The sequence below is a fragment of the Rhododendron vialii genome, chromosome 3a, assembly GCF_030253575.1.
Source record: "Rhododendron vialii isolate Sample 1 chromosome 3a, ASM3025357v1".
NCBI classification, from domain to species: Eukaryota; Viridiplantae; Streptophyta; class Magnoliopsida; order Ericales; family Ericaceae; genus Rhododendron; species Rhododendron vialii.
In genome coordinates, this window is record NC_080559.1 from 4,409,580 (window position 1) to 4,636,406 (window position 226,827).

A 226,827-nucleotide genomic window follows, 5' to 3' on the forward strand; every position below is an offset into this window, starting at 1 on the left:
CCAGTTTTTACTTTCTTTGGTTTAAGTTGCTAAAACTATTTTTTTTTTTTAGGCTTCGTGTCCCATGATTGCTTTATGGTACACGGCCGGTCATGCTCCCGGATTTGGGCGTGACAAATCAATAGTTCAGTGAGAATAAATGAATTTTAGACAAGAATGAATTAATCAATTAACCATTGTATAAGGACAAAACAAGCATCCTACCCGTACTGTGCACAGGACCAAGTAGAAAATTATGTTATGTTTAATATAACAATGTTATTTATAGGTACGTGTAAAGTCTTGTTTTTATTATTTATCCCTCATTAGTTATAAAACTTTTAATGAAATAATGTTTGAGTATGGAGAAGGAAGTTTGAAAGCATTTTGAAAAGTGTAGGAGGAAAAAAGAGAAGAAAATGTTACATAGGGAAAAAATCACTCGACACTAAAAAATCACTCGACACGTGGGAGGGAGGATTAAGAAAAGAGCTTATTTTATTTTTGAAAGCTTAAAAATTTTGCTAGAAATATTTTCTGGAATTTTTTTTTAATAATTTATCTACCTATGTTAGAAAAATATTTTGTTTACGTTTTTTTCTCCGCTGTTGTACGAAAGTCTTGGAGCCGGCCGGCCCTCGACTGATCTTGTTCTTCATCAGAATCATCAGTACTCTCTCTCTCTCTCTCTCTCTCTCTCTGTACGTGCGTTGATCCAATTTTCCTCCAAACAAGAAAATGAAAACCAGGCTCATCTTGGCAGCAGCAATACTAGCAGCCCTCTCAATTTCCCTATCATTAATCACTAATCATTTATTCACCCCACCTCCCTTACCTGGGTCCCTCGACAATCTCCACGCAGCAGAGATAATCCACCTCCCCGGAGCCCTCGGGCCGGAGAGCCTCGCCTTCGATCCCAGCGGCGGTGGACCCTACGCCGGCGTCGCCGACGGCCGGATTCTCAAGTGGATAGGTGATGGCCACGGTTGGGTCGATTTTGCTGTCACCACTTCTCAAAGGTATCAAACCCATGTTCATATTTTGTTTTATTGTGAACAATATTTTGTCTGAACCCAAATTTAAGCTATCTCTGGCCCTTTACTCAAGTTCTTACTCAAATTTAAGTTAAAGTTCAAGCAAAAGCTTCCATGGAGTACTCTGATGGACAAATCTAAATGGAAATGGCTTCTCTGTAGTAGTTTGTGTTTGGAGTGGAGATAAAAGTCTATGCAATCTCATACATCCAAAAGTGCTTTTGACGGTTGGATTTTGATTAAAATCTGAACCATTGATTGCTGAAATCAACGGACGAGATGAAACTGTGGAGGCTTCTCTCCAGTCCGATTGCAGTGAAGCTGAATCCAATCCAAATATAAGATAAATTTGCGTAAAAGCTTCATTGATAGGATATGTAATTTGTGAGGAGCAAACAAGCCTTAAAAAATTTGGGTAAAATTTTTACTCTTGCTTGATTTAGTGGAAATTTTTTGAGTAAAACTCTATCTGGTAGAATTTTGAATTATGTTCGAACTTTGAGTCAAGGACTGGAGTAAGTTTAGAAGGGTTTTACTCAGTATTTGGTTCTGAGTGAGTATTGGGTTGTCCAATTTGTTCATTTAGTCATTGCCATAGGGAATTAGGGATTGACAACCATGATTTTGTAGTCCCTTTATACCATTCCAAGCTCTCATTTTGTAGTCCATCCCAGATCCACAACTATGATTTTGAACTGTTTATCTCGTAATGTCCATCAAAGATATGTTTGAAAGAAACTAGTTTGATGTCCAATAACAATGAACACGTGAAAGAATTAGTTCAGTGGCTAATGTTTAGTTTGGGGCTTTGGGCTATCTGAAAGTTATGCCTTGTTTGGTCTTTTCAAGAAGATCAATACATAGCCAACAAGAAGAAAGAAAGAAAAAGAAAAATGTCTTAAATGCATAACAGAAACAAAAACTTCAATTTTTCTCTGTAGTTTCACTTTTTGCTCGTAAACCTGATTAATTCATGCATGTTAATTACTAGTCTAATTTGCTTAAGCTCCTGACACTGAACTATGTTGATGTCAAAGACTCTACTTCTCATACTGTTTACTTAGGTTTGCTTTTATGATTATGTGAACACTTTATTATTTTTTTTTTTTGGTCGAGTAGGAAGGATTGTGTGCGTCCATTTGCACCCGAAATGGAGCATGTGTGTGGAAGGCCGTTAGGACTCCGGTTCGATAAAAATACTGGAGATCTTTACATTGCTGATGCCTACTTTGGCCTTCAAGTAGTTGGGCCAAGTGGAGGTTTGGCTACTCAGCTAGTTGCAGAAGTTGAAGGCCATCCTTTGCTATTCACAAATGATATGGACATCGATGAGGACAAAGATGTCATTTACTTCACAGACACAAGCACCAGTTTTCACCGAAGGTAACTTATTTACCACCTCTCAGAAGAACTGAAGAAATTTCTAAAGTCGTATCTACATATAAATTCATATCATTGAATGCCTATGCGATGTTATGAAGTTTCCGTACATTATGAATTTTAATGCAACTATTATGAAATTTTATACATATAGATTGACATGCAAATGTTCTGGAATTTTAAGGTGATTCAAGATGGCAATGGCCCTTTGCTTCACTTCATTTGACAAAAGAAAAAGTCCAATAGCTCTGAATTTGTTTTCTTACTTAAGGTTCCTTCCAAACCCCTGAACTGCAGCTCAATCCTGAAATTGAAGTACAATGTATTTACAATTAACAGAAAACAACACCTTGTTTGTTTCCTCAATTCCGAAACTAATGATTCAAAATTTTATATTGTGTAGGCAATTCATGCCTTCAATTTTAACCGGCGACAAGTCTGGGAGGTTGATGAAATACGACAGATCAAGCAAAGAAGTAACAATTCTTCTTAGAGGCCTTGCTTTTGCCAATGGTGTAGCCTTGAGCAAAGATCGGTCCTTCGTTCTAGTAGCCGAAACAACTACATGTAGAATCTTAAGGCTCTGGCTCGATGGCCCAAATGCAGGAAACTTCGAAGTTTTCGCTGATCTACTGGGGTTTGTGGACAACATAAGAAGGAACTCAAAGGGTGAGTTTTGGGTGGCACTGCATGCCAAAAAAGGAGTTCTGCAAAACTGGGCTGTCTCAAATCCATGGGTTGGGAAAGCACTTTTGAAGCTTCCCCTTAGTTTCAAGAAACTGCACTACTTGTTGGTAGGAGGAAAGCCACATGCAACTGCAATAAGGTTGAGTGAGAGCGGAGAGATTCTGGAGGTGTTGGAAGATAGTGAAGGAAAGAGCTTGAGGTTTATTAGTGAAGTGGAGGAGAATAATGGCAAGCTGTGGATTGGGTCAGTGTTGATGCCTTTCATCGGCATTTACAATTTGTGAAGAGGACTTTTGCCCAAAAATGCTTTCCACAATTTGGGTTGCTTTAGATCCATGGTTTGGGACATAGCAGTATGGATATTCAGGAAGATAGTGAAGGAAAGAGCATATGATGATTATCAGTGACATGTACTAATTCACTCGAGATTTCCTTGTTTTTGCTATGATTGAGTTCATGTTGGACCAACATTCATGTTCTTCTCGTTTCTGTAAACGATGCAATTGTAAACAATGCAATTCGAATTACGTGTAGATTTTTAAGCTTAGTTTGAAACTTAATGAACTCTGAGTGTGATGATGCCAGAGATGAATAGTATGTGTAGCTGAAGGACTTTGTCGGTTAGCGTTGTGGAGGCATAACTTGAACAGGATCTGGGTCTTCTCGAGTTCAACATTTGGATTGGATGCAGGGTCAACGCGGCTCTACTGGAGTAGTTTGAACCGTTAATTTATAGGTCGTGCGTAGACCGTGATTCATTTGGGCTCTAGACAATATTCCATCACTGCGAAAAGCTTGGACACATGTACTCTACACAGGGTATCCTTTGGCAAAAAATGCTCAGGCTTTTCTTTGTAACTGTGCATTAAGAAAAATGTATCTCTACAAATAGAGGGCAAAACTCATCCAGAAGAAAAAACGTGTGAAGATAACTAAGGAGCAACTTGAAACTGGGATAGAACCCAAACACTCCAGTTACCCATAGCAGCGCTCGGAGAATCTTCGCACTGTGGTTGCACTCTCATGACATGAACCAATACCAAATTTGCAGAGGGCAAACTCGAAAAACACACAGCATCTACACGCACAGACCTATTTGAACCGCTTAGAAAGAAAAGGGTTTCCATATGACGTTGGGACAAATCATATCAAAGCAAGAAAGGGATTTCCATACGAAACATGGAAAGAAAAGGGTTTTCCATATGACGTTGGGACAAATCATATCAAAGCAAGAAAGGGATTTCCATAAGAAACATGTTTAACCTCCTTAACCTATTTCAACGAAACAAATTGTTGCATTCTTGGACGAAATGGCCAACCTTACTGTATGGAGGGTTGACCAACCCAGCTGCTACTGCTGACTGCTGGGTATACCTTATTGCGGTGGAGGTGGCGGACGCCAGAGACAAGGTACACCTTTGCAGTCCCTTTCCACATGTCCTGGAAACGAAAACTTTATGCATATCTTGAAGGGAGCAATACTTGAAACAATTCTGCCACCGCCCCCATGATCGAAACGTTCCCAAGTCCTTCCACCATGGTCATAACCACCCAGTCCACTGCCCCTCTCTCCGCCTTCATCCTCCTCTCCAAGACTGCGATGAAAACGGCACAAAGAAAAGGAATGATCTCTTGGATTAACACACAGTGAACAAATAAAACAGTCAACTATTTTTTCAAACTAGAAAAACAAATAAAACCAGAATTTAATCGTGAATGAGAGAAAGAAACAACAATTGGATGGTTTATCAATATTCTTTGACCAATTGAATGGATTGCTCAAGTTCCTTGCCGTTTGCTCAAGTTAGGCACGTCTGATGAACAAAGCCAGCCACCTATTGCGGTAGTTCTCAAATTAAGTTCTGTCCTTCTCAGGAAGAAACTTTGCAGTTGAGGTGAGATTGAATGGTCACGATGGTTGAAGCACACCTTGCTATGCAACTGATAACTTCAAGTGACATATGATACAATCACTTATATCATGGTGGGCTATCAATAGGGTGGATATTGGCAACAGTGTTCTAAAAGTCGGTATAGGTGGCCGACTAGTAGGTGCCTAGGCACTAGGTGGGAATCCAACGCCTAGACTATAAACCGACTAGTTGGTTGGCTGTACTAGTTGGCTGCGAGGTGGTGCCCGACTAGTCAGCCCCTAGGCGCTCCTCTTTCACCCGACCAACACCTAACGACTTTTAGAGCATTGATTGTCAAATAATCACCTACTAATAGTTAGCATCCACTTGTTTATCAGATGATAGCCCGCAGATTCTTTGCGGATAAAGGACCTTAGACAAACTATTATGCGGGGATTAAGGCATACACACGTACGAATATAACAACAACGTTTATCGAGAGAAGGGAAAGGGAAAAAAGTAATTAAAAATTAACACACAGGACAGAAGCATGGGATAAATAGTACTCACAGAACATGGGAACCAAAGATAATCTCATCTCGTCAAAGCAGCGCATAAGATCGGGAGGCGACAACAACGGCATCAAATCTGGATTCACCCTGGGCGTCCGTGTAAAAAAAATAGTGATCCACCTACCACAATGTGTCTTCGTCCAGGCAAGCTTGCTGTTTATCACATCCCACCACATGATAATTTGGCCATATTAAAAACAAATAATACTGTAGGGTCCAGCCATTACTTTATGTGGTATCATCCAGCTCTAGTGGTCTTTTCTCAAATGCTTTTCAGAGGCTGAATCATCCTGAAAGTGCCCTATTAATGGTTTTAATCTCACTGTTTTGAAAATGCCGAATGAATAACGTGAAGTTTTTGACAAATGCACTTAGAAAGTTACATGCATCCCCTCTACTTTCAAAAATTAAATTGATCTTTCTTACTTCTCTAATATTATCATTCAGTGCCTAGGGGTGCCAGCGAGCCGAGCTTTAAAGTGTTTGAGCTCGGCTCGTTTACTAAATAAGACAAAAAATCAAGCTCGACGCCGAGCTTGGTTAGTTTCCTTAATGAGTCTCTTAAACGAGCAGAGTCTATACAAACGAGTTGAGTTTTTTCGAGTCCAGCGAGCTTTAGAGTGTCTAGCTCGGCTCGATCAATAAATGAGTCAAGATGAGCCGAGCCTTAACAAACCTAGTCTCTAACTGCTTGCGAGTGACTTGGTTTTTTTTGCAGCCATATGGGTGCCTGAAACCAGCGGAACTGTAATTTTCAGAAACCTCAAGAGAGGTCGGGGTAATTTCCCCATATTTTCCCTACATGTAGCTTGCACCATGCATGTTTGCTAATTCCAATTAAGGTATGTGGAGCCTATATAAGCATAGACGTGGCCGTTCACTAAAACGTGGAGAACTGAATAGACATATATCACACGAAACATATGATTCTTTTTTTTAATTGGACGTCTACGTCATCATGCGCGCACCGCAGCTAATTTTGAGACTTTAAAATTAACGACTAGGTAAATTAACCTCCAGTGTTGCTAACGACCAGAATGTAAAAAAGCTCATTAAATCTTTATGACATGAACTCATATATGATTAAGAGGACAGAGCTCAATGGAAACGGAAAAAAACTCGTCAGATCTTTATGGCATGAACCCAAATATGATTAAGAGGACATAGCTAATCAATGGAAAAAAAAGATTTATGTAGCCGACCCCAATTTATTGGGACCTAAGACTTAGTTTGGTTTGGACTAGGTAAACCTCCTGTAGCCTCAAAGTTTAGAATGTTAGATTCAAATTAACTTGCAATCTTTTGAGGACACGACTTATAATTACTCTATCGATCTGTTTCTCATACTCACTCGACCAAACCATGCCCGGCCAGCTTCACACTTCCCCAGTATATAAGCATGAATCCATGTCCCCACATATCATGTGCCTTTCACAAACCATGTCTCATTTTGGCCCAAACTTGTTCCTCATCACCACATGCACAATCCTTCTCCTATCTGCTTTGCTCTCAATTGATCACAGCAAAATTCTCACTCTTTTACCCTTTACTTGCACCAACAAGGATTCATATTCTAACTATGATGACAAGAAAGTTATTCCAATTGTGGGTGCAGTGTTGGGCCGGAGAGCCTTGCCTTTGACCCGCACGGCGGAGGCCCGTACATCGGTGTATCGGACGGCCGGATAATCAAGTGGTTGGAAAACGAATGGCGGTGGATTGATTTCGCCGTCACCTCTACCCAGAGGTATTTCGATCCCTGTTATCTATCTTTTGTGTTCATTGCCATTGTTAATTGCAAAAGGTGGCCTGAATATTTGACTGAAAAAATTAACGAGTCGTTTCGGTCTAAATTTAATTAATTATTCTTAAAAACAGTTTTGGTATATTTTAGTGTTTACAAAAATATTTTTTCTTTTTTGTTAAAATATAAAGGTTCAAGTACACTTTCTCCTTGGAGGAAGTAGAAAAGAATGAAAATTTGGTCCGAATTAAAATTTGGACCGAAGTTTCAAAAAGTACATTAAAAAACAAATATTTCAAAAAAAAAAAATCATTCTTGATGAACTCTTTTAAACTTTCTATCATAATTTTTATTGTTTGAAATTTATCTTGTCAAGAAGAACAATTAACCCAATATAATTACACAAATCCAACTACAACAAAAAAACACATAGACGAACAAGAAGGCATTTTCAAACGAACTTATTAAATTTATCAACAAAAAAAAAAAAACACATAGACGAAAGAAAATTTCCTCCACTACTTTTACTATTCCTGAAAGGTTAGAAGAAAGAAAAATCAAACGAACTTATTAAATTTATTTATTGTAATTTATGTATCTCAAAAGACTCCAATATTGCAATCTCGCCAAACACTTCCCGAAATTATATATGAATTTCAAAAGACTTATAAAATTTATTATTATTTTTTTAAATGGATTAAAAGATTGCGGCCATGTGGGATGGCAAATGTTTTTTGATGTTTCAAAAAAGGTGTACAAGTAGATGGAATTATTGACAGCCACCATATTATTCTCTTGCTAGCCCAACTGAAGCCTTCAATCAGAGGCCACCCTACAGTGGACACTATTCTCGATCTTGCGGCTACCTACTCATGCCTCTAACCACTAGCTACCGAAAAAGCTGAAGAAGTCACACACTTAATTACACAAGTTCACGATGCGCATGGGATCCACAAATCGTGCATTATGAGCGTGGATACGATGTGTATCACGGATGTGTGCATAATTGTGTTTATGCAAGTGTGTGTCTGATGTAAATTATTTGCTTTCGACTCATCATTTCTTGTGGAAAATGAAATCTCTATTTAATGATCTGACAACTATAAGAATAATAAATAAAGATTGTGTGAGGAACAAACACGCGTTACCCCATAAGAGACGCATTTAACATTTTTAACATCAATTTAATAATACATCATGATATGTGGTCAAGGGCGAAGGTAAATTTGGAAATTTGGGATGGTCGAGATATTGAAAAGACAAGAAATGATGAGTCATGTGAAATATCCAATCATAATTACACATATCACTATAAAGACTTCAATAACATTCGTCATGACTCGATGAACTTCGCCATATATCGGCTCTGTTGGGCCTTTTGCATCTCAAGCCCTGATGATGATTTTTACAAGCAGAGATGAGTGTGAAGGTTCACAAGTCGACCATGAAGAAAGGGAGCACATTTGTGGGCGACCATTGGGCCTACGTTTCGACGAAAGAACGGGCAATCTCTACATAGCGGACGCGTATATGGGTCTCCTCATCGTGGGCCCTGAGGGTGGACTGGCCACCAGAGTTGCAACACAGGCCCAAGGCATTCCTTTTGGGTTCACAAATAGTTTAGATATCGACAGGAGAACTGGAGTAGTGTATTTTTCTGACAGCAGCTCGCGTTTTCAGAGAAGGTAGTACGTTGCTCTCTCACTTCCTTTCATCTTCTTTTATTCTTTTTTTTTTTTTGGTTAAGAAGATAGAAGTGCATGAATGGTACATCGTCACTTCTCTCAAGGAGTATTATCTCATCACATCACGGCATTATCTGTAGATGATCATGACCTTCCCAGACCTATGTCGGGATTGAAGTTAAAATTCCACCCCGTGTGGGTGGTGTTAGAAATTAAAATAGCTAACATGATATGCAATTACGGAGATAATTGGAGGTATCGAAGTCAAATGTGCCATAGAAAGGAGATTGATTATAAAAGTACTGATCCGGCCTCTTCAGTTTTGTAGCAGGCCGAGCAGAATGGCTCGTTCCATTCCGAGCGTGATCTAGTAACCGTGGCCGAAGGTCAGCAACCGTGGCCGAGGGTCCCTGTTGCCAAGGGTTCCTCTAATTACGTCTTCTTTTATACTCTATTCCCTATACCTGCTCGGGAAGGAGGATACGATCGTTTCGATAGCCGCCGAAGGTCCCAGAACATGCTCGGTGCCGAGCATGGCTTGGCCGACGGTCCAGCTCATCCGCGTCAGAACAGCATCCATGGCTATGATGATGGTCGTGACGTCATCCGAACGATTATGAGAACAATGATGGTGGCACGTGAAGGTGCCAGCTCATCATGAAAACGGTTGCAAAACCCTAAACGTGATGCAACAGTGACATCAGCCGACGCGTGTCGAGCGTTGGTGCAATCTTGGAGACCAAGCGAAGGGTTTCCTATAAATATCCCGTTATGCCTTCTTGGATGAGGTACGCTCAAACAAAACCCTAGCTCCCAATCTCTAACTTTTCCTGGCAAGCAAACTGACTCTTGCACCGGAGGGCCATCCCGGAAAACCTCCGGTGTGGTTTCTTAGTCGTGCTTCGTTTTGCAGGACTGAGCAAAGGAGACAAGAAGCTAACCCGAACCATCATTCAAAGAGGACGAACCACCCAAAATGGAGCCCCACAATTTGGTGAACCCGACGTGAAACTTGATTTTCAGATCCACGGCGGCTCCTCCACCTCGACCGCCTCGTTCGTACCTACTAGAGATCTCCACCACCAGTCTCCTCCAAAGAAAAATGGGCGGAGCACCACCACCACCTCCTCTCTTTCAACCCCTCAGCTCCTCTTTGCACATCACCTCTGAAACCGGTATCAACGCTGCCTCCCCATCTCACCCTCCTGGATTTACTCCTCCAGGCGTAAGCTCTTCCATCCAGCGTCCAGTGGGCCTGAGTGAAGATGCTCTAGCATACGTACAAATGCTAGAACAGCAACAAGAACAGACAAACGCTGATGTAGCCATCCTAGGAATGGAGATCGAAAAGATTAAGGCCAAAGAATTTCCAACGGTTTCCCACTCTGGATCTCAAGGTCGGCGCCGGAGAGGAAATTTGCCGCCCCCTCCACCTTTGGGTATTGATGCACGGCCAAAAAGAATCTCAGTCCACGACCGCCTGGACCCACCATTGACAGACCATCGAACTGGGGACAGCGCTCGCCTTAGGCAGCAGCTCTCACCAGTTCATAAACGTCTCGGCAATGGTGCGGGACATACAGGCAGAGAAGGACGACGAGAGGGGAGCCCGCATACTGTCTTCTCCAGTTCATCGGCTGGAGACGAATACTCCCAGGGCTCCCAAAGCTACGATACCGTGGAATTCCAAGACAACGATCAGGCTCTCATCCCATACAAATCCGAACGACAAAGAAGCCGAACGCCGAGAAGAAACGGGAAAGGTCCCCAAAGCCATCGGAATGAACACGATGAAGTCCCTCGGGAAAAGTCCTATGAAGGACGAGCAATAAATTCAGTCAGCGCTCGGAGGCTAAACCGTGAAAGAAGTGTAAGTGTCGTCGTTCGGCAAGACGATCGCCCTAGCCGACGAAGAGTTTACCATACCGAAAATCTTCCAGAAGAAGACTACGGAAAGGTCCCCATAGAAAAGAGGGAGAGGGGATTCCAACGTCGGCAGGATGAGAACGAAGGAAAACAAAGAGAACAGGAATGCCGAGCATCAAAGAAGTCTCGAAACGCTCGGGAAGGTCTTCCCCCTCGGCCAACCCACGAGTACCAATTGAAAAAGCTGACAGAATCACCCTTCTCGGCAAAGATCCAAGCCACCTTGCCAAAGCCAGGTCTACATCTTCCAAAATTCCAGAAGTTCGATCCCAGCCCGACCGAGGCATACACCCATCTCATCAGCTACAGAAGCACCATCTCATGCGTCACCGACGATGATGCCATCATGTGCAAAGCATTCCCCTCAAGTCTTGGGCGCCTCGGCTTGCTTTGGTTCAACCAATTGGAGGCTGGATCGATCCATAGTTTCAAAGAGCTTGAAAGAGCTTTTAACTATCGGTTCATCACTAGCAACAAGCAAGCTAAGGAAGAAGATGCCTTAGCCCAGATGAGAAAGAGGCCCGGCGAGACGCTTCGGAAGTATGCCGAACGTTACTGGCAGCTATTTAACGAGATACCCGGTGTTGATCAATACTGGGCGGCAAGGAATTTTAAGAATGGTTTGGAAACTGGAAGCAAGATCTTGGATGAGCTGGCAATAAGGGCGCCTCATGGAATGAATGAGCTAATGAGGACGGTAGAGAAGTTCTGTTCCTACGAAGAGTTCCTTGCCGAGCGAGAACTTCAAGGAGGACAAAACTCAATTATACCTCAAAGCCTTCATGTCCCCACGCCCCAAATCGCACCACCGAAGCCTGTGGTCGCTGTCCAGCCAAAGAAGCAGGTCAACACAGTCAAGGTGGCAAACAAAAAGGGGCCGAAAGCTCATGACTATGTGGCTGAAACCACAGTTTTCAAAGAGCCAATTTATTTCCTCCTCCGTACGATAGAGAGGGAACCGTTCTTTGTCTGGCCAAACCCTCCCAAATTAAACACCGAAGAAGGAAACAATAACAATCGGAAGAGATGCTCGTACCATAATGAGCTCGGGCATTACACCACTGCTTGCGCTCCCTATAAGGCACTTTTGGAAAATCTGGCGGCACAAGGACTTCTTGATGATCATATCGATTGGACAAAGACGCCGAGAAGACAGCCGAACGCTGTCGGACAAAACCTTATTCCGCGTCCAGTCGGAATAATCAATGTTATTCATGGGTCAACAACAAAGGAGGCAGCAAGACAGCTTCGGCAAGAGCTTGTCAAAGCTGAGAAAGTTACCCAAATTTTTTCCATCAATCGTGCTCCAAAAAGAGTCAAAATGCTTGAGCGTCCTTGGTCAATCACCTTCACCGAGCAAGATTTGCAACGTGTCCAAACACCCCATAGCGACGCTCTGGTGGTCACAATCCAAATCTCAACTCACTCTGTCAAAAGGGTGTTGATTGATCAAGGAAGCTCGGCAGAAGTAATGTACCTGTCCCTCTTTAAGGAACTCAAAATTCCTGAATCATGCCTTCTCCCCGCTGAAGTCCCTCTGATCGGATTCAGTGGCACTCCCGTTTGGCCTCTTGGACGGATTACCCTCCCTGTTGTTACAGGCTCGGTTGCTTCTAATTTGGAGTTTGTCGTTGTGGACGCCCCGAGCCCATACAACGCGATCCTCGGCCGAAATTGGCTTCATTCAATAAAAGCCGTCGCCTCAACCTACCACCAGGTGGTCAGGTACATCGGCGCCAACGGCAGACAAGAAGACCTATTTGGAGATCAATTACAAGCCAGACAGTGTTACGTCTCGGCCATTGGAAAGTTATCATGCACCAGAAGAGTACATTGGGTTGAAGTCCCTGACAAACCAGTTCTTGAAGACGTCGGATCTCTTCCTGAAGAGAAATCAGTTGAGGATCTTACCAAATTCCCTCTTAACGAAGACGCATCACGTTATTTCATGCTCGGCTCTGGTCTATCCCAAGCCGAGAGTGAAGAAACCTTGCAGTTCCTAAAAAGTAATATCGAAGTTTTTGCATGGACACCGTACGAAATGCCAGGCATTGACCCAAAGCTTATCCAGCACTCCCTCAAAGTTTCAAAATCAGCAAAACCTGTAATTCAGAAGCCTCGGCGGTCAGCCAGCATTCACGCCGACGCAGTCAATGAGGAAGTCGGCAAACTCCTCGAAGCGGGCGCCATCAAAGAAGTACAATACCCCACTTGGCTCGCAAACCCTGTGGTGGTGAAAAAGAAGAATGGAAAATGGAGAGTTTGCGTGGACTACACCAACTTGAATGATGCTTGTCCGAAAGACTGCCTTCCCCTTCCGAAAATTGATCAACTGGTAGATGCAACGGCGGGTCATGCTCGGCTGAGTTTCTTGGATGCTTACCGAGGTTACCACCAGATAGCCATGGATCCCGACGACATGGAAAAGACGGCATTCATCACACCCAGGGGCCTCTTCTGCTACCTAGTTATGCCGTTCGGCCTTAAGAATGCTGGTGCCACATTCCAAAGAATGGTATACTTGTTGTTCGGAATCCTCATCGGCGAAATCATGGAAGCTTATATCGACGATATGGTGGTGAAAAGTCTCAAGGCTGAGAATCACCTCTCTCATCTTGCCGAAGTCTTTGCAATCTTGAAAAAGCACAAGCTACGGCTTAACGCCGACAAATGCGCCTTCGGAGTCAGCTCAGGGAAATTCCTCGGCTACTTGGTTACTCGGCGCGGTATCGAGGCAGATCCGAACCAGATCTTAGCTATTCAGCAATTAAAACCACCATCCACTCCTCGGGAAATTCAGAAGCTCACTGGGATGGCAGCGGCTCTCAACAGGTTTATCAGCCGCTCGTCGGATAAGTGCCATGTCTTCTTTCAAACGCTTAAGAAGCAAAGCCGACGAAGTTTCAAGTGGACGGAAGATTGTGATGCAGCCCTTGCCGAGCTGAAGTCTTATCTCAGTTCGGCCCCTCTTCTTGTCAAACCGGTAGCCTTCGAAACTCTTCATCTCTATCTAGCTGTCTCTCCACACGCTGTGAGCTCGGCACTTGTCCGAAGGGAAGGTCTTGAGGACCAACCAATCTACTTTTCTAGCCGAACCTTGCTCCCGGCACAGACTAGATATCTGCCACTGGAGAAGCTTCTTCTAGCATTGGTTACAACAGCTCGGAAATTGCTCCCTTATTTTCAAGAGCACCCCATCATAGTTCTTACGGAGTTTCCACTTAAGAACCTCTTGAGGAAGGCTGATCTATCTAGCAGAGTATCTCAATGGGCGGTCGAATTAGCAAATTTTGATATCCACTTTGAGCCTCGAACTGCAATCAAGGCACAAGTATTGGCAGACTTTATTGCTGAATTCACCCCTGGAAGCCCGGACGAGGAAACACTGGTAAAGCCTAATTACGGGATGCTGGAACAACAAGAGGCTAGGAAAGTTTGGAACTTATTTAGCGGAGACGTTTGGAAGTTGCACGTGGACGGGGCATCCAACAGCAACGGCTCGGGCGCAGGGGTCGTTCTTGTAAACCCTTGTGGCGTCCTTCATGAAAGTGCTATCACAATCAACTTCCAAGCTACAAACAACGAAGCCGAATATGAAGCTCTGCTTGCTGGTCTCCGAGCCGCGGCTAGTTTACAAGTTGAAGATCTACAAGTATTCTGCGACTCTCAGCTGATCGTCAATCAAATAACAGGTGATTATGAAGCTCGGGACCCAAGAATGATTAAGTATCAAGCTACCGCTCTAGAGCTAATCCGAGGGTTCAAAGGATTCCAAATCGAACAGATCAACAGAGAGAACAACGCTCATGCCGATGCTCTTGCTAGTCTGGCCTCGGCAAGCAAAGCATCTGAATACCAACATATCAGCCTCGGCGAGATCCACGAGCCGAGCTTTGAAGTATCGAAAGAAGTATACAACATTTCCCTCGGCCCAAGTTGGATGGATGAAATCATCTTATTTCTCAAAGATGATACTCTTCCCTCCGACAAAAAGGAGGCCCACCGTGTACGCAGCAAAGCAGCCTACTACTGGATCTCTGAGCTCGGCCAACTCTACAGAAAAAGCTTCACTGGGCCATACCTTCGGGTAGTTCACCCAACCGAGGTCCCGATTATTTTAACCGAGCTCCACTCTGGCAGCTGCGGTTGTCACTCTGGCGGCCGTTCCCTATGTCAAAGAGCTCTAAGTCAAGGATACTTTTGGAAAGGAATGAAGAAGGATTGTGAAGAAGTGGTCAGAAGGTGCAAGCCTTGCCAACTTTTCTCCCCCATACCAAGGCAGCCCGCTCAGTCTCTCAAACCTATCACTAGTCCATGGCCCTTTGCTCAGTGGGGCTTGGATATAGTAGGCAAACTTCCAACTGCTCCTGGGGGCTTCAAGTTCTTGATCACTGCAACGGATTACTTCTCCAAATGGGTGGAAGCCGAACCGTTAGTCACAACTACTGAAACTGACGTTCGGCGATTCGTTTGGAGGAACATTGTCACAAGGTTCGGCGTGCCTTATGCTATTGTATCGGATAACGGCTCACAATTCGTCGGCAAGGAATTAACTGGACTCTGTGCTGAATTTGGAATTAGATTCTTCAATTCAACCCCATCCTACCCCCAGGGCAACGGCCAGGCCGAAGCCACTAACAAGACTGTTTGCGCTGGCATCAAACGTCGGCTGGACTCTAAACGAGGAAAATGGGCCGAAGAACTTCCTAGGGTCCTCTGGGCCTACCGCTCCACCCCCAGACGCTCTACCGGCCAAACTCCCTTTGCAATGGCCTTCGGCATGGAGGCTGTCATACCACTGGAATCGAAGTTCCCGACCCTGCGGACCGAAACTTTTGATCTAGAATCTAACAATGATGCCGTGGCAACCGAGCTAATCTTAGCCGAAGAAAAGCGAGACGATGCTCAGCTCAAGTTAGCCAACTACCAGCAAGAAGTTGCTCGGGGCTACAATCGAAGCGTAAGGCTTAAAAAGTTCAGAACCGATGACTGGGTCTGGAGGAAGGTTGTCCGAGCCAATCAAAAGACAAAATTCAAACCAAATTGGGAAGGACCCTACAGGGTGATTAAAGAGGTCGGCAATGGCTCGTACAAGTTAGAAGACAAAGAAGGAAGAGAAATTGAAAATCCCTGGAATGCTCTGAACCTCAGGAAGGCCTATCTTTGAACTCTCTCGTCGGCGCACTCTATCACACCACCTATCAAGTCTATTACTTTTCTCTTACCAAAGTGTTGTACTTGTCTTGGCAATCTTTTTAATGAAAAGTATCTCCTACTTCTGAAGCATCAGTGCTCTCTATATTTGATTACAATGATTCAAAGTATCAATCAGTATAAGCTCGGAATTCTAAACAGTTACAGCTACGTTCGGATTTCTTTACTGCAAACACGATTATGGCTCGGACAATTTGATTTCCAGTCACAACTCGATCAAACAAATTGGTTCGGCAATGTCCACCCTTAGAACATTTACTTGACAAATTGACTTGGTACAAGGCTGGCATTTTGAGCCGAACCTTATACCAGCATTGGGGTTGTTTCGAGTAAATCATAAACAACTCTAGCAAATTAGAGTCCAAACAGAAAGCAATAAGATAAACTTGAAAGTTTATCCTCAGTACGGCTATGTTCATAATTCGACTTGAACTAAAATGGCCACATCAAACAATTACTCTACCTATTACCTTGGCATAAGACTGGCATTTTGAGCCGAGCCTTACACCAAAGTAGGGGCTACCATAAGTAACTATCAAAACTTTCAAAGCAAGCCAAGGTTGCTTAACCTACGGCAGTCAAAATCAGAAAATATTTCTAAGGCATAAAGAAATATTCAGTGCAATAACACAAACTTAAAATTCAGAACCTTCTACCAAGAGGGCTCGGCTTGGTAAAACGTTCGATGCCGATCCCTATTAAACTATTACACCTGGCATGGCAAAATCCCAAATGTTCGGTGCCATCCAGTCTAAAAGCAAAATTCAAAATACTTTGAAACAAAATAAAAGCCTAAGGGAAATCCTAAACAGGGGTATCTTGAGCAGCCTTGTCTTGAGCCTCGGCATGGCTCTCATCTCCTCCAGCCTTCTCCTTCGGACTTGCCACAACTGCTTCGGCCATCTCTTCATCGTCATCTTCGGGAGGCAAGGGTTGGCACTCTTCCTCAGTATAAGGAAGGTCAAGATCGGGCACGATCGGCTCCGGTAGCTGCTTAAGGAAGCCAGACTCGGGCTGAATTGCCATGACACCAGCCATTGCGTCGGCACCAGTAGCATATCCAAGCCTGAAGAAGTCAGGCAAACGAGCTTCAAGCTCGTCGTTGACCATCTTGTGAGCAATTTGGGTATACTCCAGCGCGGCTCGGTTTATTCCAGCCTCATAGCCTTTGGCGTCAGCAGCCCTGAGCTTCTCTTTCTCTTCTGCCCTCATCTTCTCGGCATCAGCCTCGGCAACAGCCTTAGCGTCGGCCAGCTGCTTCTTCAGGCGCTCCAGCTCTACCTCCGCATCTTTTGCCTGCTGATCCGAGATCCTCCATTAGGTTCGGTAGGAATCTCGGTCAGACCTGTACCGTTCACGCTCGGCGGAGACCTTGTTGGCCTTGTCATAGGCTTTCAAGGCAGCCTGTCCAGCCTGTCAGAACATGGGAGCAAAAGATTACCACAAGGCGAGTACAAAGCAAAAAAAAATCACAAGTACAAAAACTAAGCAAAAAGTAAGCACAAGTGATACCTGCACAAGATGCGAGCACATTTCCCCGAGCCCTGGGATCAGGTCGGTTGGAACTTGATCATAATCCCTCGGCAGGGCCAGCCCCCTCAGAAGCGTGATGGCAAGGTTCGGCTCTTCTTTGACTGAGTCATTCTGAAGAAGAACCCTGCCATCAGCCATCGTGTATGAAGGGCTGAATTGTCGAAGGACGGCGGCCTCGGTTACCGGATCGGTAAGATCAATGTGGGTTTCAACCAAATTCCCCTGATCCTTTGTTAAAGGGGCTTGAAGAGTGTCAAGAGGCACGGGTTGTGAGATGGTCGGCAGAACGACGTCCTCTGACGTTTTCTGTCTCTTCTCCCTCTGGCTTTGCTGCTCGGAAGAGCTTCGGCTTCGGCCAGGATTAGCCGTCTTCGTTGGAATCACCGGCCTTGGAATGTTCCTTCTTGACATATCTTCGAAAGAGGGCTGGGGAAGTTCGGCAGAGTCAAACGGAGTAAGCCACTCCTCTGCTGTAAATCCGATCCTCGGCAATCTCACCCCTCCTTGCTGCCTCTTCTTTCGGAGTCCAACAGAAAGAGAATCTCCTCCCTTCTTTTGAACAGCCTCGGCAGCGGGAGCACTGGATGTCTTCTTCTTGCTCTGAGCTACCTCTTTTCCTTTCTCCTTCCTCCTCAGCACACCTTTATAGGAGGGTCGGTAATCAAGAAGGGTCGGAGCGTGACAGCAAACCTGGGCAAGCAACGTCTCGGTCTCCTTCTCCCGAGAGTTGGTGTTGAGTACCTTGGAAATAGGGCCGAGCTCTGCAAAAAACGTAGCAATTCAAGAAATACCCAAAGCAGGAGAGAAGAGAAAGTAAAGCGTAACAGATAACTTAAGCACGTTCGGTCAAATTACCTCTTGTATCAGCCACTTTTGGAACGGCGAACCGACGAAGACCGTCGCCGAACTCAAAATTTCCATGCACTTCAAGATAAAAGTCAGCCCACTTGTCAGTGTCCGAAAGACCGTCTATCAGTGGCTGCTTTTTGGGACGCGTTGACAAATATCGACGGCCTGATTTCCCGTGTCTAGACATAGTATATGTGTAAAAAAGGTCCGTCGGCGTAAAGTCCAAATCTTGACTCTCGATCAAGGCAATTACCGACATGATGATTCGGTAACTATTGATCGCGAGTTGATGGGGGGCTAAACTGAATTTCCAAAGAATTTCCCTAAGGAAGGGGTGAATGGGGAACCGAAGCCCGGCCTCACAAATGGCCATTAAAGGCACGGTTATATGTTCGGGACGGTGATCCCTATGGTCTTTTATGTCTGTGCTTCTGACTCTATGAATCAGAACATCCTCGGGAATGTTGTATTTCGTTCGGAAGGCTGCATACTCTCCAGGGCTGCCGCTGAAATAATGAGCATAGGGACATAGCAAGCCCTTGTCGAAAAGGTCGGCATCGCTTACAACCGATGTCGAAGCTTCGGCTCCTGACATAAGCCTTGACTTGGCTTCTTGACCCACTTGTGGCTCGGTTTCGGATTGGGTTTCTGGAGAGAAGCTTATCTCAGGCTCCGTAAGGAAGTCGTCGGCAGCGTACTCATAATTTCGCTCGGCGTTGGAATCGTCGGACACAGGAGAAGTTGCCGACATCCTTGTTGAAGAAGATACTACCGCTCGGCTATTCCTCAACCTACGCCACTCAATGAGTTCGCTGAGGAACTGACGATCGGATTCGGTTTCCGAGCAACCCGAGTCTAAAGACACGTCGATGACCTCGTGAGCCAGACCTAGGAAAAGAACAAAGGGGAGTTAAGCTATTGAAATATGCGTCGGCAAATGAAGCCGTTTGGAAGTTCGGTTCATCTTATCGGCTCACGAGTCATATTCTGATCTATACTGGGCTCGGTACTCCTACAAAGACTCCCTACGTTCGGCAAAATAAGAGGGTTGGGGAACGTTCGGTAATTTACCCCAACAAATAAATCGTTCGGCTAAGCCCCAGATGTCCTATGGGGGCTCGGAAGAACAGGATGAGTTCAGGGATGAACATCATCGTTCTCCCCAGAAATCTACTATTCACTAAGTACAAAAAACCCCAGAGTCATCCCAAAAACCCAGAAAATAAGCATGGAAAGCAAGAGAAAGAGTAAAACGATAAGAATCGATGACATACCTGGAGATTTCAGTTGATTTGGGGCTTGAAGTTGAGGATTTGGATTCAAGCTGAGCTCTGGAACGGAAATGAAGAGAGAGAAGGTCCAAGCGCTAGAGAGAGAAAGTGCAGAAGAACTTTCTCTCTCCTCCCTCACCGGTATTTATAGGCAGAGCAGGCCTTTTCGAATTTCCCGCCCATCATTTCACCGCCGAACCCCTCGCCAACCTCTATGTGACACGTGGCGACTGAAGCCCCAGCCCATGCCAGCCGTCTCCTCGTCTGCCTAGATGTCCTTTCAACTGACACACCCGTTCGAATACTCGACAGCTGTTACCCAATGTGGGGCTCGGATTCTTCTGCCGAAGGTTCAAGCTCGGCCAAGTTTTGAATCAACCCATACCGAGTGAAAAGCTTCGGCATAGGTTGAGGGGCTATTGTAGCAGGCCGAGCAGAATGGCTCGTTCCATTCCGAGCGTGATCTAGTAACCGTGGCCGAAGGTCAGCAACCGTGGCCGAGGGTCCCTGTTGCCAAGGGTTCCTCTAATTACGTCTTCTTTTATACTCTATTCCCTATACCTGCTCGGGAAGGAGGATACGATCGTTTCGATAGCCGCCGAAGGTCCCAGAACATGCTCGGTGCCGAGCATGGCTTGGCCGACGGTCCAGCTCATCCGCGTCAGAACAGCATCCATGGCTATGATGATGGTCGTGACGTCATCCGAACGATTATGAGAACAATGATGGTGGCACGTGAAGGTGCCAGCTCATCATGAAAACGGTTGCAAAACCCTAAACATGATGCAACAGTGACATCAGCCGACGCGTGTCGAGCGTTGGTGCAATCTTGGAGACCAAGCGAAGGGTTTCCTATAAATATCCCGTTATGCCTTCTTGGATGAGGTACGCTCAAACAAAACCCTAGCTCCCAATCTCTAACTTTTCCTGGCAAGCAAACTGACTCTTGCACCGGAGGGCCATCCCGGAAAACCTCCGGTGTGGTTTCTTAGTCGTGCTTCGTTTTGCAGGACTGAGCAAAGGAGACAAGAAGCTAACCCGAACCATCATTCAAAGAGGACGAACCACCCAAAATGGAGCCCCACAGTCAAGAATCTCAAACCTTCTTCATTTTGTTTTTTTTTGGAACCTTTTCCTGCCTCCGTTATTTTCCTCTACTATCGTTTTTGGGTCTCAAATTTTATGTGATCCACATTTGTTTCGATTTCATGTGGCTACTCTGGCTACAAACGTAGGTTTCATGTTTTGCTTTTGCATATACAGCCCCCGGCCATCACTTTTTTCCTTTTTGGCAATTCGAATCAAATAATAATCGGCCTTTTTATTGTCAGTCCACAATAAGCACACAAGAAAACAAAAAAAAAGAAAATATTTCTGTGTACCTTTCAATATACATTCACACACTTTTTATTGTCAATCCATTGAGCTGGTTTTAGAATTTTCCAATAAGAAATATATTGTACAAAATATCCATAATAGAGGAGTCCTAGTATATTTATTTAAAATTTACAAGCACAGAATATGCATGTGTTTGCATTTTTTCCCCCGGTGTGCATCTTCAACCTCGATAAGATATAGAGTTCAACTTTTTTCATAAGTTAAGTCCAAGCACCCATAAAATTTACGGAGCGTTTCTGTTAAATTAAACGGACTAAAAGTCAAGTTTTTACAGATTTTTTAGGCTGGTCATTCTTCTCACATGCAGCAAGTAAAATACTCCATTTAGCGAAAATAAACTTGAGTATTGTAATTAGTATGTAGTCCAAGCTGAAACGCATGCTTATGGCATGTTTGGTTATCACATTTTGCTTTATTATATTATAGGATGTGATTTTGGCCTTTCAGTTTTAGTCAGTGGCACTTTACATTTTATTTTGTAATTTCACATGATCAAGACACAAAATAGAGTGCCGATAATTAAAACAGAAGTGTTAAAATCAATTTCCTTATCTTATTTGCTTTATCCAATCGTTAAGTGGAGACTGGTAGTTGAACACTTGGGTGATGACTCTTTTTTACGTCTGGACTCCAAGAGCAATGTTGGGCCACACGTTTCTGATGTTGAAGGTGGGCCCAGCGTATCGGCGTATGAATGGGCCGTATGGTGATAGCGGAGAATTTGCTGACGCGGAACGCTATTTTCCCGTCTGCCACATCACCACTTCTATCCAGATTCCCTCACAGCTCAGCGGAGAGATTAACTAGTGTTCCCAGGACATCATCACGTATTCCCTTCCGATTCTTTTTTACTATATAATACATTGATATAAAAACCGCACACACGAGGTCTTTGGCGTCAATATTACACTCTCTTTGTCCCATTTTGTTTTCAATGCTCGTGTCAGTTTTCAATCGCTTTAAATATTTTAATATAAATTTTCAAAAATATATAACATAAATTTTATTTTATAAATTTCAATTAGTTCTATTTTATAAAAAATTTAAAATTATAAAAAATATTATAGATTAAAAGATATAAATAATTAAAAAGACAAGAAATTTAAAAATTGACAAACAAAATGAGATGAAGGAAGTATGAATAATTCTAAACCGACACAATTTATCTATTCATACAAACAAATCCGACGGACTAGATTTATCTTCATCCTTTTTTCTACAATATGGCATTTTGATAAATATTGAAAACTTTAAGACCACAAAAAACTTTAACAAATTTTCAATAACAGAAAGTAGGAATCACGATTTTGTAGACTAAAAAAAAGTGACTGAAAATACTCCTATAGTATGCACAAGTTATATATAGATATATTTGAAATCATTCAATATATATCAACTCGCATGTGTTCTTTAAAAAAAAAAAAAAAAATTTGTCCATGTGAAACATTCATACATCAGAGGATTCAGCGTGCATCTGTATTTAAATTTAAGCACAAACACCTAGACTATCATTGCTCAAAAAACACATATGGATAATGATCCCAAAAAATAGCATATAAATATTTCTAATCTAAAAGGCATTTCCTTTCCAAATTTACTCATCATCAATAACTCACCACTCTCTTCTTCTTTTGCACCAGCTATTCTGAATTCTCCCAAAAACGTTCACGCTCAACCGAGTGGGAAACACCAAAGAAAATTACAGAACACAAACACCGAATGAAGCACAGGGATGGCGACTACAATGGCCAAGATCAGTAAGGTTGCGGGCAGATTATTATCCCACAAATTACCAAGACCCATTTCCCGTTCTGGGTCGTGCGGTAATGGTGTTCGGGCCGAGTTTCTGGTGGATCGGTTTGGGGTTTCTGGTGGGTCATTCTATTCCTCGGCGGCGGTTCCTGTGGAGTCGGATTTGGTGGGTTCGAGGTTGTTTGGGTTGAAGGATTACGAGGATTACAGGAGGGCTCTGTATGGTGGCATCACTCACAAGGCTCTCTTGGTTGATGCTGTTGGAACCCTTGTTGTGCCGTCTCAGCCCATGGCCCAGGTCTCTGTGTGTGTGTGTGTGAACTGCTGGATCTGTCTATTCATTTCGTTGAGTCTCATTGATGTTTGAAACCCATTTCATTTGTCTATAATCTCTCCCCATTTCACAGTTTTCCGTCCCTATTTCATAATTTTTGTTATCATTTTCATGGATGGAAGCGAGCAGACGCTGGATTTGTATCTAGTAGGACCCGAATCCCGTGTATTTTCATTTTGATGATAAAAAGTGTATGTATAAGTATGTATTGCCCTTGTTAAATATATTGCCACTTTTGAGGTCCGAAGATAAGACAATATTGTGTTTATGTGCATAGCCACCGTTTAATTTTATACACAAGATCTAAAAAATGATAGATAACTTGAAATTTTAGTGATTTTTACCCCACGCATATATAAAGTTTAAGAAATTCTTTTTACGCAAGGAACTTGCAGGGGCCAATCCTGTATATTTTTTCTTAATTAACCTAAAAATTAGTGTATATGTGAGAATATTTGTAGTTTTGCAGGAGCCCGGGTCCCCTTTGCACCCTCTTGGGACTTTCCCCTGGAAGGGAGGGAGAAGTTTTTCACCGAATTTGGTGAAAGCAGCTTTGGGGATGAGTTTGAAATTTTTTAGAAGTTCAATGAAATATGTGAAAGAGTAAGGATTGGAGCATTCAGTTTCTCTACAAAACTGGTTAAAATGTGTTTTAGGAATCACTAATCAGGATGAGTAGGGAATGTTGTCGCCAGAGGTTTGATGACCACCAGAGTGGTCCCTATCAAATCAAGCTTTTAACCAAATTTATACTCAAATGTGTTGAATCAAAGAACAGGAAAGATTGGAGAGCGTCTTACTTTCATGATACGCCTATTTTGCAGATTTACAGACAGATTGGGGAGAAATATGGTGTTGAGTACTCGGAAGCTGAAATATTAAACAGATATAGGTGGGCTTATGAGCAGCCTTGGGGTAGATCTCGGCTCAGGTGACTCTTTATCTTACTAATTTTAAGCATGTTATTGCTTGTTTATCAAAATTGATTTAGTTTCCTTGTTTGGCTTTGGAAATAATTTGGAAGTTACATGGAGGATTAGAGATGAATTTTTATGATAATTTGTTTGATTACTACTTTATGATATCACAAGCAAGAATCAGAACTTCTCAAGAAGAATATATGAGAATTATATTGGTAGATTAAGTGTCTCCCTTCCATATGAACCTAGGAGAGTGATAGATGGGCTACCTTGCGCTGCTTGCATGGTGAATATAATTAAGCGCGTGGTAAGTGATTTAGTGAGACTGGAGCTACGAGTCTTGATACTGGTTAGGATGCTTTTTCAGTGGTTATATATTTCCAATTTTTTCTACATATAGTGTTATGCTTTCTTTTTCACCTATGGCAGTTGCATGTTGTAAAATGTGAACATTATTACAGAAACAAACTAGCTTATGAGCTGCTTTAGATTAAGTGGTCACTTGCAGATACTTTCCCTCTTCCCATATAAAGCAATGAGGCCTAGCCACCTACTCCAATGTGCTTCACAATTCATTACTCGTGCTTGTAGTGGGCCAGACCGACGACCACACCTGGTCATCCAAACAGGCCGATTCAGATGAAGAGACCTGGCGACCCAACCAAGCCCAATCAATCTGGTGGGCCATTCAGCCTGTAGCATCTTGGGCCAGGCAAAGGGTTGGGTCATGACATTGCATTTTATGTGTGTGCGGTGCCGAGCCATGTCGGTGCCAGGTAGCATGGCTCGGTCACGTGGCACATGCCTACGTGGCGCTTGGCAATCGACCGAGCTACAAGAAAAATACCTGCTGCTACCATGGTAGCAGCATGGATAAGAGCCAAAATAGGAGTAAGTCCCTCCATGGCATTAGGTAAACATTCATGCATGACGTCAAAACGCGAAATTCCCTTTACATGTATTGGTATTGCACATATTGATGACTTAAAACTTCCAGGTAACCAGTTTTAACTTATGTATAAGATGTTGCACGTGGGCTATTTAAATCAAAGTTCTTTTAAGGCTTCAATTTGTACCCTCTAATCTCTGAATTTCAAGACAATTCTTCTTAACTAGTATAAAATATACCAACTATTTTCATCCCTTTATACTGCAATGGTGAACGTTCCTCTTTTGTTGCAGAAGATTTTCATCACTCCGGTGGGAATATCTCTTTCTAATGAAATCTTACTAATTGTGCAGATATGTTAATGATGGGAAACCATTCTGGCAATATATAGTTAGTTCTTCTACTGGCTGTTCCGACACTCAATACTTTGAAGAATTGTATAACTATTATACGACTGAAAAGGTTAGCTCTTACTGTAGTATGAAAAGTGAGATAGTACTTTCTCCAGAAAAATATGTAGTAACACTGACTCTGTTTGGAACTTGTGGAAGGAAAGAAAAGAGGAGAGAAAATAATTAAGAAGGAAATTGAGAGAAAATGAGGGGGGAAATTTTACTATTCCTAGAACTCGATTTTGCTATTTTCTCTCCCCTTTGCCCTCCAACCAAACAAGGGAAGAGAAAAAAATTAAATTTTCTTTCCCTTGCCCTTCCTTTCCACAAGTTCCAAACAGAGCCTTAATGATTTTTGAGTTGCAGCTACTGATCAAATTATCATTGGATTCTAAGTTTATGTTTCATTTTTTTTCCTATCTAAAGGCGTGGCACCTCTGTGATCCGGATGCTGAAAAAGTATTCAAGGCTCTCAGGACCTCAGGCGTAAAGTTGGCTGTTGTGTCAAACTTTGACACTCGACTAAGACCTCTCTTGCGGGCTCTCAATTGTGACCACTGGTTTGATGCTGTGGCAGTGTCAGCTGAAGTAAGCATCAATCTAGTTCATTTGTTTTTGAATTGTTACCGGAAGTTTTTATTTATTTTCTCCCATCATTCTTCCCGTTTTGGTGAAATTCAACCTCTCCCTCTATCTCTCAATTCTCAAATAGGTCGCCGCAGAGAAGCCAAATCCCACTATATTTCTTAAAGCTTGCGAATTGTTGGGTGTAAAACCTGAGGATGCAGTTCACGTGGGGGATGATCGTAGAAATGATATTTGGGGTGCCAGAGATGCAGGTTGTGATGCTTGGCTTTGGGGAAGTGATGTACAGTCCTTCAAGGAGGTATTAATTTTGCTCTTCTTGATTGCTAATGAACTACATTAGCTGCAGCCTGCATGGCTTTGTGCTTTGTTGCTCTTTGTTTCACCAGTTATCTATATCTTTCATCAAATTATAGTGCTTTTCTTTAAGCAAGCCCTTAAAAAGAATTGGTGGAAATGGGTGGATGTTGGTAGTGATATGATAACATCTTATATGTAAATCTTACCTACCAAAAAGAACACCAGTTGGACTTAATCTGCAAAATGGAAAACAGAACTCTTTTTCGTTTATCAGTCGTTGCCAATACCTTGAAAGATACTGCCTTTAAAACAGTTTAATTCAAACACTGATCACGATAGTAGAAGATGCAGCATTAGCCCCGCCCATTCACATGCTAGACCTCAGTGGGGAGTACGATCTTGCAAAAAGTTAGTTTGGTTGGATATCGATAACTATATGAACAGTTCACCTTTATGGAATACTACAAAATAGATGGGTAGAAGTCTGAATATCACATTTGCCGTCAGTTTTGTCTTCCACAAATTGGAAATATTGATATAGTTATTCATGTTCGATGTAAGCTAATTTTTTGCAGGATCTTTCTACTCTCCGAGGCCTAGAATATAAATGGTTTAGATTAATGTTGCCCACAATTAAACTGGAGGATTTCGTGTCCTTTACATGTCGTGTCATGGATTTTTTTCACCAAATTGTTGCTTCAGCATGTACTTGTCGTGTTTGTGACGGTGCTTCACTGCTTCTTAAGGGATGAACTAATCACTCTTCATGATGCAGGTTGCTCAGAGGATAGGAGTCCAGATCTGAATAAGGATTATTCCTCCCCTTGCAATAACCTGAGCAGTAATATCATCGTGTAGTGTATTCTCATCTTGTATCTCCGCCCAATCCTAATTAGTTGTACATCTTTTCTCTTTGTAATCGGTATGAGAAAAATTAGAGATGCTGGGAAACCGTTGCTTCGAATAGAGATGGCAATGTTGTTTTGACTTCTTTTCGTACTCCAAAAACAAGTTGTAAATGTTGTTGATTATTTTTAGGAACAAATGCAGCTTATATTGATAAAACTAGACACAAGCTACATGGCCCATTAGTCTAAACAGATACAACAAAGGACCCAAAAAGATCTGAACGAAAGATTAAAAAAAAAAAAACAAGAAACAGAGAAAAAGTAGAAACAAAAATGAAGGAAAAACCACTAACCCACTCATGGATTGGGCTTGGAACCCAACTAGCATGGTATGTAAGATAGATAATCGTAGCATGGGGGCAAATGTCAAATTAAAATGTCACAAATACAAGAAAATTCAAATTTTTTGTAAAATAACGTCTCATCACCTATGAGAATGACAAATGAAAAGGCTGATTTTCAACTGACAGGTTAAGGTTGTCTTATGCTGAGGATGTTGAGCGTTCACACAATTATATACTCCCTAGACGTAGAACACAACTATTGTTGGTTTTCGTATAGTTCCAAGAATAAAGATGTAAGACAACTTGATTAAGAACACAAAAACGAAAGGGTAATCAAACAATAGCCAAAGTCTTCTATACTATATTACTGAGAATCATCACACGCAATGAAGCAATTTTATCATTTCTGGTTGGCACCAAATTCTAAGTTAGAACACCTTAAGAAGGATTGCTCACCTATTTTACAACATTGAATGAATAAATATTGTTACAATGTTCTAAATAAGGCTCAATAGTTTTTCATGCTTACGAGCACTAATAATGCACAATTTTCATAGCAGCTATAACGAAAATATTAGTACAAGAAAGAAAGATAAGTCCAAACTGGAAATCCTAAAAAGCAAAATGAACAAAAGACAACGAAATATGAAGCACCATTCATTATTTGAACCATCGATTTTTTTTAACCTCCATTGCTGTGTCATCACCGATTCACCATCATTAGCTCGTTATTGTCTTTTCCTCCTTAAAACTGAAAATAACGCAAACAAAGATTAATGTCAAAGAAATTAATTACAGAAATTGTATGGAAAACTAGAATGTTTGTAGAATTTACTCTCTTAATCCTCCTCGTCGTCATCCAGATTGAGGTGCTTTTCCTTTCTCCTTCTTTTTCCTCTTCTGAAAACAACAGATAACTTTCTAATAAGCATATAATAGCTCAGTGTATCTTCACTACATTAGATCCACCGACTCCAAGAAAGCACCATTAGATTAATTCTCAGTTTGTGACTGAACAGTGTAAACTTAGTTAGCATTTGGTTCAACTATTTTCAATACGCACTAGTTTGTTACTCATAGTGAAGGCCTATATAACCAAATATAATAGCAGAACTGAGATTGATGAAATGAATTGATTGAGTTCAAGAATCTCTTTAAGCACATCACACACTATGTTTTCTCATGGTGAATAAAAATGGTAAAGATTGGTGGGCTGAAATAGCAATTCCTAGCTATGCCTAACATTACTATATTTAAGAGTCAAGGAAATTAGGAAAATCCGTTGGAACGGATTTACATATTCTCCCATGTAAATTAGGAAAATAAAATAAATTAGGTATCAATAGGATTTTCCTACATAATCTCCCATTGGTCTTGTTATCATTAATTTTCGTCGTCCTTTCTTTCTTCTTCAAGGTGATACATTAATAAATGACCAAGTAAAGAAAAAAAATATTATTTACCAATTAACTATATGAATAAAATGTTTAGAAAACTATAATGCATGTAAAAACTTACTTCCTCTTGATCCTCCTCGTCCTCATCCACGTCCACATCCACATCCTTGTCTATGCCCAAATCCACTTCCAATTTCTTGTCCACGTCCACTTCCAATTTCTTGTCCACGTCCACTTCCTCCTCCTTTAAGACCAAAATCCAAACGTAACGATGAACATAATCAAAAATAAAAAAACCAAAATCAAACGTAAAAGGGGTGTACTGTACACCCTTTTAAAGGAATGTTTATTTTGAAATACAAAAAATTTCGTCTCCAAACCTGATCAGGTTTGTGGTTGCTTGTGTTGGAAGAGGATGCTATCCTATCATTTAGCATCCCTTTATGATAAACAGTTGCAGATAATCCCCACTTGCCCTCTGATTCTGGGGGTTCTATAAGTATAACAGACCCGTTTGTCAACCCAATGGCAAAATGGTTGGGCTTCCACGGATGTGTTGCAACAACGGTGGGGTACACAGCCTGGCTTCTGCAACATATTGCAAGGGAGGGTTCATTATGTGCTCGATCGATGACATTCAAAATTGCAATGCTTCCAAAAAGAAATAAGAATTAGTGGAGATAGTTTGGTCCAAGAGGTATGCAGTTCGAGGAGCATGTCAAATTTATAAACAATGGAGAGAGAGACAGAGCGCTCGTAGTGGTGGAGCCAAAATTTAAAGATGGGTGGTGAAATTAACATAATTTAACCACTAATAAATAACCCAGTATACTATCTAACATATCTTTAAGTATTTAATTTTTTCTCCACAAAATCAGCGCTAGGCCTATATTTGTAATACTAAAGATATTCATATTTTACACACAAATAAATCATAAATACTATGGGTACCGCAAAAAAAGAAGTGATAGAGTACAGATGGAGTGTGGGACTCACCTCGGGGTCTCACATAAATGATCTAAGTCGTTCATTTTGTCTGAAACATTTTTTTAAGGATATTTCAAAAAACTTAGCTCAATTAGATATCGATAAATAGTTGATTTATTAGTTTATTTTGTGGTCCTTGAATTCACAGGGATCAATAATTGAATGAATTGACAAGATCTTATCGATATCCAACTGAGTATTTTTTTTTGCAAGGACCCTTAAAAATATGTTTTAAGCACAATGAAGTGCTCGGATTATTTATACGGGACCCCAAGATAGATTCCTACCAAAAGAAATCTTTTCCTTTGAAAGTCCGATGTCATGTGACACCCACCTCTGAGAGTGCTAGAGAGCAGCATGTCAACAATATGGACAGCATAGTGATCTTTAATCCATTTCTGTACGCCCTTTGATCTCGAGCAAGGGCAACCAGGATGTGATCATAGAAAAGTGAAGCTGGAAGAAATATGAATGTGGGCTTTGGAAGAGAGAATACATCATGTCCTCAATTTCAAAAGTGAACTTTCGGGTAGGCCGGGAGTGATTCGAGTGAATATCTCTTGTAAAACATAAAAACAACAATGACTGAAAACTGGGGCAATTGGGCTTTTAAGATATCTAACGTTGTTTTCTTCATTTTGGGGTGTCCATGGCCCCACCCAACGAAAATGAGGAAAACAAAAATGAAAAAAAAAAATTTCCCCTAGTTCCATAAATAAATTTCACAAACGTAAAAAAGTTCTGGAGAGGACCTTGATGATGCATGCACTTACCCACTTGACAACGTTGGGAAATACACGGATGGCGAAATATAGCATGTAAGTGTCAAGCTATCAGCATCGAACACCCCAATATTTCCATCGCAAAAGGAAGTGTAAACAAGTTGACCATCGCAAGAGTATGCCGCAAAGGAAATAGGTGCAGGAAGGACATCTTGCGGCACCCACTGCAAGCAAAATAAACATCATTAGATTTAAAGTTGTAACACGCAATCTCAATATATAGCAAAGAATGAGGTGTGATTTCTACCTGACGAATATGATCCATCTCGGAAGCATCATATATTGCTAATTGTGTTTCATGGGATACCAACAAATGGATTTCATCAGAGTGGAACTGCACTCTTGTGTCACCGTTACAAGCCTTGCCAGCTGGCAGTTGTACTGGAACTGATTTCAAGTGCTCAAATTTATCTATGCTCCAAAGACAGAGCTGCAAAAACGTTTTAACTATTAGTATATAAAAGGGAAAAAAAGAATAAAGAAAAAAGTGGAAATTGCGGGATAGTAGAGAGTCGTTGGGCAACAGGGGAAAAAAGAAGTGAGGGACACAGAGAGAGTTTGGGCGACACAAGAGACATATTAAAAGACTTCTGCTTAAAGAAGAGACAAATCGTCTTGGTATATATGCACAGTTGATCAATGAGAGAAAACTACTTGGGGATGGCTTGTAACAGATTAAAAGATTTCTGCTTCATAGGAAGGGTGGAAGTTGCTTAGCAAACAGTCTTATTTTTTAACCAGTTTGCAGAAGTACCTTTCAATTCACTCCCCCTACTTCAATAAACAAAGCTCGTCTCGAGTCAAGGAAGGCTGACAAATGCCAACCATGTACAGCACATGTTACACCCATTTGTTCTCACCACAATTGAGAGATGTATACCAAGTTGCCAAACACGATTCAAACTATGGGCGTATCCATGTGTGGAGTTGAGTTCAAATACTTTTTCTTTAGAGAGCAAACTCTTGATTAGACAAAGCAACATAATGACATAAAATGCTGTTCTTCCAAGCAATGGCAGTTTAATGATGTGAACCAAAAATTCTATACCATAAAGTAGATGTTTACAGAGAATTTCTACCGCACACAAACCAAGAAAGAATCTTCACAAATCAGTAACAAAGCTAGTACCAAAAGGAAAATTAGGGAAAGTAAATGGTGCAAGTACCTGAGCATCAGCTCCTGATGAAACCAATATATTAAGATTGGTGGAAAAAGCTAAGCCAGTTATGCGCTTTTTGTGACCTTTCAGTTCTGATTCTACCTATAGAAGGCAAGGGGTATCAATTGTTTGTTGATGTGAGCAGTAAACGTATCTGATTGGACTCACATGATTTGGGATGGTTCCTGGGATACTTAAAAAAACACCTCATAGTTTCCGATCAAATTTTGATGATCCGAACCGTTCAATGTGTTTAAAACATGCTTATAAGGGTATACGCAAGAAATCGAAAAAAAATGACCGGAAATGGCTTGATCGGAGCAGTTTTTATAAAATAATTTCTATCAGCATTTATGAAAAACTGTACGGATCAAGCCCTTTCCTATCATTTTTTTTTTTTGCCGATTTCTCAAGGTACCCTTAAAAACACGTTTTAAACACATTGCAACAGTTCAGATCATTAAATTTTGATCGGAAACTATGAATTTGAGATTTGAGATTTTTTTTGGGAAAATTTTAAAATGGCAGCAAAATCCCCAAATTTAAACACCTGAACTTAAGTTTATTTCAATTAAACACATGTACTCACAAAATCCCCAAATTTAGACCCCCGCAGTTATATTTTGTCCCAAAAATTGCTGACATGGCATCTCCAACCTGTTTAAATTGTCCTATTGCACTGTTTCCAATAGGGGACGATGAAGTTTGCCTATGGGTTTCGCTTGGGTGCATCGTCTCTTGTTGGAAACATGTGCAATGGGGCAACTTAAACGGGTTAAAGATGCCATGTCAGCAATTTTTTGGACGAAATATAACGGCGGGGGTCTAAATTTGGGGATTTTGTTAGTACAGGTGTTTAATTGAAATAAACTTAAGTTCAGGTGTTTAAATTTGGGGATTTTGTTAGTACAGGTGTTTAATTGAAATAAACTTAAGTTCAGGTGTTTAAATTTGGGAATTTTGTTAGTACAGGTATTTAATTGAAATAAACTTAAGTTCAGGTGTCTCTGTGACATTTAGTGCAAAGTTCAAGTGCCATTTTGAAAATTTCCCATTTTTTTTAGGTGTTTTTTTTAAGGGTCCTCAGAACCGCGCGCCCCGCGCACATGATTATAGAAATTAATTACCTTATCCACCCAATAATTGTATATGCGGATTGTGGAATCTTCCATTCCAATGGCTATGATCTCATCGTCTTGAGGACGAAATGCCAGGAATGTTGAAGCCGGGGGAGGTGACGTAAACTTTGTCTTTTCCTACATTCCAAAAAAATTCTCAGCTCTAATCTTTCATGACGGCGGTACTCATTAAAATGGGCCATATAGTCATTTGCAAGCATATATACCGTGAATGTCCTTGCGTCGAATAATGAAATCGCTCCACCACAAGCTGAAATTATATTACTGTAATTCTTTGAGAGTGCCATGCAGGGCACTGCTTCCTCGAGGTTGACACCTGTCACATCATTTGTCATAGCAAGACCACTGGCTGGTTGCCATTGCTGTGGAACAACACTGGCAGTGGCCTTTAAAACCAACCTCATGGAATTTAGAAGTCGCTTTTTAAAAAATAAACACAAATTAATACAAGAAACGAAATGGGTGCAAGTGAAGCAACTCCAGACTTGAGATTACCTTCCCACTTTGATTGTTTTTACTTGAATACCTCCTCCACAGCCGCAGAGCACCATTACACCCAAGTGCTAAAACTTCACAACCACTCCTATAGAGAAGACGAGCAACCTAGATACAGATGTGTTAGTCAACAGGTGAATTTTTGACACCACAAATGTGCAGTACTATAATTACGGAGACGCACCTTGTGGGCTTCGTCTGTGCTGTCTGGCATAACAACAAGCTGGCATTGAGTTTCGGCCACTTTCCAGGGTTTGGATTTATCAGTAACATCATCTAGAGTTTTTGGCTTTTCCATGCTTCTAGCCATAGGACCATCTCCATTCTAGAGAAAGACAAGACAACATAGCATCAGTTTCCACCTGGGAACATGTTTGTACTAAAAAATGACCGCCAATGTTAAAGTGCCATACAGCCAATATTTGATGAAAAATAGGTCGGTTTTGTTCCATAAAAATAGGCAGCAAAGTGGATACATGGAGCTTTTGAAATGGTCCAAGGAAATGGGACACAAGGTGGCCGTAACCAGTGCAAGAAATCAATTAGTGGTGTAATGGGCAAATGTTAACCACCGAAAACATGCAAATGGAAGGACTTGCTGATGTGGGATGCGGTTTTATGCTCGTGCAAGGTTTCCTTTGCAACTGCCATTGGTCTCTATAAAAGCAAGAATCAGAGTCAAAGAAGAGGTCCCCGACCACACAACTAAATGTCTTTTCTTTATCAAGTTCAGTTACCATAGGTCTAGCATCTTCACTTATCTTTCCTTTCATGCAATTAGTTGCAACTGTTGGTGGGTAAGAGAGAACACACAATCAAACACTAGCTACTCTTTCATTAATCAGACTCAAACAAAATTACATAACTCTGTCACTAAAACTCCTTCCATTGGTGGGGCCCTGGGGGGAGGCGCCAAAGGGGCTCCCTCTCACATCTCTGCCTTCTCTATCTCACTCTTTTTCCCACACTTAAACACTGCTAATGGTACACATATATATAGGGAAATTAGTGGTGTGAACACTTCAGTGTGAACGCCGATGGCCAAAGCAAAGTTCCATTTTGCTTCTTCTTCCTTCAAGCCAACCCACACATGGGCGGCTAATCAAGCATTTCCCCTTTCAACGGTGTTCTTTACGTTTGAGCACCATCGCTTGAGAAAATTGTAAAGTCCTCTGGTGGGGCAAAAAAAAACCGGTGGTGGATTTGACCTACTGCACACAGTTAACCTATTCAAAAGTCAGTCTTCTACACTCAAACTAAACGTGGTCCTAGCATGCCCGCGCATCTCGATCACATGGCCAGGGCGTTGTTTTGCTTTTTTATGGAAACGTACAGAACCTTTTATCTACGTGCAAAAAATCCTTGAGAAACATATCTTAATTCTACTCCATATGTTTTTTGATACTGGCTATAAGAAAGCATACATCGCAATATTTGGGACTGCTCAATGGAAACCATGAATTTGTTGCTGGGTTTTTATCAAAGTAAATGGATTCGTTTTTGTTAGAGATTTTCAAAATAATAAGTGGGTTTTGGTTTGGGAATTTTCTGAAAAGATTTTGAGAGAGTTTATGTCAAAGTTTGCAACATCTTTTGACATGAGTTGTGACTTTATGCGAATGGTTATAACACCCATAAACTAGGATGTGTTTATTTGGAAGAGACGTAGTTGTTGGAAAGGGAAATGAAACATGGGGTTGCCTCCAAGAGGCATGACTCTTCCCAATTAATTGTATACATAAAAGGGGCATGATCTTTGCTATTTAATTGTCTTTAAAAGACATGATTCTTCTTAACTAGTGTCTTCGAAAGATGTGACCATTCCTAATGTGTGTCTACTAAAGACATAACCTTTCATAAAAAGGATGTCTATACATTTATACGTAGACCCTTTGTAAAGTCATTCATTATACATACCAAAAATTACATATTGGATTGCTCGATCTGTACACACTCTTTTCCTAGAATTTTAGGCATACAGATATTCTATTTTGCTGCAAAAATAGAATATCAGTTATTGGTACTTTTACAATTGCTTAAAGAGTTCTACACTCTCTTTTATTTCTCTTTCTCTCTCCTCCTACCTCCTATCACTATCAATGGACCCACCCACTTATATTTACTCTCTCTCTCTCTCTCTCTCTCTCTCCTATCACTATCAATGGACCCAACCATTTATATTTATTCTCTCTCTCTCTCTCTCTCTCTCTCTCTCTCTCTCTCTGCCAAAAATGTATTTTTGATTATGGACTATTGTGGGACTTTACATTTCTAAACTTAACAACCCCTTAATTGGATAACCAAAAAATGCGGCAGCAACTTTTGATTATCCAATTTTGGTTATGTCATCAGAGAAACCCTTATGTATGATCAATTTTGGTTTTGTTATGTTCGATAATGGTCTTCGTTACGTTTGAGTTCACAGTTATGTTTGAGTTTGGTATGTCCATAATCAAACGTAACAATGACCAAACTCAAACGTAACAAATGCCACTTTGAATAGTGACGATTTTTTAAAACCAAAATCAAGCGTAACGATGAGACCATAGTCAAACGTAACAAAACCAAAATCAAACGTAAAAAGGGTGTACCATACGCCCTTTTTGAGGGGGTGTATTTTGAAATAAACTGAGTCTACAACTGTAAAAATAAAAAATAAAAAAATACACACAGGAGAAGAGAGAAAATGTTTATTTTGAAATACAAAAAATTTCGTCTCCGAACCTGATCAGTTGTGTGGTTGCTTGTGTTGGAAGAGGACGTTGTCCTATCATTTAGCATCCCATTATCAACGGTACTTGGAGATAATCCCCACTTGCCGTTTGATTCTTGGGGTTCCATAAGTACAACAAACCCGTTTGTGAACCCAATGGCAAACTGGTTGGGCTTCTTCGGATGTGCTGCAATGACTCTAGGGTACAAAGCTTGGCCTCTACAACATATTGCATGGGAGAGAGGTCAGTACAAGACAGATTGGTAACATTCAAAGTTTGCAATGCTTCCAAAAAGACCCAAGAATTAATGGAGATAGTTTGGTCCGTGAGGTATGCAGTTCAAGGAGCATGTCAATTTATAAACAATGTGTTGAGAGAGAGAGAGAGAGAGAGAGAGAGAGAGAGAGAGAGAGAGAGAGAGAGAGAGAGAGAGAGAGAGAGCAGTGACGGAGCCAATATTTAAAGATGGGTGGTGAAATTAACATAATTTAACCACAAATAAATTAACCCAATATACTATCTAACATACTTTTAGATATTTATTTTTTTCTCCACAAAATCAGTGCGAGGCCTATATTCGTAATACTAGAGAAATTCATATTTTACTCACAAATATAGCGTGAATACTATAGGTACCACCAAAAAGGTATTGATAGTGTACAGATGGAGTGTGGGACTCACCAAGAGATCTCACATAAATGATCGAAGTCATTAATTTTGTTTGAAATTTTTTTTCAATGATACTTGTAAGAATGTAACTCAATTAGATATTGATAAGCGGTTGATTTATTAATTTAATTTTTGGTCCCTAAATTCATAGGAATCAATAACTGAATGAATTGATCGGTCCTTATTGATATCCGATTGAATAAATTTTTTGCGAAGGATCCTTAAAAATATGCTTTAAGCACAATGAACTGCTCGGATTGTTTAGTTATGTGGGATACCAAGATCGGTTCCTACCAAAAAAAATCTTGCTCCTCGGAAAGTGCGGTGTCACGTGACACCCACCTCTGAGAAAGAGACCAGCATTGTGATCTTTAATCCATTTCTCTACGCCCTTTGATCTGGAGCAAGGGCAACCAGGATGTGATAGAAAAGTGAAGATGGAAGAAATGTCTTTTAATGTGGGCTTTGAAAGAGAGAATGCATCATTTCCTCAATTTTAAAAGTAAATTTTCGGGTAGGTTAACATCTCTTGAAAAAAATAAAAACAACGACTGAAAACTGGGACAATTGGGCGTTTAAGATATCTAGCATTGTGTTCTTCATTTGGAGGTGTCCATGGCCCCATCCAACGAAAATGAGGAAAACAAAAATGAAAAACAAAATCCTCTGTTGACTCCATAAATAAATTTCATGGCAAACATAAAAAAGTTCTGGAGAGGGCCTTGATGATGCACTTACCCACTTAAAATTGTTGGGCACAAGTATATGGATGGCACAATACAGCATGCAAGTGTCAAGCTATCTGCATCAAACACCCCAGTGTTTCCATCGCAAAAGGAAGTGTAAACAAGTTGACTGTCGCAAGAGTATACTGCAAAGGAAATAGGTGCAAGAAGGACATCTTGCGGAACCCACTGCAAGCAAAATAAATATCATTAGGTTTAAAGTTTGTAACACGCAATCTAAAAGAATGAGGTGTGATTTCTACCTGACGAATACAATCCATCACGGAAGCATCATATATTGCTAATTGTGTTTCATGAGATACCAACATACGGATTTGATCAGAGTGGAACTCCACTCTTGTGTCGCCGTTACAAGCCTTGCCAGCTGACAGTTGTATTGAAACTGCTTTCAAGTGCTCCCATGTATTTGTGCTCCAAATACAGAGCTGCCAACGCATGTTAACTACTATTAGTGTATAAAAGAGGAAAAACTAAGAAAGAAAATAGTGGAAACTGTGGGATAGTAGAGAGTCGTTGGGCAACCCTTAACCATTTGTTGATTTTTTTTTAATTTTTTGGGACCCATTATGGGTCCTACAAAAAAGATTTAAACCGCAAGTTATTCTTAAAATATTTGTTTATGTGTTCCTAAAAAAAATTAGCTCAATCCGGTATCGGTAAAGGCAGTTTCACCCATAAAAAAATATTTAAAAATAACTTAGGTATCAAATCGTTTTTGTAGGACCTGGAATGAGTCCCACAAAAAATAAAATAAAAATTCAACAAAGCTTTTTTTCCCTGCAGAGGCTTAAGGATTGAACTTGGAATTGGGGAATGGCGTGAAACCGGTGCCATTTGGGCGCTGTTAGTAGCAGCCCCCTGGATCCCAAAAATTCTAGTATACCATAAAATACATGTTTACATAAATTTCTGCCCCACACAAACCAAGAAAGAATCTTCACAAATCAATAACATTAAAAGTACGAAAAGGAAAATTAGGGAAACTAAAAGTTGCAAGTACCTGAGCATCAGCTGCTGATGAAACCAATATGTTAAGATTGGTGGAAAAAGTTAAGCCAGTTATGCGCTTTTTGTGACCTTTCAATTCTGATTTTACCTACAGAAGGCAAGGTGTATCAATTGTTGATTGACATGAGCAATAAACGTATCTGATTGGACTCACATGATTATAGAAATTAATTACCTCATCCTTCTGATGATTGTATATGCGGATTGTGAAATCTTCCATTCCAATGGCTATGATGTTATTGTCTTGAGGATAAAATGCCAGGAATGTTGAAGCTGGGGGAGGTGGCATAAACGTTCTCTCTACCTACATTCCAAAAAAAAATCTTAGCTTTAATCCTTCATAACGGCGGTACTCATTAAAAAAATCTCAGCTTTAATTCTTCATAACGGCGGTACATACCCTGCATTGTATACTGTTATATAATGAAACCTTTCCACCACAAGCTGAAATTATATATCTTGTCGAGTAATCCTTTGAGAGTGCCACGCAGGGCACTGCTTCCTCGAGGTTGACACCTGTCACATCATTTGTCATAGCACTACCCCAGGGGGGTGGTTCCCACAACTGTGGAAGAACACTGGTAGTGACCTTCAAAAACAACCTCACGGAATTTAGAAGTCTCTAGCTACTTAAAAAATAACCACAAATACAAGAAATGAAATAAGTAAAGATGTATTTAAGTGAAACAACTCCAGACTTGAGATTACCTTCCCACGTGGATTGTGTTCACTACTTTTCCACTTCCACAGCTTCATAGTACCATTACTCCCAAGTGCTAAAACACCATCACCGTAATCTGTATAGAGTAGTCGAGCAACCTAGATCGATACAGAAGTGTCAGTCAATCATCATTCATTAGGTGAATCTTGAAACCAAAAGTGTGAAGTGGAATTATCAAGACGCACCTTGTGCACCCCGTTAAGGGGCTGCTGAAGAATTTTTGCTCAGCGGTGATAAAAATGCATAAATATGTTTATTTTGGTTAGAATTTTATTGAGCCTAGTATACTTTGTTTTATTAAACTATATATTCTACTTTGTTACCAATTTAAGTGAATTTTCATTTACTCTGGCCTTCTGCGAATGATCCAGCATGGACAATGTTAGCAAAATATCAAATTATATGCAAAAAGATATACAATTTTAGAGCACTTTTTAAATCCAGAACCCTCAAAAAATAGTAGAGCCACCCCGGCTCCGTCTGTGCTGTCTGGCATGGCAACTAGAGTTTATGAAGGTGATGAAGGGGAAGTCATTAGTAGGATTCTCATTTGGAGGAAATTGATGAACTGCAGCACAGAGCCATGTTGGCCGAGGGGGGAAGGATCCTAGATTAATGAGGTAGAGGTGATGGGTTTAGGAGGAAGTGGTGGCCGGGGTTGGGGTGTTTTCTCTGGGCCTCTTGCCAACCTTGTCTTTTGGGTTTTGGGCGGCATATGATTAGAGGGGAGAATGGGTGCCTTTCGTTGGGATGCTTACTCCTTATTGTGATGCCATTTAATGTCTCGAGTCCTATTAATCATTTAATCTCTATAAATTTTTTTAGGAGACTAATAAAATCTCTCTTTTCGTTGTTAAAAAAAAGATCAAAACACAACGAACGAACATAGACATTCCACATACCATCATCTGTAAATTTTTTATGAAAATAATAAAATCTGTTTTTTCGTTGTTAAAAACAACAATCAAAACACAACAAACGAACATAGAAATTCCACACTATCATCATCTATGCTCTTTCCTGTACGTTTTGCCTTACTTTTAGTTACTGGCCTCTGGGTATGTATATACGGGTAGGATATTGATAGAGGTTTTTTCCCTTGCGATATTGGTAGAGGGTTTTTCCCCTTAATTACTGGGCGTTATGACTCATCACCATATTTCATACAATCCTGGCCGGGGTATGTATGTAGAGTTATAGCAGTACTAACCTAGGAAACTCTGGATAGGAGGAGCACATAGCCACCAGCCAAGTGTATCTAACCAATATCACCACGGTTTTCGGCTCCACTCCCCACACTGGTGATGCCAATATTAATGGCACCTAATTCAAACATTTGGTGATCTTCCTGACCTAACCTTGACAATTGGGATTGTCTCTGGAACTTTTCCCAATTTACTATAACTGGACTTTTTACCAATTACCCATTTTAGGCATAAAAGTTATTCATTTATTTGTATCGGCAACGTTTTGTTTAAGAAAGAAAGGCAGCGAATTGCTCATACCGATACTCTCCTCGTCTTGTCAATTGTTTCATAGGATTGGTAATTTAGCAATGAGAATTTCAAGGCATCAATAAAACACCTCTTGAACTAGCATCGGAATTGATTTCGAAATAGACGAATATTGAGTCGAAATGGCTTCACACAAACGTTTTCTGTCTCCGGATGTTTTTACATACCGAAATGTTTACTAAATAAGGCGAGACTTGCTATGTACTGATTTAAAGATGCAAATTCGAGTTTGTTTTCATGAGTTCAACTTTATATTCTCCTAAATCAAAAACAAAAGACTGCGAACACATTTTCTGACAAATTTGAGTCAATTTTTTTAGATGCGAGTTATATTTGCCTTCCCTTTGCTGTTCAAAAAAATATTTAGCTTACCTTTAAAACTCTGTTTGATTTACTAGCTTCCAGCTTACATGCTTAAAGGATAATGTATGGCCATGATGACGAGTAACAAAGAAATTAGTAAGCATATCTTTTTGACAATGCCTTCAAATATTTGAGTCTCATGTCACCTTAAAAAAAAACACTCGCGGCAGAGAGGTCTTGTCGGTCTCCATCTCATATCATTTGAATTTTGTTAACCATTCCAAGTTCGTATACAATCCCAACCATCGGCCAATTAAGCACTCTCTCAATCTAGCCTATAACTTTGAGATCTCAAGGTCCGATCATGACTTTTCAAACTGGCTCAACTTATTCGGATTTCGCCCCGGATCTCAATGAGCACCCTTGTGCTCTCTCATCCTGGCTTCTCTGGTTCTTTAATCAATGATATCAAAATCTCCTTGATATTAATCTAGTTTGTTATGTGCTCAACCTCTTATCAGAACACTAAATAATCTCATCTTGTCTCGTCCGTATCTCACCAGTGCTCATGCACTCTTTTATTCTAGCTTTTATGATCCTCCATCCCGAATCCTCTCAACCTCAATCCACCAACACAACTATTCTGTTAGATTTCTTGGAGAGTTCCAACCTAAAACCAATTGGCAATAGGTGAAGTAGCCTCTAGATTTTATTAACCAAGTTTGGATGGCTTAAATGGGCGATGTGGGACAAGTCTAACATATTCTACTATTGTAGCTCTATCTGATCCTTTTTGCAAACTCACGTTCGTCTCTCAATATATGTGTGATCGATATGCAAAACATTATTCCCCCCGTTGAAGGATATTGTTAGTAAATGTGATCAATATCCTCATCAGTCATCACCATCCCCAATGATTTTTTCTATATTGTATACACTCGAACAAACCAAGGCTGCCGCCCACCATCACTATCCCACCTATGAAGACGTTGTAAGTACATATAACGTATTCACTAAAATAGTTTTTTAATTTATTTGGCACTGTTCAAAAAATCTCATCAAAGTCTATCAAATAAGTTCTATATTTATTTTACGAACAGACGTATTTTCCAACATTGAAACCTTAATGTCCAAACAATGGAGGCGGATATCAAAACTTGCATTAGCTCTTGGGGGAAAGGTCAATAGGGCCATCCGTGACCGTTCAAAAAAAAAAAAATTTGGGCCTTATGTGCTGTGGCGCCTGCCTAGTCACATTTTGGATGTCTGCGGGTTTTTTTTTACTAGTTTTGATTTGGGTAAAATGAAAAATGAATAGCTAATGGGTCTTTATAGATTCTAATTATAGATGTTTTTGTCGTTGGGATCTTTCTTGCTTCTTATGGGGGTATGCCCCTTTGATATTGTGTCCTTTGGTTCAATAAAATCTTCATTTACTCCCAAAAAAAACCAATTTTCACAAAAATTTATTTCGCGAACACATACTTTGAAGCTTGAAAAAGTTGCACATAGTTTCGTAGGGACCAACCTATTGGGATGGAGGAAGTATCTGTTTTCTAGGGAACACATACTTTTTGACAGCATGGAGTTTGTATGATTCTTTTCCTTTTTTACCATTAAAGTTAGCTAAAAATTGCAGCCTATGAAAGAAGAAGAGAAAAAAATGCAAGAAGAGGATATGTTGCCGAACTTTGTAGAGAAAAATGGGGTCCAGTCCAGTACTGCTCCTCTTTCCATGATAAATATCTTTCGAAATCAAATCAACAGATACCTAATCAATGCGACTTTTGACACAGATATATAACGTTGCCAATAAGTTCTATAAAAGGTTCTAATTATCCCTTTTTGAATAGAGAGGATCTGTGTCAAAAAGAATGAAGCTTGCATGGTGCTTTTTCTCTTTTTACAGTTATATTTAACTAAAATTGCAGTCTATGGGAGAAGACAAAATGCAAGAAAAGGATATGCTGCCTGTCATAGTGTGTAGAAAGAATTGGTCAAAGTATGGGCAAACGTACCTCCAGCAGACCTTGTGTGGTATTATTGAGATCATTAATCCACAATATGCAAACCTTGTTTCTCAAACTTGTAGGATCTGTCACTTGCAGATTTTTCAATTTGGAGAATGAGTGGGTTGGAAGTTCACTGCCCCATAGGTCACTCACATTCTGCAACCCACTTAGTCCCAAATACTTCAAGCAAGGAAAGGCAACCTGCAAAGCATTATAATTTTGTTAACAATCACTTTAGTCTAAAAAACAACGCATAATAGTAAAAGGTTAGGAGACTAAGTAGCTCAAAAGTGTCATTAGCATTATTTGACTTCTTCCACTTTACCTTTACATTGAAGAGAGGTTGAGGTTGCATTGGGTTATAGAGGTGGTCATTTGATTTTGCCAGAGTAGTTGTATTCACATTCACATTCAGAAAGAAACTCACAAGGTTTGGTAGATTACTAAGTTGCAATTTTCTTAACAGAGGGAACAAAGTTTTCTCTACTTTTCTTCCTTGTCCATCTTCTATTTCTTCTTCCCAGTAAACTACTCCTTCCATCTTTGAGCAATCTGTAATGACTAGTTCTGAGAGATTCGCAAGACCTCTGACAATGGAAGGGTGGAACATACTTCTCAAATTCGTGAAACCTCTCACATTGAGTGTTTTCAGTTGGGAGAATGAGCTGGTCGGAGGTTCACTGCACCATAGGTCACTTACTGTCTCCAACCCACTTAGTTCCAAATACTCCAAGCTAGGAATTGCAACCTGCAAAGCCTTATGATTTTGTTAAGATCACTTAGTTTCAAAATAGAGAAAATCTTGTTCACGGAGGTGCTACAAATAAGTGTTTATAGCACTCAAGCGTGACCGTCTAAAAGTATTTTGGACGGTCAGGATGTTAATAAAACTTTTCCGGGGAAGAATGAAACTTTTTCTCGAAAAAGTTTCATTAAAATCCGGATCGTCCAGAACACTTTTGGATGATAGTGATTGGTTGGTGCTGTAAACAAGCTATTTACAGCACCTCCATAAATAAGACACTCTCTTCAAAATAACTCGTAATAGTAAAAAGTTAGGAGACTTAATTAGTTGCTAAAAAGTGTCCTTATATAGCATTGACCAACTTCTTCCATTTACCTTTTCATTGAAGAGAGGCTGAGGTTGCAGTGGGTTATGGTAGAAGTTAGTTGATTTTGCCAGAGCAGTAGTATTCCCATTCACATTCACATTCGGGAAGAAACTCACAAGGTTTGGTAGACTTAGAAGTAGCAATTTTCGTAATAGAGGGAACAAAGTTTTCTCTATTTTTCTTCCTTGTCCATCTTCAATTTCTTCTTCCCAGTAAACTACTCCTTCCATCTTCGAGCAATCTACAATGACTAGTTCTGAGAGATTCGCAAGACCTCCGACGATGGAAGGGTGGAATGTACTTCTCAAATTCGTGAAACCTCTCACATTGAGTGTTTTCAGTTTGGAGAATGAACTGGTCGGAAGGTCACTGCACCATAGGTCACTCACAGTCTCCAACCCACTTAGTCCCAAATACTCCAAGCCAGGAAAGGCAACCTGCAAAGCAATATGATTTTGTTAACAATCAATTTGTTTCAAAATTAACTCGTAATAGTAAAAAGCTAGGAGACTTAATTAGTTGCTAAAAAGTGTCCTTATATAGCATTGACCAACTTCTTCCATTTACCTTTTCATTGAAGAGAGGGTGAGGTTGCAATGGGTTATGGTAGTGGTCAGTTGATTTTGCCAGAGTAGTAGTATTCCCATTCACATTCACATTCGGGAAGAAACTCAAAAGGTTTGGAAGATCAAGAAGTTCCAAACGTTCCAACTGAGGGAACTCAACTTTATCCACTGAACTTTCACCCAACCCATTCTCCTCTGCCACAATTCTTGACAGCATCTTGCAGCTCGATATCTTCAGCTCACGGACTTGCGGGATGCTCTTCGTCATGGTAGGTGCGAACACATAGCTCAAGCTATTACATTTGTGAATCTTTAGAGTGTGAATGTACTTGAAGCCCACGGGATCTCTCTTTGAAATGCAATTCAATTTAGGTAGATTGCGTAATTTGACAATTAATTTCCGTGGAGATAAAATCTCTGGGTTTGGTTCATTAGATTCCAACCCTTCCAATTCAAAGACTACCTCCAATGAGTCGCAAGATTTTAGCGTGAGTTCCTGAAGCTCTCGCAGCATCGAAAGGAGTTGTGATGGAAAAACACAGAGCAGTTTGCGGCAGAATGTCACAGTAAATTCTTTCAGTTTTGAGAGTGACCCCACTGAAAGTGAACCATGTCCTAGTCTTTCAAGATTCTGAAGCCCAGAGACTATTAGTTCCTCCAGGTTAGGTAATGAGACCTGCAAACAACTCATTGGGTCAATGCAGTTATAAGTTCTGCACAATTTAGAACAATGATTTTGTTTTCCTATTCTGTTTATGTCGAAACTGAAGACTATCGCAGTTGTCGAATACAATTGGGTATTGATCAACACTTATCCAAACAGGAAAGCTTGAGCTTATGGAAATACTATCAAATATGAAATCAGTTTAATGCCTTCACCTTTATATATGCTAGTTTAGGATTTGTGGCCCTGAAATTGAACACCCCTGCTTGAGAATGGTTCTGATGTGAGACCCGACTCAATAAGGACTTTAAGATCATGGACTTTAAGTTTTGTTTTACATCTAAAATATTTAATTTACTAGAGGCTGAGGCACACGCGATGCGCGTGCAAGTTGGATTTGTCAAAATTTTCACAATAGCTTACCGTTTGATATTTGATCGAATTTTCACAAATTTTGACAAAATCTGATTTGCACACTCATCGCGTGTGGCCCGTTATTTGATTGAATTTTAAATTTTTTTGATAAAATCTGATTTGCGTGTGCCCCGACCTCTAATTAACCTATCGTTAAAGATAAACAACAATTAAATAAGCATCACACCAATGAATTGCTTATATATTATGATATCAATCTTGCACATAATTTTTCTTATTTTGTATGTAGAGACCCGATTTTTATTTATTTATTTATTTATTTATTTATTTATTGAAATGTTTATTAATTGGCCAATTAAGAGAATATAGTTTATTTTGTGACTATTTGGATTAAGGATTGAAATGAGGGAATTGAATCTTGAGGGAGTGTAAGTGTAATTGGGTTGGGTGCTAATATAAAAGGGGTGTTGGTGTTGTAGGAGATCAAAAATCTCCATTATCTCTCTTCCTCCCCAGCCGATCCTCTCTCTCTCTTGCTCCATCACACAAAACTTCACCCCAAAACTCAAAACCCATGGTTATCAACCTCCGTTCCACCTCCTAGACGTGATTTCAAGCTCGTGATTCGTTGGATAGAGTTCGGAGAGGAGTATTCATGGAGGATTTCAAGTTTTAAAGCTAGGGCTCGCTAGTGGATCTTGGGTTTCGGCCTTGTAAGCTTGAGGTAGGGATTTCTTACTCTCTCTATGTGTTTATGGGCTGATTATGTGCCTTGATCGTGCTTGGTTCGTTGTTTGTTGTTGAAATTTCGTTGTTGAAAAGCTGAAAATCTGCAGAAAAACTCCGCGGTATTGATACCCTAAAAAGGGGTATCGATACCCCACTCTTCTCTGGACCAGACACTGGCCAGGTATTGATACCTCGGTCAGGGGTATCAATACCCCCTCTTTTGTTCCGGACAGATTTGATTCATTTGTTTCTTCTCGTGCCCGTTTGAATAGCTTCAAATGACTTTCAATCTTTGATTATTCGTACCTCGAAAGATTGAATGACCAATCGATCACTTTAGGCCATCGTCGTAGTTTAGAAAAGTGTAGAATTAAATGGTTAGGATATTCGTACATTAGTTTACGCTCTTGGTTGATTGAAGTAGATGTTGTGGTATGTCTTAATGATCGATATAGACTTGTTAAGCGTTATTGCATGACGTGATGATTGGTGAATTGAGAAATGTACTATGGAGGCGTTATTGAGTACCGTAGGCTATAAAGTATATCGTAGGGTACATCGTTGGTCGATGGGGTTTTCCTAGCGGTCCAGATGAGAATAGAGTAACTCGTATCCTCATGCTTCGTTTTATTGACCTTCCTAGGTTCTTTTGGCACCTAATCTATAAGATTCTCGTTTAGAACCTAACGAATAATGTATTGTAGAGTCATTTTTAGGTTCGGTACGTGACATAAGGCATCGTGATAGACTTTGAGGGATAACGTGAACCTAAGGTATTTAATGATGTACAAAAGGACATGTTTATGAGTTTATAATACATTGAATGATGATGAATGAAAACATGTGACCTTGGGAAGTGTTGTCTCCTTGTATTGGGATTGTTAATGCTTATGTGTTTATGCGAGTTGTAAATTTTGAATTAAGGGTCCTGCAACGCAAGGTGTGGTAATGCAGAGACTCTAGAGGGCCCGTTACGCAAGGTGTGGTAAGGCGGAAACCCGGGTAGAAAGAGAGTTCACTGTCACGCATGGGGTGGTAACACAGTTGAATTTCTCATAAAATGAAGAATGTTGAAGTTGATGTCAGAAGTATATGTTGTTACTTGAACTGTTTGCTGCTTGAGATGATGACCATTAAAGAAAGAGATAAACAACGGACTCTACTAAGGATTTGAAAAGAAAGAAACTTATCTTTTTTTGAAAAAAGATTTTTATTAAAACCCTCCGGCTATTCTTGAGCGAATCAACGGTTTCCGGTATTCGTGCGCAGAATCAACAGACTCCGGCTATTCAAACTTGAATCAACGGAGCTTGACCCGTAGAGGTCAAGAGTATTTCTCAAAATTATTTTGAAAATCAAAAAGGAATGTTTTCTTTTAGGAAGCGAGGCTTGATGGTAAATGGTAAAGGATGGGAAAGTCAAGTGTGGCATTCATTTGAGGAGACTTGAATTGGTTTGAGAAATTGTCATTGTCATTTTGATTGATGTGTGTTTAACGCTACCTCTAGATTGATGTATAAATGGCTAGGCATATCTATAAGACGTATTGAATTTCGTAGTCGTTGTTCGTCGGTTTATTGTGCCTTTTGTACTTTCGATCATTCATTGAAAATCATTCGCTCTTATTGCATATTTCATCGCATTTACATATAACTTGAGTACAGAAATTTCTACTGGGCTAGTGTAGCTCAACCTATCATTTTCAGGTATATCTCAAAAACCTTGACGCGAAGTGTATGGTGTGCATGCTTGATCTCATCTCTTTTGAAAGCCGCCGAGAAGTGATTTCATCATCTTTTGTATGATCTCTTGGAAAGATGAAATTGTAAATTTATTTGAAGTCTTTTAATTTCAAATATTATGTAACCTCTAAATTTTACTCTTTTAACTAGCTATGGAATTCGGGCCGTGGTGCCAATGTTGTAAATGTTCAAACTTGGGAAACTTGGTTTGTAAATAATCTTTTGAAAATTCTCTTTTGGGTATAATATATATATTGTGCGAGGATCTTTTATTGAAATGGCTTATTTATTTATGTTGAAAATTGAGGGCGTGACATTGTATTTATCCCTCTTAGATAACAAATTGAAAGTGCTTAAACATGCATAAAGTTAATTAACATGATAAGCATGCACAAGTCAAAAAATAATCTGGAAAAAGTCATACTACATACTTCAACCTCCCTCATCGGTTCTTGGTCTCTTCTTTTCTAACAATCTGTACCAAACAAAATTGAAATATATGTAACATTCTATATGTTACATTTAAAGCAATCCCACGGCTTAAAATCATATAAGTACAAATTGAACTTTTTACTCTCGCAAACAAAACAAAATGCGTTGGTAAAAGGATTAAACAAATGAAGTCCACTTGTAAAAGTAGAGAATACAAAACCTATTTGTCTTGCTTGTTCTCATCTCTGTATCAATGGCCAACACCAATGCTAGATGCAACAGGAAAGCGTCCATTTTTGTGCAAAATGTATAGAGGAAGATGCGTAGTTTTTGTGATAGGGGTAGAAGTTATGGTGGGAGGGAAATTGACATGGGGGTGGGTAGTTATTGGGTTTGGTGGTTATTGATGTTGGTTTTGTCTATTATGCCCTTACAATTAAGTCCTCGATGAATTCAATTGTGCTTGAATCTTTTTTTCCTTGGGTGTACAATTTTGTAAATGAAAAAACATGACAAAAAAGGGAGACACCAAAGTGGTGCGCTCCCTTTATATATTAGAATGGATAGATTATTAGTGCAAGACTTATTGACATGTCTCGTTCGTTTTTCCTTGAAAGAAATGGATAATCAAATATGCTACTACACATAGCGGGCAATGAATGTTGCCCTCAAAACCACATAGCCTTCACCGATGTCAAGGCCAGATCAAAGGTCCCACCGTGTGCTATAAGCGTTGAAGAGTAATATTGCCAACCCTAGGGGAAAATTTCAAAAAAACCTCTGAACTTTCTGACAACTCGCAAAAAAACACCTGGATTTTCACTATTAACAAAAAAACACATAAACTTAGCATTCTGTTAACAATTAGGCCCCTGCAGTCCAATTCCGTCTAGTCCTAAAAGATGGAGCTAACGAAAGGCGTTAACTTTTTATTTTTTTTACTTTTTACATTCAAAAATTACTTTTAACTCTTTCTTTTTTTATTGGTAAATAAATATGCAATAAAGTTCTTTTTTTTCTTACTATTTATCAAAAATTACTTTAACTCTATTTTTTATTATTTATAAAAATAACTTTAACCACCATCTTTTTTGTTACTTTCAAATTTTACCTTTTCCTCTCTCTCTCTCTCTCTCTCTCTCTCTCTCTCTCTCTCTCTCTCTCTCTCTCTCTCTCTCTCTCTCTCTCAGAACTTTAACCCCAAACCACCAATAAATTGCCAAAGCTCTAGCTCTAATTTCAGAAATTCAAAATTACTTTTAACCTCCTTTTTTTAGCATTCCTGTTTTTTATATTTTTTACTTCCAAAATTACTTTTAACTCTTTATTTTTAATAGTAAATAAATATGAAATAAAACTTTTTTTCTGACTATTTATCAAAAATTACTTTAACTCTAATCTTTACTATTTATAATAAAGAATTTAAGACGCATTTTTACCTTCAAATGCTCTATCTATCTCTCTCTCTCCACCGATCAGTTTGGAGAAACCCAAAATTCCTCTATCAGTTGGTTGTGGGGTTAATTGGTGGTATGAGATCGAATTTCTTAAAAAAGAGAGGGAGATAGAGTGGGGAAAAGGTTAAATTTAAAAGTAACAAAAAAAAATGGGGCACGGTGCGGGGAGCAGGAGGTGTTAAAATAATTTTCGTAAATAGTTAAAAAAATGGGGGTGAATAATTTTGGGAAAAGAGTAAGGAAAAAAGAACTTGATTGCATATTTATTTATATGACTAAAAAAAGAATGAGTTAAAAGTAATTTTTGGAAGTAAAAGTAGTAAAAAAAAAAAAAGAAAATGTTACAAAGAGGAGGTTAAAAGTACATTCGAATTTTTGAAATTATGGCTAAAGCTTTGGCGGTTGGTTGTGGGGTTAATTGGTGGTGTGGAGTTGATTCTAATTAAAAAAAAAAAAGGAGAGAGGGAGGGGGAAGGTAAAATTTGAAAATAAAAAATGGGGTTCAAGTAATTTTCGATAAATAATAAGAAAAAAAACTTTATTGCATATTTATTTACTAATAAAAAAGAAAGAGGCAAAAGTAATTTTTGAATGTAAAAAGTAAAAAATAAAAATAAAAAGTTGACGCCTTCCGTTAGGACTAGACGGAAATGGACGGCAGGGGCCTAATTGTTAACGGAATGCTAAGTTTAGGTGTTTTTTTTGTTAATAGTGAAAGTCCAAGTGTTTTTTTGCGAGTTGTCAGAAAGTTCAGAGGCTTTTCTGAAATTTTCTCCCAACCCTAATACAAATTCTATTTTGCAATATTGGAAAGTCTATACAAATTCTCTATTGCCTCTCTATTCATATACTGTAACGGAACATTTGAAAATACGTGGGAAAAAAAAAAGAGAGAAAAGAAACTAAGGGAAATGGAACGAGAAAGAGGAAGAGAGAGAGAAAAAGAAAAATAGGCAGACATACCTTTCCGGGGAATAAAGAAAGGAAGCCGACATTGTCGTTTTCCTCTGAATTGGAAGCCAGATTACAATTGTTGTCGAAGAGGCGGTTGAACCCTCCTAGGTGTTTGAGATACAGGCATTTCAATTGGGGGAAATCAATCTGGTCAATGCCTCGGCAGAAACCCACGAGTCTTGGTAGATCACCAAGATTCAGAACTTTCAACTTTGGGAACACGATTATGTTGTTGGTTGCAACATGCACATCTTCTTGTCGAGTGAGACATCCTTCAATTGGTAGCTTGAAGAGATTTTCCAATCTTTCACAACCGGAGACTTTGATAGAAGTTAGTTCCTCCAAGGAACCAGCAGGGACTGGGCCGCAACATATCTCTCTTAAATTAGGTAGCCTACCGAGTTCCAATACCTTCAGCATATCCCGGAGTAGTAACTCCCGTACCAGATCATTGCATCCTTCCTTTTCAAGACGTAGACAATCACTACTACTTAACAGCGAACATCCAATCCCTCCACGGTCTAAAGGGATCGGAATCGACGAACGGACCCACAACAGCCTTTCGAATTTCGGGATCAGATACGTAGTATTCATACGGATACTATCGAAATCAACTTCATCGGCTATTACAACCCTGTATATTTTAAGTTTACTAAATATTTGGACTTTTGGAATAATTACATGACTTCTTATAAAGATTTCTAAGGTATTTAAATTCGACAAGGACTCAAACTCTCCTAGGTTTGCATTTCTCACTTCCCCTTTCTTTCCTTCTCCTTCCCAATAACAATACTTGCTGCCCCAGAAGTATAGTTCTTCTAAATGAAACAGGCGTGATATGACCCCTGGCTTTATTCTAGTCAGTGAATAAGTGCGCCTCAAATCTAACAACCTTAATTGAACCAGTTTCCCGATTTCTTCTGGTAGCTCCTTGATCTCCGAACCGCGAAAGTTGAGGGTTTCTAGATTTTGTAGGTCTCCCATTACTGATATATTATCCAACGTGCCACCAAATCCTTCAAGAGACAACGTAGTAAGGTTCCTTAAGGATTGAAGTGTTGGGATACCACAAACCCCACGAAGTTCCAAAACTTTGAGTTTTCCCATGCCCCCAAAGAAGTTGGGCGGTAATTTCTCAAGTTTCTTGCATCGTAACATTAAAAACTCAAGATTTCGGTATGTCAATTCTTCAGGAAGCTCTTCAATTTGACCCGATATCACCGAGATGGCAGTATAATGCTCAGGTGTGGCCGTCTTTGGCCACTGAGATATTGCACCATGACTTACTAGAGCAAATTTATCTTTAGATAAAATAGATACGTCCTTTTCGCGCTCTTTAGATGCAATAGATATGCCCATATCGCGCACTACGTCATGAACTTTAACACACTCTTCTCTTTCTCTACTGTCTTGCAGTAAATAACGGCTCTTAAGATCGTTAACTATAAGAACAACTTGATCTCTTACTTTTCCCATTTGATTCATTCCATCAAAAAGTGATAGTCCAAATCCGTATCTGGCCAAATCTTCAAGACGAATATCTTCATCTTCTTTAAATAAGCAACAAAGCAAAAACAAGCTCTTAGCCTCATCTTCTAAACATTTGTAACTCAGCTCCATACATGAAGACAATTGCTTATCTGCTGGAATGCTTTTTGCACAAGTTAGCCGATCAAGCATGCCATTACATATCTTAATGGCGTTTCTCCCACATCCTTTTAAAAGTTCTTTTGAAAGTGCACTACCAATAAGTGCTAGAGCAAGCGGTAAACATCCACATTTTTTCACTATCTGCTTGGCTATGGGTTGCAAATCCATAGCATCAGCTGAATCACCAACTTTTTCCTTGAATAGTTGCCATGCTTCGTCTTCTGACAAGGGTTCAAGAAGGATCTCCTTTTTAGTTCGTTGATGTTCATGCCATAGATATCGAGTCCGCGACGTGTAAAGCACTTTGAAATTCTTATCAGCACCTTCCAAAGGGATTCCCATGGCCTGTAGGTCAAATTCTGCCCAAATGTCATCCAGTATAACAAGGACTTTCTTGTTATCCTGTGAAAGTCTCCTACGTAGGAGATCAGCTCTCGCTATTGGGCTCTCCGTGTCACGAAGATTTTTCAAACCAAGCATGTCTGCAATGTAAGCTTGAACATTGGTTAGGTTTGGCTCTTGGCTAACGACGGCTATTGCAACTTCGTCAAAGTGATTATCTTCTTTTGCTCTTTTTGCTACTTCATTCACCAGAGTTGTCTTGCCCACACCTCCCATCCCGCAAACCCCAATCAAGTTGATCTCATCATCCTTCAGAGCCTTAATGATCTCTTCCATTATAAGCCTTCGAGACTCAAATCCCGTAAAATCTCTATTGGTTATGGTCTCCAAGCATGCAGGAGGTGGGCTGTAAAATGACTGAGTATACTGAACGCCATCAGCCTTGAGATCAACGACAACCTTGGTCTTCTTCACAGCTTTCCTGCTCAGCGAGTAACGCAGTTTGAGATTGGGACACCACCCATTCAAACACCCTTCCTTGACTTTGGCTTTGTCTTGGATAATTCCCTCAACCTCAGTTGTGACCTCATTCGCACGAGTCTGCCAGGCCTCAACATTAGGTCCAATGACCCTGACCTTTCTACGGTTTTCCTCCACTCCCATTTGAACCCCTCGTCTTGTTGTTTCCAAATCTTTCAATTGAGTTTCAAGTTCCGTTATGTTGCTATTGAAGCAACACATGTAAGTAAATTGGCGCTTGATTGGATCGACCAAGAAATCTACGATTTTCTCCAATAAAGGGACCCCAGTTTGCACTACTTCAACCATCTCTCACTTCTTTTGATATTTTTCACACTTCTTTTTTTATTTTTTAGAATTTTGATGTTTTTCTTTGGTAATGATAGGAAATGAAAATGGAAAGAATAAAAGATGGAAAGCCAAACGACGCAACAAGAACGAAAGCAAATAGCAGTGCAAGCTCAAAATGAAAGCGAAGGTACAGGAATCGAACAGGAGGAGTAAAACTAGTTAGGGAAGAAAGCAAACTAAATAAGAAGAAAGCAAGATTAATTAATATATAACCAAATTAAAGACAGCAACAATGAAAGCAAATAGCAGACATGAATACAACCCTACAATTAGACGGTGGAACAGAGAGCCTGAGGGAGAGGAGAGAGAGTGAGAGAGAGTTCACCAAAGGCACAGGGAAACACTGAAGCAAGGAAAATGAGAAGTCACTACAATTGAGTAGCTTCAACCCAATCAAGATCAGCTGTGAGAGAGAGAGAGGGAGAGTTCTACCAGAGAGAGAGTGAGAGTGAGAGAGAGAGTAGAGAGTAGAGACTTTTAGCGTAATGAATGATGAGCAGTGACTCCAATAGAGTAGCTTCAACCCACCAATGACGAGCGCTAATATTGTGAATTCGCACCAGATGAATCTTCCCCTCAATGATCTTAATTAAAACGCTTGATTTTTTTAGGCGGTCTATATATTAAAAAAATATGATAAAAAATTAAGTGTTCTAATTTTTAATTTATTTGAACCGGTGTGAAAATATTAATTTTTTGATCATTTTATTATAAAAGTGTCATAATTAATTTTTTGATATATAAACAGCCTAAAAATATATAAGATTGATTTTTTTCTTCCATGATTCCCTTGGGGTTTTTATTGAAAGTCTTAAAGTCAAAAAATTAATTATGACCCTTTAGAATAAATTAATAAAAAAATTAAGATCTTCGCACCAGTTCAAACGGATTGAAAATTGAAACACTTGATTTTTTTAGGCTATTTATACATTAAAAAATATGGTGAAAAAATTAAGTGTTCAAATTTTCAATCTGTTTGAACCTATGCGAAGATCTTAATTTTTTGATCATTCTATCCTAAAGAATCATAATTATTTTTTTGACTTTAAGGCTTTCAATGAAAACTCTAAGAGAACCATGAAAGGAAAAAAATCAATTTTTCTAAATTCCAACCAAACAACACCGTTCTGAAGGAGAGAGGAGGTGAAATACCAAGCTTGCCCTTGGTTTTGACGGAGGGAAGGAAAGACGTGAGCCGCAGGGACCATTTAAAAACAAAATTGATACTTTGGGAATGCAATGTTAACATACCAAAATGGCAAGGCAGAAATACGTTGAGGACAAAAAAAGTCAAAAAGCCGTTTTGCCGCTACTCTATTTTTTGGTGCCGAAAATAATAGAAAGTGCACTACCAATAAAAAGGACAGGGGTGGGGACTCTCCTTCAGGCTTTTGCCTCTGAATGAATGAGGCCAAACGTAATAAAAGGGGTGGTAGGGACTTGGGGTGGTTGGAGTAGTAACTTCGATCAAAATGAATGAGGCCAAACGTAATCTGCTTTGTTTTATTTGCTTCAAGATATATATACAGTATCATATAGTATCACATGATAAATAAATGTAAGGATTTAAAAATTATTTGTGTTGTCATTGACTAAGTATATTTTTATGATCGACTAAAAATAAATTGAGAGTGATTTAAATAGTCTAATTTGTTAAAGTATTGCACTACAAGAAAAATTACATTGGGTGACGAACAAAAATCGTCACAAATTGCATGTTTTTCGTCACAAATAATATAGGTGACGAAAAAAAATTTGTCGACTAAAGGTTGTCGAGGATTCCTACCTGGTGACGAAATCTATTTTTCGTCATCTATAGTGCTTTTTGATGACGAAATATTTTGTCACCAAAAAGTGAATAATTTGTGACGAAATTTTTTTCCTCACATATTGTGCTTTTTGGCGACGAAAAAATATCACCGATGGGTCACATTGGTGACGAAAATTTTCGTCACTAATATAAGAAATCGGTGACGAAATTTTTCGTTACAAAAAACATTTTCATATGGAAAAAAAAATCCTTCTTTCTTGGTCCTGCTGGGTTTCGAACCCGAGTTTCTTGAGTTTTTTGCACAAACTCTGACCAACTGCACCACACACACTTTTCAATAAATATTTGAAATATCTAATATATAACTTATACTTTTAACATTAAAATATATTTTGAATATAATTTTGAACCTTTAAACATTAAAATTAGCAATTTTGATAAACATGAAAATTGTAGACAATTGAGTTATTGTTCAAATCCAATTTAAATTATCTCAATCGGAGTTTTTGGTAAAGAGTTATGTCCGAAATACATTTAGTGACAAAGCGCAATTCATGAATTTCGTCACGAAAGGTACCCATTTGACAACGAATTATATTTTTCGTTGCTGAAAGCGTTAAAATGGTGACAAAATTATTTTTCGTCACCAAAGTTAAGCATTTGGTGACGAAAAAATATTTCGTTACTAAATTGGTCTCATTTGACGACGAAATATTTTTTTGTCACCAAATGCTTAACTTTGGCGACGAAAAATAATTTCATCACATTTTTTAAGCTTTCAGCGACGAAAAATGTATTTCGTCGCCAAATGGGTACCTTTGGTGACAAAAATATTTTTTTCGTCACTAAACGGTATAATTGGTGACAAAATTATTTCGTCACGGAAGTTGTCAAAACAGTGACGAATTTATTTTTTTGTTGCCAAATATACTCATTTAGTGACGAAATTAAATTTCGTCGCCATTTTTTCGTCACCAATTTTCATTTTTCTTGTAGTGTTGGGTCAGAATTCAACTTAGCATTGTACCATCCTCGTACTTGGGCTAAATATGAAATTGTCATGTCCAACACCTTATTATTTTATTTTATTTTTATTATTATTTTTAAAGGAAAAAAGAGGGTTGGGTGAAATTGGGGGTTGCCAAATTATGTCCGATTTTTCCAATTGAATCCCTGAATTGGATGTCCCCAAGGCTAAATGCGGGGTCTAAATCGTCTTTTCCTATACGCAAATGCCTCCCACGCGCTGTTGGCGTGTTTGGCCAAATGACCGGATTTTCCCATTTGGTTTCTACTGGGATTGGGATTCTGATCAGATCAACTGATTGCATGTGGAAAAAGAGACCTATGTTGCTTGCTAGACAAGATGGACTTCACAGACTTACAAGTCTTCCAAAAGGAAAAGACTTAAACACCCTCACCGCTTGCTCTACCTCTAGGTTCGTGAGTGGGGGTATTTGGGTATTTTTGGACACAAAAAATCTCATCCTCACCGCTTGCTCTGCCTCTAGGTTCGTGAGTGGGGGTATTTGGGTATTTTCGGACACAAAAAATCTCATCCTTGGCATGACATCTCATGCCGTGGATGAAAGCATCTATCTAGTCATAAGTTATATTTTGATTCTTGTGTGTCCTATCACTTTGTAATTCGATCAACTGCAATAATCCAATTATATATTATATTTTGATTAGCCTTGTTTTAAAATATTTAGGAGTATATCCACCCATGCAAGTAAAAGAAGCACTTCGGCAATTGAAAAGCTTGCCACTTTAGGTTTGAAATTTTCAATTGAGCCCTTCAATTGAAGCGCCTCCATCTTTGTAATGGGGTAATTTGGTCAATTTTGCTTACCACACTTTCTTCAACGCTCACATCTTAGACCTTACATATCTTTGAGTGCATTCTTGATTTCTTGATTGTAGCGTCTTCGACTTTTTTTACGCGTCTTTCTTCCCTTCAATTGAAATGTGAAGTTCTATTACAGGAGTGGTCGCTCTAACCAAATCCATGGAGGTATTTCGAGCCCAATAATCCTTCCCTCACGATGACGCTCCCGCAACTTGAACCTTTAACTTCCTGGCTATGATAATAGAGAGAATTGGGTCTCGACTCCCGACGTTACTTTATAAAAGACAGACAGCCAAATGCTTTTTCCATGTGGATCACAGGATAGCTAGTAGCCTAGTAGTACCGATCATTGGAAAAAAGAGCATTGAGAGAAACTTCCCCCACTTTCATTTTTACTTAAAATTAGTTTTTTATTTAGCAAGTTTTATTTTTTGGTGCCAAAAAAATTGAAATTAATGGTACCCAACACCTCGATCAACAAGATAGTATTGCCCCGTCACATATCACTATTTGTAAAATACCTCACCACATTTATGTCGGGATCGAAGTTAAAAACTCACCACGAGTGGTTGATGTTAAGACTAGTATGTTTTGCCCCAATAGACCTACATGAGTTCGAACTTGGGTCTTGTCTAACTAAGTCTGAATTTTCACTATTGAACCAACCCCTCATTTGGTAGGTAGTTACTTTTAAGGCTCATTTCAACAAGTCATCTACTATTCTTTTCATTTCAACAAGCTCATGCTTTCTCTATCCCATTTGTTTGTCCCTCAAAGAAAACTCTTCAGCACGATTAGGGGAGAAAAAACCAAATCTTTGGAAAAGGAATATCAACAAGAATCACCATTATTATGATATGGAGATCTCCAGTGAGAAAATTTTGCCTAAGCTCGTTTTTTGTCACATCCCACCGCATTATGTTGGCCAAAGAATGAACATCAATCAATAATGAAGGGCCCAATCTTAACTTTTTTATGTGGTTTCCAGCTGTATTGGGTCCATCTTAATACTCCCTCCGTTCTTTTTTAAGTGTTCTATTTTATAATTTTAACTTATTAAGAAGACATCATCATTACGCCTCTCACATCAACTTGTACCTTCACTTTCTCTCCTTACCCTCTATAAAAATATCATCATTACATTTTTATTCACTAACTTTTCAAAATGAAATCTACTTTTAGGGGCAAAATAGAAAATTCATTAACTTTTACCTACTAATTTTACAAAATAGACACTTATTAAAGGACAGCCTAAAATAGAATATTGAACTCTAAAAAAAAAGACAGAGGGAGTATGTTTTTTTTCTGTGGCAGAATCATCTCGACCTTGCTATCAAATTTCTCACTGTTTTGAAATCGGGGTAAGAATAACTGGAAATACTAAAATAAAACCGTAAAGAGGTAAATTAATATTGGGACCAAAGCTATAAGATCCCATCACGTAGAACATGGTGTTCGGGGTATGTATAATCCCAACAAAAGGTTATGGTTTTGTCCTACGAAGTCCGAATTTCCTGGGCAGCTTAATTATAAAAGTAAATGCAATGAAGATACAAATATGTTTTATATTTATTTGGCTTTCATTAATTATACAAATTTATTATCGACGAAAAATGGGCAGAGCCATTTATGCTATATTCTCTTCCCTTTTCAAAAAGCATTTTTCAAAAAATTCCCCCTACTTTTAACATTTCTCTGTCTATTTCTCTCCACTTATTACACATACTATTTTTCAAAAAAAAATTCAAATATCAAACCAAACACAACATAAGATAATCTAATTTGTTGAAGTATTGGGCGAGAATTCATCATAGTATTGTACCCTCATATACTTGGGCTGTATGTGAAAGTGTAATATTACAAGTTATTTTGGTTCCTTAAATAGTTGGGACCGACCTTTCACTTTGTAATTTCATCAACTGCAATAATGGAACTATATATCATATTTTTTATATATACAAAAATAAAAGTTGCACTTTGGCAATCGAAGCGTTCACTACTTTTGGTCCAATTTTTTTGCAATTCAATTGGAGGGCTTCCGCCTTTGTCACGAGGGGTAATTTGGTCTATTTGCTTAGCACGCTTTTTTTTTTTTTTTTGACGTGCATATCTAGCTAGATCCTTGCACATCACTTTAGTGCGATCTTGATTTTACGAGCATGTCTCAGCCACCTTTTAATTTCACTCTTCTTTCGTCCCATCAACTGAATTGCATTGCGGGGTTCTATTATTGTAGTGCCCCATTTGCAGCTGTGCTTTTTACCTTTTTTCCAGGAGCGTTTGGGGTCCTTTACCGTGAATTTCATTGCCTTTGGATTCCATTTAAATCTTTTCTTCAAACTGTCTCTTCATCAAAAAGGCTTTAAAGTTGTCTTGGTTGACAAAGAAAATTGAATCACATAATTTGCATACGCGAGCATGAAAACATATTTAAAATGCATCTAAAACTAGTAAAATTTGTAAGAGCATTAATTAAAAGCGCGAACACAATATAAGAATCGAAAGTGAAAGCACAGGACATTTAAAATTACCACATGTGACTAAGGTCCTGACTCCCGACGACACTTTCAAAATGATACTGTACTATACAGTTACATGCTTTTTTACTTGTGGATCACAGCCTTGTTTGGTTGTGGGTTGAAAAAATTTCTGGGTTTGGTTTTTGGGTAATGAGTGAGGAGAAAAAATAGGATAATAATTGGGGACAGTGGTAATGAGTAGAAAGAGATAGAGAGAGTAATGAGATTAATAATTAGATATAGAGGTAATGAGTGGAGAGAAAAATAAAAGTAATGGGGAATTTTTAGGCCGGCCCAAAAATTTAGGCTCGGTCTTCATTTAGTCCTGTACAATTATTTGTATTTTTTATTCCAACTTTGTCCCTTCACGCGCATCAGCGCACATAACTAGAGAACATCTAGTATAGAAAAATTATTCAATGCTCCATGAGCACTGGTGCACCATTAAAACATTGTTTAAATTTCAAAAAGTCATATCTTTTGTTGTAGTTATTCATTTTTAAAAAAAATTATATTTTTGGAACCTACTCGACGATATCTACTAAACAAGATCCATATTGAATACGAAATTATGAAATATTAAAAAAATACCATTTACTATGAGAAAATTCTATTAGAACTGTTTCTATGAGAATTGTCTATAAGAACTATTTCTATGAAAACTGTCCATATGAAAACTGTTTCGGACAAAAATACCCTTAGTTATATGAACTGGCTATGAGAATTGTCAATTCTCATAGTCAGTTCTATGAGAACTGCCAGTTTTCATAGTCATTTCTATGAGAATTGGCTATGAGAAGTGACTGTTCTCATAGAGAACTAGCTTTGTGAACTGGTTATGAGAACTGGACTATGTGAACTGGCTATGTGAACTGAAAAATACACAGTTCACATAGTCTTACCACACACTAAAATACACAGTTTTCATAAAATATATATAGTTCTCATAGAAAATACACAGTTCAAATAGTCTCACCACATGCTAAAAAATATAGTTCTTATAGAAAAAAACACAGTTCTCATGGACAATAACAGTTCTCATAGAAAAAAATATAGTTTTCATAGAAAAAATACAGTTCTCATAGACAGTTCTTATAGAAAATATACAGTTCTCATATAAAATACACAGTTCTCATAGGGAGTTCTCATAGAAAATACACAATTCTCATAGAAGATACACAGTTCTCATAGACAGTTCTCATGAACAACACACAGTTCTCATAGAAAAATACGCAGTTCTCATAGACAGTTCTCATGAACAACACACAGTTCTCATAGAAAAATATGCAGTTCTCATAGAAAAATACACAGTTCCAATGAACAACACGCAGTTCTCATGAACAATACACAGTTCTCATAGAAAAATACACAGTTCTCATAGAAATACACACATGAACAAAAATTGAACAAAAGCAAAAAAGGTAATCAAAATTAAATACAGTTATAAATGTTCTCACCGCCATATCTTAAAAAAGTAATAGTTCACATAGGTAATAAATTGATTTAGAATTGAATTTTTAGTTAGCTTTATGTGCGTCAAAGCCTTGCTATACACTAATTACAATTCAATTGCTCAAATAACTTTGGGGAAAAATACCCTTGGCTATGTGAACTGACTATGAGAATTGTCAATTGCTCAAATAACTTTGGGGAAAAATACCCTTCGCTATGTGAACTAGCTATGAGAATTGCCAATTCTCATAGTCAGTTTCATAATAATTGCTCGGCTATGTGAGTTGAACTATGAGAACTGAAAAATACACAATTCAAATAGCCTCCCCACACACTAAAATACACAATTCTCATAGAAAATACATAGTTCTTATAGACAGTTCTCATAGACAATACACAGATCTCATAGAAAAATACATAGTTTTCATAGAAAAAACACAATTCTCATAGACAATTCTCATGAACAATACACTGTTCTCATAGAAAATACACAATTCTCATAGATAGTTCTCACAGAAAAATCACAATTCTTATAGAAAAAATACAATTCTCATAGACAATTCGCATAGAAAAATATACAGTTCTCATAGACAATACACAAATCTCATAGAAAATACACAGTTCTCATAGAAAAATACATGGTTCTCATAGACATTTTTCATAGAAAAATACACAATTCTCATAGAAAATTCACAATTCTCATAGACATTTCTCATAGAAAAATACACAGTACTCATAGAAAATACACACACGAATAAAAATTGAACAAAAACAAAAAAAAAGTAATAAAAAAGAGATTTTAATTTCCAAAATCAACTTATATATATTTTATCATCACAAAAAGCAAAAGGAAAAAAAGAAAAAAAATGACGCACTTATTTTCCCTTGTACAGTAATTAATTAGTGAGAAATTTTTTGTTGAATTCAAACTCTACACATACAAACAAAATGATGCACTTGACTTTGAATGCACTGAAGCACCAAATAGATTTCCAACACCCATGGCCTCTTCATTCTTTACTGACTCGTTCAATCAACTCAGCGATGACTCACCCGCCCCCACAACTCAGGCTTTCAACGAGGACAGATACGAAGGCTACGACCCTCGATCGCCTGCCTTTCAAGCACTTCGACTCTTTCTCCAACTTTGCCGAATCCGAGTCTATTGTAGACTCCGCAGTCGACGGCGGCGTGAGTCGCCGATCTACGTTTTGGGCGTCGCCTTCATCTATGGCGGCAGATGTGCCATTGCCGGTGGCGGTAGCGAACGAGGCAGCAGAGGAGGAGGTAAAGAGACGAGGAGATTGGAGTGGGTGAGAGCGGAAGCGATGCTGAGGAGATGGCGAGAATGGTTGCAGAGAGAGGAAGGGAGGAGAGAAGAAGAGATTTTCTTCGTCTCAGTTGGAACGGGGTAAAAAAGACTTTATTCAACATATCCGAGCCAATCTAAGTTTAGAAATAATATTCAGGGTTGGGATCAAACCAAACCTAGAAAAGGGGACCTGCCTCTAATTTTCTATAATTGAAAATATAGGTAATGAGTGAATTAGGGTTTGAAAAAAATACAACCGAACAAGGGCTAAGTACTGAGCATCGGAGAAAGAGCAATCCCACTTCCATTTTTGCTTCTTTATGTCTTGCCTCATGTGGAGAAATAACTAAACTACAAGCCCCATTAAGAGGAGAAAATAACTCGAACAAATACAGAGAAAAAAAAACACTCATACGCAAATGGAAAGACTCTAACTCCTGACCTTCTAGTGAGATACAAGAGTCCTGACTAAGTCCCAGTTAGTTCACAGCCAGAGAGTACTGCCTCAACACACACCACTATTTGTAGGAGACGTCACCACCCTTACATCAGGACCAAAATTAAAATCTCACCACATGTGGTTGATGCTAAGAGTATGTTTAGCTGCAATAGAGCTATGGGCGTTTGAACTCAGGGCTTGTCCAACCAAGTCTAAGTTTCCACCGCTAAACAAACCCCTGATTGGTAACTATTTATTTTCTATACAAAGGCTCATTTCAACAAGTCTATTACAGTATTATCTGCTATTCTTTTCACTCCAACAAGCTTATGCTCCCTCTGTCATAATTTGTTTGTCCTTCGTTGCATTTTAACTGGATTAAAATTGATAACATCTTTAATTGGTGAATTTTTTATATGCAATATAAATGATGTAATTTGATGGATCTCAATTAATCATTTCAACCAAAGCATTTAAAATCATATATAATTTATATATCAAATAGAATAGTCAATTTAAACGAGCCACAGACTCCGAAATATACTAACAAATTAGAGTATTTGAATAGTCAATTTAAACGGTAGTTATGAGATGAAATTCTCCAGTGAGAAAATCTTGCCCAAGCTTGTCTTTTGTCACATCCCATCAATCAGTATTGAAGGGCCCAACCTTAATTTTATTACACTAATTTGGTTTCCAGCTCTATTATATTGGGTCCATTTTGAACATGGTTTTTTCAGAAACCGGGGTATGAATGAACTTGAAATAAAATGAAACTGTACAGAGGTAAGTGGCTGTATTCATCATTAATCTAGACCAAGCATGGAATGTTTGACCATCATATTGTTTTGTTGTAATGAAAAAGGACCAAAATCAAGTTAGACCTATTATAATTTTTTAGAGTTCACGGACACGGGCAGAGATATTAAGGGGCCACACAGGCCGCAACCTCACCGAAGAATTGTTTTTATAGTAGTTAATTGTAATTTTGTCAAGTATTTAGACAGAATACATAAAAATCCACCTTTAATTTGACTATATGGAACAAATTTACCCTCAATATTCATGGATTCTGAGTATAGTTTGCCCAGTGAATAAAGGGAGTCCCGCACCAGCCCTCTCATCCGGGGTCCCTCAGGGGAACCAAAGTGTATATATATATTATCATATAGTACCACATATATGTAAGGATTTGATAATTATTTGGGTACATATGAAAAATTCAAAAATAATTGACAACTAATGGGCATGACATCTCGTTTTGTGCACAGAAGCATCCACCAAGTCATAAGTTATATTTTGGTTCCTTAATAGGTGTGCCTTATCACTTTGTAATTTGATAAACTACAATAATGCAACTATATTATATTTCGATTACCATTGTTTTAAAATAATTAGGAGTATATCCGCCCAATGTAAGTAAAGGAAGCACTTCGGCAATTGAAACCCTCATGCACTCTAGGTCTGAATTTTAATTTGAATCCTTCAATTGGAGCACCTCCGCCTTTGTTACAGGGTAATTTGGTAGATTTTTCTTACCACGCTTTCTTAGACACACATATCTTGGTCCTTACATATCTTCGAGTGCATTCTTGATTTCTTAATTGTAGTGTCTCTGCTTTTTTCACGCGTCTTTCTTCCCATGTCATCGATTGAAATGTGAGGTTCTATGACCGAAGTGCTCCATTATGAGTGTGCTTTTTACTTTGTTTTTTGGGGGTTTGCGGTCATTTTCCGCGAATTGAATGCCTTTGGATTCCATTTGACATCTTTAGCTCAAACTTTCCAGGTTTCATCAAAAGGCTTCAAAAGTTGTCTTGACTCCCGACATTACTTACAAAAGATAGACTGCCAATTGTTTTTTTCATGTGGATCACAGGATAGCTAGTACTGGAGCATTGGAAAAAAAGAGCATTGAGAGAAACTTCCCCCCACTTTCATTTTTGCTTCTTCATTTTTATTTAGCTAGTTTTATTTTTTGTTGCCAAAAAAAAAAAAATGAGTAGAAATTAATGGTACACAACACTTCCGCTAGAGAGTATTGTTCCATCACACACCACTCTCTGTAGGAAATCTCACCACAATTACGTACGTTGGGACTGAAGTAAAAATCTCACCATGTGTGGTTAATGTTAAGAGTAAGTTTTGCCCCAATAGAGGTACAGGAATTTGAACTCGGGCCTTGTTCAACCCAGTCTGAATTTCCACCGCTAAACCAACCCCTCAGTGGTAGCTAGTAATTAATTACTTTCTATAGAAAGGCTCATTTCAACAAGTCTATTATCTTCTATTCTTTTCATTCCAACAAGCTCATGATCCATCTGTCCTAATTTTTTTCTCCCTCATTGCATTGCATTCTAACTGAATAAAAAAATTGATAACATCTTTTAATTGATAAAAAATTTATATGCAATATAAATGATGTTATTTGATGGATCTCAATTATTCATTTCAACCAAAGCATTTACCACACGTAGAGTATCTATGGAAAAGGAATATCAACAAGATTCACCATTACTATGATATGAAAAGTTCTCCGGTGAGATAATTTTGCCCAAGCTTGTCTTTTGTCACATCCCAACACATTAGTTTGGCCAAAGAACGAACATCAATCAGTAATGAAGGGCCCAACCTTAACTTTTTTATGTGGTTTCCAGCTGTATTGGGTCCATTTTGAACATGATTTTTTCAGTGGATGGCAGAACCATTCGACCTTGCTATCAATTTCTCAATGTTTTGAAATCCGGGGTATGAATTGAATTTTGGCCCAAACCTGTGGGCTATCTCCACTTCTAATCTCTCTTATAACATTAATGTACCTTTAACAATCAATATTCTATAGCAGTTTGCAAAATTGATAATCATAGGTTCTATTTTGGTTCTTTAATAGGGGTGCCCTAGCACTTTTTAATTTGATCAACTACAATAATGCAACTATATTTTGTTTTGATTACCCTTGTTTTAAAATAATTAGGAGTATATCCGCCCATGTAAAAGAAGCACTTCCGCGATTGAAACGCTCGCCACTTTAGGTCTGAAATATTCAATTGAGCCCTTCAATTGGAGGGCCTCCACCTTTGTATAACAAGGGTAATTTGGTCGATTTTGCTTATCCCACTTTTTTCAACGCACATATCTTGGTCCTTATATATCTTCGAATGTATTATTGATTTCTTGATTGTATGTGCATGTCTCCACCTTTTTCACATGTCTTTCTTCCCGGCCATGCCATAAATCGAAATTATGTAAAATTCTATTACCGTAGTGCCCCATTACGAGTGTACTTTTTACTTTGTTTCCGGCGGGGTGTTTGTGGCCATTTACCACAAATTTCATTTCCTTTGGATTCCATTGAAATCTTCAACTCAAACTTTCGATGTATCTTCATCAAATTCAAAAGGCTTCAAAAGTTCTCTTGGGATGATAGAGAGAATTAGATCTTGACTTCCGACATTACTTACAGAATCTTCAACTCATCTTTATTCCTTGAAAATAGAAAATGAATGTGACATATTAAAAAGAGATTTTGTAATTTTCTCATCTTTTCTCGCTTTTTGATATAATTTTGGAGATATTCATTGTTCTTTTTTAGAGATTTGGTCTCCAAATTTATTTTGGATCTCTGAATATGGAGACCACCTTCACAGCTCTCAAACGCTCCCATTTACTCCTCAACTCTCTTCGTCTCTCACCTAAACCACAAGCAAACCCCACATAAATTAATCTTACACTTCAACAAATAGAACCAGTACCAGGAAAAGAAAAACGTGGGAGTGCAAGTGTGTGCTTTGTGTTCTAGGGGGAAACGGTGGAGAAGGTGGAAGCCTGAGTGCAGCCATTCGTTTGCTCTAACCTACAGCATATTCACGATATTGTTAAGTTGCCAGTTGTCTCGAAAGTTTAAGCTGTTAGAAAATGTGGATCAAAAAGGAAAAAAAAAAAACTGTTAGAAAATGGACCCAACAGTATATATATAAGCTTTCTAACATCCTCTCTCGCGGATCAAAAAAAAACATCCTCTCTCATGTGCACCCAGTCTTGCACGTGAATATACAAAACATCGATACATATTACGATAGAATACAAACGGGAGGAACATAATGCAAACAGAGACCAAATGCAAATAGAGAGAAGCTAGAGCTTTTGCAACTTGAGCTCTGATACTATGTTAAGTTGTCAGTTGCCCAAAAAATTAAGCTGTTAGGAAATGGGCTCAACAATATATATCAAACTTTCTAACATTTGGCACTGGTTTTGCTCGCTGTTTTTGGGCTCTCATTTCCAGCTGTGTTGAAGGATTTTGTTCATCAAATTTGGTGAGGTCTTTCCTCTCTTTGGTTGTAATTTGTGGGATACACCTTAGGGTGTTTGTGAGATTCTTGAATCTCTTTGTAAACCCATTTGTGAACTTTTATTGATAAGTTGATAGCGGAATCGGACTTCAGTCCGTGGATGTACCTCAAATTTGGAGGAACCACGCATCTTCAAGTACTTGTTCTCTGAGCTAATCCAAAGGAGTCGAAAAATGCAAATCACTTGAACTCTTGTTACTCATTCCGCACACATCAGCACGAGATTCTTCTAATTCGTGTGAACGAGCACATCTTTTTCTACCCTCCGATTCATGAAGAGGCCAAGATCGTGCCTTCATTTAGCGTTCATCTTTTCGATGAAAAAAATATGTGTAATAATTTGATATCGTGATTTTAGAGATGAATAATACTATTGCACCTCTCGCACAAACATAATATTGTAGCTGAGACATAACTTTTGTGAGCTTTCTACACCTAATAAGATTTCACTCAACAAGATTATCCAATAGAATGACCATTCCTGCTAAAATAAAGCTAACCAAATCACCAAAACCACGACAACGAAAACGTAGCGAAAACAGTTAAAAGTAGAGGAAAGACAAAAAAGGTGTTATGTTACAAAATCTCGAAAGAGTTAGCATCCAAAAGAAACCATCACAATAAAAGGGAAGTAAAATGATGAGCACCAAAGCTGCCGCTGCAAAAAAAAATGAACAAAGACGAGTCATGTACATTGAATCAAGAAATGTAGAATAATTGAAGAACCGTCAAACATAAAACTAAACCCACCACTTCCACAACCGATTTCAGATCAAACGAGAGAGAGAAAGCAAGAAGATGTTCTCCATAAAATGATTTACGAAATCGCCAAAGAACTTAACTTATTAATACAGGGCGAGATAGAAAAAGCAAACCAGAGTGTCACTTGGGGGGTGATGCATTCCAATTCGCATGTTTTCCCTACTTAACTGAACGATTCGTCACCAACCACAATAAACCCTAAAATAACTACAAATACCAGGTCTACCACTATCCTTACAGCAGACCGAAACTAGAGGATTGCGAAAAAGACCAAAAAACCGCGAAGCCAAACAACAACAAAGAATTGAAGCAAAGAAGGGGAAGAGGGGAAAAAAAAGAATCGCTTCCCAAGCGAGGATTTCGTTTTAATGCAGGGGAGATCATAGCAATGATATTAGATCTCATTCTTTCACGAATTCAAATATCCTAATTAATTTGTTGCCTCCATAATGATGACACATGAACCTTCATGGGACAAGATGAATGTCAAAAACAAGTAGGTCTGGTTACTATAAACTTCTGGGGCACGGGACCCCTACACAGTCATTACGGAATTGAACATAAATTACATCAGGAATAGAATTGAATCTAGTGGTAAATCCTACATCCAAGCTGTGAGAGCTTCCTTAATTAGCCAAAATATCTGTGCAAAAAATGGCTTCACGAAAAACATGTTTGAGCATCGCTGATGGAAATCTCTGCAATCTGAAATCAAACTGTTCATCAGGTGGATGGCAATACAATTCTCTTGAAATATTAGCTAAACAACTTCCACATCTAAATTCGAGATTTTTAACTCCTCCCCTAGTTGTAAAAAAATCCCTTGTACCCCATAATTCTTATGCAAGAACTGATGCAGCTCCAATGTTGCGCTGAAATCTCTTTATAAACTGGCCGGTCCAGTCACGAATAATTCCTCCAGCTGCAGCTTTACCCATGTATACCTCCAATAGCACCATCAGTACTGTTTAACATGAACCTCTCTGGATTAGGAGGGGTCCAACCCACTCTAATTTGAGTAGATTAAATAACCTGCCGATAATAGGACCTGGGTTTGGCGAATTGGGCTCTCGAAAAACTATAATTTTGATTAATCCAGAAGGACCAACCCGCAAAGGAAACATGAATGACCAAGGAACCCCAGAAGTGTGGGTGATGTTGGATTTACAATTAATTAGATCAGAGCCAAAAGGGGAATGAATCATGAGTGGTGAAAAATTGGGAATAGTATCTGGAACAGAGAGGGAATGCCAAATATCAATGGCTTTCCGACAACCTCGCAAAAACATGGTAAGCATTTTAAGTCGCGCAACTCACGCCAGGACAGAGGTGGCAGATATCATCAGTGATGATATGTCCGAGGAAAAAATTATACTTTTAGTCGCCAAATGTTCTTGTGCAGCGAGCCAAATAAAATTGGAGATCCTAGGATTAGAGTGAACATTTCCAAATCCAATTCTAATTCCAATCAGTAAAAGGGTACTGATATCTTTAGCGCACAAACGGTAAGCAAACTTACTACTAGAAAACAAGCCATTGGAGAGTATAACCATCGAACCATTGGAGAGTATGACCAGACATCCCTAACGAACCACGGTCAAGGCAGAAGCGATGACATTCAGAGGTCCTTCAACATGGTTACGAAAGGGGGCAATTATCAAACCAGAAGGAAGGGTTCCTACCCCTCTAACGGAAATCCGAACACCCTGCCGATATAAATCAAAACCTTTTCTTAGGCTACGCCAAACGAAAGAAGGTCTATGTCTAGTGCTGGTGAACTCACCATAATTATTCTTGAGAACCTTAGCCCACAAGGAATCGTTCTCTCTATCCACTCTCCAATTCAGCTTGGCAAGGGCTATCTTATTCGCAAAACCAGCTGGCCGAATCCCTAACCCTCCCAAGTGTTTAGGTTTTGCCACTTTATCCAAACCCGCGACATGGAGTTTTTTCTTATCCGGAGTGAAACCCCAAACGAAATCACGGTTGATCTTGTCCAATCTGTTTATTGGTAATGGATTTCGGAAGAGCATTTTAGAATGGGCAATGTAGGAGGGAATCTCTTCATTTGACACTCTTGATGAGAGTACTACGACTAATTATGGATAAGCACTTTCCTTTCGAATAAACACTACAACAATATTATCTAGTACCATTTCATATATTCTTTGGGCTTGGGATGGGCCGGACACCCATGGGGAGAGTCTAAGAGAGAAAAGAGGAAGAGAAAACCTGCAATACAAAGCATGATAATTGTTAAACTTTGAACCTTCAGGGTATGTAGGTTTGGAACTTGGAGATGGAAAGCGATAGGAAGGAAAAATAATATAGAGCAAAATAAGAGGAAAAGTTAAGGTAAAATTGGAGAGAAAATTAAACTTGTGTTTTAAACTTTTCCTTCTTTTTCTCTAGAAACCAAAGAATGAGATATAAAAAATTTAAATTTTTTCCTTCTTTTTCATTTTTTCCCCTCAAGTTCCAAACAGACCCTTAATTTGTGATACAAATTGGTATGGATTCAGGGTTGAGGAAGTCAAATGTAACTTGACCTAACATTTTCGAGCTGTGGTAATCCTTTTTCTGAACAAAAACTTGAAACCTATTTGAAACTTATGGAAAGAAAAGAAAGTGAGAAAAATGTGAAGAAACATAAGGAAAAATGTACTATGCTTATAACTATGTTTTCTTATTTTTAACTTCCTCGTCCGCGTTTGTTAATTCACAAACATGAGTTTTTTAAGTTTCACAAAGAATATCCATGTAGTCACATCAATGTGCAAAATAAAGTGAGTTTCTTTTCTTGCCCTTCTTTTTTTTTTTGTAGTTACATCAATATTTAAAACCTCACTTTTGAGCTAAATTTTTTATTGAAAGGCAAAAAAATTATTATCTTACACAAGCAACATTATTTTTCCTTCTCAATAAATTAGAATCCCCAAAATGAACCAACAAAGGTAGACGGAGGGAGGGAGTAGTCACTTTCTTTCCAAACCAAATAAAGGGAAGATATATATTTTTTAATTTTCATTTCTTTTTAACATGTTCCAAATAAGAGAAAAAAAATTTTACGAAGCTTTCGGTAAATAAAATTTACGGAGCATAATTTCGTCCGTTCAAAATGTTTTGAACAATTCAAATTGAAAACGAATTATTATCTATCAAAATTTAAAAACAAATATCATATCGCTGACGGGTGAGATTGCGCAGCAAGACTTAATTCACGGAGGAGCCACTCTCTCCAAACAAAGCCGAAAGAAAGAACTTCGCAGTAGTTGAGAGAGAGAGAGAGAGAGAGAGAGAGAGAAGTGTTGGGAACAAAGATGGGGATGGTTTGGAAAGAGCCATCAGGCTCAGGCGATGCCAGCGGCAACAGCAGCGAGGAGCTATCAAGTTCCAGCAGATCCGCCCAACAAGGCGGTGGCGTTAGGCGGTTCCCAACGGCGGCGCAACCGGAGATAATGAGAGCAGCCGAGAAGGACGACCAGTACGCCTCCTTCGTCTACGACGCCTGTCGCGACGCCTTTCGCCATTTATTCGGTCTCCTCCTACTCCTCCTTTATTATCTAGGGCTTCAATTTTTTCCTCATTATTTCTATCCATCTGTTTTGTTTTGTTTTGTTTTTTCTTCAAATGAATTAGACTCAGTTGTATTATTATTTTCCCATTTCAGGTACTCGAGTTGCTGTTGCCTATCAGAGTGAGGTTTGTTTTTCTCCGAACAAATAGACAGTAATTTCCAGCAAAAGGCTTGGGGAGTGTGAAATATTAGAGATTTATGTTGTTTGAATGTTAACATCAGTTATTTAGGGGAGTAGACAGGTAGCGCTGGTAATCGAACCAACCTTCTCAAGCTCGACTCTTGTTAGGTTCGTTGAGGAGCTTTGTTGTAATGTATAAGAAACCCAGCTCGAACGCTGTTTTGAAGTTAGTTGAGTATTCGAGCAAAACTTCAACCAAGTTAGTAATTCACTCGATAAGTTTATATACCGGATAAAAAAAATTTAAGAAAAATCAAGATGCTTGAGCCCAGTTCATGATAGGCCCAATACAAGCTCGTTGGAGTTGAGTCGAATGTTAAATGAGTAAAGCTTTAAACAGGGTTTTTGAATCTCATTAAGTTTTTAAGCCATGCTTGAAAAACTCACTACTCAACACGGTCGGCACGTATGCATCCCTATAGAGTTGTATACACACGAATCTGGGCCACTTTGTCTCTCCACCACTGGATGTGGGGTTATCATAGTTTATCAGCATAATAAAATAGAAAGAATCCGCTATTGGGTAGGCACTACTAGCAGCAAGATAGGTTGTCTTTGGTCCGGGAAATTTAACTTGTTCAAGATGGATTGCAGTCAAATATTCTGTTTCATTGACTTATGAATCTCTGTCCAGTGAATATTTCTGTGCCCAACCTGTAAAAGGAGATTCAGATTGCCAAGGTTGTTAATTGAGCATTCATGGTCACTAATCGAGCTCCGAAATTACACCACTAATGCCATTGTGGAATGTGAATATATCGTTACAGATAGATTTGGGCCATCAGCTGCTAGAACATGTTATTTGACACAGTAATTCTTGATTTCTCTGTTAGATGACGTGCGCTAAATTTGGTTTGGACTACAGTTGTTTTTGTGTTATTCTCCTGAAGCAGAAAGTTGATTGTTTTCTTGAGTAGTATCCAATGGCAAATAAGTCAATGTGGAGAGTCAAAAGATAGGGGTGTGCTGCATTTGATTTATTTAATACAGAGAAAAGCAATGAGAAATGTTAAAGTATAGAAGACAGCAAAGACACGATACTTTCATGTTATTTCATCAGTCGGAAACTTAAGGTTCATGTGCTAAACCATCGATGCCATATGCTATTGACATTTGTCTCTTCCTTTATGATTTTCTTTCTGATTTTCTCTAATGTTAGAAAGTTAGAAACTGTAGTGGATGTCAATTCTCAAACTTTGCCTATGTCTTATTCTTTCCAGACAAAACTTCTGGGCCAAATGCTATATTATGTACTTACAACTGGTTCAGGGCAGCAAACACTTGGAGAAGAATATTGTGACATCATTCAGGTTATAGTCTCTCTCCTTTGTCATTCCTTAACTGGATTTTCAAGTAAACTACGTACTGTTGCTTGGCTTTTACCAGATGATCTAGCTGTGGAGGTTAAAAATGTAGGATAATGTCCAAGGAAATGTGGTGTTCAGTTATGTTCAGGAAAATATTGTCATATACTAACAACCGTTATCATCCGTAGCCGCAAACTTGCTTTAGTTTGCTATCTATCTCTAGTCTCTAGTTTACATCATTTTGACCTGATTATGATTTTTCTGTTGGTAGTGTCACGGAAATTTCTACTGAACTTTTGATCTTATATTGGTGATTGATAACAGAAAACTGTACCGGTCGTGTCTATTGTTTGATTGTGCAGGTTGCTGGACCATATGGACTTCCTCCAACACCTGCCAGACGTGCTTTGTTCATGGTTTACCAGACTGCAGTTCCTTACATAGCTGAAAGAATTAGGTTAATTTATTCTTTTTCTTGCTTAACATCTTTTTAAGTTCTTACTGTTTTCCATTGAAGTAGCTGTCCCCCAATTCTGCTTTAACAATTTTAGTATCCATCTCATATACAGTTCTAGAGTTGCTTCCCGTGGCATTACCCTCTCGGATTCACTATCTGATGATCTATATGGTGACAATGTTTCCGAGAGAAATCAAGATCAATCACCTACAGTAGCTGAACTCACATCTTCCTCTGCTTCAGAAGCACCTGTTTCAGCTTTGTCTAGATGGAAACTAAAAATTAATGGATTATGGCTATATGCAGCTCGGACATGGCCCTCGGTAACCCTTTTTTTTTTTTACACATTTTTCACTTTACCCTTAGAATTTCTTTTTTGGAACGATTTTACTCTTGTAGTCGGAATTGAAATTTTATGCATGTATTCGTGGAATAGACGACAATGTTCTGAAAACTAGACCAGTGAGTGAACTGGGAAGTGACCGGAGGGCAGGTCACCTGTTCAATCCCGGGTCAACCAAAATCGTACTATGACTTAATAAATGTATATACTATATACTACTACTGGATTTATGGAAGTAACTTAAATATTTTTCGCATGGTAGATAATATCTTTAAGCATCAATGAAGTTCTATAAAGTATACCCCTACTTAAGTTTTGTTTTCTGTTGTATTTTTCTGCGAAAGAGAGTTGCAATGAACATTTAGATGTTGCTGGTAATATGATAAGGAGTATCTTGTAACTGTTGGCCGTGTTTGTAAAGAGAGGTATGGAGTTATATATGATCTGGTATCCCAATATGTAATATACATGTGTGTCATGTTTGAAGAAGGATCATCCAAAGGAAGAGTGAAAGATTCCTAGAAATGGTAGTTCACAATCTATGGGTGGGAAACAAAAGCAGTAGCTTTTGCGTCCTCTCTTAAAGCCTCGTTTGTTTTAGTCTTGTGCAAGCAATAGTAGCGAGCATCAGCATTGCTTCAGTCCACATTAATGTTTAAACGGGCTGGGTTTATGCAACTGCAACTGGTTCATCTGGATCACAGTTTGACCCTTATTTTGAGGCAGTTTGGGTAAAGTATCCTGGTTCTCTTAAACAAAGAGTTTGACAGAACCGGAATAGAGACTGGTTGGTTGGTCTACTGGTTGAACATACCTGTCCGCTCCAGACATAAGAACATTCTTACACTGTTTAAATCTTTGTTTCCTTTTCAAGACATATGTGTAATACATTACTGAGTGGATGCCTTTCTTTAAGGTTTAGTTTGTGTGCCCTCCCTCCCTGCATGCTAAGCTTAGGTTTCGCTTGCTAACTTTTAAATGGTGAGGAAAATTCAGATGCTTCCCTTGGCTCGTGAATTTTTGCAAGTGGTTCTTCGCACCAACCTTATGTTCTTCTACTTTGAAGGTGATCCCTACGGTTTACTAAATGGATATTTAGTTGCAGTGAAAACATTGATATTGAACTTTGGAGGATAATTGGTTGCGCAATGTATCATTGTTCTGCAGGCCTGTATTATCACATATCAAAACGTGCAGCGGGCATTCGTTACTTGTTCATTGGCAAACAAGTGAACCAAAGACCAAGGTAGTTTATTTCAAAGGGATCGTACATGTAGTTTCACGGAGACAATTTTCAAGAGAAAATTTTGTGTCATAATGGTCCATGAAGATTAACTTTTTGGTTTGATTAGGACACGCTTATCAAAGAATGATCACTGGTCCATAAAGACTATCTTCTTGGTTGGATATTCTTGTGTGTATATAAAATGGCTTGTTGACTTCATCCAACGTTTGATCTTTAGATACTTGTCAAATAATGATCCATGAATACGAACTTCTTGCGTTGACTTTATCAGAATGTATAAAAAGATCTGTCAACTTTGTCACACGACCCTGATATATGACAAAGTGCATAAGATGCTAGGCTTTTGTGACAACGTGCAAGCAAATGTACCCTTATAAGTGACTACCCCATCTTGCACCTGCAGACGCAAACATCCAAACAGATTGCGAACAAATGTAAAGAAAAGAAGCATAATGTAAATGGGGAACAAATGCAAATAGAGAGACTTGAAGCCAAGACCTCTCCAAAAGCTCTGAGACCATGTTAAGTTATCAATAGAGTCCCAAAAGCTTAGGAAATGGTCCCAGCAATGTACATCAAGCTATCTAGCACGCCATCATACTACTACCCATTTCAAGTACTGAGTGTTTGTCCCATTGATGTTTTTAGGACATACCAAGCACTAATTGAACATGTAATTCAGTTTTTGAGTTCAAAATGATCAATTTAGCTGATAATATGACCAGTTTGTGTTTTTAATTTTGTGCCATAATGGCATAATCATACCCTGGATTCCAACATTGTGTTCATCATGTATCATGATTTATTGAGCAGATGTTTAAAATCAATTGTGCTGTGCTGCAGATACCAAATATTGGGGGTCTTTCTTTTAATTCAACTCTGCATCATTGCTGCTGAATGCCTACGACGTACCAATTTATCTTCCATTGCTAGTTCAGTTCACCAAACATCCCTAGGGACATACCAGGCTTCAGCAGGTTCTGATTCTCGAACTGTAGCTCTCATAGAGATATTCTTCGAATTCGCCTTCTCACACATTATCATATCCCAACCCAACTATACTATTTTTTTCCTTTGGTCGTGAGTTTTTGTAGGGCGAGGCATACCAGTTTTAAATGAAGGTGGCAATTTGGTAACTGGGGACTCTGATATGGGAAGTTGGGTCTCTGATTCCAAACCAACTTCAGAGGTGATTTTCCAGTTTGATCAAGGAATTGCTATTCCCTTTTTGTGACTGTTATTCTAGTATCACTAAATCTTCAGGGGTTTTTATCACCTTTTTTGTTTTTCAGCTTTTATAAATATTTTTTATCGCCACAAAACCCCTGTTTAGGTTATATCACAAAGCTAATGGGGATATGGATACAAAGATGGGACACATTGCGACATCGAAATTCATTTAATCTGCCATTCCTCCTTCCCCAGGGCCATGTCTATGGTGGTGCTTTTCAGAAGCCTCTATTTTTGTAAAGGGATCTTATGGATGGTGTTCTTTCATATATGTGTCTTCGCTATAGCCAATGGAGAAATCATATGAACCCACCTTGGAGTACATGTTTCTTCTTTATGTAACTAACTGAAAAATCAGACCCGCTGTGGAGCACATAGATGATCTTCATCTAGATTTGGAAACTATTTGTAATTTTGCGATCCAGTAAATTCCAAAATAGAATTACCATATAGGCTTACTTCTAATAATCAAACTGTTAGATTAAAGATGATCAGTGCATAGAATTACCACCATTGGTATTGGGTGAATTCTGGTCTCTCCTATTCTACTCTTTTTTCGTATGGGCTTCTTGTGTGATGATCGCATTTGTATAACCCAATCAGATAGTAAGGTTCCATGTGCCCCATATAGGCACACTTCACATGCTTGTTGGGGCATGCTTATCGATCTTAATTCCCAGTGATGAGTTATTTAGGGAAAATATTTAGAGAGATGAATATCTATCATGTGCAGCAATTCAAACTGGTTTACAACCTTTTAACTCCGTTGCTGAACGATATTTTTGCTTAGTCTCATGCAACAAGCGGAGTCGGCAAATGTACGCTTTGCCTTAGCAATCGCCAATACCCAACAGCCACACCTTGTGGTCATGTATTTTGCTGGTATTGTCTTTTAACCCCTTCAGTTTCTTCTCTTGTACAAAATCTCTCTCTCTCTCTCTCTCTCTCTCTCTCTCTCTCTCTCTCTCTCTCTCTCTCTCTCTCTCTCCTGATTTATTGTTCTTTTTTGGTAGGAATTGTATTATGGAGTGGTGCAATGAAAAACCTGAATGCCCTCTGTGCCGTTCTCCTCTGACTCATTCAAGTCTAGTTTGTTTATATCATTCAGATTTCTAGTGCTTGATCGTGTTGGATTAGACCCAATGAACACAAAGGAAAATGGTAGTGTTGTATTTATGTTGGTTGTCCCCTACTTTTTAACATGCAAGGACATTCATAGAAATAGCCTTAGGTATAACAATGAAGAGCTTGTCCGGTGGTGGGTTTTTTTTTTCCTGATGGGTAGAGCAAAGCAGGTGTTGTTCCAGAAATTGGGTTTGAGATCATTGTATACCATGGTGAGCCTAGTCTTCATCAACCATATATACTTGTACATATTTCTTCTATGGAAAAACGCAACTATCCGTAAGGTTCCTGTTGCCCGTTCCTGTGCAGATTTAATCAACAATGGAGGTTGTCAAACTAGCTGAATCCTGGTGATTTCTCACTTGAATTCAGAATTAGCAACTGCTAACCGCAACACTGGTGGTGGGTGGGTTCAGATTTACTGATTCAATCTCTCCACAAAAGCTGGAGTGCCATTCACTCGAACGGATTCAGTGGATGTAGACGGGGGTTTGTGGGAATGATTCACAATTGGGGCATTAAGTTTACAAAAAGTCTAGAAACAAAACATATTTGGTGCATGTAGATCCATGCGCATCGAATGGTTTTGTCCGGAGTTGTGTGTTAGTTTGTAGCATTGCTCTTAAGTTTCACCAAAAGTGGGTTGCTTTCCCTTTTTCCCCTTGGCTTGTTCTTGCGAACTGATCAGTCAGTTGAAAGCACCGGATCAGATATGGTAGTTGTTGGGTCGTCAGCTTTTATCAACAAATTGGTACCAGACTCTTACTTGGTCACTCTTGCACACTTCAAACTTGGGGGTCAAAGAGATTTTTAATTAGGTCAAGCCTGAGATTGATTATTTTTCTTCGTCTGTATATGTCGGATGTATTCGTTCAATTTGTTCATAATTTTGAGCATCGGTCTATTGCATATGTGGTCCTCTCAATTATGGATGAATATATGGTCCGTGTATCTTCTAATTCTCTAGGCAAAAAGCTCCAGTGAACCTTCGTAATTCGTTCGACACGTGATTTTCCAGATGTTTTAGATGACTTGTTCCAATTACAACGCTCTTCCTTGAGTTGAGTTCTGACTTTTGTGGGTTAGGCTTTACTTGTATAGTTGTCAATGTGGCGTTCGATCTTGTACAGATGACAACCAAGTTTCTTGGAACTCATAATCCCTAATTGGGAAAAAAAATAGAATATTACTTTAACTGGTTTTAAGTATTTTTAATGATGCTCAATTATGAACGAAATGAACACATACACCCGTGTATTGCACTCGCATTTACAAGTACAAATAGAAAAGACAAAAAAAGCTCCCTCAATGCACAAGTCAAATTTCAGCAACATATATAATAAATAACTGGCCCGTACTTCAGACTCTGTAATCCAGAATCGATCCTCCGTCAACTAATTCAAGATTCCCCTTGTGTAAACTAAAACTATAATACATAATTACACAACTATTTAGTCTCGAATTCGAGACTAGGAACAAAAAGATATGGTGAAAAAAAAAATGCCTACTGAGATTGAGGACTTTGAATTTACAGTTGACGCACCATCGATATATTGTTAGTTGCAGCACCAGGGAAACTTCAATCTTTTCAATGACGTGCTTGAGGTCTCTCTCTCCAACCAATTTAAGAAAGGAATTGCAGCATAGAATCCACACCCTCTCTATCCGATGAAGAGTGGGATTGCAACTTTGTGGTTACATGATTACCCTTGACATCTGATGATTATACTTTGGCACGCGATATTGTTGTTCTAAGCAGACTGGAAACTCACCTGCCCAGGAGCTGTTTTTTCAAATTCTGCACAAGCCTCAGGGGTGTCTTCCTCACTAGGTGGAACAAACTGCCAAAATAGAGGTAGATATCTGTCCCACTCCTTTAAAATAGAAGAGCCTTTGCTACTCCCAGTTTTTGCCTTCATCAAAAGCAAACCAAGCAATTCATTAGAGCTTATGGCAGCAGCATTGCACGCATCATAGACTCATAGCAGGTCATATTAATGAAGAGACAATAAGGATTCTCAAAAAAATTACTGATTTTGTCAGTGACAATAATACCATCAATAATTTGGAAATTAAAACTTAAATGTTGACATAACGACAAGTAAATTACTACAACAATAATCAGGAAGGAGAGACAAAATGCATCTTATTGCCAATTCAACTCTGACAAGTCAAGAAAACGTATTTCACATTTACATGCATACAGTTTGTTAGGGATACTTACAACATGCTCTTCAATTAGGCTCTTTAGCTGCATTTGTCCGACAGGGGCAACCACTCTCTGAACCTTCACGATTTCTTTATTTACCTGGCATAATTATGCAAGAATGATTAGACTATCCACAAATTAAAAGATAGTCACGCGACTCACACTCGTCTCTCTTTGTTGGTTGATCTTGGGACTTCAAATCTTTTTAGGGGACATGCATTTTATACATGTTCCCTTAGAAAGTGGGATTTTGTAATTGTGAGAGTGAGAATTCAAAGGCATGCATTTAACACGTCTCCTGAGATTGTGGGGTTTGATTTCCAAGCTTTTCCCTTCATCCTACTTTTAAATTTACTTCTAATCATTTACGCGGGTTATTTTCGAAGATCTTAACATTCTTTTCAAAGAGCACTAATATTGTGGGACAACCCAAGATGGAATTGAGTACAAACAAAGAACATGAGACGAAGGGAGTAGACTTTTCAGAAAGCAAAGCACTATACACTAACAACAAAGTAAGATTCCAAACAACCTGATTGAATACGAGCAGTACCATCTGTTTCAGAGAGTTTTTTTTTTAATTTTTTTGGGTTTTGCTGGAGTAAGAAAATTCATTGCAACGAACCTTGGGAATAAGAGTGTCATCTTCATCAAGAATATATACCAAACCTCCCGTCATACCAGCAGCAACATTTCTGCCCACTCTGAAAAGGTTCACAAAATAACCATAACACTAATGCATAATTGCAATCCCTCCAATATCTAACAAGTAATATGGAAAACAAGGAGAATGAATACTGTCTACATCTTTTGTTTTATCTTTGGAACGTAGTTCAATGGCAGCAGAAAAGTACTGCTATTAAACCAAGCGAGGAGCACAAAAAATTAAAGGAGGACAAGTCCACCAAAAAAGAAAGAGAAAAGGTAGAAACTAATACTCACTTTCCAAGCACAACCACACAACCTCCGGTCATGTACTCACAACAATGGTCTCCAGTACCTTCCACTACAGCTTGGGCAAGAGAGTTTCTCACAGCAAAACGTTCCCCAGCTTTCCCTCTAACAAAGACTTGACCACCTGTTGCACCATATAAACAGGTGTTCCCCACAATAGTGGCTTCCTCAGGGCAAAACCCAGTATTCTCTACAGGAGATATGATCAATTCCCCGCCAGCCATACCCTAGAAATCAGCTGGTAGGGTCAGACATCATAAAATCAATAGAAAGGGAAAAGGCAATTAATGCTCAAACATTTAGTATTCAACTGTGCTTAATTCAAAAGGCAGCTTTACTGCAAAGTTCCAACTCTATATTACCTTTTCCAATAGATTAATAAGTAATATAGGCAAATTAAGCTGCTATACGGAACTATATTTTTAATGACTAATTTCGTATTATCAGTATTCAGGATTTCGGTAATGGAGGGGCAACATACAGCCAAAAGGTTGTCTCTTACCCAAAAATAACAGCAATATACCTACCGAAAAATCTACAGCATGCAATGTACTTATATGCCAATATAATCAAAACTAATTCCATAAATACCATATTTTATTCAAAATGCACTACTTAAGACTTCATAAGGGGAAAAATTGCTAGAAACTAGAAGTCTTGGGTAAAATGTTAGAAATTTGAGACAGGCTAGCCGGTCCATGAGCATTAAGTTGCTCCGCGGCTGAGTACAGATTTGCCTCAACAAGACTAAACTTCCGAGTGAAATCATAAACTTGAAAAAATGCAAGTTCAGGACTGTGTCAACTTAATCTCTTAAGTGGAAAGAGCTACTCATTTAGGCAATAACTTTGGAGTTCACAAGCTGCACCACTTCACAGAAATACTACCTTCCCCACATAGTCGTTAGCTTCTCCTACCAGCCGAATGTTCATTCCAGGTGTCAGAAAACAGCCAAATGATTGTCCAGCACTCCCCATGAACCTAGTGAATGAAAACAACTTCTGGTTATTTTTCTCCTATCCATTGAGCTAACGTAAACCGACAAAGTATGTTGAATGCACAATACTATATGGAGGAAAAACCTACGTTATATTTAGCTGCCCAGCAAAACCAGTGTCACCATACTTCTTTGCAACTACACCAGCTATACGACCACAAACAGCACGGTCCACATTGTATATCTTTATACTTTTACTGACCACTTTCTCATTCTCAATTGCATCAGATATCTGCACAGACAATGAAGCACTACTCAAGACTATGGAATATGTCTGATAGAGAGTAGAAATCAAAGAGGACAAAACTCATTTATATTCCAGAAAGACGCTTCCAATACTTGCAATCACTAGCGAGGATTTACACATCAAGCTATCTTGCCCTGGTTTTTTGTACAAACATAATAGCAAGTGAGAGAGAGAGAGAGAGAGAGAGAGAGAGAGAGAGAGAGAGAGAGAGAGAGAGAGAGAGAGAAGAGTTTGTATAGATTTTGAATCCCTTATTGTTATGCAATAATTGAAGATCTCTCCATTCGCTATGTTGTCGAAAATTGATATTGTAGATTAGTATTTTGATATTTCAGGCCTACTAGAGTAATTTCAAGAGGGTTTTCACCAATGTAAATTTGAAAGGTTCTTTTGAAAAAATTATAAGCTGCAGCCCAATTTAGGATAAACAAAATAAGAAATCTATATTGTCTCGGATTCACTTTCACCTATGCTTTGTATCCTCATTGATTGATTCCATTGTTCGTCTTCCTCAGTTTTAGAATCGAGGCAAAGCAACATCAGCAACCAGAATATATCGAGGGTTTTCTCTCGTCTCCGCCAGTGATATCAACAAACGACGGTCAAATTAAAATTGACATAAGTTGCAGTTATTATGCTTAATAGGAACATTTATGAGCTTGCTTATGGTTTTGCCTCCGCTGGATGTTTGATATTAGCACCGCAATGAGTGTATCTTGCTTTCTAATTGTTTTCTCACGTATAGAAGAGTAGTGCGAGGAATATTCTTTATAAGCATGTCCCGCAACCTACTTGTTCAAGTTTAGTAGCATCGCCGTGTGCGTATCGAATCCTTAACACCTATCCACAGATGTGCTTCCTAGGTTGGATTAGTACCAAGTAGTTTAGTTTTGAAATGAGAATGTGAAATGTATATTCCTAGAAAAAAGACATGACAGTTTAAATTCTCTATGGAGAAAGAATAGAACTGAAACTCAACTCTGTGCATTCACCTAGGCCCTACCATACCACGTAGCAGACTAGGTAAATCAAGAACCCACAACTTTTCAGCTTAAAAAACTTTGTTGATGCTAAAAACTTGCAGAGTCATGTCGTGAACTTTTCTAAAGGAAAGGGCTAAATTTACCAACCAATAACTTCTGTAAGAAAAGAAAAATATGTAGAAAAACAGTCCGAAAGACTTATCATTAGGCATTCCAACATAAACATTTGGATTTCAACAAATTGAGAACGATAATGTTGCAAACAGATACATACGATAGTCATCAAAGTTTACCTCGGGATCTGAGAGTAAGACATCATCTAAAACAGGGCCATTGCTATGAACATCCTGAAGTCTAATTTTCGTACTGCTCCACTTTGGCAACCCAACATTCTGTATAAAGTTAGAAGGTGTATTTTATTTCAGAACCAAGTCTAGAACAAATCAATTTTACTATGATAGGGAAAAGGGAATACGGAAACACGATTAGATGTTCCAATACATACAGAAAGAATATAACCGAGATCAAGATGTTGTGTTTTCATCAATGATATATCTCGAGGTCTTAGTAGATCCGTTCGGCCAATTATATCATCCAACTTCTCGTAGCCTAGTTGCGCCAAGATACCCCTTACCTGACCAAAAGGAAAAAAGATAACATTATTGACCGTTACTGCATGTAGAGTGAAAGGAAGGCAACTAAAGATATCCAATTATGCAGACGAAAGAACATGATCCGGCATTAAAGACCAGGTCGCTAGCTAATCCAAACATCATCACCAATCCAGTCTTTTATTCATGCATTTTCAAGGAGATCAAAGAAATGACCTATCCTTAAATTAAATTGACCATGCTTGAGGTTTCCAACAACTGCAGTGACTCGCTTTATAGTTTCTGAAGTAACATTGACCTGTTAGTCAGAGTTGTCAGGGAAAAAATACGATCTTATGTTGTTATGCTTGTAACTTATGCCAAACAAACCCACACATCTCATCCCCAATTCCCAAGTTTGATGCCGAACATCCACAACCAGCTCACTGTGAAGCAAATTTCCCTATTGCCTTGGTATGACAATGTGCAATATGCCAACTATATAAGCTACGGGGCATCCTCACTTTTATAGCTAGCTTTTAGAGTTGAGTTATATCCAAGTCCGATTAAATGATATCAGCTGGAACATCCGGGGATGGGTAGGGTGCATGTCCATGACCTACACGCAACAAGTGCTACCATGAGCACGCAGCACGCTGTGCATGAGACATGGTATGAACCGATGTCCCACATTGCCTACGTGTGAGCATAATGGGAGAATGCCATATATAAGCTTGAGGAAACCATCACTTTAATAGCGAACTTTTGGCGTTGAATTCTTCTGTGTAACACCAACACCCACAACCTACCAATGATCAAACACTGCACCATCACTGCTATAACCTACAACCACCCTCTGTTTTATTGTTTCAAATCTCCACTACCAAGAACCCCAAGATTTGGAGTGCTAATTGAGTACGTGCATGAGAGAGAGATGAGAAAATTTAGTAAGCCAGAAATCGTCGTGGAGCTACATGATGGCGCCTCTAGAAAGCTGGAGAGTCTATGCATGACGCACTAAATCCATCAAACCTTGGAGAGCCAGGCGTGTAGATTACCTCTTCAGCGACATATAGAAAGAAGTTGACAAGATCACCAGGCACACCAGGGAAACGAGCTCGTAATTCTTCCCTCTGAAATATATAGTAAGAGATAGAAAAACACCAACAAATCAATGCATGTGAGAAAATGGCAGAGGAACTTGAACTTGTTGTAAACCGAATTACCTGACTGGCAACACCAACAGGACAATTATTTGTATGACAGATCCGAGCCATAACACAACCAGTAGCAATCATTGCTACAGAACCAAAACCATACTCATCAGCACCCATTGCAGCAGCCATTAGGACATCAATCCCACTTTTGAAGCCTCCGTCAACTCGTAGGATGACCCTCTCTCTCAGTCCATTTTGAAGGAGTGTCTGTCACAATACGAACTTGAATATTCCTGGTAGAATTTCTAGGAAGAATCCATAGTACTTTAATTGTGAACAAACCTGGTGTGACTCTGTAAGTCCGAGTTCCCAGGGACCACCAGCATGCTTAATGGAACTTATAGGGCTGGCTCCAGTTCCCCCGTCGTGCCCTGATATCTGCAAGCCAGGGTACATATACTGGTCAGCTGCCACGATGATTATATTTTATCGTATCGCATGAAACCCTAATACCTAAGAAATGAGAAATAAACCTTGGTTTTACAAGACATTCTTTTATGGCAGATGCCATTTTCAGTAATCATCTAGATGATACGGTATGAATAAAACAAAAACTTTGTGCTCTGAAGTTCCAAACTCATTTTCGAGTTAAAAAAGGAAAAACTGAAAGTAACCTTCCAAAGAAAGAAAAAATGGTCAAAGCACAATTTCCCAAAGTGTATCCAATGGTTTTGTTTTGTATCAAACTTGAGCAGATAAGTTGGCCCTTAACGTTGTATTATTCCATAAAATCTTAAGACCAAAGTATCCATGTAGTTGAATTACCTTAAAAGATCACCAAAATATACTTAAGTAACGAAGTTTAAGATGCTACACACTATTGATTGTTAGTGTGAGATACAGAGTAAGCTCTTGGAAACAAGTCCCTAGTTCCCAGGAAAACCATTGGCTGTGTAGCCCGACAGAATCTTCCCCATAGGATGCTTGATCCTCTTGTTGGTTTTGGGTGTGGTCCTTCAGTTGGTAGTTTCTTTGTTGCTTTGCATTGTTTTGCTAGGTTGTATTCTATTTGTACTCTTGGTTTTGGTTGGTATAAAATGTCTCACTTACCCAAAAAAAACTGTGATTGTTAGGGTCAAAGAGGTAGTGCAGGCTAAGAATGCTTATAGTTCGAGCACAGTACAGATACATACTTAAATTTTCTTTACACTAGCCAGCATCCATCCCAGAAAAACTAAGTACGTTTTGGCAGGTTGATAGACAATGTAGAACTTCATCACATCTTATCACTATTTGCACAACTTTTTAGGCTTCAAAGAAACCTTCTGCAGATAACTAATTTACAGAAGTGGAATTTTTCAGTTTGGGCTCTGTTCATGCTGTGGTCTGTATCTGAGTGTATCTCTAAATTGCTGTCATGTCAGCAAGAGAGAGACATAAAAACTCTCCATTATAGAAAGATAACTTCCAATGGGGCTAAATGGCCTGCCAATGGGCCTATAGGGTTCCGCCCGAGAGGATGCACACCCACACAAACGGTTTCAAAAAGCAGTTGTGGTCCCTGTATACCTAGTGGTGATATAGTTCAGCATGTAACTGCTGTACCAACTTTGGCTACGACTGAAGCAGTGATTTTTGTTCTTTACCCCCACAACCTCACAGAAACTTACTATGCACCCATATTCCCTCTAAAATCACATTTGCTCGGATTTAACATGATTTTGGGCAGATTTTGTTTATTGTTTATTCAACATGTGTGACATGTGAGTTTGAAACAACACCACGCAATGAATGCCCATAAAAAGTTAACATTACAGAGTAATCTTTATCTATAATTGACAGTAAAATCAATAATTGACTACTGACAGAAAACATTTGAAACTCTAATCATAGCAACTCAAAGAAAGATAAATATTTGAAAAAAGAACCCCACTCAGACCTAAAATGGCATAACAAATATTTTCAAGTTGTACACGTAACAAAAGTACAACGAATGACATACAAGCTCAAATACTTATTGCAACCTTATGCCCACTGTTATGTAATGATTGTAACGGCCTGTTACGGGCATAATGTTACCGTTGCAGCCGTTACGCATGTGAAATCCAGTCTCACACCACTATAACCCGACGTAACAGTAGCGGGCTTTCTTGAAAACCATGTCGGGCAATCAGCCAGAAACCCCCTAATTTACTAAACTGATAAGAGCACGCAAAAGGAAAACATATGGAAATATCATCCCAACAAGTGTAAATACCAGTCACTTGTAATACCTGTATGACATCGGCATTACCCTTTGCAACCCCAGAAGCAACAGTACCTATTCCAGCTTCAGCAACAAGCTTTACCGATACCTTGGCCTTAGGGTTTACCTGTCAATTGATTAGAAATTAGATATCATTACTATCATGAATCTAGAATCATGTAAGATTACGATTAAGATTAAGAGAAGATCAAAGAAGATCATAATTTACCTGATGGAGGTCGAAAATCAGTTGGGCAAGATCCTCGATAGAATAGATATCATGGTGGGGAGGTGGAGATATAAGCGGAACACCTGGCTTAGAATTTCTTAGTCTTGCAATATATGCGCTAACTTTTTTTCCTGGCAATTGACCCCCTTCACCAGGCTTTGCACCCTGGGCTATTTTGATCTCTAATTGATCGGCATTGACCAAGAATGTTGGAGTGACACCAAAACGTCCAGAAGCAACCTGAGAGATATGCAACAATTTTTTTGTTAAGGATGCTTGCACATGGCATGAGATTATACACCTGCCAATTCTCCATAAGACAATTTACTGTGACAAAGACCATTACTTTATAGCAAATCTCATATGAGATTGCAAAGGCACTGAGCCACCGACGTAAGCACTGTAACTAAATGCTAACAATATCGATCCAAGAATCCTTAACTAAATTGTTTGAAAGAGAGGATTAACCACTATTGACCTGCTTGATAGCACTTGTAGCAGTATCCCCATTTTGAAGACCTTTCAGATGAGGCAGTGTTGGAGAGTAGCCATCAACAACATCGGTAAGGGGGCTCCATCGAACTGGGTCCTGGATTTGAAAACGACATGCATTTGATACTTGCGCAAACAACTAAGACAGAATGGATCTAAGAATGGACAAAAATGAACTCATCAAATTCAATCGAAGGGAAACCAGACTGAAAATGATCGTGCACTAAGCAGATTACCTCACCACCTTCTCCTGAATTAGATTTTCCACCCAATCTATTCATTGCGATAGCAATTGCTTCGTGAGTTTCCCTAGAAATAGCTCCTAGCGACATTCCACCAGTACAGAACCGTTGGACAATAGACAAAGCAGATTCAACCTTTCCAACTGGAATTGGGGATCGATCACTTTTAAACTCAAGAAGATCACGAAGAACCTAAGTAGAAAAGAACAAGAGAAGTTGACTTGAGCATGTCTTCAAGACATTGGTTTCACATAATCTAAGAAAACAATGGAAAAGATCAAGAAATAACAGGACATCACATCAGCAACTAACATTCACAGGTCGGTTAGCCAAATGTTGCTGATACACTGAATAAGCACTTTCACTCTTTTGGCGAACAGCTTTGTGAAGCAGTTTTGACATCTCTGGATTGTTTCCGTGATATTCCCCTTTTCAGAGAGAGAGAGAGAGAGAGAGAGAGAGAGAGTCAGCATCATTTGACATGGAAGAAAGGACCAAGCTGCAAACATTTATAGTTATCAAATCATCCTGTGGAGAAAATGTAGTGAGACAGGGCAATATCATGCATGAACTGTGTGGAAATTTTATATCCATCTCAAGACCAATTTGCAATGAGTGGAAAGATCCCAAATGTTATCAAGTGATCACCCATTTCACTCCCAAGCAATGTGGGACTCTATTTCCTTAACATCCCCACTCACATGCAGCCACGTTTGAGGTTTATCACGTGTAGCCTCTTTTTAGGTCTATCATCGTGCAGCCTTTTTGCTGGTTTGTCATCGTGGGTGTGGATTATGAATTTTTTAAATGCAGGGTGGAATGAGCCCAGCTCTGATACCATGTGGAAACTTTATATCCATCTCAAGACCAATTGGAAATGAATGGAGAAGTTCTGAATGTTATTAAGGGATCACCCATTCCACTCCCAAACAATGTGGGACTCTATTTCCTTAACATCCATATCAGATTGTTAACTACCAACACGCCCACTCACGTGTAGCCAGGCTCTCCCCAAAAGAGGGCTAACCACGTGTAAATTTTAATCATTAGGTAAGCGGTGAGATACTAAAACAGGATTTATTGCTAGCTCTGATACCATATTAGATTGTTAACCACCAACTCATCTAAAAGCTTAAGTTTTTGGGGAGAGTATCAACATTATTATTTATATTCTCAACAGACTGCATCATCGGAAAAAGTATGTCACTATTAGGCCTTCAACAATAGAAGCCTGATTTGAGTATGCAATTTCAGCCATTGTCAGTAGTGGGAGGATCTTCTACTGTATTCTCTATAGATAATTAGAATTAGGTGTGCTATGTGATCTTGGATAGAACTCAACCCCAAAAACTAGCTATTTAAGTGAGGGTGCCCTCGCGCTTACATACTTCATATTACTTAGGACTCTTCACAAGGTGAGTGTTCTTCTCCCTTTTACTAGCTATTGTGAACATAGTTAGGATATCTAACCTTATATTAGTGGAATTGAGAAAAAAGCAGGGACGCTAGACGTCAAATACTTTAGAAAATCCCATCATCCCCATTTTAGAAAATATTGACACCTCACAACTCTAAATGACATAATTTCTCCACGAACTCAACAGCTAGCAGTTGGTCATAGTCCACAGACATAAATCGCACGGCCTGCCTCATAATTAAAATATTTGCACGTGTTTAGCCCGCCAATAGAGGAGACCCAAGCCACAAGTGATGGGACTATAGAATAAAGGCAACTTCCCTCTTAACAACTTATCTAAGTTGACTAATGTTATCAATTACACTATTTTCTACCCAAGAAATGTTTCAGCTGTACTCCACCAGTTAAAATAACTAAGATTAGTATAGAGATGAAGCCCTCAATCTTTGCTTGGATTTTGATAGTGTCTCAACCCTTACCCAACCTGTTTGTCCTATAGTTTCAACTACGTGACAGTGCCCGAAAAGCACAAGTAATGAACAAAAATATAACCATGCATATGCTGAAAACATAAAGAAGCTCAATGACAAAAGGTTACCTCCTGGTCTGAATTGTATAAAACCAAAATTTTCTAGCCTTTTAGCTGTATCCTCAGAAAAAGCCTTCACCCAAAATGATAGTGTCTCCCTTGCCAGCTGAAAGATATAAGGATTTCACAAACCTATACTTAATGGAGGGCACAATAGCTATATTCAATACTATTCAACTGCTTATAGAACTCAGAAACCTAGAAAAAGTGAGGAAACCATAACCCAAGCATAGAGAACCAGAGCACCCAGCTACATTTCGAGGAAAAAAACTAGTTACAGCGAGCCCACATGGCTTATTAATACCCCCTTTATACCTTATTGTTAGTCCTCTATTCCGTTTTTAACTTGTAAATTTCTTGTTCGAATTATATATACCTCCAATAAATGCACACTAAATTCTTGCCAAGACACAACTTAATAACTTATCAGTTGGATTGTGTTAATTTAGCCAGTGTTCGAGTGTGTCACGTGTTTTGTTTGGTCCCCTAGGAATAAAAAGCAATACAACTGTTTTGATGGATGGAAATGAACAGAATTTTTTGTTCCTTCGACACAACTGCCCAACAAATATATTTTGCTGAGGCAAATAAATGAATATAGGACGGAAAAAAAAAAATCATATTTCCAAGAGAAGATGAGAAGAACTCGGTCAACCATATGTTTAGAAGAATAATAGATCACAGAAAACTCCTAGCTCAGTCTGATTGGATGAGTTCAGTCTTTCAGACTTAAAGATTCTAATCACAAGACACGTCTCATGTTCTTAAGAAAGGAAGTGCAGATGAACTAAACCAAAAAGCTAGAATCACAAGACACGTCTCATGTTTTTAAGAAAGGAAGTGCAGATGAACTAAACCAAAAAGCTAGAGAATAAGTGATCATTTTGATTTATGTCTCTTACCTCATCCAGAGTTAGTCCACCAATGCTAGATACACTTCCACAAAAAGCAAGATCAACAATCTCTTTTCCTAATCCGTAAATTTCAAATATCTGTGCACCACAATAACTAAATCAAAGAAACTTGTCAATGAGCTGTCCTTAGAATTTGGAAGCAAAGCAAACAAATGCTGGTGGATAAAGACATTACTCAAAAGAACAAAGAAATCAGCCACATACCTTGACAGCAATGAGATTCCCATTTTGGAGAGAATCTTCAGTAGACCAGATTTAACAGCCTGCAAAATGTTTACAATCAATATACCGTCTTCAAGATGATGAGTTCATAACAGTAAACTAACTCCAAAACAATCGGTTGGAAATCCACAAGGACAGAAAAAATTAAACTGCTCATGATACAAGACTAATATGAATATAAAATACAGAGAAATTTAAGAAAAACTACAATGCAAATCGTGTAGCAGATCATATCCATGTCAATTTTGACAGAAAGCAGACAATTACAAGCATCTTGACAAGTTAATTTCTATTCAAAACTCCTACCAGCTCTTCTTCAATGACTATTGAGCCGCATTTAGATTTTGAAACAAGAAATCAAACGGACTAGCATTGTCCACTATTGCTGTCATTTTCATCATTAGTGCTACTGCAATTTTTCTATTGAATATTTAAGGTGGAAATACAATTTAATAAACCTGTCAAAGGTTGAATATTTTAAGTGTGCTCTCTCAATTAAATAATCCAAACGTAATAAAGTTACTACAACTCAACTAGGATGACTGAGATATTACGTAAAGGGCACCCATTCAAGATGCTTCCACCACTGCAGGGTAGGCGGAGGGTCAGATGCATGCAGTGCTATCAATAAGGGGGGCAGTTACGTAGGAAAAAATCATATTCTCAACCACAATTTCTGGTGTCACCATTCACCAAAGCAATAGAAGAGAATGCTCATGGTAAATTTCCAACTACTTTTCTGACAATGACACGAATATTAGCCTATCCTAAACCACCTTCATTCAGCAGCCACATATACCAATTCCATGCCCAGATCACTGAAGGCTACCAGTCAACTAGATTGCACAGTTTGGGGAAATTTTAAGGCTGTTTTTAGCTGACAATTGATACAATGATTCTTCAGATCCGTCAATTTAATTTCATGTAAGGGTTTTAAGAGCATATATTTTAGATTGAGCAGTGTCATTGTGGAGGTAAAAAATGATATAAGAAACCCTAAGTTGGTCGGAGGAGACAGTCATGTACCCCTCTCCCACCTATTGCCCCTTCTCTTCCCCTTCTTTGTTCTCTATTATCCTTGTGGTTTCAAGGCCCCTACTGGCTCAAGGTTTCTCCCCTTTCTTGTCACTAGTTATCCCTCAATCTTCCATTAATGAACTCAAATGTGTTATGTGTCAATGAACTATATGGAATCCATTTGTCTAAACTTTTATGAGTTGTTGAATAACACCAAAATCAAACTATAGAGAAATTTAGAAGGCTTATTTTCCTTATTCCAGGGATCAAGTGAAATGTATCCATCTCTTGTATTTGCTAATTGCTGTTAATATTCAGTGAGCGGGGCAATATTAAGAGACAAGAAAACAAATAGCATTGAGATAAAACAAATACTAACTGCTTCTAATATTAAGGACGAGAAGGGGAAAAATGAAGTTGACACTTGACAAAGAAATAAAAAATAAAAAATAAAAATTGATGCACTCCATATGTCTTAAGAATATTTTGGAATAACTAGACATGAAAAACACCAAAATTTCTTCAAATACCGCTCAGTACGTGAGTGCCACATAAGGGTTGAAATACCATCAATATATATATATATAGCTTCCTGTGAGGACCTTAAATAAGCTCCTTAAGTGCGAACCTCCCCATTTCTCCCATTTACTAATTGAATTTCCCTGATCCGAACCACTCAATGTGATTAGAACGTGATTTTAAGGGTACCCATGAGAAATCGGCAAAAAAAATGACCGGAAAGGGCCTGATTTGAGCAGTTTTTTTTTGAACCGTTCAATAAAAAACTGTTTGGATGAAGCCCTTCCCGGCCATTTATATAATGGAGCTGAAAGCCTAAGAATTACCCATACCAGCTATCACAAATCAATAAACTAAGAAGATTCATGGTCACAACAAAGATTTGACACAAGGAATATAGCTGCTTCAAGCCACTCATAACTCAAAGCAATGGTATCCACCAGTGATTTTTCATTGCCTTAATGAGCTACAAACAATTGTTAATGACAAGAAAAAGAGGGCAATGAGAAATTTGAGGGCAACAATTCAACGCACACACTGCACATGAATATGAGTAATTAAAAAGGAAGGCATTCTCCCGTGAGAAATCACTTTATGGAAAAGTATAGAAGGCTAAAAATGCTTGCCAACTCATAGGAATTAACAGTTCCCAATCCAACTTACAGTCACCATAAGCATTATTCAAGGAAATAAAACAATAGAAGGAAACAGCCTCATAAAAACCTTATATTCCCTCAGGAGGTTCTACCCTGTGGAAACACTCTTTAACAGAACTTTAGCTTTAACTAGTCATGACCAAGAAACCACAGGTTTCACATGGTGGGCCAGAAATGCAACAAGAACAGATTTGAAAGCTATGGAAGCATATTGCAAATTACACCCTCAATAAAGAACCATATGTGATAACATAGACTAAAGGTTACTTAGATTAAACCCAGGCATTTGATTGGTATTTCCCGCATTATATGTGGAGAAACACCTCTCTATTGTGCAGAGTTAGCAGTGTTCACATAAAGTATATCTTCAAATGCACTTACATGATGCTACAGTCATTGCAATTGACCGCTCCCCAGCAAATTAGTGACAGGAATAGGACAACATCAACAAGTAATATTCTCATAAAATGTATTACTGTTCGCACCAAATGTCATTCTGGATCTATCATCCAAATAAAATAACTATAGTCCAGAGTCTCCAGACCGTCTAGGCATTTCAACAGCACCCCCCCCCCCCCCCCCATAGTCCAGCTCATTATCGAGTATTCATGAAACGAAGGCAATAAAGGGAATCAAAATGGGAGTGACACCTAACATATCAATTATTTGAAGTACACAACTGACTAATTCACCAAAAGCAAACGAAAACATAAAAAGTTCTGCCCAGCTATTTAGGCATAATAAATATGGTAAACAGTGACAGCACGTATATAAAATAGAAAGGCATTCCTTCCAGCACTGATGCACAGACCTTGCAGAAGTTCTTTTGAGCCTGTTCAATCGTAACTGTCGGCATCTTTCCATTACGCATCAGGTTCACTGTTTTAGTGCTCAAACGCCATTGCCTGCATGTCTCCAATGCCAAGTACGGACATATTGCACTGAAAGTATAAAGGAAAATATGGATGCATAATCAAGATAACAAATCAGATGTAATGATTTTAATGAGCAAAATTAGAAGTGGGAAGAGTAGCAACACTACAAATTAAGTGCACCATATACGGATCCTTTGTGATTGAAGTCCTAAATAATTTAAAGGAATAACAAAAGGGGATGATTCAGGATGTTCATTCCCTTGCCTGCAGTTCATGGACTGCTAACAGGAAGGACCTGCAACATCCACATGTAAGCACATGATTGTTATTGTCACTTAACGTGACAGAATGATCCTTACAGCAGGTAAAAATAGATTTCATCAACAGGTACCCTCAAATTCTTAGACTCCTAGTGCCCAAAGCAAAAATCGGGCCTCATACTAAACTGGTTAAGGAATAACACCATATGCAACTTGCATGCTGCCTGACAAGCTAATTGCTGATGTCACTTACCACTCCCAAGCGACATGCGAGAAAACACCCTCTCCAAGCAAGAGAAACTTGCTAAGAAATGTTCTCATTGACAAAAGTCTTCTCAGATTTCATCCATAAGATATTTACAAGGATTATAAAAGTGTGCATCGTACATGCATCTTACTCAAAAATATATAATCCAAAAATATTAAAACTTGTAATTTGACCAAATCAACAACTGTGATCCAGCACCGCTAGCCCTCCCATCTTTAACACACTAGGCTTTGGCCTAACTGAAGCACTCATTACGCATTGAAATCCACATGCAAGTCATATACCATTATCAAACAAAGGTTATATAATTCAAGTATTCATCAATATGAGTCAGTTGACATCTATGCAGTCTATCCAAGATATGTACGTTTCTGGTTAAGAGTGCACTGTGGAGTATCGTGAAGCGAACGCACAACTTTGAATACTAGGAAAATGAGGGGAAAACAGCCAATAAAAAAACATATCTGTTTAATGCTTCTTTTACTCGAAATACTTTGCGATCACATTGTCCTACTGGTCTTTCGGCTTTTGTTTGTTCGGTTTCCAAGAATACTCAGAGAAAGTTATGTTTTTTGGATGGCCGTCAGAGGGAAGGTAAGAGTTAAGGATTTACGGGAGTGGGCAGTCATTGTGCTTCTTATTTGCATTTCCATCGAGAGGTTGAATAGATCCCTCGTTTGACTGTCCCTTTTCAAGAGGAGTCAGGCTCTATAATCACAACCTATTTCGTCTACTCTTTATCCCCGGCATCAGGAAATTACTTAGGCAGCTGGAAAATTTAGTGGAAAATTCACAAGTCATTTTCATTTACAAGCTAGCTTGGTAAGTAATGGTTTACTTGTTATGGCAAGATAGAAACTGTAGCACATGTTAGAGCTTGTCCTAAAATGACAAATTATCACCTCCAAAACTAGTACTATATGAATTTAGGTGACCTCTTTGCTCATTGCCAATTGATTATGATATCAATATTACGCTGTCAAAGCTTTTGTTTACCTCCACACGTGTAAGTGGGGGGTAGTGGCTCACAATGTTAAGTGATTACCTCCAAAACTAGTATACGACCCTCGACGACCTTCAATCTTGTCAATCGGTTTTGAGTTGGATGCTTTAGCAATACTTTAAAGGCATCAAATTCAAAGATCAAGTGAGAGTGAAAGCTTCCCAAAATGTCAAATCCTCTGCCTTAATCATTTCCTCATCTTCTTTTTCTTTTGTAGAATGTGGCTTATCCGTGGCTATGTTTTTGGACTTCCTCAGACCCCAATTCACAAAAAAAGGAGGGTAGGCCCTCCTTACCATTTGCAATCTCTGTTTTCTTTCCACAAGATTCTTACTTAAGAAAACATAAAAACATATAGGTGTTTGTTTAAATCAAATGCAATATGAATAAGTACATGTACAAATATAAATATAAATACAAACATAAACATACACGTAAAGTCACATTTAAACGCATACAACAAGATTTTTTTTTTTTTTTTGAACAGCAAAGCAAAAATTTTATTGATAAGAAAAAAAGATTACAAAGCAAAGCTCAAGTTGGCAAGAAACCACCAGAGCACCCAATGGGCCAAGCCCAGATCGCCGAAGGGGTCTAAAGGTTAAAGATATAACAATAAAGCCCACGAGAAGCCCAAAACCCAAATACAACAATAAGCCCAAAACAACGAAACCCTAATCTGAACACTAAAAGGTATAACCTATAGACAACATAGGCCTAGCCAGAGACCAACCCATAGACAACATGGGCCAGCCTAAACAGCAACCCTACCCACCACCAACCGTCGCCACCTGGAGTGAGACGGGCGCTGCCACCACCGTCCCCGAAGCCCGGGGAACAAGCTCCTGTTGCTCCCCCGGAGAACGGCCCGACCACCCCACCACAACCCACCCACAGCCACCAACACCACCCTTCACCAGCAACGAACGCATACAACAATAATAACAGAACCCGCGGGGGTATGGGCGAAGGGAGGACTGGAGGTAAATATATAAATAAAAATTATGCATACACACAAATTATTAGACACAAACACATATGGGTACAAATGAATATATAGGTTAAGCTATGAAAAGATTATGGAACCAAGATGAAACCAAAGAATATTAGCACACATAATAAATACATTTTCTCTTGAAGGGTAGGGCTACTTGAAGTATGTGCACATCAGACATATGATTTGTTGAAAGTGTATGACGAAAACCCAACACTTCTAAGCATTAAGGTAAACGAACGAAAGGATCAGAGTCATAAAGATGCGAAATAACCTTGCACCATAGCCTATCAAACATGCAAACTGATGAGTACTGAAGCACTGAGCAGTGTCTGCTACAATTGAAGCAGACATTCGCAGGCCATTTTGAATCAAGTGCTGATGCACAGCACCAACAGCAAGAAGTATTGGAATGGCAGGCCGAGTGGGCTCCTGAGTAAAAAAATCATTAACCATAAAAAGGGTCAATTAGGAATTATGTAACAAATGTCAGCACGAAACAAGCCTCCTTTCCACATCTTATCAAAGTTTAATTTCGTTATGTGCAAAATCGAATTTGTTATTACGTCTTCCTTTGTACGTGATGGACTTCTTGTCACCTTCATATTTTCTTGTATTTCTTTTTTTGCTGCTTTATTTAAAAAAAAGAAAAGAAACTAAATCGTATTACCCTAACAAACTAGGTCGTACATGACATCATGAGAGAAAGAGAGGTAGAAATATTCCCATTGGAAATGCAGATCACGACATGGACGATATATAAGGCTGCTCACCAGCTCATCAGACCTGTCAGAGAGAACAAGCATCTGGGAACCATTTCTTACAGCCTCATCGGCAGCTTCACATAGTTTATTCAATGTCTTTTCCAAGGAACCTTCAACTCCTTTCCTTATATCAAAAAATGTTGGTAAGACTTGGGGCTTCAGGTAGGGATCTTTCAGCAACAAGTCAAGCTCCCCTTCATTCAGCACAGGACTAGGCAAAATAACCTGGTCCAAGATAATAATTAGGCTCTAAAAAGCAAGAAATAATACGAGTACTAGCAAAGATGTCAGAGGGAGCTGATAATCCGATAAGAATGTATCTGAAAAGCAAAGACAATGGAAATGGGAATGAACCTGAGAGACATTCTCAGGTCCAATCTCTAATATGTTTCCACGCTTCCCAATATTAACTTCAAGGGACATGACTAATCCTTCTCTTAGAGGATCGATAGCAGGATTTGTAACCTGAAATATGCACATAGAAACCAAGAGTACATAAGATCCAAAAAAAATTTAATTCCCATCATAAAATCAACAAAATATGACAGTTAAAATGAACAAAAGGGAAACTGAACTTTTTCAGGGAACTACAATTCCCTGTTTTGGTCAAACAAAGTGACCAAAAACAATGTCAAACCTGAGCAAACCGTTGCTTGAAGTAATCATAAAGCATGTGTGACCTCTGAGACAATATTGCAAGCGGAATATCATCTCCCATGCAGAATGTGGGCTCCTTCCCTTGGGCAGCCATGTTTTCGATTACCATTTGGACATCCTCGCTGGAGTAGCCATATGCCCTGCTCCCATAAAAAGCTAAGAATCAATGCCTTTTGAAGATGGGAAAAGGGCAATAAGTACATAACCTTCTGGTGGGAATCGAACTGTAAATTCAGTAGAGTGGTCCTTCTACAAAAACAGACTGAAATTTTCAAAAGGAATGTGAACTGAGAAGGACCTAGTACGATATTTCAAGTGGAATTGCTCCTGATTCATGAAGTTCTAGATGCAGAGCAGACCATAAATTTTTTGGACTCCATTAACACCAAATAGACAAATTTCATTGTTCGTACTGGTGGCATGCCTAGTACAGCATCTAGCAACTTAAAACATAAGACGGCCATTTTTCCCAGATACAAGCTGGAGGCTTGCCCAGGACTGCAAACCAAATCATGTGAAGCATGAGTCAATTTGTCTTTCAACAAACTCCATCTTCAAAAAATTCAATCATAACTTAGTTAGATTACACTTTCAAGGCAAAACTTAAATATGATATAGTTAAAATTACACAGCGCCCGAAAACTATCGCATCTGTTCTTTGATACGAAACACTGAAGCATGACTTCTCTGATATGAGAAATATGGTTCACACTAAAGATACTGTTTCTTATTTATCCTCTTTTAAGGCATAACACATCAGTGCTCTAAGTGTTTGATACAAAAAAACTTCTTAACATTGACCAATAATGTGTACAGCGTCCCCATGTTCTCCTATGTCGCCCATTCTTCACAAGCTTCCAGATTCATTTATTTCTACTTCGGCAGGCCATATAACACATTCAAAGGAGTTGTAGTACCAAAAACTTTTGCTCATGATAACTATTAGTGGAGTCAACAAAGGAAATATCAGAACCATATTGCCCAGTAATTATAAGTCTTTCTTTAGGTGATTTTTCAAGCACACAAAAAATCCAAGAGTATCTGTAACAGAACTTAACCACTCCAAGAAAATAATGGGACAGATTGAGACTAATTACATAAGGCATAAAACATTCAAGAGACAAAAAGAATACAGCATTTTGCAAGATAAGATCCAAATACTTACTGTTGGCGTCTTAATGTTGCTTCATTTTCCATCACTGTTGCAGAAAGAAAGTTCGCAGGCTTCAGGGAACGCAAGCTTTCATTCACCCACTTTCCATAAGGATGTGATGAGGCAACTCGTTTCTTAACTTCTGTGTTCTCATAAACCTGAAATCAAGCAGTTTAAGATATCAATTCAACAAAGTATAAGGTGGTGGAGTACATTCTCGACTTAACCTAAGTAACATTCACCTTAAATCAGGAGCATCTTCACGACAAAACGAGAAATTCTAATTGGAAAGTAAAGACACGTCAGAATCATCAATATAGGCTGGACATAACTAAATTATTAAGAAAAGATTCACATTTTGTGGATATGTCAATTAAGATTCTATGTACTAGTATTGGAGAAGGAGTACTACAGTGAAAAATTGCGGTTGCTAGGCTAAAAAAATTGTTTCCTTTTCAAACCGGTTGCTTTACACTTGATTTCTTTAGATAATAAAGGCTCTGGAGTTAAGCATATTCCTAAATTAATAGGAATGTTTTTCTATCATGTATCAATCACATGTGAGTTGGCCCTTATGGGCGTGAAACGGTGGAGGTCTGGAATTCAACGAAGGTATGTTAGCTATGGTAAGCGAGTAATAGAATAAACAAAAATGTATTCGGCAAAAATCTCCTCTGAAAGGCTAGATGCATAAAAGGAAACTTCATTGATGACATACAAATGTCTTGATGCAGATTAGTCATATCATCCAAATTTGATGATTGCTCAGAGGAGACAACTATCATTAGCTATGTTCATCCATTGCCTAGCCGATTGAGGGTTACAAAATAAAACCAGTTCACCAATGTGGTTGCAACGACAAATAAATCTGCAGGCCTACATTACTGACCGGCAAGCACAAACGAGTTTATGCATGCAACCTAATTGCTTTTTCATGACACATTGCTATATGGTGCTTCATAACTGGTGTTTGATGAGGTAATATAGATATGACTTCTTTAACATTTTCTTGGTCTACTAAATCATACAATTACTGTCAGATGGAAGAATGTGTAAATTCATAACTAGTGATGACTACCTCATTGCAGAAAGTCAAAAACATTCCAAGCATCCTTGCAAGTTGCAACCAATAGCAATGTCCGCAAAGACGAATGGAATTAGCAAATATACAACAGAACAGCACACAGCAAAAGTAAGCCAATTGTCAATGGCATGTCTTATTTCTCCATTCATATGCATGATTTCACGGAGGAAGATCAATTTGCAAAAAACAATGAAACAGTACCAACTCAAGATGGAATTGACAGAAAAGAAGAGGGAAAAACACATCTACTTAAGTTGATCAAAGAGAGAGAAAAAAAAAAAAAAAGGACTACCTATACCTTGTGGATGCACATATATATCTATCATTAACCTATTTCTACTTGCACACCAAAGAATCGACAAAATAGAATCACTACACCAACCTGACCACTATGTAGATCAACTGTTATCATCATTCCAGGTCCAAGACGACCTTTCATGATAACCTTTGATTCATCCATTGGAAGAACACCAACCTAGATAAAAGGAAAAAACAGCTTGATTAGTGGCATAGCTTATAGTGACTCTAAACCATTCTGAAGATTCCAAGGGCCCACATTCAAATGCAGGCAGAGAAGTTAGTATAAGGCAAATAAATCATTTCTGCAAGAGCCATCCACAATATTTAAGTTACAAGACGTAATGAATGGCTTATCTTTACAGGACTTAAGCTCCCGATTTGTCTTCGACATGTTTGAACTGCCAACATTTGTTATTCGAAGAATTTGCCTTTTAGTGAATGAATGATGCAAAACAAGTTTCGACAAGGTTGTGAGAAAAGAAAAAGGCATATGAGTCTGATGGATGGCGTTTAAGTTATCGCTGGCATAGAAATCCAGTCAACACCATACCATCACAATCCAGCTATGACTGCTACAATCAATGGGATAGAAGATTAACTTGTCTGGGGCTGGAAAATACTGATTTTGTGCTCCCTTTTATTTTGATTTGATTTATAGACATGTCATCTAAGAAATGCAAAGTTACGATCATGTAAGATCATCCTATAAACCTAAACCTTGATCATATACAGGCAACTGGAGATCAAGTTCATGTAGCTGAGCTCCTCACAAGTGCAAGTCGAGTCAATAGGCAATCCAATTGACCCCTTATAACTTCTTACTATATGAAGAAAAAATTAGTGATAAACAAAAACAGAGCACACCTCAGATGCAACATAGACAACATTGTCTATTGTCCGCCAATATCTAGCAGGGCGAAGTCCATTTCGATCAAGACAAGCTCCAACTGTTTTTCCATCGCTACAACCCCATGGTCAAAGAAAGAACAGAAAACAAAACGGAGTTAAAATATTTTGATTCAAACATTAACAAGAAAAAAGTACAAGTGCACCTTAAGATTGTTCACAAAGGAACCACCGTTCAGATAATTTGACAAGAAAATAGCCATTAGAAACCATGACAGTATGCAAGTAAGTAATCACACATAAAACTTGGCCAAATCCAGGTAATTTAAGCTTACAGCTGCATAATTGGAGACCCATATATCTGTGAGTCTTTCTGCGAACATTGTTAAATGATCCTAAATAACTACCTCCAGCATTGGATATAATATCGAAGTCAAGTCCATTTAATTGAAGTATAACAACAACAACAACATAACCCATCTAACCCATTTAATTGAAGTATTATCTGATTAAACTTTCACTGTCCTTTGGTGACAAATAAGACTGAAAATAGAGGAAAGCACACCTAATTGTTAATCAGACACGTATATTATTATATTAACATGTGCTCCGATGGAGTTAAATGTATAACTAAGATTGTGGAAGTTTCTTCCCGTCATTAAGTGGAAATGATCGGCAGCTATGGTACATGACCTGTTTGTTTCCACCTATGTTTACTGTAGCTTTAAAAAAGCATCTAAAACCCAGCTTATAAAAAGTTGACCTTTTCAGCTTGTTTTAAGCTTTTCAAGCTGAAGAAGCAAATAAGCTCAAACCTCAAAAGTGGAACCAAAGAGACAAACATTTCGAAGTCCAAAAACTTAAGCATGTGAATTCAAACATGATGCTAAATAAGCTGCAAAAAAGTGAAACCAAATGGGAGCCACTACCAGCTCCAAGATATGACGGATATGGATCATGCTAGCAACCACACATATTTAGTGGTACGTAAGGGGAGTCAACAAGTATCAAATACACGAGCTGATACAACACATGTGACAGAACTATGAAAGCATCCAAAATCTTCCACTCAACACAGAAGTGGAAAACTAAAAACCATCTGAACCATGCTAAGCTAAAAAGTCATCATTTTAAAACATTCAAACTTGTACAAGGCTTGTAACCGTTTTGTTTTCTCCTATTATTATATGTGGAATTCATTAATACAACAGTTCTTGTCCACTAAATCACCTGAATAAGAGTAAAGCCGGCCCATCCCAGGCCTCCATCTGACCTTTGTAGTAGTCGTAGAAATCAACAACCTAAGGAAAGAGAGAATTCTGAGCATCAATAAACTAGAATTTAGTAATTTCACTATAACCAGACAATAAGATAGTCCTGTTAAATAAACAGATTCAGGTGGAAACTAAGCATATGTCCCCATCAACTAAACCACAATGTAGTAGACAGAGTAAAAAGGAATCCCATCTTCATGTGAAAACCCAAAAGAAACAAAACAAAACCCAATGAATGAACACAGACGACGATTTCCAAAAGAATATATATTGGTGCTTTTGAATTTGATTGCACATATAGATTACCTCAGGATATCTAATCATCAACGTTGGATGATTCTTGTAAGCCTCTGGGACGAGAATCATTAGAGCTTCCTCGGGACTGCGACCACTTTTTATTAACAACTGAACACAGCGAAAGCAAAGAGATAGTCAGACAAGAACTATGTAAAGCATATTAAGAATGAAGCAGCAAATTAAAGGCAGGGCCTTCCCGGGGCAGTTGCAATAGTTCAAACAGAAGTAAAAAAGATAAATGATATGTGCTTATTAAGAATACAAACAAATAAATGAGAACAACATGCATACCCTCCCTCATAAAAATGGCTTATCAAATGTAAAAGGACAAGAGACTGAACCACTTCTAGTGAAGTTGGTTGCTCACCTCCCTCCCCCCAGTGGTGACCAAAGTTCAAGTCCCACGAGGGGCGGGGCTTTGGGGGCCAGGGCCATGGATAGCCTCTGGACCCCTGTGCTAACTCTAACACCCCCCACTATCCCCCGCTAATGTATACAATATTGGCCAAAAAAAAATGTAAAAGGACAAAGTAAGCAAAACCAGGTTAGCTCGTTTGTTACTTGTACTACTTCTATTCTTGAACTTTGATACAAGGGACCAAGGTTCAAGCAAAGATACTCCATTATCAAATCACTTATACATGAAATCCAGTTTAGATCCCTCTTATTGTTCCTTCTGGAAAGTCAATTGATATGAAACACCAATAAACAAACATATAAAAAAAAACACCCATAAACATAAATTTCAAGCAGCAATTACGTGGACAGTATTTATGTAGACATGACAAGTATAAAAGTGATGGCCCATACTTCTGCTGTGCTATCAAGGTTTGCAGAATCAGATGCTTTGGAGTTGCCATAAGGACGAATTTCATTTTCCCTACCACGCCAGACAGGAGAGTTCAATGAAGTCTCTCGAGATTGCATCCAATTCAAGTTACCCTGCATGAAGACCTCAGCATCAAAAATAGAAGGAAAAAGAAGAAACTCTAAAATAGGTAAGATATAACAAGTACGGAATTGGGAACCTGTATGGTGTTTATCTCTCCATTATGACCAAGTAACCTCATTGGTTGAGCAAGAGGCCACCTAGGACTAGTATTTGTGCTGTACCTCCGATGGTAAATGGCAAAAGGGGATTTATAAAGATCATTCTGGAGGTCAGAATAGAATCTACCTAGAACTTCCGAACGAAGCATACCCTTGTAAACTATTGTTTGGTTGGATAATGAACAAAAATAAAGTTCATTTCCCCAAGTTTCTGAGTTTGCTGCTCTTTCAATCAATTTCCGGCACACGTAGAGTTCTCTTTCAATGTCATCGACTTTTTCTTCTGTAACAACTCGAACAAAAACCTGCTGGATATTGGGCATGGTTTCTCTTGCATAGTAACCAACCACAGAAGTATCTACAGGAACAGGCCTCCATCCAAGCACCTCAAGACCTTCTTGTCTAAAGATATTGACAATAACTACAGTAACAATTCTTTCCACTTTCAGAAACAGAATACATGAAGAAACCCAACAGAAATAATTATGACTGCCAATTCGAGAGTATTAACCACCAAATAAGGGTAACGGAATCCAGAACAAAATTCGCAAAGTAGGACGTTCCCAGTATTCACTTCAATGGCAAACTTAGACCTATAAACTGGAATTTGATACAATAGTCCTATTGAACAAGAATGAAGAACGAATAGATACATACCTTTCACAGTTCCTATTTTCTAGTGGCACCTCATAAGTTCTATAATATACAAGTACACAACAGACAAACAAAAACTCATTTATGAAATATGTGAATTGAGCAAGTAACTTTAAAGAGGCACCTGACTTGGCTTCCTTTGTAAGGTCATCGTCTTTGGGAAGGAAAACCATTCCAACACCGGTGTGCAGCTTATCAAAGGAAGCAATCCCTTGTTTATTAGCCCAATTGTCAAAAAGATCCCATGGGATTGACGTCATCAATCCTGAACCATCACCAGAATCATTATCTGCACTGCAGCCCCCACGATGTTCCATGCAGCCAAGAGCAGCAAGAGCATCCTTAATTATGTCATACGAGGCTTTGTTCTCCAAATTGGCAATGAATCCAACTCCACAAGCGCCCCTTTCTGATATTATGTCTTCCAGGTTTGCAACCTGACAAAATAAGTAGAAACCAATAGAAGTGTCAGTTCACAAGTGCAACACTCGCGAAAGGATACTGAAATCATAGAGACCTACCATTTAGCAAAAACACAACAACAAAGACAAATATAGGAGCAGATCAATACGACGACAACTCATGAAAACAATTCTACGTTTACACTGCAGAACATTTTGATTTACAACATATTTTGGTTACGCAACAAGATTGACTAAAACTTTGAGCCTCAAACCATGGAAATGGGGTTCTGAGAGAACAATACGAGCATCTAGTCAGTGTGGTGGAATGCTGCACCCAAGAGGGTGGAAGCCCAGTAGCCACAGGTACCACTAGCTTGTACTCTAACCTGAATTAAAGTTCAGTTTCAATAATTCCTGAGACATAGGGAAACGAATGGGAATAGTGGCGTCCCTGTCCTTTGCCATGTCCATATTTGAGAATAGCCGTGTTCCGTACCCATGACCGTGTTCCCGTTTATGTCCGTGTCCATATTCTCAATATGTATTTGAAAGTGTGGAAAAGTGTGGAACAAGATCAATTTGGAAAAATAAAAACTGTTACTACAGTAATAATGTCTCGGCTAATTTAGTCATGTCCGAGGACCAATATGATCTTCAACATTCTCCATTAAGTTTAACAATACTGGCTACGTATGCATGAGCCAATACGAGATCAAACAATCATCTTAAAAACTCTAAAACAAAACAAAGAAAGAAACAACGACAAGGCACCTAAGTATCGGCATACTGCTAACAAACTAACATAAGAAAAGTGGGGACACCTCCTAGCATGTTGGATTCGTGTGTCCACAACCTGTCGAACACTGAAGACTCTTGAAACATGCAGGCATGTCCACGAACATTCAAAGGTCCTCCAACAGTTCCACAAACATTGCCGATAAAAAAATAAAAAAAAACAGTTTCACAAACATTTCAGAACTAACACATTGTCAACATATTTGTGACCTTTTACCGAGGGCTTCAAGAATTTAAAGAGACAACAAAAAATAAAAAAATAGAAAAGAAGTATGGATAGATACTAACAAATCTTTTCTTCAGACTTTATAATACTTCTAATCCGTTGGAGCATCTCCCATGGGTTCTCAAAAAATGTGTGCTAAAAATTAATAAAATACATTAAGTGGAACACATTTATGTGGATTATGGATGTGTTAGTTTAGAGATAAAATAGGTACTAAAATGGTTAGATGTATTAAGATATACATAAATGAATACACATTTCTTATACAATAATGGTCTTTTCTCTCTCCTCTCTCCCCCTTTCTCTCTTTCTCTCTTCTCTATCTCAGTTTCAAGTGTGCTAAGTAGTTCTCCAAACTTGGCACACTTTGTAGCACACACCTAAACTAGGACACTCTAGTAAAACAAGATAGCACTCTCATTATATCACTTAAAAGACACATTTGTTTGATAGTTCTTAACACACGTCACTGATACACTAGCTACCACACCCATTGGAGATACTCTTATCACTTCCAATTTGTTAGTGGATACCCAATACTTCTATAGAATACTATTGGAGCTTTATGTTCGAACATTTCCAGTATGAAGACACCGTAGTTGTGAAATCAAGATTCATAGGCTGTTTTTAACTTTTTATTGCTTTTGAGGCTTGTGAGAGTGGATGATTTGAATAATTGCAAATACTAGGGGGGCACCAGTACGAATATCTAGGACCATACAGGAAATATATTTTAAGTCTGTCGGATACAAGTGTAAGAGTCAAAAATCCAAGAGGAGACACGTGACCCCAATGGTCTTTAGCCCCCTGCCCGCTCCAGGATAAGTTTACCCAGAGATGGCATATCTTTGCAGCAAATAAAACTTCCCCACACATCTTTTCCTTTGCAGCAAATAAGTAGAGAATTACAATTGAACTGTACAAAAGAACTACTCCAGTAAAACACCAATTCACAAACAACTCCTCCCGGGCCAGTCCACACCAGACTCAGCTTTAATTGGCCCCCACAAGTGGATGGGGATTGATCACCAGGGGATTGGTCCGCACGTGTAACCCGGCCTAGACACCCCTTTGAGTCTGAAGGGGTATTTTCACTAACCAATAACTTGTGAACTACGACTTTTGGGTTTTGTTAGTTTTAGTTTTACGTAAATTTTTTATGTAATCGGAGTATTGGCTAATGGGCCCTGCAGTGTCAGTCTCCGTACATGCAAGCGGACCCAAACACCTCAGGGACTACCCGACTTTAATTGGGCCCTGGCTAGTGGACAATAGAGTTGGTTCCCAAATTAGTCTAGGTGCGTGTAAGCGGGACCCAGTCTCACTCAGAAGCTAGTAAACAGTAATTGCTTTCCAAATTAGTCTACGTGCGTGTAAGCCGCCCCGAGGCTGAGTCACCAAAGAAAATAAGTAAAAGGAAGGAAGGAAATCAAAACCAGACCTTGGGTTTAGAATCCGAGGAGGCATTGTCGACGCGTTGAAGATCGAGAACAGCTTTAATTGACCGAGACCAGTCCTTCCTCGACGCCAAACCCTGCGACCTCTGACTGCTCGAAGCCGCTCCGAGTCTCCGCCGAGTACTACCGCTACTGCTTCGATTCGACTTACAGCACAACCCGACCAAATCGACCAACAAGTGGCCTCTGTTTGCCGCAAAAGCCGTAGCCGGTCTGTTGGAGTAGAAAATCCGAGGTATAGGAACCGTCGTCGACGGCTGCACCGACATGGTTGAAAAGATCGACGGCTCAAAACCAGTAATAAACAGACACAGGTTGTATATATATACGATGATTATGTTTGTTTGTGTATGTATCGAGAGATAGGTTTTTAGAGAGAGAGAGAGAGAGAGAGAGAGAGAGGAAGAGAGAGAGAAAGAGAAGAGGGGATTGTGTGGAGAGGGGAGGAAACGGATAGATAAAGAAGGGGGGGAGAGAGAGGTCCGGAGCCACCCGACTACTCTCTTCTTCTCTCGCTAGTCTAAGTCTACTAGTGTCTGGCGCCTACTTCCTCGCCTTCGTTTTTCCGTTTTGGTGTTTATATTTGTGATGTGTGGCCAGTGTGTGGGCGTGGTGTGTTTTGAGTGTACTATGCTGAAAACGATACCTGCGGCCTGATTAGCTCGCTCCGCCAAACCAATTTTTTAAATTAAAAGTGATGTGGGTGAGATAATAACTTATCTCTGTCTCGTAAGGTATAAAATAAATATTAATTTTTTAAATTAAAATTGATGTATTATAAAAAAATGATGTACTGTGAGACTTATTTAAGTACTTAAATAGTACTATCAACTTTTAAATTAAATATGATGTATTGTGCGATAATGGCATGTCTCGTAAAGTATAAAATAAAGTACTTAAAAAATAAGAACTTTAACGAAACGGAGTTTTCCTTTAGTTGGTGGTATTACTCGCTGAATAACTAAGGTGTCGTTCCTCTTTCTTTTTAAACTCTTTTTCAAAAAGAATGTAATTTTAAATTAAAATATAATAAAAATGAAAAATAATTTTAAATTTTTTTTCACCGTTTAAAATATCTCAATGAGATCTACCAAATAAGATCCATATCAGTAAAAAAATTATTTGCGTAATCACATGATTTTTGAGCTTGAAATTATCTTTCTTTTTTAAAAATTCTTTTTTCTCAAAACTGGAACGGAGCCTAATTAGGATACGATTTTTAAAGGGAGCGACTATTCGCAGCCCCGTATTTCTCTCTTAGCGCACTACATTTCAGTAAATAGTTGTTGAAAATTATACATAACATTTCGGTAAATAGCTGTTGAAAACAAAATTATATTTCGGTAACTACATGTCGAAAATATGTTCAACCTTGGGTAAACAACTGTCGAACATACATTTTCGATAAATAGCTGTTGAAAAAAATATTATATTTCGGTAATTGTATGCTGAAAATGTATCTCAATTTCAGTAACTAACTATCGAGTATAATTAAAAAAATTTAACGGGCTAAAAAAAAATACGGAGTTACAAATAGTCGCCCCTTTTTTTAAATTCAGGCTGCAAGAAAATAATTTTGTGAATTCTTTATTTTCGACGTTGGACTTCACCCACGGGAAAAAAGAGAAAGAAAGAAACAAAACGATACCTACAGTGTGTGGTCGCGGTGCGTTTTTCTATTGTTCGTCTGGCGTCGTATCGCCGCTTTGATACTACTTTGATTTGATTCGAATCAGTCAACTGATTTTTGTTTGGGTAAATTGCCGAGGTCTACTCGTGTTTTTGACAATATATCATATAGGTACCTTGAGGTTTTTGAAATGATACTCACTTGGCGTGTCAAAAATTTGAGCAGTGCGAATGGTTTTACTTTACCATCAATCAAAAATGGCTCCTAAAATGGTAGCCTTATTATCACACATGAATATTTATTACACCATTCAGTGTATCTCCTTACAAATATATGAAGAAGCTCACCGCACCTAATTATTATCCTTCCAAATATCACAACAGGGTGAAACAGAAAATCGAAATAATTAATACCTAAACAAATGCTTGCTCACCACACCAAATCAATGGAAAATCGACTTCTCCTCCTCCCTCTCTCTCTCTCTCTTCATCAGCGCTTCCCTCTCCAAAATCCTAAATCACTTTAAAAAACCTTAGTTGCATGACTTGCGTCACTTAAAACAAACTTCAAAAATCCTGCAATGTTTTCGTCTCCAAATTTGTGTCACTACTACCATCACTGCTAGTTTTACAATAATTATCATCATAGCATTAATGCAGTTTGTGTTGGCATAAATTCAAAGTGTTTATATGCTACAATGTTTTCCTAAATTCGCTAACATTCTACTGCTCTGCACCCATGAGTGTGTGCAACCATATATCTGCACACATTTGTTGAGAAATAACTTGATTGGAAAAATTGTGGAAAATCCACTGATAAGAGAAATAAAAAGGTCATGATGAGCTAACGGCAAGGATGGAGCTAGGGATGACGAGTAGTGGCAATCTCCACCATAACGATTTTAAAAACTGCTAGTACTATACTATAATATATTTTGTTTACTCTCAAATTATATAAGTTTGTCACCACTAGATTTTTTTAATATTATTATTTGTATACACTATCTCGTTAGTCCTTCACTTTTTAGCTATATAAAGGAGCCAAAGACCAAAGGCGAATTATAATGGCCTAAGTGAAGTAAGACTAAATATGAGGTCTAAATTTTAAAAGACCAACATATAAACATTGACTTCAATGCAAATTATTTAAATAAAACGTGACAAGTACATCACTTAAAAAGTTAAGTGGAAAAAGTCCAAAAAATAAAATTTATGAAATTAGATTGCGCAATAGGATGAAGTAAAATTTTAGACAAGTTTCTTGATCGTATATTACATTGAGAAAAACATTCTTAGGAGCTTTGAGACCAATTCTACTATCCATGCTTTTAACAACATGAAAAAGTGTCACTATCCAACTGCATCACTTTAGTAGATAAATTGATTTTCATTTTTTTTTTTTGAATACTACGTGTGCATATGGAAAACATCATTTATTTTGGTTTTAGGAGGCTATTTTGAATTTTTTTAAATCAACAAATACTCATATTGTACCAAATTTATCATTATTGTTTTTATTATACATCTTCATCGCCACAAAATAAAATCATGACTCTGTCTCCGGCTAACAGTGTACCTTGATGGTAGAGAAAAAACTAGCGTATGACTAGGAGAGAAAGGGACAGTATGAGAAATAACACTTTTGTGTGGAATTATAGCTATCTACAGACGTAAAATAGATATAAAAATGGAATGTCAAACAAATTAGATGCTAACCTCATCAATTTCTCATTCTCTGAGATGACACACTAACAAAGGAGGCAAAGTGTCATTTCAACAAATTTTAGAGAGTTCTCTTTGATTTTTGAAAAATTTAAGTGCAGTTAGTGCAATTTACCCTTGTTATTCACTTGCCTTTCTCTTTAGGTCCGTTTAATAATTACGGAGAACGAAAAATCGAAAAAACATAAAATCATTAATAAAAAAAAAGAAGAAGAAGAAAACAAAAGTAAAAATTGTGTAGCTTCCGTCATTAGAGAATCTCAGTAACATATAATCACATGGACGAAGTGATCAAAGATTAAAAATATATTTTTTCTTCGTTGTTTAACAAAAAAAAAAAAATTTGAACGAAGTATATAATCAAAGAATTGCCAAAAACGGAACTAGTCAGAGTTTAAAACGGAAAACGAGTTGCAGTCGAGGTGATCGATAATATATTTTTTCATAACCGGGTATTCAGAATAAATCAGGCGTATGTCAATTAATTTTTGCATCGCGACTAATTTTTAAGCCCGAATGTTAACCAAATAGATGATGCTCAAAAAGATTTTGTTGACTAGGGTGGCTAGTTGACTGGTAGTCAGGGGCGGACCGAGTAAGGGGCACGTGGGGTCACGCCACCCCATTCTTTTTCTTTTCTTTTTTTATAGTTTATTTTTTATGCAAAAATCAGTGTTTTTTTTTTTTTTGGCAAAAATGAGTGGGAGAACAAGAAACCCATGCAAAAAGCTCGATGAGGAGAACTTGCTCGACGCTTGATTTACTTTGTCGTTGCCAATCGCTCGTCTCTATGTTCGTCGCCCGTCACCTCACTGTTTTCCTCACCAATCATCAATTAAATTTGAGGCTACACGGCAAAAGTAACATTTTATTGAAAAGACTTTTAATTTGGGACTAAATAATTTAGGACTTTTATTCTTTCTTTTAAAATTCGTAATATATATCTTGATTGTTTGGAAAAATTAGGCCTTCATTTCTTTACTTGGTTTTTACCCAGTGAATGAAATTTATAATTCAATTTTTCATAATTTGTGCCTTTGCACTTAATTTTAATTTTTACTTAAGATTATTAGTATAATGTGTCCCCATGTGAAGCAAATCATGGGTCCGCCACTGCTGGTAGCAGATAGTACCTACTAATCTTAGATAAGACCAACAGATGAGTATTTCACGAGACCTTTCGCTATGCAGTCTACTTATTTTAGTGTTTGGAAATTACACAAAAGTCATCAAGAATAAAGAAAAAAATCGACTAGATTTTGTTAGAGAAATCGTGTCAACTAGGGTTAAGCTCCTCTCCGTATGATCTCTAATCTCCACATCCTTCAATATTTTAACGATGATTGAAAACGTTCATCTTGTAGATTCCGCAGAGACGAACATTCACGCCCAAAATCAAGTTCATCGGAAATTTAAAAATGGATGAACAATTTACATATTTTATTTTACATAATGTACTGATTTTAAGTATAATTACTATTTGATACAAAACTGTACGTGCCTATGAATACCCAATCAAGCTAATTTTTGAGGGAGATATTTTTCGTTGTAGAGCCTACACGATAAACAATTTAGATCATTGTTATGAGTGCGGGGTAGATCCTAAAAATTAATTATTGAGGAGTGTGAAGGATAAAAGCATGGAGAGGTGCTAAACCGTGTGGACTAAACGTACTGCTACCTTTTCATAATAGGAAATTCCATTTTCTTATACTTTTTTTTGGTCCTCAAGTGACAGTATGTGGTTGTGTTCCATTTTGGCTCTTTCACCTATGGGGGCTTTTCCATTGTCCTAAAAGCCAACCCCCACTTCCTAAAAATATTAACAATAGGGGGGATTCAGATTATGTCCAGTGTGCCTCCCTCCAATCCCATCAAACGATATCCGATCAGCATGGTCATTATTCTTAACAAGATCTAAAAAATAAACAATTTTAATCATTGTTGTAGACTCGGGAAGAACCCACGAAAGGACAAAAACTAGGCGGGACTGAAGTGAGGCTTACATTGGATAGGATCTAAGTCGGAATAGGAGGGCCAATTGGCTTATCTTTTTGATAATTCAGAGTGCTCAGATTAATTTATGCACACATCAACTTAATTCATGGCTAATCAATTCCATCGCTTATTAACAGAGAGCTTATTTGAAGTCGAGATAAAATCTCGTACGATTGATCCCACCAGAGTTGATAGTATCTAGGAGGTTATGAACTCATGACACAAGAGGAAGCAAAACCTTAAATTTAAACCTTGACCACCCCATGCTAACTCTTTGGGGTTGACTTGCTTCATTTTTCCGACTCTAGTTTAATTTTCTTCATCAGAAAAATAGACAATATCCTAACTTCAACCCAATCCAATCACCGTGGACCTCCAAGCATTTTTTTTTATAAAAAAAAAAAGTTTTCAAAATAATTACTATTACTATCTTGTGTGAATTTTGCAAAGAAATCATTTGGCCCACTTAAATTTTTTTTGAAATTTGTTTTGGGCCCACTTATGTTGACATAAGCTTTGTTTGCTAACTTTTCCTTTTCTTTTCATTAACCACTTGAGCTTGATATACTTATGCCAGAAAGAAAAGAATAAAATTCAAATAATCATTCAAACAACACTATCTGCACACATTGAAACAATATTTGGAGTTAGCTGGAGGTACATAAGATTTCATCAATTCCAACTTTCATGTTGAAGGCATAAATTTCCTTGTTCAGTTGTGTTCGGACCTGGGGACCTGTAGTGAGCAAAAGTCACTACAGGGTTGTAGTGAGTATCGATCTCAACTGTCTATCTAAGCAATTAACGGTTCGGATTAAAAACAAACTCTTCTAGGGAAGAGTTATTCTCTTCCGTGGAAGAGGTTTTTTTTTTTTTAATCCAAACTATAGAACTTATGGACGGCTGGAATTGCTCATTACAGGGTCCTCGGATCCCTGGTGTTCATCCACTAAACTACAACATCCACTAAAAATGTTGCACAACCAGGCCGGTGGTCAGAAAATCTCAACTCCCTGCGCACATGACAGTTGACGTATCCCTTCTCCATGCCATAATATTCTGTCACACCTGCATTTTTTCAAAATCCTCATATTAACAATACTCCTCTGAAAAAGTCCATATTTACATGAATATATAATGCGTGAGAGCATCTCCACCTGAACCTCTAAAACTTTGGTATGCCGGATGTTTTGAAGTCTTACGCGGCAAGTTGGTATACGTCAAAATTTGAAAAACTTCCCACCCACCCCATATTGTCCAAATAGAAAATGGAAACTTTTAAGAACTGTTTGTGAAATATCAACTAAATGTCTCATAAACACCTGCTCTTAACGATATTCTAATTGAACATCTGAAGTTGAAAATAATTTGAATTGGGCTCCCCCCCGAAGTGACTACAGCAACCACCGTCAAATAAGAAACATAATCATCTGAGATGGCGATGAGCTGTTTAATTGGAACACCGATTCGTTCAAGTGTTTATGAGACATTTATGCGATAGTTTTGGGATAAGTTCAAGTGATTATGAGATATTTAGGCGATAGATAGGGATAGTTTTTGAATTTCCCCGAAAAAGCTTCCCATTCAACGCCATTTTGCTTCAAAGAGTCGCTCCTTCAATGCCCCAACTTGAAATATCGAGAATTCATTAAGTTGGCAGCTAGGAAGATGTCCAAATGAGGAAATGCCATCTGCCATATCAGAAATAAATGGTTTCGGGTGGAATGATCAAATCTTTCAAATAGTGATTTGAGTAGAGACGCTCCAAGTTCTAAATATCTATCTTGTTTCGTTTTCAATGGGTATGGATTTGACGCTTGCTGATGAAAAGACAAACATACCATGCTGGAGTTCTCCTTTTGCTCTTTGATTTTTCAATCTCTCCAGCATAAGCATCTGAATTGTTGTAATATTTGTATGTAGGTGCAAAGTAGATCTTCTCTTCTTTCCATCCGTTGAATACTCGGCCGGCTTCCCTTTCGATCTTCAGCTATCAAAAGAAAACCACAAAGGAAAAAAGGAACACCATGTCATTGTCTTTTGAGCAGTGAAGAGTAAACCACAACACTGAACAAGTGAACATAGAGTCACTCGCAGAACACAAACTCATTTCACTTTACTCGCTTGAAACGGAAAACATGGTATTTCGGAAAAGAGAGAGTTTATTGGATGCATTTCAACATCCTGAGATTTTCATGTCGTATGGCTCATTGTTCAAATCTTTTGAGTCTCTAAGAAATAACACAACATCCCAGAATATGATAAAGCAAGGATAGTTACTAGTCAGAAATCCACTCACTTTAGCTTCTGCGTGACGCTTTTAGGGACTTTTAAGGGTCACTATGCAGTGCACATCACAGGAAGAAATGGTGGATTTCTAGGTACAGGATAAAGATTGCATTGTATTGCTTGATCGAATGTTAACCATTACATCGAAGGCCTTTTATATCGGCAAATGTATTAAAACCTATTAATGAGGTGATACAGACATAATTTGTAGGGCGTGCATAAGGTCAAAACGTGTGAGCTATGGTTGGCTCAAGATGATGACAGCCGAAAACACTCAGCATATCATTATCTCTGATATATGTTTTTAACAGAAACCCAAAGTCTCTATTTGAAATAGGGCCCAGATCATTACGTCTATCAACCCAACTTTCAGCCTGTTCACTGTCCTAGGCTGCCAAAAAAACTGGCGAATAGGGAAACAGATCCTTTGGAAGATGAAAATACCAATTATGATCTAACCCGCGCTTTAGTTTTATTCAAAAACTTAATTTCCATTGTATGCCAAAACACCTTTCAGCAATTCCCGATCAGAATTGTTAGATATCTACCTGATCCTTATTGAGAAGTGCATCCCAGTTGTTCTCGTCCACAAATTTTCTGGTCTCAGCGAAGCTCAGAGCAATTCGGTAGTTTAAATCCCCTAACCATATGATTCGGCTGCAAACAAATTCAAGTGAAATGGGTTCAGAAATTCATGTACACAAGTTGAAAATTTCAAACTCCTACAACTAGAATTCTCGGAATGCTTACTCGTGTTCTAGAATTTTCTCCGGCATCCTCCTACTATACAGTCTTTTGCAGATCTTAGTAAACTGAGCATTTTTAATAATCTCTATAACATCCGAATTTCTTCTAAGCTCATCCCCTTCTTTCTCCCCGGATGCCAAGTGACTGCAGACAAAATAAAAGCTTGTCTGGTGAAAAGACATACTCAACGAGATGCACCCCTGAAACAAGGAAATCATCACATATGTGAGAAGTAAGAACATTTCAGAGAAATCATAATTCTATATAGTTACCAAGTTTGCATAATCACATACATATGCACATATTCATATCAATCTAGCAAGTCTTTCTCGTACTACGAAGCACCAATACCTTTAGAATGGAGTTGTTTTCAGATCATTCAAGCATTGGATATTAATACTGACCCGATACATGTATCCAATGATTTTTCCGAGACGAATACATATTTTTTTTTTTTGATCGGCTAACTAATCCTTATACAATCAGATACTCTCACTCACATATCCTAACTTTTATATGCAATAGAGATGGTAACCTTTCTTGAACTAGAGTACAAAAGTTTAGACAGATTACATAATAATTTCCAAATATTTCGGTTACCTCCTATTGGGAAAGAAATACTTAAAGTATTTTTTTTTTGTATTGACAAATCCTTAAAATTACACAAATGTGTTGCATGAGTGTATCCGTACTCATAAGCCTACTAGTGCTTAAATTAATGCCTAATTACCAAATTAGCTTCTCACCATTCTTAAATTTATCTTATTCTAAAAAAAATCGACTAATGTATCCCCTTCTTAGACATACCCTACTTCTTTAGGATTTTCTGTAACAGCGTGTATGTATCCCTAATGTATCCATTCTTTATAGTAATAGGATAATTTTGAATCATCCTCACCTTGTTCCCCAGGTAACCCATGATTCCGCGACTAATGTAGGAAGTTCTCAAGTGGCCAATGTACTGCACTAGCTCCTTCCTAACCCAAATAGTAAGGAAGATTCCCACCATCTGCTTGCATGCTATAAGGCTATACTTGATCATGTTACTACCAGAAGACGGGTTAGATTCAGGTACAACGAAACTATCCGGTCCAATGTCTGAATTGCTTAGAATTTAAAATTGAAAACTCTTTTATATTTTACTTGTTTAATTGGCTTGACGATTATTTCTCTTTTTTCAAAAATTTCTCATGCTTGACGAGCTAACAGGCTAAGAAATTCAACAAATCTTACATTTAGCATTTCATATGAGAAATGTGTAGCAACTAGCAACAACTTGCATATATGGATATCTCGGGGAGGGAGAGAAAAGAAAGAAGATTTTGAAGCTGTCATCACCGTGACAAGGGGTGAATATCCATAGGATAACAAAATCTCATATTGTTATTGCTCCTATGCGACAAAAGTCAGGTAATAGGAAAACAAATACAGTACTACCAAGTATCATCTTAATTGTCTTGAATATTCCCCGTATGAGAAGTATCAAAGACGGAACCAGGATTTTACCCTAGTAGTGGCGAAATATATACTAAAAAAATAAAAAGATGTATTATAATATTAATAGTCATCGGCTCCAGAAAAAATTAAAATAACATAATAAAAACTATAGTAAATGATGTTTTACATTTGCACATGAAGTATGAAGAAAGACTAATTTTAATTTTAGGTATCAATAATGCCACTCCAACAACAATAACAATAATAACAGAACCCATGTAGTCCCCAATTATTGGGAGTATGAGCGGGATAGGATTGGAGACAGACCTAACTTTTAGCAATATATACAAAGTGACTGATCTCAGAATAGCACTTAAATACTAGCCCCCCTATACATGTTTTCCTGCTGAACCATACCGCCAAATGAAAGCCAAATGGCATTAGAGAGGGCAGGTCTAAAAACCCAATTCAATTTATGTGTACATTATCATGCTTCCTTCATTGTAGGTTAAGTTATTTTAGGGTTAGAATTAATGTGGAGTTTTTTTTTTCTTAATTACATATCATGATTTATATTATTTCACTTTGGCCCATTGAATTTAGTTTTAGAATACTTTTTTGGGTCTCTTTTCTTGAAAAAAATAGAAGATTTATGACTAGTACATAATAAAAAATAAGGAAAAAAATCTAGGAGCAGCGAGCTATGATGCACCGACACGGACACGGACACCGAAACCGACACCGGGACACGGAAATTCTAAAAAAATGGGGACACGGACACGGCGGGGGACACGCCACGTGTATATTTATTTATTTATTTATATATTAAATAAATAAATAATTATAGTTTGGCACCCAATTTTTTTTTTAAAATTACAGTTTGACCCCTAATTTTTCAAAAATTACAGTTTGGCCCCCAATTTTTTTTAAAAAATTGCAGTTTGGCCCCTACCGTATCCCCATCGGTGTCCCCAGCGGTGTCCCTGTGAAAAATTCAAATTAAATTATGGGGTACGTGTTCCCGCGGTGTCCCCGTGTCCGGCACTGGGATACCTCGACTTTTAGAGGTGTCGGTACTTCATAGGTAGCGAGACTATATAAATTGGAGATAATTTTTTTTTCACATATAATAATTGCGTTTTCTAAAATTCTTGTCGTGGCGACCGCTGCCACTAAATCCCTTGGTCCCATCCTTGAGTATCTCAATCCAGAAGCTAACCATTTAGTGCAAAGAAGCTCTAGGAATTGAAAGCACATGCATGAACGAGGCTTCTCTGGGAACAATAATGCTACTTAATTAGCACGATCGAAAAGCTTGATTAAGGAGACTAAAGTCACAATATATATTTGGAGAGCAAATGCCCTTCCTTTGGTAATCCCATAAGCATATACGTATAATCTAGTACGTGGAGAATGCCTTGTTTTTAAGTCGCTAATTAATGGTGTTATCAATTTTCTTGAACAGAAGTATTTTGAGGCATGAGTCCTTATATAGCTCCAAACCAAGTTTAATGAGCCTAGCTAGCTAGTAGCCTCCCATGCAAGTATTGGTGGAATATATTGGTTCTCTATTGACTTTAACTATGAAAAGGAAAGAACATACGGTTTAGGTATTTTGGGAACATGGAGCGGGCTGTTTCCCTTGGCCACAAAGCAAAAACCGAAATTGCATTATACTTTGCAAGTGAAGTACGTACTTACATTGCAAGTGAAGTATGGGACCGAAATTCAGTATATTGTCCAGATAAACAAAGAAGATGATTAAATTGCACTGGTTCGGCTTAACGGCAAGGTGCTTCCCGGTGGTTTGGGCGTTGTTGAGGGTCATGTCTCCCGTCGGTTATCTCTTCTTGGGGATTTTCGAATCTGCTTAACGGCGAGTGGAGGCTGCGGATGGCGGAGTTGTTTTCCGCACTAGGTGAATCAGTCTGTGGTGGTGTCCAATGGAGGTGTGGAGGGTTCTGTTCTGCTCGGTGTGGGGTGTGTAGAACCATTGGAGGCTTGCGGCAGCGTTTCTTGGAGTCCAGGTGACCTGTTTTCGTAGGCCGTTTATACGGGCCGAACCAGCGATTTCGTGGCGGTCATCTCCGAGATCTCTTCACTTGTGGGGCTCACGACGGCGCGAGTTTACTGGTGTGTTACTCTCTGGCTACGGTGGTTTGCTAGCTGGGTGGAGGTGGCCGGCGTTTGGGTAGCGGCGATGGTGTCGAGCAGATTTAGGGTTTGGGCCTGGCCCATTTGATGGCTGTTTGGGCATTTTTTGTTTCTGAGCTGTTAGATGCATTTTAAGGCCATTAGGTGGTTCAGGTTTTGCCCGTTTGTCCAACATTTGATTGGATTTCCCTCTCATCTCTCCCATTCTTAATAATATTTTCCATTTCAAAAAGGAAATTGACTTCTACACTTTTCTTTTTATCAAATACATTCAATTTTTTTATCTTTATTCATGTGAATTTATTTTTTTACCCTTTCATAAGTTCACTTTTTTACACATTAAGGGACAATAGAGTAAATTCACACCAAATAAAGACAAAAAAAAAGAAGTGTACGTAGTAAAAAAGAGAGTAGAAATCAATTTCCTTAAAAAAAAATTGATTAAATTGCACAATGACGTCTGCTAAATACACAACCACTTTCGATTAGTTAATAATGAACAAGTACGAGATGTATGGTAGCCATATATCGTAACAATGAGTTTATAATTACATAAGTTGGCACTTCTTTTGTTGGGAAACGGTTTCCAAAAACCAGTAATGATGAGTACATATTAGACAACAAAATTTCAAAACCCTACAAGGCGGAATTAGGATTCTACCTCAACTCCTTGCGACACTAACGCTGGTTGAACTTGTTATAGCACGCCTTGTTATAAACCACGAATATTGTTCAACCATACCTTACGATTTTCTATCGTATTTCCTGCACTTCTAGAACTCAAATCGAGTGTGGACTCTTTTATGATCTGTTTGCTCTCTTTAAGCCTGCCTCTATTTCGTGAATAATAGAAAAATGTATATCTGACCTAGAAAGCATAACGTGTATATATAGGGTTACGATAGGGACTTAAGGAGTATTATGTCTAGGCTTCCAGTGTAAATAAGAAAAACCTAATCCCACCGGGATTCTATTTCTTATTTCGCTAATTATAATTCACCCCACTACAAAATTATAATTTCATTCCCATTCTTATCTCAATATATTACGAGCTCCATGATATTAAATACTTATTAATCTCCCCACGTTAAGATTACAAATTTCCGTTGATTAAAATAAATTACTAACACTTTTGATATTCAACTTTATGCGGTAGGATATGAAGATTCCATTGCAATGCCACAAAAGCCTTCCTTTGCATCAATATCTCTTTGCATACGTATGTACCCTTCTTCAACCGGACACGGGGGGCTGCTGTCCCAATTTTGGGGCCTACCTCGGTTTCGCTCCGATGATCTGAATTGTTCACTTTGTAGAGCTTGTTGAGTAGAACAACTATGCAAAAAATCAGCTTAATCGGATATCATTAAATACCTGATCGAAACCCATATAACTCTCAGTCTATGGGTTACAGTGGAATTGATCCAGTGTTTTGGATCCATTCTTTTTAAGATAAAAAGGTTCCGATTAGGTACTTAATGATATCCAATTAAGCTGATTTTTTGCATAGTTGTTCTACTCGACGAGCTCTACAAAGTGAACGATTCGGATCATCAGAGTGAGACCGAGGTGAACCTCAAAATGGGGCGCAACAAGGGGACAACAGCCCCCCTCCCTCCGCCTCCCATCCTGTGCCCCATGAGTTCTTTACCAGCCAGTACTTGGTCTCATCATCACTAGTTCCGCATCCCACAGCTGTTACACCATGGTCATGGTCAGTGCCACATTCTCATGTACAGACCCCGTTTGAGTAGAATTGGAAGTCGGATCCTCCTGCATCAATGGCCACAGAGACTGGTTGGTTTGCAACAGCCTTCAACAAAGCACTCTCACTATTAGTGGGCCCGTCTTCATAGCCAGTTATCTTGGCTGCATAGTCAGAGGCTTTGTTTTCGTTGCAAGCGCCATCTTCCCTGGTAGGGATAGTCTTTTTCGATGGTGAGGCCAGGATTCTTTATGATAAATTGGAATGCATCGTCCATTAGACCACCATTGCAGCCTTGATCATCTTCACTACTGGTGTCACAGTCAACTACTCTTGCTCAGACACAGGGCCGGCCCAAGGTATTTGGATGTCTTAGGCCAAGTGGTGGAATAGTGCCCTACATAAATTTTCTAATTTAAAAACAATAAACAAAAATACTTTTCTATATATAATTTTCATTCATACTATTTAACATGGTAAATATTTTGGTCTTAATGGCTTGTACGGTTGCAATAATATTCAGTAGACTCAAGTTTGAATCACAACAGCCCCAATTTGTGTGATAGAAGAAATTTTTTTTTGGCAAAAAAACAGTTCAAAAAAGTACCTTAACAGGATTTGAACCTAGGCAACTTATGTAAAAGAGCAAACACTTTACCATTGAACCATCAAAGGAATTTGTATTATAATTACACACAGAAAATATATATACTTATCTAGGAAGAGGGTGCCCCATTTTTGGCCCAAAATATGGAGGCCCAAGGCGGCGGCCTCTTGAGCCTCCCCATTGGGCCGGCCCTGCTCAGACAACGAGATTAACTTACCATTTTTCAATTTATTTATTCCTTCCATGGCTGCCACAGCCGAAAATGCCTAGCAACATCCTATAAATGGATAACAAATTGAGTGTTAGAATATATGCAATATCTATTTACTATTTTTCTTTATAATCTTATGACAAATAAAAATAACTTATCGCACTGGCCTTGGTCTTTAATTAACAAGTATTACAGTCCCTTCCTTCCTCCAATCCATGCTAGATGGTACCGCTATAACATTTTCATATTTAAAGGAAGATGTTATAGTGGAGCACACATGACTCTTGAATTTGTTGCTCAATTTGAACTCACTGGTGAGAGCTGCAAATTGATTGATCTCAAGCTTTTATGGCTTCTTGGCGACTTTGTTGATAGAATCTATATACTCCAAATTGTTCTTGAATATCTTCAGTCGTTTTCCCTCCTCCTCGCTATCCTTGTATACACGTCTGTTATGAGCCAACCATTCCTGATGCTTTTCAAATTTGGATTCATCTTGGAAGGAGCGAAATGTGGCTTGAGAAGCAGTCATGACCCAAAACCTACCTTGAAAGTCATGACCGGCCAAGCAGGTGTTAAGCCGCCTAAGGCCTGCTCATATTCTAGTTTAGGGATTTCTCGCATCATTGCCATTTTAAACTATATAAGCAAAGTATGCGGTAGCGTAAAATAAATAATATAATCCCAGGGCTTCTAGGTGTACAAAGATAATAATTACAAACCATTAGACTACACATGATTCTCCACGGTTATTTTAGCATTCCATTCAGTCCAAAACTTGCTATCTACCTTAACCTGAAAAATTGAAAAAGGTTTTCATAAGCCGAAACTCGGGTGAGAAACGTATACCAAAGTTACAAATTTGACAATGAAAATACCCCACATTATAAAACAGTTTAAAGCAACAATCCAAATATTTCATTGAACATCCAGTACATGCATTTTAGCCTGTAAGCTTATTTCTTTGGTCCAAGAGATGGACTCTTTTCATTTCATTTCTCTTTCAACTTTTACACTTTTGAGCGGTAATAGCATTCAACGGTATTTTTGCTAGTCGGTTAGGGAGCGACCCCATTGAAGAGTGGTAAGATATCCTTACCCGGTGATGCCTAGCTCCATCTCCTACCTTATTACTTCACGCCACTAGTATCTTTACCCGTCCCCTAGCGCTCGGGACACCGTTCGAATGAATCCTATTATCACGAGCATGTACTAGCAACCAATAAAATTCAAGTTTCCAAAACATATTGCCATGGTCTAGATTTAACCGTAACACATAAGATTTATAAACAAGTCATCGCATGTATTTCCCATTTATCATCATCAATTCAACCAAGTAAGAAGCTCAAATTCCATATTTTCCAGTAAAATCAAGCAATGGCATTTCATTCCAAAAATTTAGAAAATACAGGTAACTAAGGTATGCGCAACTCACCTTTAAGAAGTGCTTAATTCATCACGTATGCGAGATACTCCATTGAACTGGTACCTACTCCATTGAACTGGTACCTAAGTAGATATGCACTGATTATCACTAACCCACAAATATTGCTTAGTAATTTGTCTAAATTAGTACACCCTTGTAGGACCCGTAATAGTACGTACTTGCTTGTGAGGTTGGAATATGACCTTTTAGGACCTCAATTGAGGGTTACTCCAAAATCACCATATCGGCAAAAGGAGTTTATGAAGGTTTGGGGACAGAGAAGACACAATTTGAAGAGTTGGGCAATCATAGAATTCCAATTGGCTACACTACATATTTTTCCATAACTCAGAGGCTAATACTATAGATATTTCAAGACCCAAATTGAACAATCCAATCAGATCACTGGGTTTGGTTCAGGAGTTCGCAGGTGCTGTTCCAGTAAGCAACCGGGAAGTTCAATTCAAGTTTCTAAGACTCTCATTTGAGGTTTAATTTGTTGTTAGTCCGAACCCTAGCGACAAGTCCCTGTTCCGGAAATAATAATTCTAATTTTGAGACGCAAATGGTTATGGGTTACACTACAGATACATATGAGAATAAATTCTTTACAAACATTTGTTTCCTCCAAATCAATTGCATTGCGCCACGTCACCATGTTTTATTAATTGGGACCACTGTTTTGACACGTGTCACAATACAATTGATTTGGAGGAAACAAATGTTTACACGGGCGGTATAAAGAATTTATTCTCGATACATATATATATTTTTTCCTACTCTTACGTAAACTAGGGACTGAGAAATGAAGTTTACCGTGAGAAAGAGGATAGAGATTCCGATGAAATATGAACGGAAGTCGGCAGTCGGCGTGAGAGGTTGGAGGAACAGGAGTTGTGCTGCCGCTTCTTCTTTCACTTTGTGTTTTCCCTTTTTTTTTTTTGTCTTTAGTTCCCTTAAATTCCCTAGAATATATCATAGCTATCACATATTAGAAGCTTATGCTGAATCACCACCCACGTGTCATTCCATTTGAATCACGAGACACGTGGCATTGTGTATCTAATTGTCACGACTTCTGTCCGATCGCGTCCAAATTCATAAATTCAACATAGACTAATAAAATTATGAGGACTTCGTGGTAACTACTTGTAGAGATATTCTAGTCTAAGATCGACTTGAGATTTGATCTATAATTATACGATCTATGTAATTCTCGCCCTTCATACGTACGATATATATATGTCTAATCAGAAATGTACTAATTTAAAATCGAATTTCGGTTTGGATTTTTAAGATTAATAATGGTGTTTTCCTTTCCACCCTCTCTTGCATATTCACGTCCCTTTCTTCATTTCCTAGTCTACCCAACTCAAACTAAACTCAATTCCTACATCACCTAGATGCCCACTACTAACAACCATGCCTTTCGTTTCACACAACCTAAACAGTCAATTACCTAGCGTATTATCGACACTCTTCCCGGAGGTTGTCTTAGCTTCCATTGTCAGGAACAGTCAAGAACCTAAATCACAATGAAGAACCCTAGGCTAAGTTTTGCTCCCTGAAACACTATTGCAGGACAAGAAAAACCATGGTTTGAGTGTTGGACTGCTTTTCCATCATTTCTCCTAAAACCAATTGGTGTTAGTGAAAGCTTCAATTAAGTCTTTTATGACATTCGATATCGCACCCGCAAGTCTGTTTTTAGCGGTTGCAGAGAGTGACATTGTGTAACTAAATCCATGAGGGTACTCTGGGCCCAACAATCTCTCCTTCAAGATGACGCTCCCGCGACTCAAACCCATGACTTCCTGATTCTAATACTACTTGTCGGACAGCTTTAAATGAGTTTTAACCGACCAACACAAATAAGAATATCTCATACTTTTTCATAACTGATGCAACTTTTAATGGTGTTTTTCGAGAATTTCATCATAGACCTGAAAATTTTATTTTACCATTGTTTCAATAGTCGAAATTGATCATGTGAAAATGGATCATGTTAAATTTGGCCATAACTCTATTGGCATCCTTTTATCAAGAAAAATGGGTATGATGAATTCTGATCATGAAAAAATGGTGTTGATTGCCAAGTTACTGCATCTGAATTGGTTAATTTTAAATAATCGAAAAGTCACTAATATTTAACAGATTTATCAGATGTTTTTTTTTTTTGATCCTAGATTTATCAGATGTTAGATTTTACTTCTTTTGGCTTGATAATTAACCCTCTTTTTCTGACAAATTTCTCATGCTTAATGAGTTAAAACAAATAAAAACGAAACAAATAAAAACGAAACAAATAAAGAAAGAAGCATATCAACTAATAGGTAGACATTCTAAAAAAATCTGTCATTTGGCATTTCACATGAGAAAATGTATAACTACTTACAAATGATACCTCAGGTCAGGAGAAAAAAAACAATAAAAATTGAACCTGTTATGATGAAGACAAGGGGGACAAAAGTCAAAGAAAGAGGAAAACCAATACCAAGTTTCCATTTGTCTTGAAAATCACCCGAGTGAGAAGTATCTCTATCCAGAAGCTAACCTTCTAAGGCAAAGAAGCTTTGGGAATTAAAAACACAAGCACGAGGTTTTTCTGGGAGCAATATTTGGTAAATGCATTATCGTAGTGCTACGACTAAGAGGCTGTCTCTTTCCTTCCAAGCTGAGAAGCGAAATCATGCTATTTGAGTTTGAGCTCATGTTTGACTCATTAGAAGCTTGTTTGAGACCGGCTAGACCATTTCTTGGAGCTCGTTAAGATTTGAAGCCAAACTTAAACAACCTACTACTTAGCTCGTACAATTTTTGACAGGTGAAAAATTCAGCTAATCTAGATTGACTCGTGATCCGTTTGATTTAAACTTGTTTAAGATCGACTTCACCTGATAAACAATTCAAGTTTATACATACTTTTGAAGCTAGCTCAAATTTCAAACCAAACTTGAATAACTGAAGGCTGGATTTGCCCGGCTCATTTATCAGCCCTGCCGACTCCCTCTGGGGATGGGTACACTAGCATAACCTTCAAACTAAGACTACCATAAGCGACTGCTCATCTGCTCTAAGCTCACAACAAAATGAATGGCAGGAGAAAACCTTCTTTCTGACAAGACCTCCGAGAGAATAAAGGATGAAAGGTAAGAGAAATGTCCCCGGAGGAGGATAAATTAGCTACCTAATTTGAAAGCATCTACAAAGAGGCCAAGGCAAACACCAGCCTTCCAATAGTTTATCATCGCCACCAAAGACTGCAACCTCCCGGTAGTTAGAGATGGGCGCTTCCTTCTTCTGTACATGAGCATGCCAATACCCTCGATGGCAGCAACCACGACACCTGCGACAAGCACATCCCAGTCGCCAGTTTGTCCTAGAATCGTAGCCAGTGCATTTGCCGTGTAGAAGCCCAGTAGAACTAGAAATACCTTCATGGGAAAGTTCTTTCTAGCCGCGTTCAGTTTCTCCAACAGCTGTTTCCCGCCTGCACTCGCTATCCGGCCCAATCGGGTCCCGCGCAGGCCCTTGGCATCGTCGTCAAGGCGGTCTTGGGCTTCTTGTCCACCACTGGGAATTCCACCAGTGTCTAAAGCAAAGGCTATTTTCCAAACCTGTCTTTTCTGGAGAGAACTGTTTCAGCATACAAACAGCAATGCACATACATGAGCTCAGAAATAGGTGTTAGGAACTGCCGATTAACACTACTCATGCGTAAGAAAAGGAACAATAAAAATCATACATTAAGTCATATTTTCTCTATCCTGCGTTAAAAGGATCAGTCAATTCACAATTTGATCCCTTATTAGTCACATGTGGTAGCAACTTGATGATGAGGCATCATCCACCGAGATGGAGATAAAAGAAGGTGATCTTGTCATCAGAAACAGTATTTACGTGAAAGAAGCATTAAACGAGAAAATGAGAGGAGAACCATAACAAACACTACACATCCACGATAAAAAAAAAACACTACACATCTAAACTCAGTGGTGACTCCAGAAATTATTGATGATGGAGTCATTCCCTTGGTACATAATCCTTGAACCCGATTTCCTCTATGGGGAAGAAAGACAATTAAAAAACCCGCAAATATTAGCAAAACTACAATTATTGTTAACCAAGGAAAAAAATTCGGGGTAGTTAATTGCTTAAGATTTCCTCAAAGATACAGGCCAACCATTGCTGACATACCTGCAAAAATCGAGGCGGGTGTAATGTTACCAGCTCTGGACCAGGATTTTCCAATCATTGCTTATTATTTAGATCAATGTTCTAAATGGCGCTTGGCGCTAGTAGGGCGGAGACCCACCTCCAAGAGCCAAGCCGCCTAGGCGGCGCCAAGCAATTCGGCATTTTTTTTTTTTTTTTAACAAACCATTATCCAATCAAATTATATTCTATGAATCCATAATGCAAATTTAAAGTTCTACATAACCATAATGCAAAGTTTAATGTACAAACCCAAATGAAATTAGTAGTAGCAACTAGCAAATTAGTTGAATAAGACAATAAGTAGAAATAAATGAAATCGGAGATCCCTATTGCCAAGTTCGAAGTTCATCTCCTTCCTCTAACTCTTCTCCTCCATACCCTTTCAAAACTTGATCTCCATTAGTTTAATACTATACATTTTAAGCCACCAAAGGTGCCGACGACACCACCAAGACCGCTAAGACCGCCATGGCCGCCAAGACCGCCAAGGCCGCCTAGGCGGCCGCCAAACACCGCCAAACCTCCCTGGACGCCAAATCAAGCGCCAAGGGGTATTGGCGTGGCGGCAGGGCACCTCCAAGCGCCTAAGCGGCCGCCATTTAGAACACTGATTTAGATGGGTCACCAGTTTCTCAAGAAAGATTTATGCCAACAGCTCTTGCTCCTTTCTTCTCGATCCTCGCATTGCATTCACACTCTCAATTATCACTCTAGCGGATTTTAGTAATTTAGGATGTGTTTTAAAGATACTTTCACACTCGTGCTCTCGCACTCGCCCATGGATTGTGTGACTTAGGTCATTCCTAAACCCACATACAAATTATGATATAGGACATTAAACATTAATTATTATTTTTAACAAACAATGTACTACAATTTCAATTAAACATATAAACAAGTAATAAAAGAGACTAAAACCATCTTAATTATGTTTTCTATTGCTTTCACAAAATGTAAATAAATTACATACATGAATTTTTACAATTGCACAAGGTATTACTTTTGAGAATCATTGCTTAATATTGTTATTGTTGATAGTAGTAGTATCAAATATTTAATTTGAAGTTATAATTGTTATGAATAGGGAAAATTTCTTATATATCCCTTCAACTTTGACCAAAAATTCATTTTGGTCTTTCACCTTTCAATTTCGGCATAAAAATACTTTGACTTTCCAATTTTTTTCAATGTCATCCTTTAGAAGGAATCCGTTTTCTTTGAGTCCGCGGCGGGCCGTCTCCGGCCACCGGACGGCCGATCCAAGCCGTCCAAATATTCTAAAAAAAAAACCGAGAGGACTAACGCAGGAATCAACGGCATCCAATGTGTGTAGGGTGCTTGATCCAAACACCTTATTTTTCGTGTATATATGTGTGTAGAGTGCTTGATTCAAACACCCTATTTTTCGTGTATATATGTATATATCCCTAAAGGATGACATTGAAAAAAATTGGAAAGTCAGTATTTTTATGCCGAAATTGAAAAGTGAAGGACCAAAATGAATTTTTGGTCAAAGTAGGACTTGGATATAAAAGAAATTCTCTTATGAATACTTTTCAAACACTATGTTGCTTAGTCGCTATATAAACTGTAATTTTGTGGAAATTAAAACCTGAAATACTGGAAAATTAGACTAAATGAATACTTGAGAAATTGACTAATGAAAACTGTTACAAAAGTTTTAGTCGTCTATAGTACTTTATTGGAACTGGGTTGCTTTTCTAGGAGATATTATTGTTGGAATAGTGGTGTTATAACGTTATTAATGTTTAGTTGCATGGGTAGTATTGTCCTTTCATGTAATAGGGTTTACTTAAGGTTTCTATGTTTTCCCATATAATGATGTGGTGGCCTCTTGTAACAAATATACTGAATAATAGAATTTCTCTCTTTTTAGTTTCACTACATGGTATCAGAGCATAAGATCTAGGCTTGGGGGATATTTGCTTTCCGGCGGGCGGCTTATGCCTCACCGCCATCTGCCGGGCACTCATCTATTCTATAACAAACCACAGAATCTGCACAGTAGTCGTATCTTCTTCCTCCACTTCAATTTTCTCTATTGTAGTTTTATTATTTCTTCTTTTGATCCTTTCGCTCACACTGTTCATCGTTGTTACTATTCATCACGCACTGTTATCCAGTCCTTACGGTTTTAAAGAGCCAAGGTTGTTTTTTTTTTTTTACACTTCAATCCCTCATGTTTGTTTTATTATAGCTTGGCCTCTGAACTTTGCAGTATTTGTTTTGGTCCTTGCTTTTGTAGCAGTGTGACAGTTTGGTCCATTGTGGATATTTCTCTGCTTTTGGTGAATTTATGAGCAAGTCTTTGTCTCGTTATTTGGTCGTTAAATCCCCATTTGTTGTGCCACAAGCACCTTGTCTTGTTGTGATCCGTGTTGGATCCTTTGTTTATCTCTCCTCGTGCAATTTGGGATGAGCACGTGAGGGGGAGTGTTGGAACTTGTTTCATATTTCTCCATTAGTAATTTCGATTGTTGTTCCACTGTATTTGTTCGGGTACTGAAGTATTAGTGATTCTTCATTTTGGATTGGATCAAAGTTGCATTACTGCGTGGATTTGGCGTGGCTTTTTGGATTGTTTCAATCGAAGATATCAGTCAGAGCATCTCATTTTCATCTTGGCAAACTCACGATGCTCTCTGTGCTCACATCATATGTTGAGGGGGAGTGTTAGAATAGTGGTGTTATGACGTTATTAATGTTTAGTTGCAAGGGTAGTATTGTCCTTTCATGTAATAGGGTTTACTTAGGGTTTCTATGTTTTCCCTATATAATGATGTGATGGCCTCTTGTACCAAATATACTGAATAATAGAATTTCTCTCTTCTAGTTTCACTACAATTATCACCCATTTTCCACACTACTATGGGTTCAACTACATTTTTTCATGGGGTCAGTCGATCTGTAAAAAATGACAGCATAATAATAGCAATTCTTGACTTTTCCATGGGGTCAGCCGACCCCACAGTTCTCCAAAGTAGTGTCGCCTCGGTGACTGAACTATACAAATTTTTTGTAAGGAAAACTTTTGCTTTACAATGTATAGAAGAGTTCATGTGCACATAATGTCCATTGTTAGAAATAACCGCTTAAATTCCTGTGGGGTGCAGAATAACTTGTACCATCGCAATTTCCATCCAAATACACAACTTCAGAGGATCTTTCTTGCCATAAGGGGAACTGAAGAATGGAATAACTAATAAGCCCTCTATGCCTTGGCACTCCATCAAAATACACAACTTCAGAGGATCTTTCTTGCCACGAGGGGAACTGAAGAATGGAATAAGCCCTCTATGCCTTGGCGCTCGAGGACCCTTTGGCAATGACAAAATCCCTTATGATTACAATGGAGCCATAACATGCTATCAAAGGAAAACAATTTTGGGACTATGCAAGTTCCCTTTAAAAGTTACTAGACCTCGAGAAAACTCCTCAAACTATGACACTGCATAGCTGATGGATCCACCACGTTCTGATAATTGGCACCCCTGTGGACCCTTGACTGAGGTTTATGGTCATTGATTTGTCCATGACACTGTCACCCCACTTTGCGACAAAGATTCTATGACTTTCAGAATGTTTTGCTGGAATTTTCCTTCTAGAACAGAGCGAGTGAGCTGTAGAGGAAACTTTTTTTTTTTTTTTTTGGGTAAATAGTAGAGGAAACTTGCTTGGGCTACTATGATGTGTTACATTTAGGGAAAGACAAGAAATGAGGAAGTTTTCTTGTGGCCTTCTTAGATCTCCAAGATTGCTGCTAGAATGATGTCAGAGTTTAAGCTTCATGGTTCAAATCTGTTGAAATCTCTAGCCTTCAACTTTTTCTGGTTCAGAATTTGCCCATTCATTTTTGTGCATTTTCGAACAGTTCTGAGAGATTTTTAATCTTTAGCTTTCCAGCTGTCACTTATGGGTCTCTATATACAAGATGGCTTGCAAGGTTTAATTTCTCAACCAATCACGTTCAAAGCTCCGTCAAGCTTAAAAATCCACAGCCACCAGAAATCAACAATTGCAAAGACAGTAAATGGCTTAAATATACCTTTTTTTAGGGGAAGGTGCAGACTTCATGCCAAGCTTCAATGTTTGCCCTTTGAAAATTGGTATATTGTTCCAGTTCAGGATAGTATGACATCTTCTAGGCATAATATATAACTTTGTATAGATTCCATTTTCCATCAATGGCAGAGATGACTCCAACATGATTGTTCTCTTCTAGGTCATCGACTCCAACATGATGGTTCCCTTCTAGGTCATCAACTGTAGATACAGCCACGAATAACGATATGCAGACTAAAAGCAACAACACGATCTCAAAGGCACAGTTACTCTAAATGACTAAGGGGAGTTGCTGAGCAAATTTATATTTGAAAAGCCCAAACTCCAAAGGATAAACATAGATATACCTTCTAGAACTTTTTCTTGACCACAAGTTCAGCGAGGAGGTGAACCTTCAAAGTGAAGGGAGTCTGACCCATGCAACTTTGGGAGATCTCCAAGTACACATCCCAATTATACTGATTTGAACACAGACTCAAGTTGATAGCTGAAACACAAACCAGCAGTAATAAATTGAGAATCAAAAAGTTCTTATTGCCAATAGGCTACAAGTGATAGACGAATGAGAACATATCTATGCTAGAAAAATATCCAGAGAAAACAATGTCCAACTTCACATCTTGAGAACTAGAAGTCTAGAAGCTACCAGAAGGTGGAAGATCCTTCGACTCATGAAGGTAGGACATAGTATGCACACTGATGAAGGCTATATAAGAAGCTCAAGGAACAATATAAATTGATAAGCCATAATTTGGCCTCTAAGCCGAAATCTTCGGACGAACGGCACAGGTTGTCATCAAGTTAAGCACTGTCGACAGGTACTTCAAGATAGAATGGGATCAGACACCCTATTCAGGAACTAAAGGAAACAGACTCCAGTGTCCAACAGTTCGTGACACGCAACCAGCTGGAGGATAAGTATTGTAGACATGGACTTAAGGTCCCAAAAGCACAGACGGTGGAGATCCAGCAGTTTTCCTACGGGAATGATGCACTGTTGCCTCAAAAGCTTTGGGTTGAGATTCAGGCCACAGACAAGCGTCAGCGTTGCCATGATACGCTTACAAGATAAGGTTGTTCAGGCAATAGAGGATGCTAAAAGGAACGAAATGGATTACTCAAGAAGCAATAAAGTAGAGGATCCTGTGTGCGCTTCTCACCCGACGTCTCTGACCTCTCCGATTTGATTAGGGTCTTAGAGATAATGTATCTCCTCCCAAGGGTGATCCAGTTTATTTTTCTGAAGGTGATGAGACTGACTACTATGGTCGTTGACTCCTTGTTAGGATCTGCGTTAGGGGTGGGGTACCTAATTATGAGGGGCTACGTCGTGTTCTAAAACTTCCTATTGCTCCTAAGTCCTAACAACGTAATTATGTTATGCAAAACCCCTAGGGTTTTTAGTGAAATTGCATTTTCTCAATAGTGATCTTATCATTTTAACTATTTGAATGAAATCAGGACACCAAATAAATAGGGAGAGTACTCTCCAATTTTATTTTTTGAAAAAAAAAAAAGAAAAGTTAAAATTTTCATTTCGAATTTTCTTATATAAGTCAACTCACAAAAATGAACAAGCCCATCGGTTAGAATCTTTCTTAAAAGAAACAAGAATTGCACTTCTTAATTAGGAACTGCTAAATCCAAGGTCTACCATTTATAAGACAGCCGTAATCACACTTGAAAGTTAATATACTTAATGAAACCAATATGATAAATTCTAGGTACAAGGAAACACACACCTTTCATTCCTTCTATTCATTTGTGTATTTCAAGAAAATAACTAGTAATCAACACGAAAAAACAAAAACAACAAACCCACATGTAGGGGTTTGAAAAATGAAAGGAAGAACAAGAATTTTATTGATGATCAACAAATGGAGTTACAATCTTTAGCAATGGAGCTCTCGTCCGATGCTCCCTCCCTCCCTTCTAGCCCTCTTATAACCTCTCTTCTAACATGCCCCAAACTAATTATCCTGTTCAATTCCCCAAACTAAGAGCATCCACAATGTAATAATCAAAACCAAAAGGTTGTTAAAGTTAACAATGTTTGTTCAAAAAAGTGCTTACATTATAATAACCAAACTTAGCAACCTCTTAACAACTCATCAAATTTTAGCCTTTGAATAATCAAAACTAACAATCTTTTGTCAATAATCAAATCTAATTTCAGAACTTTGTCGTTCGAAAAGGTGATGTGGTAAGTTTTGATTATCCAATTTTAATTATAACATTATGGACCTCTACATTGCTAACCTTAGCAATGTCTTGAATAGATAACCAAAAGGTGATGTGGCAACTTTTGGTTATCTAATTTTGATTATTAAATTGTGAATTGCTCTAAGCACCTACCCTGAACTTCCTTTAGCTGACTCGACTCTTACAAACTAATTCCCTTGTTTCACGGTGGACCCACCACGTGTCTCTTTGGAGCTGAGCGTTGCTTCTCCTTCTTTGAGTAATTGAGCTCAAGCTGCTCGTACCGTATCACACTAAAAGTAGCCCAAACTGGATATTTGCCAAAAGATAAGCATATCCTGATTGTGTTCGTACAAGAGAGGGGGATGAATGAACCCAAAACCATAATGCGAGGTTCAATTACGATATTAAATTTGACCAAGAAATCCTCTACTTTTTTCATAACCTTAAGAGAAAATTCACGATCAAACACAATTACACAACACTAGACTTAAAAAATTCTATCATCAAGGAAACAAGCAATGAGGTCCTAATTTTAGTCTACAAAAACAATGCCAAGCCCTAAATCAAGCAATCAAGATATCTCAAAAACCCTAAGTTACTTATTAAAGAAAAGAAGAAACAAAAAGCCCTAACAAAAGGAGTAATAGTGTCTTTGTATATACAAACATATATATATTACATGTATAGGTATATGTATGAAGAGAGGGAGAGAGAGAGACCTTGGTGGTGGGTGGGTCGGAGGTGGCGGAAGGAGAACGGCGAGCGGCGAAAAGGAGCGGCGAGCGGTCAAAGGTTCAGGGGCAGCGAACGTGATGAAAGCAGTCAGCTTGATAGGATTTTCAGGCATGCGGTGATTTGATTTGGGCAAATTACTACTCCATGAATCACACCACAGGAGTTCCCTTGTTAATCCCCTCTCCCCGTGAACAACACGTACACCCAGATAGCATACACAGATCACTTTTGGACCCATTTCGGATCCCACAAAAATGATAGGAGTCTCTCATTTTGTCTAAAATTTCATTTTCAAGGTCCCCGTAAAAAATTGTGTCAAACCGCTTTTAACGGTGTTTACTAATCATCCAATTTTGCTTCAAAATTTAGGCCAAATTTTGAAGTAAAGTTAGATGATTTATAAACTCTTTAAACGATATCGGATCGAGATGGATTTTTACAGGACCCTAAAAAACAAATTTTAAACAAAATGAGCAACTCCGATCATTTTTGTGAAACTCATAACAAATTCAAAAATGATCTGTGTAGGCTATCTGTACAGCAAAAGCTGTACGTGTATCATTTCTGTTCCCCGGGTAACCTCCCAGTTGAGCTCTGCTCCTTCATCTGTTTTTTATCTCTAACAAGAAGATATGGCTTTCAACAAAAAAATGAATCACACCTATGTTGCTAACTGTTTCTTCTTGATTTTTATTTGTTTTTACTAAACTAAAATAAAATTTGTAGAGAGATAGTTTGGTTTTGTCTTTATTCAAAATCCACACAATTTTTAACTCAAGATCTTAGTTATTCATTTCAATGCTGAGATTAAAAAACACACTCTCCTCTTTCCATCTCCTCACCTAATCCGTCCCCTCCCCCTCTCCTTCCCCATCACACACCCGAGTTTTTGGCCGATTGTCTAATTTCTATGAACGAATTGAACGAATACCCACTTTCTGAAACATTTTGTAAAAATAGTCCATCACGCATTTTTAAAATGCGCTATTGTCTATAGCACATTTTCAAAATGCACAATGTCGCGGATTTTGTTGCCATGCAAAATTTGTAAAACGACATCGCGTATCTTGGAAATGCGCGATGGAATATAACGCATTTTGGAAATGCACGATGACTAGTTTTACAAAATGTTTCGGAAAGTGGGTATTCGTTCAATTCGTTTACAGAAATTGTACAAATCGACCAAAAACTCCCACACACCCCACCTTTCAGAGACCCAACTCCGGCCAGCTCTTCTTCTCCGGCATATTCATTCCAAAAACAGCTTTTGCAACCTTGGTAGTCCCTTCGACATTAACCTTAATCAAATCCGCAAACAAATTCTCGTCCACCTCGTGAACAAACCTCACGTAAGGATAAGGAACCCCAACATTTTTAGTCAAAATCCCAACATCTAACCCATCAATAGTTTTTGGTTTGACGGAATATCGCTGAAATCGAGTCAGAGACATCCTTAAGCTTATGTGGGTTTTGACCCACGAGAACTAAATTGAGGCCCTTTTTAGCCAACTAAGAGGTGAAGCCTTTTCCAATGCCGTCGGTGGGTCCAGAGACAAGTGCCCAAGATCTGTATTTCTTGAGGTTCTTGGGGGGTCTAAGAAAATTGACGTAGACCCATTTGAGAAAAGATGAGGGCTTTTTCTGAACCCAGATCAATACACGAAAGATGATGGCTTTTTTTGGTCATGAGTAATAATCATTGAATCCCTTTATAATCAAATTTGCAAATGACATTGATAATGGAACGCATGCTCCTATCATTCATGGAGAGGACACCAAAAGTACTCCAACCCTCAATGTTTCCTTTGTCAACCAAACCTCAACACTCTCATGCACAAAATCTCCAAAATAAATTTAACTCCAAGACCCAAATCAGCCCTACAATTTCTACCTTACCCCTCTTGTATTGTTTGTCTAAGACTCACCAAGTATTTCACATGAATGAATGATTAATCCAAGACTTCACTTGCCATTTGCATTTCCAAAAAAAAAGAATCATGCACAGTTATTGACCTCTCAAGACTTCACAAACTCAGACCCAAGTCAAATACCATATCATTATAATCCCTGCCCAAACCAACATGGTTAGGCTCGAAATTCTACAGCAGCAGCAGCATGCAGGAAAGCAGACGTGTCACTTTCAGGCAAATAAGATCGTATAGGCATGTACTCCACGTAGCACATAGCACAAAGCAAATAAGCATGTAAGTGGTAGGCATATGATCACATAAACACCTCATTCACATAAACCACACATTAGTCAATTATTGAAAAAGACACATATTAGAGATCGAGTCTTCTTATTCACCCTATATAGGTTAACATAACTACGCCAATCACATAAAGAGAAATGCAATGTCACATAGAAAATGAATGTCATTCACACCTGCACATGCAAAAGGTGTCCTAAATGCAATCGCCAAGCCCATAAGGTTAGGTGTATTCCCACGGTCTCAACGTGTTCTAACCTATAGCTCTGATACCAAGTTGTCACGTCCTCGATTTTAAACATAAACAATAATAGATTATACTCAATAAAATATCATTCTCTCGCCCATAGATACCTCATAAACACATACTAGGTCCATTCACCAACCACCAATACGTTAAGTTATACATAAAAGTCCACAAGAGGATAAGGGTTGCATACTCTCACTTTAAAAGGTAATAGATCAATATTACAATTTCAAATCCCAAAAAAAGATTTACATCAATGAACTACTGACTCCTTGGCATAATCATTCAAAAGTTGATCAATGATGCACTTCGAACACTCAAGTTATGCTCCGAGAGTTGTACCTGAGAGATTGAAGGATTGAGCAAGTGAGCTACACTAGCCCAGTAGGAAAATCTACACTAACTCTATATACAATTCAAATGGCATGTGCAAAAGAACTTCTTAACATGAACCGCTACATTTTGAAGTAATGACTGGACCACAATGTATCGTTATATTTTAGAATCAAAGTGTTTACACACGCATGCCATCCTTTTAAAAAATCCCAGTTTGCTATCACTAGCTTCAATTTCCATTACAGTCACTTCCTTTTCAATGACTTAAAAAAAATTTAAAAATAAAATAATTATCTCGGGTTCTTTAACACTTAGCTTCTTTCCAAAAATGTACCTGATTTACAATGGAAGTAGAATGTAGTGCAGGCACAAACATGTAGATACAATACCAACACGACATCAAAGTAACTCACACGTCTATCCAACCTGATCCGAAAAAAATCTCAAGCTTATTAGCTCTCGTATCCTCCATCGTATCCCTTTTTTATCACATTTTTATTTCATTGACGGCCCATCATGAGTATCTCACACTCTCGCGCACCCAAGTCTTTCATTATAGTCTCAAGTTTATCGTCTACCCAAAACCTCTTACATTATGTTTTCCCCTTTTAAGTCTAACATGCAAATACCCCTCATAAACCACTTACAATGCATGTCCTACCACAAAGTATCCAATATATACTTTACATTGAACAAACTACCACACTAATGTTAGGAGAACAAGCCATAATAATTAGGAAGTCTATGAGAAAGTAAGTAAAACAAATATAGACATGTCAGACAGTCTACGAAGCCAACTCAAATTCAAAGTTCATTGTTTCTCATATGAATACTTCTTTTTTTTATTTTTTTTCAAATCTCTTCATAAACCATAAACTTCATGTTTGACAGTACTAACATGTTACCAATGTATTAACAACGACATCATTTCATAATTTTAAATCAAGAACTCACAATTCCGACACTCTGCATTATCACCCCTTGCGTTGCAGTCTACGTTACCACCCCTTTCGTTGCAGTCTACATTACCACCCATTGCGTTGTAGTAACCGACACTTTCCAATTCTAAATTATCACCACTCGTATCACATCAATTGCACAACCTCATCATCAAACACTTCTCCAATCTCAATTCATAATAAAGTACACCAATTAACTCAACTTATAGGTCAAACATGCATAAACAATCTCATCACCACAGTCACCATAAGAAGAATATAAAAGCCCCAAATCCTTTGCGCGTATAAATACATCAAATCATTCACTATTTTACCAACCCCTTGATCTCGTCAATCAAGTAATACCAACATCAAACAATTTTCCTTCCATATCAACACATGAAAACTGTCCAGTGAGCAAGCTGGTATCGACACACCCTTTTTGTGGGTATCGATACTTGGTCATGTAAAGTCCAGGGAGAACATGTGGGATCAATACCTCTATATGGGGTATTGATACCTATGGATTTTCTGCACGAATTTTCCAGATTTCAAGAGTCTTATCCAAGCACAAAAAGGAAACAATCACCGTGATTTTTATGCACGAAATCTTCTCAATAACATATAGAGGTAGTTAGAAATCCCTACCTCAAGGGTTTTGAGCAAAACCCCAAGATCAAACAAAGCCCTAGCCCCAAACTTGAAATCCACCAAGAACTTTCCTCTTCCTCTTGAGCTCTTCCCACGACTCTACGTGCCGAGGTCACTTAAGAACGATGAAAGGTGTATGGGTTTGCGAGGAATTTGGGTGGAGAACAAGATCCAAGTGAGAGGCCGAGAGAGATATGGCGAGAGAGAGACGTGAGGAAAAAAAAAACAAGAGAAGGGAAAGAGATTCTTTCCCGGGTAGTACTCCACCCGTCTATATATAATGCTATTCACACTCAACCCCTCATCCATCATAACATTAAGCTGGTTCCCACAACTTCCAAGTAATATCACAAGGACCCCAACATACTTCCACATCATTATTCTTTCTTTTCTTTTTTTTTCACAACTCCAGCTTTTACAAAACAATAAAGTTAATTAAAAATTAACACGGGTCTCTACAATATTTCAGCAAGTTTCTTTTGCATTTTAAACTCTGTCTTATGGGAACATGTTTTATCCTCGAGATACTTCACGATTGTATGCAATAGTTTTAGAGCATGGCCTTGAAAATGGTTTTACAACAAAAACAATCCCTTGGTGGATAAATCAAAACACCGGCCGTGGAATGGATTGCTTGGCTGAGGGTTTCATTCTTCGGCCATTACTTCTATTTCCTAGAGAAGCTGGACTTTTTAGCCAAGTGGTGTTCCTTCTTTCTTATGCTTAAATCTGATTTACGCCTTTTGTTTGCTTTCGCCATATTCCATAGTCTCTTTGTCATGCTTTAGGATCTCTGAGATATCTTGTCCCTTGTATTGATGACTTTTGAGTCAGAGAGGACGAGTAATGATTCTCGTGACTTTTTTTTTTGTTAATTCTTTGAAAAATGACTAACTCATCTTTTGCAAGCTCAATACGCAGGGTTAGCCATGTCTATCATTGAGTACAAATCCCTTTGATATTTTTCCTTCTCTCCACATGTTTGGGCCGCATCTCAAAGTGAGATTGCCTACGTAGCCCAATTAGGGAATCAGGCCTTTTACGTAGTTCCAAAGTCACAACCTTTGAGGTTGGGTTTCCATTCTTGATTTTTTCTCCTCCCATGCTTTAAACTTTGCCTAGGTCAACTAATGGAGGTTGAGTCCCTAGCAAGCTTTTTTTTTTTGGGTAAATTGGCTTGAAATTAAAAAGGGTTAACCGAATGTATAGCCTTTAAGGGACATACCCTAGGAGGAAAAGAAAACTGAAAAGAAATTGCAGTATCACATGCACAACCCGCATGCATAGTAAGGTAGAGTAAGTGGAATAACAAAATTTCCATAAGTTTTAATATCTTACCCCCGTTGCACTATCCATCTGTGAGGAAAGATAGTACAATGGGTGTGAACCTATGAAGTGATACAAGTAGTAATGATTACATGAAACCAAACTATTACTTGGCACATCCCGCCAAGCTAGGAAATGAAATAAAGAGTCACGATCAGAAATGACCATGTGATAGACCATCACTGAGAACTAACAACAACATGGCAATTCGACATAGGGGAAGTTAATCAGCTACTACAGTGGAACAAGGCACCAAGAAGAGGCTCAACTAGAGATGACGACATCCGATAGGGGGGCCCACACTACATACCATGCCCATTCCAACTAGTCTAACTCTTTCATCCAAATTCCAAGCCTCGCCAAAACAACCCACCCCTGCCAAAACCAAACACTACTAATCTCCAGAGATGGGATAAGCAGGCCAAGATTGAAATACTCCGACTGATGTAGCGCAGCCTCCTTTTACGAAACTATTTGCAAGAAGAGATCACGAATTTGCTTATGTTAAAGATTCTCTCTTTGAAACATAAACACAATGGATATGAACTAGAGGTACTCCCTCTTCGAATACACGTTAATGAGAAAACTCTCAATTTTTCTTTAATTCAATAACAACTCCATTTTAATGTCACCTTACAACTTATTTTATACTAAAAACCTAAGACCAAAAAGGAATCAGCAAAACAGGAAGCTGAATCCTGGTGAATCGCTATTTGACTCAATATTACCAAAATCAAAAGATTTGATCTCAAAATACTAAATATTAAAAGAAAACTTGCCAAAACAAATGGCACTTAAAGCAGAATATTCAAAAATAATTTATAACCAAAATAATAAAACTAAATATCTATTTCTTAAATAATAAACCGTTTCCATTATGCACCACTGACCAACCCAGAAAAGACCTCAACGAGGCACTCTCATCCAGAGAAACAGCTACTACAGAGGACCTCGAGCCTGAGGAGGCAGACAGAGATAAATGCAACCAAACACGGGTACCCTCTAAACCCCACTCGAAAGCCCAATCCACACAATCTACACAACCTCAACCGATTACCAAAGGCTCACCGCCCACCATAAGAGAGACAGCAAAGGAGCCTCTAATCTGCCACCAGTAAAGAACTGGCACATTTCGAGGCACACAACACTGCAGGGGACTAAAATCTGCTCCGCTCAATCAGTGAATAACCACTCATCTAATAAGAACAGACACAATCACACACTTGTCACGCTAAGAAAGAAATGGGCTCATAGAAGCAAAAGCTCTTGGGTTTTGAAAGATGCAGCGCGATAAGGTGCACAGCAATGAGCCCTTAATGGCTTGAATGCCTAGTCACTAAACTGGGCTAGGACCAAACAGCACCTGTTATGATCATTTTCCTAATTTATTGGCAAAACCAAACTACTACATATATCCAAAACCGGCGACACACCGGGACTAACTAGAACAAGAATTAATGGAATAAATCCAAACGATTAACCCGATCTCAGTCCAACAGATGACTGCCCATCGAGGTTTGCAATCAAGATCTACATTAACACAGATCTTGCTCGAGAAATGAATCACAAAACTTCATAAAAATCAAAACCACTCATCTACTGGACATAATGCAGCCCATGATTATCCAGACCATTAGCATCCAGCCCGTGAGCAATTTTGAGCACAAAGCTCGATTTAACAATGGCGACCCAGCAGACTAGATCAGCTAATGTAGCTTTAATTTTGACAGAAATGAAAGATATCATTGTAAATCCTACATATAAAACAAATGCTACAATACACACTCCATATATAGTTGGTGTGTACGAATTTTTATCCAACTATTGGGAGATTTTATGTCAATGTCATTAATATTTACGCAACTGCTATGAGTTTTCACATATAAATTATGATTTCTTGGCCTATCAAAAAAAAAAAAGATTACGATTTCTTGGTATACAAATGTTATAAATTTATAAGCTAGCGTACGCGAAGATATAGCCATGTGTTAATTTCAAAAGAGACCATATATGTGGCAGTGAAACAGATTAGACTCTCACCGCAAACAAGAATAAAACCCTTACACAATTGTTAATTTCAGGGCCTCAGAATTAGTTAAGGTGTGCGTAAGCTTGCCCGCATCCCAATTATCAAACAAATATGTGAAAGTGAAACGAAAGTCAATGCACATTAGTTTTCCTGGGTAAAATCCAGAGAGTGAGTAACCAAACAAACAATAACAAGGTCTCGGACAAATTTTTTTAGCAAGAAAAAATGGTATACGTTTAGAATTGAGAAGCAAAACACAAAAGAAAAGCATAGAATTTGAGAAAAATAAAGAGATGAAAGCATACCCCAAAACATATATATCAAACTGATCATGAACTTGAAGAAAATCATCAAGATTGAGACCATTGTGGGGAGATTTCCCACCAACATTCCATGTCGCTACAAAAACCCTAATATTAATATTAAAAAACAAGAAAAACAATAAGCATCAATTGTAATAGATTAAAAAATTTGAAAAATAAAAGGAAGAAAATCAGATTGAATTCTGCATACCTGTACGTTTCAACTTCTTGAGGCATTGGAGGCTCTATCTAGGTCTAAGGACATGAAAAAAAAAAACCCAGCTTTTTCTAACCCTGAAATTGAAATCAAACAGTGGTCTCAAAAACACCTACACATTAAAAAGAAAATAACCCAATGGAAAAAGGAAAAAACCCAATTGAATTAGACCAACATGCAAGTTTAATAGCAACCTGAAATGCTCTGTTCAGAGACATTTTGATTAAGCTCTGAACTTTTGGAGCTCACCAATGGACCAGTTCTTTCTCCGGTAGAGAGAAGGTGTTAGTGGAGAAACATATATGGTTAAGAATGAAATGGAATAACGTTGACTTCTTGGAAGGAATGAGTCTTTATTAGGCTTCGTTTGTATGTCTATAAAAAAGTTGGCTTTTGGATTTTTTTTTGGACAGAATTGTACTTTGCTAATGATTTTTTTACGGAAAAATTTCAAAATAGCACATGAACTTTGTACCAAATGTCACAGAGACACCTGAACTTAAATTTATTTCAATTAAACACTTATACTAACAAAATCCCCAAATTTAGACACCTGAACTTAAAGTTTATTTCAATTAAACACCTGTACTAATAAAATCCTCAAATTTAGACCCCCGCCGTTATACTCCGTCCCAAAAATTGTTGATATGGCATCTTCAACCCATTTAAGTTACCCAATTGCACATGTTTCTAACAAGAGATGATGCACCCAAGCGAAACTCATCATTAGAAGTATGCCGAGCAGAAAGAAGAACTGGGTTTGGGCAAAAAAACATGTGCAATGAGGCAACTTAAACGGGTTGGAAATGTCATGTCAGCAATTTTTGGGACGGAGTATAACGGCGGAGGTCTAAATTTGGAAATTTTGTTAGTACATGTGTTTAATTGAAATAAACTTAAGTTCATGTGTCTAAATTTGGAAATTTTGTTAGTACATGTGTTTAATTGAAATAAATTTAAGTTCAGGTGTCTCTGTGACATTTGGGGCAAAATTCAGATCTCATTTTGAAATTTTCCCTTTTTTACTCAAAAGTTAGGCAATCTCAGACATGTACCATGATATCCCGTCAAACTTGTTTCAAAGTTGTATAAATTTTTGCTTTTGACCAGCAGTTTTTTTTTTTTTTGTTGGCTCTACAATAATGCCATAATAACTACACAAATTTTATTACTTTGAAATCAAGGTGAAAAGAAAGAACTCAAAATAAGAAAGAGAAATGTATACTTTTTTGAATCTGTTCGTACATTTGTGAGTTACCGTAGCTCATCGTGTTAAAGTTAATCTTAGAAGCTAGCGCACAATCAAAAATTTAAAGATGCCTTTAGACTAGATTTTGACCACACTCATGGGTATTAACGCCTGTGTTGGGTTAGTACATAGATAAATTTGCTCTTGCTTTGATTAGTTCTCCGTTCACGAACATTTAGATTAATTCCCAGAGTAACCGATCTATTAAACCGGATACCAAATCTAAAAGAATAATGGTGCTGATATTTTGTTGAGCATGATGAAGCATCTTTTTATGCTTTGACAAGTACTTAGAATACCTAAAAACACCACATATTAAGCCTATGAACATGCTCTTGAGTAGCTTTTTGATCTTTATAGACGCGTCAAATGATTGCCCGATCATTAATTTTAGGGCTTCAAAATTATTCAATGCATGTAAGATGACACAAACATCTAGTTATAAAAAAGAAAACAAGTGAGTTTTCTCCTAAAAAAATGGAAGCTTTGCCAAATGAAGCTAATAAGAAGAAGATCCACAAGCTTTTAGACATGCTTTCTTCCTTCCTTCCCAACTAAGGATAAGACCCTAGACATGAATATATTCTTTACTTTAGAAAATGATGGTCAAGTTGTACTTCCTCTTGGCCTTTCATTCAGATTCACTTTCTAGAGGAATCACAATACATAAAAAAAATCAAAAGAAAACAAAAGATCTATCTAACCCAAAACAGAAACAATTTAGAAATAAGAAAACAACCAAAATACTCCAGAAAAGAAAAGTATGTGCGGGTACAAGTTGGTTTGATCATTGGCCTACATTCCCCCTTTCTAGGGCCCTGTTAGCTGCTGATTCCCCCTAGTATACATTTCTCTTTCTATGGAAAGTCAAGGGCAAGGGTGGGGAGGAGCACAATAAAGTATTTCAGAAATGTTGAATGCAAATGATAACGGCGAATAGTAGAAGACTTGCTTATTGATATAGAGAGTTTCTTGTATTTTGCTTATTGAACCTGTGACTGTTGCAAGGTTGCAATGTGTTGGATTATATTGGATGAATGCAATTTATATTAGTCAAACGTATTGTGTCGTATCCATATCCGTATCGTATCTTGAAAGATGTATTGTGTCGTATCCATATCTGAAATTGAGTTTCACTTTTAGTTTCTGGAGTGCTAAAAATTGAGTTTATGGAATGTCCTTGTTTCGTGTCCGTTTCCGTATCGGACACGTGTCAGACACGGCTCCTTTTTCTCCTCGTCATCAAAAAGTTAGGATTTCAAACTTACTTAAGTATTTTTGTTACCTCTTGGCCCTCTTTTTCGACAACATACACACCAACGCAGGTGTCTAAATGTAATTAGCATATGCGGGAAAGTATAGGTCAAAGCAGTTTGGCTTGCTGTTACATTTTCAGCATAAGTTGCTCATTACCGTAGCTACAAAATATTTCATGTTGATCTTGTAGTTTCTATGATGCTAAGTTGTTTACTGATTGACATAAAGTTAGTGCCAGTGCCAAGTTCATGATAATGCCTAGAGCTGGCAAAAGGAGACACAAGGTAGTTTCTCGTAAAATTTGGGCAGCACCTCCCCTTTTTTATCATAACCCGACGTCTCGCGTCTCGTTCAGTGCAACAACAACAACATGTTACGCACAAGTCCACACCGAGCATTTATCGTCCTAATGACCATTCACAAAGCCAAAGTCATAAAATCATCAAGCACATTCAAGTTTAAAGTTTTGAAATAACAAAGAAAACCAAACATTGTCTTCAGAAAAACCACGAAAGCAACAAAAAATAAATAGAGCAAACTTTGGCATTCACTAGAATGATGAGCGTAATACATAGTCTTCCGGATACAAAAACCATTATATGGGCATTACATTTATCCTCTCCCTTAAGCTGCGAGCAAAAAATAAAAATAAAAAAAACTACTATTACCACCCTCACTATCATCGTCCTCATGCTCCCGTCTTCCTCCTCCTCCTCCTCCTCACTACCTGTCTCCTCTTCGTCCTCATCCTCGTCATCGTTGGCATCGACACTGGAAGATGTTTGAAGCATCATTAGGATGTTCACAGTAATAGCTACAACATGAATGGGTTGTGGCATGATACAGGTCTTCTTGTTGTCCCTCGCCGCGTTTTCCAGCCAATTCCAGCACCTGTTAAAACACACATCAATTAGGCCACCTTCTTCCTAAACCACCTTGCTCAAATTTTGAAAAAAGTTGATCAGTTTGCAAAATTAAACCTTGGGTAAATCTAATTTCCACACACATTTAAATGAGCAGTCATCTCAATAAGACCCTTTTTAAGAAAGAGAATCAGGTGGATGCACGCAGACTCAACATTGAAATATTTGCCATGCTGAAAGAACAGTTGGTTAATGTCTTTAGTCTGATGAAGGTATGTATTACGTGGCTTATTTGGTTTTTCATTTGAAGAGGTTACTAGTATAGCTACAAGGAATTCAACTTGTTTCTCTTCTTTTCCTTGGGATTAGCCAAGATTTTTATTCCAATATGAACCAGAAATTGATGCTTTCCTTGAGTTTCTCATATGGAGGTTCTCCATTTGGGTTGATAAGCCTACTCCAGAGAATGCTCTTATGAATTTGAGGTACAGAGATGAACGAGAAATCGGCCTGGGAGGAAAATGGGAGGACCAAAACGATTGCTAAGTAAAGTTGTACCTGTGGTTCAATTTGGATTCAAAACCCTAACTTTCAATTGAAATCTCATTTTCAATTCCAAGCAGAAACGAAATAAGGAAAAGCAAAGAAACCAAAATCCTAACTTTCAATTGAGAGAGAAACGAACAAAATAACGAACGGAGAGAGACCTTGGCGGTGTGGGGTCCCGTCGGAAGTCGCGAAGGCGAAAATCGCCACTGGTGGTGGCGGTCGGTGGAGGGAAGGTCGCCGGTGGTGATGGTGGTCGCGGTGGTCGTCTCCGGTAGCGGTCGCAGTGATGGTGTTGGTCCGGTTGTCGTCGTCGTCCTCCTCTCTCTCCCTTTCTCTTTCATCGCGCAGAACCAGAAGAAGTATTTTGGGTTTTTTTTTTTAGGGGCGCCCAAAACTACATTGTTTTGGGCTATCCAGGGTTGGCGCATGGGCTGGTAGGTTTCCTGTTGTGTAGACTTTCTGTTAATCAGATAAAGGATCATTCAAATAAATAAGAGAGAATTGATTCAATTGAACAACAAAGTGTCGACCATAACGGTGCGATGATGCACCGATAGACATAGCTGACACATTCCGTCTAGTGTGCCTCCCTCCAATCCCGTCCAGTTCTATCAAACGATATCCGATCAGCGTAGTCATTGTTCTCGACGAGATCTAAAAAGTGAATAATTTCAATCATTGTTGTAGACTCGGGAAGAGCCCACGAAAGTACAAAACTACACGGGACTTAAGGGAGGCTTACATTGGACAGGATCTGAGTCGGAATAGGAGGGCTAATTGGCTTCTCTTTTTGATAATTCAGAGTGTTTAGATTAATTTATGCACACATCAACTTAATTTATGGCTAATCAATTCCATCGCTTATTAACGGAGAGCTTATTTAAATTCCAGATAAAATCTCGTACGATTACAAGAGCTGATAGCACCTAAGAGGTTTTGAATTCATGACACAAGAGGAAGCAAAACCCAAAATTTACACCTTGACCACCCCATGCTAACTCCTTGGGGTTCACTTGCATCATTTTTCCGACTTTAGTTTAATTTTCTTCAGTATCAACAAAAAAAAAAGGTTTAATTTTCTTCATCAGAAAAATTGACAATATCCTAACTTCAACCCAATCCAATCACCGTGGACCTCCAAGCATTTATTTTTATAAAAAATATAGTTATCAAAATATTTACTATTACTATCTTGTGTGAATTTTGCAAAGAAATCATTTGGCCCACTTAAAAATTTTTTGAAATTTGTTTTGGGCCCATTTCAATGACTTTTTTGGATTTGTAAAATGGAGGTAGGCCAAGTCAATTTAAGCCTGTCCAAGCACAACAAGCCCATTAAAGCCGAAACCCAAGAAGTACAGTTTAAAGCCCATTTCTAGCCCAGAAAGCAGTCCTTGCGGCCGCGGCTTGTTAGTTATGTAGCTGTGATGTTAAACCTTTTTAACAATGCGGACGTAATGTTTAGGTTTGCGGCCTTAACCTCCAAACCCCAAAAAATAGACATTTGGTGCACAACTACGATGATGAACTACGATGATCTGACTTTGAATAAGAAGTTTCTTGCATAGGATTTGAGTGGCCACAGTGGCACGAGTTCTGTCAGAGACCATCACATAAGTTATGTTTTTTAAGTAACGCAAGATAACTCAAGCCAACTTGCACGCTCCTTAGATTAATTCCTACAACCCTTTCATAACCATTTCAAACACTTTTGCAAGGGGAGAGAGGAGACCTCAATAATTATTGACAAGGGGACTCAAACCTCAAACTTTAGGAAAAAGCAAACGGCAAAATCACAAGGCTTCATGACAAGGAGCCCAACCACTTATGTTGACATAAGCTTTGTTTGCCAACTTTTCCTTTTCTTTTCATTAACCACTTGAGCTTGATATACTTATGCCAGAAAGAAAAGAATAAAATTCAAATAATCATTCAAACAACACTATCTGCACACATTGAAACAATATTTGGAGTTAGCTGGAGGTACATAAGATTTCATCAATTCCAACTTTCATGTTGAAGGCATAAATTCCCTTGTTCAGTTGTGTTCGGACCTGGGGACCCCGTAGTGAGCAAAAGTCACTACGGGGTTGTAGTGAGTATCGATCTCAACTATCTATCTAAGCAATTAATGGTTCGGATTAAAAACAAACTCTTCTAGGGAAGAGTTATTCTCCTCCGTGGAAGAGTTTTTTTTTTTAATCCAAATTGTAGAACTTATGGACTGTTGGAATTGCTCACTATAGGGTTCTCGGATCCCTGGTGTTCATCCACTAAACTACAACATCCACTAAAAATGTTGCACAAACAGGCCGGTGGTCAGAAAATCTCAACTCCCTGCGCACATATGACAGTTGACGTATCCCTTCTCCATGGAATAATATTCTGTCACACCTGCATTTTTCAAAATCCTCATATTAACATTACTCCTCTGAAAAAGTCCATATTTACATGAATATATAACGCGTGAGAGCATCTCCACCTGAACCGCTAAAACTTTGGTATGCCGGATGTTTTGAAGTCTTACGTGGCAAGTTGGTATACATCAAAATTTGAAAAACTTCCCACCCACCCCATTTTGTCCAAATAGAAAATGGAAACTTTTAAGAACTGTTTGTGAAATATCAACTAAATGTCTCATAAACACCTGCACTTAACGATATTCTAATTGAACATCTGAAGTTGAAAATAATTTGAATTGGGGCTCCCCACACCACCCCCCCCCCCCCCCCCAAGTGACTACAGCAACCACCGTCAAATAAGAAACAGAATTATCTGAGATGGCGATGAGGTGTTTAATTGGAACACCAATTAGTTCAAGTGTTTACGAGACATTTATGCGATAGTTTTGGGATAAGTTCAAGTGATTATGAGATATTTAGGCGATAGATAGGGATAGTTTTCGAATTTCCCCTAAAAAACATCCCATTCAACGCCATTTTGCTTCAAAGAGTTACTCCTTCAATGCCCCAACTTGAAATATCGAGAATTCATTAAGTTGGCAGCTAGGAAGATGTCCAAATGAGGAAATGCCAACTGCCATATCAGAAATAAATGGTTTTGGGTGGAATGATCTCTTTCAAATAGTGATTTGAGTGGAGACGCTCCAAGTTCTAAATATCTATCTTGTTTCGTTTTCAATGGGTATGGATTTGAGGCTCGCTGATGAAAACACAAACATACCATGCTGGAGTTCTCCTTTTGCTCTTTGATTTTTCAATCTCTCCAGCATAAGCATCTGAATTGTTATAATATTTGTACGTAGGTGCAAAGTAGATCTTCTCTTCTTTCCATCCGTTGAATACTCGGCCGGCTTCCCTTTCGATCTTCAGCTATCAAAAGAAAACCACAAAGGAAAAAAAGGAACACCATGTCATTGTCTTTTGAGCAATGAAGAGTAAACCACAACACTGAACAAGTGAACATAGAGTCACTTGCAGAACACAAACTCATTTCACTTTACTCGCTTGAAACGGAAAACATGGTATTTCGGAAAAGAGAGAGTTTATTGGATGCATTTCAACATCCTGAGACTCATTGTTCAAATCTTTTGAGTCTCTAAGAAATAACACAACATCCCAGAATATGATAAAGCATGGATAGTTACTAGTCAGAAATCCACTCACTTTAGCTTCTGCGTGACGCTTTTAGGGACTTTTAAGGGTCACTATGCAGTGCACATCACAGGAAGAAATGGTAGATTTCTAGGTAGAGGATAAAGATTGCATTGTATTGCTTGATCGAATTTTAACCATTACATCGAAGGCCTTTTATATCGGCAAATGTATTAAAACCTATTAATGAGGTGATACAGACATAATTTGTAGGGCGTGCATAAGGTCAAAAGGTGTGAGCTATGGTTGGCTCAAGATGATGACAGCCGAAAACACTCAGCATATCATTATCTCTGATATATGTTTTTAACAGAAACCCAAAGTCTCTATTTGAAATAGTGCCCAGATCATTACGTCTATCGACCCAACTTTCAGCCTGTTCACTGTCCTAGGCTGCCAAAAAAACTGGCGAATAGGGAAACCGATCCTTTGGAAGATGAAAATACCAATTATGATCTAACCCGCGCTTTAGTTTTTTTCAAAAACTTAATTTCCATTGTATGCCAAAACACCTTTCAGCAATTCCCGATCAGAAGTGTTAGATAACTACCTGATCCTTATTGAGAAGTGCATCCCAGTTGTTCTCGTCCACAAATTTTCTGGTAGCAGCGTAGCTCAGAGCAATTCGGTAGTTTAAATCCCCTAACCATATGATTCGGCTGCAAACAAATTCAAGTGAAATGAGTTCAGAAATTCATGTACACAAGTTGAAAATTTCAAACTCGTACAATTAGAATTCTCGGAATGCTTACTCGTGTTCTAGAATTTTCTCCGGCATCCTCCTACTATACGGTCTTTTGCAGATCTTAGTAAACTGAGCATTTTTAATAATCTCTATAACATCCAAATTTCTTCTAAGCTCATCCCCTTCTTTCTCCCCGGATGCCAAGTGACTGCAGACAAAACAAAAGCTTGTCTGGTGAAAAGACATACTCAACGAGATGCACCCCTGAAACAAGGAAATCATCACATATATAAGAAGTAAGAACATTTCATAGAAATCATAATTCTATATAGTTACCAAGTTTGCATAATCACATACATATGCACATATTCATATCAATCTAGCAAGTCTTTCTCGTACTACGAAGCACCAATACCTTTAGAATGGAGTTGTTTTCAGATCATTCAAGCATTGGATACTAATACTTACCCGATGCATGTATTCAATGATTTTTCCGAGACGGATCCATAATTTTTTTTTTGATCGGCTAACTAATCCATATACTTTCAGATACTCTCACTCACATATCCTAACTTTCATATGCAATAGGGATGGTAACCTTTCTGGAACTAGATTACAACAGTTTAGACAGCTTACATAATAATTTCCAAATATTTCGGTTACCTCTTATTGGGAAAGAAATACTGATTAAAGTATTTTTTTTTGTATTGACAAATCCTTAAAATTACACAAATGTGTTGCATGAGTGTATCCGTACTCATAAGCCTACTAGTGCTTAAATTAATGCCTAATTACCAAATTGGCTTCTCACCATTCTTAAATTTATCATATTCTAAAAAAAATCGACTAATGTATCCCCTTCTTAGACATACCCTGCTTCTTTAGGATTTTCCGTAACAGCGTGTCTGTATCCCTAATGTATCCATTCTTTATAGTAATAGGATAATTTTGAATCATCCTCACCTTGTTCCCCAGGTAACCCATGATTCCGCGACTAATGTAGGAAGTTCTCAAGTGGCCAATGTACTGCACTAGCTCCTTCCTAACCCAAATAGTAAGGAAGATTCCCACCATCTGCTTGGATGCTATAAGGCTGTACTTGATCATGTTACAACCAGAAGACGGGTTAGATTCAGGTACAACGAAACTATCCGGTCCAATATCATTGATCTGTTCCATGAAATCTTCTGGATCACTTTCTGTCTGTTGGCATTTGAAGCATGAATCCTTGTTATACTTCCTTTCCGGTTGATCAGAAGTAGTACTACAGTTGCAACTCTTAAGCCGCTTTCTTACGCTTTGTGCCCTGAAAATTCTACTAGCTGTTTTGAGGGAAGTTGTTTGGTTGATTAAAGGACTAGGGTAACCATGGTTCAAGGATCTGCTGATAATAGATAGCCATTTTGCTGCTGGCCCATTGTCTTCTATGGCTAACACATTCCCAGCATTTAGAGGGACTATTTCCTGAAAACTGATTTGAACAAATTTAACCCATGAATAGTGAAACATTATGAAAAAAAGGATACAGAAATTTCCACAAGTACAAATGTCGTTAGGACTATTGCAATAAAGACCAACACATTTCCCGCATTTCAAGGGACTATTCCCTGAGAATTGAAAACAAACAAGATGCACAAATTGCGAAATAGTATGGGAGAAAGGTACTGTGAAGTTTTGACAGACAAATACCATTAGGACCATCAATAGAGACTAGTGCATTTCCCGCATTTAAAGGGACTATTTCCTGAAAAATTATTGAACATACAGAAAGCCACAATTCCTGAAACAGAACTGAAAAGGGTATAAATTCTTTTTACAAATACAAGAAAAATGACTATGAGCGTATAGAAGTTTTTTTCCTAACTACAGAAACCATTACAACAAATACTACTGAATATCGGATGGATGGTTTAGTGTCTAAGCTGGATGAAATACTGCACTACATGCAAGCAGAACAAAAATTTTGCGGCCACCACCTCAGTACAGTTCTAGGTTTTTTTTTCCGGTTTGGGCATACACCATTCGAGAATCATCGTTAGTCATAAGCAATATTAGATGTGAACAACTATTACAAAAGAGTCCATACATGTGGCAGTGAAACAGATTTGACTCTCACAGCCAACAAGAATAAAACCCTTGCACAATTGTTAATTTCAGGGCCTCAGGATTAGTCGAGGTGTGCGTAAGCTCGCCCGCATCCCAATTATCAAACAAATATGTGAAAGTGAAACAAAAGTCAATGCACATTAGTTTTCCTGTGTAAAATCCAGAGAGGGAGAGTAACCAAACTAACATAACAAATTGCGGTCTCGGACTAATTTTTTTAAGCAAGAAACAATTGTCTAACTTTAGAATTGAGAAGCAAAACACAAAAGAAAAGCATAGAATTTGAGAAAAATAAAGAGATAAAAGAATACCCCAAAACATATATATCAAATTGATCATGAACTTGAAGAAAATCATCAAGATTGAGACCATTGTGGGGAGATATCCCACCAACATTCCATGTCGCTACAAAAACCCTTAAATTAAAAACAAGAAAAACAATAAGCATCAATTGTAATAGATTAAAATTTTGAAAAATAAAAGGAAGAAAATCAGATTGAATTCTGCATACCTGTACGTTTCAACTTCTTGAGGCATTGGAGGCTCTATCTAGGTCTAAGGACATGAAAAAAAAACCCAGCTTTTTCTACCCCTGAAATTGAAATCAAATAGTGGTCTCAAAAACACCTACACATTAAAAAGAAAATAACCCAATAGAAAAAGGAAAAAACCCAATTGAATTAGACCAACATGGAAGTTTAATAGCAACCTGAAAAGCTCTGTTCAGAGACATTTTGATTAAGCTCTGAAATTTTGGAGCTCACCAATGGACCAGTTCTTTCTCCGGCAAGAGAAGGTGTTAGTGGAGAAACATATATGGTTAAGAATGAAATGGAATAAAGTTGACTTCTTGGAAGGAATGAGCCTTTATTAGGCTTCGTTTGGATGTCCATAAAAAAGTGAGTTGGCTTTTGGATTTTTTTTTTTTTGACAGAATTGTACTTTGCTAATGATTTTTTTACTCAAAAGTTAGGCAATCTCAGAGCATGTACCATGATATCCCGTCAACCTTGTTAGTATAATAGTTAACCCCCTCTAACTAAGCCTCGCGTGCAATTTGTCCCCTTTAACTTTTTTTTTTTGCACTCAATCCTTTCTAACTAACTGAAATTCAAACGGTCATAACTTTTTTGTCCAAAATCGCATGCAAATTATATATCGATTTCGAGGTCTTGAAGTCAGCTTTATAATGACATCAAAATCACATCACGATTCAAAGCACACAGAAAGTTATGATCAATACGGTCTTTCTGCCTACCAGCTCTTACTCTTTTGATCATAACTTTCTGTGTGCTTTGATTCGTGATGTGATTTTGGTGTCATTAGAAAGCTGACTTCAAGACCTCGAAATCGATATATAATTTGCATGTTTTCGATTTTGGACGAAGAAGTTATGACCATTTGAAATTGTGACCGTTTGAATTTCAATTAGTTAGAGGGGGTTGAATGCCAAAAAAAAAAGTTAAAGGGGGCCAAGTGCACGCGAGGCTTAGTTAAAGAGGGTTAACTATAGTTTACCCTATAATTTTTTGCTTTTGACTAGCCGCATTTTTTTTCTTGTTTGCTCTACAATAATGCCATAATAACTACACAAATTTTAGAGTACTGCTATATGTATATATGCAAGGTAAATATCATGTACATATAGCTTTCTTAGGGTTCATTTTGGGTTTCATAAAAATGATTCGAACCATTTATTATTTTTAAAATAATTTTTTATGAAGGCTTGTAAAAACTCAGCTCAACCCGATATCACTAAGGATTTTTTCTGAATTTGTAGGAGCGAAATTGAGCAGTTAAGTTTGGCCCCACAAATTAAGAAAAAAATCGGGTTGTGCTGATTTTTTACAAGGCTTCATAAAAAAATGTTCTAAAAATAATAGGTGGTTCAAATCATTTTTGTGGAATCTAAGATGGACTCCCACAAAACTTATATGTACATGGTATGTACAAACTCATATGTACCCATAACTTTATTGATTGCAAATTTTATTACTTTGAAATCAAAGTGAAAAGAAAGAACTCAAAATAAGAAAGAGAGAATGTATACTTTTTTGAATAGTGGTTCCTACATTAAAAATATAAAGATGTCTTTAGACTAGGGTTTTAATATTAATGCCTGCGTTGGGTTAGTGCATAGACAAATTTGCTCTTGCTTTGATTAGTTCTCCGTTCACCAACAGTTAGATTAATTCCCAGAGTAACCGATCTATTAAACCGAACCGGATACCAAATCTAAAAGAATAATGGTGCTGATATTTTGTTGAGCATGTTGAAGCATCTTTTTATGCTTTGACAAGTACTTAGAATACCTAAAAACACTACATATTAAGTCTGTGAATATGTTCTTGAGTGACTTGTTGATCTTTATAGACGAGTCAAGGTTTATCCGATTATTAATTTCAAGGCTTCAAAATTAGTCGGTGCATGTAAGATGGCACAAACATCTAGTTATAAAAAAAAGAAAACAAGTGAGTTTTTCTCCTAAAAATAATGGAAGCTTTGCCAAATGAAGCTAATAAGAGGAAGATCCGCAAGCTTTTAAACATGCTTTCTTCCTTCCTTCCCAACTAAGGATAAGACCCTAGACATGAATATATTCTTTACTTTAGAAATGATGGTCAAGTTGTACTTCCTCTTTTCCTTTCATTCAGATTCGCTTTCTAGAGGAGTCACAATAAAAAAAATCAAAAGAAAACAAAAGATCTATCTAACCCAAAACAGAAACAATTTAGAAATAAGAAAACAACCAAAATACTCCAGAAAAGAAAAGTATGTGCGGGTACAAGTTGCTTTGATCATTGGCCTAAAATCCCCCTTTCTAGGGCCCTGTTAGCTGCTGATTCCCCCCAGTAGTTTTCTTGTCAATTTTCTTGTTTCTTTCCTCCCTGCTTTTGCTTTATGTTGTCATCTTCACTGAAAAAAGGAATAAGGAAATGGAATTTGCCAATAATTTTAGTCTTTTCTGAAGAAAGTGCGCGCGAGAGTACACTTGGGTACTCCTGGAGGAGCCTACATGGTAAGTCCGGGATCCTGTAGGATGTATAGGGTGGGCTGCCCTACAGGGTTATAGTACGGCTAATTCGGCTGTCCATTTTGACAATGAACGGAGGCTATAGGATTTCTAAATTCTTCTAGCATGAGTTACTGCAACACAAGACAAAGAGGCTGATGTGGTTAAAATGAAGCGTAAGCATCACCTATAGTCGGGAAAAATTGAGTCTTGTATTCAGCATCTCCTGCAGTTGTTTTTTTTGTTTTTATAATGTTTGTCTGTGTTGGCCAAATCATTAGAACAGTCCCGACAGGCTTAGGCTCTTGTGGGCGAAAAATCGCTTGCGACTCCCTTCACATGACCATCTTCAATTGGATTGGATTGAATAGGTAAGTTTTCTGTTTTAATGATTTCTATACAAAAGCGGAGAGGGCCCGATTATCAAGTAGCGGATTGCCTCTAAGCTGGAAAAGTTTGGACATTTGTGAGTAGAGACAATTCTTAGTATTATCTAAAGCACGGGTGACGCAGACACTAGCCATGAATTCCAGGATTTCTGCCGATAAAAAAAAAAAAATGAATTTCAGGATTTCCTTCCCTGTGATCCCACATGAACTGTGCAAAAGTTGAAAAGAGAATTCTGAGTACCTATTTTGCAAGTTTGTGTCGCTTGAAACCCGTACCCATCGTGTAAACTGAAAAACCTGTGCCCAATGCGGAAATACAGGAGTATAATGGTATGAAAAGATAGGAAACATCTCACAGTCAGGCAGAGAGACAACATAGTTAGGTTAGCAGGAGACAAGGGCTTCATACCTAATATTCCCACTTACCATTTTCTATTCAGTGTTCACACCTGTTATACTCAAACATTTGTCCATGCCCAAACCTGTCTCCAACTTTCTGTTTTTGTAATTCTGGTATTCGGACCAGCTTACGCACACTTTGATTAATCCTGGGGGACCAATCACACTGCACACCCGAGGGGGTCCCAATTACAAACGAGAGCAAAGTTCTGTGTGGAGTGTGAATTGGTCCCAAAAGAGTTGATAACATCTAAGATGTTTCGAACCTCAAACCTTAAGAGAGAGTAAACCCAAGTCCCAGCCCCTTGGGGTTAACCTGTCTCCACTTTTACAACCGGCTATAAGAAAGAAACAACTAGCAATGAATAGATCTGGCCATGCCTTCAGTACATTCCCTATGAATGAAACTAAGAAAAGAGACTTTTAGCATCCAAAAAGCCTTTCTCTCAAAGGAAATTAATATAGGATCATTCAAAAAAATAAGAGAGAATTGAACAACAAAGTTTGGACCATAACGGTGCGATGATGCACCGATAGATATAGCTGACACATTCCGAGGATATGATCACTCAGTACTTCTCTAAGATTTCCGAAAGTGACGAATACGTTCCCAGGATCGCACTAACGACACCCAACACGATAGTTCCGGTACTCAACACAACCTGGATTTGTGAAAGTAAAGAGAAGTTGTAGAGAGATGTAAGTTCGACAAACAATAGCAAATATTGAGAACAAGAAATTGTAAAGTCGTGCACTATTCCAAATGAGTTTTCTCATTAAAACTCTTCATCCACACCCTTTTTCTTGTTTCATGTTGGGAGTGGGAAGAGGGAAAACACAGACAACAATATTTGAAGCTTCAAGTAGTAAATTGTGAAATTTGTGTCAAAAAGGTATGGGAGAGACAATTATGTCTTTCCTCTAAGAAATGATTTCCAGCTTCATAACCAAAAGAGACCAAGAAACCATTTCAACAGTTTTCATATTGATAAATTCTTGATCCTTGAACGTGATCCTCACTGATAGCAGTTTTCTTGGGTGCAAAAATCCACCCAGTTTTCTTTTTGGTTGCTCCCATTGATGGAGAGAGAGTCTTAATTTCCACAAACATGAACTTTAAATCGAGGAATCTTACCTGAGTTGTTGTCGGCTTCTTTACAATTCTAAGAAAACACAAAGCTGGCATTATCACCGCCTGAATAATACCAAAATGCACCTTTGATCAGCGTAACACACACTAAAGAATATGTACCTCGAGAAATTAACCAAAAAAAAGTCGCAACAAACCAAAGACAACCAACATCAGGAGAAGTTGGTGATGATGTACAATCTTTACGAAGGTTTAAATGCATCACTGTTGTTTTTATCTTGGCTTTCACCTTGTCTGATTACAACTCAGTTATGGTTAAGAATATTAAGATTCTCAATTCAATAAATACGATGTTATCCAAGGTTTTCATAAAGCATCTCTTCCCAAGGTTTTCAAAATTTTCTAGACATAATGTGAAATTTCTCTTTGTTTCAAGACTGCCTTAGCCTTAATAACGTACGAACATAGTAGTCTGTAGAAAATGGACGCAAATTTCCTGACCCCAACTAATTGAGACTTGGCTTCTTGAGTTCAGTTGAATTGAGTTTTATCAGAACGATAAGACTCAGTACTTTTGAACTTCAATTTCCATATAAAATTACTTCTTTGACTTTCTGGTTGAATTTGTGTGAGAGTAAATAACCTCAATCAAATCAGCTTAAATTCGTAGTCAATCTAGGCAATTCCTTGAACCTAGATTATGCCATAACATTGCTTGAAGAGACCTACTCCGCAGATTCAGGGAGTAAAACACGAATGATCAAGTTTCTTTTTTATTTTTTTGCCAGCAAAAGATATTCCACATGTTACTGGACAACTTCAGGGATAATCCACTCTAGATTGTCCCTATTAAGGATCACCAAGACAACGTATCAATTATGCGATGTATTCACTCGTATAAGTAAAAACATGCAGTTCTAAATAGAATCAGAGGTTTATGCATACCACAAGTACACTGAGAAGAGAACCAATTAAAGCCATCACAAGACCTGCAACAAAAAGAATGAAGTTGAATTCAAGAAGTTGGTCATGTTACGCAATAAAAGAAGAGATACCGTCATTGCATTCCAATTTGTTGAACAATTACTCTTCTTTATAAACATCATCCAACTAAACTAGTCCAACAAGGTCACAAATTGTTACAACAGTGATTTGACTCAACTCCTTATATCAACTACAACACTAAGAAGCAAGGCACTCTATCTATGTGGCTAATTGAGTGTAGCTCTGTGGACTGTGGATATTGTAGACACCGATTCGTATCATAGCACATCACTTACTCTTTTCATTTTTAACACGATCCCCACTGGAGACTGGAGAGCATCACTTCTTCCCTTTGGGAGCTCACTATCCCCACAACCAATGAACCACAATGTCTTACATTGCTAAACTTAAATATTATCCAAATGAACTATGCTTCCAGAGGTTGGAAGACAATTTTCTTTTTCAGAAAAAACAAAAAATGATGACAGACTGGTCATCTTATCTCCTCAGGAAACTTCAGGACCAGAAACTGGCAGTCACATTTTCTGTGTGGAGCCATCTCCCCTAAGATATTGTGGTACTTACTGAAATAGTGTCTTAAACATAATACTGGATCACGTACCAAAGAATGGGATCACAAATGCAACCGCAACAGAAGAAACAACGAGTGCTGTCCGCAGGAGAATGAAACACCAGAAACTAGTAGAGACTCTGATAGGCAACAGTTCCTCGATACTTCTGGCCAGTGGGTTCATCAGCAGGGCATATTTGTACATTGTCAAGGAAGCAAAAAGAAAAAGAAAATACATAATCTGTTGGAAAACATGGTAAAGAAACCCGTTATATACTTTCCCCAACTTAAGTCTTTAGAAAAGGATATTTAGTGAATGGGTTGATCACCTGCAGACAAACAAAAGAAAAACTCAGAACAAAAGCAACAATTGTGCTGTTAGAGACCACCTAAATTGTAAACTCTAAAACCTCCAAATGCAACATTTTAAGCTCAAAATATTACTGGGATGTCCATGTCCGGCACAGAAACGACAAGACACTCACACATGCTTCGGATACTCCTAAATTCATGTCCGGTTTTTCATTATTATTTTATTAATCAAACACACTAGGACCATGCTAGGTCACGTTGGGGGCACGTGGGGGACACACTAGGTACACTTCAAGAAAGCATTAAGTAGTCAGAATGCAATTCTGAAAGATGATCAATGCCCCACGGTCAAAGTTTTCATTATATGTTAGTTAATCATACACGTTAGGGACATGCTAAGTCACATAAGAGGCAAGTGGGGACACACTAGGTACACGTTCAGAAGTCAGAATGCTATTCTAAAAGTTGAGCCACAGTCAAAGTTGTGGATGCTTAGTTCCTGAATTCATATTTAGTACCTGTTGTCTTTGAATCTTCATGATAGTAATAGCATTTGTCTTTTATCCTACTTTGATAGCTAAATGATTACCGCATATCAGTATCCAAGCTTCTAGTCACGCAAACACATATGGACTCATACAAAAGCATAGAAAAAGATAGCAACGGAGGATGGGAAATCTGATACATACTGTTGTCCACAATGCAACTTTGGAGGTTATAGTATGAGGTGGCATATTCAAAGTTATCTGTGATTGTGTGTCTTGACCAAACATGAGAAATCCAAGGATTGCAGCACCCCCATACAGTATAACACACAAAAGAAAGCTGCACATTGAACAAGAAAAGGTGTTTAGAAGATATGCGACTGAAACGCCCATGTCATGAGGAAAATAGTTCCATACCATATTATAAGGGCATTGGTAAATTTTCTTTTATCAGCCATGGATTGGTAAATGTTTGGGAATACAGAATGCCCGGAATAGCAAAACCCATACACACCAATGGCCAAAGGAATACCGCTCCAGTTAACTACCTCACCCTTTTGATGAAATCCAATTCCATCCACTGTACCAAGAAAAAATAAGCAAAGAACTATCACAATTGTCGCGAAGACCCCTCCAGCTGCAAGGTGGAAAAACAAAATTCAGGCAAAAGGTATATATAAGAGGTTCAAATTTTGGACTGACTAAAACTAAATGACTTGTTTTTGTTTTGGTCGAAATTTCTGAGTTCTCCTACTCATCTCGACTCTTGATGAGCAGAATAGGTATTGGAGAGTAAATTTTTTTGATCAATTGCTACAAGAAATTTCACAAAAAAAAGTCAACTACGGATAGTCTGAAGCACCTGAAAGATATGATACGACACGGAGATCCCGCAACCAAACAGTAGGTAGAACAATTAGGGCGAATACTATTCCAAAGAGGTGCATGGAATCCAGTTGAAAACCAGCCCAATACAACGATGTACCAGGAAATATCCTAGTGAGATTATCCCCTTCCAAAGTAATAAATTCCACACAAGATGACTGCACTGGCAGGATATCAATGTCAGAAATGGGAAAAGTACAGTCCAAGTGATTGGAAGATTAACAATCAGTGATCCACTTACATATAACTCCGAGTACAGAACAATCTGCACCAATATCCAAGAGGAAGATAATATGAGCAACTTATAAAATAAGAAGAAAGAGGATTAAACTTACTAGAGCAATCTGTTCATTTTCGCCCTTTTTCTTTTCTGTTTTTCACTTTACTATAGGTAGAGAGCTGGGCTGTTGGAGGAAGGGTTTAACTTTAACCCTTGTACTCTACTTTTCTAACCTATTTGAATGAGTTTCCAAGCATTAAGAGTTGAGGCGAAATTGCATATCGTGGTCGATAGAAGTAAATCTGTATTGGCAGAGTGGCATCATCCAGTTGCAATCAACACATACCATGACAGCTCGAAGTCATACATACATATGACTATACCGATATAACATCGGCAAAATGCATGCGATAGATATCTAGAAAATTAACTGACGTATTTAACTTTGCCCCTCATAGCACCATTAGACAACAACGATACATCTCTTTTGGACTAACTGACATGTCATCTGGTCTACAAAACACGTTAAGAGCTGTAATCAGAAGCTAAAACAACTTACAGATACAAAAAGACGTCCAAATTTTCCAAATGCAGCTTCTCCAATATCTGGGTAGGTTGTGATGCCCTCTCTACTCTCAAAGCAGTGTCGCATAAGAGAAGCAGTATAACAGCAAACCACTGCAAAAAGAACAAGCACCGCCAAGCTTGCCCAGCCGGCTTCTTTCAAAGCGTAGGGTGTAGACAAAATCCCAACTCCAGCCAGTACATTTACCCCTGTTCCATGGAAACCACAACTCGTAGGATATCCCAAAAAAGTCCATCAAGCTAAAGAATTTGACTTGTACAGAAACAGGAAATGGAAATTTCGCCATAAAAAAACAGACTCCTCGCACCATCTCAAAAAACATCAATAATTTTACCAGGAACAACTATCCCAATTCCCAAGTATATGTATCTCATTTCTTAATATTTTCAACAATAGGAAATCATGACCAATTCAGTCTTTAGTTTCTTTTCAAAAACATAAAGCAATTAGATATCCCGTAAACAAAAAAAAGTTAACGAGCAAAAGTAATCAAATACTTCCATGTGCATCAGATAACGCGTTGTAGAGAGCCCCTTCTTTTTAAAGCAGTATGAGATCTCAAACGATACCAAAACTATAGAGGTAAACTCTAATGACCTTACCATTGAATATAGTTTGAGTAAAGCTACATCCATTGCTAATGGGAAATTCTCCGGTGAATTGCTTATGAAGTGGAGCCTTATCAGACCATGATGACTGTGTTCTAGAGATCCTGCCCGAGTCTTCCTTCCGAAAACTCTTTTCATATTCAGGCAGCAATGGCTCCAAATCCAAGCTACTTTTACTATCACTATCACAACCTGAGTATCTGACGCTAGATAGGCGTCGAAGGGTTCCAAATATTGGTGATGCAGTGATTGTGAAGGAATCGGTTGTCTCCCTGCCAAGAAGAAAAGATTATGATTTCTGAGCATTTCAATGACATCAGTTGCCTTTGTCTTATAGAGTTTTCTCCATGGCTATTGTGAACGAAACAATGGAGTATTTCAACCAGTCATTGATCCACTTTGAAAATTTTCTACCAAGTAGCCTTTGAACTTGTGTTCCGGTGTTACCACAAAATGCCAATAACCCAGTAAATTACGCATGGGAAGGCCCGTTTCGCAGTATGGTACACTTACGTGCCAAAACGGCCAAAGCAATCCCAGAATTTCTCTATTTATTTACCTTAATGTTCTATCAGAGAAAATTATATATGACATAGCATACCTATAATGTAAAGAAAGTGGAAATTTAGCAGGACAAGTACAATGTGACACACAAAAGCAGCTCCCTTAGCTTCTCGACAACCATTTTTTTCCAGCTTTATATAAGTCAATTTTGCTCATAAACTATGTCAACTTGAACGAAACACTCCGCCGCAAACTCCCAATTATATACTATGGCTAGAACAAAAGGCTCCCAATTAAATACATGAATGGATGAGCAAATTCAGCACAAGAGTACACAAATGTACCATTCAGGAAATTATGCATGTTAAGACGCAACCATCCTACGAAGTAAGTTTTGGCCTTTTCAACAATGTGAGCCGTCTGCGGCAAAAGCAGGGTGCTATAAAACTATTCCAGACCCAATCAAACAGAATAACCGGCAAGCAACATTTTGATATCTGGTGCGTTACTGTGATATGGGAGAGGGATCATATAGCTACAGCAATTGAGCATTCACATTTAGCGTTTCTAAGTCCTGCAATTGAAGAAGTAGACATACCAGACGTATAAGCTCACATTTCTTGTCTAAAAATTGAAAACCTTCTCGCTTGCGTTTAGCAAGTAAGGAGAATCTGTAAATATATGTGGCAAAATCCTGAAACTCTGCATATTCCACAGTTTCTGTAGCACCACTTTTTCATTCCCTCTTCCGACAACATTTTCTGTAGCACCACTTTTTCTTACTCATAGTATAGGAAATGACTCATGGTTTGTCTAAGAATTTCTGTTTTCCATTAGGTTGTATTCCGCCTGAATTAGCTTCACTTGTATCCTTTGATAGGTGTTCTTAGTTCTTTATATCAGTTGATCTTCTTAAAAACTTTCAGTATAGGAAATGACTCAAAAGAAACATCACACAGGCCAAAACAATACCCAAGACATAGTGTGTACTATAACTTTCTCCTAATTGGAATGTAGACTGGCTTAAGGTTCAAGATGGGATTTTTTGTGAGATTGTGCCAACTTTTGACTTTGGCTATGGATTTGTAACCTTATTTTTACTCAAAACACTTGAGGGAAACTCCATTGGAACTCTTCCCGCTCCTTTACTCAAGCCTATAACGAACACAGTTTTACGCAAAGTGTTACTCAAATCATGGAAAGTCAAATCTTCAATCAAATTCTGGCCATACCCCCAGGGGCGTGGTTTGGCCGCCGGAATAATCAAGTGCGCGCAAGGTGGCCCTGACTCCGGTTATGAAAAAAACTGCTTTTGCTCACATTCATGGCTAGATTTGGGATTATCCACTAGAGTGATTCATATTAAATTCAAGCTTCTGTGTGTGTATGTGAGAGAGAGAGAGAGAGAGAGAGAGAGAGAGAGAGAGAGAGGTACCTGTAACTCTGAGGCCATTGGTGAGAAGAAAAAGGCGGATAAGAAGAAGGAGGAGATCTAAATCTTCGATGGCACTCCTCCTCACCACCTTCACCAACCTCTTCATCACTGCTATTGCTACCACCACCACCATCACCATTTTCATTCCTTTTGTCTTCTATGTCATCATCATCATCATCGTTCTCCAAGAAAAACTCAGACTCTTTCTCTCTCTCCGCCATTGGCAAACAAGCTCTTCAGAACCACAGAACCCCACACCGCCTAAACCACAAAACCAGCACGTATATGTAGTTGTTGTATGTTTATGGACTTGGATCCTCTCCTCTCCGGTCCATGGAAAGTTATTTTAAGTAGGGTTGATAAACGGGTCAAACGGGTCAAGCAAAGCAGATATTTATTTAAAGCTTGGTTTTTTGATTGTGTTCGTTTTGTATTCCAAAATCTAACTCCTTCCTTTGTGCACGGTTTCAATTAATTTTCTCTTAAAATATTACTCTTATTTCTCTACCTCTTTTTTTATTATCCCAAAAACATCCTTGAAAATCCAAACTGAACAAAATTTCGAGTAGCTTAAATTTTTGTTCATTACATGTTACATGAGCGGAAAAATTGTTTGTTCAGATTTCGTTTTGAAAGGTGGATGCTCTTTAAAAAATATATAAGTTTGGTTTGTTTATGTAACAAAACTATCATGAACAATCCTTAATAAACATTTTACGAGCTCAAACTCGATATCTTGGTTTGTCTAGCAACACATTTTGATGATCGAAACCGTCACGTTTTAAATTTTGTTAATTTTAATTAGAGAACCTACATGTCTTGGGATATAAATGAATAGCATTGGGAATTTTTTTAAGATAACCATGTTTCGGAATCATATCAACTGATTTTCTATCATCATTGGTTTTGGCAAAATTACTGTTCTCAACGAAGTCTAAAAATTAAACGATTTCAATTATCAAAATGAATCTGAAAAAAGTCGTATATAATCTTAACAAACCCTCTAATATATGTGTGGACCGTAGAGGATAAACCATGTACTATACTTATGTATATGGCTGGTAGCAAATGACAAAATTACTTACGAATAAGAGAGGAACATAGTGTTACACATATATATGGCATTACACATATATATTAATTGGACCAAATTCCTACCAGTGGGAACGGGAGAGGGGAAGGACAGACAATAAGAAACAAAAAGGATACGATACATGAAATTCGGTCTATGAAAGTGTCCGAAAAAAAAAATGAATTTTTTTACGGACACTTTTATGGTTCGGAACGTTTCGTTTCATGTATTGTACCAGTCCTCAACAATAAAAACAAGATGAAAACAAAAAGACCCTTGTAGAGAAATCAAATGCAAACGTGGTATATATAGCACATGCAAACACATATGGGTTTTGAGAATATTCATACCCCACCCTGTGACACCTAAGTTCCTTTTGTTTTGTTCGTCTGTAGCCTTTGGAGCGGAGAATATTAATGCAGGGTACATGTAAGAGTTTCCGGAGCAATGGATGGCATGGCAACCACTGGTTTCTTCGGTTTGTGTTTTCAAAGAGTTTTTTTAATAATAAATGGGGAGAGATAAGTAGAGTACTGATGGTAATAATTGGAGATAAAATTTATTAGGAACCGTGTTGAAAGATAGGGGTAGTTCTGGAAAACCCTTCGACTCACTTTCTCAATTTTTTTTTCTAGGATGCTTGCTTTCTCTCATAAACAACATTGTTTTGAAAATGTTTAACAACTAGGATAGAATACACAATGAGTAGTAATTAATCACTCTCTCATTTCATATTTTTTTCTAGGATGCTTTCTCATAAACAACATTATTTTGAAAACATTTGACAACTAGGATAGTATACACAATGAGTAGTAATTAATACAAGACTAAATGAACCAAGTCAAGCCCTCAATGACTCTCGTTGTGTATGTGGTGAATGAGGCTTTTGACAACTAGGATAGAATACACAATGAGTAGTAATTAATCGCTTTCTCATTTCATTTTTTTTCTCGGATTCTTTCTTCTAAACAACATTGTTTTGAAAACATTTGACAACTAGGATAGAATACACAATGATCAGTAGTAATTAATACTAGACTAAATGAACCAGTCAGGCCCCCAATGACTCTCGTTTTGTATGTGGTGAAAGAGGCCCCGCCACAATTCCATTTGGTAATCCAAACCCGATATTTTATAAGTCTCCATGCATGTGTATAGATAGGTACATCATCTTCCATATAGACAAAGTATATTTGTCATATGAGAAATGTGCGGTCAACTTTGTCCGTTCATTTTTCCTAGACAGATATGGTTTAATTGAACATACCTTTATCAACATCCTATTTTCCTAATCTAATGATATAGAAATATTATGTATAGAACTACAAAATGAACGGATCATATTATTAAATAATTAAATAAAATTACAGTGAGTCCTTTTAATACAAGAATTGTAGTGGATCCTATTGTGTTTCAAATGAAGAGTTATCGAATGATTTCGAGATCCTTCATGATCACATCGTCATCGTGGTGGTCCTGGTGGACCAAAATATTAGTGCTCGGTACCTATCAATTTACATAGCTTTTTTGGCTCCTTGTCCTTAATGTCAATGTACACGAGATTGGTCACGTGACTCATGTGTACCTATTTTGTCTCTTTTTTTTTTTGAACAGCTTGAGGAGCTACTCCCATCTTCCTCTTCTTCTTCTTCTTCTCTCTTTTTTAATTTATCGTGGACTTTTGGAGCTATCTAACCCACACCTTTTAACTTTAAAGCATAGGGTGTTTTTGGGTTTTGCCCTCAGAAGTTCGGGCTTGACCCGTTCTTGGTTGGATTCCCTTCCTTTCCCCACTCGATGTACCTTTTGTTTAGTTTCAAATGAATTTTATTGTCCATCAAAAAAAAAAAAAACTTTAAAGCATAAGGTGACTGGTTTAATTAAAAGTAAACGAACAATTATTCAATGCTCTTGGATTAAGGTCATGTAGCACTCCAAGTATGTCATGACAATAAATACGTCGAGACTTATAATTTTGTGTTGGATGAAAGGGCATTGTTGTGCCTTCAATTCGGGCCTCGTTCCGAGCTCGAATTAATTGATATATATGAAAGTATAACACAAACTAAAGTGAAAGAGGTTGAATTTGATTATATGATAGTAGCATACAACTTCCAAAAACTTAAAATATATGGATAATTAAACATAAAAAGTAAATTAGTGAATTTTTTTGGGTAATTCAAATGCATGAGCATTGAGTCCTTAATTCATTACCAACGCCACAGAAAAGATTCTTCCCTTGAAGTACTCTAGGATGGAATTACAATTACTAGTGCAGAAGAAGCCTTTCATAAGTACAAGTTTTGCTTCCAACTCAAGAAATGCATTATACTCTTCCTCCTTCTCAAGTTTCATACTAGCATATATATATATATAATTAATCAAACTCAACCTCTTTTCACTTTAATTTGTGTTGTACCCATCACAAAATTTTCAAGGCGGAGATAGCTAGATGGGTCAATCCCTGATGAAATTTGCTCCAGGTATGCCAGCCCCTCTCTCTCTCTCTCTCTCTCTCTCTCTCTCTCTCTCTCTCTCTCTCTCTAACACATGCTGTTACTGTGAGGTCTTAATTTGGATATGCAGATTTTCATGGGCTAAGGCTCAAGTAGGAAATGACAATGGGTCGGTTTGGCCTGCGTTTTTGAAACCCCATTGAATAGAAATTAACTTGACGGGTTTCTTTTGGCCTGCGTTTTTGAAACCCCATTGAATAGAAATTAACTTGACGGGTTTCTTTTCACCTAGACGGTAGTCACGGTAACTGTATCCGACATGGATACTTTCAGCTTAATTTTTCTATGTACAAATAGTTTCTCTCATCTACCCCAATAGAAATGTACTAGTTTTTAAAATGTCCCTCAAAAATCAAACCGAACAGTGCCTGAATTAATTAATTGAATCCACTGGTTAGTGATTTACGATTATTTGTCAAAAACAGGGTTTGAGTGATTGTTACTTGTGGTTTTTTTTTAAATTTTATACGAAGTTAAATTTTTGCAATCATTTTACAACCACAAACGCGAAGCCCGTGGCCATAAGAGTGCATTTGTTTGTGCAAAGTGTTACCGGTTTTAGAATTTTCCATCACAACCGCTCCCCCCAAATGTGACTCTCTTCGTGATATATACTTTGTCATTTTGTATGCAGGAAGTGAGGAAAATAAGGCCAAGGAAATCGGTCCTATAATAGAAAGCTGCTATGATACTTACTTCTCCGGTAAAGATAAGATTCAGGGCTCAGCCGATTTCTTCCAGGCAGTGTGCGAGACGATCGGGTACACTGTTTTCCTAACAGGAGCACAATTTCGTTCACCCTCACTTTATTCACCCTTGGCTAGAGTATTCCAAATTTGAGTCGTCCCACTTCGATAGACACAATTGATCTGTCCAGATTCATTCGATAGACACAATTGATCTGTCCAGATTCATTCGTTAAGAGACCATGCAAAAAATTTAGATAAGTCTGACACGGTTAGTGGTTGATCTAAAAGCTTATTTTTCTTGCTTCAAAATTTTCTTGACTAAAGAATCGGATTTTTAGACTAAGGCACTTGTATCCGATTGGCCTGAAATTCTCTATAGCCTCAGAACAAATGAAATTGGACAACATGAAGAGTTTCGATTATAAAAGTGAGATAGGGAATGAGCGTTGCGAGGGTGAAAAAACTTGCACTCGACGAATAGGATACTTTTGGTATCTCCGCAATTTACTCATGTTAAACATTAACAGCCCGTTTACTTTTGGAGATTCAGTGAGAAATTTTAAGAAACGGAGGAAAATGGAAACTCATCACTTGCTTGGGTTATGAGAAATAATTTAACATTACTATCACAAATCCATTTTTCACATAAAGTGGAGATATTTGCTGAGAAACGATAGTGATTTCTATTTTCCTCAGTTAATTATTCAATAGTCCGAGAGTACCGTCACGTAATATTCCGAACTACTTTATAACCACATGTTCATGTAAGGCCTACCAAATGCGATAATTTAATTCATATGATCTGTTGGCTTTAATTCATATGATCTGTTGGCCTTTGTTCATTGACAGAGAGATAAACAAGAAGCTCGGCAGCACGCAGTTCCGGGTGCCGAAGTCAGAAACACTTAGACAGGTGTACCAAGTAAGTATTTACCCTCTTGCGCCTGTAGCTTAGAGTTCGTTTGCTAGCCGGACTAGTTTTTGAGATTAATCAAGAGGATCCTCTCTAGCCATTGAAAATGACTTGGCCCTTTTGTGGGCCTTCCGCTCAATTCAACTATCAGAATCGTTCTTTTTCTAGAGCTCGGCGAGAATATCAACCATTTCATTCAGATTTCGATCAATAGAAATTCGGTAAACACGTTGTTTTCCACACTCTAAATGTATTCCTGCAATTTCCAGAAGCACCACCAAGGCAAAGGGAAAACCCTAACAAAGGAAGAGTTCCAGAAGATCCTTCAAGATGTGGTAATGGAGACAGGAGTTTCTGGCATTGGAGCCAAGGACTTAATCCTCTACATCTTTGGGGTTCCTGTGACTGCTCTGTTCATCAAGCAGAGGATCATCCCCGGAGCACTCCCTAATGAGATTTTCATCCCTGTTATCACTTCTGCCACCGTTTTTGTTCTTGCCAAGCTTAACAAGATATGAAAAACACAAGAGTGTATATGTATAATGTATGCATGTGCATGAAGTTGAAATATGTCCTTCAAGTTTCACTTTATTAATAGAGAAGAACTTATTCACGGAGCTCCGTGAATAAGTTTTTACGGAGGTGAGTCGTGCCCGTTCGTTTTGGGTTTTGGACGGTCCATGAATAAGTCAATCTCTTATTAATATCGCTACCCTCCTCTTTGAAAATGTATTGTTTTAATTTGATGTTGTTGGATGATCTTAAATCATGTCAATTCCACATGCCATATCAATTTGCCTATAACATTGATGCGCCTAAAGGTTTTGTTTTCTTGAGGGGACTAGACCAAGCAGGTCGGCCATTGGAGTTTAGCTCGGGCCTCATTTTGATGATCTGAACAACTTGTTATATAGATGTCAGAAAAAATCAAGTTCATCGAATCTCAACAAGTACTTGGTTGAATTACATTTATTTTTGAAACATATGTGATTCAATGAGATGACTACAAATGAATTTATCATTTTTTTTGTCCCCACAATTGTTATATTGCAATAAAGTCGTCTTAATTTTTAATTTTTTGCAATGTAACATGATCAAAACCCCAATAGTTACTTATGAATGGGAAGGAAAAATAACCCTGCCAAAAAAAAAAAAAAAAAATATATATATATATATATATATATATAGTATATATATATATATATATAGTCCCCTTCTCTTAGGACCACTTTATTTTAATAAAATAAGGACCTCCCTTTCCCGATCAAATTTTGATGATCCGAGCCGCTCAATGTATTCAGAACGTGATTTTAAGGGTACCCGCGAGAAATCAGCAAAAAAAAACCGGGAAGGGCTTCATCCGAGCAGTTTTTGATATGTTTTTATCAAACGGTTCAAATAAAAACTGCTCAAATCAAGCCCTTTCCGGTCATTTTTTTTTCCGATTTCTCGCTAGTACCCTTAAAATCATGTTCTGAACAAATTGAGCGGCTCGGATCATCAAAATTCAATCGGAAAATGGGAGAAATGGGGAGGTCCTTATTTTAACTAAAATAAGGACCTCCTTATTTGAAAATAACTGATATATATATATATATATATATATATATATATATATATATATATATATATATATATATTAACCCCAATTGTGCTTGTTCCTGAAATAAACCATCTTTTTTCTTGGGATTAGAGCATAATAGAATGGTGTGCTTAAAGCAATCATATCTATAATGACTTATTGACAGATCAATAAAACCATTGTATCAAATCATCGACGTAGAACCATTTTATCATGGGCTGCATTGGATTGTGGAGACCAGGGTTCCAAATAAAGGCCATTTTGTATCGGGATTTCGAACATTCGTTGCCGTTATTTACTTATGTGTTGACCGATATGCATCGATGTAGTCCATTATTATATGATACATGACCGTACCACCAATAACATCACGTTTCCTGGTACCACGACTTAAAACCCTGGTAGAGAAAACAAAATCCATTACCCCAGCCCTCTTGTAAGGGACCTCTAGCTGTAAATAGCAATTCTGAAATCACCTTAATATTTGCCATCCCTCCAAATGTGAGTCTTGAGAGGTATTAGCGGTTGTAAGGAGATCCTAAAGCCACAAGGAGAGCGAAGATAGTGACAAAGAATGGTTCTTTGACCAACATTTACCTGAAATCTTCATGGTTGTGATGTACCAAAAGATTCATTACCTGTAAATATATTTCAGAGAAAATTTTAGGATGCTGATTTTGGAAAAGTGGAGCGCCTGCGTACAAAATTAGAGCGCGAAAATCAATTTCCATAATTTTATGACAGCCTAATGTTTGTAGCCAGAGTTGGCCGATGTGTAGGTATGTATGACATGTCCGAAATTCTGTTATGTATATGCTTATACGATACTCAAAGACCTTTATTTGAAACCTTGTATGTATAATAAATAGCCCATTTGAAGTCCCTTACGGTCACTTTTGACCATTCCCGTAGCAACAGATGTCCCCATTTTCACCTTATTTGTAGGGCTTTTTGTGCACTTCATGTCACACCACCAAAACACAACTGAAATGTACCCAAAAAAACCAAAATTATGGACCAAAAATTGTCAAAGACAGATGTTTGTTCCGTTTGGTTGCAATTACGAGAGAGAGAGAGAGAGAGAGAGTCATGTTTCAATCTTTGGATTTTGTTACATTGTACAGCCATGTTGTTTTATTACACCATTTTTCCATATTGGCAGATCTCTAAAAAAACTTCTTGTTTACTATCATTTGAAAAAAGAAATAGTTGAAACCATCATGCATTTCCGAACAATCTGAAATAGAGAGATTGTCGAATTTCAGAAAACAGAATTGCGGTATCATGAAGGCATGGGAGGCTACGGTTCGCAAGACGCAGGCTGCAGCAAAGAAGCGAGCCCACAGCCTTTTCGGGACAACATACGTTGCACATGCAGAGGATGACGATGATGACAAAGACGATGAAAGCCATGATCGCGGACAGGGAAAAGGACCGGGCGAAATTTACATTGCGGACAGAGTCCTAGCCAATGGGGATTACTATACAGGCCATTGGTCCGATAATTTCCCCCACGGGCTAGGAAAATACTTGTGGACCGACGGGTGCATGTACATAGGAGAGTGGTACGGTGGCAAGACAATGGGCAAAGGAAGGTTCAGTTGGCCTTCTGGGGCCACATACGAAGGCGAATTCAAAAGCGGTTACATGGACGGAAAAGGCACGTACACGGGACCCAATGGCGAGACGTACAAGGGGCTTTGGGTCATGAATTTGAAACACGGGCACGGGATCAAGACCTATGCGAACGGTGATTGTTACGACGGCGAATGGTGTCGCGGGTTACAAGAAGGCCATGGTAAGTACCAATGGAGTAATGGGAATCATTATGTGGGGGAATGGAAGAATGGAAGTATTTGTGGCAAAGGCACATTTATTTGGAGTAATGGGAATAGGTTTGATGGGTATTGGGAAGATGGGTTACCCAAAGGAAATGGAACATTTAGGTGGGAAAATGGGAGTACCTATGTGGGGAATTGGAGTAGAGATCCAAATGAACAAAATGGGACTTATTTTCCAATGGGATCCTCCACTCCAGAGGAAAATCTTGATTGGGACCCTCAGGATGTGTTCAATGTGGATTTGGGTGATTGTAAAGTTTGTCCGAACGAGAAGGTTCCGATCATGCCGTCGCAAAAGAAGCTCGCGGTGTGGAGGTCAACGAAGGCGGCGGATTCCAATGTTAGGCCAAGGAGAATGTCAGTCGATGGGAGACTGGATGCAGGGGAGGATAAGGAATTCAACCGGATGCGAATGTTGGAGGGTGGTGTTGGGGCTTCGTCGACTTGGGATTGTTTTGATAGGAATTTGACGGTGGGGAGAGAGATGGAAAATGGCTTAGCCGGGGTGCAACTCGAAGATGCGTGTAAGAGAGGGAGTGCGATTAGGATACCAAATGTGGTGAAGAGACAAGGTGTGACAATCTCTAAAGGACATAAGAACTATGAGCTAATGCTCAATTTGCAGCTGGGAATCAGGTATGTATGATGTGATAAACATCATAATGACTTAATAAAATTGGTTAGCAAATGTTGGGTATTTGTAGATTGTTGTAGTTTCTTACGTAGGTTTTGAGCAAGGTTTTAAATAGCGGCAGCTATGTAGCACATATCGTTTTTGTTCCCTTAGATATACCGGTCATAACCAAAATTCGCATCGTTTAGAAAATGGGCTGTCTAACCTCTTCAGAAGCAAATGTCAGAATGACAATGGTATTCCAACTTCATTCCTCTCAATCAAAAACACTACTTTGGGATGATTACCAATGGGAATGCAAAGTTAAATGCCAATGATGGAAATTTCATGACTTGGGTATTCTTCAAGCTTTGCATTCAACCTGGAATAGAAAACTGATACCCAACTCTTAACTAAGACTTTTGTCCACATTTTTGGCCCACCGGTGCAGACACAGATGTGTTCAGAGCCGTTTGGTGTACCTAGTGGGTGGGACGGCTTCCAGAAACCAGTGTTCGATCGAGCGTCCAAAAGTCTATGTCCAAGGCATTTTCCTTGAAACGTTTCAATTAATTTCAATTTGGTCCCTTGTGTTATATTTTGGGCAGGCATTCTGTGGGAAGACCTGGTCCAGTTGCGACATTAGACTTAAAGGCTTCAGCTTTTGATCCAAAGGAAAAAGTCTGGACAAAATTTCCTGCGGAGGGATCCAAATACACTCCCCCACACCAGTCCTGCGAATTCCGGTGGAAGGATTATTGCCCCTTAGTTTTCAGGTGAGGGCTTACTTTATCACCCATGTTCAATCATTTTATTGTGCATTTAACACCTTTAGATTTGCATGGCATTAATCATGGGCACAGAAGTTCTAAGTGTTTGTGGTATCGACCCAGCGATTTTCGTCTCTGTTCCCCTGCCTTCTATAGCAATGCACTTACAGCAAGACGATAGAGTAGAAATCTCGAAAATCTACGATTCTTAATGAGATAAAATCATGCGTATGAGAATGCATTCGTTGAGAGAATTGAATTTTAGGTAAGAACTTACCCTCATCTATGTCCCCTTGCATAAAAAAGTGGAATAGGCTATGGTGGAGAGATTTTAGAGATGCATTTAAAACCATCGATCGATATGGTGCCCATGTGTATAGTTGTCCGTACTAATGAATTTGGCACGATAATGATGTTGCGCAAGCTGGTCAGAATACGTGATTATTGAAAAGAGATATCAAAACAATGTCTGGCCTTGTTTGTGTATGTGGGGAATCTTCTTTCGCATGCGTCGTATTTAGGAGTGCTTGTACTGATTTCGCATTCATGATATGAATTCAGGACTTTGAGGAAGTTGTTCAATGTAGATGCAGCAGACTACATGATATCGATTTGCGGGGACGACGCGCTTCGAGAGCTCTCCTCTCCCGGTAAAAGTGGAAGCTTCTTCTACTTGACCGACGACGATCGTTACATGATCAAGACCATGAAGAAAGCAGAAGTCAAAGTGAGATACCTTCTCGCCTTCTAATTCCTTCCCCATGGATACGTTATGGCTTGTTGGATCAATTGCTTTCGGCTTTCGTCTTTTTAATTTTAGCCTGTCCATGAGGCCGGATATCAAGTTATCAAAAAGAAATATCTCATTCTAATTTTCTAGTCGTGATCATGATTATTTAGGTGCTCCTGAGGATGCTTTCGGCCTATTATAATCACGTCCGCGCCTTCGAGAACACACTTGTTACCAAATTCTATGGCTTGCATTGTGTGAAGTTGAATGGTCCTGCCCAGAAGAAGGTATTTATGCCTCCACAAAATTATGTATGTCTTTTATTATTTCATGCTATATCAGTATCAAGTAAGGGGTTGGTCGAACGAGAGCATACAGCGGGATTACTCTCCGGAGCTCCGTACTCCCTTGCGGCCACAAGAGATTATGCCATCGTTAACTTCAAAATCTCCAAAATTAATCGAGTCGCGTATAAGCTGAACCGTCCTAGGCACTCAGCTCCCATTTGATTTTTACCCAAAACAAAGAAATACATCCAAGACGCATCTCGGTAGAGTGTGCGTCCTATTCCAAATAAAACATTCCAAGCAAAACCATTGTGCCAACAGAAAAGATAGAGGATATATGAAAGAAATGTTGCGGAAATAAGGATCAAACCAAAAACACACAAAGAAACACACACACCCAATTGAACACAGAGACAACGGATTTACGTGGTTCGGCAAATCGCCTACTCCACGGACAACTGATTTGTATTTGGAGGATTTACAAACTCTCACCCAATCCCAGTGTACACCCACCCAAACTCACAAACTCTCAGATCTCTGTGTTACTTTACAATAGCAAACTACTAGGGTATATATAGGGAGGAGTAAAACCATGTTCACAGCCACGCCAGAGAAGAAAATTCCCATTGAGACTTTTAATGCAGCTTTATCCCAAAGCTTCCTTTTGTCAAACATAGCTGCTGGAGGGGATGAAAATTCCCATTGAGACTTTTAATGCAGCTTTATCCCAAAGCTTCCTTTTGTCAAACATAGCTGCTGGAGGGGATTTTGAGCCAATCCTCTGAAGATCTTCTTTGACCAAAATCCTCCCTCTTGTGGAAAACGTGAGAAAACTCCAATCTTCAACAATCTCCACCTTGGCGAGAAATCACAAGAAAAACATGAAATCGTCCATGAAATAACACTGGACGGTCTAGATTCACTTTCATGTTTTTATCAGGCCTCTTGTTCCAAATACAACATTCCTGTCACATTCTCCATGACAAAACCATAATCCTATGGGCACTAACCAAGGGTCCACGTGCACCGATAGTAGTGCACAGATCGGAGCACGGGATCCACGTTTGGATTTCTCACAAATGATCTGAGCCGTTCATTTAGTACCTATAGTTGGGTCGACAACAAAAATCAAATTTTTTTTTTTTGCTAATGAAGAGTGGTCCCTGGGCCAGCTTGCACGCACCATAGGACTAATCTCTCTAGCCCCCCACAAGCCCCTGCTAACCCAAAGGGTTTTTACGCATGGGGTGGCCCCAAGGGCTTTTCGTAGTGCATGAGTCGAACCTGGGACATCAGGGTGGTAAGCCCCTCCGTCCTGGCCGATCAACCAATTGCACTACCCCTTGAACCGATAACAAAAATCTTGTAGGGCATTGTTTTCATTTTTTTGGTTTTCATGTGGTGGTTAATGGGATTGATGATTTTTATTTTTTTCCAGGTGCGGTTCATAATAATGGGGAATCTGTTCTGTTCTGAATACACAATTCACAGAAAATACGACTTGAAAGGGTCTTCGCTTGGCCGCATAACAGACAAGCCAGAGGCAGAAATCGATGCCACCACCATTCTTAAAGACCTTGATCTCAACTTCTTATTCCGTTTGCAGAGGACCTGGTTTCAAGAATTCCGAAGGTAAACTCAAATTTGGCCTAATTGCGCGGGAAAGTCTGCGTGCGTAGATTTATATGCACAGACTCGTTCACATCTGTGTCCAGAATCGCCCATACATGATGATCCCTTGATATTTTGTTCAGTCATGTATGTCAGATAGCTATGCGAATCAGTGCACACATAAGTCTTTACACGAAGCATTGCATGGGGCGTTTTTGCTAACTAAAAAGTTATAGGATGCTGCTTGTAAAGATAAGTCAAAACAAGGCTAACCATGACTATGCCCCACTTGTTCGTTTTTAGCCTTGTTCGTCTGAATCACTAGTTTTAACCATGACTATGCTAGTGCACAAATATAACTTAAGGGATTGGCGTGACAGTCAAGGGCTTGACACTTGGGAGATCATTTCTTTTTAAGATTTCAAGTTCAAAACCTCCTAAGTGCTATCAATTCCATTGTCACCAATCTAGAATTAGTTGAGGTGCCCGGACATCTGATTTATTAGAAACAATGGATTGCATCTAACATTACACTCTTGGATTTGCTTTTTCCTATTTAATTTCGACCAAATAGGCAAGCAAAATTGAACGTTGGTGTATTCTTTTTTTACAGGCAACTAGATAGAGATAGTGAGTTTCTAGAACAGGAAAGAATAATGGACTACAGCCTTCTGGTTGGACTTCACTTCAGAGACTCAACAAATTCCGGCAATCTTATTCTTTCCGGTGATCCGACACCTAGTACTGGTAAAACACAATACTAAACACAACCTTAGGTTGGTCATTTATAAATTAATCGACGAGAAGGGAGTTTAATGTGTACCCTTTTTTCCATGTAGATGATGATGCAGAGACAGAACCGTCAGCTCCCCGTCTTTCAAGAGCAGCTGTGGATCAGCTTCTCTCAGATCCAGAAGGGTAAGTTTTTTCCTCTGAAGTGTTGCTTTCATTCAAGTCTTATGACTCTAAATTTTGAAAAATAAAAACATCGCAAAAGGGACGCGTTCTCATTATATTTCTTTCCGGTAATCCATTCTGAATTAAAATTGAAAGATAAAAAGCAAGTACAGTAATCCACTATTTTGGCGTTTCCACTTGCGATTTGAAGCTCTCCAATTGCGTGTGAACTGCTAAGCCCTTGATAAGTTGTTGGATTGCTTAACTTTCTGCCAACTCTGGCAAGGTGTTTAGCACTGGCCTTCTTTCTTTCTTTCCTTTTCTTTTTTTTTCGGTTTGGTCAGTCGAAGGACTTCATAGTGTATCGTTAAGCTCATCGATTATGCTAAAATGATAGCTGTTACAATATTCTGGTATGGTGAACTACTAGAGATGCTTGAATACTGAGGTGAATTTTGGAAGTTGAAAGAGAAATCAGTAGTTGTGCTATTCAAGCTAGCTGACAGTTAACTTGAAACCAACTGACGTGTCAAGAACTAAATTGACGAATATTGACAGTATTGTAGTTGGCCAATCGCACCTAGCATTCGGGATGGGATACGTATCGTTTTTGTAAGGACACGATTGTATCCCGTATCGTAGGTTTTTGACAACTATGATCAAAATCAATAACACTGTACCTTGAAATATGCACAAACTTTTTTTTGTGTGTGTGTGGATTGATGAGTAAATTGCAGGTGGGCTAGCATAAGGCTAGGAATAAACATGCCAGCAAGAGTAGAAAGAACAGAGAGAAAGCTCGATTGTGAGTTTCAGGTGGTGGGAGAGCCAACTGGGGAATACTATGATGTGGTGATGTTCTTTGGAATCATAGACATTTTACAAGACTATGACATTACAAAGAAGCTTGAGCATGCCTACAAGTCCATCCAGTACGATCCCACCTCAATCTCAGCCGTCGATCCTAAACAGTACTCGAGGCGTTTCCGCGACTTCATTCTCAAAGTTTTCGAGGAAGACGCCTGAACAAGGATCACCCACCTGCTACTAACCCATTTTCTGAAAGACGAAATGCTGTTCTTTTACAATTCATGTACGGATAACTTATCTGAATGATGCGACAGTGACATTTGTACAATCATAAGTCACTCAAATCGGCCTTTTAGTTTTAAATAACAAAGACTCGAATCCACCTCACGATTCTGTAGAATTCTTTGTTTGTATATCGACTATTCTGTTAATGACATACGGATAGGACTTTTTGTACAGAATCGTGAAAATGCCGCCTCCACACCGGTTACACTCTGATCTCATTTCTCAATCCATGCTGTAGATTCATAGGTAAGATAATTGGGAAAGGTTACAGCAAAAGGTGTAAAAAAATTTCCAACACAACCATTTTATCATGAATTCTTTTGATCTAATCTCAGGACATAAAATTTTGGGATGATTTTGCAGATAAAATTCTCTCCGATGACATCGATGTTGGCCTTTTTTTGGCTTAATAAGCCATTTGGATTATGTTTGGTTTTATTCAAACTTTTTCCGCATTTGTTGTGGATTATTGGTTCTTCTAACGAAGTTCCCTATGTTTACAGATCGAAAACTATGTAGTTTATACTAGTAAAACAAAAATACACGGTCCATACGCTTGTAAAAGAATAATGAAAGAAGACACGAAGGACCAAAATCAACATAGACCAAAAAAAAAAGCCGAAGAAAAAGCTGGTGTTAATCATATGCCCATCATCTGTAAGTGTCGCCATCGCCTTCACTATTCAGGACTATTCCTGAAGGATGAGTGGCCAGTGGCCACCAGTCGCCATATCCATGTCGTGGTCAATCCAAAAAATGTCGGGAAGATGAAAAATCTTACCTCACTCTAGGAGGGAGAAAAAATGTCTACCCCAATCCAGAACAATTTGGAGAGAGAGAGAGAGAGAGAGCCTAAAGGAGACGAATGCTTCTGCACCATCTCCCTATCGATTATCGTTTCCAGATTGTGGCACGGTTTTAGCATATATATTTTTCAAGAAAACAAAAATATAGTTTAGAAGCTTTTCTTATCTTTTTCCCAATCTGCATTTGTGATGAGTGTAATCCATAAAAGCAACCTTTGAATTTTGGATTTATCAAGGGAAAAGGGAAAAAAAAAAAGAAGAAGAGGAAAACAAATACAGTAATAAAATCAGATCCATATTTTATGACACCACCCAGTAAAGTACAACTACATAATTTAGTTTCTGTTACTTAATTCTCTTTTTCTTTTCTTTTTTTTCCTTTAGCAAATCCAAACAAAGGGCAAGGAAAAAAAAAAAAGAATAATTCAAGTTAAAATACTCCACAACTTGAAATATTAGACAACATATCCGAATCGTGAAACACAAGGCTGCAAGCAGCCAAGCATTATTAGACACACAGAAAGCAAAATGCGTCTGCAACCACATGCTTGTTTTCTAAATCATCACAATCCAAAACAAGATCACCAGACTCTTCCCATAGCTAATTTGAGGTAAACTACACTATCTGAACAACCGGGCAACTCGACAGAAACTGCAAAGATTTCTACTTCAAGCGCTCACTGGCCAGAAAATAGTGACATCGTCCATGGCATCACAAACCTATTTATTATGTCCCCATCTAGCAGATACCTTTTACCAGTCAAACTATTGATAGCTAGTAGAACTTCAGTAGTCTTCATACTTCAATCCGTCCAATTTCAAATACCACCATTAGACATCTTGATTCGTGTTATAGACGTCCCAACCATCCAACCAGACAAGAATCGTACCCTCATCAATCCGCATTTTCCAATCCCTACTGATTTCATTATCTCCACCCATGCGGTCTAGGAAGCTCAGCACAAGCTGCGTAAATAAGAAAGGAAAACAATGCCAATAAGTCAAACATGGAAAACGAAGAATTGTACAAGCAAGAGAGCATTTATAGACTATAGTGCAAGTGAAAACACCAGAACAAGATTCAAAAAGAAAACTCAAGATAATAATCCCCAACTAACCAGGCAAGCACACAGGACAGAAATATGTATATAATTCTGATTTATGTTCAGTTGCTATTCGTATGATATCATAAATAGAAACAACCAAAAAGCAAATATTATTCATTTGTGTTTCTCACCTTTTACTTTTGTTAGGTGAATTATCGTTATGTTGTAATTTTTACCGCATATTATGTTATGATTCCTGAGGCCTCGAAATAAGATCGTAGTATTACAAAATGACCGCCGTTGTGTCCACACATGCATGTCCTAGATGTGTCCCCGGTGTATCCCCAGCTTTGAATAAGTAAAATTAACTTGTGTGTTCCATATGTGTCTCCACAAGTACCCAGCGCGTCTGCGTCCACGAAGCATCCAACAAGCCTCTTAGACGTGTTGGTGATTGGTTACAGTTTTCAGATAAGCATTTTTTAAAACTTACTGTGTAAGACTTCTTTTTTGGGAAAAGAATCACTTTGAGAAAGCATTAAAAGATCTTTTAACAAAAAATACATGCGATAAGATACTAGATATGACTATTTGTATTTTCAAAATAATTTTTCCAAAAGTATTCTGCAAAACAGATTCTGAAAGCTGCAACCTGCGAGACAGGCTCTGGATTTGGTTAAAAAAATTCTTCCAGCAGGGCCAATGCCCATAAAACAACCTCGAATTTCAAGTGCAACATAATTACATAAATAACAAGGTTCAAGCTTGAGTTAGGAATTTGGCAGACCATTCTGCAGTTTCGGTCACCACAGAAGTGGAAGGACTGAGAAAAGAAAAGAACCAAAGATGCCTACAGTCAACCGCAATATTATGAGACTTGTCCTGGTAATTATTTTACCTGGGAAATAGTTGAACGTTGAGCATAAATGATAAAGCTAACAAGAACTGACTATTGTTAGCAATGTTATTAGGTTATTTACAGGTCCTTCGGCTGAGAAATGATAACAACTGGAGAGAAAAGAGAATCCTATCCAAATACTAAGATGAGAAATACAGGTTCTCTCACCCCAAAATGGTGAGGTTCGTTGAGAAAATCCAATCCTTTCTTTTTCACCCTTTCTCACCATCCAAACTGCTAGTGTGTGTGTGTGTGTGTGTGTGTGTGTGGGTGAGAGAGAGAGAGAGAGAGAGAGAGAGAGAGAGAGAGAGAGAGAGAGAGACCTGTTCATTAGCAGGTGCCTGCAAAACTCTTCTCCAACAGAAACTAACATTGGCACACTGCAAAGGTGAACGAACTGGCAGCACCAGGTCACTGGACATCCAGCAAGTAAATTGCACGCAACCTGAATGGCAAAGAAATAATCATTGCTGGATTTGGAGGAAATACTGATGTTGTATTTGGATCAAGGATTGGGGTAAAGAAAAGAAACGGAAAAGTTCAAGCATCTAACAACTCACGAATGTAAGTTTCTAAAACTTTTCCATCTCCTTCCCCTTTCCCATAAGCAAATCCTTGATTAAAATACAGCCTCAGGAACAAATCCAGTGCTTTGACAAGAATCACTCTATAAACCACTTCAGCTCACCAGCAAAAACCTTGTTTACAGTCATAAAAGAGCATGAAAAGGTTCGTCTTACCATCCGTCCATACTCATCTCACTCAAAGAAACCATCTTCCAAAAAAGTCTGTCCTTGATACTGCTCTGGCAGGGCGAAAAATGACTGCTGATTTCCTTTCTGAAGCTGCTGCTGCTGCTTTTGATGTAGACTGAGACTTTCCAAAAACTGATAATCATTCCAGCCTTTCTGTTTTTCTGCCTGGACTTCAAATGATGGCATTTGTTTTCCAGGAAATGGAAAGCTTACCATCCCCAAAGAGCTATTTTTTTTGTTTAGATCGGCCATCCCCAAAGAGCTATTGATCTGAGTTACAGGCTGGTGGTATCCATTTCCCGCTGACTGATTTATGAAATCATTATTGATCCCGATGCCTTGGTTTGTTGATGATGTAAACTGATATCCATCTAGCCACCTATAGTCATCCATTGGTGCATTTTCGTTCTTTGATGTTACACCAGACAAGGAGAACTCATCCACAAGTTTGGTTGGGATGGAGTTGAATCCAGGTGGGGGACCTGCATGCCTAACAGGTCTGCTCACTGGATTCTTTCTCATTACTGCAGGCATCATTGGCGAAGGCTTCGTTGACAAGCTATCCACAACTTGTCCTAATGTCATAATAGAATCAAATTTACTAGGCAGTACAGTATCCGGATAGGTATTTGTGTCATTGAGATTGAAAGACTGCTGAGGAATCAAATGATGTTGCAATCCAAGTTTCATAGGAAACCCATTTTCCGATAAGCTCAATTTGGTGAGTTGTTCATTTGCAGAAACCTGTTCTCCAAGCCAAGTTGAAGCACTGGGCTGAAAATACGGGGGAGTAATGTTAGCAAGAGGTGTAGGTTGCCTTGAACATGTACTGTAAGTATCCTTCAAAAGAAAACCATCAATTGGGACTGAAACAACACCGCCAATGTGACTCTCCAAATCAACCACCCTGGAGCTATTAACACTAGATCCAAAAACCTGAGAAGAGGTAAATTTTGAAGCAACTCCATCGGGATTCTTCTCAGACAAAACCGGTTTGAAAACAATCTCCTCGTCATCCTCTTCCCTTTCAATGCATAACCTTGGTCCAAGATTTAGTTGACTCTCTGCTTGAATTTCTTGCCCTATACCATTTTCTCTGGGAATTTCCCAAGAACCAAAAAGTGAACAATCATCCGACATTTGTGGCTCAATACCTAAAGCAAATCTCTTCGACTTGGAATCATAATAAAGTGTCTGTTGCCCAACACGAATCACATTAGCAAGAGCCTTTCCAGCCGCTATGATCCTCTGAACACGTGCGCTCTTCTCCTTATTACCTCCGTCGCTTCCAAATGGATATTTCATCGAAAAATCAAGGATTAGTTGGGCAGGAAGAAGAGGGAGGAATCCTCTCATTTCAACGTCTTCAAACAATGCTAGCCGGTTGGCAGTTTCACCTTCATCATATCTACGCATATCGGAAAAGCATGTTTCATCTCCATCCTCATTAATAGCGGGCAATCCACTTGACAAGAGCTTGTTTAAAAACGAAACAAAGTGATTCCAAAACAATGACCTAGCACTAGCTTGTTTCTCATCCACTTCAGAGCCACCTGCAATATCTTGCCGACAAGCTAACCATTCCACAAAAACCATGATGCCAGGCAACAAATAGCTCGTTGAAGGATCATTCAACTGAACACATCTCTCGAGGATGAGGCCCATGAACTCAAAAATAGCAGTAAATACATTCTGAAGCACTAGCGAACGTTGCAAAATTTCAGCATAGGACTGATTCTCTGTTTCCCTATTCACATTGTGAACACTGAAAATGAGAATTGCTATCAGTCTAACGATCACTAGCCTACACTCAGCAGCATCTGAACCAAAAGTGTACTCCTCATTTGCACCAGAACCAAGAAGATCCAGCAAATCACCTCTTACAAAAGAGTAAACCTCCTCAAATGTCTCCAAGCTGGTTACAGTTGACAGAAAAGCAATATCAACCATTTGAGTCAACTTCTAGACAACCTAATACAATATACATTGTTTAGAAGACGTACCTTGTCCTTGAGAAAAGAATGCCATTTAGACGGACAAAACGAATGCTGAAAGCTTTAAAAGTCACTGGTACACTTGATGCTCTTTCCTTGACAAGATTAGCCTCTGCTCTACTATCTTTCTGAACACTGGTGTCACCTTTTCCTCTCCTTTTTGCAGTCATCCGCGTAGGGACTATCTTAACAGATGCTTTGGCATTTCCAGGGAGCTGGGAATAACTCTGACGGTTCTGCAAAAGAAAAATATAACTAAAACCGTAACTGACATTGAACATTTTACGCATACAGATTGTCAAACTAAAAAGTCCTATTGAGTGACATGAAAGACAGTTAGAGGCTTAGGAGCTTCATCAATTGCTTGCTTTTTAACTTGCTAATGCTAGACTCTCGTATCCCTATTTAGGAATTTTCTCTCTTAATCAATCTATCTTCTTATTTTGGTTGCATCATTTGGTATCAGAGCTTCTAGGCTCAAATCCCAGCCTTTTCATCTCACCAAAAACCAACCTCACTGGAAAATACCTCATTGGAGGTCCTAGAGTCACCGGGACCCTAGAATCGTTGGAAAAATGTTGCTGGATCCACCACTCATTTGCTACAGATCTATCCAACCAAAGAACCCAAACTCGGTTGCAACCCCTAAAATCCAAGTCTACAAAGCATTCTTATGCCAGATATTACTGAAAAGCATATAAAAGAAATATGACTCACCGTTATCATCATTCATCAGTATGGACCATATGGTACAAGTTATACACAGTAACCGCTTACCTTCTCAAATGCAATAATCAAATTATCCCTGGCTGTGGAAAAAGGGTAATCAACTGCTAGACTTCGAAAGTATCTGTAAATGGCCACCAATTCATCCCCCGAGTATAAAGCCAATATAGCAAGCTGAAGAATAAGCCAAAGATGAGTCGACTAACATATGTATATCACAATAAGACAAGTATATATTAGATGCAAAACACCTTCCCATATCAGGATTGAATACACTATGAAATGCAAGCAAGCATAGAAACAAGGGTTCAAAAGGAACACCTGATGATGAGGGTTACCATTTGAAGGCCAAAGTGAAGAGGCTTGCATATAGTAGCTTGACGCTGCTGCAAAATCTCGAGCCTTGGACTCTACCTCCCCATATAACCCTTTGTAACGAGCAAGATCCCCAAGATAAATCAAACAACGGTGGCAGGATATCAAGCCTCTCTTCATTTCGGTGGATATATTTCCATCTTGAGACAGAATCTGAGTTTCTTGATCATAACCAAGAGGTAGACCGCATTTAGCTCTAATTTTCAACATCATGTCATGATAATAGCCAGATGCCTGCGAAAGAAATGTCTTAAACTGGGAACGTATTTTTGTGATTCGATCAGGTCCAGTTCGTGTGGGACCTTTCCCATTCTGAGAGGGGGTTGATCCCGCTGATGCAAGAGCAGCGCTGAGGTGTCCTCGTAACTCATCAATTCTCCTGTAATGCAACTGCCACAAAGCATACTCTATTTCATGCTGTTCAGAGAAAGCATTGTCTTCAAGAACAATTGCTTCATAATTCTCTCGCATCTGTTGCCATGCATTGGGGTCTGAGGGAATTCTGGCATGTGCTGCTTTACGACGTCTATTCTCCAACTCAACATTCTAAGGTGTAGAGACAAACATCAAACAATTTGGTCAGGACAAACATAAAGTAAAACGACGATCATCAATGTTTTGAAAATAAGAACATCGCAAACGGTGCAACTTGAGTTCCTCAATGCCCAATGGGAAAATAATTTTTGGTTAAACTATTATGCAACTACAAATCAAAAACATCATGTCATGTTTTCTCAGAGATGAATAGATGCCCGCCATATTTGCAAGCACATGCACAAGCGAACAAGTGTTGAACATGAGAGTGTAAATAATTATCCAATCATTTAACTGAAGATGAAGTTCAGGGATAAGGCAAAGAAATACTTTAGCATAAAGACGTTGAACACGATCTGTTGATGAAAGATCTGAAGCTTTAGCCATTGGAGCACTCATTACCCATCAAACACGTTTGACTTAATTCAACTCCAAAAGGTGAAACATCAACAGCAACATGCAACATTTACTCTGCAGAGCAACTGCCTGCAGCATAAAAAATTCAATCAAAATATAAATATAAATATAAAAAAAAAACTAGATGAAGTCAGAGAAAAACAAGCACAAACATAAGGTTTATAAATGCCCGAACTCCAACGAACCCTTGCCCCCCAGTTGGCAACCCTTTTGATCAACATTAATCCACAATAAAGGGTCAACCACCATTGACCCATTGAAAATGCAACCCGTATCATTAATCCAACAGACAAACAGAACTGTCAATACACAAACCAAAGAAAACGAGTGCATTGAAGGATTTAGTGTTAGCCTTGTGATTCACAACACAGTGGAGGGGCACTTGAAAGATAGTATGTGAGCCCTTTTACTAGAAATCAATAGCTGAGATGAGATCCTAAACAGGTATGAAAAAAAAAAATTCAAAGCTGCACCCCATTTGCCTGGTCTAAGTAACTTGGTGCACGAGGCATGTGCCTCTAAAACCTTCAGAAGTAGATACTATTGATGTCTCTTCATATGATGTGGATGGTTTAGGTACAATGGAAACACGGATCATTTGATGAAATTGAGGGTCCTACATGTAGCCTATAAAGAATACTCATGTTAGACTACATAGTTGGGATCACAATCCCTCTTTTGTAACTTTTGTTATGAAGGACCGACAAGCCAAGAGGTCCACGTTGTTACACGGTCTTGGGTAGAACTCAATCCCAAAAGCTAGCTATTGAAGTGAGGGTGCCCTCACGATTATATACTTCATATTACTTTTGTACCCAGGCGTTGTGGGATTTCACTTCACACCCTTCCTTACGCGTAGCGTGCTCACTCGGCAGCACTTACTACGTGCAAGCCAAAGACACGCACCCTACCCATCTCTCTGGCACCTAGCTTTGATACCATGTTAGCAGTGATAATGCCATATTACACGCCTCTGTATGCCAAATACATCAAAAGCAGTTTCAAATCGCCATATCGGGAAACTTAACAGTAGCAGTGATAATGCCATATATCGGCCAGTACATAGGCAAACAACGGTGTTGAAGGTCTAACATCCCAAACACAACAGCCGATATGATACGTACCAGCCTAAAGCCTGATCAAAAGTAACCTATTCTAGAAAAGCTTTGCCCCCACCATATGAGGGAGGAGAAGATGGCAATGCAACTCCCCACCAAATCACCACGGAGTTGGATCCACGGCCCGTATGGTTATGTACCCGTAGTCCCGTACGGTTAGTGCAGAAAACTAAATTGACTAAAATTGAAGAGGAAATCCAGAAACATGAAGAAGGGAAGGAAACCAATCTGCTATTCTGCATTCGGAATGAAAACCTCATTGACCAGATTGGTTTCCTTCCCTTTTCATATTTCTGGATTTCCTCTTCAGTTTGTCATTTTAGTTTTCTACTAATGAGCATTAAACTTTTTACCTAAATGTGGAATCCTAAGTTCTTGATTACCTGAATGTGGAATCCCAAGTTCTTAACAAGAGCTTCCTTGAAGTTGCCCTGTGCTGCAATATATGAAGAAATTACAAGAGCTTCCTTGAAGTTTCCTGTGCTACAATATATAACTAGGCTAACAACCGAATATATCAAAAAGCAAGGTTTTAAATCGCGATATCGGGAAACTTGGCCATATCGGTGGTAAGGCCATATATTGGCTAGGTAAATAACAGAGGTCCAAAATCCCAATACACAACGGCTGATATGATACCCACCAGCCTAAACCATGATCAAAAGTAACCTATTCTAGAAAAGCTTTGCCCCCGCCGTACGAGGGAGGAGAAGTAGGCCCTGCAACTCCCCACCAAATCACCGTGGAGTTGGATCCACAACCCGTACGGTTATGTACAAGGTACCATCAGCACCAAACTCCTGATCAAACGGAGCTTTAATAACACAAAAAGCAACTAAAAACACAAGCGCATACACAGAGGGGTATCAAGGCAATAGAAATCAAGCACACCGGGCCAAAGAAATATTAGGTCGCACATCAACGTACTATGTGAGAATTTTCAATTTTCACGAATCATAAACGGAAAGAAAAGTAACCCAACTATATAAACCAACCAATCAATCCATACAGCTAATAACAACCAAAATTATTACAATCAGGCAATCCAGCAACAATCGGATCGGACCTAATTTATAATTTCACACCAACACGGAAAAAAAAATTCGCCGTAAAGTACACATGTAAATACGTATATCTGGGTATGTATTATGTACTACTTACCTATATTGACATCAGATCCGCAGGTAGCCCTTCAATCGGCCAAAAGAAGCAGAGGTTTAGAGAGAGAGAGAGAGAGAGAGAGAGAGAGGTCAGAATGAAGAAGAAAAACAATATAGGGTCTTCTGTTGGTTTGTCGTGTGGTATAGGCGGCCATGATTTACCAAAGACTTATAAAAAGATGTTTGAACTTCTTATGACCGTCAAAGGGAAAAAAAGAAAATAGGGTTATTTCTTTGGCACCCCTGAACTATGGGTTTGGATCACTTAAGGCCCTCAACTATATAAGCGAGAATAAACAATCCCTCAAACTATGTACTATTCACACAGTTGGGACTAAACGTTTTGGCAGTATTGTCGATTTTTATTGTTTTTCCTAAACTTTGTATTCAAAGAGTGATTTGTGGGATTTGAAATTAAAAATTGATCGAATGGGTCATGACTACTGGGATAATGCAACCTTAATTGAACAACCAATTGTGAGATATAAGGAGCTTTATAACTTCCCTTGCTAAATAGTAGTAAATAGCCCTTCTTTTTTTTTAAATACTACAAGCATGTTGTATAGATATTAATCTCATTCCAATACTCGAAAGATGGGCATTTGCTAAATTAACTCCCCATGAAGCATCCAAATTTGTTAACCGTAACCAAACACATCCTAGCTAGAGGAAAAGTGTTGGGGTTCAAACAGTCTCGTCATGTCACTGGGGTTCAAGGAGTAGCACCTAATTTACAGTAATTGGTGGTGTAATATGTACTCTTTTTTCTATTTTCTTTTTGTATTTGTTGTTCAAAATGTGTTTCGAGTCTATCCGCAGTTATATTTGAAATACTATAAGGGCATATTCGAAATCTCCGAATCGTAATTGCAAGTATTTTTTGCTTTAAAATATATGTGATACCCTTTTATGGCCAATTTCAAGAGTTTCGAGGTTTGAGAAAACAAATAGTTATTGACGCATGATTAGCAAGTAAGAAACATCGTCAAGGCCAGCTGTAAATCAATCTTATCGAGAGTGACTAGATACCTTCCTCTTGATTAGTATTTTTACTTTTATGTAGTTCCTATCAAATACAATGTCATACCAATCATGATTTTATCGTTTTTTTTTTTTTTGGATTCTTGTTGGATCGGCACAATTTCTTTTTTCTTAAAATTTCAGATACAATGTTAGAAAAGTGAATTTTCAAGAACTTAGCTTTCATTCACTATACACTAGAACATAGCGCTAGTATTTCTTCGCATATAATTGAGATCCTCTCAAACAAGATCCCTCATATAACACAAAATGAAATTGATCACGGTTCCCTTTGATATAATTCAAAAGAAATATTTTGTAAGTCCCGGAGTGTTAAGAGTCCTTGCAAAATGTCAATTTTATCGGACACGGGTATCCAGTTGAACTCACAAGTGAAATAGACATTCAGAGTTTAACTATGTATTTCACTTGTGAATATTCAACCAAACTTTTACCGATCTCTGTCCAGCTTGGTTTTTTGCATAGACATTAAACATCAAACACTTTGAGACCTACTAAGCGAGCGGTTCTGTTACTTCATTCTCTCTCTTCTTTTCTGTTCCCCTTTAGCAAAACCAAAATCCAAACAAAGCTGAAGGGACAAAAACGAATTATTCAAGCAAACATACGAGTACACAACCTGCAACATTAGACAAAATCTCCGAATCCAAGCAACAAGAAAAACAAAATGGCTGCATGCAGCCAAACATTATTCGACACACAAAGCAAAATGCATCCGTAACCACTTGTTTTCTAAATCATCACATTCCAACATAAGATCACCAGACTCTTCCCATAACTTCTTTTGAGGCTCTCTCTTTGAAAAGCATGGCAACTCAACAGAAACCGCAAAGATTTCTACTTCAAAGTCACACTGGCCAGAAAGTAGTGCCATCGTACGTGACATCACAAATGACAAAACTAGTTCTTATTCCCATCCAACAGATACCTTTTACCGGTCAAAGTATTGATCACTAGTAGTACTTCATACTTCAATCCGTTCAATTTCAAATACCTCCAGACAACTCCATTTGCGTCCCACCCATCCAACCAGACAAGATTCATAACCTCATCAATCCGCAGTTTCCAATCCCAATTGATCTCATTATCTCCACCCATGAGGTCTAGAAAGCTTGGCACAAGCTGAGTAAATATGAAAGGGGAAGAATATCAATAAGTCAAAAACTGGTAAACCAAGAATTGTACATGAGAAAGCATTAATAGACAAGAGAGCAAGTCAAAAAAACCAGAAAAAGATTCAAAAAGAGAACTCCTCAGGATAATGCTCAGCAAAGCAGCACAGACCATATATGAACACAGGACACGGCAATACTACTAATAGAACATTGACCCAGACACAGACAAGGACACGGCAAAAATTATGTACATACGTGTGATATATGTTTAGCTGTTGTTCGCATGATATTGTATAGAGAAAAAACCAAGAGTCATACTATAAGTTGAAATTCTTACCTTTAACTATTGAAATCTTAGAATTTGAACTGGGTTTTATTAGGTTAAGTTTTTTATTTGTAATTTTATACTTCAAGCCTCAAAACAAGTCTTTAATATTACAAATAAACCTATGTCGTGTCCCCACCCGTGCCTAACTTGAGCCAAGGGTCCCTGACGTGTCCGACATGGATATGTCGACCTATTAGGCTTGTAGGTGCATCATAGCTGCTCAGATTCGTTACAGTTTCAAACAAGGTTTTGAATCATGTAATGTACTGGCCGGCACATACCGGTATTGACCACATCCGGTACAGGGTACCCTATACCTCTAATTTCGTTCCACCTCAAATACCAGCCAATACCGGTCGTACCAGTCAGTATTAGACGGTACCAGCCAATACCAGACTACTTTTAAATTTATTGGTCTCAACTCTCATCTAGTACCGGTCAATACCGGACTACTTTTAAATTTATTTTTATTTTTAATATAATAAATGTATATAATATATTAAACTCTTTGATGTGGGAAAATAACATTAGTAGCGATAAATATGAAACGGTATCCGGTATCTCACCGGTATGTACCGTACCATACCAATAGGAAAACCGGTACTCTAGCTATACCACTACTTAGAACCTTGGTTTGCAATAACCATTTTTTACACTAATTTCATAAGACTTTCCGAAAAAGAGTCACTTGTAGAACGCATTAAAAGATGTTCTTCAACTGTAAAACAAAATGCAATAGTAAAATATAAATGAGTATATGCATTTTGAATACTTCCCCGAAAGCGAAAGTAATCCACAAAACTGAGCAAACAGGGAAGCAAATGCTCTCCATTTGCTTTTTAAAAATGAGGCTTGGCAAAGTTTCTTCCCACAGGGCCAAGAGATTGATTTTGTTTAGCCTCATTAAAAGAGGGTGAACATTTCCCTCACTACTATTGATTGAGATGGTGTGGATCCCATCAAAAAGTAATCTCATCCTTAACACCATCTCAATCTATACTAGTGAGGGTAATGTTCACCCTCTTTAATGAGGGTGAACAAAATTGCTTTTTTCCCTGAAATTTTCAGTGAAACATACAACAGGGGTTAGGTTTATTTGGCAGACCATTCTGCACTTTTGGCCACTAAACAAGCAGACGGACCAAGAATAGAAGAGGACCAAAGAAATTACAGTCAACCACACTTCTTATGAGACAACTAGACAAGAACTAGCAATTCTTTTAGCTGGCAAGTAGTTAAACCTTGTACATAAAAATACCAAGAACTGACTTTTGCTAGCGATGGTATTAGGCGTTCAACAGGTCATTTGGATGGTGAGAAATGGTAGAAATGAAGAGAGGAGAATCCTATCAAATACCAAAATAGGTGAGGAATGGTGAGAAATAGCAAGCAATGCCCAGAAAATGTGAATTTTTTTTGGTTGATATTTGTTTCTCACCAAATCTCACCATTTTGGTGAGATTAAATAGTGAAATTCGGTGAGAAAACCCCAATCCTTTCTTTTTCACCCTTTTCTCACCAATGAGAGAGAGGGAGGGAAATAGGGAGATAAGAAAACTCCATTACTGTGATTACACCTTCAGATACGAAGGGTATGTTCCACTTTCCCTAAATAAGTACTTATTTTTTGAATTAAGGTGATGTGATGTGAGAGAATGACATCTCTCGTAAAGCGGGACTAAGTATTTAGTTTTTAAGAAGGGAAAGTGGAACGGGCTCAAAGTAGATAATTGAAAGTGCCACACACATACACAGAGAGAGAGAGAGAGAGAGGGAGAGAGAGAGAGAGAGAGACCTAGTCATTAGCAGGTGCCAGCAAAACTCTTATATCCAACAGAAACTTTATAACATTGGCCACACTGCAATGGCGAAGGAACGGGTAGCACCAGCCACTGGACATCCATGTTGTAAATTGTTCATAACCTGAATGGCAAAGCAATAATGAATGCTGGATTCTGAGGAATATACAAGGGAAATACTGATCCTGTACGTGGAGGATTGGGGTAAGGTAAAGGAAAATTAAATGGAAAAGCAAAAGGATCTAGCAGCTTGCAACGATCAGATCCTTGAGCTTTTCCTTCTCCTTTCCCTTTTCCTAATGCAAATCCTTGATTAAATATAGCCAAGGGAACAAATCCAGATCTTTCACAGGAAAAACTTCACCAGCAAAAAAACCCTATTTACAGTCATAAAATAGCATGTTAAAAGGTTTGACTTACCATCTCTCCCTCCCATAATCATCTCACACAAAGAAACCATTTTCCAAAAAAGTCTGTCCTCGATATTGCTCCGGCAGGGCAACAAACAACTTTGGATTTCCTTCCTGAAGCTGCGGCTGCTTTTGATGTAGACTCAGACTTTCCAAAAACTGATACTCATTCCAGCCTTCCTGCTTTTCTGCCTGGACTTGGTGTGCTGGCATTTGTTTTCCAGGAAAGGGAAAGCTTACCATCCCCAAAGAGCTATTAATCTTACTTACAGGATGGTGGTATCCATTTGCTGCAGAATGATTCATGGAATCATAATTGATCCCAATGCCTTGGTTTGTTGATGATGTAAACTGATATCCATCTAGCCATCTATAATCATCCACGGGTGGATTTTCATTCTTGAATGTTGCACCAGACAAGGAGGACTCTTCCAGAAGTTTGCTAGGGAAAGAGTTGAATCCAGGTGGGGGACCTGCATGCCTAACAGGTCTGCTCACAGGATTCTTTCTCATACCGACTGGCATCATTGGTGATGGCTTCATTGACAAACTATCCACAACTTTTCCTAATGGCATAATGGAATCAAATTTACAAGGTACTACAGTTTCTGCATATTTATTTGTGGCATTGGGATTGCTAGACTGCTGAGGAATCAAATGATGTTGCAACTCACGTGTCATAGGAAATCCATTTTCTGACAAGCTCAATTGGGTGAGTTGTTCATTTGCAGAAAACTGTTCCCCAAGCCACGTTGAAGCACTTGGCTGAAAATACGGGGGAGTAATGTTAGCAAGAGATATTGGTGGCCTTGAACATGTATTGGAAGCATCCTGTAAGAGGAAACCATCATTTGGGACAGAAACAGCAGTGCCAGCATGACTTTCCATATCAACACTAGATCCCAAAACCTGAGAAGAGGGTGATTTTGAAGCAACCCCATCAGGATCCTTATCAGACAAAACCGGTTTGAAAACAATCACCTCGTCTTCTTCGTCCCTTTCAATACCCAACCGTGGTCCAAGATTCAGTTGACTCTCTGCTGAAATTTCCTGCCCTCGACCATTTTCACTGGGGATATCCCAAGAACCAGAAAGTGAATAATCATCCGACATTTGTGGCTCAGCACCAAAAGCAAATTTCTTTGATTTGTAATCAAAATAAAGTGTCTGTTGCCCAACATGAATCAAATTAGCAAGAGCTTTTCCAGCTGCTATAATTCTCTGAACACGTGCGCTCTTCCCCTTGCTGCCTCCGTCGCTTCCAAATGGATATTTCATCGAAAATTCCAGGATTAGTTGTGCAGGAAGAAGAGGCAGGAATCCTCTCAATTCAATGTCTTCAAACAATGCAAGCCGGTTGGCTGTTTCACCTTCATCATATCTACTCATATTGAAAAAGCATGTTTCAGCTCCGTCCTCCTTAATAAAGGAGAATCCACTTGACAAGAGCTTGTTTGAAAATGAAACAAAGTGATTCCAGAAAAACGACCTAGCACTAGCTTGTTTCTCCTCCACTTCAGAGCCAACTGCAATATCTTGCCGACAAGCTAACCATTCCACAAAAACCATGATTCCAGGCAACAAATAGCTCGTTGAAGGATCATTCAGCTGGATGCATCTCTCTAAGATGAGACCCATGAACTCAAAAATAGCTGTAAATACATTCTGAAGCAGTAGTGAACGTTGCAAAATTTCAGAATAGGACTGGTTCTCTGTTTCCCTGTTCACATTATGAACGCTGAATAGGAGAATTGCAATCAGTCTAACAATCACTAGCCTACACTCGGCAGCATCTGAACCAAAAGTAAACTCCTCATGTGGACCAGAAGCAAGTAGCACGAGAAAATCACCTCTTACGATAGAGTAAACCTCCTCAAATGTCTCCAAGCTGGTTAAAAGATATAGAGAAGCATTATCAATCATTTGAGTCAACTTCTAGACACAACCTAATCCATTGTTTGGAAGACGTACCTTGTCCTTGTGAAAAGAATGCCATTTAGACGAACAAAACGAATGCAGAAAGCTTTAAAAGTCTCTGGTATACTTGATGCTCTTTCCTTGACAAGATTAGACTCTGCGCTAGAATCTTTTTTAACACTTTTGTCTCCTTTTCCTCTCCCTTTTGCAGTCATCCTTGCAGGGACCATCTTAACAGATGCTTTGGCATTCCCAGGCAGCTGGGAATAGCTCTGTCGGTTCTGCAAAAGCAAAATATAGCTAAACCCATAATTGACATTTCCGAACATTTTATGCATAGAGATATTCTACACAAAACTGATGTAGTGCATTACAACAGGTAACATTAAGATTTGTCCTTTAGTGAAAAACATAGACTAACATAGAATCATACAATTGGAGATGTTCTTACAGACAAGCTAAGCCTTTACCTTCTCAAATGCAATAATCAAATTATCCCTCGCTGTGGAGAAAGGGTTATCAACTGCTAGACTTCGAAAATATCTGTAAATGGCCACCAATTCATCCCCCGAGTATAAAGCCAGAATAGCAAGCTGAAGAATAAGTGACAGATAAGCAGAATAATATAGACATACCGCCATAAGACATGCATATTAGATACCCATAAAAAAACAACCATATCAGTGTGAATATATAATGCAAGCAAGCATAGTGACACGGGTTCTAAAGGAACACCTGATGATGAGGGTTACCACTTGAAGGCCAAAGCGAAGAAGCTTGCATATAGTAACTTGATGCTGCTGCAAAATCTCGAGTCTTGGACTCTGCCTCCCCATATAACCCTTTGTAACGAGCAAGATCCCCAAGATAAATCAAACAACGGTGGCAGGATATCAAGCCTCTCTTCATTTCAGCGGATATATTCCCATCTTGGGACAGAATCTGATTTTCTTGATCAAAACCAATCGGTAGACCACATTTAGCTCTAATTTTCAACATCACGTCATGATAAAACCCAGATGCTTCCGACAGGAATGTCTTGAACTGGGAACGTATTTTTGTGATGCGATCAGGTCCAGGTCGTGTGGGACCTTTCCCATTCTGAGAGGTGGTTGATCCGGCTGACGCAAGAGCAGAGTTGAGGTGTCCACGTAACTCATCGATTCTCCTGTAATGCAACTGCCACAAAGCATACTCTATTTCATGCTGTTCAGAGAAAGCATTGTCTTCAAGAACAATAGCTTCATAATTCTCTCGCATCTGTTGCCATGCATTGGGGTCTGAGGGAATTCGGGCATGTGCTGCTTTACGACGCCTATTCTCCAACTCAACATTCTACGGTAAAGAGACAAACATCGAACAATTCGTTAGGACAAACAAATAAAGTGATGATAACAATCACCAATTTTTTGAAACAGGATCAACCTAATGGCGCAACTTAAGTTCCTCTATTCCTCTGGAAAAACCATTATGTAGTTACTGAGGACAGGTACATTAACCTACGTCCCCCAAAACAAAAGCATCATGTCATGTTTTCGCATTTTCAAGAGAGATGACTAGATTCTGCTATTTGCAGGCACATGGACAAACAATCAATCATTGAACATGATGGTGGGAATTAAATTATGCAATCGTTTAACAGAAGATGAAGTTCAGGGATAAAGCCAAGACATACTTTAGTGTAAAGACCTTGGACACATTCTCTTGCTGAAAGATCTGAAGATTTAGCCATTGGACCGCTCATTGTCCATCAAACATATTTGCCTAAAGACAACTCCAAAAGGTGAAACATCAACAACAACATGCAACATTTAATCGGCAGAGCAACTTCCTGCAGCATAATAACTTGATCAAATAAAAATATTTTGACAAAGCCAAAGAGGCATACAAGCACAAACAAAACTATAATCCTTAAAATATATAGCTGCACTATAAATTAAAATGATCCTGTGATTTTAGAACAAATTTTTAAGGTGAACCACCATTGACCCATTGAAATGCAACCCCGTATCATTCCTCCATCAGACAAACATAACCCTAAATACAGAAACAAAAGGAATGAGTGCAGCATGTTGTCAACAGACTGCTTTTGGAACCGGAAAATACATTATACTTGAGAGATGGGTTGCAGACTTGCAGGACATACTTGCTGAAGATTCCAAAAGTCTTATATAGAAGAAATGCACACTCACTGTTCCAATCAGTTTGCTGCCAGTGGACTTTTAGTCATGCCGTCACACATCTTACAGTCACTATAACCCTCACAACCAAGATGCCTATTGTCAGTGGACTTCTAGTCAAGCCATCACAGTCACTCACTAATACCTCACAAGCAAGATGCCTTGGACAAAATCTGTAACATTGTATCTATCTCTACAGGCTAAAGGTAGCAAAGCCACCCATAGTTTCCAATACAATAGCACTGGAGAGCTGTCTACAGCAGACTCTGCTAAAGAAACACAAAGACGATCTTCCTTATCCGCAAGTATGATTATCAAAAATGATTAACCAATGTTAAGCAAGTTAAAGCAGGAATAGAACCATAATTTGTAAACATAACTCAGCAGATAAAAGTACCAAAAAAATATTCAAAACATCAAAGGGAGAAGCACAGGACAATATGTACTTCAGAACACCTAGGTTGTTGGTGCGCAATTATAGACAGCCAATGAGTTGTCCATGGTGTTGCAGATAGTTTTGGGAGAAATACAGGCAGATTGCAGATGCAGTTCTAGTGGCAAATGATTGTGCCGATTCATGGAAGGGGAATTGGATTGACTGTGTAATGTGCAGATAGCAAGAAGGCATTGGATTATGTGACTTGGGCCTTTCCGCCCGATGTAATGGAAAGGCCAATATTTGAGGCTAAATGGAGGAAGTAGGTCTGGTCTTCAATTCCTGCTATAAGGTTGGAGAATGGTACTCCAGGCAGGTTTAAGGCAGAAGATCCCTTTTTTCCCTTCTACTCTTCATTGTAGTTTTGGCAATGCTGAGCCTTGTGATTCGCAAAGCGGATGGGAGCTTGATGGAAGGCTTTGGGGAGACTAGTGGGGTGGTTTCTCACCTTTTTCATGCAGATGAAAGTCATGAAACCAATATTGTTTACTAGGCGGATGGAAGATGCAACACAGTTTGGCTTTGTAAGATGCTTGCTCAAGTGCTATCAGGTAGTATATTTTTCCTTCTTTTTTTCAAACCAACTTTGAGGTAGTATCTGGCTTTCGAGGTGACTTGGGAAAACTAGAGATCATCCAACTTGGAGGTAGTATCAGGCTTTCGAGGTAACTATGGAAAACTAGAGATCATCCCAGTTGTGGAGGTGCCCAACATTGACTCAGTACCTGCAGCTCTTGGTTGTAGGGTTGAAGCCCCTCGCCCGAGTTGGGCTTGTGGATTCCTAAAAGGCTAGATCAGTTTGGCATCAAGTAGTAGGAAGATTTTGATAGAGATTTCTATGGTAAAAGCTCCAAGGGGAAGACTCACTCTTATTAAGAGTACTTCGTCTAACTTCTCTAGCTGTTCTGCCTCCATTTGTCTCCTTGCCTACATTGCAATGATGTTTGGATAGGACTAAGCCTCTAGACGAATCTATATCCCCTGCCATATACCTTTGAGAAGGCACCAGGAATAGTTGGGATATAAGTTTGCGGCTCACTCTGGCATGGTGATGTGGAAGGCATAAGGGTTGCAAGTTCATGCTTTGAAGCTGTGTGTGGTTGAGGGGTGCCTCCCCAGTAAGGCAGTAATGAGCCACCAATTCCTAAATTGAGTCATGAGGATGATCTCAGTGTTGGCCTGGTCTACTGGAACTACCAAGTCTGATCAATTAGGTAAATTCCAATTCTTCCCGCTTAGGTATAAAAGACGAAAACTGTTGCATAAACTTATAAATTATGATAACTAGGCTTACAGCTGAATATCTCAAAGGTAAGCCTTATCCTCAAAAGCTTTGGGGTCACAACCCCCGAACCCCCACCTGAAATGGAAGGAAAGGGGAATCTGCCCCTGCACCTCCCCATCAAACCACCACAGAGTTCCATCTGCGACACGCGTGACTGTACACCGTGTCACTGGCTCCAAAGTCCACATATAATTGAGCTTTAATAACACATAGCAACTAAAACACAAAAGCATAATTGGGTTCTCAAGGTTATCCCCTTGGCCCTAGTTTTTTTTTTTCCTTTACTAAGAATCAACTCACCTAAAAAAAAAAAAGGAGGGGAGGGCCAAAGAAGTATCGAATCACAAATCAAATCAACGTATTTATGCGTGAATTTTCACGAATCAAAAACGGAAACAGAAGTAACCTAACCGTTTAACCAACCAATCAATCCATATAACTTTGAAACGCCCGAAACCATTACAATCAGCAGCAAACAGATCGGGCCTAATTTATTAACGCACACAATATCAATTCCCAACCAACCCCAAAGTACACACACACAAATACACACACACACACATATATGTTTATGTATGTATGTATCGTGTATATTTACCTATTTTTGATATCGGATCCGCAGAGATCCCGTCGCTCGGCCAATAGAACCGCCGTGAACTTGTTGGTCTCGGCGAATGAGAGAGAGAGAGAGAGAGAGAGAGAGAGGAGGGAGAGAGAGTGAGGCGTTGTTCGGTTGGTTTTTCATCGCGGGACTCAATTCATGTTTTTTTTAGTAATTAGTAATTACTACTAATATTTTTGGTATTGGGCGGCTAGACTTATCTGTATTTTGATTGAAAACATTCTTTCCCGTCAAACGAGAGAAAAAACAAATAAAAACATGTAATTGGGTTAATTTCTTAGACACCCCTAAATTATGGAGAAGTTTTTCAGTGCCGGTTGGTCACCGGCCACTTGGTGCCGAGTATCATCTTGGCCGTTCAAACGTATTTTGAACGGTCCAAATTTGATTGGATAGTTATTAAGTGTAAAATTACAAAAACACCCCTTTAACCCCAAACAGATTTGAGCTGTCCAAAACATGTTTGGATGGCCGAAATACGTGCTCAGCACCACGTGGCCGGTGCCCGCTCGGCACTGAAAAATTTCTCTAAATTATGAGACTGGACCAGTTAACCCCGATAGATTCACTATATAACCGACCAAAGACAATGTCTCCACTATGCAAAAGTTTCAAGGGTGAAAATTTCACTTACACAGTTACACTATCAGGTTTGCTCGATCGTATACCAACCCTTTCACGTATGGTAAATGATTATGCACCTAACACCAGTCAAATGTCTTATTTCAGGTGGTTAAAAATACCTCCTCGCCCATTTGATTATATGCACCTTTGACAATTATTGAAGATATAACTATAGTAGTAAACAATCTCAAGAACCAGAGAAAATTAATTAGGTCGCACGTTTTGTTTCTGAACCTAGGCTTATGTAGTAAAATAAAATACTGAACTTTTATATATATTTAGAACTCAGTACGTATTTTTTCATTTGCAACTAAGCACCCATATTTTGTAGACTACTTAATTTTTAATCATATTCTCCTTGTGATATAGTAAATAAAAACTAGACTTATGATTTAATCATATTCTCCTTGTTGTAATAACTTTTTCTCACTTGTTTCTCCCTCTGTATAACCTTACTTTGTTATGGGTTAATTTTCTCCCCTCGGATGACCTTACATTATTACGAGTTGCCTAACATTTTCTGATTTGATATGCTTCATGTCACACATTGAAGCAATAATCTCCAAGCCTATCGATGAAAAACAGTTTAGACTTCATGTCTATGAAATGTTGTATTTGGTGTTATGTGTGTAGCATTGTTGTTTTAATGTTATGATGATAAGTTGAGAGAGTATAGATATGTTGTAGAAACTCGCATGCGACAGACTTGAGATTGTTCCGAAGCTTGCATCTTGAACATGGTGGGATTCTCAAAAACGGGTCGCCCGTAATCATTAGAACTTTGCATCTTCAACATATGAGGTCCATTGAAAATGTTTATTCGTCAAATCTCAAGCTCATTTCCGAATTACCATTATGATCGACAATGTTCATCTCGTAGAACTTATCGACTTTATGAACCACTTCAAAGATCATTCTAATCGAATACTTATTGGTACATAATCGAAGATGATCAAAATGAATTTATTTTTTTACGAGTGTCTATTGTTGTGATCTAAACCGTTCATATTTTAAGACCTACAATATATTATTGCCATGCAAAAAATCAGCTTGATTGGAAGTCGATATATCAAAATTTGAATTTTGATTTATAAAATAGACAATCTAATTTCTGTCAATAATAATAAAGATAAACTATTCATTTTAAAAAGCAAAATTCAATTTTTGATACTCCTATCGATGTTCTATCAAGTTAATTTTTTTTATGGATATATTACTATGTGGGGTTTACAAGATGAATGTTTCATATCAACAATAAACATACGGTAGGACCGAAAAAGATAGTGATGGAAAAGTGAAATTTTCTACCGCTGATAAAAAGAATTTAATCTCTTTGTCAAATTGTGAGCTGGTTACGGTTCATATTTATGATCTCAACTGTTCAAATTGCATAGATTGTTGAGAAGATAAACCTTGGGAAATATCATTTGAATTGAATTCCGATTGATATATAATCGGAGACAATGAGATCAAGTTTGCTTTTGCAAAAATAAACCTGGCTATACTGTAAGAAACCCATTTCGAGAGAGGGAGTTGGAGAGAGAGGTTGTTCAGCAAAAAACCGTGTTCATTCGGAACTGCAACGGGAATTTGTTGAATCGTGACGATTTATCTCCATGATCGAAATTGTTCAAGTTGTAGAGCTTGTCGGGAAAATCAAGAATTTCAAAAATCATTTGAATCGAATGCTGGTTGATACATAATTAGAGACGATCAAAGTGAATTTGTTTTTATAAAAAAAGATTTGACTTCACTGTATCAAACCCATTTTATCAAGGAATAAATTAACTCCGAGGGATGTTCCCGACAAAGAGATTGCTTTCAGTTTGGAATTCATCCCTCGAAGATACCTTAATCAATTATGAACATAAAAACATAGGAGAAATGAAAGAGAGTAAAGCCTTCAGTTTTTTAAACTCATTAAAGTTTTCAAACCAAGCTCGAATAAGCTACTAAGGTTGTTTGGCAAACGAGATATTATCCCAATATTGTTCTTACAGGAGCCACCACTGAGGTGGTAGTCGAGTTGGCAATTAAGGTGCAGGTGAAAATCCTTCCCTAGCACAGTTGGCGAGTTCGAAACCGTTTGCGCCGAAAAACTACCTCAATACCCAAAACGAACACGGTCGAAGAGATCCGAATAGGAAAAGATTTACATGTATGTTCACAATAAGGCTTTAGAGGTTTATGTTTAACCTTGTGCCAATATGCTTTGTCTGCCCCTTGTATACTAATGAGATGAAGTGAGGAACATTCACGGAAATATTTCTACGGATTACGGACTGATTTGGCCAGCACCAGTCTTATGTTTCCTCTGTCGGAAAGTTTGGCTTCCATTTACAAATGGATGGATTATTTGGAGAACATTACTTCTTGTTCTTGTTTCTGTAATAACATAGCATGGAACTCGATACCGTTGCTTTTTACCTTACTGAGTTGCAATGTGATCTTGATGCTCTTGACTCGAGCGATTACAACTACACTTTTGTTCCCGTTTCCCTTTCTCTTTTGCTTTGTTTCGAATTCAGATGGGGAGCCGCAAATCTCACGCGGACAATCAATGAATGGATGATGGAGAAGCATGCACTACACTGAAATCCAGTCCTGAGTTCAAGGCTGAGTTGAATAGATATGATGGTTAAGGAGTTGCAATAGCATGGCAAACAATGATGTGATGACTATTTTTTTTTCTTTCTTTGTATGTAGCTAATCTGAATGTCTTTATGCCCCACTGTAAGGATAGTCATTGCTGTAAATCTGTTCATCATTCCTTCATATGCTGTAGTCCTGAAGTTGTGCTTCCCTGTCTCCTTTTTGGTTGTGGTTTGCTACTGCGATTGAATGAAATCACATTTCTGCAATTCACACAAACATGCAACAGAATCCACAAGTACGTAAACTTCCTAGTTTGTCCTTGCACAAAAATACAAGCTACAACAGACTACCGATAGCTCCCATCTCTGAGCTACATACACCTGCACACCCGAGATCAACACTGCACACTTGATCTTAAACACTCTTGATTAGACACTTGGACAAAGGGAGGACTTGTGTCTCCATCTACTTGAGACCCACCTTCTCCGGAAGCCTCCTTGGAGGAACTTTACCAGATGAGGTTTATCAAATGTCACTCACCATCGATCTCTGGTGCCAAGTACAAAGTTCAACACTGCAACACCTAGGACTTGTGCAGTTGTTCATTCATCAGCATGTTGATCGAGAGCAACTAGGCTAGCTGAATTAGACAATGACCTAATGAATTGAACAATCAGATCGACCATCTGAGCATCGTAATCTGGTCCTTCCATTAATAAATGGCTTACTCGTACGATAAGATGAGTTTCAACATGACCTGCAGCAGATTTCAGTTTGTTTTGCAATGTTTAACGCTAGTGAATCCATCTCGGGTACCCATAACAAAAAGCTTCGTGTTTAGGAGATTGTAGAATGGCTTTGTGGTGTCCTCCAAAACTCACGTAACCCACGACGTCCTCTAACTGGTCGACTGCTGAGCCAGCAATTGGAGCACCTGTACGGAAGGGAAACAGTAAATATTTGAACAGTCTGGTATCGTATTATCAAGTAGAAATCCACATTTTTATTGTCATCTCCTCTAACAGTATATAATCCATGACAAATTGGGTATGTAATTTTATGTCAGTGGATGGCCTTCACAAGTATGTTTTTGTTCTACAGATCAAAGTGCATATCAAGGCTGAAGGAAGTTTGCAAAAAAGAGTATGTCTTAATGCTAATGGAAACCACGGAGTGAAACGTAAAGTCAAAATCAAAATCACCATCTGGAAACTTCAGAAACAGGTTGGCACTGCAAGTAATTTTGAACAGATGTGTTTCACTAGCACTAAATACCAAACCAAGAAATCTCAATCAAACATCTGTACTACCAGTGGGAAGATCCCAAATTATGATCTCATGGAACAAGAGAGAAATAAGACATCGCAACCAAACCAAGTTGTTAAGTGGAAAGAATTGTCCATTTCAGTGTACAAAGCCTTCCAAAGGCAAAGATCTGACAAATCACTTTCACCAATTGCACACGTGACACAGGTTTCCAAGATATTTGGACAACTGAAAAGGCAATAACATAGAGTTACATCTAAAGAAAGGAAAAGCGATAGTTTTGTTGAGGAACAAATTTCCACCCTTGATGGCACACAAGGCTGGGGTGGATGATGGGAATAATCCTTGTCTTGTAACTGATGGTTCTTCCTTTAAGGGTAATGACGATACTTCTTCTGTGGTTGATACTTCAGCATTCCTGTGAGCTTCTGATGCTACCAGGAGCCCTAAGATAGATATCTAAGCTGGCATCTTATTGCGTTGTTCAACCACACAGAATTCATTGTTCTTGATGATCCTCAAGAATTCCTTAATTTCTGCCACCTCAAGCTCAATCTTTTTGATGGTAGGGAGGTCCTCTGGATTGGTTGCTGGGGATATTCCTCAGTTAGAGATTGGGAATGATCCTGGTTTCTGTGAAGATGTTCTCACTTCTGTTGGGCAGTTTGTAGGGCTCCAAGGTTAAATGACTAAGATTGGCATATGGAGTACAAGGGGGCTAGATAATCTCCTAAAATAAAGGGAGGTTTGTTCTTTTAGTGGTACAAAAAAAAAGAGAGCAAACAAGGACGTAACCTCTGATACGATAAATAGAATAAAACCATATCGAAGTCCTAATTGTACGACTTTGGTATGATGTCCTTCCAACGACAATTGTTCTTGCTGTTGAAATTCCAGCAGCTGATCATAAAACGTTTTATGCTTTTGTGGTGGTGCATTGCTAGAATTTAGCAAGAGACAGGCTGATATGCACTCTAATTAGGAGCGGTTAGTTAGGATTGGCAGGGAAAGTCGTTAGGTGGTTTTTCTGTTATAAAGAGAGTGGTAAGAGGAGTGAAGGGCATCCATTGACTTGTAATGTTGAGAATTGGGACAGAGAGTTCCCCTGTAATGTTTCTTGATTGAATAACAACAGACCCATCTCTTTCTTCTCCATTTCTATTAATTTCTCTTCCACCATTCTTTCTCTGCAATTTCTTACTTAGCTACTCATAACAGCAGTCTTATCAGAGTCTATATTCCCTTAATCCATGGCCTTGTTCTTTTCAATAAAAATTGCAACCAAAATAAAAATAAAGCACCGAACAAAGAAAATCGTCCTGAAATACGTTGGGTCACATGAAATGATGAAATCGATAGCATGCATAATTTGAATCGTATTCAATTTGGATAAAAATTGAGCTTTTGCATACCTCAATATGTGATGCCAGAATCAGTTTACAGAAGATTGATGCCCATTTGTGAATGAAGATCCATGGAAATATTACATGTATACAGAGAGAGAGAGAGAGAGAGAGAGAGAGAGAATCAAATGGGGACGACGACTGGTGTTGGGGTTAGCTGCACGGACTGGTACTCATTAGAAAATCGCGTATCACAGACGCGAGCCTTGGTCAAAACAGCGTCAACAGGGTTTCCTCCACAGATCGCATCTTGAACTTGTGAGGTTATCAAAACGACGTCACCCTAATCATTAGGACTTCTCATCCAGAACCTGCGAAGTCCTTTGGAAACCATGTTGAGGATCATTTGAGTCAAATTTTGATCTCATTCCGACTTATCTCCTTGATCTAAAGGGTTCACGTTGTAGATCTTGCCAAGGAGAAGAACCATGTTGAAGATCACATCAATACAATTCCAATTGTTACATAATCGGAGAGGATCAAAGTGAATTTTTTCTTATAAAAATAGGTCTTGCCATACAGGATCGAACGCAATTTATCGAAACGACGTCGCCCATGTTTTAAACACCTCGCGACTTTTACGTGCAAGTTTTTTCGAAAGCATTTTAGGAACTGCAACGGGAGTTCGTGAAATTGTGATCTGGTTTCGATTTATCTCCATGATCGAAATCGTTCAAGTTGTAGAGCTTGTGAAGAAGATGAAGATCGTCTAAGATCATTTGAATCTAATGCCGATTGATGCATAATCAGAGATGATCAAAGTGAATTTGTTATTATGAAAATAGATTTGACCTCACTGTATCAAACCCATTTTATCAATGAATAAATTTAACTCCGACGAAGGGACGTCCCCGACGGTCCGACGGAGGGGTTGTTCTTCAGCAGAAAAGGATTCTCTCACCCCATTTTACGTAACAGGTTACTCTTAATATTCCATCCTTCTACCCTAACTGATAACTATTGTGTATAGGTTTCAATTTTGTATGGATTCCAGTGTTCTAAAAATCGGAATTAATCAGGACTATCTGACTAGCTCCAACTAATTGCTATGCACCCCGATTAATCACCGATGTTGTATTTGTTATGGGTCGATTAATCGCTGATTACGAGGCCTCGAAGGTGGCCAACCGAAGCACGAAGGTCGCCAACTGTCCGACTAGTGCCTAGCGACTTTTAGAACATTGTCGGATTCTCACTGCATTCTTCTCGGCAAACTTCTCACTACTCCATTCCTACTTTGAAAAGATTTTTGTTTAAAGGAGATTTGTTTGGTCACTTGAATTTTACCTTAATCTGCAACAAACAGAAATTTAATTCTTGCTCCATTATTGCATGTTTAAATTGAGGCAACTGTGATCTACTTTATGCGTATTAGTGTACGAGCTTTTGCGAGCATTGGTTTTTGCCAGAGATTTTTAGGTTCTTAGAATGGAATTGATTCCTTTCAGTTTGGACTTGATCCCTTGGAGTTACCCCTTTTTGCGTGAACTTCCTGTTTTCCTTCTACATACATAATTAATATGAACATAAAGTTACAGAAGAAAAGAGGGACTTTTTGAAGCTCCTTGAAGTTTAAAGCAAGTTCAAATTCAAACAACTTGTGATCGGCTTGATTAAAACTCATTTTAGATGGACTCGTCTCATAATTAAGCAAGCTACACTTGAACGTATTTTTGAAGCTTGTTAAGCTTTCAAACCTAAACTAGACTAACTAGGAAAAAAGAATAATAAACAAAACTGAGAGACTTGAATAATAACATAGAAAACATGGTACCATGATGTTATCCCAATATTATTCTAACAGTAGCCACCACTGAGGTGGTAGTCGAGTTGGCAATTAGAAACCGTTTGTGGTAGTAGTCGTCATGTACTACTAGATGCTTTGTGTAAGGGTTCATTCGCGCCTTATCACAGTTGTGGTTACAGGTACCCACCTACAGCTGAACATACAGAGCAGTTACAAACTCCTATTGTCATGCCGAAGGAGTCACTACGCTGGTTGTCCTTCACTAACCGTTTTAGCCTGCCAAAAAAAAAAGTGTGATGGAGCCACGTTGGGTGAACTACACAAATCTAGTCTTGCCTCGTGTTTGTATCTTTAACAGCTACAATGAAGCTTCGGGGCAGTTGGTAAATTTCAGTAAGTTGGAACTATGGTTTTCATCCAATATAGCCCTTTCAGTGCAAGAGGACCTATGATGTTTTCTGAATATGTATCGTGTGGGGAGGGATACTAGATACCTGGCTCTTCCTGCATTTTGTGGGTGGTCAAAGGCAGCAGATTATAATTTCCTCTTGGAAAAAGCTCTGCTCAAACTCCATGGGTGGAGACAAAAGATGCTAAATTTTGAGGGGAAGGAAGTTGTCATCAAATCGGAGGTGCAAGCCGTCGTGTCCTATGCAATGGCATCCTTTGCTCTCCCCAAAAAATTTTGTGATAAACTCAACTATGAGGAGATGACCCAAAAGGAAGAGGCGTGCACTGGACGTCATGGCAGAGAATGTCCGAGTCTAAATTTGCGATTTTAAAGTTTTCAATTTTGCTAAAGAAGGTTAACTCTAAATCCACACTCTTTTTTGGGGTGTTCGCTTGAAGGGATCTATTTTCCCAATCCTCTTTCCTTAGAGCTTCAAAGGGGAGGAGTCCTTCTTGGGTCTGGTCTAGTCTTCTCCAAGGGAGAGACCTCCTCCAAGGGTCCAGATGGCACGTCTCTAATTGCGTTTCTATTCATTTCTCAGATGATAAGAGGATTTAAAATTCATTCATCCGGACCACTTGACTGCCCTGTGGTCATGGGTTCTGAGGTGATTGATCAGTGCGCTTGAAGAGGTGGAAGGAAAGGGAGATTAGGAATCTGGTGTCTGAGGAAGAGGCAGAGAGGATTTTTTGGTCTGGCATTTTGAGCCAAGGGGAGATTATTCGGTCAAGTCAGGGTACCAAGTGGCGGTGAATTCAGCAGGAAATTTATTTGGAGTTCAAGTTCCTCCAAAAATCAAACATTCTTGGTGGAAAGTGTGCTGCAATTTTATTTATTTTTGTTGGCAACCAAGGTGAACCTCCATCATCACAGATGTAATCCATCTCTTATGTGTCCAGTCTGCCTTAAAGATCCAGAAACAAGTGAATTGTCTTCTGTTTGGATGTGGGTGGACAAATGCGGTGTGTGGTTTGGAAGTGAGTTAAATTTTGTCTCGAATCCTTTAGGCTTTAGTCATGAAGTCCATTTCGATAATGGAAGACTTGGATTCAGCAGCAGATCGGCATCAATTACTTGGTAAATGTGCTTTTCTAGTCTGGCAAATATGGAAGGCACTCAATGATTGGGTCTTTAATTCTGTGCCAGTTAATCCCTTGGAGGTTATTCACAAAGCATCTTTCTCTTGGTCTGCATTCCAAGCGTGTGTGAGTTCTCTTGGGGTGAGAGATAATGCAACTCCCAACGATGCTAACAGGTCCCACGGGCAATTTTAATGCTAATTGTGATGTTGCGATGAGTCGTGCAGGCTCAAGGAACGATGGCTGTAGCAGCGGTTTGACAAGACTGGATGGGGAAAAGTGGCGGATGGTGAAACAAGTGTGGGGTTTTGCTTCATCTTCGCTTCAAGGGGAAACTATGTATGTGCGAGTTGCCTAACATTTTCTGATTTAATAGGCTTCATGTCACACATTGAAGCAATAATCTCCAAGCCTATCAATTATATTGGACCTAATTTCGAATGCCTCGTGCGAAGGAGGTGCAGGACCGAAAGTGTAAACCCATAGGGGAGTTGAGCATTACTGAAGATATGGACCCTACTGCATTGAATAGTATAGATCGAGTTGATTGCGGGTGACCCTAATTTCGGATGCCTAGTGATATTGCATCTTGAACCTGCGATTGCGGGTGACCCTAATTTCGGATGCCTAGTGAGATTGCATCTTGAACCTGCGAAATATTTTGAAACGGCATCGTCCATAATAGAACTTCAACGTGAATTTGTCTAAATTGTGATCACATTCGGGTTTATCTCTATGATCGAAAGTGTACATGTTGCAAAACTTGTCGAGTAGATAATCATATCGATCGTGTTCATTGAAGACTGGTTGATACATAATTAGAGATGATTTGAGCGAAATTGTTTCTGTGAAAATAGATTTGGCCACCCCGTATGGAACCCATTTTAGCAAAGAATAATTTCACTCCGGCAAGGGACCTCGACGGGGAGAGAGAGAGAGAGAGAGAGAGAGAGAGAGAGAGATCAAAATGTGTTGTTCAGCAAAGAAGGACCTTCTCGATTCTCACTCCATTGTAACAGGTCCGAGTAATTTTCGATTCCGTATAGCTTTCATTGTTCTTGACATTAATATTTCCACATGGAAACAAAAGCACGAAATTTAATTCAGTTTGAGGCAATTGTCAACTACTTTGCGGTTGATCGAGTTTCGCAAAGCTTCTTTTTTGTCAACCTTCTCGATTGTCACTCTCTTTCCATTGCATGTTTAAATTGAGGCAATTGTCAACTACTTTGTGCATTACTGTTTTTTGCTAGAGATTTAGGTTCTTAGGAAATGATTGCTTTCAGATTTGGACTTACAATCCTTGCAGATAGTACATATTTTTGTGTGAACTTCCAATTTTTCTCATACGTACATGATTATAAAATTTAAACTACTCGAGATCGTCTCATGTTCAATTTGATGAAAGCTCATTTGAGAAATTTCTAGATAAATCGCATGTTTAAATTGGGGCAATTGTCAACTACTTTGTGTGTTACTAGTTTTTTTTCTAGAGATTTAGAAAGGAAATGATTACTTTCAGTTTGGACTTACAACCCTTGAAGATACGTTTTTGTGTGAACTTTCGGTTTTCCTTCTACATACAAATTAATATGAACAAAAAAATACAAAAGAAATGAGGGAAAGTAAAGCGTTCACTTTCAGAAGTTTGTTGGAGGTTCAAAGTTCAAACCAAGCTCGATTAAGCTATTACTCGGCTCCTCTGGCTTATGAGATATACTACCTTCGTCATTTTTTAAGAGTTCCACTTCGTACCCACTGACTTTTCAAAATAGAATATATTTTAAGTGACAAAATGGAAAAAAATACAAACTTTTGCCTATTAATTTACAAAATGAACACTTACTGAGAGACAACCCGAAATGAGATACTGGACTCTTAAAAAGGCACAAAGGCAGTATATAAATTCAAACTACTCGAAATATATGAAAAATTCAAACTTGCGATGGGCCCATGTTCGGCTCGATTAGAGCTCCTTTGAGATTGGTTCGTCTCATAAACAAACTAAGCCTGAACATATTTTTAATAAGCTTGGCTCGTTCGGCTCATTTATCACCTCTAAGGCTCTAATCCTGAGTTTGTCAAAAAATTTCCCGAAGGTAAGAACTATGTTGGATGTTGGATGAAGTAATATATTGTTTCTAATCCTTCTGTTTATGCTCATTCGCATTTGGTACTTGAATTTTCGGCATACATGGAATTGGACCTTAGTTCATCGGCGTCTGTGAGGAAGAGCTCTTTTACTCCTTTCACAAGGATGAGATACCTATTGTGTAACGACTCGCCTGCTAACCATTTGCCTAATAACGTGGCTCAAAAGATTAATCTCAAGTTAATAGTAGCTGATCGGCCTTAACGTATACATTAAATTCTCTTTCCATACTTTCCCAACGTAGGATCTTACATGTTGCATTATTACTCCATATGTGCAAAGAACGGTTAATTAATGCTAATTTTTCAATCTTTCCCCACATGTTTAGGAAAATAAACTTAAATTACATACCCACACATCTGATAACATCGCACACGGTCTAGATCCAAGTAATATACCAATGACAAATACCAAAAAGGGAGCACGTGGGGTAGATCATTCTCCAACATTCACAAAATATCAGCATCTCCCAAAAATACCCCACCTTGTTTGTTATTCTCTCCAACCTGTTGGCTTTTCTGTTTTTAGTTTCTACCGGTAGGAACCTTCACCTACCGGTAGGAGTGCAGAATTTCCCTTTTCTACCGGTAGAACCCAGTCACCTACCGGTATGTGAAGAATTCCTAGGTGGATGCTTACGTTTAAGCTACTTTTGAGCTGAACCTCCAGCATTCCTAAAAAAAAACAATTGACCCTACTTCCTTTTGATAAATGCCAAAGTTTCTCCCATCAAACAAATTAGTGATGAAATTTTTTGACTGAAATCACTGTAAGGTTTCTTTCTATATAAAAAGGAAATTTTTGACCGAAAATTAAAAACACAAAAGCTGACAAATAGATTAAGGGAAATGATATTAGCACTATAAAAATTGATAAAAGCACCCTAAAAAACGAAGGAAAGTGACTTTGAAATTACACTAATTTTAAAGCATCTGCATCAATTCTTGGAATGCTAATATCATTTTCCTAGATTAATCATTAGTTAAGACAATCAACTTACTAAGTAGCCGACTAATTAAAGTTGAGAACATATGCATATTTTCTATTGACGAGGAGATGCGCACTCTTTTTTTGGGGGGGTTTATATTTGATAAGTAATTTGCTTTCTTCTGCTTCAAAAACTCACAAAAAGTCTTCCACCACTTAATACATTTGTCAATCCGCGGATGTTCAATGTCGGGGCATTTTTGTCTAATAATAAAAAAGTTTTATCTTCCCAAGAACAATTTATTACTGTCTGCATCGTTACTTTCCCAATGAAAGTGAAATAAATTTGGAAGAATTAATGAGCTCTTATCATATGCATTAAAGGGTATATTATGACCATTATCATATACCCATGGGGCACATATTAAGAAAACCCTTCCACTTTGTTAAACTTGCCTAAACCAATTACAGAAGTGAGGGAAAACAAGAGCCTGTAGCATCAATTTTAAGATTTCACCGAACTAACGACGGATGACAACAAGGTTAGATATACCACTATCTCCATCCCCGATTCCCAAACCCAACTCCGATCCTTGTCGACGTTGATCCCCACTTGGAAATTTTTTCACCCTCAATCCACATCCCAAATAGGGAATGCGGTTCTGAACATTAACAAAATCCTCTTAATATTTAACAAACATTGCTTCTTCCACGAACAATCAATTATAGAAATCCAAAACCTGGTTGATTTGCAGTTTTAACGAACAAACACCATCCTCATGAACGGTTTAAAATCAGAATCCTCAAACTCCTAAAATCCAGATGTTAAATACAAACTCAAGGGGAAAAAAAAAAAAAGGACCATAACAATTGCAACTTACTAATTAAGAGTACTAATGGAAATTCCAATAAAGAAAATCAGGGATCCAGTAAACCCATAAGGAAAATTTACCACCACAATAAACCCACAAGGAAAGCTCCCACTCGGCAGTGTCAAAGCTCCCACTCGGCAGTGCCAGAAAACTGGAAGAGTACAAGTGCACTAAATACTCCACCCAGTAAATAACAGTGCGGTAACAATATTAACAAAGGGAGAAATTTTGATACCTAAGTCTACAAAAGCAAAAGAAAATCCCCACTGTAATGCAAGGACAAGGTATATCACACGCTTGATAAAAAAAAAGAGTACCCCTTCTTTGGTAACGAGTCCCACTCCAACCACACACACAAATAAAAACACTACAGACTTTGTTAGGTAATAAGACAGGGGAAAAAAGCTTTTCTGCAAAAAATCATAGTTAGAAGGACAAAATCAAATAGTGAAATAGAGCCTTAAAGTCCCAATAATTTGTGGTCGGCTACATTAGTCCATTTTCTCCATTGAACTCGGCTGAGGACATCGTGTTTCATGAGTTAGAAAAACTGTGCTGAAGAATGTATAAAGAGTAAAACTGGCTAACTAACCAAGTGAAGCAAAGGGAAAATCCAGCAGAAAGCACATCCACAAGCCACTCACAGTTATTGGTAAATTTCATCAGAGCCAAAATGAAAAAATGGCAAGGGAAAAAATGAGATTCAGAGCAAGGCAAACAGACCACAGAGGAAGAGGGGAATCCAAGAGGAAACAAAAGGGAAGAAGGGTGGATTTGGGGCAGATGGATCAGCAAAACTTGAGCTTCTATGAAAACAAGCGTATGAAACAGTGATTTCAAAATTTAGAAACAATTTTGGTCCTTCTAACCTTTGTAATTTGTTTCCATAACTAAATTCTTTTTTCTGTTCAAAAAAAAAAAAAAACTATGGACCCATGCTATTTTGGTTGAATAATACTAGCTGCTAGTCATAAATATGTTGTGCTTCTCAAAAAACAAAGACTCACAAAACACAAAAATAACTGCAGTGGAATCAACAGTTTAGGCATGAGAAATATTGCTGCAGTAATCTTCTCTCTGTCATAACATTACACCATAACAGGAAACATTTCCAATATTTAAGAAACAAACCACCGGAAATTAAAATAAAACTACTCTCCCCAACGATTTAAAAATACAAAAACTGAAGCAAATGGTTATGGTTGCTCACCCCAACCAAAATCTTGCCTGCAGTAGCAATGCCAGTGTTTGAAAACACTTAAAAAAAAGTGAAAAAGCACAAGTATGATGAGAGACATTTGAGATTACATACACATAAGTTATCAAAAACATCCAAGGAACACACCATGCTAGCATATTAGCTTAGTTGCTTCAATAACATGACAGTATTCCATCACCGCGAAAAGCTCGGACACATGTACTACTCCTAATATCTTTTTGCAAAACATGCTATGACTTTTCTTTGTATAACTGTGCATTAAGAAAGATGTCCCCCGAGTGCAAAACTCATCCAAACGAAAAAACGATACTGCCAACAATAACATGTGAAGATAACTAAGGAGCAACTTGAAATTGGGATAGAACCCAAACTCTCTAGTTACCCCATGACAACGCTCAGAGAAACTTCGCACTGCGGTCACTCTCATGACATGTACCAATACCAAATTCACAAAGGGCAAACCCGAAAAACAATCAACATGCACAGACTTATTTGAAATGCTTAGAAAGAAAGGGTATTTCAATATTATGTTGACAAAAATTATATCTCGAAGCATGAAAGGGATTCCCTTGAGACATTCAACAAATCCTTACAACGAAACAGTCAATAACAAACCATACCAGAGAGGAGACTTTATATAGAAATCCTCAAAAACCAACCACCACACAGATTCATCACAAAAAAAGCTGAGACACAAATAGTTACAACGCTATCATGTTTCACCCACTTAACCTATTTTGACTAAACAAACTGTCACATTACCTACCCAGTTGCTAAAACGCTTACACTAAAAAATATTCATAAGTTAGAATCTAAAAAAAAAATTGAAAACTAAAAATAAAAAAATAAACCCTTCCTACAATATACATGAGTTATGATCTTTTAAATTTTAGGATAAGAAATCAACAACTGATACAATGCATTCACAATCACACTTAATTACAAGATTAATTTTGACACCCTAATAGACGATTCTTTTTAAGTTGAACCAAATGTCAAAACTCATTTTGTCTTTATTCCGATGATTTAATGTCTTGATTTTATACAAACAAGTGACAAGAAGTTCATACGTCAAATGTATAGGTATTCATGGATCTCATCTTGTTTGAGGATTATTGGATGGTTTTCAAACATCATGCTGTTTATTTAAGGCAGCGCTCCCAAGGAGGATTGACCCCATTCCCACAAAATCCATAGACTTGTTATCCGACCTTTTAGAGTTGCCCTCCCCCCTTTTATCTAAAGCAATACTCACACTCACAACAGATGTACCATGGCAGTAGGCAACAAAACCTTACCATCAAGAGGGGTCACTGGAGCAGAGGGTCACTGGAGCAGACATATGATTGGAGGACACACAGCAATCCCCCCTTCAGAAATTTTAGGAGGATGATAGAAAATAGACATACGATTCATAACGACATCTTGAATAACAATTAAAGACCAATTAGGTTGATCCTTAGGAAGAATGACACCAAATGTGCCCTCAGGGGAAACTTTCTCCTTGGACTCCAATTCAGCCTTTAGGGGACGAATTTCAGCATTCAAACTTTTAATTTGTCCAGTGTTCTAAAAAAAGGATTTAATCGCCGATTAATCGAAAATTTGGCCTAACCGATTAGATTAATGCCTAGTCGGTTGAACTAGTAGGTCAGGAGGTTAATCGGAGTTAGTTGGCGATTAACCGGCAATTAGTCAGTTGGCGTCTACCGGCGATTAGTCGATCAATCGGTTCATGGGCAATTAGTCGACTATTCGGCGATTAATAGAGGTAAAATCTATAATTTTGAAAAATCAAGGTACTCATACCAATTTAAGGGCCATCGATTGATGATCTCAGAGTCACCTGTCATCTCTCTGTGAAACCCTAAAACACGAGATCTCTGAGCTGCCTATCGCCTCTCTCTCAAATCGAGATCTCCTCTCATTCTCACTCACTCCACCAATTGACACGTTAGTAATTTTTTTTTTTTTTTTGAAAAGCCCATACCCATATTGACACGTTAGTAATTCTTTCTTTCTTTTTTAAAAGCCCATACCCATATTGACACGTTAGTAATTCTTTCTTTTTTTGAAAAGCCCATACCCATATTGACACGTTAGTAATTTTGGAAACAAAGTGTAGCAATATTTTTTACTAAATTTTAACACGAAGTGTAGTATTATTTGGCGTATATAAATAAAGTTATTATAATTGGTAAGTGACTAATAAATGAACGGCCCATGCCTAGTACAAGCTGGTGTTATAATCATATTAACAGTTTTCTGTAAATAAGAGATTTCTAAGTCATTTGAAAAAAATTGATGTTGATGGATTGATAGATGAATGTTTAATTTTTTATAAGAGTTGTCATTGGGAGTATTTATATATAAATAAATAAAACCCGACTAATTGCTACAAGCCAATTAATCAGCGATTAATAGGTCTCGAAGCTGGTCGACCGAGCGACAAACGCCGAGCGACTTTTAGAACATTGAATTTGTCGCACAATAGGGCAATCAGATGGATAAATATACAGATTAGTATTATCAACATAAATTTGTTCAAGATGATTTTTACCAGGAGTAGAAGAAGTACGAATTCCAGAGTTAGAACCATGTGAATTCATATCAAGAAGAGTAACCAAATTATTATTAGCAACAGTCAAAATAGAATTATCCCTGCCCTTCGAAATCGCATTACGGACACAAGAGATAGGGTTTGGAGAACTAACAACAGAATATAACGCAGGAAAACCCTTAGACAGATTCATGAGAACAGTAACAAAAAGGGAAATACTAACCAAGGAAACAATGCGTAGCAGGAGTAAGATCACACGAAACGAGCGCCAAGAAAAGAGAGGATCGTTCGCAGAATTGTCATTCTCTTTCCTCCTTAAAATTATCTTTTCTAACAAGTACGCTGTTGTTTTTTATTATAATATAACTATTTTCTTTTTAACTTCAGACCCTGTTGTTCTTATCCAAAGGGACATTGACGACTTTAGAGCATTGGTGACTAGGGTTGAAAATATTGTTCAAAGAGGAACCCAAATAGCCCCATCGACTAAATTCCATCAGCTATATGCTTTGCTCCCTATATATTCTACTAATGTTGATGACTTGAGGTGTATTTTATTTCTTTTTTTGCTTTAGTTTTCAGATTGTTTTTTTTTTTTTTTTGAATTTTAACTTATGTTTGTTTTTTAGTTTTTTCATTTTAGGGCTTAAAGCTTTTTAATTAGGAATAATCCATTATTCCTAGATGAGACTGCAAAATTCATTTTATTCAGGAAGGTGTTAAAGTCGTGTGAGTTCAACAAGGGTACATTTTCAACTATGATTGACTTGACCGAGTTAAATAATTGGTCGAATTTGGTCACTACCCCTGCTTTGGTAGCTGTCAAACAATGGAAAAAGCATCCAAATGACCTATTTCCTGCAAACTAACTTGATTATATGACGGCCTGTGGTTCGATTTTGTTTTTTCGCAATGCGGGAGGGCACATTCGCAATCGCTATACATTAATGGATGATTGTGCTATTTTGAAGATGCTAGAGGATGAACTTCCCCATGCAATACCTGTGTGGTATTTTTCAATTGTGTATACCTTGAACTATTATTTCCCTGCACACTGTGATCTGATGTGCCACTACAGTTTGATTGATTATCTGAAAAAGCCTCCATCAGTATTTTGCTAAGGTATGACAGCTTTGTTTCTCTTCGCGTTTTTTGGATTTTATTTTCTGTATGCAAAGTGTCCGACCCTAGGTTGCTGCTGTGTTTCGGCCATAAACCCATGTTCATGCACCTTCTTCTCTCTCTCTCCTTATTGTCATGATTCATGTGAAACGAGCATTTGACTTGAATAGGCAGAAATGTTTATGCGTTCTCCCAACAGCAGAAATTTGACAGCCAGACTATATAATCTTGAATTGCATCATGATACAAAACATGCACAAAAATATTTGGAGATTTCACTAAAGATCTTGTTCTATCAAATTTTTTTTTGACCAGTTGTCTTATGACAAAGTCAAAATTGGAGATTTCATCAAAGACTAACCAACATGTTTAAGTATTCTATTAATTGGAGAAGTGGTCCTATGTCCTCAATCCTAAAATTATAAAAGGCTCCATTAAATACACATCAACAGCATGTTTCACTCAAAAAGACATAAAGAACATAGAACAAACAGGAGCCCCACAAGTGTTCCGATCATCAAACCCAACCAATTCCAAATACTTCTTTCTTTAAATTTCTCATTTAGTCTTCCAATTTTAAGCTAGTTTCTACAACTTCAATTCCAAGATGTTAGTTTTTTGACAAAGGCAACATCAGAGTTGGTCGAACCAAATCAATACAAGGCAACCCCTGATCAAAACAAGGTATGTACCTACATTAATGAGTGGTCGTGGTTTTTGCATAAACATTTATGCCTATTCAAGTCAAATACTCGTTTCACATGAATCATGACAACATGGGTTTATGGCCGAAACACAATATCAACCTAGGGTCGAACACTTAGCATATAGAAAATAAAATCCAAAAAACACAAAAGAAACAAAGCTGTCATACCTCAGCAGAATACCGATGGAGGCTTTTTAAGATAATCAATCAATCAAACTGCAATGGCACATCAGAACACAGTGTACAGGAAAATAACAGTCCAAGGTAAACACAATTGAAAAATACCACACAGGCATTGCATCGGGAAATTCGTCCTCTAGCATATTCAAAACAGGACAATCATCCATTAATGTGTATCGATTACGAATGTGCCCTCCCGCATTGCGAAAAAACAAAATTAAACCACAAGCAGTCATATAATCAAGATGGTTCGCAGGAAAAAGGTCATTTGGATGCTTTTTCCATTGTTTGACAGCTACCAAAGCAGGGATAGTGACCAAATTCAACCAATTATTTAACTCCGTCAAATCAATCATAGTTGAAAATGTACCCTTGTTGAACTCAAACAACTTCAACACCTTCCTAAATAAAATGAATTTTGCAGTCTCATCTAAGAATAATGGATTATTCCTAATGAAAAAGCCAAAAGCCCTAAAATGAAAAAACCAAAAAACAAACATAAGTCAGAATTCAAAAAAAAAAAAAAATCTGAAAAATAAAGCAAAAAAAAGAAATAAAATACACCTCAAGTCATCAACATTAGCAAAATACACAGGAGCAAAGCATGCATATAGCTGATGGAATTTAGTCGATGCATAAGAAGGGGCTACTTGGGTTCCTCTTTGAACAATATTTTCAACCCTAGTCACGAATGCTCTGAAGTCGTCAATGTCCCTTTGGATGAGAAGGGCAGGGTCTAAAGTTAGAAAGAAAACAGTTACATTATAATAAAAAACAAGAACGTATTTGTCAGAAAAGATAATTTTAAGGAGGAGAGAGAATGGCAATTCTGCGGATTGCGATCTTCTCTTCTCCCGGCGCTCGTTTCGTGTGATTGTTTCCTTGGTTAGTCATTTCTTTTTCTGTTACTGTTCTCATGAATTTGTTTGAGGGTTTCCTGTGTTATATTCTGTAGTTAGTTCTCCAAACCCCAGCTCGTGTCCGTAATGCGATTTCGAAGGGCAGGGATAATTCTACTTTGACTATTGCTGATAATAATTTGGTTACTATATGAATTCACATGGATTTAACTCTGGGATTCATACTTCTTCTGTATATTGATCCATCTGATGGCCCTGTGCGACAAATTAAAAGTTTGAATGCTGAAATTGGTGCCCTGAAGACTGAATTGGAGTGAAAGTTTGGCCACCTAGTGTCATTTTTCCTAAGCATCAACCTAATTGGTCTTCAACTGTTATTCAAGATGTCGTTACAAATCGTATGTCTGTTTCCTATCATCTCCTGAAATTTCAAAGGGGGATTGCTGTGTGTCCTCCAATCGTATGCCCTCTTGAGGGTAAGGTTTCGTTGCCTACTGAGCATGGTACCTCTGTTGTTAGTGTGAGTATTGCTTTAGATAAAAAGGGGAGGGCGACTCTAATGGGTCAGATAACAAGTCTATGGATTTTGTGGGAATGGGGCCAATCCTCTTTGGGAGCGCTGCCTCCAATAAACAGCCCGATGTTCGAAAACCATCCAATAATCCTCAAATAAGATGAGATCCATGAATACCTATACATTTGACGTATGAACTTCTTGTCACTTGTTTGTACTGAAAAAAGACATCAAATCATCAGAATAAAGACAAAATGAGTTTTGACATTTGGTTCAACTTAAAAAGGGTGCCAAAATTAATCTTGTGATTAAGTGTGATTGTGAATGCATTAAATCAGCTGTTGATTTCTTATACTAAAATTTAAAAGATCATAACTCCATAACAGGTACATGAAAAGTAAGCCAGCGAAAGGGCTGTCATGATCCCCCATTAAGAATAAACCATGGTTAAGAGAGGTCCAGACGTTTCCTATATAGATGAAGCCTAACAAGCCCACCCCTCAAAACTCAGTAGTTTACTCAGTAGTTTTTTTTTTTTTTTTTTTTTAAGGCCATTCCTCAAAATCAAACCAAAAAACGAACAAACCCGAAGGCCAAAAAAAAGAAAAAAGAAATGTTTCCACGTTTTAAAACCGCTGTTTAAAACCACTTTGTGTGCATGTGTGTGCGTGTTTATGCATGGGAGGTTGTTTGGATTATGATTCTTGTGTGTGATTTCAGGTGTGCAAACTAATAAATATATGTTTGAGTCTTAGGATTTTGATAGAAGTAAGGGTTTCAAACAGAGATAGATATATATATATATATAGAGAGAGAGAGAGAGGGAGAGAGAGAGAGAGAGAGAGAGAGAGAGAGAGAGATAAATAGAGATATAGAAAGAGGGAGAGACGTACCTATAGAAGAACCAGAGATAAGCGACTCAGTCGGCGAGAGAGAGGAATTCAGATACCTAATAATTTTCTTTCTGGCCCCAATCGTTCGAGATGTCCCTTTACGGCCTGTTTGGCTGGGTCCTTAAGACCCCGCATAATACCTTCGCGGATTAAAACTCATGGCCCCACTCTTTCTCCGGTGTTTGGGAGAGGAAAAAACTTCCTCGTTTTCTCCCGGATTTGGCCGACACCGGGATTGCTACTCCCCTTCCGCCCGGATTTGTAACGACAGGGGATACCCCTATCGTTGGATATGCGGGGGTGGTATGGGAAGATGAATGATTGTTTTGCCCTTAATCTCTCTTCCATCCAAACAGTTGAAGGAATTAGGGGCAACAAAGAAGAAGAAGAACGAGAGAGAGAGAGAGAGAGAGAGAGAGAGAGAGAGAGAAGTACTGTTCGTTTTTGGAGAAGTGGATGGAAGCTGTAGTGATGATCGGAGCAAATGATCGACGGCCGGAGTGGTGATGATCGACGGCGGCGGCAACGGCGGACGGAGAAGATGAGGCGTTGCAAAGATAGGGGTTTTTTATTTTTTAGAAGCACAGCAAGGAAGAGGATGGGGTTGAAAAGGGGCGTGGATGGGATTTGTACTCTCTTTGTACTATTCTAGATCTATATTGACATACAATAAATCTATGAGTACCGACCATTGGGGGAGAGAAAACGTACCGACGGCCGCCGGCGGGCCGTCTCCGGCCACCGGACGGCCGATCCGAGCCGTTCAAAAATTCTAAAAAATAAAACCGAGGGGGTCAACGCGGGAATCAAGGGCATCCGAGGTGTTTAGGGTGCTTGATCAAAGCACCCTTTTTTCGTGTATATATGTGTGTGTACATATATACACGAAAAAAGGGTGCTTTGATCAAGCACCCTAAACACCTCGGATGCCCTTGATTCCCGCGTTGACCCCCTCGGTTTTATTTTTTAGAATTTTTGAACGGCTCGGATCGGCCGTCCGGTGGCCGGAGACGGCCCGCCGGCGGCCGTCGGTACGTTTTCCCTCCCCGTGGTCGGTACATATAGCAACACTCCAACTATCAATTGAAGTTACTTCCCCCTCCAACTTCCAAAACGTTAGCCACTACATCCAATTCTCCATTTCCATCCAAGAATTGGACGGAAAACCTACCACCTAACCCCAACTGGTATCATTGAAGGCTATTTATGTCTTTTACCTACCAATATATATATATATATATATTGAAGCAGAAGAAGGCTCTAATGTCATCCTCTCTCTTGGGTCTACATAAACAGAATTTTCAACAAGAAGGACAAGGGAAAACAAAATTGCGATCAATGTCTGTGCTTGATTATGGATTCTTTGAAAGATTCAAGAAAGGAACGGGAAATGGGTACGAAAACCTGGGTTCTATTACTTCATTGTCAATTATCTTTCTCCTTCCATAAACCCTTCAATAAATCTGTGATCCAAATACAGCTTAAGGCTACATACGGACCTTTGATTTGGGGAGAGAATAGAGGGGCAAGAGAAGGCTAGGGATTCTACTTCATTACGCGGAACAAAAAAAGAAAGAAGAAAAAAAAAAGACAAAGAAGTAGAACCCATATCTTTTATTTCCCTTCACAAGTCCAATATCCACGCACAGCCTAAAAAGAAAATGGAAATATAGGCACAGGAAGTAAAGATCCAACACGACCAGCTGGAATGGAAAAAACTGACCTTTGCAGAGTATCCCCTCTATTAAGTTCTTCAGCATGGGGTTCATTTGATCACGAAGATCTAAAGGGTTATTAACAATCTGTGAGTTACAGGGAAAGCAGAAGAAAGGGTATACATACATATACATATATTGGTAGGTAAAAGACATAAATAGCCTTCAATGATACCAGTTGAGATTAGGTGTTGAGTTTTCCGTCCAATTCTTGGATGGAAATGGGGGATTGGATGTAGTGGCTAACGTTTTGGAAGTTGGAGGGGGAAGTAACTTCAATTGGTAGTTGGAGGGGGAAGTAACTAAAATCGGAATAGTTTGAGGGGGAAGTAGATATTTAACCCTACATATACATATATACACGTTATTTAGTACTATTTTTTCTAATCAATTATGGTTTACTTTTAATTTGTTTTGGAAAAAATATTTTTCTAAAATGAAATTAAGTTTAAACAATTGTGGGGGTAATTCAGTCATTTAACATATAATCTCATCAAATCCACCCTCTAAATACCCTTCCAAAAAAATTATCCAAACACTGGATTACAAATCCACTATTATCAGGAGGTGGATCCACCCTCATTATATATCCACCTTCAAATCTACCCTCCTTTTATATCCACCCAAAATCACATCCATCATCCAAACAGGCCGTAACGACCTCAAATACTGGGCTTAAAAGCAAGCCCATCTAGTAGTGAGAATGGAAGTGGAAAAGATGAGAAAATAATTAAGAAGAAAATGAGCGGGAAAATAGAAAAGGGAGGAAAAAATGAGTTTGTATTTAGAGCTAAGAAAAGAAGTGGAAAAAAAGAGAGATATTTAAGAGGGAAAATGAGAGTAAATGTGAAAAATGCGAAGAAAATAACTCTCCCACGTTTGGTTCATCATTAGAAAATTGGAAAGAAAATAGAAAACAATGTGATTCTTGGATATCTTTGTGCCCATTAGAAAATTGGAAAGAAAATAGAAAACAATAGAAAATAGAAAATTGCAATTTTTTTCACATATTCTGCGTTTAATAGAAAGCAACTCAAATCGAGCAATAAGTTAAATAAAATAACCAAATCCAACAAGTTCATCGAAATCAATGATTTTTGTAATAAATTAATGTTTATATAGAGTTTTAAAAATAATTAAAAGAGCAAGAATTTAATTTCGGTCTATGTAGAATGATTTTGGTGCAAATGGAGCTACTCTTATATTACAAAAATGAGTAGAGGAAGGAGGAGGATGAGGGGAAGGTGGGGTAAATTAGAAAGGTAGAGTACAAGATATGGGTTGAAATTGTAATTTTCGAAACGTTCAAGATGTCGTGATGATTCTGGAGTACTACTAGTATTTTCCTTGGACTGGGCTACACATATTGGGCCTTTACAAAATTGTTTCTGGTTTCATAAAAACTTTTTTGGGTTACCATGGCCTAGGGGATTTCCCAAAACCGGCTTACCCTTGGGCCGGCCCGTCCCCTTTTCATCAAAACTTCTTGGGAAAATGACGGTCAAGAACGTTTTGATAATTAATATCAGCTAATGACATTTTCAGTATTAACAAATGTTCTTGGCATGTCCTTGGCGAGTATTAATTATCGAAACACGTCATTGGCTGTCATTTTCCCAAACTTCTTTCCTCACTTCTCCTCCTACAAATAAGAAGGAAATTTTTTAATTTTCCACATATTTCCCTTAATTCCAAACAAATCTACGAATCAAACAAAAGGACCCTTCGGTCCTCAATTGCAAACAATGCCTGAAAAAATTAGAAGGGGGATAAACACAATAAGTGAGCAATTCAAAAATCCAATTAAATTATGCAAGTCTGATCAAATCTCACCGGGGACGCTTTTTTGACCAAAAAATAATAGGCTTAAAAGTAAGCCCATAAAATAGATCGAGACCTGAATAACAAAAAAAAATGTGAAAACTAAAAAGATAAGAAGGAACATAAACACAAACTCTTGGAAAAAAAATTATGCTTTGAATTATATATGCTTGGAAAAAAATTATGCGGATCAGAACAAACCTTACCAGCAAGGATCTCAGTCAACAAGAAACTCAAAGCATCCTCCCAAATCAAGGAAACCTTCTCCGTAACACTAAGGCCCCGTTTGATAAACTTATTAGCTCTCAAGATTGGACTATCAATCACAAGAGACTACCAATCTTTGTTTAGTAACCCAAAATAGGTTAGGACTATTAGTCCAAGGGACTAGTAAGGTGGGTTTTAGCGGGTGAATACCCGGGAGAGATGATATTATCAATCCCAACCCAACACATTCTCATTACCAACCATTTCTCATTACCAATTTCTTCTATCAATCCAATCTCATCATCTAACTACATCTCAAACAAACATAATATTAATAATCCCATCATCCAATCTCATCTCAAACAAACATACTCATTACTAATCATTTTTCATTACCAATCCCTTCTCATTATCAATCTTAATCTCAATCATATCTCCTTACGAATTCCACTCATCTATCGTTCTTATCAAACGGGGCCGTTTTCAGATCTATATGAATTCATTGAATTCACAAGCGTCAGCCAACATCTACAAGAATTAAAAGAATTCATTCGGATTCAACAAATCTTAAACTGGCAGGGTGGAAGAGAGAGAGAGAGAGAGAGAGAGAGAGAGAGAGAGAGAGAGAGAGAGAGAGAGAAAAGAGGGGGGAAGAAATGGCAGACCCTAGAATTATCTCGTGTAGTTCTTATATATACACAAGTTTAATCTGCATGCGAATTTAAAGGAGAAAATTTCAAAATGGCACTTGAACTTTCACTCCAATGTCACCGAAATACCTGAACTTCATTTTATTTCAATTAAATATCTGGACTTTCAAAATCTCCAAATTAAGGTACCTGGCGTTAGCCTCCATCTAATTCCTTCACAAATCGGCTAATTTGGCTCATTTCTGGTGTTAAAGGGCCCTACTAGACATGTTAGAAAATGAACTCAATGCACACAATCAATAAATAATAGCTAATTCCAACCGGTACACTAATTCATACCCAAACTTTAAAAATGATCATACACTAATTCGAACAGTTCAAATATATTATTTTGGTCAAACTATTTTACTTTCATATTTCTTTTGACTATAATAACTGATATAGACATTAAAATGTTTACATAAGTAAA

At 38.4% G+C, this 226,827-nt stretch overlaps 13 protein-coding genes, 2 long non-coding RNA genes, 1 other non-coding gene and 2 pseudogenes across 43 annotated transcripts; 5 read left to right on the plus strand and 13 right to left on the minus strand.

Annotated features, from left to right (window-relative positions):
- Positions 1-544: 544 nt before the first annotated feature.
- LOC131319543 (protein STRICTOSIDINE SYNTHASE-LIKE 10) lies at positions 545-3,640 on the plus strand. Its single transcript, XM_058349844.1, has 3 exons — positions 545-998; positions 2,133-2,396; positions 2,797-3,640. The coding sequence occupies exons 1-3, from the start codon at positions 718-720 to the stop codon at positions 3,362-3,364; spliced, it is 1,113 nt and encodes a 370-aa protein (XP_058205827.1). The 5' UTR covers positions 545-717; the 3' UTR covers positions 3,365-3,640.
- Positions 3,641-4,237: 597 nt separating this feature from the next.
- Positions 4,238-54,614, minus strand: LOC131319541 (uncharacterized). Of its 16 annotated transcripts, none has more exons than XM_058349829.1 (23): positions 51,177-54,614; positions 44,816-45,490; positions 44,257-44,685; positions 43,462-43,884; positions 43,143-43,337; positions 39,295-39,405; positions 38,987-39,175; positions 38,762-38,890; positions 38,579-38,674; positions 37,821-38,003; positions 37,571-37,746; positions 36,174-36,381; positions 33,634-33,774; positions 33,450-33,557; positions 33,161-33,373; positions 32,943-33,071; positions 31,822-31,917; positions 30,903-31,085; positions 30,647-30,819; positions 29,267-29,474; positions 29,008-29,130; positions 28,323-28,389; positions 4,238-4,351 (listed from the first exon to the last, which is right to left on the minus strand). In XM_058349829.1, the coding sequence occupies exons 1-22, from the start codon at positions 53,985-53,987 to the stop codon at positions 28,345-28,347; spliced, it is 7,044 nt and encodes a 2,347-aa protein (XP_058205812.1). In that variant the 5' UTR covers positions 53,988-54,614; the 3' UTR covers positions 4,238-4,351; positions 28,323-28,344. The 16 variants fall into 16 exon arrangements, 15 of the variants coding, with proteins under 15 accessions (XP_058205812.1, XP_058205817.1, XP_058205816.1 ...); XM_058349834.1 differs by lacking the exon at positions 4,238-4,351 and adding an exon at positions 27,870-28,240 and having other exon boundaries at positions 28,325-28,389; positions 29,008-29,106; positions 33,161-33,340; XM_058349833.1 differs by lacking the exon at positions 4,238-4,351 and adding an exon at positions 27,870-28,240 and having other exon boundaries at positions 28,325-28,389; positions 33,161-33,340.
- LOC131319544 (uncharacterized) lies at positions 22,732-27,274 on the plus strand. 2 transcript variants are annotated; one of them, XM_058349845.1, is made up of 6 exons: positions 22,732-23,175; positions 24,036-24,142; positions 25,374-25,482; positions 25,839-26,000; positions 26,125-26,298; positions 26,873-27,066. In XM_058349845.1, the coding sequence occupies exons 1-6, from the start codon at positions 22,858-22,860 to the stop codon at positions 27,047-27,049; spliced, it is 1,047 nt and encodes a 348-aa protein (XP_058205828.1). In that variant the 5' UTR covers positions 22,732-22,857; the 3' UTR covers positions 27,050-27,066. The 2 variants fall into 2 exon arrangements, with proteins under 2 accessions (XP_058205828.1, XP_058205829.1); XM_058349846.1 differs by lacking the exon at positions 26,873-27,066 and adding an exon at positions 27,073-27,274 and having other exon boundaries at positions 22,739-23,175.
- Positions 54,615-71,665: 17,051 nt separating the features above from the next.
- Positions 71,666-78,945, plus strand: LOC131319556 (peroxisome biogenesis factor 10). Of its 8 annotated transcripts, none has more exons than XM_058349861.1 (11): positions 71,666-72,022; positions 72,156-72,187; positions 73,464-73,553; positions 73,913-74,007; positions 74,120-74,330; positions 75,347-75,416; positions 75,518-75,596; positions 76,440-76,573; positions 76,691-76,785; positions 77,617-77,708; positions 77,840-78,247. In XM_058349861.1, the coding sequence occupies exons 1-11, from the start codon at positions 71,806-71,808 to the stop codon at positions 77,940-77,942; spliced, it is 1,218 nt and encodes a 405-aa protein (XP_058205844.1). In that variant the 5' UTR covers positions 71,666-71,805; the 3' UTR covers positions 77,943-78,247. The 8 variants fall into 8 exon arrangements, with proteins under 8 accessions (XP_058205844.1, XP_058205845.1, XP_058205848.1 ...); XM_058349862.1 differs by lacking the exon at positions 77,840-78,247 and adding an exon at positions 78,261-78,945 and having other exon boundaries at positions 71,685-72,022; XM_058349865.1 differs by lacking the exons at positions 77,617-77,708; positions 77,840-78,247 and adding an exon at positions 78,261-78,945 and having other exon boundaries at positions 71,685-72,022.
- Positions 78,946-79,260: 315 nt separating this feature from the next.
- On the minus strand, positions 79,261-108,539 carry LOC131319555 (ferredoxin-dependent glutamate synthase, chloroplastic-like). Its single transcript, XM_058349860.1, has 33 exons — positions 107,976-108,539; positions 105,234-105,546; positions 104,434-104,876; positions 104,216-104,347; positions 103,415-103,513; positions 103,065-103,135; positions 101,853-101,949; positions 101,071-101,163; positions 99,617-99,762; positions 98,432-98,591; positions 98,149-98,259; positions 97,804-98,019; positions 97,305-97,462; positions 94,442-94,571; positions 91,421-91,479; positions 91,205-91,310; positions 90,312-90,408; positions 88,609-88,724; positions 88,291-88,488; positions 88,041-88,151; positions 87,563-87,802; positions 87,362-87,460; positions 85,431-85,526; positions 85,158-85,355; positions 84,990-85,064; positions 83,847-83,975; positions 83,635-83,733; positions 82,201-82,343; positions 82,002-82,095; positions 81,103-81,341; positions 80,786-80,864; positions 80,176-80,259; positions 79,261-79,864 (listed from the first exon to the last, which is right to left on the minus strand). The coding sequence occupies exons 1-33, from the start codon at positions 108,258-108,260 to the stop codon at positions 79,703-79,705; spliced, it is 4,878 nt and encodes a 1,625-aa protein (XP_058205843.1). The 5' UTR covers positions 108,261-108,539; the 3' UTR covers positions 79,261-79,702.
- A 5,383-nt stretch (positions 108,540-113,922) lies between these two features.
- LOC131320402 (type I inositol polyphosphate 5-phosphatase 10-like) lies at positions 113,923-143,754 on the minus strand (annotated as a pseudogene).
- LOC131321488 (small nucleolar RNA snoR100) lies at positions 118,210-118,317 on the minus strand. Its single transcript, XR_009198532.1, has one exon. It is a non-coding gene; the product is annotated as a small nucleolar RNA snoR100 (small nucleolar RNA).
- LOC131318656 (senescence-specific cysteine protease SAG39-like) lies at positions 121,113-123,022 on the minus strand (annotated as a pseudogene).
- On the minus strand, positions 123,147-124,855 carry LOC131320404 (uncharacterized). The gene is made up of 3 exons (XR_009198216.1): positions 124,733-124,855; positions 123,926-123,999; positions 123,147-123,285 (listed from the first exon to the last, which is right to left on the minus strand). It is a non-coding gene; the product is annotated as an uncharacterized LOC131320404 (long non-coding RNA).
- Positions 126,779-132,361, minus strand: LOC131320403 (ycf20-like protein). The gene is made up of 2 exons (XM_058351108.1): positions 132,201-132,361; positions 126,779-127,552 (listed from the first exon to the last, which is right to left on the minus strand). The coding sequence occupies exons 1-2, from the start codon at positions 132,359-132,361 to the stop codon at positions 127,096-127,098; spliced, it is 618 nt and encodes a 205-aa protein (XP_058207091.1). The 3' UTR covers positions 126,779-127,095.
- A 2,647-nt stretch (positions 143,755-146,401) lies between the features above and the next one.
- Positions 146,402-148,353, minus strand: LOC131321062 (uncharacterized). The gene is made up of 3 exons (XM_058352079.1): positions 148,309-148,353; positions 147,490-147,665; positions 146,402-146,810 (listed from the first exon to the last, which is right to left on the minus strand). Exons 1-3 carry the CDS (start codon positions 148,351-148,353, stop codon positions 146,417-146,419), a joined length of 615 nt encoding a protein of 204 aa, XP_058208062.1. The 3' UTR covers positions 146,402-146,416.
- An 880-nt stretch (positions 148,354-149,233) lies between these two features.
- Positions 149,234-154,603, minus strand: LOC131320401 (type I inositol polyphosphate 5-phosphatase 10). 2 transcript variants are annotated; one of them, XM_058351107.1, is made up of 8 exons: positions 154,446-154,603; positions 154,248-154,328; positions 154,048-154,152; positions 152,594-153,101; positions 151,698-151,894; positions 151,496-151,604; positions 150,515-150,663; positions 149,234-149,725 (listed from the first exon to the last, which is right to left on the minus strand). In XM_058351107.1, exons 2-8 carry the CDS (start codon positions 154,271-154,273, stop codon positions 149,605-149,607), a joined length of 1,215 nt encoding a protein of 404 aa, XP_058207090.1. In that variant the 5' UTR covers positions 154,274-154,328; positions 154,446-154,603; the 3' UTR covers positions 149,234-149,604. The 2 variants fall into 2 exon arrangements, with proteins under 2 accessions (XP_058207090.1, XP_058207089.1); XM_058351106.1 differs by lacking the exons at positions 154,048-154,152; positions 154,248-154,328; positions 154,446-154,603 and adding an exon at positions 153,747-153,999.
- Positions 154,604-157,878: 3,275 nt separating this feature from the next.
- LOC131320400 (amino acid transporter AVT1A-like) lies at positions 157,879-165,543 on the minus strand. 2 transcript variants are annotated; one of them, XM_058351105.1, is made up of 12 exons: positions 165,218-165,543; positions 163,273-163,550; positions 162,644-162,858; positions 162,106-162,129; positions 161,842-162,022; positions 161,397-161,559; positions 161,184-161,319; positions 160,488-160,511; positions 160,234-160,375; positions 159,573-159,616; positions 158,673-158,732; positions 157,879-158,199 (listed from the first exon to the last, which is right to left on the minus strand). In XM_058351105.1, the coding sequence occupies exons 1-12, from the start codon at positions 165,436-165,438 to the stop codon at positions 158,107-158,109; spliced, it is 1,581 nt and encodes a 526-aa protein (XP_058207088.1). In that variant the 5' UTR covers positions 165,439-165,543; the 3' UTR covers positions 157,879-158,106. The 2 variants fall into 2 exon arrangements, with proteins under 2 accessions (XP_058207088.1, XP_058207086.1); XM_058351103.1 differs by having other exon boundaries at positions 161,397-161,616; positions 165,218-165,541.
- A 3,066-nt stretch (positions 165,544-168,609) lies between these two features.
- On the plus strand, positions 168,610-171,225 carry LOC131319172 (uncharacterized). The gene is made up of 4 exons (XM_058349323.1): positions 168,610-168,772; positions 169,440-169,566; positions 170,344-170,416; positions 170,677-171,225. Exons 1-4 carry the CDS (start codon positions 168,742-168,744, stop codon positions 170,923-170,925), a joined length of 480 nt encoding a protein of 159 aa, XP_058205306.1. The 5' UTR covers positions 168,610-168,741; the 3' UTR covers positions 170,926-171,225.
- Positions 171,226-172,904: 1,679 nt separating this feature from the next.
- On the plus strand, positions 172,905-178,620 carry LOC131320367 (phosphatidylinositol 4-phosphate 5-kinase 4-like). The gene is made up of 6 exons (XM_058351063.1): positions 172,905-174,466; positions 175,052-175,219; positions 175,775-175,940; positions 176,114-176,230; positions 177,669-177,862; positions 178,455-178,620. The coding sequence occupies exons 1-6, from the start codon at positions 173,274-173,276 to the stop codon at positions 178,603-178,605; spliced, it is 1,989 nt and encodes a 662-aa protein (XP_058207046.1). The 5' UTR covers positions 172,905-173,273; the 3' UTR covers positions 178,606-178,620.
- Positions 178,621-181,063: 2,443 nt separating this feature from the next.
- LOC131319437 (nonsense-mediated mRNA decay factor SMG7-like) lies at positions 181,064-189,825 on the minus strand. 3 transcript variants are annotated; one of them, XM_058349673.1, is made up of 9 exons: positions 189,664-189,819; positions 187,298-187,453; positions 186,380-186,979; positions 186,110-186,232; positions 185,342-185,568; positions 183,324-185,253; positions 183,144-183,197; positions 182,907-183,028; positions 181,064-181,605 (listed from the first exon to the last, which is right to left on the minus strand). In XM_058349673.1, the coding sequence occupies exons 2-6, from the start codon at positions 187,364-187,366 to the stop codon at positions 183,342-183,344; spliced, it is 2,931 nt and encodes a 976-aa protein (XP_058205656.1). In that variant the 5' UTR covers positions 187,367-187,453; positions 189,664-189,819; the 3' UTR covers positions 181,064-181,605; positions 182,907-183,028; positions 183,144-183,197; positions 183,324-183,341. The 3 variants fall into 3 exon arrangements, with proteins under 3 accessions (XP_058205656.1, XP_058205655.1, XP_058205654.1); XM_058349672.1 differs by lacking the exon at positions 183,144-183,197 and adding an exon at positions 188,886-188,938 and having other exon boundaries at positions 189,664-189,765; XM_058349671.1 differs by lacking the exon at positions 183,144-183,197 and having other exon boundaries at positions 189,664-189,825.
- A 1,450-nt stretch (positions 189,826-191,275) lies between these two features.
- Positions 191,276-200,942, minus strand: LOC131319438 (nonsense-mediated mRNA decay factor SMG7-like). The gene is made up of 8 exons (XM_058349674.1): positions 200,772-200,942; positions 197,948-198,103; positions 197,008-197,607; positions 196,743-196,865; positions 196,327-196,553; positions 194,366-196,243; positions 193,942-194,069; positions 191,276-191,825 (listed from the first exon to the last, which is right to left on the minus strand). Exons 2-6 carry the CDS (start codon positions 198,014-198,016, stop codon positions 194,389-194,391), a joined length of 2,874 nt encoding a protein of 957 aa, XP_058205657.1. The 5' UTR covers positions 198,017-198,103; positions 200,772-200,942; the 3' UTR covers positions 191,276-191,825; positions 193,942-194,069; positions 194,366-194,388.
- A 3,309-nt stretch (positions 200,943-204,251) lies between these two features.
- LOC131319443 (uncharacterized) lies at positions 204,252-206,887 on the minus strand. Its single transcript, XR_009197967.1, has 2 exons — positions 206,693-206,887; positions 204,252-204,948 (listed from the first exon to the last, which is right to left on the minus strand). It is a non-coding gene; the product is annotated as an uncharacterized LOC131319443 (long non-coding RNA).
- Between the last annotated feature and the right edge of the window lie 19,940 nt (positions 206,888-226,827).

Bases quoted from the DNA above. Each gene is read 5' to 3' on its own strand.
- LOC131319543 (XM_058349844.1), top strand. From the start codon at position 718: ATGAAAACCAGGCTCATCTTGGCAGCAGCAATACTAGCAGCCCTCTCA. The intron at 999-2,132 runs GTATCAAACCCA...TTGGTCGAGTAG, and splicing joins GCTGTCACCACTTCTCAAAG to GAAGGATTGTGTGCGTCCAT. The intron at 2,397-2,796 runs GTAACTTATTTA...TATATTGTGTAG, and splicing joins AGCACCAGTTTTCACCGAAG to GCAATTCATGCCTTCAATTT.
- LOC131319544 (XM_058349845.1), top strand. From the start codon at position 22,858: ATGGCGACTACAATGGCCAAGATCAGTAAGGTTGCGGGCAGATTATTA. The intron at 26,001-26,124 runs GTAAGCATCAAT...ATTCTCAAATAG, and splicing joins CTGTGGCAGTGTCAGCTGAA to GTCGCCGCAGAGAAGCCAAA. The intron at 26,299-26,872 runs GTATTAATTTTG...AATTTTTTGCAG, and splicing joins ATGTACAGTCCTTCAAGGAG to GATCTTTCTACTCTCCGAGG.
- LOC131319541 (XM_058349829.1), bottom strand. From the start codon at position 53,987: ATGGTTGAAGTAGTGCAAACTGGGGTCCCTTTATTGGAGAAAATCGTA. The intron at 44,686-44,815 runs GTAAATGGAAGA...ATTGCTTTGCAG, and splicing joins ACCCTCTCTTCAATGAAAAG to GTTGCCTTTCCTGGCTTGGA. The intron at 30,820-30,902 runs GTAGAAATCACA...TTTTGCTTGCAG, and splicing joins AGATGGATCATATTCGTCAG to TGGGTGCCGCAAGATGTCCT.
- LOC131319556 (XM_058349861.1), top strand. From the start codon at position 71,806: ATGGGGATGGTTTGGAAAGAGCCATCAGGCTCAGGCGATGCCAGCGGC. The intron at 75,597-76,439 runs GTAGTTTATTTC...GCTGTGCTGCAG, and splicing joins CAAGTGAACCAAAGACCAAG to ATACCAAATATTGGGGGTCT. The intron at 76,786-77,616 runs GTGATTTTCCAG...ATTTTTGCTTAG, and splicing joins ATTCCAAACCAACTTCAGAG to TCTCATGCAACAAGCGGAGT.
- LOC131319555 (XM_058349860.1), bottom strand. From the start codon at position 108,260: ATGTCGGTGCAGCCGTCGACGACGGTTCCTATACCTCGGATTTTCTAC. The intron at 88,725-90,311 runs GTAACCTTTTGT...CTCTCTGAAAAG, and splicing joins TATACAATTCAGACCAGGAG to GGGAATATCACGGAAACAAT. The intron at 88,489-88,608 runs GTTAGTTGCTGA...TTTTCTACTTAG, and splicing joins TGGCTAACCGACCTGTGAAT to GTTCTTCGTGATCTTCTTGA.
- LOC131320403 (XM_058351108.1), bottom strand. From the start codon at position 132,361: ATGTTGGAGTCATCTCTGCCATTGATGGAAAATGGAATCTATACAAAG. The intron at 127,553-132,200 runs GTATATTTAAGC...ATGCTGAAACAG, and splicing joins GCACCTTCCCCTAAAAAAAG to TTCTCTCCAGAAAAGACAGG.
- LOC131321062 (XM_058352079.1), bottom strand. From the start codon at position 148,353: ATGATGCAAGTGAACCCCAAGGAGTTAGCATGGGGTGGTCAAGGT. The intron at 147,666-148,308 runs GTAAATTTTGGG...GCGCGATGAAAG, and splicing joins TAGCATGGGGTGGTCAAGGT to AGAAAGGGAGAGAGAGGAGG. The intron at 146,811-147,489 runs GTCTCTCTCCGT...GTGTTTTAACAG, and splicing joins CGGGACCCCACACCGCCAAG to GTGCTGGAATTGGCTGGAAA.
- LOC131320401 (XM_058351106.1), bottom strand. From the start codon at position 153,925: ATGTTAGTTTGGTTACTCTCCCTCTCTGGATTTTACACAGGAAAACTA. The intron at 151,605-151,697 runs GTAAGCATTCCG...ATTTGTTTGCAG, and splicing joins GAGAAAATTCTAGAACACGA to CCGAATCATATGGTTAGGGG. The intron at 150,664-151,495 runs GTAGTTATCTAA...TTCTTTTGATAG, and splicing joins CACTTCTCAATAAGGATCAG to CTGAAGATCGAAAGGGAAGC.
- LOC131320400 (XM_058351103.1), bottom strand. From the start codon at position 165,438: ATGGCGGAGAGAGAGAAAGAGTCTGAGTTTTTCTTGGAGAACGATGAT. The intron at 163,551-165,217 runs GTACCTCTCTCT...TCTTCTTGGCAG, and splicing joins CAATGGCCTCAGAGTTACAG to GGAGACAACCGATTCCTTCA. The intron at 161,617-161,841 runs GTGCTTCAGACT...TCCACCTTGCAG, and splicing joins TGTCGTATCATATCTTTCAG to CTGGAGGGGTCTTCGCGACA.
- LOC131319172 (XM_058349323.1), top strand. From the start codon at position 168,742: ATGGGTCAATCCCTGATGAAATTTGCTCCAG. The intron at 168,773-169,439 runs GTATGCCAGCCC...TTTTGTATGCAG, and splicing joins CCTGATGAAATTTGCTCCAG to GAAGTGAGGAAAATAAGGCC. The intron at 169,567-170,343 runs GTACACTGTTTT...GTTCATTGACAG, and splicing joins GCAGTGTGCGAGACGATCGG to AGAGATAAACAAGAAGCTCG.
- LOC131320367 (XM_058351063.1), top strand. From the start codon at position 173,274: ATGAAGGCATGGGAGGCTACGGTTCGCAAGACGCAGGCTGCAGCAAAG. The intron at 174,467-175,051 runs GTATGTATGATG...TATTTTGGGCAG, and splicing joins AATTTGCAGCTGGGAATCAG to GCATTCTGTGGGAAGACCTG. The intron at 177,863-178,454 runs GTAAACTCAAAT...CTTTTTTTACAG, and splicing joins TGGTTTCAAGAATTCCGAAG to GCAACTAGATAGAGATAGTG.
- LOC131319437 (XM_058349671.1), bottom strand. From the start codon at position 187,366: ATGAGTGCTCCAATGGCTAAAGCTTCAGATCTTTCATCAACAGATCGT. The intron at 185,569-186,109 runs GTAAGCGGTTAC...TTTCTTTTGCAG, and splicing joins TGATTATTGCATTTGAGAAG to AACCGTCAGAGTTATTCCCA. The intron at 185,254-185,341 runs GTACGTCTTCTA...AACTGTAACCAG, and splicing joins ATTCTTTTCTCAAGGACAAG to CTTGGAGACATTTGAGGAGG.
- LOC131319438 (XM_058349674.1), bottom strand. From the start codon at position 198,016: ATGAGCGGTCCAATGGCTAAATCTTCAGATCTTTCAGCAAGAGAATGT. The intron at 196,554-196,742 runs GTAAAGGCTTAG...TTGCTTTTGCAG, and splicing joins TGATTATTGCATTTGAGAAG to AACCGACAGAGCTATTCCCA. The intron at 196,244-196,326 runs GTACGTCTTCCA...TCTTTTAACCAG, and splicing joins ATTCTTTTCACAAGGACAAG to CTTGGAGACATTTGAGGAGG.